The 288,358-nt window shown below is 40.2% G+C and overlaps 7 protein-coding genes and 1 long non-coding RNA gene across 18 annotated transcripts; 4 read left to right on the top strand and 4 right to left on the bottom strand.

Moving 5' to 3' along the window:
• Positions 1 to 621: 621 nt before the first annotated feature.
• On the bottom strand, positions 622 to 46,062 carry ACYP2 (acylphosphatase 2). 4 transcript variants are annotated; one of them, XM_064446906.1, is made up of 5 exons: positions 45,928 to 46,060; positions 45,298 to 45,314; positions 42,997 to 43,106; positions 34,118 to 34,168; positions 622 to 1,585 (listed from the first exon to the last, which is right to left on the bottom strand). In XM_064446906.1, exons 1-5 carry the CDS (start codon positions 45,995 to 45,997, stop codon positions 1,471 to 1,473), a joined length of 363 nt encoding a protein of 120 aa, XP_064302976.1. In that variant the 5' UTR covers positions 45,998 to 46,060; the 3' UTR covers positions 622 to 1,470. The 4 variants fall into 4 exon arrangements, with proteins under 4 accessions (XP_064302976.1, XP_064302977.1, XP_064302979.1 ...); XM_064446907.1 differs by lacking the exon at positions 34,118 to 34,168; XM_064446908.1 differs by lacking the exons at positions 622 to 1,585; positions 34,118 to 34,168 and adding an exon at positions 24,682 to 25,655.
• A 63-nt stretch (positions 46,063 to 46,125) lies between these two features.
• Positions 46,126 to 57,479, top strand: LOC135312552 (uncharacterized). Its single transcript, XR_010372136.1, has 4 exons — positions 46,126 to 46,342; positions 47,598 to 47,691; positions 55,693 to 55,819; positions 56,265 to 57,479. It is a non-coding gene; the product is annotated as an uncharacterized LOC135312552 (long non-coding RNA).
• A 5,923-nt stretch (positions 57,480 to 63,402) lies between these two features.
• Positions 63,403 to 130,668, top strand: PSME4 (proteasome activator subunit 4). Its single transcript, XM_064446905.1, has 47 exons — positions 63,403 to 63,575; positions 69,209 to 69,349; positions 69,900 to 70,016; positions 75,050 to 75,094; positions 76,494 to 76,643; positions 77,807 to 77,870; positions 81,045 to 81,119; positions 81,615 to 81,737; positions 82,220 to 82,312; positions 82,866 to 83,131; positions 84,716 to 84,902; positions 85,637 to 85,726; positions 87,434 to 87,498; positions 87,595 to 87,745; positions 89,327 to 89,425; positions 89,817 to 89,886; positions 90,339 to 90,406; positions 90,973 to 91,188; positions 93,197 to 93,354; positions 95,472 to 95,567; positions 104,702 to 104,757; positions 105,840 to 105,896; positions 106,084 to 106,139; positions 106,222 to 106,320; positions 106,827 to 106,889; positions 107,048 to 107,143; positions 107,809 to 107,940; positions 109,419 to 109,628; positions 110,342 to 110,478; positions 110,801 to 110,854; positions 111,674 to 111,803; positions 112,478 to 112,559; positions 113,093 to 113,246; positions 113,780 to 113,849; positions 114,584 to 114,709; positions 115,067 to 115,219; positions 115,992 to 116,096; positions 116,951 to 117,042; positions 117,436 to 117,567; positions 118,258 to 118,466; positions 118,773 to 118,858; positions 119,855 to 119,983; positions 121,057 to 121,212; positions 125,700 to 125,862; positions 127,177 to 127,310; positions 128,277 to 128,411; positions 129,076 to 130,668. Exons 1-46 carry the CDS (start codon positions 63,403 to 63,405, stop codon positions 128,409 to 128,411), a joined length of 5,463 nt encoding a protein of 1,820 aa, XP_064302975.1. The 3' UTR covers positions 129,076 to 130,668.
• Positions 130,669 to 137,126: 6,458 nt separating this feature from the next.
• Positions 137,127 to 140,535, top strand: GPR75 (G protein-coupled receptor 75). The gene has a single exon (XM_009507641.2). It carries the CDS (start codon positions 137,236 to 137,238, stop codon positions 138,871 to 138,873), a length of 1,638 nt encoding a protein of 545 aa, XP_009505936.2. The 5' UTR covers positions 137,127 to 137,235; the 3' UTR covers positions 138,874 to 140,535.
• Positions 140,536 to 143,172: 2,637 nt separating this feature from the next.
• Positions 143,173 to 147,340, bottom strand: LOC104039581 (toll-like receptor 2). Its single transcript, XM_064446910.1, has 2 exons — positions 147,069 to 147,340; positions 143,173 to 145,863 (listed from the first exon to the last, which is right to left on the bottom strand). The coding sequence occupies exons 1-2, from the start codon at positions 147,203 to 147,205 to the stop codon at positions 143,238 to 143,240; spliced, it is 2,763 nt and encodes a 920-aa protein (XP_064302980.1). The 5' UTR covers positions 147,206 to 147,340; the 3' UTR covers positions 143,173 to 143,237.
• Positions 147,341 to 152,099: 4,759 nt separating this feature from the next.
• On the bottom strand, positions 152,100 to 166,330 carry ERLEC1 (endoplasmic reticulum lectin 1). Its single transcript, XM_064446920.1, has 14 exons — positions 166,011 to 166,330; positions 165,179 to 165,283; positions 163,863 to 163,943; positions 162,901 to 162,978; positions 162,692 to 162,755; positions 160,699 to 160,739; positions 158,116 to 158,339; positions 155,522 to 155,651; positions 154,926 to 155,087; positions 154,217 to 154,276; positions 153,615 to 153,739; positions 153,144 to 153,221; positions 152,866 to 152,941; positions 152,100 to 152,400 (listed from the first exon to the last, which is right to left on the bottom strand). Exons 1-14 carry the CDS (start codon positions 166,305 to 166,307, stop codon positions 152,329 to 152,331), a joined length of 1,593 nt encoding a protein of 530 aa, XP_064302990.1. The 5' UTR covers positions 166,308 to 166,330; the 3' UTR covers positions 152,100 to 152,328.
• ASB3 (ankyrin repeat and SOCS box containing 3) lies at positions 166,281 to 197,427 on the top strand. 8 transcript variants are annotated; one of them, XM_064446912.1, is made up of 11 exons: positions 166,281 to 166,364; positions 183,962 to 184,176; positions 184,552 to 184,710; positions 186,190 to 186,302; positions 186,846 to 186,981; positions 187,752 to 187,929; positions 189,144 to 189,341; positions 192,432 to 192,683; positions 194,890 to 195,023; positions 196,755 to 196,835; positions 196,907 to 197,427. In XM_064446912.1, the coding sequence occupies exons 2-11, from the start codon at positions 183,981 to 183,983 to the stop codon at positions 197,188 to 197,190; spliced, it is 1,731 nt and encodes a 576-aa protein (XP_064302982.1). In that variant the 5' UTR covers positions 166,281 to 166,364; positions 183,962 to 183,980; the 3' UTR covers positions 197,191 to 197,427. The 8 variants fall into 8 exon arrangements, with proteins under 8 accessions (XP_064302982.1, XP_064302987.1, XP_064302986.1 ...); XM_064446915.1 differs by having other exon boundaries at positions 166,319 to 166,355; XM_064446914.1 differs by lacking the exon at positions 166,281 to 166,364 and adding an exon at positions 174,113 to 174,189.
• CHAC2 (ChaC glutathione specific gamma-glutamylcyclotransferase 2) lies at positions 170,263 to 183,731 on the bottom strand. The gene is made up of 3 exons (XM_064446921.1): positions 183,292 to 183,731; positions 176,643 to 176,678; positions 170,263 to 173,267 (listed from the first exon to the last, which is right to left on the bottom strand). Exons 1-3 carry the CDS (start codon positions 183,424 to 183,426, stop codon positions 172,884 to 172,886), a joined length of 555 nt encoding a protein of 184 aa, XP_064302991.1. The 5' UTR covers positions 183,427 to 183,731; the 3' UTR covers positions 170,263 to 172,883.
• Positions 197,428 to 288,358: the final 90,931 nt, after the last annotated feature.

The raw sequence follows: 288,358 nt of genomic DNA on the forward strand, positions 1-288,358 counted from the left end.
GCTTGTGTATAATCACAGAAGTCAAGTCTGCTTGTAACTATAACAATTTATAAATAACTTCTGCAAATTCTAGAAGATTTTACTTCTTAATACAATACAATAAAGGCCCAGTGAAAATCAATTTAGTAGTCAGTAGAAATACCTTTCTATGCACAGAATAGAGTGTGCAATGCTTAAGTTATGAAATGTCCTTTCCAGCAATTAAAAAAACCCCAGACCACAAATTTGAGGATGTTGCCTAAATTGACACTATCTACCCTTTGATGAGGTACAGAGCAGCCAGTGGAAGTAGCAGGGCTCTGCCTGTACTCAGTGCCAACCCAAGGCCACATGACCACGTCGCTGCAGCGTTATTGCACTTTATGTACTGTACACTTCTCACAGGGACTTACAGCTCAAGCCTCCATCACGGCATGATTGCACCCACCCTGATTAGCCTAGCATACTGCCAGATCATGCAGGTGCCTGCTTGGATATATCAGAGATCTAACCAAAGTCTTCCACAATGCACTAGTCCTGACACAGAAGTACTGAGAAGCGAGGATATAGGTCTGTTCCATCCCTGACAGGCTCATTGGTACCTCCGAAAAGAGCACTATATATGAGAATTAGATACAATGCTGCGAAGGCTTAACCAATATTTATTGCAAGCACATAACTCAGGTTTCTAAGGGCCTTGCATGTACTTGGTATGATCTATATGGCTGCATGAAGTTCAATCAGGTTCCAACATACATTCTTAACTAAGGAGCATATGCACATCAGTAAGGAAAACAACTGAAATCTTCAGTTAGTAAGAATATCAAAAAAGCAAAAAGAGCAAAACTTCCTTTACAGTCAGTACAGATGTAAGCTGTGGGTAGACAAGGGAAAACAGGTGAGAGGCCAAGCATTTCATCGTCTTGTTCCAAGGCTTATCTGCATTGTTATACAGAATTTTAAACCAGAGCTGGTTAGATAATCTTAGGTTGAGGTAACATATGTTTATTTTAAATTACACTCTCACTTAATCAATTATCACAAATAACATGATCTATAATACAGAGCTGTTAGAAGAGATCTCTCAGTGTTCCAGTTCTGTAGGTAAGTGTTTTTGGTGTGATTACAAACAGTAGAACATCAGTTTATTGTTTTGTATCTAAAATACGAATCACAGCATAAAGATTAGATTCTATATGGTTACATATAACAAATCTCATTGTGCACAAATAATCACTGACGCTTGCAACCATTTATCTGGCTTTCAAGATGCAACAAATTATATATTGGCATTTTAGATATTAGATATTGACATTCATGGTATAAAATGTCTAATACAGCAAGTAAGAATTCCTACTTCGTGTGAACAGGGACCATTTATATTCATCTCTAGGACAGAAAGCATCCAAATGCTCTTATGACGTTTTATGGAGGCATGGAAAATATCATGCAGCAGATACGTCGTTTTGTGCTTAGCAATGTTTTCTTCTATTAGTATCTAGTGCTAAATCCTGAGAAGTCAAGCTTGGAAATCTCCTTTTCATTGGAAAAACTTGTTCGATCTATGCGAGAACTTGGGCTTCCAACTTTACTCAGCCACGATTTCCTGCAAGAAAAATGAGAGGGTTAGCATATAAAGAACTGCATGTGTGGGGTTTATCCTCCTGTCATGCCTTCCCCTTTTAAAAGGCATAAGTAGCAGTCTTTCAATGGGGAAACAATGCCAAATGTGTTTAGTTCTTTTCTGTTTTCCCTGCTCCTCTCCTTTAAAAGGAAAACAAACCGTTCAAAAGGTATCAGTATTTCAAAAAGTATTACTCAATATTACATAAAAATACATCTGACAAAAGGCTAAAGCAGATTTACTGTAACTATCCCTTTTAAGGGCATTAAAATAGGTATATATTACTTCTGCAGATTCAATACTATACTTTTAGCAAATACCTAAAAACCATTCATAATTGAAAAATATTGTGAAAAAAAGAACTGTAACTCCCAGTTTACCCATTTTTGGCAACTAAAAGAAACAGAAATTGAAATGAAAATTATTAAGTTGAAAACCAGCAAAAAGACATAAAGCAAACAGGAGTTAAAGTGATGTCACAAAGCAATACTAAATTATAATAGTAAATACTGAATTTTATACATTCTTCATCCATGAGTGGCAATTTTGCAGGTATTTGCATTATGATCCAACCTCTAGTTCTGCTGGTGTTGGCTGCCTCCCAGAGCACACTAGAAAACAGTATTGGACACAAACCACCATAAGGTAATCAAGGCTGGGAGCTGACGGTGCGGTGGCTGCTCCCACACACCCTCCCCCCCCCCACTATATTCCTTATCCCGCAGTAACTTGCTAATTCACAGTAGTGAAACTATCATGCACTAAAAGGAGGTGCACAAACACTTGAAGTGTGACAGATGACTCTATTTACAGAGAAGTGTATTTACAAGAAATACTTTCTCAGTATTTTCTGTTGCACTAAAGTCTCAGAAATACGAAAGAGAAAGTATTTTAGTGTAGCCTATTTAAGGAGAAATATTTCCACACAATTACTTTTTATAACTTTATTGATGCATAAACTGGTATAGACACAGAACTGCAATTAGTATTAAAAAAATCGTTATTCATTTAAATTCCAATTTGAAGACCATAGAAGTTATGTCTTAACAGTTATGTTAATTAATCCATTTTAAAAAACCACACTGAGCATTATAAAATGCAACGTTCTTGCAGTGAGACCTAATTTTGATGTCTTTGTAATAAAAACTGTGCAGAGAGATTGCTTATCTTCAGCCAGTAAACAAAACACACCTGAGGTACAGAAATGTATCCTGTTAAGAGTCCTTATGTGACAAGAAGGGTTTCATTTTTTAGACGATTTCTGACACAACACCACCACAAAACATCTCAAACGCCTTAGCTGGTTATCAGAGATATTGTTTTCTCCAAACTGCATTAGTCCTTCAAAAGATCGGTCTCATCACTAGCACGGACAGTTCCAAACACATGTCTGGGACCTATGCAACTAACCTCATTTTGAAACTCTGCACAGCCTCTTGGTTATGAAAAGACAGACATTCTTAACACTTTATTAAGAAAGCAGGTATGTCCTCCTACTCATGTATTTTGAAATATGACCCTAGGAGTATGCTGGGTGGATTACAGACCTGCCATGCCAAAGAGCTCCATGAGCTCTTTCCTATTTGACTGCCCCAACAGAGGCTCTATATGGAAAAGCTTCCTAGAAAACACAAACCAGACAGAGATATCTCATGTTCAAAGTGTGACAAGCCTTAATTTAGCATAAAGCGATTAAAATTAATACTTCCGTTAGATGTTAAACATCTTCACACCTCTTGCTTTTTGCTTCATGTTGTGAACAACCTCCCTTCTTGTCCATTTTAGATGACGAAGTCTTTCCAGTAAGGAGTATAACACAGAAATAGGAGTATATGGGTGAAACAGGAGAATCCACCCTACACTGAAGCCCTAAAGACAGATCAGATATTTCAACAGAAGGAAATAAGCCTACTAATAGACGAGTCAATTTTGTGCCATATTATGAAAAACTTGAAAAAGCCCCTTGTTTATTTAACAGAAGTGTCCAATATTGTTGGATGTCCTTAAGTAAAAAAGAACATGTATTGGCAATACTAAATTACTTAGAGTTCTGTACTATTTTAGAAGACTACTGTGGTATCTGCGAGTGAAAAGACTTTTTTTCCTTTTTTTCTTCTCATTTTAAATGTGAGCTTGCCCTAAACAAAACCAAAAAGAAATATATTCCATGCCCAGCCTTCAACAACCGTACATAAGACTGAAATTCACCCATGGCTGCTTCCAATTCCGAAGTTCCACTGAATGAAGAAAGTAACTCTGCAAACTTTATTCATTGCCAGCTCCACATACTCTCACATGAATAAGGATAAAGTACAAATTATGAAAATCCAATTAAAACAATCCAACTCCATGGAAATTCTTTATAGGATGCATGTATTTAAATCCATATTTAATGCAGGAGTTCGGAAAGGAAGTGTTACAGAATTGCTCCCTACCTGGGATTTGCATGACTATAGGGGCTCAGTCCTGCATCGAGATGCTAATACTTTGCAAAAGGACTTTCTTCATTGATCTTCCCTCTCGACAGACCATTCACTCAACACTATGTAGCAGCACATTTTTTACAAGCTAAGAAAGCAGAAAATTAGTATTTGCTGAAACTAGTACAGTTACAATTGTTTCCTCATTTATCCACAGAGCAGAAAATGTCATCTCCAATATCTCTGGTAAGGATAGTATTTTTTAAATGGTTTTAACTTTCATTACTGTCCAGATCAATAGACCTGAGTTAATAAAAGGTTCGCTTCCTTCACTCAGCCGTCTTAATTTTCTTTCCATGTGCCATGAATTTCACATCACCCAACACATGCAAGAGATTAGCTACAGTTACTAGCATTTGGAGTTTTAGCTCACCATTTATAGCATCCACTTCAAAAATTCACTGCTGCTACCCACTTCTCAGGAGTGAGAAAGACAGCCTTCACCTCGCTTGTCAGATGGGGTAGGTCTGCATCAAATAAGGACATTCCTGTAAACTAGTCTGTGACAGGACAGTAGGTAGATTACTCTTTAATTTTAAAGGATATATTTCTAAAGCTACGTTGCTTCAGTGATTCTGGAAGAAGAGCTAAACTCTAAGTAGCCATTTCCTACCATGTTTTATTTCTCAAGTACTGCACATCCATGCAACTGCCCTTGGCCATGCTCCAATCTCACCATTCAAAACCAAGCCGTCAGTCTGAGGGCTAGATCAGCCCAGATACACTTTAATCATAGTTTTACGAGTTATACAACCTCCCTGGCCCAGGGGAAAAGCCAGACAGGCCAGCACCCCAGGGGTCTCCCCTCAGGGTGCACAGTGCTCCTGCACCCCTCTCCCGCCACCCACAATGGGACCAAGAGCACCCAGCTGATCGGTTCATTGGGATGGGTGGCACCCGATGATGGGCTGTTGCCAGCATGGGCCATCTGCCTCTTCTGGAAGCTTCTCAGCAGCCTGACAGCCACTAACCACCCCTCACACCAATGTCCCCTGCACCACATCTGGGCAGGGCTGCTCACAGAAACACCTCAAATCAAACCTGAGCAGCATTCCTGAGCACAGCTTGCACCCTAGGTGTTGTTGCTGAAGCCACTCGGAGCACACTGATTTTCCCATCCTTCTGGATTTTACTTCCTCAGCCCAGTCAGGACAGCTTGCCTGAAACAGCTTCCCAGACAAACTTAAACACGCACTTTCTCTATCCCCGTATCCCTGGTGGCTTGCTCCTGGGATCCGTCATCCTTTTCCTTTTATCATTTCATCAACTAAAACCTTGCTAAGTGACTCTGGCTTGTTACCTAGGCAACTGGGCTCTTTCCATTCAATATATTACTGGAAAATGATGTCTAAAGAGCTGGGTTTGCACCGTCCTGGTTTAGGTTTTTGCAGAACCAGCCTGGCTGTGTACAGTGTTCCAAGCAGGCATCTTTCTTGCAAGCAGAGGCACAAGGGCCAACCTGTTAACTCATCAGAACAAAGCCTGGCCAGGTCAAATCTGGAGAATTCTCTGGAAGTGTTACTTAAGGAGCCTTGCTGCTGAACTACAAGATAATACTAGCACAGCCCTAAAAATCACCACACTTTGAATACTACAGGCAGTAGAATAACTTCATCATTTCCCTGAATAATGATTTTTTTAAAATTGAAATCCACGCTATAAAAAAGATTTCTCTAAGATAAATGGCCTCGTTTGCCCTATTCTCTGACCAAAGTAATTTCCTACTTTGATAGGGGAAAAGTAACTCTGATGCAGGAAGAAACAGGCCCTCCTGCACCTTTACGCAGCAGGCACGCCAAACAAGGCTGTAAATGAAAGATGCCTTTTTCCTGTGCTAGGCTCTGTGACAAGCCATCAATACACATAGGATGCTTCTGCAGTAGTTTGTTTATTGTATGCAAAAAGCCAAACTATTGTATCCTGAGATTGGAGCAATTTACATGCTATAGTGTTGTAAATGGACTGAAAATGACCTACGGCATTAATACTTGGTGAGCTAGGCCAAGTTTAGGAATATGCTTGTTTCTCTTCACCTTAACCACACTATCACTTTCAGTGGGACAAGAGAAATGTGTGCTTTTATGTAGAGGGAGAAAAAAAAATAAAGCCACTGTGCTTGTTTACATTTTATTTCCCTTTGTTTGGGATAAAATATTGGCAAGAATGTTGCCTTTTGAAGATTGTATTTACATCTGTGACAGTGCATGGTCTAGGATTGCAAATATTTATAAAATACCTTCAAAATATTGTTGTACTCTGAAACAGTACTGTCAAGCTTTCATAAATCCTGATATTTAAATGTTTGCAGAAGAAATGTGGAATTCTTCCTCATTGCTGTCTGGCTTATGAGCTTTTGGGAAGAAATTCAGCTGTGGTTTTCAACCACTCTACAGTCATAAGGGCTAGGAACATTCTACTTAAAATCTCTGTTTTTATAAACCTGAAATTCACATCTAGGTAAAGCCTCTAGTGGCCTGTATAGTAAAGACATCTCACAGTCTAATCTAGAGCCATTCCTCTGTCCTTACACCTCTGCTCCTGCCGCAGGAGCCTAATAGTGAAATAGGAATCTGGAACTAAGATTTATAGAGTTCAGTGCTGCTGTGAAAAAAACAGGCAGGAAGGATAAAAACCCTGGCAACAAAAGCATTTGAAAATAGTTTTGTTTGACATTATTTGAATCATAGTGTGGCCTGAAAAAAACCAACACATTTAACATTTTAACTTTAGCAAAAATAATCAACGCCTTAGTAAGGTGGAGAAAACAGGTCCCGAGGGAAATACATGAGGGATCCTGGGGAGAATCCTGGGAAGAATTACTAATATTTTGTTGCAGGATAAGGTCAAGAGTACTCAAGAAATATGTACAGCCAAATTTCTCCCACTAACCTTTATCCTCTGCTCTTAGTAGGTTTTTCAGTTCTCAAAACCAGGGTCTAGCTTGGGGTAAAAACCTGAAGCCACCTAACCCAAAAGGCAGCTGCCTCTAGAGCTCTGCGCAAGGGGCCTCTGCACGCCACAGAAACTGCTGCACCTTGTATGTGCATCACACTGTGGATGTTTTATTGGCAAGAATTTAATGCAAATATGATCATGACTAGCTTGCATTAGCACAGATTTTACTCCATGTACCTCAAATTTACTTTGTTGTTCATATCTGATTTATGTTAAAATGCCTTCATCTCATATTGAAGAGGAGCAATTATCGCACAATGAATGAAACCAAGTCTAAAGGTGTTTTTTCTTGTCTGCAATGCAAAGATTTGTTGTGGATTTTCCTGTTAATAATTTTGGTAAACTTCAAGTAGAATTTAATGATTCAACTTAAACATGCAATCAGACAAAGTATATTTTTATTTAAAGAGTTACCAGAATACCTCTTTAACCCATGTTAGGCAAGACACATTTGGCTTCTTTCATAGCTCTTATCAGAAAAAGCTAAGCAATGTTGTTGAAATTTGTTCCAACAGAGAGGAATAAAGACATAAATGAAAAGACAAACCAAAATTCAGCCATTTCAGTAACTCAAACCATCTTTTATGCCCACAGTGACCTACAGAGAGTACAAGACAAAAGAGAGTTTCCTCTTAAGCTCATGTCTTATCTTCCCAAAGCAGCGAACGTTCCAGAGAGCCAGAAGCAGCAAAAAGGCCTATTGTGTTTTCCCCTTGTAACATGTCTGCCTCTGCAGGGTACAATTTGGCTCGCAAGGCAGATCAGGAATTTTGGCCAACCCCACTCCCACTGCACAGGATGGAATTGCAAGTTATTTCTCATTCCAAATCTATGAAATCAAAGGCCTCAGGAAGCTTAAAAGGAGGAGGAACTGTTGCTGTTAGTGTACCAGTTCCAGCTCCTGCAAAAGAAAAATTAGTTCTAGTAGTTAGAAACTGATTAGCACCCATCACCCACATAAACTGTACTTTAAATAAACAGCTGTATAACAGAGGATAAAGTACTATTGCCTGTGACCACCAATTTTACACCTGTGTTATTTAAACCCTTACCTTGGCCATTCCAAAGCAACCCTATTGCAAGTCCAGAATGAATCATCACACTGACCAATTCTGGTTTCCTTAAACTCCAGTTCATTATACAGCCCAGTAAAAACAAAGACAGCCACTATAGTCAAGTGAGCCTGGTTACAGCCATTCAATTGGATAATTCGTATCAGACCAACATGCATCCACAACCCAGGAAAGCATTCAAATAAGACAGAAAAACTGCAGTTGACAAATACAATCAAGAATTTGAAAGACTACACTTCTCCAGTAATGAGGTTCAGCAAAGGATGCAGACATAAAAGCAGTATGAGGACCAACCCCACATTACCATGCTCACTGTATCCTCTGTAATTCTCAGAAGACAGATTTGTAAAAAAAAAATACAAATTAATTTATTATGCAGGAACTAAAACTAATGCCAGACCAAAACACAGTGAATTCCTTCAAGCACCATGGGGATTCTTGCTATTTTCCTCAAAAGTCTCCCTTACTTTACAAGTACTTCAGATAGCTAAGACCGAAATCCAAAAAGACTCACTGAGAAGCTGCGAACTGGCCCCTTCCAAATTAAAAAAAAATTGAGATCTTTGAAGGGAAGCATCACAATTTTTAAAGCATTATGTTATAAAGCACTGAGCAAGCCTGAGTGAGAATATTTAATGTTTCTGGTGTTGCAGTGACTGCACACAAGTTCACCTTTCCCTAGAATACCTGTGTTTGAATACTTCAGGAGCTAACAGATTTGCTCACTTCAGAACATGCAAGACCAACCATTTCTACCAAAGTACCTTAAATAAGCACCCACACATGGGCACAGACTAGGCAGTTGGTGGTCCAGCTGTTCCTCATGATGAGGCACATATACCATTGCTTTCGTATGTACAAAATGTTTGCCAGCCCATTTTTACAGTAAACTCAGAACCCACCCCTCAGATTGTCACAAAAATATCAGCCAAAACAATTTCCAGCTGAAATACTTATTTTGAATATTTTGATATTTCACATATATTTTCTTCTATTAAGCCAACTGACTAATGTATGTTGGGACCTACAAGTTACCTTTAAAGAAAAGATAACTGCAACACATAGGGTGCCTAGCCCCTATAGAAGTGGATGTTTTAACAGAAAAATGTGTAACTACTGAGAATTTTACTTCTCTATTTATCTACAGTTTGCAAAAGTGTTTTGAAATGTTCTTATTAAGCAGTCACAGCTAGCTCACCTCCATTTTTTCCACCGACTTTACACTACATGAGCTAATTTGGTAATTTCATTTGCACACTGTCAAAGGAAGCAGTTACACCTGCCTTTTTAGCCTGCGATCTCAAGGAGCTTTTTAAAAAAGTAATATAAAATAGTAGACATTTTAGTCTATTAATTAAAACAGGAAAAATGTTTCAATAATGTTACATTAGAGAACACAGCTGTTCAGAAAAACACCAAGGAGATTATACTAGTTAATAGCCTGCTTAAATTTTACACGCTGAGAACATTTGGGCTTTGTCAACACTTACTTCTGTAATGCTCTTTTTTTGTTTTTTGCATCACAAATATAGCTACAATAAGGAGGAAGCAAAAGATTAACGTAAGGATATGTTACAGTTATTATGTTCTTTATTCAACAAGAGTTATTTGTTGTTTCCAGAACATGCTCTTGAGGTGAACCCAGCACGGTACATTTACAAGGAAGGTACCATTGTACACAAGAGGTGTACATAATATTCCCTGGAAATAAAAACCCATTTGTGATTGATTAGATTTGGTACCAAGAATAGGATTTGTTGATATGTATTTTCCTGCTTCCAGAAATAACAGAAATAAATCTTTTATTTAAAAACAGCCATATACTTCCCAAAGACTAGCCCGTCTCCTCTGCGTTGAGGTAGATCTCCAGACAAACAGTCTAAGGCTGCAGAGGAGACAACAAGGAGATGTGCCAAGCCTCTGGCATGCATTTCCTTATGGCAGGACAGACAGACTTTATGGAAGTGACTACACCTTTCCACATCGTCACATCCCAAAGAACTGTATTTAATTTACAGTAATAAGATTGTTTTCATTCTTTAACATATTATTCTTTATGATGTTTTTCTTATTACTTCACATACATCAAAACACATTCTTGAAAGACTGTTTCTCTCTACTGGCTTTTAAAGTTCCATAAATTTATCATTTTACTTGTGGGCACTTTGGGTTTAAGTCTGTAAGATGACAGACTATCTTCACAGGTAGGTATGAAATACATAACCTAAAGAAGCTTTTCGAGTCACAGTCCCAAACTACTCCAATAGGAGGCAACTTGGATATACCAGCTGAGATCTCGAGTAAGAGATAACAGAAGTCAGTCTCAGCTGTAAGCTACCTGATTTCCTACATATATCTACATTATTCAAATCTGCTTTGTAACATCTCTAACTGTTAGGCTTTACAATTTCTATTAACACCATGAGACAGTCAATAGAAGAAAAAAAAAAAAGACCTGTTCATGTGGGCAGCAACAGCGCTGTTAGCACACCTATGGCAAAGCCCATTCCTGTGGTCTATAAACTGTCATTATGAATATACTCACTTAGCAGAAATAAACACACTTAAAGCTCCCAGCTATTTAAGGAAGCTATCAAAGCATGAACACGTTTTGGTTCAATGGTTCCCCCTGTAAAAACAAAATTATTTGAAACACAGCTTTTAATATTTATTGAAATAAGATCTGATACATATTCTTTGCTATTCATGCAGTCCCTGTGCTGTACTACATATTTTTATTATACCTGGTTTTTTAAGACTTTTTCTCTAAAAAATATTTTCCTGTTTATTTGCTACAGTGATAAAATGAATAGAGAGATTTCTTTTCTAAAAAAATTTCTTGTTTCTGACAAAAATAAACCCAGACTGGAACCCTAAACTATCACCTTCTCAAGGCAGCTATCCTACATGCTACTTCAGTTACCAATTACAGAAAGCAAACCAGCAGATTTAATGATTTTTTAAATATTATTATTATGAGGATAACGAGCTTCATCTTTCCTCCTAAACGTTCCATTAGTTTTGGACATCTTCCTGCTGACTCATTAGAATCTGCCCTTTAGCAGCACTTTTTTGGTGTTGAGAGCTTCAGACTTCAAGAACTAGAATAAAAGCAGAACTCTGAAAACAGCATCTTATTTATACTAAAGTCAACAGTAACACTTCTAATGAGGACAGTGAGATAGACTTGACCTCTGATTTTACAAAATTTAAACAAATATCTATGACTACTTACAAGATATATACATCTAAAAAAGCGCAAACCAAGGAAACCATCTTTGGAAGACAATTGCTCCATACTATTGTCAAGTATTCTCAAATAGATATTGTTAATTCCTATTAGTCCCTTATGCTTCATGTGATATAAGCTGCCAGAGCAGAAACATGCACCAGGAGGCAAGCTGGAAAAAAAAAGATGTTTAAGTTAACATGCTAACATACCCAGGAAATGCTTCTCCAACTCATGAGGAGTGCAGTGAGCTGGGAAATGTTCACTGCAAAGAACTTCCATTTCAGAAAGCACACTGATCCTTTTTTAGAATAACTGCATATTCCTTCAACATGGGTATCAAGTAGCTAAATCTGAGTTTCTCTAATATTTTCTAGTCCAAATAACTTGTTTGGCTTCCCTTCAACTGTTTAAAGACACATTTTCAGAAGAACTATGGGCAATGAACTAAGAATGCATGCTTTAATAATAAAACACTAAGACTTTTTTTTTAAAGAAGCAGTGTTAGGTACAAATCAGCTCTCTGCTTTTTATGTATATAATTAAGCATATCAAGTATTAGTTTTTCAAGAGCATTGCCCAAGCAATTCACCTTGCCACCTAACAACTGTCTCTCACAAAGGTAGTTTATAACAGCAGAGTAAGAGTAATATGTTGTAATTTCTTAATACACAACAGGTTTTGATATTTTGTAAAATGCTTGGTAAGAAGAGGATTACTGGCAAAGTACAGATATGTTCTTGAACTCGTAAATCTTCCCATTTTTTTCCTCTTTCCCTCAAGCTTCAGGGGCTGTCAAAAACTATTAAACATCTCATTTGTTTTCTGTAATTTATGCCATTCTCTTTCTCTCCCTTCCCCCTTTTTTGAAATTTCCTTCTGCCCAGACAGTTAAAGCAGGCAGATCTGTTTCTGATCACTTTCACACTATAGACTGCTGCAGGGGCTCAGAGGTGAATTGAGAACTAAAAAAAAAATAAATCCTAGAAAGCCAGTAATTTCAGCAGCAGCTAATTTTACTGACATTTATTATGTACAACTACCTCATTAATATTATGCTTGACAAAACCTAGGTTTTGTGGCTAATTGCCAGTGCCTCATTAACACACAGAAGGATGAGCAGTGAATGCTAGCAGGCTAGTCATGACTCACCATTTTGAAACCAGTTTTGTTTTCCATTGCAAAGCTTACATGCACCCAGCAGAAAGGGCTTTCCAACAGAATCCACAGAACTGGGATAATTCACCGGTATAGTCACAGATGCTCAGCTGCATTATTCCTTTCCTGACTCAGGATGTTTCCTGTGATGGTGATCACCTGTGTGCAGGTTTTGGCCCTTTCCTTGTTAACTAAAACATTCCTGACTTTCAGCAGTGCTTACATGCACACTAAGAAAGGATTCAGGATCTCAGTCTGAAGTTACTACTTTCTTAACAAGGTGACAAAAACAACTTAAGTATTTAAAATAGCTCATTTCAAGTAACTCATTTCAAAATAAACTTTGAGTTACTTGGTGCTTCCAGTGACAAAGATTTTTCAAAGGCAGAGAGTTGAAATGCTGGCACTAAAGATTGGCAGGTTTCCTAGAATAAAACCTCTCAAAAGGTGCCACTCACACTCTTTCAACTTGCTCACGAAGGCCTGTTTGGCCATTTATAGGTGCATAGAGAATAACAGATTAAAAGATGCTTTCCTTTTTAGCAACACCAAGACCTTAGAAGCAAAACAACAAAACTAATAATTTAGGAGGAAGAGTCAGACAAGCTTACAAATATTAGCAGTATGGGGGGGGGGGGGACACCTGTTCTAAAAAAATAATTTTGCAGAATTCATGTCAGAACAGTTCACATCATCATGCACTTCGGAAAAACAAGAGTATGTTCCAGCATCCTTGCTGTCCAGAAAAAATAGTCCAAACACTTTATATAAATCGTATCAGTTAAATGCAAGCTTTACATTGCAACAGCTGCAATGAAATTCAGGATATAGTGTACATCAGATGGAAAGGGTGTTAGACCACAGATTTGGCTTCAGGTAAAGACACTAAAAGTCTTCAGGAAATAGAATGCCTATTCTGAGATAAGCGAGGCCTGATTTTTAAAAATACTTATGATTAGATGACAAATTTCACCTAACAGATGTAACTGAGATGAAGGAGGAGGTCAGTGCACATCCCTTCTGCAAGTCACATTCCAAAGTCTCAGATGGGGTACCAGTAAAAGGAGAAAGACAGATCACATATGCAAAGACTAGTCTAAATTACTTGACTGGCACCATGGTGGAAATCTACAGCAAAAGTAGAGAAATCCCCACTTTTCAGAGCAGGGTTCAATGGTCCTAGCTGATCACCTTCTTTTCTACATGTCTTATTAACTGTTATGACTGCTAAAAGCAGAAGGTATGACCGGAAGCTACAAATCCTTTTACTGTACAAAACCTGCTATCTCCTCTGAAAAACAAGCTTTCCCTGGAAACTGAAAAATACAGTGGTTCTGTAAAAAAATGTGATTTGTAATGGTGTAACTGTCCCTGGCTGGACAGGCACAATTCAGTAGAATGAACTGCAGTTGAGTAAGTCTTAGATAAACAGTTAATTCTACCATTTCTCCCAACCCTACAGGCTGCATCCCCACCGTGCCAATACCCACCCCGCCTTCCCTCAGCACATAACTTGGGAATAACTTCACCTCTGTGAAAGTCCTCTGCTACTCCACCTATACTAGATAAGATAATGCACTCTTATTTGTCTTCTTATTACTTGCCACTCCTTTCAGGAGCAATGCTGCTTTCAGTGAAGACAGCTGTGCCAGAGCACTCTCTGTAGGAAGAGCCCAATTGTGTGAAATTCTCACCCTGCAGAAATCAGTGGAAGTCTTTCCAATGGCACAGAATCAGGATTTCATCCTTTATAGCCCCAACAAGCAGAAGTGACTGGCATTTCATCCAACATATCATAGCAATACAAGAAGTGCAAAATAATAGTTTCATTTCTGACATCATACTCATTATCCTGTATTCAGAGGAATCAGTAGCTTAGTATTCCCTGAAAATTTAAGAGAACACACACATGCAAAGGTGTCTGAAGAAACACAACTGATAGCATTGGGTCAACAGATGGAAAGATACATCCTGCATGGGACAACACCTGCATTATACATAGTGTAGACAAGAATATATAAAGAGCTAGATCCTTACTGTGACACTTCCAGGTAGAACATATTCTCAAATATATCTAGGTTTCCAGTTCAGAAGACCTGCATTTTTAAAGATCAGGGTCAGACAAAACATACCTTGAACTCTTGAATACCAATGCTATCTTTATCACCAGAGCACATTTCCTGTCGGGAACACATACCAAACCACATGCTAAGTTATCTAGGAACACCACACTCCTCCACGAGACTGGAAACCCTGGTACTCGGAAGTCAATAGATGTCAAAAACCAGTCACCAAGGACTTCTGCTAGCAATTCATTAGACAGTGAATACTTGTAATGCTGATGCTAAGAATTAAATACCTCTAGTGCCATTAAAAATCCAGTACACAGTTGTTGAATCAGTTTTCATTGCAATGCAGGGAATTTAGCCCCAGACTTTGATTAAAACTAAAGTGAAACATATGTTGAACTCTCCTGCAGGTCTATGAAATTCTCCATGTATGTTGTGTAGCATCAATAAAGCAACAATACTGTATTGCAAGCTAAAAGTTCCCACATTTAACTTGGTTCTCCTTTTCCTTCATTACATGACAAAAACACAGCATTTCAAGTGTAAGAACTGTAAGAGTTATTATGAAGGTGCCTGCAAGTAAAAAATGTATCTCAACTTTAATAAGAGAAAAACCTTTTCCTCTTATAATAAAGCAGCAAAAGGATTTTTATGTAATTAAAGCAGTACATACATTTTGGCTTTAAACTTAATACAGGATGTTACAGTCTTGCCTGCTTTTTTTTTGTTGTTGTTTAAACAATGGAAACAAGATTTCATAACTCAAGTATTGACAGATCTTTGACTACTGTGGTAACAAAGCGTTGTGTTCTTTCATTCCCCTTTGCTTTAGTGATACAAACAACCTTTAGTCCTTGTCATGGCTTAACCCCAGCTGGCAACCAAGCCCCACAGAGTCACTCGCTCACTCCCCCAGGTGGGATGGGGGAGGCAGTTGGAAGGGTAAAAGAGAAACAACCTATGGGTTTGAGATAAAGACAGTTTAATAGGCAAAGCACAAGCAAAGCAAAACCAGGAATTCCTTCACTCCTTCCCATGGGCAGGCAGGTGTGCAGCCATCCCCAGGAAAGCCAGGGCTCTGTCACACCTAACAGTGACTTGGGAAGACAAATGCCATCACTCTGAACATATCCCCTTCCTGCTTCTTCCCCCAGCTCTAGCTGCTGAGCATGACGCCATGTGGTGTGGGACATCCCTGGGGTCAGTTGGGGTCAGCTGTCCCAGCCGTCTCCCCTCCCAGTTCCTTGTGCCCCCCAGCCCCTCTCTGGTGGGCTGGGGTGAGGAGCAGAAAGGGCCTTGACTCTGGGTAAACATGGCTCAGCAGGAATGAAAACGTCCCTGGGTTAATCAACACTGTTTCCAGCACAAATCCAAACTGCAGCCCCATACTAGCTACTGTGAAGAAAATTACCTCTACCCCAGCCCAAACCAGCACATTCCTTTATGCAATTTTGCTTATTTATCCATATATTCTGATACAGTATGTAGAAAAACATTACCACCTTTTCTTAACTTTTTATCCCCAAAACCCTGCATTTCAGCTTTAAAATAATTACTTCCACCCCATTTTTGTTTTATTTGCTGGACATTTTTCATGACTTAACCTTCTAAGTTGGGAAGACAAAGCCCCAAAATTCATAAACAGCAAAGGGTCCATTTCTTATTTCAGCTGTAACAGTGCTTCATCCTCCAGGTATGTTAAGAATCAGTTCAGTGAAGGCCTATGAGAGCTAACCACCCACTTAAATAGTTTCCTAATCAGGATATTAATCTATAAAAACTTTTAACCCAAGAGCCTGATCAAATATACCCAAATATACCCATACAACTGGTCAGCATATCAGTGTAACTCACTCAAGGATTAAGTATATCATTTTATGAAACCTGGATTTAGCTTCTTTGACAAAGAAATCCAGTATGAACTTGAAGAGGCAACACCCTTTATAATTCAGACAAAAAGCAGTGTGATTACAGTTGAGATTCAGAATATTTAATTAAATATTAATATCTACTGCTTTGACTTGCTTTTACAGCAGCGGTAAAACAATAAAAAAAACAACAAAGCCAAAACCCTTGCCCAACTAATCACGTTGTAATTGATGGTTGAGAAAAAACCTTCAGAGTCCGCTCCACACATTCAGGGTTGAGTGACAGTGCTGGGCCTACCTACTTCTCCTTCACTGTGTCCAGAGACAGAGAATGATCACTCCAAAGTGCTAGAGCAGATTCTCTCCAAAAACCACAGCACTCATGGATCCAAAAGGTCAGATGGCATCCCAGAATTGCATAAAAGGGATGAGAGTTTCTTACCTTTCACAAAATGCAGAACATATTTTTCCTAATAAAATCAGAGTCATACATTTTTCCCAAATATACAGTTGATACCCCACTGATATGACCAGCAAATACCAACTAGGAAACCGACAAACCCCTGAAGCAACAGGGCACTTGGAAGATAATAAAAATTTCTTTATACCTAAACATGTACATAACCTCTACTTAGAAGATGCAGAAAAGATGCAATGAAAAAAAATCTAACAGGGAGAACCCTAAGAAGAACAAGTTACCGGAACAGAAAACTATGCATAAACAGATCAGGCCTGGATCTCTACATATAGTTTTAATACAATTTACTGTGAGCACATGGGATGAAAATGGTTAAATGGCCACAGTTTTAACATAAACCAGCCACACAATTCTCATAGAAACCTGGCTAGACACCAGACCCAAACACAGACACAGATGCTAAGGGGCATGCAAAAAGCACTTAATTCAGAATAACGGGTAGCTTTCCAATTCATCTATATGTAGAAAAATCTTCTTGTCCCTCCAGTTTTACCTCCATCTCTGTTACTGTTACTCCCACAAATCAAGGCTACCTTGCCACATACACGCTCTATTGCACAATTTGGGCACTGTGAACACAGGTCAAATTTACATTGCTTGCTATTAGCAAGCTCTGACAGTCAAAAATCACAGGTCCTGGCTAGTGCATCAAGGATGCAGCTGGCACAATGCTTCTTCCTTAAGAACTATTAGTACTTAAGACAAAAGAGAACTACTCATCAGCAAAAAGGACAGAGGGAAAACAAGAAGTTGTTTCAAGCAGAGTTAAATGCGGTAAAGATAGAGCAAGAAGCAAGTATGAACAGTAATAGTGTGCCTAAATACGCACAGTTAAAGACAGAACAACTTACTACAGCAGCACTCTGCCACACGTCAGCATTCACATCCTCTGGTTTTCACCATTATGCTCAAAACCACCACAGTCTGCATGAACATTGGCAGAAAAGTCTGTGGTTAAGGAAGACACTACCTTAAACCTCCCGATGAGGTTACTTTGTTGCTGGGTAGCTTGTAGATGGCAGGAATAAAACATGCACAGTGAAGTCTCACACCAAGGGTAAAACCAAAGACAGAACAGCTCTGTTGTATGATGGAAGATCAAGTGACAGGTGAAGATGAGCAAGCCTTCATTTTGATCCATACACTTAAATGTGGAAGCAAGAGAAACAAAGAACTATGTACGCTTTCAAATGAGGATGTACAGGAAAAGAATCACTCATGTGCATCTACAGAAATCACTTTGTAGGTTACTACAGAGTAAAATGCTCTTAAACTGGGGATTTTTGTATCACACCTGATAAGGCACACCTAAATCTCTATGATGTTACTATGTAACATTCAAATTGCACCCTTTCCTGACACGTTTTTAAAATAAATTCAGTTTTAAAGAAAAGTCCAAGTCCCAAGCAATTACTTATTATTTACTGTTCTTCAGGGCACCTCAGTGAATTCTGGAAGAAACTATGTTTGCTAAGGAATGCAAAACACTTCCTTTATGGCAAAATTCTTTCAGATAATGAAACTGCATGATGGACGCTGGCTGGAAGATACAAATCATTCCAGCTGATCAAAAGAATTTTTTTTAAAGCAAATAATTTTTCATTAATTATTACTTTATGTACATTCACCACTTAATAGGTATTTGAGACAAATTTACATTAAAATAATACACATTCAATAGCTATTTTTAACACCAGTATCCAAAGCATATGGCCCGAGTGACTCTACACTCACCCCATGGGTTAGAAAGAGCTCTCAGCACAGCAGCAGTTAGCAAAGTTTAATGGGGTTCATATCAGTCGGCAACAAAGTATGGCCCTATTCAGTTAATTCCCCTGGGAATGGCAACTCAGTGTGTAAAATTCTCTTTTCAACTGATATTAAGCCCTATGAAATAACACACACACACAAAAATGAAATACAACTACAAAGCCACATTCTACTATACACCTTCCAGGAATCTCTAAACAATACATCAGGTCTCCAAATTACTAGCAATGCTGGCCAGCCCTGGTTCTTCAGTGATGTGTGGAATTTTTAACCTCTTCAATTTTTAAAGACGTATAAAAATCCTGAAAAATAATTATATTAATGATAAAGTACCGATATTTACTCCAAAAAATATTTAAAAATCATAGGGTATTTCATTTTGCCCCAAGCAAAGCACTGTAAGCTTTGAAGAATTCGGTAGTTAATGCAATTGCTTAGGATGAAGTTATAAAGCATATTACATTTACAAGTATGTGAAGTTCCATTCATTTATTCAGACATAGAAAAATAATAACTCTGATCCAAACAAGTAGGGACATGCAAAAAACAATGTAATGCTTCTTGAAGAAGAATTTTACCTACATTGGTATACCCCACTACTAGTACATCCAAATTATAAGAAGACTCCTGCATGATATTAAGGGCAGAACTACTGTTGTTCGAATGCTTTAATCTGACAGCATTAGAGTATAACCCAAGACATCTCCAAGTTGGAAGTAATTTCTTTGAATATTTCTAACTATGGCCAAGTTCATCTTACACAGACACTAATTAAAATGTGTTTAAACCAGTGCTTGACTGAGGGGGGGGGGGAGCTTTCTAAGTCTGGGGTTCAAGCTGGGACATGCTGCAATCTGTCAGGCAGTTCAGGTGGAGGGCGGCAGTATTCAGTACCTCGGAGATGCCACACAGTGCTCCAACCCACCAGACAGGCCCTCTGGCCCAGGGAAAACCTCCACAGCCATTTACACGAGGCAACTCTAGTTTTGGAAACCAGCCAGGATCAGGATGGTGGAGATGACAAAGCATATTAGCAACAGTATTATACTGAACCACATTTACCTTTGTCAAAAAAATTACGCAAGTTGTTAGACCAATTAGCTATTTTAGTGGTATCTAAAAATGGACCAGGCTATTTTCAGAAGAGGCAGAGAAGGCCTGCTACAAAACTGGAGCTGTAAGACAATGAAAGACGTTAACAATTTAACTCCCTTCCTCATTATGTTACAACTACTATTACTTGCCCTGCAACTAGAAACTTCAGCATAACTCACTGAATTCTGCCAGTAGCCTTCATAGCAGCAGTTAGTTCCATTCACTTCTAACAGTTACTCAGAGTAAGATACTACTTAAGGTACGGAGAAAAAACAGTGGGAGTCAGAGGCTTCTACCTGTGCTGCTGCCAGCCTCAAACATTTCCCAGTCCTCTTAATGTCTCTGCAATGTCAAGATGGGAAATGCTTTTGTAAATGGTATTCGGTACTAAAACAAACAGGCTAACTAGAAACAGTGTGGTTACATCTACATTAGCCAGGAGCACAGACCAGAAACAGCAGATTTGCAGAGTACAATGGTTGGTGCTGACGCCCTGACTTCCACACTGTATTAAATACTTCAGACAGCTTCTTGCCTGCCCCCTCCGCCCCACCCCCTGCAAGATTTCTTGAATTAGAACAGGAAAAAAGAGGAGATATAGGTTTTGAAGATATAGAGATATAGATTTTTGAAGGGTTTCTGTTCTTCCTAATCCTCCTACCTCTTCAGAAATAGTACTTAATCACTGAAAAAATTCAGGATTCCTGTGGAATTAAGTACCTCCATCAGCCACAGACACCTCCAGAACATTCACCCTTAACTAAGTGCAGATGTGAGCTAAGACTCGCATCTCTCGACTTGTAGGTGAATACTATGTTAAAATGGACTTCAGATGCCTCTTGTCATGTCTGCTACAAAAAGCCTAAAATTGTATTGTGTTTTGCAAGCACACCACAATATATCACACTGTTCCACCTTAATTCAAAGATCTCATTTTAATAAGACCTTGCAAGAACAGTTTTTGAAAACAGGGAAAAGGATTAAGAAATAAGGACTGAAACAAGTTTCTCCACATTTTTATGAATTATACTTTTTTTTTCTATACAAGACAGTAGACAAAATTGTATGTATGTTTATAATCAATGTTTTCAGACTTCCAAATGTTTCACACTCAAGTTTCCCTCTCATACTCGGTGTTATGATGGCAGTGTTCCTACTAAGTTTAAATTGGCTCATCTTATATCCCTCACACTGCCTGCTACAGGAATAGAATAAGCAGAGCAGAGGTGGGTGACATAAGCACCCACCTATAATTCCCTCTAGCTTAGCATTCATATTTCTGCAGCCTCTGTCTTCTGGGAACTTAAAACTTCTGTTTGCAAGAAGAAATTCTACATGGCTAACGAGAGACTAGTCATACAAATATTCAGCATTTTACTAAACTCAGTACCGCAAATGTTCACATAGCAAGGAACAGACATTAGCAACAAATATTAATAGGTATATTAAAGTGCTGTTCAGCAACTGGAAAAATATTTCTACCTAAGTCTTTCCAACTTCTGCTTCCATGTTGTTGAAGTTTCATTTTCAATTAAAGCTGTCAACCAGTTTTATTGAAATCAAAGATTTTAATTATACTTGGCAATTCCCAAACTGCTCTTTTACTTGGAAAAAGTGTTTTTCAATACTAACCACCAGAAGAAAATTGATATTTAAATTCACCCCTTCTCACGCTATTGATTTCCCTGCAAAGTAGGTGGAAAACAGGATTCTACTAGCGCAGTTGATGGAAGAAGTATCTAGAAGGCAAAAACAGACAGCAACTTCTACATACGCAAGTAGATTGACACCTAGTGTGAAAACACTGAACTACAAAGCCTATACTCATATCAATGAATATTAATTTAAAATAAGTTAAAAATACATATATTTAAGTAAGAGAAGCAAGTCCTCCAAATGCAGGCACCTTTAAATCTTCTTTTTTTAAATAGCTACACAAAGACTTGTACTAGTTAGTGACCGAGGAAGTGTAACTTCTAAAAGAGAAAAAACGATATGTTAGTAGTGAATCTTGAAAGCGAGTGATAGGATTGAGAAAGAAACTCAGGCAGGAAGGCTCAGAAGGAGAGCAGCACAGGCTAGCTGCTCAAGCAAAAGTTCTTTTTCTAGCCTTCGATAAGGTGAAGTAGAAAAGTTAGAGACAAAGGCAGAATGATTGCATGAGTTGTTTTAGAATTTGAAAGAGATCTTTAATACCTTCATTTCTGTGATTCAGGCCCAAAGAACGATGAGGAGTGGTCTAAGTAGTCTCTAGACAGCTCTGTTCTTTAGCACAATGCACATAGCCATGAAAGACAAAGTGTATGTTTTGTAGAACAGATAGATAAAAAGCCTTTCATAGTCATCCTGCTAACGATTAAACCCTAGTTTAGTATCAACATCATTATCCTAAAATTTAGCTTATTAAATATCTTTCGTCAAAGATGCTTTCATTCCTGCAATCTCAATGTTTGTCACTTTTATTCTCACCAGTATCACATCTAAGTTCATGGTAGCGTTGGCAGAGATTTTCGACCTAAACACATTTTCCTGGCAGTTTCAGTCATTTCAGGCCTATTTGCACCTTCTTGTCTGTAGTAATTCTGTAAAAGCAGTACCCAAAAACCAGTATCTTAAAAAGTCAACGGAAGTGCATTTGCACTACAACTCCCAACCCACTTATGATTCATTTATTATAACAATATTAGAATAGCTCTTCTGGTCCCTGCCAAAATCTCCTCAAGCCTATTCGTTTAATACCCCTATGTTTAGACATCAGATGCTTTCCAGAAACTAATAGTATCAACCTATTGCTAATATTTGTGTGATGGCCCTTGTCTGTGCAGTCCCCCCTTTAGCGTCAGTGTTAGAAACAGCTTTTAAACAGAAGACACTTTCAGTCAAAAACAGTTTACAAGCCTCCTACTAAATAAGAGTGGAATTACACAGCAGCAGCTGGAGCCGTTTGAGATGTCATCCACATCTATGTTCTCACTCCAGGTATTTAGAGGCAACACTCACAGCCTGTCCACCCCCATCCTTATGCTCAGTGTATGAATACACTAGATGGATCACAAATGTTGCTATCTCATTTCCCCCTCACTCACAGAATTCTGGAACTGAAAAGCCTTTGAAGAGGCCTTGAAGGAGAAGGGCAGGAACATGGAAATTATGCACAGGGACAATGCAACCTAAACATATTGATAAGAAATTTCATTTTACATATTTGAGTAACTGTCCACATCTACACAATGAAGTCTTCAGGCCACACACAATATTGTCTATTTGCATTTAGCATCACCTAATATTACCAAACCGATATGAAGGAGCAGTCAACAGCAGAGATGTGGTACATACAGGCACCTAAAAATAAAAGTTCTATTAGTTTCTGTATTTCCCACTATTGCCCCTCAACTCTCAAATCGCTTCTATTGATTGTCTCAAATCCAAAAGCACTGATGCTATGTTGTGTTCTGATAACCTACTGCCCTGAGTCACAGTTAATTGCCAAAATTAATCCTTTTTTATGAATAAATTATTCCTTAGCTTGACATTGACTCAATACGTTAATCATTAAACAACTGACAGTTTCTAATGTTGTAGATGTAACCAAAGGCCTGATTTTACTCAGGAAAACTTAGGACTCAAGGGAACCTCTGCGCGATGAGTCACAAATGAGTGGTAGACTTCAGGATAAGCTCTGGAAATGCTAAATGCATCTGGAAAACAAATAGCTGCTGCTCACTGTGCCATTTTTTGCAAGGGCACAGAGCAGAAAACTGTAAGCCTACAGACTGAAGTAAAACTTTCCTGACAGTAACTATACTGTACACATCAAGTCAACCAGAAAATAGTTTCTTGGCACCGTTTAAGCCCTACAGAGTTCTAAAGAGAAAGCTAAAAAGATTTTGCTCAATACCAAAGACCTTGCCCATCTGGAATATATCCAGTTTTGCTCCCCAAGCTTAGGATTTTCAGAAACTGCAAACAAGCAGACCCTGCAGAAAAAAAAAAAAATCCATACCTTGTCAATTTTTGTTTTGCACTAGCAACCCAACAATACAAAACTAACTGGAGAGATGCCCAATAAAGATCCATGCCTGCACCCAAGACAACTACTCTGGAAACATACTGAACAAAAAGAAAATTACAAATTTTTGGAACAAACATGTTAAGTTTTATTTTCCTTGAGTATCTGACAGAACTAAGGAGTACATTTCTTTATATTTACTTGACTCCATTCACCATATCTCACACATCAGACATGTAATTTATAGTTCATCATGTTACTTCTAAAGCTGATTCCTACCAAAAGCAGCGTGTGTCATCTCCTCCTCACACACCAACTCTGACACTCAAAGCAGCCCTACTCTGTACACATGTATTTTGTCACTGGACACAGGCAGTTTAAAGACCACCATAATTCAAATGTGATATATATGAGATATTTTGTTGGCAATACAGGAAGAGAAACACAACACAAACCAATCACAACTTAACTATACCTCCCTACATCCTAAGGTACAAAGACTCCACAGTTCAAAGAGACTGCAGGAGATGAAGAAAGGAATACTAAATGGGTGAAGGAAGCAAACCCATCCAGAAGCAACGCATGAGATTCTCACTGTGGAGAATCTCTAATTATTAAGCAGCTGATATTTCATACCATACTTTATTGGTTCATGAGATACACATGCCACACTATATTTTAACTTTGTTGTAAGGCTGAGAAATTTACGGCCCCTCCCTAGATTCAGATATAGCTCTGGCTGAACATCTCCCAGAAAAACAATTCAGAACTCCATTGAACCAACTATCAAACAGGTACTCAGGATCTGCTTTTTCTTACTTGTCATTACTGTTACACTGGGTCTGACTAAAAAAAAAAAAAAGAGACTTAAACATATCTTGGCATTTCTTGAACATAATGATTTTATTTTTGCCATCCTTTTTTCTTTATTAGGAGAACTAGACATCAGAACAACAAGATGTGTAATGAACCGGAGCAGATACAGCACAGAACAAGAAATACTTGGAAACTATTCGTAATACTCTTAGTATTCCTTTTCACTGAAGATTATTACTAATCCCACACATTCAGATGTGCTAATCAAGTGCCAGAAAACCATGTGACCAGCTGAAAGCTTAGATCTTTAAAATACATTTCAGGGGTTTTACTTGCCTTTGGGTTTTAGCTGTATCTTAATAGTGCCAACTTTTTCTTTGTAATACACAAGGCCAGAAATCTTTCTTTAAAGTGTAACTTCAATTCCTACAGAACAGGTTTGCACCAAGCACTAGAACTTTTAAAACACTAAGTATTGTCACAAAAATCTTTAGTTACCAATGCAGTCAATCAAGATGAGATCACTGAGTCATTAGTGAATTAAATATTATCAGTGTGCCTGAAGACAGGCTTCACAAAACAGGCTGTTGCTGTTCTGTAGCGTTAATTAACTAAAAACTAACCTCCCTTTCTAGTAATTTTATTTTATTCACCAACTAAAATACACCAGAAGTTATCTGCTAGAGCAATAGCCCTCTTTGCATAATTTCTTAAGTTACAGCCCTTTCTCCCAAAGGATTTTAGTTTTTCACCTTTCTTGAAAATAAATTCTTTCCATCAAGATCCATAGGCTTTGAAAAAACCCTTTATGAGGGTGGCTTGCTTTATTTTTAATATATCAGTAGATTGCTTAAATTTCATCAAGGCAGAGTTTCTTTGCATCCAGTCACTTTGTCCCACTATAGTGGTGTTAAAGTAGCCAGAACTCCCACTTAAATTATCACAAGGGGAACTTGTTTGCTGTCAAGCTGTAGTAGAGCCAGAACAACAGGGAGGGCAGAAGTGTGCATGGATTTTGATGTCCGCTGGCCTTGAGACAGCTGCTCTTCTTTCTATTAGAGAGGGACAGAATTAAGGACAAAAAAAAAAAAAAATCCTTCAGAAGTACTTGATTCCCCTGCCCATCTTACTCTTTCCTCTTTGAGCTGGTTACAGCACGAGAACTAACATTTTCTTTTATGTCAGCATTTAGAGTACTTCATCTTATGCCTTCCTGTTAAGTGAACTCCATCTCATTGCCCCCGCCAACTCCAAAGCTAAGACAAAGGTCTTTTTGCTTACTGTATCAGCAATCCCGTACCCTTAGCACGGGGTGGGCTCACAAGGTCTCACTTGAAATACTGTCCACAATGGTAATAATGCACAATGTAAATGTGGCAAATACATAACAACTCTTAAAATGCTACAGTCACTGCAGACCAAGGTAACTGGATAGTAACAATACACAGTACATATTATGCTTGCCTACAGCAGGCTGGGGGAAAACATGTAGCCCATTTTGTACTCCTGTATTTAATGTGACCTCGAGTCTAATTCCAAAAGCCACTGGCATGTTACACTGATCCACTTTAAGAGCAGGGAGGCTATCTGAGAGAAGAGGGTTACCAACCACAATGCTCTAAACAAGAAGCATCAAGATTAACTCAACCCGGACTGTGCGTTCCACCCTCAGCAAGCCTGTGTCACCTCTCTTCATGTTCATTTCACTACTGCTAACTTTCACTTGCAGATTTGCCTCATCTTGTGACCAGCTGAACATGACAGTTCTGGATTGCATTTTAGGAGGTGTGGATCAGAGAACTTATTTCTACCTAAAGACAGCTGTTTAAAATTAACACTTGCTACATACCAGATATACTTTGACATCAACGCATTATTGAAGCTACTATAAATTCTCTGTCCTTTCCCACTTCGTCCTTTGAGTTTTTTCTAACAGCAACAATAAGCTACTGCCTAGCAAGGAAACCACCACTGCAAACAAACACTTTGCTATCCTGGAACACTGACTCACATTAACCAAAAGGACTACGTATTTACTGCTTTTGGTGCTCTGGCATTTCTGTTCCTTTCATCATTAAAAATATTGGGTTAGACAGCACATATCACCTGGCAAAGAATAAGGAAATATGCTATTTCTGTGAATTCCCCCATATCTCAAAGCACATGCTGTGATTTCGAGCAGGCAATGAAGCAAAGTAAGGCAAATGTTTCCCAGAACAAGTGCCATGATGCAGTTGGGGAGGTATGCACAGACAGACCTTTGTACCAATGAGTCCCACTGAAGACACCTGGGTTCCATATTCATACAGAAGCTACCAATTTCAAGATGAGTTTCATAACTTTTGATAGCCACATTAGCTGGAAAAAACATTTGGAGCACTTTAATAAGTTCTACTTTCAAACCACGTGGTAACATAGACCTCATTCATGCCTTTCTACAGGGAGTCACATTCCCAGTGACACGATCCCCTTGGGAGAAGACAAATTTCCATGCAAGACTCCAACTAAAGCCATTAACTTCATTTTTTAACCTCCATTTGGGAGGACAGTTAAAGCACAGGCAGGAAGAGGAGAGCCAATAGCACAGCACAGCTTCCTTAAGGGAGCTGTTGTCAGGGTAAAGGCATCAGGCAGGTCCCTAGTGGGGAGGATTCTTCAGTCATCCCTGCACAGGTCACAGCGTTGTCCCACAAGCTCCAGCACCCCCTCCCACATTAATCCCACACAGCAACATGGCATTTAACTCACAGGGCCAGGCAAACACTGGCACCTATCCCACCAACACGCTGCTTCAGGCCCACGTCCCATACATGCTCCATACCTTGCCATTTGTCTCCAGCAGGCATACATGCCTGACAACTAGAAAACTTTAGATGATTTTAGGTTTGTTAGATAACTCCCAACACAATGAAGCAAAATATTTAGCATTTCTCACAATGTGTGGGGCTCAGTATTTAGTTATCAGCCTTTTACATGCTTCTGGTTAAAACAACAGGAACATCTCTTAATATTAGCTAAAACAGTAAACCAGACACTAGGTTGAATAGATTTTCGTTTGCCTAAATTCACTGAATACTTGTGAATAAACTCAGGCAAAAGAACAGCTTTCAGAAGATGAGAATAACATACAGTTTTAATAAAAGACTACAGGTCTGGATTTTTTTAAATGCTTATCTATGGTCTGCAAGTCCCGAGAAATCTGCTGGATGTACTCAAACAGCATGGCAGAGAAATCCTGCCTGCTGTCCTGGTCCTACACCAAAACCCTTTAAAAGGATAATGAAGACAGCATCACATTTCATAAGAGATTTCCTCAATGCCTGCTGAGCTGAGCTTGTTTACAAGCACTCACTGAAACGATTAATTGCTCATACGTTCCACTCCACACTGCTATGGCTCAGAATTTTCTGCCTATACTATCCATGTGGATGTGAGCCAGAAAGAAAATTTCTATGTAATTATCCAATTAATTCTTATTAATGCTAGCATTTAACAAAAAAATGCCAGCTGGCATACATAACAATCACTTCACTTCTATTGTGGAAGAACTACAAAAGGCATTTGTTTTCTTATTAATAGCTATAAAAAGAGACAAAGTTGAACAGTTTGCTTTGCTTTAAGCTACAGAAGATCAGAAGGGCAAAGAGAATAGAGGGGTGAAGGACTGGACCAGGAGTCAGGAAACAACTTGAATTCAGAGTCTGCAACACAATTCCTGTGCGATTGGGCCAATCAGTCCATCTCTGTGCTACAGGATTCCATTTGTAAATTAATGCTTTCTCATTCTTTGGCTTTGTTGCTTAATTTTACTATCTGTTCTTTGGTAGTAGGAATCTCTTATAACACATTAATAAGCAGAATGGGGTCCTTGTTGACTAAAGCCTGTATTTTTTTTCTTTGCATTGTTTAACATCAGGGGAATTTTGAGTTAGAAAGATGATTTCTTCTGAACCTTGCAGAAACCAGCTGCTCCAGCTGGCCCAGAGAAATCAACTGATGCAATAAGCCAAACAACATAGTTTGAAACAGTCCCAGTGCAGTTACTGGAAACTAGATAAAGGCATGTTATACCCTGAAATTTAGAGCAAGGTGTTATTCTTCAGCACTTAATTGATGTTAGGTAACCAATGCACAGAACCCCAACAACTTAAAGGAAGAAACTTCATTGCAATGATTAGCACAGGACTGGAAATCAACAGTCCCACACCTCCCTCTCAACTCCACCACAGACTTGCTGTACGAGACTCTACTGATGCTGCTCTGTGCCCCACTTCCTGTGTAAAGCATGGGAATAATCCACATGTAGCTGCTCAGCAGAACTATTTCAAATTAATCTACCTTTGTGCTGTGACACAGACAAGCGTTCACCAACATTTGCCTCAGCACTCATTCCAATTACACAGTACCTACACAACTATCAATTTCAGCACCATTACAATAGTATAAATATAAACTCTGTCTTTCTTTGAAGTCACTATAGTGCTACTGAAGTATTTATGATGTAATTAGCCAGAGTAATAGCATCAAACAGTCCCTAGGCTGGGTAACAGAAGGTCCTGACAGCTGAACTTCACACAAAACCATTGATGTGTTGTGTGACCTGGACAATAGAGATCCATTAGACCTTGATCTGCAGGGGATCCCAATACATATCCTGACACCCTGGCCCACTTAGCATACTTCCATCTCCAAACCAAGTTGAGACTGTACCTCATTTTACTCATGCTAATATTCAGCACTTTTCCCCTAATTGAGAGGGTGTAGCAGCTAGAGGAAAGCTGAAAACACATAAAACTGCATTAGCAGGGTTCATCACTAGGACAGCCAGCATTCAATCAGCTTTGCTCTCCCTAGCAGGTCTCACACAACACACTGTGGGGATTACTGCCGAGTGTTCGTGAGGGCAGCAGGATAATATAATATAGCAATTCATGCTCTAACAAAAAGATCTGGAAAAGCAGCCAAATGGACAGCAGTCATTTTGCAAGGCATCACGGGAGCCCTGTTTGCCTCAACTGTTGTAAAGCTGACCACATCCTAGCTTTTTTCAAAACATAAGTAGACATCACGAGTGATGTTTGTGATGAACAGCAGGGAACAGCAAATGTGTTTTCCTGTTGCTGAAGCTGAGTAATACTGCTCAAGCACGGTTTCCCAGCCAAGTAGGGCACAGCACATGCAACAGTAAATTGCAACAGCACAAATAATGCTGTGTATATACACCCAACCACAGATAGGTTACAGGTGTGATTCACTAGAAAACAGGCAGCTGACCTAAGAGTTTGCACAGATTCATTTCCAAAAGGAACTGAATTTGCACTCCAAAAAAGTTTTCTTCATGAGAGTATGCTGCCAGTTTGTCTATGAGGAGCCCGAGTTTCAAAGGTCACAGCCCCAAGGCAGTTGCGCTACGCAGACTTGCTCAAGACCCATCTTTCCAACACTGCTGGCTCAGCAACAGCCTCTGCAGAGCTCCCTTAGGGCCAGAGTCCTTACAGCCCCCTGACTGACAAGGAACATCTCAGTTTCCAGGCTCCAGCTCCTGGATGCACAGTCTGCAAAAGCAGGTCAGGTCAGGGAGATCTCAGACTGGCAGCAGCCAGCTGCTCTTCTCCACCCCTCCTAGAATACAGAGCCAAACCACATATTTTCCTAAACTCTTAAAAATCTCCTCTGCGAAACACTGAGCCATCTAAATTTAAAGAACATTTTAAATCTACGCAGACTGACAGTGGGGTATAGCTGTGCTGTCTGAAAAACTTCTAGTATTCACCTTGAAATCTCATTTCAGGGAATGGCTTATATTATACAATGAATAAGGCCAGAGGCTCAGGATTAACATTTGTACAGCATAACAGGATTTCAGGTGAGTTCCTATATGGTAGATCAAACCTGCTTAGATCCAAACATATGACTGAAATCTCGTTAAATGATTGCTAGGAGATGTGTGAGCTGGAAAGACTGGGTTTGTTCCTCCAGATGGTTTCTTTTCTAGTATATATTAAAATTCTATGGCTTAGAGAGTCAAAACAGGGAAAGAAAACTATTTGTCCAGGACCCTCTCCCATAAGAATGGTCACTGGGAGTTCAAGGAATCTTTTTTCCAATCATAGCATCAGCTGCCCATTTTAAAACCTGCTTTTCTTTCACCAAGTTTTGAATACTTTCCAGACTTTTTCCAGACTGATTTTCTTTGTTCCTTTAGCAGCAGGGAAACAAGCAGGAAGAGCCCACAGCATCACAACTCAGAGCACAAGTCTGAACACCAGTGGAAAGTACTTAAGGTACACAAGCAGAGTATTCACTATAGATTAAAACAGCCAGCTGTTTTACCCCAGCTTCAAAAAAATGAAGGAATCCCAGCTTTGAAAAGAAAGCTTCTAACCCAGTAACAGAGAATACAGTAAATCAACCAAAGCAAACCCAGTGTCTTCTCCAAGTTTATATAAATGATTCCCTGCAAAGAGACTTTAGTATCCCCTTCAGAGGGGCCACATAAAACAGGCAAAGATTTAAAAAGTAATGTTAACTCTGCAGGTCAGCTGATAACATCCAGCAGAGTTCAAGGGAAAAATCTCAGGGCGCCACATTAAGCTAATTAACACAGTATTTCCCTGGAGTATAAGCCAAGGGAGTGGAGGGAAGAGTTGGAAAAAAAAGAATAAGGTAAAATTGAGTTATATAATTGAGTTAGCCAGCAATACATTTTCTAGTGCTGCAGTGCACTAGCAGTGGCAGAGAAAAGAGCAGCATCAGAAGCTACTTTGATTTTTTCCCCCCTTTTGGCAAAGGGCGTACCTTAAAAACATGAGTGTGAAACATACTCATCTTCTATAAAAATATGGTAAATAAACTGAGCACAGCTTGCTCATGAATCAAATCAGTACTACAGTGATTTGTGGAATAAAACAAACAGGTATCTCAGCAACATAAAAAAAAGCTTCAGAATTCTCGCCCCACAAAACAAGCTCCAACTAGCTTCCTCTTCCTTTCTGGCTATCTGCACAGCATGGCATAAGTAATAAAGATTTTACTTGAAGTCCTAGATTCACCTAGCTAATTAAGTGCTTAAATCCTAGAGAGATGATGCTTTTCCAGGACAGCATTTTTACTACCAGAACGTTGGTAAGATCAGTAGTAGCAAGATTGGTAGGATATGTGCATAATTACACTAGTAAATTCGGAACTAAATCAAACCCACCCACTCAACACAGGATTCATGGTTAACTACCTGCCCCCTCCTTTGCATGCTGTCAGTTTGGACTACAAAATCTTTGCGCTCCCGTGGGAGAGCTCTTGCGTCTGGTACTATACACGTGATGTAATGCATCTGAAAAAAATACATCCTCCCAACTTCTCACCAGAAGCAAGGGCTCCTACTAGCTTGATCCTGAAGCTATTTGCCTAGTTCATAACCCTTGTTTTGGGGACAGCAGCAGCATCCCTGTGAAGGTCTTTTCATCTTATATTATGCAACCTTAATATTAGTTTAATGTTGCTTTCTCCTGTGGATGATAAACACAAATCTCTAGACCCAGAATAGTACCCTTCATCCCTCTTAAGATAGAGAAGTGGTCATAACAGGCTTGTTCCCTACTTACTGGACTAAATCTTCAAATATAATCAGTACACACAAAAGGAAAACAAACCCCTTCAGCCATCAAGTGGGAAGATCACAGAACAAAACAAACAGTGCACTGTAGTACAACTCATTTCTAGTCTAGCCTGACTTTTGAATGCTTGGCTTTACAAATTCAGCAATAATCTTTTAACATTGCTCTGCACATTTAATCTCCATTTTTAGACCAGTTAGCTGAATTCTTTGCCTTCTCAGCAACCTTCTGTATATTAGAACATCAAGTGGACACCCTTATCACATTGTAAGTTTGTATAAACAGTGTTAGTTACTCTTTCAGCATACAGAATATTTGTTAATTATTATGCCTTGGCACTTTGCAGAAGGCAAAGATCCACTATGATATCCAGCTGCAGTGTAGGTATCCCTGGCCACTTCTTGGTTCATGCTGTCAATTAGTATCTACGTACGGAGAAACATCAGAATTCACATGGAACCAAAACAGATTTTTGTATTAGAATTTATATCGTGATTTTGGTGTGTCTTTCTGGACAACATTGAAAGAAGTCAAACCCATACTACCCAATCTTTGTGCCTGATCTGCCAAAATATATTAGCCTTAAGTAATGCAGTTTAAAAAACATTTTTAAATGCCCCAATTTATTTCAGAAGAAAAAACACTTCAAATTTAAGGTTGAATAAAATATGTTTGAATAAAAAAGTGGCAAAACAAAAAATTACATTTCTGAAGTTGGTCTTTAAGAACCACATCAGTTGGTTTTGATTTTCAGAACTCATTTGAAACATCACATGCAAGCTGTGGCCAAGATGCTTTTATACAAACTCACTGGAGTTTATATAAAATTGCATGTGCATAATCCATGCACGTGAACAGATTCAGCCTCACCAGCTTCTGAGTCTTTTTCACATAGGAAGTGAACAAGTTTCTCAATTTCCTTCCCACTACATTTATGCAATTTGATATGGGCAAACATGAGCATGCTCCACCACCTGCTAAGATGACTGGAAGCTACAGAGTATCACTGGTGAAGTACTACCCTCAAACTAGAAAGCCCTGCTGAGAAGCCATTAGGGCAGCTTAGGTTCGCTGCCCTGAGGAGAGAGTCCTGCAGCTCTTGGCTGTTTCAACGGGGGCAAAAGCAGGCTGCACCTCAATGCAACACAGAGGTCGTCTCAGCAATCTTGACAGAGTAAGCCATATCTGATAGGACAAACATTTAGAACCTTACATCACTCAAGCACTTGTTTTGTTTCATACTGCAAAAATGCAGATAGCTTTGTCAAATACAGCATCTATAATAGCTTTCAAATAAGCCTACACTTTCCAAGTACATGCTTTTACTGATAATAACCATTTTGTTGCCAAAGATCTATTTTTAACTCTGTGTACACAGTTATTCCCCTTGATAAGCTGAAGTACAAAAACCTCTCACAAATACTACTTTAAACTGGGCTTTTAGTCATTAGTGTTTCTGTAAATCTTGAGTTGGAGTACTACAGACATCTGGAACACTTCAGCACAAAAAGCCAGAAAAATGGTATTGAACTGTTCTACATCCTACTGTATCAGTGATGAGAGAATATTTTCACTTTGAAACTATCAAAGCATTACACATGGTCCCAGTAATATCAACTATAAAGAATGCATAAATGCTTAAAATGCTCAAATAAATAAAGCTTCCCATAGAAATCACACATCTTACTGGCATTTGTATTTTGAAAACAGTCTCCTAGAAAGCTCAACCAATACTGCACAGAGGTGCTCTAGAACAGTGACTGTGGTTTAATTAAGATTAATTTAGAGTAAAAATAAATTTCTATTTTTTTTTCCAGTGTGATTGTAAGAAAGGCATATCACTCTTCTTAAATATGCAAGAAAATCCCCAAATTGAGTGCTGAGACAGCAGTTCCACTTGCCCGTGTTTATAGTTCAATCCAGTGCAACCTTGCAATCCTTCTTGCTTCCAACTGCAACAGAGATTTGAGAATTGAATGTTATCACAGGTAGACATCAGCTAAGCAAACGAAAGTCTGGAATTCTGTAGCAAATTAGGACTTCATGTATTAGCACTGCTAAAGGACTTTGAAGCATTAATGCAACATGCCTATGGAACCATCATTTCGAAAGAGACAAGCTACCAGAGATATACAGTTAAAAAGAAGTTGAGCACCTTGTCCAGGATCACAAACTGAGTTTTCCAAGAAACCGTACAGACTAATGCTTCTTATTCCAAAGGCACAATTCGAGAACATTTGGTCCTGTTTAAATGCAGGAATCACATCTGGTAGGTACTCTATAAACATAAAAGGAAAGCAGCTTTGCATCTTCCCTGTATCTAACATTTAAACAAATATTAATATGCTCACTAGTAATAAGAACAGGAGACCAGCTACACATGAGAGGCCTGCAGCAATTTTTTTTCCATACAGAGACCTACAAACATGCAAAGTGTGGAACACCTTGAAATTTTAACGGACAAAAAGAGTCACATGGCTCCTAAAACAAATGGACATTCCTGGCAGCTTCAGAGGGAGCTGGAAGAGAGAAACATTCTTCACTGAATCAATTCAAGCATCAAATACCATAAGCTGTTGAGAGGTGGCTCCCTCCCCCCAGTAAATGAAAATACCTCAGTAGACTTGTGTCAGTGGTATGAACTTAAACTATAGCATATATGTTAGAATAATAGCTGTAAGAATTAAGCACTGCCCTAACTTAGTAACCTTAAGTGTCAATGAGAACATGTGATCTTCAACAGGAACTTTTGTTTTATTCTAAAAAGCAACTAAACCGCTAAATTGTACTCCTCAAAAAATCTGATACTCAAAAGATGAAGAAAACATGAGAATTAACTTCTACTAAGACAGTATTCAGTAAATCCTACTTAACTATTTGTACTATAAGCCTAGATTTAGCGCAATTCATTAAACTACATTTTTATCAAAATTAATTACTATGAACACCTCAGTGATCAGAAATGGAAGCAGACACTTTATAAAGAATGCCAGTTCCACTGAGCTACTGCAAATTCACAGCAACTGTAAAAATGAATAGATTAAGAAAAATCTACAAGGTTATACCATACAGCTACCTTTATACCCCAGCCCAAGAAATGGGTGGGTGGAAAACATTCTTCCACTACTCCATATCCAGAAAGACATAACCGCTGTTAAAAGCTTTAGCGGTTTATGGCATTTCAAAGAACAGTGACAATCCAGCACAGTCCAAAGGACAGGACCTGTGCCAGGAGTCCACTTCTATTTCTGGCTCTATCACTGGTGGGCTGTGTGACCTTCAGCGGGGAGCTACATCTCCCTTCCTTCAACTACTCCTACCCACAGGGAGAGAATTGCCTGTTGCTATGCCCCTAAGTGACTAACAAAAGGGGACTTCACTGCAGGGCAGTCGGCACTACTGTAAAATACAAAATGGCAAGGGCAGAACAAGGGTGAGCCATTAGACCTCCAGTTTTGAGTTGCAAGCATGCAGCTCTCTCCTTCAGCTAAGTAACATTAATATCTTATTGGTTTCACTCTCAGAAACCAGTAGCAAAGAACTACCATCTTCGACTTACCTGACACACTCCTTGTCTTTGCAAGCAGAATACAGCTGTTACGATAAACTCTAATTAGTTCTTCGTTTATCTGGTTTGAACTGCTAAAACCCTAAAGAACAAGGTTTAATTTCATTCTTCCCCAGGTCATCAGCAACATTTAGCAAATTTAATTTACAGGACCAAGCTCTGAGCCTGCATAACTTAAATAGTTCACAATTTAGCCTGTCAATTTTAAGCAATAAACAAATCATCATAGATAAGAAATTAATACCTCAAACATTCAGTATGAAGAGAGCTGATCACATTTATCATTATACTAGCCACCAAGATTACAGTTTAACACAACTTATTTTTCCAGTATAGGCTAATTTTCACCTTTAAATAAATAAAAGCAAAACTAAATGAAAAAAACTGAGCTTGTTATACTTGGACCCATACTGAACTATAAAATCCCCACCATATTTCTTGTCTTCTGACTGCTATTGAGACACCAAAATACTGTAAATCACTCTCAGTGATTAATATAAAAACTCTTTCATTCCAACCATAAATGAGAACACATCCTAACCCCTTTTCCCTATTTCATATTTTAGCAAAGTAAAACCAGAAAGCTTAAAGAATGCACTTCTAACTTCCCTCTCTCTTTTCCTTCAAATTATATCACTGTCAGCTTCCCAAGAACAGCACATCCAGGAAATATTCCATCCATACTATCACAGCACATCACTGCCTCATTGACAAGACACAAGGTAAACATTAAGTGCTCTGCATCAGAGCAGATGTATTCTTCTAGAAAATAAGCATGGCAAAAAGCCCTCACAATTTTGTAAATGCTTTCTGTAACACTGAACCGTATGACGACCAGTGTGCTTTGCACGACCAACCTCAAATCTAGCAGCTGCAATTTTGTGTGTATATGCTTTTCTAGACCTGTGGGATGCTGATGTTCACCTTGGCCTACACATTCCTTGATCAGATGAAAGATATAACGGAATTTCAACCAATGTGCTCATTAAACACAGCTAATAATTAAATCATTCCAGTAATAAATTTTTACAACCTTTTAATAAACACAACCCTCAAAATGTATACCTACGAATTTGGAGCCTATTTTGACAACCACATTCATCTTGGACTAATGGTAAGAGTTTCCCATAGCCTACTTAATTTGATTTAGAAGTACTTGTAATAAGATGGTCTAATGACCTCTTTCTTGCTAAATCCTCTCTACCACATTTGACCATAAACTTGGCTTCAACCCCACCTTGGTATTTCACCTCCACCCCCATTAGCTCATCTCTCTGACATTCTCCTCTCCCACACTACCAGATTTCAGAGTTTTCCTTCTATCTCTAGGACCAATCTCCACAAATATTTTTTTTTCTATTACAGCACACCTTGGTTAATGTATCACGCTGCCTCTCTGCCCCCTAGACACAGAAGTACCTTTGGAAGTTTTGTACCTTTTCTGCTAGTCTGATGTTATTCACCACTTCTTGAATCTACCAATTCCCAGTCCACAATCACATTATTTTACAGATCAGCAGTTGCCAAACCGAAATTTACTTCCATATTCTCTCCCTAATCCATCAGTATTTCCAAACTCTCTGAACTTTTCATTCAACTGCCTTCATCTTCTTTTCAACAGCAGGCTTCTGGGTATATCACAGATGTCTCAAATGTATCTAAAACCCTAAACCACTTCCTTGTCCGCACAAGTGTCCCCTGCAGATTCGTTTCTACCACTATGCCCAGATTCACGCACAAAGAAGTGTTACAGTTTCTTCTCCTTAATATTTAGATTGAGCTGAAAGTTTTAAAAAATATCCTTTTAAAATGGAGAAAAATCTCAAAATACAGACTAAAATCTGTTCTTTTATATCTCAACATAAATTGGGTATTAAGATCTAGAATTTTGCTCAAGAAACCCAACCATGGTCTAAATATGGAGGGGTTTTTTTTACTAACATTTAGTTCCATTTCATGCCATCTGGGCTATTCTCTGCACACAATTAAAAAATTATATTGAGGAAAAAAGTCTTTATTCAATTGCAGTTGGTACAGAGAGGACTCTTGGATACACCTGACTAATGAAACAGAGAAAGGAGGACAGTTGCAATATTAACTAATACAGAGTTCACTTGTCCACTTTCACATGGTAAAAATCTAGATTTTTCTATGCAGATACACACTGAAGACATTTTCAAGTCTTGTGCCACATATTTAATATTAATTCTTCTTAACTGACACTGATATTAAAAATCAAAGCATTCAAATTAAATCAGCATTATTTTACTAATTAAAAAACATTTCCAAGACAATCAATACATATTTAATATTAGGCCTTTCTACAAAGACAGGAAGAACACTTACTATGCTGTTACATATTACTTGTGTCTAAAAATCGTCCTAAGATGTTACATTTTGAAGCGTCAGCCTGATTTGAAATCCTTGATTTTTGGAATAAATTTTTAACTGGAAATAAGAGCCTTACCTTCCTTTTTTAATGGGTAACTAAGTAATATGTCATCATTCAAAGTTAAAAAAATTCTCATAGGAAAGTGATTTCTAGCCTGCCAATGCAAGTTGCTATGGCAACAACTGCAATGCCTACAAAGGCTCTACCCTTATTCAATGAATAAAACGGAAAAAATATCACAAGATACTATAATGAAAAATCCTGTTCTGTAAGTCCTCCTGAAAAAAAGGACACCAAAGGACTACCTTCTCTACCCCATTTAACAATATCTGGGCTGGCAAAAAAGATTGCAGTTTACCGTAAAACCTTATGTCATGTTTTATAAATGCTGCAACTCTGCTTTTCTTGTGAATTTAGTATTCTTTGGCTCACAGGCAGGTAAAAGACTGAAAACAAGCTTTTAGTATCTAAGGATAATGAGTGTTATCTACATGAAGCAGTAGCAGCAGGCAGAACAAGAATATAAAATACAGCAGGGAAAAAGGTAGTGAAGAAAAAAGATGGATTCTACCATAACAGTCTAAAAATAGATTCACTTCAGATGAAGCACGTAGAGTTGAAAGTATCTACAGAACAAACAGCTCCATCTAGAGGTTAAAAAGCGAGGGTTATTACAGGAAACTTACAGGTGAAAGGTTCTCAAGACTTCTTAAAAATACCCTCTAAAATGGTCTGCAAGATCTCCCATTTAAAATAAAAAATTGGCTTCAAAATACATTATGTAAAAGCCACCTGATCTTTGAGAATCTGTAAGTTTTTAAATTAAAAGCTGAAGACAAATCTTGAAATGAAAATATCTAAAAATCAAAAACTGTCCATTCATACCTCAAGCTTCTTGTATTCAGTGCAACTCACACTGAAATCCTGGCCACTGGGAAGTCAGCAAATTTTGCCAGTTTTCAGTGTGATCAAGATTTCACCACTACAGAATATAAATCAAAGAAGTTGGCCTCCCAGAACCACTTCAACAAAAATTTATACTCACGTTCAACACCAAGTGAATGGTCCAATAAGGAATACAACTTCCTGCATGTGCAACACTTCTCAGGCCCCAACCCTTCATACTTACATTTTCCACTTATTTCTGCAAGAGTCAGAATGCCCCTGCTAAATTGTTACATGCTCCAGGAGCAAGCTCTATTTTGCACGTCATCTTTCAAAGTAATTCATCATAATCGTATTTTGTGTCTGCAGGGAAACAATTACTTCCACGTTTTAGAACAAAATCCAGGCCCCAGCAGGCAGCTTAAGAAACTACACCAGGCTCAGGCAAATGAGGCCAGTTCTTTTCCCTGGCAGGATGGGAATGAACCAACCCGCAGTCCACTGCCTGGATTAGCAGACACTCATCTGTGCTGCATCTGCAGCAGCAGATACGTAGCCTCTGGCTGCCTTCCTGCACCTAATCCCTCGGTTCTAACACAGTAAAGTTGTATTTGACTACCCATGACTCTCCAAAGATCATCGGTTACCTGGCCAACTGAATTTCAAAATATACCTCCTCTAACATGCTCTCACTTCACTGGAGAGCTTTAAGTATGGGTGGATACTCATACCTCCAACTCTCCTGCTTTAAATCTTAGTTTCTCTACTTTATACTGCTTCTGGTAAGCAGTAAAGTAACTTTATACTTAGTTCTCCATCTAAACTCCATGCATGCATTACAATAATGCTTAAAATATATCACCAGGACCATCCCCAGAATTCCTCACAGATTATATTTTACCTTGCAGCCTGCATTAAAAAAAGTCTTAAGAGGCATTGTTTCTTGAGCCTGTACTGGATGCTTCCTAGCTGTGCCTCACAATACAAGTAGTGATACAAAATAGAACAAAAAAGGGTCAGGAAATCAGGAGCAAAGGATGGCTACTGGAAAACCGTTGGGTTAGAAGTCTGCCGCATTACTGCTCCGGAACAAAGGCATGCTTTGTTATTCACTCCATGCTTCTGGTAACATTGAATTGCCTCATGGTGTTTTTTCCACATATTTTATACTTTCCCTGTCTTTATCCTCCTCTCAAACCCTTAGCCCTCTTTTTCTCCCTCCCATACTGCTTATTCTACTTACCTGTTCTAGAACTGTTCTTTCTACTCTCTTTTTAGTCTACATTCTTGATTCTATTTAGCACCATGAGAAGATAAACGTTGTTTATTATAGACCAAAATACCTCTTCCACCTCCCCCTAAAAAATACTAACATTAACAAGCCAGAACCAGTAAAACAACTGAAAAATCATTTTAATACCATTAATACCTAATTTGTAGAAGTCCAAGTGCTGCACCTCTGAAAAATCAGGCTATTTTGTGCCGACAGTTTAATTTGGTAACTTATGCAAGTGTAAAGATACCTGTCCAAAAGACACTGCGCAAACTACTCTTGAAATATTTCTATAAGACATTGTTCCAGATTTTGAAACAGCACTCACCAGGAACCTTTCTCAAAATATCCTACCATACTGATTAATGTACTGTATTTCTCTGATAAGCATTTAATTTCTTTGAACAAACAAGATCTCAGAATTTTTAAGACACGTCATACCCATACAATCTCTTCTAAAGTTCTGGATATCTAACAAATAGAAACCAGAGCTTGCATAGGAAGTTGATGCCAGAATTTCCTCCAGATTATTTATCACAGTTTGAATACAAATGTATGTTTATGATTACTGGTTTTATATTCATTTGTCATAGTAGAAGCAAGCCTCATTTTGTTATTTAATATAGCATTTTTAATAACCCTTGAATCTAGAACACAGTATTATGACTTCCTAGGAGCCATGACGGAGGATTAAAAAAAAAATGCTGTAAGCTCTGGAAAAGACTTCAGAAACTCAAACCTATTTTGATCTTCTATTAACATGTACTAGCAGAGAGAAATAAGGGTCTTTCAAAAGTAGCTGTTCATATACAATAGCTCCTTTTTCATGTGCAAGTTCACCAATTTAATGCCAAAAATAAATTCACTACCTTTCCAGTATATCAGAGTGCACACAGGGAGCAAGAAAGAGTGATCTGTTTCTCCCTCAGCATTCTACTCTACGATCTCCAATTTAAAAATCTGTATCTCAATGCATAGTTCAAAATGGTGCTTCAGCACTGCAACACAATTCCCACATCAGAGGAAAACACTGATTTCCAGCATGAAATGAAGTGACAACTCATAACAATTTTTTATTTGTTCTGAATAGCAAACACAATATACATCAAAAGCTTTACCCTTTTTTTTTTTGGTCACAATCCAGCTTACTGACCCTACTTAAAAACGTATAACAATGAAAAATAAAACGTTTCATTTCCTTTTGGAATAGTCTGTATGCTGAGACATCTTTGAGAACAAGCCTCATGTTGTTAGTCTAATTTTGCGGCTCTACTGCGAGATCCCCTACTACACACACACTTTCTGGTGTTGGGGTAAGCAGAGTTTCCTTTAAATCCCATCAACACAGATAACAGGAAATGGAAGAGGATGGACGAAAACCCTACATTCTGCAGCAATCCTAGTTCATGCAAATACAAGAAATATCAGGAGCTAAGATGTGCTTTCACTTACACCTGCTTAATGAGAATAAATCAACCAACTAGAAAATTTTAAATTAAAACTTATTCCAAAAAATAGAAATCATATCCTGGTTCCTTACATGTTAATTTCCAGTGTTCTAAATTAACTAGAGAGGGCACCAAAACACTAAACATACAAAATATTTATATCAGGCGATTAACAAAGGTCTTCCAGAAAGTAGGTATAAACTTGACCTAGGAAACAAACAACTGCCATTTCTCTGGCTTTGTAAGTGTTTTGCAGCCCAAGATAAGCAACCTAATGTTAAGCCTAAAAACAAAGAAAATTACTACAAATACTTCTGTCACATTAGATAATCACATATAAATCTCCTTACAAGAAAGTATTATACTATTTTCTCTGCCAAAAGCCAACTTCACTTCATCTTAAGATCAGTTTTTAAGCAAATCCTGTATTGCAAAATGCTGGCAGGATCTGCATTAATAATTGTCCATCCACAATAAAGCTTACAAAGGAAAGTTTTACCATCACTCATTCTTTGTTGGGAGAACAAACCACCAAAGGATTTTTTAAAACTCCCAACAATCTCCCTATATACATCTGCAAAAAATGATAGTTGGAAGCAACTGAATCAGGCTTTGTGTTTTTCCAGGCATCATTTCCTCAGAGTGATAGCTGTAAGCATTTGGAAATTGGCAATTTAATAATCATACCCATTCTTTTAAATACACCAAAATATTTCAAAATTTGTTTCCAGATGGTAGACTACAGGCTTTTGCTGAAATATGTAGTAATGTATTACGTTTTTTTAAATCAGGAAAAAAAATAATCATACTTAAACCCAGTTTCCTTTGAATTGATTTAAGCACAGCCTGAGCAAGCATTTCAAGAAGTTCTTCAGTCTGTTTCCTTAGAGAGATGTTCTGAAGAATTAAAAACCAGATCTGTGCTCACATGTATGAATAAAGGCTTTTTCTTTATTTCACAATAAAAATATATTTTTGGGAAATACACTGACAAACTGTGCAATGTTAGAAATAAGACTAGCTGATACCACACACTATTTTTAAAGCTTGAAGACTTTTCTACAGCTTAAAATAATATACCTCCTCAACACCAAAACTGATTATTGAAAGTACTGTTACATTACTGACATATGAATCTACTTGTCACTTTGGATTAAAAATGTTTCTGTAAATGACTTTAGTAAGACTGAAAAAAACACACCAAAAATACTTACATTGCATTTACTTTATCTTCTGGGCCCTGGACTTGGCCCGTTACAGTTCCTTGACTGGTATTTTTAACCCAGCCAACCACTCCCAATTTCCTAGCTTCCTCTTCTGTGTACTGGTTTGAAAAATAATGAAAGAGAAGAATCAGTATCAGCACAGACCCCACATGTATACCACTTAAAATCCCACTTTCATTTTCATAGCTTTAAGACCTACACTTAAGAAATAAAATGTGTAGATGATGCTTGTACTCAGACACTAAGATATTCCTGTCAGCTCTGAAGCAGCCAACTTTTGAATGAGATTTTACATTATGCATAATAAATGCATGAGTTAATTCCCACTTCGATTTTCACAGCTTTTAATACTTTTCTTCAATAATACCTACACATATGATGGCTCCCACCAAGACATTACACTGCTCCTAATAAAAGTCATCTTTACTTTATCATATGTACATGCATAGAAAACTTCTGAAGGCGTGAAGTTTTTTTTCATTCACAGGGAAGCCAAAGACTTGCTCCCCTTATTTCAGGAACTTTTAACACTATTTTGACCACAAAGGACTCTACTAATACTACACCACTCCCTTGTGCCTACTCTATTCTTTTCTATAGCTATCACTGCTCATTTGCCTCTTCAACAGTCTCTAAACTCATTAAATTTCTTCACATACAAACTTCATAGTTCCTGTTCTCCAGTTTCATTTTAAATCCTTTCCACCTGACTTTCACCCCCTAAATTCTAACCCCAGCTGCTGCATTACTGTGAACAAATAGCAGCAAAGGTCATAAGCTAATTATGCTTTTTAAAATATTTTTGCAATACCACAACAATTTATGGTTCCCCAGCTAACTATTTCTTGTGATGAAATGAGGAACTTCCTACTACCCTGGTATTTGAGGGTGGGGTTTTTTTTTAAAACTTTCTCATTTTCTTTCACGTACCTATGAGATATATGCATGGTTTTAATAATTTGTCTCTGAACACTGAAAAGGTATGGAACATGAAGCCTGTTTTGCAGAAATCCATTAAATTTTTTGTCCATGTAGGACAATAAAACCACTGTTAGTCAATACACAGTACTTCATTTAATTAGTAGCAAATTTATTCATATTAAAGGTACCTCCTCTGCTTTGCTTCTTGCATGTTTATTAAAGAGGTATAAGACTCCATATCCCATGTTTTTATCTTGTATTACAGAAGATAAACAGACTGATGGCTCTAACAATAAGATCTGACTGTTTTTAATACATTTTGATGAGAAACAGCCACCGAACATTTCAGAGTATGTGCAATACACAGATACTACAGGTGCATGCTGTACTACCAGCCCCTTTAGACACTTACTCTAATGCCAACAGCCAAACTTCAGGTCAATATGACTACATTCCGAAAGACAAAACATATTTTGAGGTAAACTAGGCAATGAAAAGGTGTTGCTAACTATGAAGAATATTTTTCAAGTTGATTATGAGCAGCTTCTCCATGCAGACGTGTCCAAAACCACGGGAGTGCAGCTGACAACCTGTTTCTCAATACTGTTTATTAGCTCAGGACTGGCACTGCGCTGTATGTTCACATGGCTCCAGGTCAGCTCAAAACAAGGCAGCACCTGCCCATCATATACTGTGTGGACATACACTTTCCACTTCATAAGATAAATACTTTATTGTAATCCTCTAAGCATTTCAATTTTGCTTTATTTCACAATACATATAAATTATGTATAAAAACTTTTAAGTCTAACATTTTCAGACAAAAAACTTATTTGAAAAGTGTCTCATTTCTTGGGTTTCTGTGAAATGCAAAACCTCCTGCTGCATGTTCAGAGCTGGCGGAGACATTTGGCTGGGATATGAGCCATAGGCCGCATGTTTTGTAGCACATTGTTACAAGGAAACACAATAAGCTTCTTTAAATACTGCTACTATAATTGCATTTAAAAAATGAAACTGGAACACATTGTTTCAGAAGCTAATATCAAGATCTTCAGATTTAACCTTTCTAAAGGTTAAGGGGTTATAACGCTCTTGTGGCTGTTTCACCACGAGTAATCCAAACACAATCTTTAGTTACTATACAAACAAGCAACACATTAGTAAGCTTTTAAAAATCAATTTTAATGTAACAGTAATATAAAACAAGGGGTTTTTTTCCTTTTAAATCCTCTTGCAATACTTAACTGTCTAACCTAGAACTCTAAACAGCAGTCGGATATGTTTACACTATACAGACCTGCCATATTTTTAGCACTGGAAATACTATACTGTAAAATAGAACTGGTAAATCAGACACTGCCTTACCATCCTGAAACAAACACCTAGAAAAGAAAGAAAAAGACGTGAAAATAAGTTGAAAGAATACCACTGTTAGGAATTTCACTTATAGTAAACTACGTACAAATCATCTGTGGTCTTTTCTTACAGAAGTCTGAGAGAGCAGTTATGAAATTTTTAACACTGGGCAAACTCTACAAAATTTGCAAACAAGCTGGCCTTGAACCTTCCCTTTGCCAAACGATTATTTTCATTAACGCACAGTTTTCTCTAATGAAGATGTTGCAGTAGGGGAATTGCCTTTCACGTAATTTTCACTTTGAAGTTTTGCTGCCAGCCCGGGGGGATGGGGGGGGGAATTCCCACATAACCGCCCCGACACAAGACGCGAGCATAATCACGGATAACGGAAGGTCTTGCTGACAGAACAGCCCGTGCTCCCCAGTGAGCCCGGCCACCGTGACAGTGCGGGCTTATCTACAGCCTTTTTTCCCTCCCACCCTTTCCCGTTAGAGGGGGAGAGGTGGTCGGCCATACCCGCCCCACCGCTTCAGCCCCTTCCCGCCTCACTTGCCCCGCGCGCATGCGCGGCCCGCCACAACCCCGCGCCCTTGGCGCCGCCATCGCTCTCCCCCTCACTGCGGAGGGTCTCTTTACCTTGCACTCGCCCGAACACTTCATAATCCACCGACTTGAGAGCGCCGGAGGCTTTCGCCAGGGCGGACATGGCGACCGCGTCGGTGAAAGGAGAACGGCTGTAGCGTCGTGCGCTGCTGAGGGCCGCGGCGAGCGGGGCCGCCGCCGCCTTCTCCCCCGGCGAGCGGCGCCCGAACGGCAGCGCGCGAGGCTCAAGCTTACCGCGTAAGCGGCCGCCTCACGGAAAGGCGCTCCGTGGAAGGGTGGGGGGGACACGACACCCCAAACCGAGCCCTGACGGGAGGACGGGAGGGCGGGAGGAAGGCCCACTCGGGGAACACCTCTCCGTCCGTCAGGGACGCGGCTCCTCAGCTCTGAGGGCCGCCTCGGGAATACCGGCGCTCCGCGGCAGCTGCAGCCAACGGCGTGTCGTGAGGTACTTACTGAGCCTTCGTGAAGGCGTTATTCCCTTTTTTAATTTGAGGATAGTAATACATTGAGAGAACAAAGGCCTGAAGGAGACTCCTGTTTACGAGTTGGTGCAGTGAGTGGGTGTATATGCCCAACTGGGATTCCCACCTCGAGCATCCCATGACAGGCAACTAGCTTTAGCCTTTTTCAGGGATTTACAAGAATTACTGAAACAAAAAGAAGTAGTTGTCATACATGGCTGAACTGAGGTAACCGGGGTTAGGTGGAAAATTAAGTAGTTGAGAGCTAAAACATACCCCCAAAAAACCCCCAAGTTTATCTTGGGCATCCATTTGTGGTGAGGCTGTATGATTGACTTCTCACATCTCCACATTACTTCAGCTTTCACCCAAAGTTTTAAAAGCTCATTTCTCTGTTCAACCACTGTGCCAAGACAAATTAAGCCAGGAAGGGGCTGGGCTCCTCAGCAGCAGGCTTTGGAGTTAGAAAACTCACATCGTACAAACGATTCACTAAACCTTCAGTGGTATTGATTAGTGCTCACGTTCCCCTTAGCAAACCTTTCCAGAAGTGTTTGCATGTAATTTCTTTTATGTAGATGCTACATATGCAAAAACAAGCCAAAAACCACTTGCTTAATAGGCTGAGTCTCCAACCAAACACCAAAGATTTTTCTCTGGAGTGTTCTGAGTCTGCTCACAGTTTTAACTCCACCCCTACCCCACCCCCACCCCCCAAATTTGCTTTTCCTAAAAAAATCTACTTGTCTTCAGGCCGAATTCTACATAGAAACAACATTTAACCAACCTCAGAAGATGATCACAGCTTTCTTTTATTCACCAAGAGGTAAAGGCAGGTTAACTGTGACTTTTCCATTTACAAAAAAAAAAAAAAATTTGCTTTCTCCATTAGGCAGTTCCCTCCCACGAAGCACTTCATGTCCTAGCAGTAATGCAACATAACCCGAGTTGTTCACATGTTTGGATCTCAAGACTAGAGGGAAGTTAAAAATAATACCTAGAAAAAAAAAATTGCTTTTCAGAGATGTAACAAGTAACTAGAGAAACAACCGTTCAACTCAGCACAGAACAAAAATATTCACATTGATTCAGAAAACTTCCAGTATAGCAGGGAGTAGGAACACAATGGACAAAGTTTTATCATTTGCTTCAGCTATATAGCACGTTAAATCAAACCCTTGCCTTTCATAGGGGTCATGCATTTTGCTAATGTGGAATCAGCACCATTTTGTTTTTCAGAAAGGAACTTTGTTCCAGAAAGGAACAGAATGCAATATAGACTGAACATCTTTTGTCACTTGCTGCCATCTATCAGCAGTGAAGAGCAAGACAGGTAAAAAATAATTTTACAATATCAGCCTATTTACAGTACAAAGCACGGTAATACAAGCCTTGAAACTAGAGCTTATTCTGGTACTGATTACACTTAACTATCTGCACATTTCAGTGCTGGTAATGGCAGCCTTTGTTTTGTCAAGAGGATCTTTGACTTTTCAACTGATTTTTCTTGATGTCACTCAGGTCTCCTGTCTGCACTGGCTCGTTCTTAGGACGGGAATCCAGTCCTTTCACTGTCCTTGAGAGCTTCCTAGCTCAGAGATTCTGTCATCCTACAGCTATTGTCCCTTCTCAGAAAAGTCATTTTAAGTTTTTTTTTTTTATTTGTTGTGAGAACATCCTGCCACTCTTCCCCTAGGCAAGCCTGAGTTTCTCATTATTTCATGAGAAGTAGCAGAGATACCATGCAGAGCCTGAAGAACTCCAGAAGATCATACCACAAAACACCTAATTCTTTACAGTCCAAATAATCAATGTCAGTAAACAAACATTATTTAAATAATTAGCAAGAGAGCTTTAGCTTACATTATCAAGAAATCTAGACAGTCTGTAGGAAGTCAATGAAGTCCTGAATTTCCCCCCACACTTTCAGCTGTTTACTTTAGGGGGGTGATGAATCAGCTAAGAAGAATCTAAGCTAAGAACCTAAGAAGACTCAGCTGGTTGCACTTCTTAAAGCTACAGCCAATTGAAAAAAGTGCTCCACACCTACATCAATTAATGCATAAGATATATTCTTGGATTATACTGCAGAGGAATGCAAATGCTTATGAACATTTCCTGCAATAAACATTGTTGCACCTTTAGGATGAACAGAAAAATGCAACACCGTAACATCTGGAGATAAAATGCAGTGTCTTTTGTGCTGCTGCCTGCTTAGCTGTTACCACATGTTGGATTCTGTTTGCTACTCAGTAAATAAGGGTGACGCTTTTTATTGCTAAAGCAAAGCAGCAACAGTTACTGAGTGAGAAATTCCAGACTGCAGTGAATTCCAGTGATGACCATTTTGGTGCCAGTTTACCCAGGCCTTTGCTATGCTCCTAGCAGTTGCTTTAAGTTTCATCTCCTATTTCACCATATAAATTTCACTTTTCTGATTACTACATATCTTTGTTAATTCAAGTATGTGCTAACCATCTTTTATTCCTCTTTCAGAGGACATTGGTTTATGTTCTCACTTTTGATACACAGATTAACTTTCACACCCAGCACTGTATCATCTAGGAACAACTATTACTACAACTTAAGCTTGTATAGAAGGGCTTCTTTTTTCTGAAAGGTGCTTTACACAGCAAGCTTTTTGTAATTGGTGAAAAGTCTGTAGGTCTAGTTTTGCCACTAGGTCATCTGCCCCTACTCTGAGCATTAAGCTTTTAAAAATTCCTCCTAGTATGCACTTTAAATGCAGTAGAATTTTCCTACTATCCTGTTTTTAATCATAGTATAAAGAAAGGATATGTTAAATAATATCATTGTTGGAAAACACCAAATACTTGCAGCAGCACCATTACAGCCACACATCAGAGAATAGCACAAACCTGGTTATGCCAGTAGCTGAGGGTGACCCTAGCACTTATGCAGTGCAGTCCCCACTACCAAAGCAGGGTTGCTAGAGCCAAGGAGGTGGTAGCAAGGCTTGTCTAGGAGCAGTAGAAGACTAGAAACACAACTACAATGCAGAGGCAAGGTACAGCCAAGACACAAGACTGAAAACTAGTCTGCCTGTGACTTATGGGAAATAGATAGGCTCAGCCCTGAGCTTAAATGTAGCTCCTGGGCCAAGGAGCAGAGGGGTATGTTTGGGTCCCAGGTGTGGCTGGTCAGGACAATTAGACCTTTTGGTGCCCTTGACACTGACTGCTACCAATAAAAAGTTTTTGATAGAAGAATCTCTTATTTATTAAGCTTTTATTTTGGTTGTTAAAGTGATTCTGAAAGTTGTAACTTCGTTATTTATGCTGTTTGTTCATCTCTAGCACAGAATAGTTGGAAAACCATTAAACCCTTTTTTTCTTTCAATATCCACTACTCCTGCTTTCTCTCTACATGGCTGTCATCTCACACGACCATATCTAATTGATGTTTCCACTCCTAAAATGACTATATTTGGCATTCACACAGATGTCCCATTAGGCACATAACCTCCTGCCTTGCTGTTGTAATTCGTCCTTCACCTTGTAACTATGCTGCTATTTTTCTGCACTATTTTAATTTAACACGGCTCCTCCTCAGACCTGCCCATGATTGCATTTCTGCTCTCCTCCTACCTTTTTGTAGAGTTGCTTGCACAGTCTACAAACAACTAACATTCCTGACTTTTCTTTAGAGTTCACCCCTCTGAGCTATCGGTTTGCTAGCTGATATCTTTAGCTATGCATTTTCTTTCGAATTTTTAATATTTGTGCAACTCTGTTTCATCATTCTCTTTATCTAAACCAACCTCTAAACCTGACTTACTTGCAAATGGTCCCCAGCTGATTTTGATGAGTGGTTTCCCAAAGGATACCAAATCCTCTAGATAAAAGAAGTTACTGTTCTTGTTACCTAGTTATTGCTGTTCCTGAGGGAGCACTGAATACCCAGCAAGAAGATTAGATGCTATTTAAGTTTAATTTGTTCTATTTAGTATCTTTTTTTAATTTTTTTGTCAATTACAATATATATCAGTCTCTCTTTAATCTTTAAAATAATGCTCTGCTTTTCCTTTGTGTTTATTTTTTCAAGTAAAATGATAAACTTCCTCCCTTATTTAGGGGCCTTCCTCTTTTCCACATTTGTTTATCCCATTTTCTTCTCTTAAATTGCATTTGTTTTTGCCACTTCATTTCTAAATAAAAATGAATAGTGTTTTCAGCTTTACAGACTTTACTTCAAAGTTGTACAAGCTTTTTCAGGGTATTTATTTTGCAGTTCTTATTTACATTGTATCTAAATATACCAAAAACTATTTGAAGGCTTAATCTTGACCAACCATGAAATAAGAGATGGCCTCATTTCCTCCCATTTTTCCCTCTTTCTCCAGATCACTGGCTATCAGTATCAGTCGTCTTCTCTTAAGCACTAAAGGTTAGATTAGGAAGCCAGAAAGACAAGGCAGGCACACAGGGGATTCTTCAAGAGCCTTAGTCTGCTTTCTTCTGTAGAAGATATAAAACAATGGCTTGTTGCAGAACTACTCAACAGAAATGTTGCAATTTTGCAGAAAAAAAAAAACCACAAACCAACTTTTATTCAATAAGCTTTAGGACAAGACAATTAAGTGTTCCTAACTTGGACAGGTTTTGCTAATACCGTACCAATAGCCATGAGTCAGCTTATTTAGAGATAACTGAAAATCAAGTGGAATGGATATTAAAGTGTCAACTGAAGAAAGGATTTAGGCTTCATATACCTTTCATGTGGTATACTCCTATATCAGAGAGAGTCTAAGCACTTTGTAGAGAAGTGTAGTAAAAGGATCTGTTCAGAGGATCTGGATATAAACTAACAAGCCAAAGAACAGAGTAGTGTTTGGCAAAAACGAAGTCTCATATTGCAATAGAACAATGTAGGAGGGGACTGTTTTCTTCAGCTGCCTCATAAAACAAAAAATTACTTTGTACTGTAAAACTGCAAAACTTGAAATTCAAGAAAATAAATGTCATAAAACCTCTGAGGGTGATCTACCTGAATACTTCATTGCAATTATTACTGCGTAACCTAGAGAAAAACTTTAACAGAATAGTTGAAGGAAGTACTGCGTTCAGTTTTGAAAAAGGATTTGATCACCCTTCTGGAAAAATAAAAATGCAAGATTGTTGAGGTAATAATGTATGGACAAAGATAATAATTGCTAAAATATTTGCTTGGTGGTTGACGGATTAAATATGCTGTAGACTCATCTACAGTATACCCACAGCACAGGCAGGTGACCTGGTTACAACATTTGTCTCCTGATCCATTTATAATGCAAGATCCAAATCCAGCAATCTGATCTGTGTGGGAGGACCCACACACCTGTGCAGAGGCCCACTCAGGGTTATACCTACACAGATCAGATTACAGGACTGCAGCCAAACTTTGTGTGGATGGGACCTAAATTTGGCCCTCTCATGCTCTAAAATCATGGACTGCTTACATAAAGTAGCACAGGTTATATGGTGACAGATAATTGTGAACCCATTATTCTACTGTGGCTAGACTATATTGTGGAGATTTTGTGTTACTTTGTGCGTTTACAGTTGTTTGAGAGACTACATGTAGAACAACCGTGTTCTTGTACAGCAAATTGCATGGAAGACTTCTTTGTTTTATTAAAGCCCTAATTCTCTACATCCTGATTCTGTCTGGGGCATGAAGACCTATCAACTGTATTTTTGTCTGAAATGAGTTTTTATTTTTTAAGTTAAAGCAGTACTCCCCAAAGTTCTTTTGCTGGTGATCCCATTCACAGCTTGATAATTTTGTTTCACATCATGTATAGATATGAATATTTAATGAAATTAAACTTCTGTCCACTCTTCAACATTTTTTATCATTACCATGTTGAAGTCCTTAGTTTGCTTAACACTCCTTCGCACAAAGATCTAAGACAATAAACCACTAAACCTCCACTAAGAAAAGCACGTGAAAATAAAGTTCAGATTTTTTTCTGTCTCAATTAATCTTTTAAAAGTATTTTCACTGATATATAAAAAGAATCAATGTTCAGGTAAATCAGATCTGGTTAGTAGTGGTAAAAACATTAATATAAAAGCATAATAAGGAACTAAGCCTCTAAAAATAAATGCTTAATATGAGGAAATCAGCTCTGAAGGCTTACATAATAATTCCAAAGTTCTCTTAAATCATGAAGTGTTGGTAAATAAAACATGAGAACATGAACTGATGTATCTTGTAGCAAAAAAAAAAAATCACCTCAGACAAAAATGTTTACTGATAAGAGTTATACTACTGAGTTCTAAAGCATAAGAATCAGAGGGTGCAACCTGGAGTTAAATCTGTCAGTCCTATGCTGGCATGAAGGATCGGGTAAGTCTTGGCTTGATGATTAAATCTAAACACAAACCCACCTACTATAATGACTGCAAGGATTTAAATTCACTGGGTATAATTTCATTACGGAAGATGAGTATAGCTTTGACTTTAAGCCGTTTATGAAAAAAGGAACAATTTAACCATAATAATAATTTTGTGAATTCAGGACCGAGGAGCTTTATGCAAATTAGATTAGTTCCTAAACTAACAATCTTGTAAAGGCAAAGTTAATTCAGGAAAAAATTTATTCTGCATGCAAAGATATAGTTAAAATTCTTCAACTTAGCAAGCTGCTCTTTTGGCCTTGTTTTTGTGATCTCTGTTTTACCTGGATTATTTAATGAAGTGTTGTGCTTCCTGAGGTTTTACTGGAGGCATCAGTGAGCTCCAAAGGGAAAGAGAAAAAGTGAAAAAGGGTTCAGGCTTGGTGAAGAAGGGGAGCCCAGGCCATCCTCTTATGTTTAGAGGGAGCACATTAGAAGTCTTAGTCACGTGGTTTGGTATGAAAGCAGAAAGAGTTATAGCTGATGTTTGCTTTGTGAAATATCCATTCACAGGAAACACATTACAATTTGGGGAAAACATTGACTTATCTTTTCTCTTCTTACGCAACATGAGGAGGAGGTTGAGGAGATGTGGTCGTTTAAGGCAGTTAATTCTTTATCCCCATTGAAATGTGGGAAATTTAAGCATCACCCTTCCCACAGCCACTAGAACAATGATGTCAGATTTTGTGGAGGATTTAGGGCTCTATAATAAAGATCTAAGGAAGCACAAAAGAGTGTGGGTTGCTAAAGGAATGGTTTATAATGGAGGTGGGTTGACAGCTATTACATTTTGCAATTCTTTGGAACTATTTGATTCATTCTCATTAAGTGCATTAGCCCACTATTCTTAAAAGTAACAAAGAGAAACCCTAATTAGTGTTTCGGAATCTTGAAATGTGTTAGTGCAGCCTGTGTCATCAGGTATTTCAGTCAAGTCTCGCTGAATCGATTACCACTTCAATTCTTGGAACTGGAGAACTTCAGAAGCTTAAGTTACTATTTGTGTTGAAATAGATAAAATGAGCTCTCTGCTGTTGTTACAGGGGTATTTGAGAACCCCTGATGGCCAAGCAACTGGTATTGCTGGAGTGGGGGGTTGGTCGGAATAGCTTCTTAGATTTAGCAATAAATATTGTCATATTGTCATTTTAATTCAGATATTCTCTGGGAAAGTGAATAGTCTGTTCCAAATATTTACAATATTGCCTCCTTAAATTGGTACATTGTGTTATTATTTCTGCTAGAATAATAGGTGGTAAATTAGTAATAACAAAAACATGTGTTGATATGCTCATCTTGCTAAGATAAAAAGAAAGCATGCAAGGCAGTAAGTCCATAGAAACTGTCTACATTGTAACAGATGAAAACTCTCAAATGGTCCTTCTATTCATAGCTCCATGATAGAGGACCTTGTACTGGTAAGAAGCAGCTGATAAGAATAACAATTCTTGCCTGAATAAGTGATATTTATGCACTCATTGTGTCCATCTGCCTGTCAACCTCCCGTATCTTTCTCCAAGTTCGAATCGCTGGCCAGCTCCAGTCAAATGAGGGGAGTATGTTTCAAAGACACTAACTTGTGATAAATTTGGTGAAAATCAGCATTGGGATGAAGGAAGAGGCTCTTTTGCCTCTCAAAGATGGGATGAAGCTCTAGAAACACGTATCATGTTATCTTGATGCAGCAGGCAATACCTAGTGCCTGCCAAAGGTGATGAAACAGACCTCGACATCAGGGCCTTGTGTGCTCTTTCTTTTGTCCTGACTGGAGAGTGTTTATGCACAGATAAAAAGGTTGCTGCTGTTGGACCCAAACTTCCATCTGTTCTTGTACTACCTTGATGCCATCTTCCCCATCCAACCTAGTAAAAACATTAGTAGCTCTGATAAAATGGGAGGAATCGGCATAATTTTTGTAGCAAGAATTCATGTGTTGAATTGACTTGAATATTTTTGAGAAATTGGTGATTACATGGAAAAGGCTGATCTGGTTGGTAGAGTATTTCTAGATTTTTACAAAGCTTTTGACAAAGCCCTATATTTAGATTACTCTGAGCAATAAAAGCAAGCGCCGCTGCAAAGAACTACAGAAGTATCTCATGACATTAAATGGCTGGGCATTGAAAAGTCAGACTAAATTCACTGTTGTTAAACACTATGCACAGAGCAGAAGCACACCAAACTAAGCAAATGCAGCAGTGGTTTCTGAACGAGCCATTTATCACCTGAGAGAGATTCTGGAGTTCCTGTGAACAGTTTTAGGAGCAGGTCTGTTTAGTGCTCAGTGGCTGTCAAGAAAAGCCCTCAGGGAAAGAATATTAACTGAGGGCAAAACAGAAAATAACCTGAGGTCATTGTGCAAACCCTGGCTTTACCAAATACCCTGTTCTAGCCGTTCCTTGCCTCAAAAACAAGAGAAAAGGCAACAGACAAGATGGATAAGGATGATCTGAAGCCTGGAACAGCTTCCTATAAAGAAAGACTAAAAAGACTAATAGTCTCCTGTGTCTTCTTGAGACAGAAGAGTATTAGTCTGTCCAGGGGGATACCACATTGGTCTGTGTAATCATAAATGGTGAATAGGCCTCATTATTATGAGATCTCTTGGGCATCAAACAAAATTACTGGGTAGTGAATTTATGACAAACAAAAGGGAACAACTTTTCACACTGCATGAATCAGAAATTGCATCTGCAGAACATTGATGCCAAAACAGTGAGCTTAACAAGCAGATGAATGAGGGGATGGAAAAAACAATTTAGCACTATTAAACACAATGAAATAACCTGTGACTCAGGATGTATGCCTGTGAACTGAAGAAAAAGGAGAGTATACAGAGGGGAAGTAAAATTGTATGCACACCCAGTTCTTGGTCTTTCGTTCTTAGTTTTAGCCTGGTCACAGGAAATTGTTCTTGCATGTTTCCGCAGCAAAGACTGACTGAGCAAAGACTGAGGTCAGCCTTAAAGAAACTGAAAGCATTCCTGAAAAAAATAAATGTTTGTGTGGGCTGGGGAGAGAAAAAGGCACAGAGCCCTGGAATCCAATGAGAAAAAGGTGAGTATCTGAGTTTAAAAAAATCAAAATGAGGGAACCAGGAGACACTGAACAAAGCAAAGCAACCCTGATGGAACCAACTGCTGCCTGAAAAGCCCTGTGAGAGCTGAGGGATGCTATCTGTGGTTTTGAGCAGAGGTATGATAGCATTAGGCACACAGGCTGATGGTCTTGGCTGGTGCGGCCATTCTCGTAGCCTACGGTGTAAGCATTGCAGCTGGTGTGACGCAGAGGTGGCATTCTTGGCAGCTAAATCACATCAAGCCATTGTATGCTCTTTTGGGATCTGAAAGCAATCCCTACTTGGTAACACCTCTGGTAGCCCTGACACCACCGCAAATTTGCTTTCCTCCCAACTTCCCATTGCAAAACACTCTGTTTTTCAGAGGTGCTTGTTTGCTGGGGATAACCAGAGTGACTCTGACCCAGTTTCTTCTCATTTCAGAGCCTGCCAGGCCTCCTGCTCATACCATTCCAGATGCTGATGGCCCATCTTTCCCAGCCACAGAGGACCGGAATCTCCACGGACAACCATTTTTTCAAACCATGTCTCATCAGACAGATTAATTCATAGTGTGGCTATAGGATTTGAGCATGCTTTTGGCAAAGCCAAGAAATCGTGAATAAGAATCTGTATTCGTACATTGCAATGTTACTGAGAAAGAAAACACACGGGGGTTGTAGGTAGTGGTATCACTATCTGTCTGAGGAAGTAACAGTTAACGCCTACTGTATTGTCCTGCAGAGCTCTCTTTTGAAATTACAAGCTATCTTTTCTGCTCTTTTTGTTCAAGACAGAGTCTCTTTCTCACTAGAGGGTTTAAGCTTCCTTAGTTCTTTCACCCAACTCTTGATACTTTGCCCAGCAGAAGGGCAGCTTCTGGGTTTATGCTAAATATGCCTCAGTTTTCCACTGGGCTTAGCCTTTAAGTTACAATACACAAATATGGCAAAAGCAACTTTTCCCTCTCCCTGGGGTTTCTCTGAATTTACAGCCCTATTGTGTTCCTTAATTAGAACATTCCTTCTATCCTAAATGGCCTTTTTGACAGTTACATTTCCAAGGTTGTTATGAAGTGTTAATTTACAGTCATTGTTTCACCTTGAACTCTTCTTAACCAGACAGCCCAGGCAATAATAAACCCCACCAATTCCTTGAATCCCAGTTTTAGTCAGTGGGACCTGCATTGCCGTAATTGTGCCCCTGACACAATTATTATCCTCATGTTACTAGGACATAAGCATAAACAACTTGCCACGTTAGACCAAATGAATGCTAGACAGCTCTGAGCTTGTTTCACATGATCCTCTCACAGGTTTGTTAATCTACTGGATGTCTCCATAATACCCTGTGAGAGAAGCTGCTGCTTTAGAAATGTGCCAAAAAGTCTACCATGCAGATTCAGTACATAAAACCACACAGCCAGAAGCAAAGTATATATCATTCTTCAGCAGGAGAGAAAGGATTGGTTGCTTAAGGGCATATTTAAGTGAGTTTGCCTCTCTTCCAGAATTCATAAATATTTAAATATTTCTGATCCACGCGTCGGAACAGCAAACATACAATCCACCCAAAGAGTTAAAGCTTGAGCTGTGGCTGTGATAAACACAATAATTTCTGTTGAATGCTGCTTGAAACAAGATTAAACCTGGACAAAGATTTTTGGCTGTTATTTGATTTATCTTGGTTTGGGAAAACAGACCTTATACTTTTTTCCAGATAGACGTTGCCAGTTTCTTCTCCTAACTGGAACAGCATGGAAGACCTTACATTTTCAGCTAATGCTTAACTCAAAAGTAGAGACACTGCAGGTATTTTAGGATGAAGAGTGCCTGTTCACAGGTTCCATCCATCAGTGATAACCAAATGGACTTTGAATGCTTTTCTAAAAGAAAATATTTATAATCTTGTAATGGGAAGAAGTATACTGCTGTGTGTGATACCCCACTAAGGTCAATGGGACTATTTGTGAAGTAGGATACTATCAAACAAGTTGGTATTTCACAATTTGTTCTTCTTTCGAAAGATAAATCCAGCCCAGAGAAGTTATATATAGTTGCTATTTTGCTAACCTAAAAATTGGAAGGAGTCTGGAACAAGAGAAGTGAGTAGACAAGCCAGGGAACTGAGACCTGCAGAGGAAGATGCAACAGATGCATTTACCACTGAGAAAAAAATACCATCAGCTACTCAAGCACTTGCAGCAAAGGTCTGCCACAATTCAGCTTTGGCAAATGCAGAGCAGCTGTATGAAACGGCAAAGTCTGTAATGAGCAGTTTCTATGCAAGTGACTGCCGGCTGCCAAGGGACTGTGTTTCCTTGATTTCCTAGAACAGCAGAATCCCTAGAACTGACCTTTGCGTGTTCACTGTCATCACATGCTCCTCTGCAGCTGGTTTCTGTTTGGAAGACAGTGAGACAGAAGAATCCATTCCAGTGCCTCAAGAGGGAAATGAACAAAAAATATAATGTCTCTTTCACCAATGGTGGCTGCATGTATTTCATACACAAGGAATTATTTATTTCAAATAGCTACAAGTGATTTGGAAAGAAATCCGCACTAAGCTCCTATAGTGAGGCTCAAGTCCATTACTTTTTCTCCCTGCAGGCACAATAGTTTCCAGGGATATCTTCAGGAGTTTCAGGTACTTAGAGGAAATGGACTCTCAAGGCCAGATTCTCTTCTGTGGATTTGAGGCAATTTTGCTTTCCAAATCTTAGGCAATAAGAGACTGAAAGACAAGAAATCCAGGGAGTGGAGAGGAAAAACCAATTTTGCTATAAATTAATTTATTTCACCAGGGAAGATTTTGTATAAAAAGCGACTGTCCATCCTTGTGAGAACAGTAACCTGCTAACTTTAGCTGGGAAAGAGGAGGCCAAATAGTATCTTGGGAATTGATATGGTTGAGGATGGACTTAACTGCCTGAACTCTCAGAAGCAGAACCACAAGGAACATAAAGTGAAGGATAGCAATGTTGCACGTATTCGGTCAGCCTTGTCTATGTAGTAAAGTTTTACAAATTATACAGGTGCCCACATTAACAATTCAACCCCTTCACAAGTGCCTTTTGTTTCTGTTCCTTTCCCAAACAATACAGGCTAAACTGAGAAAAGTTCCACTTATATTAGAACATGTGTATCAAAAGAGACTTACAGAAACCAACTGGTATCAGTGTTCAGTGTATGTGCTTTACTTGATGCTGAACCTGCCTCCCCATCCAAGCTGAAACACAGAATAGAGTATTTAGACAGCCTCACTTTAGGGACCTAAAATTAGTTACTCTGAATCACGCTTTTGAAGAACCTATTTTTGTCCCATACTATACAGGAAGCTTAAGTTCCCCGGCACCTCATTCAGAGGCTGCAGTCACTCGTGCCCCCATTCTCCAAACAAAATTCTCTGTAAAACAGAAGTTGATGCAATAGGTGTGTTTCTAAGCTGTAGTCTTCTGGCTCATGAAACTTCTATCTATATATAGGTAGAACAGTGTCTCTCATTTTTTTTTTAAATGAGGCAAAGGAGGTCATGTGTCTCCATGTGAGATTTTCTAGCTACAAACTAGCATAGATTTTGTTTTTAACATCACTGTTTCTGTTGCTGTGACTTAAACCTAGTGATTTAAATCTCATTCACATGATTCAGAAAATTGGTTAGGCTGACTAATCCTACTGCCATCTTGCTCATTGTTTCTCAGGAAAGTAATAACGGCATTTGAGTTCCTAGGGGCAGGAGCAGAAAGGAGCACCTGTAATTACTGCTCTTCAGAGTTTATACCAGGCAAGGAACTACTACTACCCAAAATCTTTAGAGCAACTCAGTTTCCTAGGGGCAGGGGAGTAAACACTTTCACAGCAGGCTGTAATTACAGGCTCTTCCTCATGTCCCCATCCCTAAGGGACGAAGCAGCTCCTTGCAGTGAAAATGCCCTTGTTAGTCTAACGACTTACAGCCACTAATCCCAGGTACTTCTTGGAGAAAGTAAGTTACCACCATCTTGTCTGGAAGCTGGTGAGTGGGATGGCAGTAGCTTTGTGAGTCTCTTGGGCATTTTTCAGTGCCTGCTTCGGATGACTGACCAGTTTAGAAACACAGGGATGAGAGAAAGTCTGAGGATCCTCATCACTGTCAACATCAAAAAGCAAGCTATCTTTGAGATATGGGGGTCACAAACCAGGACAGGTATGGTACAGGCAATGTGAAGCTCCTGTTGGATTGAGTGTTCTTTTCCAAACTGTAAAATATGTAGAAGTCTGTCACTCAAAAAATTATTCAGCTTTTAATTTAGGTTGGAAAGGACAGATGGGTCACTAAGCTAAACATCTATATAGGAAAAGTAGTTGCTTGAGAGCTGAGATAGTAGGAACCATGGTTAAGGTTGAGAGACAAGTTTCCTAAATGCCAGTGACAGTGACAGTGGTAGTGTTGGCAAGCCGTCCAGCAAGGGAATACGTGAACACCGCACAACTTGACTTAAGCCGCTGTTAACAGTCAAAATTTATCATGAATGGAAACACTGTATTTTTTTTTCACGACTACAACACTTGGATTCATCAATTCTCAAGACATAATGCCAAAAACAACAGGTGGCAACCATATTTGGGTTGCTCTCAATTCATATTCCTCCTACTTAATAAGAGAGGAAAAAGCTGTTGATGCAAGTAGCACAGACTGGTTCCTTGTTATGAAAGCTAGTCCTTCATCATATGACTTGGGAACCAAATGTGCTTCTACACACTGCTGCAGCCAAAACATATTGCAAACTTGAAGAACAAATTTATTTTTGACTCACTTGGCAAAATGTATCAATTTTTTTCCCTTTTGAATAGCAGAATGCCAGCATACTGGCGGGGGGGCGGGGGGGGGAAGGAAAGGATTAGTTTTTAAATAATTAGTAAATGAAATTAGTAAGTTAATCAATGTGCAGAAAATACTTTGAAAATGCAAGTGCTATATATATATGCTTGCTCTTGTAATTGTGAATGGACTCTGAATGTCCTTTTTCCTCCTTTCAGAGTCTGAAAACCGGAATCGTGTTTCTGAGAACGAGGACATGCTGATGGCATACTTTGCACGGTTTTCTCTGACAGGTAGGTGTTTAATTCTGGTGGCAGGCACTTGTGCGTCTGAGGCACAAGGGTCACAGAGGAGGAGGCTTGCTGGTCCAGATAAAACAGGCTCCCTGAGGTCAGGCACGCTTATTCGCATTGCAAAATACTTAGAAATGTGTGAAAAATGAAGCTTCAGTTTTAACTCGTGTTAGAAAGGAGAGAAACTGCAGGAGTATTTTTTCATGATAACGTAGCCACGAAGCAACAGAATGCAGCTTTGAAGTTCCTTATGTATCTGCCAACTTAGGTTTCAGAAAGTTGGACTATAATTTAGATTTATTTTTTCTTCAAGTCCAAAGAAACTCTGCGTGCTTCAAATTTAATAAACACTTCCGCACATTGGAAATGGCTGTTTGGACAAACCACTGTTGCAATTAAGTAGAAGAATTGCCTGTAAAAGACAGAAAATCAGTAATTTTAGACTTTTCAGTTTCAAGGCACACATATTTTCACTAATCCTTAAACACAGATCTTGGTTTTTTTATTACAGCTTCTGGGCCAGTTATCCAATGTATTCTTGTCTGATTTAATGATAAAAATATTCATTTCATAGTGTTTAGCCACACCTTTTGCATATCCCTGTTTTCACTAAAACAAGATGTAGTTTATCCCCACAGAAATTTGACCATAATTGAGTTTCATTTTTAATTCAGGCCAGAAAGGAAATAAAATAAGGTATAAATTGTTTTGCAGAATGTAGATATGAGGCAATAGAATATAATGGCAAAGCCACTGTGAAAGATGTCACCAAATACCCCCCAAATCACAATAAGAATTATAGCGAAGTCCAACTATATACAGAATCTACAACACCACGTGATACAAAATCTTCTATGAATGGAAAGGTATTTCAGAAGTATTGAACGCTAAACAAAATGGTTGGACTTCCTTTATTAAGCATGCATGTCTAGGAAGGTGAGAAAAGGCAGAACTAACTTTGGTTCTTGGATACCTGCTTGAAGAGGCTTGGCCCTTGTAGCACTTCAGTAAAGGGAAATGAGCAAAGTATTTTATCCTCCCTTCATCCCATAACTCAGAGTAATTACTTTCCCTGAAGCTTTGGGAAGAGGAGTTATTTGGTACGCTTAAAGTGATTATAGACTTTTGCTTTCCCAAGTTGTTAGAAGAAAATACTTGTTGGGAGAGCAATGAAGTAGCATCGAGCCTCCTTTGGGCACCTGGGAGATCCTCATTTATGTAACGCTGGTTTGTGAGTACTCTTTGTCAGAAGAAACCTACAGCACTGGCAGGGATTACTGTTTTGGTGACTGTAAAATCAGGCAGGTGTATGTGAATATAACGCGCAGGATCGTTTCCTGTTGAGCCTGACTGGAGATAAAAATAACAGCTGATAACAAGATGGTATAAAGGCACTCTTCAGGATAATGCCATACAACATCTGAGCATTATGGCCTCTGCTTATCACGCTTAGATATTCTGTGGCAATTCTCCTCTTCGTAATGTGTTTCAGCATTTAGTTAGCCATCTTTTTTTTTTTTTTTTTTTAAATTTTTAAGCAGAGCTAGTTTGAGCATAAAGATCAGAAAACAGGATTTGCCCTCGTTGGTAGCTTTAAATCTGATCAGTTTGCAGCTGTTGTATGGTCACAATGTAATTCTCGAGGTGAAATTCAATTAAAAATTATATTTAGGAGAGCAGCTGGAGGTAACTGCTCGTGGTACCATTAGCGCTATAGTTCTGACATACCCATCGCATGCTTTCTCCTGCACCCCCGGGCCAGCAGCAGAACCAGGCAGCACCGAGCTCCACTTTACTGACTAGCGTTATTATTGCGAATAAGCCTCTTAGCCAGCCACGCAACCTGCCGCCAAACTCTGTGGCTAATTCTCTCCATCACAAATTCCCTCCATGCTTCACGGCGAAATTTTTGGCGAAGACCAACTTTCAACTCTCCTCCAAAGTTCCGCTCTTGCAAACAGCTGGAAGGTGAATGTTTTTATTCTGAATTACGTGTTCGGATGGTGGACGCTTTATGAAAAAGGTTGGGGTTTTTTTTGTTTTTTAATAAACCACAAAGCCAACGCTCAGCTCGAGCAGAAGTTACGGCCTTTCCGCCACACCGCTCCCCTCACCTCGGTGCCCCAAGGGGCAGCCCCGGGGCTCCCCGAGCCCGCCCATCCCCACAACTCGCGGGCCGAGGGAGCCAGCCCCCCACTCGGTTCCTCCTCGGGAGAACCCCGGACTGAGGGAGCTCCCCCGTGAGGGACGGGGTGGGGGTGGGGGTACCCGGTACCCCGGGCCACGGCGGAGCGGGAGCTGCCGCCGCCGCGCCCTGCCCTTAGCCCCCGCCTTCCGCCGCGCCGGAAGTGAGGGAAGCGGGGCGGGCGTTTGCTCAGCGGCCGTTCCCCGGTGTGTCGTCACGGGGCGCCGTCACGGGGCGCCGCCGGGGGCCGGGCGCGGAGCGGGGCTGGGGCGGCGGTGGGGCGCGGAGCAGCGCAGCGCCGGTCATGGCGCCGCCGGCGCAGAAGGAGATTGTCTACAACAAGCTGCTGCCCTACGGGGAGCGCCTGGAGGCCGAGGCCGCCCGCTTTCTCACGCAGATCAAAGACAATCTGGCCCGGGCCGTGCAGTTGCAGGAGCTCTGGCCCGGCGGGCTCTTCTGGACCAGGAAGCTCTCAACGTGAGTGCCCGGAACAGGCCTTCCCCCTTCCGCGGGGCTGCCGAGGATCCGACCCCGCCGGGCCGGGGCGGCGGTGTCGCGCCCGGGGCTTCAGGCGCCTCGGAGCGGGGCCTGCGGGCTCGGAGGGTGGGAAGCCGGGGCGCCGGGCTCAGCCCTCTCCCGTGGGGCCGGCGGAGAGCGCGGCGGAAGGCAGGCTCCTTCCCGGCGGCTTCTTACCGCGCCGCTTACAGCCGAGCGGGTACCGGCCGCCCCCGGTTCGGCGGGGAGCGGGGGCCGAGCCCCAGGGCTCCCGGGTAGCCAGGCGTCACCCCCGTCTTGCACAAGGCCCGCCAGTACTTCCACATAGGAAACGGGGACAAAGGTGCCTTCGTTTCCAAGAGCTCGCCTGTCCTCTCTGAAACTCCGAATCTTACCAACCAACCTCTATTTCACTTCTTTTTTTTAAAAAAAATACATTAGCCACCTGTTTCACCTCCTCCCTTTTTAAGCAAGTTGTGTGAGGTACCATCTCCATGTAACTTCTGCTGTAGCAACATGAAGGCTTTCTCAAGGCAGGCTGTTTGTTTGTTCGGTGCTAGCGGGATTAAATTCTGGATTAATGCTGTGTAAATGCCGTCAGTGCCCTTGATATCTCGCCTGTGCTAGGGGCATGGTGGAGTTCATGCTGATGTTGGTTCACGTGTGTTCTGGCAAGGTGTTTTTAATGCAGACAAAACTCCATTTGTTTCGTAGGTAGCGCTGGCTAGAACGTAGGTTTCTCTTAGGAGCTTTTACAAAGCACACTTAACCCTTTGTTTCTTAATAGCCGATGTTTTGGATGCTGGCATTTCCTGAAAGTGGCATCATACGACAATGACTCCTGTAGCTTCAATCAGTAAACCGTATTTCTGTGGATGCTTATATTTTTTTCTTGAATGCTCTGTGGGCCTTTATAAATGGTATTTCCTACGTGCTAGAAGTGATGAAATATGTGCGGTTTGTACAACTTTGAGATCCTCACTTACAATTTTCCTCCTTTCATAAGTAATTTTTTAATATTAATTGTGAATTTAATATTAACATCGGTTTGGCAATCAACTCTGTCTGATAATGTATTTATGTATTTATTGTATTTATTGAAATGCAAGTGTCTTTATATTTGCCAAGAGGCATTCTTAGATAGAATTACATTGATGGTTGCGAAATGACTCACATGTTTGTGTTATGTGACAGTTTGAACCTGCTTGGAACCAGTTCAATACTGTTTCCCTTCCCCATCCCAGCCATCTGCTAGCTCATGCTGGTTTCAGTGATACCTGTTGCCTTTGTACCTCTGGTAGAACTTCATATACTAATCAAGTTGAAATAAACTGTAGCAGTTTTTAATCATGGGAAAGATCGGCATTAGTTAAATAGGCTAAATGTGGCACAAATGTCCTTTGAAAATGTGCAGGGTTGTATTAGAATCACGCTATTACTCACTCTGTAAATTGCAGTTACCAGTTTAGGCTTCAGGGCAGTGATTTTAGCCTATTGTGAACTGCTGCTGTGCAACTTGATGAATCACAGAAAGGTCAGGAGGCTCTAATTTGTGGTTTTCCACCTGCTCTTTGAAGTTTGAATTTACTGTGTGTGTTTGCAACTTGTCTGATGCTTGTTATCCCCAAGATTTCTTTGTGACATGTTATACGCAATAAGACTCTGAGCGTGTTTGGATGTAGGCAGGGAAGGAAACAGTGGGCTTGGTTTAAAAATAAGCTGGTGTCCTTAACATGAGAGGTGTTTTGCTTCTTAGTTTAACTTGACAAAGTACTTCTACAGGATGAAATAAGTTAATAAAAGTTTAGGCATAGATGAAACCCAGCCATGTGCTGTTCCGATGTCATACCTAAGTCAAATCATGGGATAGTGACAATAAAATCCAAGGTTTGCTGTCTGTTGATAGTTGATGATTCATCTCCAAATCAACAGTAAGTTGATTGAACGGTAAGAAAAAGGTAGTAAACCTTTTTCCCTGATGGCCTGCTACAATAAATAGCACGTTAGTTTGAGTGAAAAAAAAAAAAATAATCCCAGAATCTTTATAATGGTATGATCCCTGCCTAGCTTTGTTGCAAAGGTCTGAATTAAAAAAGCCAGTATTGTCACAGTATTCTGTGAAATAATTTGTAATTCAAAACTGTGGCTGACATTTATTGCTTGTACAGATACAAATGTTAATACAAATGTTCTCATATTTACATACATGTAAGTGAGTAAAGGGAAAAAATTGCATGCAGATTTTATACTTGTGTAGTTATACCTCCTCAGGTACTCGCAACTTTATACAACCTGTATACAACCTGCTTTACTTCCAAAATTATTTTTTTTCCCCAGTAACCCCATTTGTAATTTCTTTTTTTATCCTGAAGAACCACCATTTATATGGCGAACATGCATCTGTGTGATTAGCCCCTGGGTACCCTTCAGGGTTCATGAAGTTCTGCCTATATTCTTCTATTTAGTAATGGCGATATTTCATCCGTTGTGAGAGGATATTTTGAAAATGTTGCAGTTCCCTTCTGTTACATTTTGCTCATTTTATCTTGAGGAAAAAGCAATTAGCCCCTTTCTAGAAGTAAATATTTTCTGTCATTGTCTTAATGCACAGCTGGATTAAGACAAATAACTGACGGTTTTAGAATCTGCCCCCCCCCCCCCCCCCCCCCCAGTAAAGAAGCTGTAAATATGGCAGCAATTTGGTGTCTAGTTCTGCTTCTTGGGCATAGTGACACTTTTGATTCAGTATGTTTCTGTGTACTTTACTCCTCCTTTTTCTTAATTAAGTAGTGTTTTGTATAATAGAACTGCTGTTAGCAAATGTCAAGGAAGGTAACCAGCCAAATGTTTTATTTTTTGTTATATATAGCAAGGCTGACAGATTAATTGGATTTCTTATGTAGTGTTCCTTTGTAGTTAAAACTTATTTCTCAGGCTTCTGCAGTTTCGCTTTTTTTAATAAGACATGAAGAAATGAAACCAGAATTCTTTGTTACTTCATGCCAAGTATTAGGAGAGTGGAGATGTTGATGCAAGTGCATATGGCTGAAGGATAATGAATTGGAAGTTACTAAAGGTTATGCTTTATTTCAGAACCCTCTGTCCCACAGTGAAATGAGCCTTTGGTGTTGCTGCTTTCCTTTCCAGATGTGCACTGTCATGAAAAGTACAAACACTCTTGTAGGCAAACTCCTGTGAAGTTTGGTCATTGCATCAAACACTGTCTTACCCTTCTATTAAACAGTAGGTGAAGACTATGGGAAATGAGTAAGTGGGAGTGATAGGACTGTGTGGCTGCTCATCTCGTGGTCATACAAAATGCTTCAGTTTGCCTGTTAAGTCCAGCAGACTGTTCTCAAGGCATGTGCTTTTTTCCTTCGAGAGTCTGGGAATGGCTCATATGTCTGCTTAAAAAATTCATGTTGTCCCGATTATTATTCCATTTACCTTGAAAAAGCTCCCAGACTTCCATGTTGGGTTCTTCCCATACAGCGTATGAGCAATGTATGCTTTTAGAAGGTAAAATATTGCAATTAAATTAAGTACGATTAGGTTCTATACTTCTGTTAGCCCTCACAAAATCAAGAGTCAGCCACTTTTTTTCCTGAGGATTCTTTTTGTGTGTCCATTTTATGCATATGAAAAAAGTGGGTGTTCAGCTGTTGATGGTGTAATTCTATAGGTAGTGTTTCTGGCCAATCCAGATAATTTAGGTTCTTGTGGTCGAAGAGTGGATTATCCCATATTTTGTTTGTTTCCTTCTGTATTTCAAAAAGTAAAACACACTGAAATGACCACTAGTGAACATACTGCCTGCCAAATGTAAAAATCCCCCCTTGAAATCAGTGGGAAAATGGAAGTGGAAAGAAGTGGCCCAGAGTTGTTGGTGGGATTTTTTTGTTTTGTTCTGTTTTTTTTTTTTTTTTTTTTTTTTTTTCCCAAAAACTGTTGATTATGTGTTTGCCAGAGCCCTGTAGCCGTTCTGTGTCTTAAAGGGAAACGGAAAAAACGAACCCTGAAACTTGAAAAAAAAATCATGCGAGGAAAGAGCAAGGGTACTTGGTATATGTATCTTTCAGGAAACTTAACTCTTTTTGGTAGCTGTGGGTGATCCTGAAAGTTCAGAGATAATTTTGCTTTAAGTTGAGGAACGGGGGTATGGAGAAGTAGAAAAAAAGTTGCTGATCAGTTGAGTCCAAATCACGTGTGCTCTTCTGTCACTGTGTGAAGTGCGCTTCGTGTAAGTGCATTTTATTAGGGGATCTGAATTTTGGTTCTCAAGTGGTCAGTTCTTCAACTGGCAATTCTGTGGGGAATAGAAGTTTATGGAGGAGCACGAAGCATTTGAAACTAAACCAGATACAATATTAAACTTAATGTCACAGGAGTCAATTTCAGAAACCAAGGTCAGGGATCAAAACTGTTTGTTTTTGTTGTTATGTCAGTAACTGCTAAGGTTTGCCCCTTTAAAATTGCTTAGCCTCTCTTACTTTCAAGTAAGAGTCCTTCAGAGATGTTTCCTTCCTAATCTTTTCACGTGGTGGTTCCAGTATAGGATTCCGCAATGTGCGCTGCCCTGCCTACCAAATAAGCAGTGTGAGATCTGGCATTCTTCACATTACCAGAACAAGCCTTGATGCTCCGCTGGTGTATATTTAGTAACAAATCAATCCAACCTCTACTAGATCTTAAAGAACAACAGTGAACAGGCTTCTCAAAAAATTGTTTTATAGGGGTTTGTATCTTGTATGCTTTGTCTAAACTGCTACTTGGAACATAGCGTATTAGTAAGGTTTCTTATGAATCTTTAAGAATAGTTGGAGCAGTAATAAAAAGGAAAGTGGGCTTCCCAGGTGGGCAGTAACTTAAAGTTGTGTGACAACTAAGATGCTGCACTAGAAGCTTGTGTAGGTTTTGCTGGTGCAGTGTCTTTCAAGACCATAAATGTATTTTTTTCAGTCTCCACTCGAAAACAGCAAGCACTTCTTCCAGAGTTAGACCTAATGAATCTACACTTTCTTAAGAGAGTAAATGTAATGGATAGCAGTGGAACACACTACTAGCAGCATGCAGTGTCTAAATCAATTGTTCCGCCTTGCTAGAAGCTATCAGATTCAGACTTTACTTGATACTTACTTTTTAATTATCTTCTGGACTGTGGCTTGTCTCTTTCTTAAGGTGCCCCAGCTAAGAAGGGTAGAGTATAAGGCAGCTGCTTGTGAGAGCAGTTGTGTGTTTTATTGTGGTTTGGGTTTTTTTGAGAGAGATAAATACATGGGGATATGGAAATACTAATTTTAACGGCTAGTGCATTTTGAGCTGAGGTGAAAGAACATAATCCTTGGTCTTGTGGTATCTGGTGTGAGCGTGAAGTTGCAGTATTTGTAGACTCTTAGACAATTGTAAACTTCATTTGGTCATTCTTTTTCTTTCTGTAGTTAGTTTCAGTTGTCAGTCTTCCTTTGCTATATATCTTCAGGTTCTTATTTCTTGGACTTGTGAACCAGGTTTTAGTTTTGTTCCATTAGACAGCAAGTTAGATTGTTTGGCTCAGGTCTTCAATAAAATGGAAATGTTTAAAAATGTTGTTGACTTGTCTTGTGCTTTGTTTGTAGATACATCCGATTATATGGGAGAAAATTCAGCAGAGAAGATCATGTGCTTTTTATCAAATTGTTGTATGAGTTGGTAACAATTCCAAAACTGGAGATCAGCATGATGCAAGGATTTGCACGCCTGTTGATAAACCTGTTAAAGTAAGTATAGATTTCTGCTGACTACTGAAACTTTTGTCTCTTAGGTAGCTTAATGTTGTTGTATACTTCAGTGTAATAGTATGTTCTGTTCCAGGTTATTTCACTTTATCTCCCCTGCACAGATGATGTTGGTTAAAAAGTGTACTCGTGTGAACACCTTGCCCCTTTCAAAGCTTTAAGAGTGGTATTGAAAGTGAAAGAATGTCAGGGTTTTTTTCCCCCATTAGGAAAAGAAAGCATCTCAGAGAGCCAAGTATTAAGGTTGAATCTCAAATGGGAGAGGATGAAGACTGTCTCACAACTTGTTAGTGTTTATTTCACTGAGTCAGATGACTTCTGAAGATCTTGACAGCTTCCGTTTGTGCAGAAATGCTGCAAGTGGCCAGCGCGTTTTCTTGCCTGACCTTCCTGCAGTTTGTGCCAAATGCTGAGGATAAGCATAAGCAGAGCAGTGATCTGGGGTATTCTGGCGAGCAGTGTGTCAATGTAAATGTTTAATCCTAAAATGCTCATTGGTTTGGTTTTTATTCCCTGCCCCCCCATCCCTTAGGAAAAAAGAACTGCTTTCCAGGGATGACTTAGAGTTGCCATGGAGACCACTTTATGAAATGTTGGAACGGATATTATACTCCAAAACAGAACATCTTGGATTAAATTGGTTTCCCAAGTAAGTTTGCATTTTAAAACATTTGATAGGCTGTAAGTACCTGTAATGCTTGAAAGTACATTGGCATTTGCCTTTAATATCTTGAATTTGCTGCTGAGTAAATATTTTGCTTGGATTTTAATGACTTACATTTCAGTAATTGCATGGAAGACTCTACTAAATCATATATATCCTCTGTCAATGACTTGTTTGTTACGATGTTCCTCTCTTTATGAATGTGATTGAATTAATTTCTAAATATGCTGGAACAGGGGTCTTTGTCAACTTATTTTAGGATGATAACCCAGGGTTTAACAGATTTAATGTTAAATTTTAAATGATATTCAGGTTTAATGTCTGCTGTTCAGTTGTGTGACGCGATAAGGGTTTGGGAAAATAAAAATGGTACTGTTCTTAAATATATGTACTGTAAGCATTCCCAGTGCCTGTAATGTAGGTGTAGATCAGTATGCAAACAAAGAAAAGTGATGTACCTTCTATAGGAAATACATATATGTGTGTATGTATTTTCAAAGTGATCATATGATATGGACAAATCAATCTTTTTCCCTGTTATGAATTTTAGAGATGTTCTACTGATTTTAAAAATGAAAACTTGTTTTTTTGCTTCCTTCATGCTGCCAATCTCTGTCAAATTTCCAAAATTACAGTTTTTGTAATAATTCCAACTAGAGAAGGTCCTGCTCTGTAAGTTACAGATCACAAATTACATTACATAGGCAACTCATTATGATTTTTTGAATTGAAACTTCATGTAAAGAAGTGCAGGTGAAAAAACTTAATCAGCTAAAAAAAAAAAAAGGTTTCTCTATAGAGATACTGATGTACTACCACTGCTTCCTTCTCCTGAGTGGAAGATCCTGTTGCTGCTAAGTGACATGAACAGAAAATATATGTAGTCTTGAAACTCGTTATGGAGCATTTCACGCTGAATTTCTTACGTGGCTGTGGACCTGGGAAAACAATTTTGTGAATTGTGCTGTTGTACCAAAATAATGCAATTTAGCAATTGTAGATATTACGTGGCATGTGAAAATCCAAAAGAGCAGAGCCTTTTTTAGTTGTTTTATTGATATGCTAGCACCTATTGAAACTGCGTACTTTGCTTTGTGTGGATGTTGACTAGTCACGTTTCATTTACTATGTCAGAAAAGAGCATAGGGGGAGGAGACTTTTCCAAGAGTGAAAAGAAGGTTAGGCTGGGAGGAGGATATCTGTTGTGATGGTCTGTCTGAAACTTTTAGATTTTTAAAACTGTATTAGGTATCAGACACTCCCTCTTAATATGCAGTGCGATTTGTTCTCATACGGTGTGTTTTCTTTTTTTAACATCAATTTTGAGGGGTATCTTTTTGGTGGAAGTCAAAATATTTTTAAAAGCTGAGTTGATTTGATTTATAGATGTTAATTTAACTACTGTTTTAATATTATTTTTTTTTTTATATTCAGTTCATATCGACCAGGCTTGTCTTCACCTAAAACATTTGTGCTTAATGTATTACATAGGTGGTAAGAATGACTTTTTGTTTTGTTCAGCTCTGGCCGATGTGTAATCTTCTGCATGTCCTGTTAGATTGTAACACTTGTCACACAGGTGTAATTTTCTGCGTAAATAATTGTATTGAAAAACCAATGTTAACATTACACCACTGTTTATGAGAATGTCGCACTGTATGTAAACCTTTCTAATTGGGGAACAAGATAGCGTGTGTGAAGTGGCTGATAAAGTGGCTATATGCTAACTAATTTAACCAACATTTGTATTTCAAGGGTCAAATGAAAGATAAATTTTACATTGGAATAATTATTCTGTCTGAATATGGACAAAATCAGTATTGGTGTAGGAGTGCATGTCACCGAGTAAGTGTACCTTACTATTAAAAACGATGAAATCATGGAAAGTGCTTTAGCAGTGAGGTAATAGGTTCTGGAAAATAAACCCAGCAACAACCTTGTAGCTGTGAAGTGTGAAGCAAAGTTTCTGTATCAGGAGAGTTTACTGTGAATTTTTGCAGTGAAAACCATATCAGGCGTTTTAGTGTATATATAAATTCAGAAAACTGGTATCAGTACTAGTGGAATTGCAGTGGGCTTTGATTTGTTTGGGGTTTTCTAGGGAGAAATCTTTAGTTGTACTAATCCAATGAGAGACCGATGTTTGGCTCACTGTAGTTAGAAATTCACTGAAATAATCAGTGAAACTGTAGCTGGTTGCTCTTTTCATGGTTGTAATTTAAGCTTTTGGAGTGTCCAGTGCAGGGCTAGAATTTAATTTAAGGCCTGAATCTGTCCTGAAAAACTGAATATTTTGCTTTTACTGCTTTTTGATAATGTAAGAGTCAACAGTGTCAGTTTGTATGTTAATGGTTTTAACTGAAACATGTTTCCCTTTGAAAATGCAGGGGTGAAAACCCCCAGATTTAAAAATTAATGTGGTCATGTCCTTTCCAAAATAAGAAAATCACACAGAATCACAGAATGGGAGGGGTTGGAAGGGACCTCTGGAGATCATCTGGTCCAACCCCCCTGCTTGAGCAGGGACACCTACCGCAGGGGGCACAGGACCACGTCCAGGCGAGTTTTGGATGTCTCCAGTGAAGGAGACTCACACCCTCCCTGGGCAGCCTGTGCCACTGCTCTGGCACCCTCACAGGAAAGAAGTTTCTTCTCATGTTTAGCTGGAACTTCCTGTGTTCCAACTCGTGCCCATTGCCCCTTGTCCTGCCATTGGGCACTACTGAAGAGAGTTTAGTCCCAGAATAATCATGTATTGCCAAAATGATGACCAGTGATAGGGATTAATAGTATTGTAGGGTATTTTTTAATATATCCATGTGGCAAGGTGTAATAATAGTAATAATAAGCTAATAATACTTCCAGTAATAAGGAGGAACTAAAAGCAAAGAAAACTGAATGGGATGAGAAATTTTCCTTTATCTCACTAAATACACTGCTGTTTCAGTAGCTAATAGGAGATACCTTCCAGTGTAAGTGGCTTCATTATCCCTTGAATCAAAGGTTTTAATAGCTACCCAAATGGTCAGCATTAAATACCCCAGCAAGGACAAGAGTGCTAACTACCATAGGCTGATCCAATCCAGTGTGGTTTATCTATGTAGCTGTTTGCTGTTGTTCTCTATTAATCCATGGCTAGTTTTAGTGGTAGAGTAGTATACAAAAATCTGGGACTGCAGTAACTGCATATATTTTTTTAGCAATTCTGCAGTAATGGGTATGCAGAAAGTCTAACCAAAAGTGGAACAAACAGAAACCACTGCTAAAAAGCTTGAGAGAGTTTGTTCAAAGTGATAATGAAAACAGTAACCAGCAGTCTGTTGTTCTCCCCAGCTATATTGTCCTGTCTTTTTCTAACTAGCAGTCATCAAGCGCAAATGTTGCAAGATGTCTTCTGTAGTTTAACTGTGTCGTAGCTGGAAGTTTCCTTATGTACAAAATTGTCTGCTGCTGGTTCTCTCTAGCTTCCATTCTAAATTTGTAATCAGAAGGCCAGAGGGACATCCCTTCCAATCTTTCTCCTTTGTTCTCTTCCACTAACAAATGCTGAGATCTGACTGAAGACTTGTGAATTTGAAAGACTTGTTGGTCTCTGGCATCAGTGTCTTAAAATTCCTCTGCCCTTCAGGTTCTTCTTAGTAATAGTTTACTTCAGTGCAGTGTGATACTATGGGGTAGCTTTTTTGTTTGTTTTGTCACAAAATATTTTTCAGTTAATGTTTATGTAATACTCTTAAGGAATGTTGCTGGTTCATGCTTTATTTATCTACTCTTGGAACAACTATTACCTATTTCCTAGCTCTATCAAGAACAGTATTCACTTCAACCCAGAATCTTTATGAGCTTCTCACAGAGTTTGACCTTATTTTTGCTTAATGAATGGTTGGCCATTCCTCTTCACACTTTAGAAGCTGTCAGTCAACTCAAAATTTTCATTCTGGGAGAGGTCATGGATTTACTTTGTCACTGTTGCATAAAATGTACAGAATTCTGCATCTTCTAGAGCGCTGCTTGAACTGAAGTAGTGTTATGAGGGCTGGGTGGGCTTTTGCTGGCTTGCAGTGAATGTTGAGGTGTTTGAAGGGAAATAGTGGTTTAGCTGTTTTATGTTTCTCCTGGCTTGTATGGGATCAGTTTAGTTTGTGTAGGACTAGAGAGTGAATATGTGCATGCTCAGTAGTTGTGTGTCTCAAAATTAATTGACCTAAACTGATCTTTGGTAAAACTCTAAAGATGATACATTTGCATCATCTTTTTCTGATCAAAACAGAATTTCTGTATGTTAGTTCTTGATGAGCTAAAGCACGCCATTTTTCTATTAAGAGTATACAGAAAGCACATCTAAAAAATGTAGGAAGCTCTTCTGCCAGATTTTTTTTTCATACAGGGAATGTTTTTTTGATAAAAGTGCAATTTAGTCTTGAGCTTGTCTTGTAATAAACAGAAGATTTGAAGAACATGACCATTTACTACCTTTATGGTTCCATTGATAGATTGATGTCTCTCTTCCCCCTCCCTTGATTCTTTGAGTTTATTCTGAGGTTTAGTCCTTTTAAGTGGTTTGATGGCACCCTGTGACAATTCATGTTAAAATGATTTCTCAAATAGGTTTTCTTGCTATGGATGGAAACACTTTTAAAAGCAGCTGTTAATTATAAGGGAAGCTAATGAAATAACCATTCATTTGCAGAGAGTTCACTTCTCTTTCTTAGAACCACTGGACAAAACCAGATTGAAAAGGGCAGATGTGGTATTTGGAGTCTAATAATAACAACTTTCTGAAGACTGTTGCCTTTATTTATCTTACAAATGAAAAGTAGAACCAGTAGTTTAGCTGAGCAATTTCAGCCATTACGATTAGGTCTGTGTAGAAGGCAATTAGCTGCTGCATGTTCACATCTAATTGCATCAACATTATCTTAAGCTCTTCCGAGAAAAATCAGCAAATGGTTGTTTATTTTATGCTGTCATTGAAATCTCGTAAAACACTATCTGTGATGTTCCCTTTCTTCTTTCAGTTCAGTAGAAAGTGTGCTGAAAACACTTGTGAAGAGCTGCAGGCCGTAAGTAGTTTTTTTTGTTCAGTTTTTTTGTTTGTTTGTTCATTTTTTTAAAAGCCTGTATCTTTAGTATTACTTTAAGAGGAGGAAGAAAAGTGTTTAAAAACAACAACAACAACAACAACAACAACAAAAAAACCAAAAACACCCCAACCCCTGCCCTACTAGTCATTCCTTGGCTGATGTTGTCCGGACTCATCTAAGAAGGTTGGGGTGGAGGGTAGAGACTTTGCTGTCTTACTGCATTATAAATGGTCAATACCTCAGGCTCATAGGTTGTTTAAAATGAAAACAAGAAGCAGCATGTTCCCTGTTATAGTATTTAAACAAAGTGTGAAGTTGTTTTGGGTTTTTTCTTTTTAACAGCCTCCTTTGAAAATGTGTTAATAATTAGTTAAGCTAGATACCGCTAGTGGAAGGCCACCATTGCTTTTGATCTTTTGAGCTCTTTTAGGTTCACTGGGAATTTGTGTGCCTGAATCAGTCTTGCTTGCTGCACTGATTGACTTTGCAGCTTAAGATACTGCAAGAATGCAGAGGAGAGACTTGTTCTCTTTAGTTAGCATTCATGTGGCCATTTGTACTTATTGTCTGCTTTCATGGGAGCAGTTGTTTTACATAGTGCTGTTACTCCATTGAGTGTTCCTTTAGGAGATGTTGTTCTATACACATGATGTTATTTTTGAGGAACACCAGGATAAGGCAACCTTACACTTTTCCCAAATATATATGGTTTTGTAGCTAAATAAAATCTCTTAGTTTTCAGTCTTGATTTTTCTGGTATCCATTATGAATACAAAAGTCACTGAAGCAGAGTGCTTTAAAAATGAAAATGTGATATTTGTCTCTTGAAAACTCTGACTTAAGGTTGGGATGCTGATAACGTTACTTCCAGTTGGCCCCATATCAACTGCAATAATTGTGTTGTATAAACCGTTGTATGTGGTATGCATTTTAAATACTGCGTTGCATGAATATCTAGTTTCTTTTAAAAGAAACTAAATAACCACTTAAGGATTCTTGTTGTGTTCAGATAGACGTTCCTTGTGCCTTAAGTCAGCTTGTATTGTATTGCATCAAATGTGAATAGTAGCTGTTTGGTTTTGACCAGCCTTCACACTGAAATGGTTTTGCATTGTACAGATTCTTTTCTGGTTCAGCAAGACAAGAGTCTTACATTTGTGGTCTTGAAATGATACACCATGATGTCCTTGATCTTAACTTTGTGTTTTGCGAAGGTTAGATGGAGTTGAGGACTGCCTATCTGTTGTCCCTGGGTACATGATCTTGCTGTAAAACTAAGATTTTATGACAAATGAATGGATAGTTTTAAATATGTTTAAAAGAAGACCCAAACTTCAAAGATAAGCCTGTATATGTCCAATGGTTTCCGTGTTTTCAGATATTTTCCAGAAGATGCCACTGCAGAGATGCTAGATGAATGGAGGCCTTTAATGTGTCCATTTGATGTTACCATGCAAAAGGCTATTACCTACTTTGAACTATTTCTACCTACTACCCTTCCTCCTGAACTTCACCAGAAAGGTTTCAAGTAAGTAATGTCTATTGGTACAGTCTTGTGTTGCAAATGCAAGCAGTTATCTTTTACAGGATGACTTGAAGTCAAGCAGCAAAATGAGTGGTGGCTTTTAACAGCATTTTTGGAAGGAGTCCAAGACAAATTCTGTCAGCATTCTTCTTTTCTGCCAGGTTACTTTTATAATCTTAGTACCTGTTCTCTAGTGAGTTCTTCCTTCTCTGGAGTAGAGCACACAGTACACAACAAAGCAAACTAAATGGAATTGAACACACTCTAATTCTGAAGGAATTGAGTCACAGGTTAAAGTCATGAACTGTAGCACCGCTCTAAGTCTTACCTGCTATTTAGTTTGGGGTAGCTTCTGGTGACTACTTTGTGTAGGTTAAAGTACAGCTGTTACTACAAATTTGGGATGGTGAGGTAGAGGAATTCCATTCACTGTGAAGATGTAAAAATGTGGGATGGTTGGAAGACTGCTGTAGGAAATGAGGTTGAGAATTAAAGGAGAAAATTTGTAGGATGGGACAGTATCTGGGTCACCTTTAAGGTAGAACTATTGAACTTTGAAACATAAGCCAGTGGTGTTTGGTGCATGTAGAGATTACTTAGGCTGGTTAGCTTAAAAGTGTATTTGTGATACAAGGTTAGTGAAAACTTCAAGGAAGGAAGTGAATATAGTTTATAAAGGTGAATTTAAGTAAGGGACTGGTATGGAAGGTTTGCATCTTTGGCTTCAGATGAATTCAGATTAGAAGTTAATGCCCCTTGTAGCCATTGGTCAATAGGGACAAATTTTAGATTTTTAAGGTAGAGGGAAATGAACTGTGATTCTGTGATTCGTTTTACCTGTGTTGGGATGGCAATATGTAATGAAATGGTGAAGCTGAAGTAGGTAAGGAAGCTCGTGGTGAAACGCTTGTGTGAAAAGAGGGGATCAGAAAAGAGTAAGAGGAGGAGAGGTAAAAGAAGCAAGGACTGAAACCCAGGATCAGTTTGGGGGTAGGGAAGATGCTGTGGGAGACTGATGCAAGCATGTCAATGTTGATCCCTGTTCTTGTTGAATGAGCTGAGGGGCAGGTGAGTTCCTGTGACCACCTGGCAACGTGCGGGATAAATATCCAGTGAGGGAGCTGCTTTCACAACATTAAAATAATTTTGAATCTGTTCTCTTGCAGGCTTTGGTTTGATGAATTTATAGGCCTTTGGGTGTCAGTTCAAAATCTTCCCCAATGGGAAGGGGTAAGTACTTTTTTACCTATGCTAGAAGAAATCCATTTAAATATTCCTACAATGTGCCAGCAAGGCATTGAAGTCAAACAGTGATATAATGGATTTCCTTTTCCTTCTGCTGTAACTAGTACAAGAAAGCAGAGAGAATTATTTTATGACTGTTAGCAAGCAATTACTGGCTGAATAGATGAGACTGTACTTGTGCTTGGTGAACATTTTTTAATGGCTACATCAGGCAGCTTTTCCTTCCAGCCCTGGGAATGCTGGCATGCTCCAGACTGCCTGCTAATGCTTACACTGCTAATGCACAGTGCTATTGTGATTCCTATAAATTATAAATCTGTCAAGTCCCATCTTTTATAACTTGACACATGATCCCTAATTTTCAGTATTAATACTTTGCCTTGACTGTAATGAGTTGTTGTTGTCTTTATTTTAGGTACAGTAAAGAACCTGTACTCTCCTTGGCCAAAAATACCTTTAGGCTATATCTTTCAAGGAAAACAGTCTACCATGTACCTGTCTGCCTTTTCTGTGTGCATCTCATATGACCGGATACAAACCTGGGAAATAAAGTACAATCTCCTTCTTGAGACTACGCCACCAGCAGCTTAGCTGCTATTGTTGTTAGCTGACCTGTGCCTTGGCTTTACTGCAGTGAAACTTGGCATATTACCAGATTTTTCCGTATTCAGTATGAGCATAAGCTCATTGACCATCTGGCTCCTTTTAATAATCTCCTGCATATAGACACAAGGAGGACTTCTTTGTCTTTGGAGAAAGCTGCTTTCCAAAACACTGTTGAATGCTACCTTTGTAGCACATTCCGTTTCTTTGTGAAAAGACTTGCGTGTAGGTCTTTCTGTTTTGAGTTAATGTTTCATCACAAATAAAAGACGACAGTCTTGATTTGTCCAGATTTGAACGGGGTGATTGCCAAGGTTTTGTTTGAGATTGTCGGTAGACAATCTTTCTGATGGCTGTCCAAAAAATCACAGTTCTTTCTACTCTTTCTGATGGAAAGATGATGGCCTGCACTTTTAATATCATGATTTGTTTCTGTCAAGCGGTCTAACAAATAATCGTACACACTTTCATAAATTATCTCTGATATTTTTTCCCTCTCCCACTGTATTCTGACAATTTGCTTGGAAGGCCCAAACAGTTTTATTTTTCCTCAGAACATTCATTTCTTGTTTCCTTTGCTGTCTTGTCCACTTCTTAAGGGCAGGCTTGTTCATTTCATCAAGCTTGGATACAGATAATTAGGTACATGGGTTCTGACTATGCAATCCAGTTTAAGCCTCTGTATGCTGCAAGTTTTTTTTCAGCTTGCTTTGGCAGGAATTAGGCTTGCTTTTTGAAGGGGAGCTATAGAATCAGTTGCCTTTGTGCATGGTAAGGGTGCTTTTCAATGGGTATTTCCTAGTATTGAACAAAAAAGTAGATCCCTTAAGAAAATATTACACTTGTCTTTGAGCTGTGTCAGATGTAACGGCTCTGAATTGAATTCATGGGTTTTCCAAAGCTATCACGTCCTTCAGACTGAGAGGTGAACCATTCTTCTGTGAATATCTGTCTCTGAATTAGGCAGGATTATTTAAGGCCCTTCCTTTTGGCTTTGCTGTTAGAAGCATCAAGGCTCTTGGAGATTTGACAGGTATTTCGCTGTTTGGACAAGCTCCTGAAAGGAGTGTTGGTGGATTATGTGCTTTCTCATGATCAGGATATGGGAGTGAGACTGCATCTCCTTTTTCTGTTTAGTCCTGATAACTCTCTTTCCTGAGGACATCTTTCAGTTCCCTTTTGGACTCAGGAGACTATCTTTTGGTGGTGGAGTATCTAATTCTTTGGAGGTGGTCACATACTGCCATCCCATCTGACAGCTAATGCCTGTGACCTTTATGAGCCACAGATGTGTAGAAACCAAAGCTTACAAATGTGACAGCCATCAGCACAAGCAAGTGCGCTTTAAGTAGGATGGATCCTGCAGAAGCTGAAGAGTCTTTCAGGATGTGTTGGTTGAATTTTCCTCAGTGTTTGTATATAGATGTGTGTGGCGTGTCACTTTCAGATCAGAGTTATCAAGAATCATAGGGATGATGCATTGGCACCCAAGTGGATAGCACAGGGCCCTTTTCCTTCCTAGAAAGTGGTTTGTCTCTGGATACTTGTTTATTATCTTCACAAAACCTCCTGTCTTCTAAAGACCCCCTCTCTCATTCTTGCATATAAGAGGATTTTGTAATGTTTGTCAGTAGGGTCGCATTCTTCAGAATGTTCCTTAGGACATTTTTCCAGTAACCAATCCAAATAATCCTCTGTGCAAAGGCTAAGGAAGTAGGTAGCGGGTTTCTATTAGAGAAGTTGATGAAATTGCTGAATTAGAGCCTGTTCTGTTACTAGATTTTTGTTTTGCTTAAGCTGTGTTGTGGGTTTGCTGGGAAATCTGTCTTCTAACTGCCACCTGGAGTTTCTTCCAAACCTTTGCTGCAGAGACAACTAGCCTGCTAAGCCCAGCTGATAAAATGGTGGTAGCGTTTGAAGGACTCTGAAGCTTAGTACAGGTGTCTGTCTTCAAGCTACTACCAGGAGTCTTCTGCTTTGTGGAAGCTATTCAAAAAGGGGAAAAAGCTCAAAGCTGCTCAAAAGGAGAAAAGATATTTCTTAGCAAAAGCTAAAGTCTTTGACATCATACAGCTCAAATACCAGTTTGTCTGTTGTTCATCTACTGCTCTTCAGAGTTGTTCTAACAATAAATGGTTGAGAATTAAAATGGTAGTGAATGCGTTCTGCTTTTCCTGTTAATGCATAGAGCATGGGGGAAGGGAGAGTGTGCATATACCTTCTAAAAGTACTATTAGTACGTCTTTATGTTTTAAAAAACATTAGAAGACATAGGGGTGTGTAATGGGGCAGGATGCCTCTCCCAGAACTGAGAATACAATTACATTCTTTGTAAGTGTTCAGATGAGTAATGAGTTGAACTCCTGAAGGTAGGAATTCAGATGCATTATGAATATGGTATTGGTTGCTTCTGATAGAGTGAAATCTCCCTTTACAAGGCTTTAGTGCCATGGGTAGCTTTTATCTTGCATCTGTGAAGTAGATTGATGGGCTTGTGCACCTTTTATCATAAATATGTTCTAATGAATACTTCCTTCCTTTTATGGTTGTTTTCAGCATCTAGTAAATCTTTTTGCTCGCTTGGCCACTGACAACATTGGGTACATAGACTGGGATCCGTATGTACCAAAGGTAATATTTCTCATTTGTTTGCTTTGAGATAAGTCTTTAGTGTTACTATGCTAAGAATAATTCCTATTCTCTGTATGGGTCTAACACTGCACTGGCCCGGTTTTCCAAATGAGATGCATCCATCTGAAGACCTAAGTTTAACATTAAAAATTTGAGCCATCCTTTTGTAACAGACAGCATGGGAAGTTGTCACTGTTACCACCTAACTCAAAACCAAACCAAAGCAACAGTGTGCCTTTCTATACAAGTACCATCTGATTGTATAACTAATCCTGTGTTCTTGTGGAAATGGCCCTTAACGATATTCTTTTGATAAATAGTATGTGTGACCTTTGACTCCTTCAGCTTGTGGATTTTTTAAAGATGTTCATAGCAGTTATATGGTTTAAAAAAACTGAAACGATCAAACACCTTTTGATTAGAAAATTAATTTGTGTGAGTTTTAAGGCATAAAATAAAATTTAATTTATGCTACTGTTTTTTAATTTTTTTCAGATTTTTACCAGAATTTTGAGAAGTTTAAATCTTCCGGTGGGAAGTAATCAAGTTGTTGTTCCAAGATTCTTAACAAATGCTTATGATGTAGGACATGCAGTGATGTGGATCACAGCCATGATGGTTAGTAACTTTTTCACTGAGTGAAACAAAAGCTAATGCAAAGCTTTAAGCAAGTATGTATTTGCAATTAATGTTCTGTTTAGCTCACTGCTAGTTTTTAGGCTATCTTTTGCCCAAGGTTTGTTTTAAAGTACGTTGCTTCACTGTCAGTTTGGAATGTGGGTGGCAAGGTTTATTTCACAGCTGCTGTCTGTGGCATTCTGGAAACGAACAGCCAGCTACAAGTGCCACTGTGGATACACACTTGGGACCTGCTGAACGGTTGAGTGGCTCTCCTAGGGTTAACCTCTTCAGATCAGATGGAGAGAACTTGCTACTTAGTGCTGAGCTGAGGGTGGGGAAGGGAACGAGTCTGCAGATGTGATTTGATGGTCGGGGGTATTGCTGTGGTGAGAGTGCCCGCCTGTACCTTGTACTGCTGTGTTACTTGTTCATTTTAACTTATTCTGTGTAGTAAAATTCTTTTGATTTATTTCTTACAGGGTGGACCAAGTAAACTAGTACAGAAGCACTTGTCTGGATTGTTCAATAGCATTGCCTCTTTTTACCATCCCTCAAATAATGGGCGCTGGCTGGTGAGTTTTTTACATGCCAAGACAATAACTTTGGCTGTAATTTCAATAGCCAAACCTGTCAGATCAAACATGTTGGTAGATGCACTATGTGCTCCAACAGCCAGGTTGTCTGTTGGTTTTGTAATATTTTGAGGCTTTAATTTTCAAGATAAGAGGTTGTACAGTCATTCAAATCATACTTTTATTCTGATGTCAGGACCACAGCTAATGGGAGTATTCTTCAAACATCTAACTGAAGTGCAGTTTAGAAGTCCAAAACTAGACTTCTGATTTATGTACAGCTAGGAAAAAGAAGTCAGCAGTTTAAAGGAGGGTGTTATACAGCATCAGTATTACTTGTGTGACATAGCTTTCATATTACTGACCTACTGTCTCCAAGGTAGAAATATCTGATGATAAATTGTGACATAGTATTTTAGAGCACTCTTGAGTTTTCTTTTATTGTAATTGTGTAATTTCAGGCTATTAGCTTTTTAATTGTCTGTTTTACATTTAGCAGCTCAGAATCTGCTACTGCCAAGTAACTGAATAGCATTTCTTGTATATTCAACAGAACAAACTGATGAAACTACTTCAGAGGTTACCCAGTGGTGTTGTCAGAAGGCTGCATCGTGAGCGCTACAAGAAAGTGACTTGGTTGACTCCTGTGCCTGATAGTCATAAACTTACTGATCAGGATGTTACAGACTTTGTAGAATGCATTATTCAACCTGTTCTTCTGGCTATGTTTAGTAAAACTGGAAGCCTGGAGGCTGCCCAAGCCCTGCAGAACCTTGCACTGATGCGCCCTGAATTAGTAATTCCACCTGTACTTGAGAAGTAAGTTCTACAGAAACATTACAACTTCCCTGTTCCCTTCCCAGAAAATAAATATGTAAAGCAGTCATATTAAATGATAAGCAGCTTCCTTGCTGCAAATGAATGCTTGTGGTGAGAGGAGCTGCTCATACACATCCCAAGCAGTCACTGGAGTCAGGATAGGGATTGAGGGAGGACTTTGTTTTCTATTTTATTTGCTTTAGTTTTTTTAAACACCTGGCAAATGGAATAGTTCCGGTAGCTGTTCATATGTTGTGCAATATAGGGTAGTCCTCAAGTGCTTTCCATTTCTGTTGGCATTTTGTATTAGATAGTGGGTGGATCAGTTGAAAAAGCAACTTCATACCCTTTTTTTCATGGTCCACCTTGTACTTTCTCACTAGCTTTCAGCTGGGACAAATATGAATGATGGCATTTTGTGTGTGTGTAGTAATGAGCACAGTTCATATTTCTGTTTTGTGTCAGAGTGTGTTACGGTTACAGATCGTTTAAAATTACTTCTGACTTCATAAGCACATCACTAAAGTATGCGCCTATGTAAAATACATAGTTTGTACTATTACTAGTGCCCTCGTTCCTGAAATTCTAGAGGAAAAAAAGATGTAACTCCTTCCTGCCCCAGTGAAAAGCTTTCTTCCTAGTCCCTATTCATGTGCCCCCTTCTGTGCAGTCTTTTGTACTTTAACAACTCTTATTGTAAAAACAGTGGAGAAATGAGTTTGTCTCCAAGAGCCCATCTGAGTTCCATACCTTCCTGACTCAACTGTTTGTAAAAACTTGATAAATCTGCTCTTATATGACAGCATTTCAAGCCTAACAGTTCTAAGGACAGCAATAGATGCCTGTGTTGGGTATGCCTACTTTTTCTGTTTTGAGAGCAGACTGAATGTCTGCTCAGTAGTTCAAACTATCACTGGTATGTTTGCCTTGGCTGCAGTTCCAAATTCATTTGGTTGAGTAGATGTTAGGTTCTTTGTGCTTTGAATGACGTAGGGCAATGGTAGCACTATGACTCTTGTTTGAACTCTAGGTTGTTGATAACAGTAGGAAGTGTTATGCAGTTTGCTTAAAAATTGCTTAGTGTAAAAAAAGGGTTTAAAAATCACAGTAACTTAACAGGTTTTTATAAAAAAGAGATGGACTTTAATGTAGCATTAAGTAATATATCCTTTTATCTATTTAGAGGCAATCGAGGCAAGTTTTCCTGCTTGCCACAAGAACCTTACACTTTTAAGTGCACAGCTTGCATTAGCTTGAAGTTCAAACACGAAAATCATCATAGCCTTTAATCTAGAAGCCCTCACAGTTCTAAATTCCTGTGCTGCAACTGCTAACAAATTATTGAATCCTGAATTTGTTGTGAATAGGACTGATCAAATGAAAGGAACGTTTTCTAATGGAGCAATGTGAAGTCCATTGGAAAAAGATTATAAAAAAATTTTGGAACCATTAATCAGCTTGCATTTTTCTTGCAGAAGTTTTTTACAATTTCTGTAGGAAACAACATGTGCAATCTGTTTTTATTTTCTTTGAAGACTTCAGAAACGTTATTGTTCCTAATACGACTGCTCTTAAACTTTATAGAACGTATCCTGCACTTGAGACATTGACAGAACCTCATCAGCTCACAGCTACTTTAAGCTGTGTAATTGGAGTAGCTCGTAGTCTGGTGTCTGGGGGGAAGTGGTTTCCTGAAGGTCCAACACACATGCTACCTCTACTGATGAGAGCGTTGCCTGGGGTGGATCCAAATGACTTCAGCAAATGTATGGTGAGTGTATAGATCCTACCTGTTCTTAGAAGATAATTAGCCAGCTAGTTCAGTCTCAAAGCGTTTTGTTTTGTTTTGTTTTTTTAATATTTGTATGAAAGTAAGTAACTCATGTTTCCAGAAGTTCTTACCCTGACTTTGTTCCTGCACAATTCTATTAGTAAAAAATTAATATTACAAGCTTCTAACTTAAATAATGCTTTTGGCTGTTGGACAATGCCAAGTAAATCTTTAACACCAGACTGTGATAAGCATTGTACTGACTTTTTCTGGGCAGCAATAAAAAAACAAGTTAAAATATATGTTCCAAAGCTCCTAGCAAGTGTTCCTAGTCTTTTAAGATCAATAGGAAGAACTTTTTCTTTTGAGAAGAATGGTTCTTCCTAAAGAAAAGCTTTCATTAAATGAGGTCCTAAAAGCCCACATCATCAAGAATTCATATTAATTGACTGTTCAAACAATGTAAATATTATAAGGGTTTTTTAACTTTAAAGTTCAGCACTAAATAAGTGTTACTTTACTCAAAAAATTGAGGGGATTTTGCACAGTGCTGACTAGTAAGTTTTATGTATGAAATCAGAAATAACCATTGAAGTTTTGGGGTGGAAGAATTAGACTCTGGAATTTCTTGTAACATGATGATTTGCTTTAGCTCCCACATCTAAACTGCAAAAGGTTTGAAATGTGTAGAACACAGTAACACTTACTAAAGAGCTCTTTGCAACTCTCAACAGATTACATTCCAGTTCATTGCAACATTTTCTACTTTGGTGCCTTTAGTAGATTGTTCATCTGTATTGCAAGAAAGAGATGATCTTTCCGAGGTAAGAGTGCTGTGCAGTTCTAAAAACAGAACTATAACCTAGTTTTCAATTTAGTTTCTAGCAACGTAATAATCTCTGCAGAACTGTAACAGGTTTGCTACTCTCTTTTTGTATACATAAAACTACGTTAAACAAAAATGCAACAAAAAAGGAAGATGTGGGTCACGTTTGCTTCTGATCAGTGTGGTGAGCTGACATCAGCATGCAAATTGGCCATGTGCTCTTAGCATTGCTTCTTAGTGACAGGTTGTTGTAGAGATAATGTTAAATTCAGAGAGTTTAATACTTTTATGCCAAAACTTAGCTGTACAAGGCCCTGTGAGGTGTAATTTGACTCTGAGCTTGCACTGCTTTGAGTAGGAAGTTGGATTACATGATCTCCAGAGGTCTCCTGCTGTCTAAATTTTTCTGAGCTTAATAAAATAGCAGCTTTGTTACTGTTAAACTTTTGAAACTTCTGGTCACTGTAAAACATTAAGGTAACAATAAAGAAAACCAGAAAACCCAGATGACTACAGTGTTGCTGTAAGATGCATTTATGTGATTTCTAGTTCAAAACTAGTCTAGCTTGGAACGAGGTAAAAGGTAACTAATTGATTGTCTGGGAGACTCTGGAAGGAATTTGGTCTCCTGTTGTTGAAAACTTTGTGTTAAACAAAAAAACCCCACTGTTTGTGTGTATTTTTCAAAAAACCAGTGCTCTCTTTAACTTTTCGGGGCTCTCTTCCTCCTACGGGAAATTATTTCAAAACATACACACATCTTTAAAATGTTCCTGCAGTCATGCTTCTCTTTTCTGACTAAGATTCTATTGCTTTCTCTTCAGATGCTTGTTAATCTCTCCCAATCAAGAGATAGTAACATCATTAGACAGTGAGACTGATCTCCCTCTTCTGTGCATTATCCTGTGCTGCCCCTTTGTTATTAGATGTGGTCCCCACCTGTTTTCTGCCTTGGAGTGCTGTTTGTATTCATCTCTAGTTTTAGAGCTCCTTGCACTCCATTTCTCCAGCATTGTTCTAATTCTGTGTCCTTTTCTTTTCCACATAGCAAAAAAAACCAGGAGAGAATGGGAAATAGTTTTTCTGCTTATTGCTAGGCTGTTGATTCAGCTTTTCATACAGCAGTTCAAGGACAGGTAGTGAAGTTGTAACTGGCATGTTACAAATGAGGCAGCAGCAGTAGTGTGTGCTATGGTAGTTGCAACTGCCATGTAAAACGTCTCATCCACTGCTAGGAGACTCTTGTAGCTCTTGAGAAGAGCTAGTAGCTACAGATTGCCCAGATTCTGAGTGCTCAGCTACTGGAAGATGGTTAATTTCATTGCCCCAGAGCTGCAGTGCTCAAAAATTGAGGAGTTTGTATGGTGACTGCCACAGCTGGCACTCGCTGACCTCCTGCTGGAAAGGAGGATCAGTAGTAAGGCCGAAGGTTGTGTCCATGGAGGCAGGCCCAGTTTCACCCTGAGAGATTATTTGGCTAGGCATCAAGGCCAGGAAATTTGATAGGGCAGCGTAAAGAAAATGTAGTAATTGTTTCATGTAGTGTACTCGAGAGCGTTCAAACTTTGAGGAGAAATGCACTGTAGTCTGTATAATTGAAAAATTGGAAGTGTTCTGAAGTAGTTAATACAGGAAATAAACTTTATATTATGTTTCCTTAAGAAAAGCCAACCTTTTGTTCTTCTTTTGTTTCGGAAAACTGTAGGTGGAAAGAGAATTGTGCTCTGCGACTGCTGAATTTGAGGATTTTGTACTACAGTTTATGGATAGGTAAGTAAGCAAAGGATAGGTGAAAGCTTGGCATGAAGAACTTAATAAAACTTTCAAGTTCCACTTACTAAAATTATATTTCTTGTATTTGAGTAGATGTTTTGGACTTATAGAGAGCAGCACACTAGAACAAACCAGAGAGGAGACTGAAACTGAGAAAATGACTCATCTAGAGAGTCTAGTGGAATTAGGTCTCTCTTCTACTTTCAGTACAATCCTTACTCAGTGTTCAAAGGATATCTTTAAGGTATGTGGAATATGGGTTTTCTGTCTAATTGTAAGAGGCTTAATTTTGTGTTGTGAATGACTGGTGCATTCAGATTCTTCCTTCCCTCATTGTCCTGTTGTGAACTTTCACATTTAACCAAGGAAAGGGCTGTGGGAGGGGAAGTTTAGCACTTTGTGTCAATTTGCTGAATGATTTTTATGTACATCAATACAGAGCTTTCAGGGTCTTGATGCTGTCCTAGGAGAAATCATTCTAACAGCTTATTTTACACTTTATCATTTTAGGCTGTGATTTCTCATGTCTTTTGATGGTAATGCTAACCTACCCAATCCCCTGCTTTCCTTTTCTCTCCCTCTGCCTACCACTTATTCAGCTGGGCAAAAGAAGCTGTTCAGGAGCCATGTGGCTAATGGGATCAGAAAAATTATCTGGATTAAAATAATTCTGAGGGAGGGGGCTAGAGAATCCATGTTGTTACACAGACAGATTCTTTCCTTGCAGGTTGGGTTAAAACATTTTAATCTGTTTGTTACATTATATTTATATTTGGAGATGCTAGTTTTTGTACATTTTGAACCATTGCACTTGACACTTTGGTATAATTTTGTCTGGAATCTTTGGGTTAATGTAAGCCCTAAGTTAATTCTACATTGTCATTAAGTATTTAATTTGTATTTTCCCAATTGTTCGTTGCTAAAGTAATCGCATGCAATCTACACTGTATATAGTTCAGCTTGTCTTGCAAGGTATTGGATGGTAATAAGCTGCTTTAAAATATGCTGGCCACTTAAAAATTGATAGTTAATTCCCTATATATTTGTTAACTAAGGGATGTTCTGGCTTTACGTCAATTTCACATATTGAGGGAAAACTGTTTTTCTGTGTAGTGTCTCAAAGCACTCGCAAGCTTACATTCATCAACAAGATTTATCTGACCTCCTTTCTTCCCCAAGTGAATATTTCAGAAGTGTCCCCAGTCTCCAGCTGAAGGCAGTGTCCTATTATGGCAAGAGTTAAAGCACTCAGTGTGTTTTGGTTTTAAACTCTTGGGGGTGGGGGTATATAGACCTGCCCATAACTGAATTATTTTAATTATGGTGGGTGCACTCATGTATTTTCTGGTTAGTGTGTTACTATAACTCAGTGTTGCAATAAATAAGAAGGAAAAAAAAGTCAAAATCTGCAAACTGAAACTTTTGACAAACCTTTTGTCATTGCTACCTCTGTAGCAGCTTTTATTCTTCAGCTCAAGGCAGTAGTTGTACAGTTAGACATAGGTGTTACATAGCGTGCAAGTCATATACTGGGAACGCTTAGGATTTTTTTTCTAAGCAGTTACTCTTCACCTAAATTTTTAATCTTCTATGATATTGTCAACTTTATGGGAGTGGTTACATTTTGCTCAGCTTTAGGCATTCTGCAGAACTGCTTTCTCTATTCTGATTTTTTTTAATGTGAATCATGTTTCCAGTCTTCTGTTTTAAAAGAATACAGTATTATGTACAGATGCTGCCTTCTGTGTAACATCCAATATTTGATGCTACCTAATTTAAACAAACAAACAAAATGTAATCTCCATCTTCTTGTACTCATTTTTAGGTTGCCTTGGAGAAGGTCTTTAACTTTGCTGTTTCAAATATATTTGAGACGAGAGTTGCTGGTCGAATGGTTGCTGATATGTGCCGAGCTGCAGTAAAAGTGAGAGAAAACGCTCTGATTTCAATTGATCTTTAGTTTTAAAAAACCCAAAGCCAATACTACCAGTTTTTCTTAAGCAAGACCTTTCATTTTTCTTGTAAATGTGGGTGGTTCCAATATAGTATCTTTTAGAAAACTGGATGGTTGCGTATAGCAATATTTCAAGAGGTTAATTCACCAATATTTTTCCTGCATTCATCTTAAATTTAGTATAGATTTTATTGAATGTGTAAAAATCGTGGTGTCAGGCTAACTCTAGATTGAATTGGAGTTGAGATAGGGTCTATTCTTCTTTTTCAAAATGTTGTTAGAAGTTGTTTTTTATCTATGTCTGTGCCAAGTTCCATAAGGCATCTTTTTTAAAATGGGCTGTTTATGATGCTGTTTCTAGTGCCGCCCTGAGGAATCCTTGAAGCTGTTCGTACCACATTGCTGCAATGTTATAACTCACCTCACAGTCAGTAAGTTTATAAGATTTCTAATGTTACTTACTTCAGTTTGGGTTGACTTTTCTTAAGCATAATAATATTTAAAACTTCTGTGTGTTTTTCCCAACTTTATTTCAATGATGGAAAACTAATTCTGTCCATTATTTCGTCTAAAAAAACCAAACCAACACCTATTTATGTGTAATTTCAAGACAGAACTCTGTCAAGCTACAAGAGCATGCTCTTTTAAAAATGTAGCAGTTTGATGAATATCTGGAGATGTTGTAATTCCTCAAAAAGCATTCAAGATGTTAAATTAGCTAAAGTAGCTTCCAGTTGGGTGTGGGTGCAACACAAATTGGAAGGTTGCAATAGAAGGGTTGGGAGTAAACTTTTGGGATGCAAGCACCTGGTTTATGATTTAGCTTGTTGGGAAGACTTGACTGCAGCATAGTTACAGCAGTGCTTATCACTTGTTCCTCTAGATGATGACGTATTACATGATGAAGAACTAGATAAGGAGCTACTTTGGAATCTTCAGCTTTTGTCAGAGGTATCGCAAAGAATGTTCCCCCGTGCATGTATGTCATTGAATCCAGTTTAATACCCCTGACAGATGAAAATATTAAAACTTCTGCTGCTAAAACAAATGTTGTATGAATGACACTGCGTAACTTCTTTTTCTTATCTAATTTTAAATGGGACATAAGTGACTGCTGTTTGAAGAAAATAAGCATATGGTGTATATGGAAAACAAACCATTCAAATCAAATGATTGTTGAGGGGTAGAGGAAGAAGAGGGATACATGCAGGGAAAAACATAAGATGCTTTTGGTAAAGATAGATCTTTTAAAATGTATCTAAAAACGTATACGAGTATTTCTAGAAAATTTTGAACGGCATCGAGAAGCCATGTGTATCCCAGTTCTCATGTGTTACTTAAACCTTTCCAACAGCAGAAGGGGTAGTTCATGTGCAAGTTCAGTCTTTAATTTGAAAATCAGTGTGACGTACAGACCGAAACCTGGGACAGGATCAGTGAGCAGTGTAATCCTCTCTTTAGTCCTCTAGAACAAAATCAGTTGTGTTTACCTTTGAAATGTTTGTCCTTCCTATTAGATCACTCGAGTGGATGGAAAGAAGTTGCTACCGTACAGGGAGCAGCTTGGGAAGATACTCCAGCGAACCCTACATTTAACCTGTAAGCAGGGTTACATTCTGTCTTGTAACCTACTGCACCATCTTCTTCGTTCTGCTACACTTATCTACCCCACAGAGTACTGCAGTGTGCCAGGTGGCTTTGACAAGCCTCTTTCTGAATACTTTCCTATCAAGGCAAGGATTTTCATTTATTTAGGATTAGAGGATTTGACTTTCTTTTTTTAAAAAACAATCATACACTATATTATTTGCTTTTATTTGGAGATTCTGAACATAGGTAGCAGCAATGGAAAGTGTAATTGAAAGATGATTTGGGCTTTGAAACATAGCAAATTACGAGTTACTTAAAATGATAGCAAAAAATGAATACTGACTGCTGCGTTGAATAGTTTTATAGCATGACATATTAGTGTGTTATGATGTATGTTTTACAATGACTGCATGACTACAGTAAGATAATACAAAGCTAGAGTGCCTGCTCATGTTTCTTAATTGCGTTTAATTGAGACCCAGATATCATGAAGTACAGCGGTATAAACAGTTAAGCTTGAGGAGGAGAATTTTGCTGTTCACTTTAACTTAAGTATCCAGTCATAGGGACCATTGCTGCACTGCACTGGGACAAAATTAGTCTTTCATCTGCCTTTGTGGATGAGAGCTGCAACCTGTCCTTGTTCCTCATCATGTAAATGTGGTTATCAGATATGACAAGTAATGGTGAGTGTGTGGAAAAATGAGTACGTTGGTGCCAAACAATTGCAAGAAAGGAGATATGGTGTTCTACAGATAGGCAGAATAACAAATGAACAAGGGTTCTACACTGAGCTCGAGATAGAATGAAAGTAGAACTAGCAATATTGAAAATTATTGAAACTGTCAAAAGTGATATGCTAGTCTGCTGTTAAGACTTTGAGGTAAATTTATCAGCATTACAGATGAACAGTGCAGCAGTTTTCAGCTGGCCTATTTGAACACAAAACTGCATTTTGCGGAAAAGTGTCCTTATATGTAATTTTACGACTGCAGATAATCTGATGTTTGTTATTGAAAGTACAGTTTTATAAACTGATGGGAACATCCAGTTGGGCCAGCTACTCATTTAAAAACAAACTAAACCAAACTTAATAAATGCCTCAACACAAAAATATCGTGGTTTTCTTTTAAATTCCTCCTCTGAAATTGAAAAAAGTCACAATTACTTTGCTGTTCCATACATCAGTGGCTACTTCAGAAAGTGTGAATTACATCAGCTCTTAATTGCCATTAACAGCTTGAGGTTGTCACTTACACGTGTCCTACCCTGCTCCTGCAGTATAAAACTGCAGTTCCGTCACTTTCTCAAATAATATTCATGGAGGACTAGCCTGCTCTTCCAAGGAAGAGAGGTAGTAGCAGGCTACATTGAGTAAGTGTAATACTGTGGTTCTTTGTACTCTTTGTCTGGTTGGATCAGTCAGGCATTTTAAGAACAGAGGATGAAGTTTTGAAATATTAAATGACCATGTAAAATTGGACAGAGACAGGCAATGGTAAGTGAAGCTGCAAAGGCCTATCAATTAATATAGTCCTAAGCACAGACTTCATGTTTGAATATGAACTAGGAATAAATATCGACTTGGTACTCAAGTGGTGTTAATTCTATAGCAAGCCTGAGCTCTTTGTAAGCCGCAATATAAAAAGTTGTCTTTGTTATGGGGTGACCTAGAATTGTATGGAAAGTCCAGCTTAAAATTCAGCTCTCTTTAAAAATTATTTTTAAAATGAAAGTACTAAATTTTCTGATTGTGGTTCAAAGCTGTAAAGGAGGATTATTAAATGGGCTAACTTCTTTATGTTCTCTATAGGCGGGTCAAAACTGAGTCGTACTTTCTGAATTTGTATCCAGCCAAAGGAATAACAAAGTTATATTTGAATTAGACCAATACAGTCCTTTGCCTTATAGTCCTTTCAGGTGTGTGTTATTTTCCAGGTAGACGGAGATTTTACAGTAGCTTTGGGATTTCAGTTTGGTTTCATTGTGCTCTTGGTTTTTTTCCCCTGGAATTGTCAGGATAACTGATTTACAGCAGTAGCTAGTTGATGTGTTTGGCTTTTTTTTTTTAAGTAACATTAAATGCTATTTTTTTAAAAAAAGGAAATTTGCTTCAGTTTAATTAATATGGAATGTCTTTATTTACTGTAGGACTGGGGTAAACCAGGTGACCTGTGGAACTTGGACATCCAGTGGCATGTTCCTTCATCTGAGGAAATAGACTTCGCTTTTTATTTGCTGGATACTTTTCTTCAGCCTGAACTCACCAGGCTAGAGCACTATGCAATTGGGAAGCTAGAGATGTCCAGGTTAGTGGTGATATGTAATATGGAGAAGGTGCATTTATCCACTCATGTCTGTTTTAAGTAGTTATTGCCAATCACAATGGTGCTGTGAAAATTAAGGAGTAAAATACTATAATGTTACACCATCTTGGATGTTATTCCAAATATCTTTCCAAGATTTTTAACAATTAGAAGTATGTGTAGCTTGGAAGTGCATTTCATAAAATGGATAACACATCATTTTGAACAAAATTGCTCTTCAAAAAAAAATCTTTATGTTGATATAAAGACTTTTCTGTTCTGGGTTTTTTTTCTAATACATACCACAGATTATGTTTCCATTTAACCGTAGTCAGCAATAAAAAAAGAGCTCTTCCTCTAGACTCTTACCCTGCTACTTTGGCACAACCATTTGTGTTCCTAAACTCTGAACTGGAATGCATAACTGATCTGGCTTGGAAATCTGCCTCTCTCCACTTCCTCCCTACGAGTAAAAGGTACATAGCGTGTCCCTGCAAAAAGTGCAGTGCTGAAACTGAGGAGGTCGTGCAGAGTGAGTGGTGTAAAAAGTGGGAAAGGAGGCAGGAATACCGCTGTCCAATCTTGTTAAACTCTGTTAGTGTGAAACCGTGGCTTCATAAGGCTAGTTTCCAAAGCACGAGGTAAACATGAGTTTAGTATGTGTTAGCAGTTACAAGTGTCAAATAGCTGAAGCTGTTTACAAGCATTAAATCTTGAACATTCTGTATTTCGCACATTAAACCTTCACGTCCTTGAAGCTATATATACTCAATTGATGTTCGTAGCATGGGATGTTATACCTTGTGCTCTGAAGTGCAGCCCTACCAGGGCATGGTGTATTGGACTCCTAAATATTCTTCTGTCTGACCAGGCTTTTTAATCTGGAAAAAGGCAATATCCACTTGACAAATCAATGCCACCAAACTGCAATCAGGAAGTATATTTAGACTAAAAGTCGAAGGGTTATGCTTCCTATTTAAGGTTTTGGTTTATTTGTATGTTTTTCTCTTTGACACCTTGTATGTAAAGCTGTTGACTTATAAAAGAATTGGACTTTGATTTGGTCAAGGTTTCACAGCGCTGCCTAATAGAATTAAGTGATGGTGATTTGGGAGAATATAGCCAAGTGCATGAATAGCAAATTAAATTGGAAGACAGGATAGCAAAGCTGCAAGAGTAGACAATGCTGTTAGTTGCTGAGGGAGTAACAGTTGTGAATAAATGGGATACTAGGTGAGCCTGCTATTGCTTTGAATTGCAGTATTTCTGGAGCTTGAATTCTTGTCAAAAAAATTTCTTTTTTTTCTTGCATTCCACAAAGTAATAATTGGAAATCAAACATTTTTTTTATGTATTCAGGAGCTTCAGAGTAAGGTTTTTCTATTACAAAAGATAAAATGAAGAATTCTAACAGGCTTTGTTGAACACATATTTAGAGAGTTCATAAGTAATGTGTGAGTACTAAGAGCCCTTCAGTTAGGGAACCTCTATAGACAGCTGAAAGGAGTTATTTTACAAATCAGAGCTGCTTACCACAAAGATGAGGACAAAGCACAAAATTTGTAACTGTATACTACTTTAAAAGACAGCTTTAAAAATAATTCCTGAATTCTCTAAAATAACACAGAAAAAAGTCATTCCCATTGTTGCATTATAATTTCTCTTCAGGCTGTAAAATATTCACTAATAAAGTATTTCCTCATCTTACTCATGGTGGGAAGGACTTTTCTTGGCCTTGGGGTGGAGAGTTATTTCATGGGTTTTATCTGAAATTTGGATTAAATTCTTCAAAAGAATTTTTTGGGGTAAAGCTGTCTGCATTGAGATTAGTTTATCTCATTATACTGATGTTTCATTCAATGTTTCAGAATGTAAAATCTCAAAAAAACTCCAACACAAGTTTTTTGGAAAACCAAGTTGAATGTTGGAGTTCTGTCATAGAATTAAATTGGATCAAATTGGATTGGATTAAAGTGGATTTCTGTAGTGCTCCCTCTTCTGTTTGGAAGTGATATAGCTAAAGGAAAGGGCTGTTATAAGTTCACAAAAAATATGGTTTATTATTTGTATATTTTCAAGCATTTGACAGATAAGTAATTGGTTTTTCTTCTGTGTTTAAGAGATGATGTGCAGCAGTGCCTTGCTATAGTGCATAACTGCTTGATTGGTTCTGGGAACATTCTGCCTCCTCTGAAAGGAGAAAGGGTGGCTCATCTGTAAGTAAAATTTATTTTTGTATCACAGACATTCTTAGCGATTGTATTCATACTGGTTTTTAGTGCTTATTGCTTTTATCATACAACTGCTTCTAGTGGCTATTTTTAAGGAGCTCTCATACTACTGTAAAGATACAGAAATTTGAAACAGTGACTTAGTAAAATGCTTGAGCACTTAAAATGAGGAAGAATATTAAGTGCTGTTTTCAGTGCAAGACTCGGAAAATGTTTAAAAAAGGTAGGTGACACCACTGCATTGCTGATGCTACTTTCTGTAAAGGAAATGGAAGCTAGGCATGTGCTTCCCTTTTTCTAAAAGAAGTCTTCAAACAACAGTGCACTGCCATCTTACTAATGTTCCTGTCACCCTGCACGAGTAAAGTCATAAACACTCTGAACTTAACTTCTTGCGGCTGTCTTCTCTTATTAAAATAGGAAACAAGTCCTGTTTGAATGTTCCAGCTCCTGTGAATAATGTCACAGCAGAACCTGGCTGCCGGTGCCAGCATACAGTAGAACTAGAGCAAAAATGCTTGAGTAAACTTTCGTTTTAGAAGTAACAGGAGCTTTCTGTTGCATTACAGTAGTTTAGGCTTTAAAACAGACTGCTTTTTTAATAGACAGGATTGCTGCTTTAGCTTTGACTTCTTTGAGAATGTACACTGAAATATTAGTGTTGGAGGCAGTTATGAGTTTGATCTCAGTATTTCTGTTGTTATATATCATGTTTAAAATATGGAGGGTTTCGGTTCAGCTTATTGCCATAGTCTGTATTTGGTGACTATAAAGTTGTTGCTGAGATTCCCCCCCGCCCCCAAGTGCCAGCTACTAAAAGTGCCAAGAAGCGTGGAGAGAGTGTCAAATGCATTACTTCAGGTGCCTAGCTCCTGTGAGCTTGTACAGTGGGAGAGGCTTCTCTTGAGTGTATGTTAGAACGTGTGTCAAGCTGGAAAGCTTTGTAGAGGCCATCTTTTACCATTGACTATGTAGGAAATTCAGGGAAGTCATCTTTTAGTTAGAGGCAGAGCAGAACGTTCAGGCTGATTATGACTGTCTTCTAAAATAAGGACCCTGGCACCTTTCAGGAGGCATTGACTGTTCCTGTACCAGTAATGTGCTGCTGGTCCATACTGGGAATATGTGTGAGCATGTTAGCATCGCTTCTTGATTCAGTCCAAATCCTGCCCTGGCATCTGTTAGGCAGCAAGCACTAGATGCTTGCAGTTCATATGGCTCACGGGTTCAAGGACAGTTTCTGGTGTTGGTCCTTCAAAGGAGAAGGATTTTTTGTTCTTGGGTGCCTTGAACTTCAAAATACAAGGCTATCTTGGCCCCAAAAGTCTTTAACACCACCCAAAAAAAAAAAAAAAAGACAAAAAAAGCTGTTGTAGCTATAGTAATACGTTAATCAAGGAAGAAACTTCTGTGTAAGAGTAGGCAGTTTTGTACCCTTGTCTAGGCTATCTGATTGTCAGTAATGGAAGCTTCATTTGGTAGAAGGAGTTGCAGCTGTTGTTAGAATGTGTTCATGTAGGCAGTCTCTGGTATTGTTTTGGTGTGGGGTGTTTAGAGCCATCTTTTTATCTTGTTGGGCAAGGTCTGTAAATTCTTAATGTACAGATTAGGACATTAGCCTGTTAATCAACTCCTAAATTACTTGTATACTTACAGAAGATTTGCGCACAGTTATCTGTGCTGCCATATTAAATTGGTACAATTTACATGAGAACGTGCTGAAATCAGTTTGGTACTGAAGAAATTGGAATCAGACTTTTCTCACATAATCTGAATTTTGGAACTCAATAGTTAATTCTGCTAGATGCCTGCAGAGATTGAGTCCACCATTATCTGGTTTTAGACTGACTTTATGCATGTTGATGAAATATTTCACACCCACTGTGAGCAGGTCTTACATCCAAACTTTTTATGTTTACATTAAGGCTTTTTAAAAACAGAGTTAAGGCAATTTATCTTTTCAGTAACTTTACACAGGACTCAAATTTGCCTCTGAAGGTGAATGAATTTTAAGTAAGCTTTAGCTCTCATTCTTTGCATGATTTGAATTATCACCAGCAGAACGTGGATTTTTAATGAAGGAGACCATCTGAGGGCAGTAGAGTTCGTGGGCGGTGGGTTGTACTTTGGCCTGGTGAGGTGGAATAAATACTTCAGGATTTGCTGTTGTGCTTCATATAAATTAAATGTTAGATCCCTGTCAGTTTATTCAACTTGCTTAGCAAGCACAGCTACAAAGGCCAATAACAATTTAACATCTTCAGAGATGAGAGTTCATCCATCCAGGACAGATGGTGTTCATTCTAGTGATGTTTCTTACGACACATGTATTCTGTTTTAATGGGTTACTGTATGTAAGCAAGGATCACAGAAGGGAATTGTACCAGGAAGGAAGATGTCCTCTCTACTGCCTTATTCCCTCCTTTTCCTTCCCCAAGAAATAACTGGAATATTTGTAATGAGAGAGATGTCTTTTGACTTGCAATATTAAACAACTTCCTGTGAATCCGGTTTTCTATCCCATATGTCCATAAAATTATATCCAGTTTGAATGTTAGAGGTATCTTTGATTAACTTGCTATTAAAACAGAAAAAACCCCTTGATTTTAATTGTTGGTGTGTCATGTATGTTCCTGGGATTTTCTTGTAAGATACCAGTTGACATTCCCAAGCCTGTTCCCATTATATCTAGTGGGAATGCACATGAAGCACTTGGATTTGAAACTGACCAAGCTAGTTACCCAGAACGCCCTTATTTTAAGTACTGTGTACTCACAGTTAGCACTTACCACTAGTGGTGATGACATTCACTATCCAAACATGACAGTGTAGGAGTATTTTTGGATGCATGTATTGGTAAATGGTTTGATACGTTTAAGATAAACAAACAACATTCTACATGTGTACTTCTAAAACAAACTGGCACAGGAGATTTCTTATCAGATACCTCCTACGCCACTTAACTGCAATGAACCATAGCTGATCACGCACCGTGTAGTACAGCATTGCTTTTTGTGCTGGCTGTAAAGCAGAGCCAAGTAGGTGTAACTGCTAGATTTTCCTTTATCTCATTGGTTGAGGATAGCTGAAGATTCTTGCCAAGACAGGCAGATGACGAGTATTTGTTCCTCAGTAATCCTCTAGCCTGCTCACTGGATGAAAGGAAAGTCTTGTAGATGGGGGAGAGCTTGGAGCCATGTAATCTGAACCTCAGCAAAAGAAATATGTGGGCAGACTGAACTTTAAAACTTTGCGTGTAGTGGGATGATGAACTAGATATGATGGTTCGGTTAGTACTGTGAATTCTATCTGCCTGCAGGCTGCTCCTTCCACCAAGATGCTTTTCTCCTGAATGTACAGGATTTCTTTTTCTGTCTGACAACTGAAATCTACCCAAATATTTGCAGACCGTGTTTTTGGGGTCTGTTTGCAATCTGGCTTGCATGACAGGCAGGGGAAGGCAGTGGCAGGAATAAGGGCGAAAGGCTGCTTTCTGTGTCAGGAGCAGGCTGTAACAGTGTGAGACCACTGTACCTGATTTGATCATTAAGTGGCTTGGTCATAACAGTGACTAGTAAAAGCAAAATGACTTGACTGAGTGAGGAAGTAGGGTTTTTTTTGCTTAAGCAATAAGGAAAACCAATTGTGAAAATTATATATTGACTGTATGTCACAGATGTCACAAGCTGGCCAAATGCTTATTTCATTATTGGTTGTCATAATTGACCTGTGTTGTTGCATAGAATTCCCATGCATTAGATGTGAGGTTTGAGGGGTTTTTTTATGGATTAATTTTAAATCACAGTATTACATAAATGTGGTGGCCTTCTAGAGGGATGAGAATATAACAAATTATGAGCACTGTTTTGGGAGAAGAAAATGAGTTAGTCTGGATTCAGGTTCTAAAACTTTCTGTTTTAAAATAAGTTGCAGAGATGAATGCATGAGGCTGCTTTCTGCTAACATGGTAACTATTTGCTACTGGTGTGTTGTTGCTATAATTCTTTTCAAGTGACTTCTACAGTAGGAAAATAGGGCTGTTGCAAATACAAGGCCTGTCCGCCAGCGTGGAGACTACTACATTTACTGTAGTAGCACTGTTGACCCAGGATTCCATTTCATTTGATTATAGATGGTGTATTTCAATTCATCAACATCGTTTTATAGAAATCACTTACAGAAACTTTTAATCTTAAAGTTTAGTGGGAAGTTGCTTGGTCCATTTCAGTGGACTTTGACAGGTTTTTCTTTTGTTCCTCAGCGTCAAATACGTGAGAGTACCCAATAATTTCAAAATGCCTTTCTTCATTTTTCTTAAGAGTAGGCTGTTTTGTGTCTCAGTGGTTTGAGTTTATTCAGTGTATTAGCTGTTGAAAACAATTTTGCTTCTTGAATAGTTTATATACAAAGTTTTTCTACTGGTTTCTTCTTTCTTTTATTTATTTTTTTCATAAAGCTGAAACTGGATGGAATTTCCCAACATTGGTCTGGTACATTCTCTTTGTTAGACAGGTGCCCTTACTTTCATGGCTTAATAAATACTGGTTGGAGTAAAGGTTTCAAAACTTCCATTTATCTACAAGTGTGTATATTGGCATGAGCCTTCTTGAATCTCCTGTCAATCTAGGTTAATATTTGCATGTTGATTCATGAGTTTCTCTTATTACTTTTTGTATCTTTTGATGACTGGTAGTCTCCAAACTGAAAGGTGATATATTTAGTGTGGAAAACACATTATTAAAGTGGCCAACACTTGACTTGGGTATGCTCAGTATACCCAGAAGTATACACTCTATGTGTGCGTGTGTGTACATATGCACGCTCGGTATACACATCAACATCTCTTGTGCTTGAAGAGTGATTTCCTTGTTTAGCAAACTTGAGCACCAAAGGTTTAGGTTTCATAATGCTCCAACTTTTTCTGAGACAAAGCAGTTCTTGTATAGTTTGTGATTGGTTTTTTTTTTTTCTCTTCTGCTTCCTAATTTTGGGAGCAAAATTCCTATATGTTTTACGTGAATTATGTAAATAATTTATATCTTTCTGAAATATTATCGTGGCTTAATTATAAAATAGCTCATGCTATTTTAAATGTGTAGTGTTACTGTGACTGTTTCATGCATGAGCAGGTGTTTAGGGAGACAATAGGCAATTCAGTGGAAAATAATTTTGTGCACAATCCATGCACAAATAAACTACAAATTGAGACTTGTCAGAATTGAAAAGAATAGCTAAATGTGAGGAAGAAGTAGAACTCATGCCCTAGTGTTGATTTTATATTTTATCCTGTAAGTAGCAAGGAATTTCAAAATCATCTTTTTTGGAAGATGAATGAATTCTCTTCTAAAGTGCCATGCATAAAAAAATTAATAGACAACTATTTCATGACTTAGTAGTGTGTATTTATATTATTATTCCATGTAGTGTTTGTCATTGTTAGTAGAGATGCCATTGATTCTAGGTGTGTGTTGTAAATTCCATTTTTAATGCCAAAGGAATAGTTAAAAGGAGAAGGGAAAAAAGGAGTTGAGGAGGCTGCCTGAGGTTGTGAGGAGCAATCCTGTATGACAGCAGGAGTTTTTTGCAGCTGAATTAAGGTGTTCAAAGCCAGAGAGTCAGAGCTGTGGTGAATTATCCTGACATAGTTGCGGGAAAAAACTGTATTCATTTTTCGTGCCTACAGAAACACACCGTAATGATTGCTCTGCCACACAAGATGTGTGCAGGTATAGATAATGCTTACACGCACACAGTGTACCCTTTTTCTTAAGGGACCACTGTAATTGTAAGTAATATCAATCTCCTCTCGTTATAATGACTCTAATGGTGTGCAAATGAAGATTATTTCAAATGCAGACAGTATAAAGCTCTCTAAGGCTGAGAAATCTTTCACTGATGTTCGTTTGAGTTCCCCTTCCATTCCCTTCCCTTCCTTGCGGCCTACTTACTAAGGAGATGACACTAAGCAGCTCATTTAGGGAACCAGAACAGGGTTACTTGGATAACATCCACTTCTTTTGTCTCCCTCTTAAATACAGCTTGTTTCGTTAGGATGCGGTATTGCTCTACTCTTGTTACAGACATTGGTAGGAGCTTCCTTAATGTCCTTTCACTGAAGGTGTTCAGGCTACAGGTCAAGAATAAGACCACTTCTTGTAAATGTGTAAGGATGTGAAATCGTGTGCTGAGGGGCAGGGCTAGCTAACCTCTCGGCATCTCCAGGAAAATTCCCAGCTCTGCTGGGGGAGCTGCACACAGAAAAGGAAACAGTTACTCCTCCATGGTGAGTAACCCTGTTCTCTCCTTGTTTGCCTTCTGACCGACCGTTGTCTCTTAATCTTGTGCGTCAAATTTGGTTGATGCAGCCCTTGGTCTAGTCCTTAACATGGTGTGGGGTTTTTTTTGTAATTAGGAAAATTTCCTTTGCAGTTGGTTCAGCGGACTGATGCTTCAAGTTACTTGTTTCTGAAAAGCTGTATCTGATCACTGGACTGTACTTACACTGAGCAATATATACGCAGAGACTTGAATTAATTGTGGTGTAAAATGTCTGGAAGTTGAAAAACATAGTGCATCAATTTTTCTCCAGTAAAGACGCTTTAGTTATTGTACTGTGGCAAATAAGGAAATGAATTCTTCAAAGTTCTGTTCAATTGGGAGTTCTGTTCCAGCTAAAATTTTGGATACTCTTTGTTCATAAGTTTTCTTGACCATTTGTGTTGAAAACTGTTGCTACAGAGCGAAGTACAGTATTATGTACATTGCATGAAGCATTCTTGTGAGAGTCTTGCTATCGGTATTGACTCAAGTTAAAAAAACATTCCATGCCTCTTCCTTTTGTTTGTCTGAAGTAAAACACTTATAGTTCTCTCTGGCTCAGTGGCTGACACTTAGAATGCTGAATAGTGCTAGCATGGATCTTAGTTGGTGGGCCAGTTTTATAACTTCTTTGCATTTTGAAGATAATATTTCATCCTAATAATAGCCATGTTGAAATAAATGGTTCTGCCTGTGGAGTAATGTCATGGTGAGTGTAAGGACTATACTAGGCTAATTCTTGATTACTCGATGCTCTGTATTGAGCTGTTATTCCTGGTTTGCTCAGGAACCTGAAGTGTGGAGAGAGCTCAGAGTGTTGTTTTCCCGTTGTTTTAAATATTAGCGATTTGGTTTGGACCTTGGCTAGCTGGCAAAGAACAGTCAAGTGAATCTTGCTGGAAGTGGGAAAGAAGCGCAAAGATTTGTCATCTCTCTGTAGACTGCCTGAGGGAAAACTGGGAAATTGCACTTCAATTTTCCTCGCCTTATTGCCTTATGTGAACTTAATTTGTGTATTTATATCAGGGAAAACTGTTCAAGGGTAAAAATACATGCAAATATTGTAGAAAACATTACTGCTATGAGCTTATTTATCTATTAACATAGCCAGCATACTATTAAAAAAAAGTAATTGCTTAATGTTTAGTCGCCTGAGATTGCTGGATTTGTGTTACCTTCTTTTTTTAAGTAGTATTTGAGGTGGGAAGGTTCACACTTTTTTTCCAGATGTTAATTGCAGAAATATCCCTTCTCTGTATCTTCCCAGCTGGAAAGATATGATCTTGGAGAAATACGTAACAAACACTTTCAAAGTCAATCATGTAGATGATTCTCAAAGAGCAAATGTGTGAGACCATAAAAACTGAATTTATTTTTTCAGGACCAAAGTACTGGATTGACATTGGATACTTTGGTGGAAACACTATTACTGGCCAAGTTGTACCTTAAGCACCTATGCCAGTGCAGAGGTTTGGGGGAGGGGAGAAGTGGGAATTCTGCAATTACTTATTTTCAAGTTAACCTAAAGCTACCAGAAATACAATGAGGAAAATTAAATTAAGACTTCACTTCTTGATGTCTAAGTCAATTAAGAAAAAGTCATTTCAGTTTTATTTTTGTTGGTGCAGATGTGACTGTTAAAAGGGTTGTGAAGTCAGTTTACCTAATTTTTGGTGGCAAGTTTTTTCCTTCATCTAATCAGCGCAATAATTGTAGTACTCGTGTTTTAATGTGCTCACATTTACAGGAGAAACAGGGCCCTTATTCCTGGTTTGACAGATAGAAGTTTGTCATTGCCAGAAATCTGAAAGTTTATCTTAGTATCTTGTAGCACATGCTCACATATAGAATCTATAGTGTTTTCTGATGTGTTACTTAGCATTTGTAATAGTAGGAGATTCACATAGCTTCACTTAGCTTTGTGTTGATTGTATTGTCAATGCGATTCTCTGTGAAGATTATTTTTATGGGGATTGCTTGCTGATACTGTTTGTTTAATGTAATACACGGGTCTATTTTGTCCTTGAAAGCTTGAATTTGTCTACCTTAATGTTTTAGGGGGTAAGATATGTTTTAAAAAAAAACAACCCAGACACACACAACCAAAACAAAACAAAAAAAAACCACAAAACCCCCAATTTATGTCTTTTAAATTCGTTGGCATATGATATCTGAGCCCATATTTTTTTGCATGGTTACATGAAAGCAAATCCACAAAGACTAAGAATTCACTTTTTAAATATTTTTGATAGGTAAGTTTGACCCAAATCCTGGAAGAAACATGGCTTTATTTTTTGGTAGGGTTATTTAATAGTGAACTCCATATAGCAATAAGTAGGACTTCTCTAGATTAGGGGTACGTTACTTTAAAAGAAAGGACCAAACTTAGAAAAGCTTTATCAGCTTAACTTGTCAGGAAAGGATTCTGCCTCAGCAGTCAAATTCACCTGTCCTTCCTAGACTAAGACGACTAGGAGCCATGCTTGCCATGATGATTGTGGTCAAAGATTTGACAACGAGACCAAATCTCTGACTGTTTAACAGAACCTCATTGGTTCTGTTAAGTTTAACTGATGAGACTCTGTTAAATGAGAAATCAAGATTCTAGGTTCAAGGTGGTGCCCTTATGGTGTACTTGTCTCTGACAAACAGTCTGACCCATAGGTATGGTTGGTTTAAAAATACATATTTGGTGCTACTGGCATGAAATTTGACTTGTTAAAATGAATTAAATGTCGATGAAACTTACCTAGCCGATGGTTTCTGTAATGTGTGGTAATACTTGGTTTGTTTTCATGCAGGGTCCCAAGTCTGGTGTCTTTGGAAGAGACAAAACTGTACACTGGTGTTGAATATGGTACGTAGATCCTAGTTGTGTTCTTTTCTTTTTTCTTTTTTCTGCTGTAAAAAATAGGTTCTCTTTTGAGACCATAATTTTGATTCTTCTCTTTATATTAAATGAGCTTTTTTGGCCAATGCAGAAGTTCTTGATACACACTGTTTCATCTTCAGCAATGGTATACAAGATACAAATCTGCTGCTGTAATATGGCCAGGAGTGGGAGCTCAGGTCCAACCCCCAGGTCAGAATGGTTGGACCCATGTACATCCACACAGATGAGAGGTGCAGGAAGCAACACCCATCACCTAAGGACTGCACTTCAGAGACAGAAGGAATCAAGGCATAACCTGCTAAAGGTTGTGACACCTCTGTTAGAAGAAAACTGCCTTTTTCAGGCCTCGTGTGTATTCACCATCTTCCAAGTGAAGATGGGCCATTTAAATAAGGAACTGAAGCACATGGTAACTGATCGGACTATTAAGTGGGTGTAGATGCTTTAATACTACTTCTAAAACCTGGTCCATTAGCTTGCAAGCAGTGAGTTTGTAGCTATATAACATGTAATAGAGAATGGGCATTTATTTAGCAGTCTTTTGCAGTAATAAAGATTTTTTTCTGGTTGAAAACTTTTCAAGGAGACTGCTTGTATCATTGATTCTTCTTTCTTCTGTGTTTCATGTTGTTTAGTTTGGGAATGTCTGTTCCCCTCCATGTATTGAAGGGGAATAAGTCCCCAGTCTTTTATTGGCTTAATCACCTGATACATAAAATCTGTATTCTTTTTTAACCTGCTTAATGTGTTACTCAGTTTTCATATGCTAAATAACCTGCTTCGGTCTGTGGTTAGAAATGAAGCTAACTGTCAAGGTAGTTAAAGAACGTTATGTACCTATAAAGAAACCAACACACTGTTGACTTGATAAACAAAAGAAGGCCCTGTGAGAGTGGTGTCTGTAGATATAACAAGATAGTTAATTTTATTACAGTCCATAGTGCCATTTCTGAGTAGTCTGCTCTGGCTTTCCACTGGTTTCCTTATCTACAAAGTGTTTTTTATGCTATTGTATAATAAGGAGAAAATGTTTCAATTTTTTGTAGATTTATCGAGAGAGAATTATCGGGAAACAATTGCAAGGGTTACAAGGAAATTGCTGCGTAAGTTTAACCACTTCTATCTAAAAAGTACTGTGTTTGTGCTTCTAAGTATAGTTTTATAGATGAGAAACTTGTTTCATTTACTTTGGCTATAATTCTTAAATTTAAGCATTGTAAAATAAAATTATTGTTGATTTTGAAAGCTCTTTTCCTGTCTGGTAATAAATAATTTTTCTTCTAATTGCAGGCTATATACTTGATAATTCAGAAGATGATACCAAGTCTTTATTTCTAATAATAAAGGTATGCTTATAATTTTAATACTTATGACAAAATTATTTGTTATGCAAAATAATTACTCTTTGTCATCTTCTTCTTTCTACAGATTATTAGTGATGTTTTACAGTTCCAAGGGTCTCACAAGCATGAGTTCGATTCACGATGGAAAAGCTTTAATCTAGTGAAAAAATCAATGGAGAACAGGGTCAGTGATTTTTCTTTGTAAAGCTTAGGTGAGGGGTGGAAATAGTTCCTAATGTCCAGGACAACTTTTTTGTCATATTTTCGTTACTGTCCTAATCAGTTTTCATAATTTTGAAATCTAATTCTGTGGTAAGCATGCTGTTTTGCAGTGCTTTTGTACTTTAATTGGGAAATCTTATGAGTAAATAGCATTTCCAAATTGTAGTAACCCTTAATTTGTATGTGAGCTTGGACCAAAGTCTGAGATTTGGTATGATGCTCCATTCTGGTCCTTGTTAACTGAGAAATTTAACTGAGTGACCAGAGCTTCCTTTTGCTTACAGAGTGATAGGCAAATAAAAAACTTTCCTGGGGTAAAAAAATCAAGGTAGGTTGCCAAAAAGAATTTCTACATGAAACTTCCCTGTTTCTAGAAGCAAAAGAGTACGCAGGGAATTCAGTCAATGCAAATTACTAATACGAGTACTGAAATCTAAACCCAATTTTTTATTTGTTATTTGTTTACAGCTTCAGGGAAAGAAACAGCATATCAGAGCTCTGCTGATAGACAGAGTTATGTTGCAGCATGAGGTAATACTTTCACTTAAATCTGCACCAACTACCTTACTTGAAAAGTTGATTTGTTATGCTGTCATTGAGCAAAAGATGCCATAACCCTGCACTAGTGTTTCTCTTGCATGTGTGAAATGTAAAAACAATCTGTCCTTTGTTTTTTCCATGCAATTTAGCTGAGAACACTAACGATGGAAGGCTGTGAATATAAAACTTCCCACCAGGAGATGATCAGAGATCTTTTGTGTTTGTCCACAAGTTCGTATGGTCAGGTAAGGAACAATGCTTTTTACACTGAAATATATGGAGTTTTTTGTTGATCTATTCAAGTTGTTTTCAGCATCTTTGCTTTTCAGTTTATTTCCATGGCAACATGAAGTATTTACTTACTTTCATTTGCATGCGTTGCTGGTTTTGGCATAGTTTTTGCTTTAAGCCCCTTCTTTATTAAATAAGTCTACTTTTAGGAAGTAGCTATGATGGCGTCCTAGTTCTTAAAAATACCCAAAACAAGTGTGATGATCATTGGATTCTGAACTCTTTGCCCCATGGGAGCTCTGTGTGTGTATACAAATTCAGATCATCCACAGTGTCTACAGGCTCTTCAGAATTCTGCTAACTGCATCGGTTATTCCAGCTGTTTGCTTTTCAAATGATCTTAAAAACACAGTGACTGGTTTTGGCAACATAAAGAATTCGCTTTAACTTTGTAGCTGTTCTCACGTAAAGGATAGAAACCAGAAGTGGGTTTTTGTAAACAACTGTGAGCAAGGGTGAGGGGAAGCATGCTATTTACATCCTTCTACAAATTTTGTTTCTGTGCACAAATACATCATGCAAATTCTGCGCATAAGTAACTGAAATGGATAAGGATGTTATTTCTGTATAGTATATTTTTGCTTCAGAAGACTTTCTAGTGATGTCTTTCTTCCCACAGGTCAGAAGTAAAGCTCAGCAAGCATTCTTCACAGCTCTGGGAACATACAATTTTTGCTGCAGAGATATAATTCCCTTGGTTTTGGAGTTTTTGCGTCCAGACCGGCAAGATGTCACCCAAAAGCAATTTAAAGTACTGTCTCATTAACTTTGTTTAGTGCCTGTCTTTTGAAAGTGTTTTTATAGGAGAATTTTTAATGGTGAAGTGTGATTTGCTTGCTTATTAGTGTGGCTGATATTTTTATGGCATATAGCTTATGTATGACTAGTGTAAGGAATTACTTGGATGAGATCAGTTGTCGAGAAGTTTTGGGATTATGTATGTTCCTCATTTCATTGTGCGTTCAGGTATTACAAAAATTTATGTTAACACTTATTTTTAAATTATGAAACGGAATTTGAGAAGCCATAGTCCAAGGTGGTAAAACTCATTAAGCAGTTCTGTCAGCTGTAGCAGTATAAGAAGAGAGCATGAACTGGACAAAAAGTTGATCACCCAAAAATGTTATACGAAATCAGGTGGGTTTTGTTATGAAGTGGTGGGTAATTGCTGATGCTGTCAGGCCTGGAAATGGTGCTGGCACAGTGATGCCAGGATACAATTTATCTGTCCAGGTATTCAAAAGCATCATGCTCCCCTCCTTCCTCCGCAGCCCCCTTAACCCTCCTGGCCACAGAGGCAAGTTGGACTCTTGTTGTACAGTCAGAATAACAGCTGTGGCTTATTGCCTTCCTCCAGCTGCCTGATGATACTTACCAGAAAGCATGTGATTCATCTGCCTATTTTACACCTTTTCTTGTTTCTTCATTTGTTTTTTTTCCCTGCCATCCTTGTATCTCCCTGACTCCACCCAGATAAACAACCCCCCCCGCCCCAGCTACGTACTTTTTCCTGATGGGTCCCAGTTTTGCTACACTTACAGCATTTGCTACCATACCTGAATTTGGTATTCCTGATACTGCTGCCAGGCAGTCGTAGCCTATATGATATTACTGATGTGGTTACCTAGGCACTCTTGTTCTTCCAAGACTCAGCTCTCCAAAAGGTCCCCCAGACTTCCTTCAAATTGCCTGTGAAATTTGGCCATTTCTCACACAACTCCCACTTAAAGTGTGACTGGATTTCACAGGTGGTTGTTTCACTGCATGTAACTCTTGTCAGCTTCTCACACTATCACCTGCAGTGTTCATCAGTTTGTTGTGTCCCGTCCAGTAGTTACGCACATCCTCTTCAGTCGGCATCATTTCAGGTGTCTAGTTAACATCATTATGATTTGCCTGCAGCCCAAACATGAATGAGTTCACAGAAAGGCCAGGTGTGGTACTTGATAATTAAATAATCTCCTTTATAGTGTAATTCAGAAATCAGTCGGCCATTCTGTGGATAAATTAATTAGCAGGGCATCCAGTCTCATTAAAACGGTTCTTTAGCATGAAGACAATTCTGTGAAAAATCTTCAGTATTTTGACAGAGAGGCTGTGTAGCTGAATGTTTATAGTACATTTTAATGATTTGGTAATGTGAAGATTAACTTTTATTCTGTGTGGGTGCATGCTTGTGTAGATAGATGTGAATTACATCTTTTTTAAATTACATCTTTCATTTTGCAGGGTGCCTTATATTGTCTTCTTGGGAATCACAGCGGAGTGTGTTTGGCAAATCTTCATGACTGGGATTGTATTGCACAGACGTGGCCGGCGATCGTTTCTTCTGGGCTTAGCAAAGCTATGTCCCTAGAAAAACCATCCATAGTTAGACTTTTTGATGACCTAGCAGAAAAAATCCATAGGCAGTATGAAACAATTGGATTGGATTTTGCAGTAAGTGACAGATTGATTGGTGTTAATGTCTTGGATTATGAGAGCATTTGTTTACAGAAATACTTGAGACTCCTGTATTATTTGAGGTAGTGTTTTGATGTTGATCACGTTCTGATTTCTGTTACAAAGAAATGTAGGCGTGCATTTCTGAGACTGAAGTAATAGAGCTTCCTGTAATACTGTTGGGATTTGTAACTTTTAGTTAACCTCTAAGGAAGGCTGTTACAGAGAGGAAGTTTAAGTTGCCTTTCAGTGTTAATTAGGATGGGTTACGCTGGCAAGGTGTGAAGATGCGTGCTGGTAGGACAGTGCCATCAAATGAACATTGTCAGTATTTGTAGTGTTGCACACACTGTGCTAACACACAGCACTCATTACACAACTGCCTAATCAGCGGGGTAAATGGCATGCTACTTATTTAAAAGAATGAATGCCAGTTAATAAAAATATTTTATAGACAACTTTTACACTTTACTGAGTGCTAAAGTTTGTACTTTGATCTTAAAATAGAATAAAACATTTACTTGGAGAAATAATTCTACTGTGTGAACACAAAAGCTGTCTTCCCTACTTCTTCAGGGACTCATCTATGGGGACAGGAAATGCTGCACTCTTCATATGATTCTAAACTCTCCTTTAAAAACAGAAACTAACAAACTCAAAAACCTGTAAGTTGCTGCTAAGTCCTAAATTTTTGCATTCTCTGTCAATAGGTTCCAGAGAAATGTGTTCAGATAGCTGTTATGTTGCAAAAATCAGAACATCCAAGTTCAAACTTCACAGGTCTTTGCTCAGAAGAAATTCAGTTAGGAATTCAGCGACAGAAAGAAAAGAATGCAGAGGCTCTGCGGTAAGTTACTCTTCCCTTAACACCAGTAAATGTACATATTTACTGTACATTAAATATAATTATCTGAAATTGCCGAACTAAATCTTAAGCTTGGCAAGTTCAGGATGTCCAAGGGTGGTCGTGATGTGTCTTCTCTCCTGACTTGGCAGCCTCCTTCCTCTGCACTCATGTTTCCTTCCTTCCTCCTCCTCTTCTCTGTCCCCCCAGTTTGTGCTCTGTTTATTGCATTGCCTTCATCCACCTTTCATTGAGGGACTTTTATTCTGGTTTCAAATGGTTCTTAGTAACATCTGGTTGATGATTCCATCTTTTTCCCCCTCAGAAACTATGAAAATTTGGTCAACATGCTGCTGGACTGTGTGGAACAAAGAAATCTGTAAGTCTCCCATTCTGTGCATGAGAATTTTTTTGGGGTGGATTGGAGGTGGCTACATGAATAAATATCCGTTGCATCAAGCAGCGCAGTTAGCATGACCAGAATTTAGTACTTTTTTCACCTGTGAGTTAGTTGTTCAAAAGCAGTTTGTCAGTAGCAGCCTTGCATACAGTGGATTGCAGCTAGCTGCTTGGGAGTTTTTGCAAAGGTATCTGCAAGAATACAATTTGTGGAGATCTCGTGCATTTGCATGTGGTTTCTGCTTGCCCAAACAGGAAGACAAAGGCCAGTATAGGGGAATCTTGCATTACTGTCTTGTAGGCAAAGACATGAATGATGCTTGAATTTATTTTCTTTGGGAGTTTAATTTGTTAATATAAGGTATCATCATATCTTGGAGTTTAGCTTTGTCATTAATTAGTTTTCCCTGTTATTTTTTTAATATTTGTTTGTTGTGGGGAAAAAAGCTCTGGTTCTGTCTGCATAATACTGACATCCAAACAGATTTTAATTGTTAGCATAATACTTATGTTCAAAAACTTTAAAAGAATACCCCTGTAGGTCTGTCTTTTGCACTGAAATGCCAAGATCAAAAAGACACCATTAACTGGATACGTTTGATTGCACTTGCATGTTCCCAGAACATTGGTTTCCCTAAATGACAGTTAAGCTCATTGACTGTAGCAGTGGTATAGAACATTACTTAAGTTAGTCCAAACATATTTCCGTAATCTTAATCTGCATAATAACTTCTGTGCAAAAGCAGTACGTGCAACTCTGCTACTTACTGTCTCTTCTGAATATTTTTTTTTTCTTTAGTCCCTGGAAGTTCGAGCACATAAGTATTGGTTTTCTGTCTCTGCTCCTGAGGGATGATAGGATACTGCCTGTCCGTGCCATAAAATTTTTTGTGCAGTGTCTCAACCATGATGCAATTGTAGTTCGTAAGGTAAAAACATTATTATATCTTTTTGGTTTGCAAGTCCTTAGAACTTTAGATCAGATGTTTGTGGCTGTTGTGCTGTGATAAAGCACAAAAATTGGGGTGTGTCCCCCTCCTCGCTCTTCCAGCCATGCATGTGTACAAAAGTTCCTAATCTAAGATGATGATGGTCTTGGCAGTGCTGTAGCTGTGACATATGATGTAAAGTCTGCGAACTGTGAAAATGTGGAATGTGCCTATTCATTCTTATTTACTTCAGACTTTTGCAGAGTTTCTTTTGCAGACGTCTGTTTTTGACATCTGCAGCTTGTTACTTGGAGGGAGCCATCTACGTGTAATGTTCGTACCTTTCCTTCTGCGCTTCGCCTCAGTGAGGCTTGAAACCAATGGCTGCCTCCTTCCCCCCCCCCCCGGAAAAGGATTAGTGTGGAGGTTTTTGTGGGCTATAAAGGTCACACTTAAGCTGTGTCCTGTATCCCCTGAAATGAGTGAGATTTACTTATTTATGGGAAGTATCAGCTACTGGGGAGACAAAGTTCACTGTAATTTGCAGCAGCTTTTTAGGCCGCTGAGTAGCTAGCTTAGAATGTGTCTATAACGAGATGATTAGAACCACCTTTCTGGAGGTGAGTGTATGGAACGGATACATTAATGCATTAATGTTCATTTATTTCTTTTAGGTGGCCATCTCGGCTGTGGCTGGTATTCTTAAGCAGCTTAAGAGAACACATAAGAAAGTGCCCATCTGCCCTTACGAAATAAGTAGGTTTTATTTAATGTAAGAAATGTCTTACTTGTATCCTAAAATTTTTAAAAAGCATATTTTTCTGGCTAAACTTAACATAGAATCACAAGCTCTTCATTTCCCTCTGGTTGTTAATCTCCTAAACAAACAAAATAGATAATATAATCAGTCATTTTTCAGTTTTGGGTTGGTTTTTTTTTAACAGTCTTATACTTGCAAGCGTGTATTAAGCTATTCACTTAGTGAGTTAAAATTTCAGAGATATGGTCCTTCTTTCTGAAAGCCTTGTAGTTTGTGGGAATAATTTGTATGTCTCCCTTTTTTTTTTTATATAATTTCAAATGCACATTTATATAAATTAATAAATTTCTAAAGGAATATCTTCTCCTGTTAGTGTTACTTTTAATCTCCTAGGGCGGGTCTCTACAGATTTGAATTAGGGGAGGGAGACACAAAAGCTCTTTAGAATCTTTTATTAAAAGTAAGTAGTAAAATTTATTGGGACTGTTAATGAACAGATTTGATACAGTATGAATTCCTGTTCAACCAGGTGGAAACCCTAAGCCTTCCAGTATTCAGGCTGGTGACAGACCAGATAACCAGTGGCTGCACTATGACAGTCAGAGCTTACCAAAGACTAAGGAAGCTTGGGAGTCGTGTTGTTTTGTGGAGAAAACACACTGGGGATATTACACTTGGCCTCAGTGAGTATCGTTAAGCATTAACATAGAATTGTGAGAGTCAGCAGAAAAAACCCTGTGGGAAATTAAATAATGTTTGTTAGGTTTAATTTTTTTAATTGAAACAAAAAAACCCCCAATTTATTTCATCCTTTGTGTTCCTCACTTGTCTTACCACTTCCGGGTGGGTTGTGGGGGGTTTTATGTGTGTGTGGATGTTATTTAGTTATTTTCTACCTGCTTCTCTCTTGGTTTTGTGGATATTAGAGGCATATATTTCATATGGCTATTTAGCTGCTGTTTTTAAAACAAAGTATGCATGTTTGAAAATTACATAGTTGCAAAATATGCAGAGTATTCTGTCACTAATAGTTCTGGATTACTTCCTGTATGAAAACCTTTATAATACCAGACTTAAATGAACATTTACAACAAAAAAAAGTTTTGCTGTTATGGAGTTGATGATAAATCCTGTTTAATATACAGAATATAGCAAATTATCAAAAGCTTTATTTTACTTTGAAATGTGTTAACTGCATTTTTTAAAAAATATTCAGAACTATGACCGTTTATGCTCCAGCTGAGCATCAGCCAAAGCTTGGACGAAGGAGGGAGGAGCTGACAGAGGTAAGGGTTTTGGCATGTTTCAGTTTTGTGGGGTTTTTTAATACTACTTCCCCTTTCTCTTTTAATATTGTCCACAGGTTACTGTGGAGACAATGTGGAGGTCAAATTCCCTTCTCTCTTTTAACCCAAGTATTGCTTGGCATTTAGAGAGTGGTTTCACAAAATGTGTGGGAACAGATTTGTTTTGCTTGATTGCAAACCAAGGTGGAAGTTGAACTCAGCTATGGAGTTTCATGGCTGTGTGGATATAATCATGTTTTTAACAAGCAATAAGTAATAACTGTTCTGAAACCTAGATCCCCACAAGAGATTTTGAATCATATTTTTCTACTTCATTTTCATACTTTGTTAGCATACAAGAAAAATTTTATTGTTTTAATGTATTGCAGCTTCTGCCAGCTTTCATGGAATAATTGTATTCATAAGCACTTTCTTGTTCCCTTTCCAATCTTTATCAGAGTTTAGAACAATTGATGACAGTGGGAATGACTACTTTGTAGGGGTTGTGCTAGCGAAAGGAAAAACAATCCAAAATCATTAATGACAACAAAAATCAGGAGTCTTGCAAAACATTACCCAACATTCCCTATAGAATGAGGGTTGAAATGGGTAATGGAGGCATGATTTTAGCCAAAAATAGAATTAAAATGAAAAATGGGACTTGGAAAGATCAGGATATCACTGCGACTGCCAAGCACCTTACAGCTAATCCTTGTTGTTTTTTTTTGTTACAGGCTGAACAAATTATATATGATCACTTTTCTGATCCCAAATTTGTTGAGCAGTTAATAAAATTTTTGTCTTTAGAAGACAGGAAAGGAAAAGACAAATTTAATCCTCGCAGATTTTGCCTCTTCAAGGTAACTGGAGTTCAATAACTAAATTGCTTCCATTTTGTAGATAATTATCAAAGTGTGGAAAAGCCACCCACTACTTGGCTTGTATCTCAGTGTTGCAAAATGTTGACTTTTTTTTTGAAAGGTATGCTGCTATGATTAATCCTATTACTCCTCTCTTCTGATTAACTACTTGGGGAATCTTATTTACAGTAATATAAAAGTGCGTAGGACACTTGTATATTATTCTGTTACAAAAGCAAAGCAATGTCACTTTCTGCATATTCAAATCTCAAGTGCTTCATGATCTTATGCTCTTCTTATAAAGACAATGGTTTAGACGGGTAATTACTGAAGACACTTTCACATCTTGTTTTACAGGGCCTTTTCAGAAACTTTGATGATGCCTTCTTGCCAGTTCTTCAGCCCCATTTAGAACAACTTGTGGCAGACTCCCATGAAAGCACCCAGAGATGTGTGGCTGAAATTATAGCTGGCTTAATAAGAGGTTCTAAACACTGGACATTTGAGAAGGTGCTGAAGTAGTATTTTTGAGTGATTCATGGAAGTTAAGGAATAAGCTTGAATTATTAAACAAATTAAATGGAGGAAGTTGAGGGCTTTTAACGTGTCGCCTATGTCCGAGAAAGGACTGGAAAGTGTTGCAAGACTTAGTGCTTCATCGCCAAACCTTGAGCACAATTTATAGCTTGGTTTGGGGCCTATATAATACTAGGTGTTACTAAAATGCTTCGAGATTAAAACTAAGAACAGTTTGCTGGTAGGGAGATAGCAAAGCTGATGTGGTTTGTTATATCCAATTGGAATAAGTGCTTATGTCCACCTTGGACTATTATGTCTTTATTTAGTCTAGACCTAGCTGTCTAGATTATCTTTAAATTAATTTCTATGCTCAAAAATAATTCTGGGAGAATCAGTTCCTTAATTAAAAAAAAAAAAATTAAAAGCTGGGGGGGGAAGCCCTTGGGGTGTACAAGACTGCTGTCCTACCAAAAGCAAAGCGTATGCAGTCTCTGATACAATTGTACTTAAATCACCATGAAAATGGTGCATACGTAGTCCACAGTATTTCTAAAGACCTTGTAAACAAAATTGAAATGAGTCCTAAAATTGTTCCTCTGATTGTATTTATTTCCTTATGTAAATATTGTACTATAGCTGCTTCCAGATTCATTATTGTTTTTTCCATTATGTGAAAAGATGGAAGGATTTGGGCTTACAGAGGTTAGACAATTGTTTTGTCCTTAAATAGACAAATCTTGTCTTTTGCCTTTTTGCGGAGCAGGTGGAAAAACTCTGGAAACTTCTCTGTCCGTTGCTTCGAACAGCTTTATCCAACATTACAGTGGAAACGTATAATGATTGGGGCACGTGCATAGCAACCTCCTGTGTAAGTATCCCCTTCTTAGTCTTGTAAAGCTATATCTAGATGGTCATGTTTTACCAATAATATATGAATAAGAGAATAATAAACACGGGTATTTGGGCATATTTTATCAGCTAAAACTGGGAACTGTTAATACAGTATAAAAGTAACATCCATTTAAAATCTCAGAGTTTTTTGGAGATTTTGTTCTCTTCTGCCCTTTGCAGAGAAATATAACATAAAAAGGAAATAAAGCCTTATTTTTCTTGAAGTATTTTAGTAGAGCTGTATAAGGTTAATGGGTGATGTTAATGTGTATGCTTGCTATGCATGCAATTTTTGTGGGTGTTTTTGAACTCAAATTACACATTTATTCTTGCTTTAAAAGTGTGCAGTTTAGCATTATACTGTGAAAACTGAGTCTCAAGTTATCTTCTAACATACAGTAAGATTTCTCTATGCTGTGGTGGACTGGGAGTTGTGGTGCCTGAGGAGCAGGGTAAATGACAGGCCACAAATATCTTGGATCAGTAATTCTTTTAAATCACTCAGCAAAACTCAGTATAGTTAATTGCCAGGGTTCTGGCTGACAAATTAGCAAAATTCAGACATGATTATTCATCTATGTCAAAAATGAAGCTAAAAATCCTTCTATTCTTACCATTGTATTTACCAAATAATGAAAACTGGGTGTAGTTTCATTGGGTTTTCCTCCTATTGAGATTCATTGTGAAAAGATATTTAACTTTGCGCTTGCTTAATAGAATAAACCCAAGGGATGCAAAGAAAATCTCTGTCAAAACTTTCCTTGTTTATACATTATTTACTTTTTCAAAATCCCCAGTTTGTTTATATCTCTGATACCCGTTTATTTTCAGGAGAGCAGAGACCCTAGGAAACTGCACTGGTTATTTGAATTGCTTTTGGAATCTCCACTGAGTGGTGAAGGAGGATCATTTGTAGATGCATGGTAAAATTAATTTTAACTGTTTTATTGTGGCTGAATAAAGAAGGAAATAAAGCATGGATAAAATGTATTGAGAGCATATTGTGCCAGCTGGCTTGCAGAAGCAGGGAACAAAAGCACTCCTTTCCAATTAGCTTTCCTCACACAATGGCAGTTTCTTCACTGTTATTTTTTTAATGTAATTAAATCTAGTTAACAGAATGTGAAGGTTTGGAACTGGTGTAGCAGCAGTACTGTTGTTTCATTCTGTAACTTTTACCCATCTTTGCATGAAATTCACACAAAGATACTTTTATGCATTGACACACACAAAACGTTCCAAAACATGGCTTGGAGGGGACTGGGGAAGGGAGGAACAATTTCGTCTGGCTGAAGATAAGCTGTTCTCATTCCTAGCCGACTTTATGTACTGCAAGGTGGCCTTGCACAGCAAGAATGGAGAGTACCGGAGCTGTTGCATAGACTGCTGAAGTACTTGGAACCTAAACTCACGCAGGTTTACAAAAATGTTCGAGAGAGGATAGGAAGGTCAGTGTTCTCTTCTGCAATTCTTGGGGTTTTTTTCTCTTTGTATTATTTGGATAATTGATATATCTAAATATATCTAAATAATTACACTGAAGTGGTGACTGCTTACCTCTCTGCGTTAATACTGGTAATGGAAATTACATAAATTATTGTCAACAGACTTGCTTCAGAAACTTCAGATGACTTCTCTGTTTTTGTCTTTTATTGTATATGGCCTGTTTATGTATGATATCTCTAAAGCTCTTAAAAAAACGCAACAAACATCCCCACCCCCCAAAAAAAACCCAACCGAAAAACAAAAAAACCACCCAAAACCAAACGCACACACCCCCCTACAAACCACAACACCACAAACCAACTTTATTGCGTCTAAGTCCTAACAGCCCATAAATATCCAGGGGATCCTTTGGAGAGCTTTTTAGTGACTTAAGATTACTTGCATATCTGTTTGGAGGAGAGGAGGTTGTAGCTTAGTGATTGTCTAACCCTGCTTGATTCAAATATCTACAAAACAGGTATTTGAAGAATATTTGTTTTTAAAAAATTTTGAAGTGAATATAAGAGGCAATATAAGAGGTAAATATCAAACACCAAAGTTCAACAAATTGATCTTGGATCACTTTTAGCTATGTTCTCTAGACAGTAGTTGTGTTAATTTTATGTTCTTCCTTTCTTTGTTTGCTTTTTTAGTGTTTTGACCTACATATTCATGATAGATGTTTCCTTGCCAAATACTGCTGCAACTAAATCTCCTCGTGTCCATGAATTTACTACCCGGATACTTGAAAATCTTAAACCCCTTATGGAAGCAGATGAAGAAATTCAGAATCATGTTATGGAAGAGAATGGAGTTGGCGAACAAGATGAGCGTACTCAGGGCATTAAACTCTTGAAAACTAGTGAGTTATATTTAGTGAGGTTAAGAAATGGGGGTATTTTAGGACATGATGATTGAGGTCTGCAAATCATATGGTTGCAGTACACAATTTACCTTGTTACAGCACAGATCTGAGGTTATCTGTTGTTTTAGAGTTGAGGTTTATAAAGTCACTTTTACAGGGCCAAACTACCAACATGGGTCCACTCTGTTGTGTGAAATTCTCCCAGGCGAATCTTGCAATAATAAATTTGATGTATAATTATTTTGGGGATTATTACTAATTTTTATCTTCTTAATCAGTGACTGTTTCTCTTTATATAAACAGTTCTGAAGTGGTTGATGGCAAGCGCAGGACGGTCCTTCTCTACAGCTGTCACAGAGCAACTCCAGCTCCTACCCTTATTTTTCAAGGTATGTGCTTTAATTGTTGCTTTATTAGTTATGTTTTATTAAAAAGGGCTTCTATATATAAAGCAAAGTTATAAGGGACTTTTTACATAAAAAGAAAACCAATAATGGTAATAAAAACCATGCGTACTGAGGAGGCCCAAAAGGGGTGTTTTTATGCTTATGTATGTTTACAGCTGGTAATCTAGCCTGTTAAATGGTCTCCTGACAATAATGACTTGTAGGTGAATGCCCTGTACATGTGTAATTTGGGAGTAAAAAGTGTTAAATTCATCAATGTGTGTATGTTGTTTCTGTTCTGATACTTATCTTTAGTTGTTTTCTTTTGTTCCATGATTAAACAATTCTTTCTCAATGGTTGTACTTCTCTTGTTTTTCCTGGCCCCTCTAATCCTTGTATTCTTTTATGAAGCTGGGTCATTCAGTGCTACATATCTGAAATAATACATATTTGCATGCTCCAAAGCATGTCTGTCTTTTTATACAAACATCAGTCAATGATCTAACACTAATGTATGTGACCACAAAATAAAGGTTTACTTCTATGAAGGTGAACGTGAAATACTGATAAAGCTTTCTCTCAGTTTTGGGCCTACATCTAAAATATTAAATTAATTGGATTTGATACCAAAAGAATTGTACTGGGGAACCAAAGTCTTGATGGCACCCATTTAATCCACCTTAGGAGCTTCAGACTAGCCATACTGTGTAGATAATGTTTAGATAACATAGCCATGATGTTTAGATAATATATAGTGCAAGGAACAAAAATCTCATGATTCATTCCAATTTTTTCCACAGCTTATTGCTGAGAATATTTTAACATTATATTACTTGCTTTTCCTAGTTAACTTAATCTTTCAGCATTATATTGATTGTCTTTTTCCTAGATAACTTTCCTTTCATGAGATGAAACTGGAAAGTTTCAGGATTTTGCTGTTAGCAATGTTTATTTACTAACATTAGCCATCCCCCCCCCCCCCCGATCTTGTTCTACAGATTGCACCGGTAGAAAATGACAATAGCTATGATGAGCTCAAAAGAGATGCTAAGATGTGTCTGTCGTTAATGTCTCAGGGTTTGCTGTATCCTCAGCAAGTGCCTTTGGTACTTCAGGTGCTAAAACAAGTGAGTAAGGTCTAAATAGCTTAAAGCTTCTTGTTACCTGATGCACTCTGGGGGTTTTTTATTTTACTTTATGCAATAATTGTGATTTAAACAGAATCAAATGCTGATTTTCTTAGAGGTGAAAGGAAAGAGTTTATTAGAAGTGTTTTAAAACATTCTTAGAGTAAGGGTATTTTGTTTTGTTTCCTACTTTGAAACATTTAAGCAACTTGTATCTTGGTAAGAAATTGAATAGTATTTCAATAACCTAAAATTTAGTTCAGTGTATCAGTTTAAGCCAAACATCTCCTCATGATCTTAATAATTCAAAACACAGTTTCAAAGTGAGTTGTTGTATAAAGAACTGCCCTTGAATCTCTGCTTTTTTGTAGTTTTACAGCATATTTGTCAATGGCTGCAGCTTTCTGGAAAAAAAAAAACAAACCAGAAATGCACTCTTGAATTGAATGGTTCATTCTATATACAGTTTATCATGCAAGAAATACTTTTTTTTTTTTCCCTCTAGTCATTCAAGACTGATCTGCAGTAGTAAAATTGCCTGTTGCAGAATATTGGTGTAAGCTGTATACATGGCCAAAATAGCAACTGCAGTGTTGCAAGCCAGGCTTCACCCATGCCTGATGCTGTCAATAATTTGGACTTCCATAACCACGTGGAGATGAACGTGGAGGACCTTGAAAAAACTTAGTTTTCCAAATCCACTGTATAAAACACATATATTCTCAAGCAGAACAAAATTTCTGTTCATTTAGATCTGTTTTACAACTGATGTTGGAAATAAAAGGGAGAAACTTGCCTACTTTGTCTTTTACGTAATTATTTAACAAATACCTACTACTGTCTCTGTTAAATAACAGTATTCTTTGGAAGTAAAGCCTGTAATAAATAATTATTTAAATAATAAGTGTGTGCTTTGGAGGTTGAAGAGTATATGAAACAAAATATATGAATAAGGGAAGTTGTTTGCAACTGTCCCCAAAAGCTTTTTCTTAAATGTTGTTAGCTTTACTTCTGGTAGCTGCTTTCCTTCCTATTCTTCCTTTCTCATCCTGATTATTTATTTTCCCTTGCAGACAGCAACAAGCAATTCTTGGCATGCTAGGTATACCATATTAACCTACCTCCAGACCATGGTGTTCTACAATCTCTTTATCTTTCTCAACAATGAAGAAGCGGTCAATGACATTAGATGGCTGGTTATAAAACTCCTGGAAGATGAGCAGCTTGAGGCAAGTAATACCTTTTCTGAATGCTTTGTTTCACATGACTAGTTTCTTGCCTTTGTCAAGTTTTATGAAAAAGCTTTATGAAAAAGTATTTCTAGCTTAGCATTCTTCTTATTTTGAAAATATAACTAGCTTTATAGGATTTATTTCCTTCATATTCCATTTTTTTCTTTTAATATTCTGTTCCAGGAAAACAGCTATTCAGCAAATACTTCACTAGTGATTTTTTTTTTAAGTTCCATTGTTCCTACTTTTTCAACAGAATGGAACATTGCTTTGTTTCATTCTTGGTTTAAATACAGCTGAAATATGGGATATTATAATTTTACTAAAAACATGAGCATGGATGTTGGTAGAAAATTCAACTTCCAATAAGGTGAAATGCCTTCTTATGTGAAAACTGTATAAAACCACTATTAAAGAATCCGTAGATCTGTTTCCCATTTAATCATATCAGCTTTTATTAATGACAACTAATTTTTTATACATCACTAAGGAAGTATTTCTTTAGTTATAAGTAAATTTTCCTTAGTTTTGTGAAAGATGCATGCATAATAGGACAGAATTTGTCTAGCAGATGTGGTGTTACATGATTCAAAAGGTAAGTTTACATGTCTGACAAGTTTTTGTACATCTCTTGAGCTCATGATACTTCAGTATATACAAATGGAAGGAGATAAAATCCAAAATCTTGGCTGTGGTACATGTGTACAGTTGAAGATGTAGGTGTGAATGCACAGTATGGTCTTCGAAGCGACATCAGGATCATAAGCTTGCTCGCAGGAACAAAAGAAAAACCAGCCACACAAAAGGGGTGCCTGGTGTGCATCATCAAGTCTTGTCTGACAGGCTTCCAAAAGCTGGGGGAAAATTACTACGTATTTTATTCTGTATCACTCATTTACAGAACTGAAGGCTTGTATTAAATGATATGAGTTTAAGTATGTTTGATCACGTTCAAGCACAGTGAAGGATCTTTAGTGTTAACCTCCAGTCTGTTCCATTTACCCTGCGCCATCATTTTCACTGTTTTGGGTGCTGTCGGCAAATACCAAAGAAATCCTTCTTTTAGTGCTTGGGTGGGTTTTTTTGCTCTAGAAGAAAGAGAAGATTCTGAAGTGTGATACCCTTCTGCCAAGAAAACAAACATCCTGGCTTAGGTCTTCCTTAAGCTACATTTAAACCAGTAGTTATACCTGAGATGTGAAGCTTGCTTTTGTGAACAGTGAATTGGAAATAATTTGAATATGCAAGTTAAAATTTCTGGCTTAAAAGGTTTGACATTACTATCTTTACAAGCCTGTGTAATACTTAAGGAACAGCACTTAAACTACTTGCCCAACCGTGCCAATTTCAGTCTTCAGATGAGGGCTCTCCTTTTTCACGTCAATATTTGCTATAGCAAGCTAGAAAGCAAAAGCTGGCAATCCACGAAGGGTTGTTAACCACACCAGTCAGAACACCTACGTGATGATCTCATGGCACTTTGAATTCACCCTCATACAATTTATCTGGCTGTATAAAAGATACAAAAATTATTCTTCTGCACTGCAGAGATGCAACTCCAGGAAAAACTTACCTGTGTTCATAACCACTTACAATCGTGTTAACGTGGACACTTTTGCTTTGAAAAGTGATCTTGTCCTCTCTTGATAATAATTGGCAAGATGCAGTATCTTGCAGTGTAGTTCTTATGTATTTTTTTAATGCTGGATTTTTAAGATGAGTCTGCTCTCAGTAGAATGCCTAGCTTTAACTAGTATTTGGTGTCTTTACCATGTGGAACTGACATTTTGGATCTTGGATTTAGAAGATACATTTCATTAAATTTTTTTTTCTTATTTTGATACAAAGGTGCCAGACCAAATGATACTGCTCCTATTCTTTAATATTCAGTTTACACTTCTAATATTGCTAGAATTCTCAAACGTCCTGATGATTTCATAAAGTCATTGCAACAAACTTTGGCAAGTGACCATGTCAGATGACCATGCTGAATGTCGGATAGCAATGCAACTGCAATACAAAGTGAACGTGGGTCACAGGACAGTCTGTCTTCTATCGAACACAAACTTCATGTATCCAGCTTTAAGCATAGGTCTCTACAACTGAAGAATGCTCTCTCTACTTAAATGGTATTATGGGAAATTCTCCTTCTGAAAGTCAGAGGAGTCATGGCGCTGATGGTGTCCTATGAACGTAAGAGCTGGTGTGGCCCTGCAGCAGTATAACCACCATTGAATATTGCGTCTAGTTTTCGTGTCATATAGGCAGTTGGAGAGAGCTGCAGGAATGATTTGAGTCCGGGAAAGCAAGTTTTGAGCTAAATAATTCTATTTACTCAGTCAAAAATAGAGGAAAAGTGAAAATGACTGTATTCAGCTTGGAATTATGGTTAAAGTGACAGCCTAGCTAATCTGTAAAGCATCTTTCTTACAGTTTTCTCAGCCATATTTTGATCTAGGAAGCTATCTGGGTAGGTGCTTCATATGTTTATGTTTTCATAAATCAGAGTACTGAATACATAGTATTCATGTCTTGATAAACATTTTTCATATTACACTGCATTATTACAGTAATGGGAATATTTTCTCTTTGTGTGAGTAGCCCCTTGCATTGCATTTAGGTTTTATTGTGCTTTTGAGTGGGTTTGTTCTGATATTGTTAGAGTTTTGTAGACCTTGGTCAGTCAATTATGATTAAAAAAAAAACAAAACCAAACCCAAACCACACTTGATTGGAAGAGTATTCCTCTGCTACTCCTCTGCAGTTTTTATATTCCAGAGTTCGCGTGAGTACGATGATCTGTAAATTATGTAGTGTCAGATGTTGTGATGAACAATTAGCTTGTTAATGTATGGTTTTAAAGGCTTTGCTCCTTGCAGCAAAGTGTTCCTTTTAGTTAGATTATTAATTTAGAAATGAAAGTGGATTTAATACAGGGAATAGTGATGTAAATGAGTACAGTTCACTTGGGAGCTTGCTCACTTTACAGCCAAGCGTTTTTCTATTCTGGGCCTTGCATTAGCACATCAAGTTTCATTTAATAGCTTAGTTCTTAAGAGACTCACAAATTGCTGATAAACAATACTGGCAGACTTTCACATTGTACTTTATGCTGTTAAAGTAGATCACGTTTGAATAATAAGTTGGAGAAATTTAAATGGAATGAAGCGAAGTCTCAAGAGCCTATTGTTAACTTACTGTGTTGAATTACTGCAGCACTTGCAGCTATACTTATTGTTTTGTGGAGGTTCAGAACATTATGTTCAAGGATGTAATTTATTATAATCCATTGCATTGGATTCAGAGCGTTGGTGGGTGTTTGTACTCCAGACAGACAAACATTCTGTTTACAGTTACGTGTAACAGTATGTACTTACCAAAAAATCCGGTGAGTGCCGTCAGCACTGCAACAGGTTGATTTGGATTTTCAAGTTTGTAAGTGTTGGGAGGTTTTTGTCAGCCTGCAGTTATTGAAGGTGGAAGTGAGTTTCAGAGGGGCTCCAATTTAAATGTCATCTTACAGTCCTATAACTTCATGGTTTGGGAAGATTGGTAAAACTGATTGGTTATACTTGCTTTTAAGTGATTGAGTTGTCTCTACTTGTAACCCACTAACGATGTGTTGTGGCTCTTTTAAAAAGGACTGGGAAAGGAGATCTGTATTTTGAATTGTTTGGCAATTAGATTAAAATTTAGTTTTATTCTTTTGGGTTTCTGTGTTACCGAAGAGAGTATTTTTCCACCCTGGAATTCTGTTTTTTATTTATGTAGTGAAAAGAACTGGTACTTGGGATAAAAAAGTAAATAATGCTGGAGCATTACAGAACTGAATTGTTGATCAGAAACCACTGAAGTTAGTTGTCATGGCTTATTAATCCAGTGTCTGTTGTACCTCTCATTCTTGTGTTCGGGTAGAACAGAATCAGCTTTGTCTCATGAACAAACCTTCTACCTTCTCTTGGAAAGGCTTTTCTGCCCTTGTCAATTCTGTCTCCGTGTACATTTGAGGGAGAAAACTAAATGCTTTTGAATCAAGTATACTCTTTTTATGCTTGGTAAAACTAATGTTAAGAGAGGAACTATTCCAAATTTTGTAAAGCAGGTTGATTGTTTGGGGTGGAGCACCTTGTTCTTATTCAAAGTCTGTTTTGAAACTTTCTAAAGCTAATCCAGTCTATAATATATGTCTTGGCAATGGAGTTTAATTATATTATTTGCTCAAGTCACTGTGACAAATTGTGACATAAATTCATAGTTCTGTTCTATATTACAATAGAACTATGTTGATTAATTTGTCAAAAGCCATACAGTGAACTAGTAGTAGTTTATGATCTATGGGATGACATCTTAAATACTTTTCGTGGGCAGAGTTTGGTAACTTGGCCTCGCTGGATGTGTGTAAAAGGATAGTAACGGCATCAATACCTGCTTCTTCCTGTACTTGTGCACTCAGTAAATGTGGTATGTACTATCTCTCCTCATAGGTGAGAGAAATGGCTGCTACTACCCTAAGTGGTCTGCTACAGTGCAATTTTCTCACTATGGATGGTCCCATGCAGACCCATTTTGAGCTGCTGTGCAAGATGAGGTTACCGAAAAAACGAAAGCGAGACCTGGGTTCAGTGGTGGATACAATTCCTTCCGGTGGTAAGAAAATTGCTTCAGATACTAAAACCATGCGTGTCGACAGCAGGTTAGGAAGAAATAAATATTTTGTGCTGCAGTTCAAAGTTCTCAGACACTCCAGATGGAATAGGATTTGTCCTGTGGTTAAGCAGTATTTAGAAAATTATTGTATACCGAGAGAAATATAAGGCCTGGTGCCCATGCAAATGTTTTTCCTTGCTAAGTATTCATAAACCAAAACAGCAAATCACTTGTCCTTATGTACCTTATTGTCTGTTTCTGTGTACATAGTGCAGATCCTAATCCTTGTTAAGTGTTTCCAGAATTTGATTTGCAGCATAATGAATAAAAACACACTACCACTAAAAAAAGCACACAATCTTTTTTATGATGTATTCTTACATTAAACTAATTCATTACTTTACCAGAATTAACACTAAAGAGATTTCTCCATTCCCCATGTGCTCAGTTCACATAGGTAAGAACACAGATGATGAAAGATAGCTATTTCCTCACTAAATAAACTTCCTTACCTGCCACAACATAATTTCCCTCCTTACTCACCTTCACAGTTTTATTCTTAAAAAAAAAAACAACAAACAAAACCCCACACATAAAAAAAACCCACACCAAAACCAACCCAACCCCCCAAAAAACCCACCCAGAATAAAAAATAAAACAACCCTTAGTTAGGGGCTTTGTCTTCTGACCAAACATCTGGTGCATCTGAGACACATTCATGTGACCCGGAAGGGCTGGGTTTCCATATTGTCACATAGTTCTGGTATTTGAGAAAACACTCTGAACACAGAAATAGGGAACAGTGGAGATGCAGTTCATGAGCTGTTTACTGAGTAGAGAGAAAGATCCTTTGAGAGAAGGAAGCTCTTTTGAAACGTTTGTAAAGTATACAGCAGTTGCAGAATTTTTTTACACATTCTTCCATTAGAAATGAAAGGTAGAATCATAGAATGAATCTATGATTCTAAGAAAGCAGAAGCAAGCTGGAGTTCCATAGACTTGTGTGAATTTATTTGACTATATGGTCTGTAGAACTATCTGGTGTTCTGTGGAAGCTAGAGATCTCTCTACTGTGGCAGGGTTGGTTGGGGTTTTTTAATTCAGGGTCAAAACTCACTCAATATTAGTCTCAGTATGTTACTCTAATTGGATCACCTCTATTTAATATATAGGCTCTCTTCAGTCATTCCCATCAGTTAAAAATAGCCTTATTCTCACTGATAACCTGTTTGAAGTTTGGCCGTGTCATTGAGGAGTATCTTTGACAAGATGGTTGCACCTTGCCAAATGTCAATTAATATCCTGCCATTGCAGACTTGGTTAAACGCCATGCTGGTGTACTAGGACTTAGCGCGTGTATTTTGTCAAGTCCGTACGATGTACCCACCTGGATGCCGCAGCTCTTGATGGATCTCAGTGCCCATCTTAATGATCCTCAGCCAATTGAGGTAAAAATACATCATTTTTCTATTCAATATAGCACATCTAAAATACGCTTGACTCATTCTTAGTCCCCCTTTCCAACAAAAAAATAAGAACCTATTGAGACATTTAGTTTCTGCTGCTTTTTATTAAATGGTTCTAAATATATTTTAACTCATGGACTGCATTTGAAGTAGTTTTTTTGTGGTAGTTCTGTTCTTGCTTTCAAATTTAAAGCATAAACTGAAAGCTGCAAGAACTATATAATGAGGAAATAGTCTTTTTCTTAATTAAAAATGTCACTTTTGTGCATGCCATTCTAGGAAATATCGACCTGAACAAAAAAAATCACTCTGAAATGTTTAAAACAAGGTTTTATAAGCAGCCCTAGAAACAAGTTTTTAATTCAATAGTTACCTTTAACTCTATTCTTTTGCCCTGTCTGTTCGGTTTTGTTGACTTTCGCTGTTTTAACCAGAGTAGCAAGCTTAGCAAGCATCCTTAGATTTCACAAGTTTTGCTATGGTGTACTTTCCTGAGTCAAGAAACTGAACTGATTGGACTTTATTATTAAATTAACAAATCTTTATTTAATAACAAGAGTTTTGCTCTGATTTGTTTCTTCTGCACGCCTTATGTGATTCATCAACTCTTTTTCATGTTTTGAGACCCAAACCATTCATTTGAAATACCAGAGGAAAAAGAGGAGGAGAAAAGCATTTGACTGATACTTTATAAGAGTCTATTATTTTTTTCCAAACTCAAAATTAGATGTCAAAGAATCCTTTTCATAAGGATGTTGGAGTCATGACACTGATCAGAATTAAAATACTGGGGAACTGGGCTGAATTCCCCAGAGCCCTTCTAACCTTTGTAACTGCTCAAACACGTTGCTCTACTCAGCAGTTATTTTTCTTGTAGTCAACGTTTGTTTTGTCGTGGAGCTTAAATCCATAACTGATACAGATCAATACTGATTGTCTGCTACGCAGATGACTGTGAAAAAAACGCTGTCAAATTTCCGGAGGACCCATCATGACAACTGGCAGGAGCATAAACAGCAGTTCACGGATGACCAGCTACTAGTGCTTACTGACCTCTTGGTTTCGCCATGCTATTATGCATAGGTGGGTAAGATTATTTGTTTTGATAGAAATTGACAGAAGTATCAATCTTACAAAATCTACTCTAGCTCTCCAGTCTAGCACGGGGTAGGGAGGAATCCCTAAAACACAGGGAGAATTAAGACCCTTGTACCTCCAGTGGCCTGGTCAGGATCTGATTTATTTTGGTCATTAATTGTCCATCTTTTTGTGTGTCCCCGTATTGTGCTAGTGTTTTGCCAAGAGACTCGTGCTTGTTTTCTTGAATATTGACGTTCCTTTTCTCCATTTTCTGCCAGTTGGCTGCCTTTTAAATGCCTGGTAGTTTCACTGAAGGCAAGGTGCTTGCTGCTTTGTACTTCTGATGCCTCTGAGGACTTTAGCCTACCACCCAGTCCAGTATATCGTCTACACCTCACCATGGGGAATAACTGCCACAAAACTGTTTCCTCTTCTACATTGTGGCTTTGCTACCGGCTCTCTTCACACATCCCCAAAGAGTGAATCCATTCCTGCAGTTTCTCTTTGTTATGCTACAGGATTCTGATCTTTAAGATATTGTGACGTTTTGTGACTGTATTCTAAGAGAAGTGTTAGTTTATAATTTCATTTTGTTCTGTGGTAATAGCATAAGGCAGTAATCTTGGTTTGAATTCTTGGTTTTAATTCATTCTTTCTGTCTTTTCAGGTTTCTCCTGGAAAAATGAGGATGTAGGAACCTTTCTGCGAAATAAAGGAAACTCAAAAGAAATTTATTATCTAGAAAACTTTGGAAATCCTGATGCCTAATCAAAGCCACTTTTAAATAGAAACATAAAGACCTGGTTCTATTCAAAAAGAATTTCACCTCCCCAGGGAGCAGCTGTGGGAGCCCCACAGCCTCCTAACTGTGCTTGCAGGGCCTGGTCATAAGTTTATTGCAAGACCCTTGTCATTGGCCTGCATTACACATCAGTCTTGTTTCTGCTTTCTTGCACACAGTGACTTACACTGCACATTTCTTATCCTCATTTTCTGACCCTTCTTCCCAGCTGTTTCTGATGTCAAAGATGTGCAGAACCAGAGTGCTGCAGACCAGAATATTGTTGGTGAAACTCTCCAATTCTGTTGATGCAACTTCTTACCTAGTCAACGTACGATACCAGGAGCCTATCTTTCTCAGAGTTTATTTTTCGCTACTTGGATTTGAGCACCCGTCAGGTGACGGGCTCTGTATCATTCAGTCCACCTCAGGGCAGGATTGCCTTTTTGTATCTTCCTTGTCAAAATGTAAATAGCTGATCTTCTCTGTGCAGTATAGATGGTGGCAGGACAAAACGTGGGGAGTGAAAGCTCTTACTGCCTGGCCAGGTCTTCATAGATAGCTTGACCATGTGTGGAATAAAAATCTATGATTATCTGCATCTTTTTAAGGGTGAAAGACTATGGGTGTTTCCACATAATTAGAGCCCATAGATATGAAATTATGGACTATCAAGTGATGGTTGAATTCACAGAATGAAATGTGTGCACAGTGTGAAAAGGCTGACTGTTTTTAACAGCATATTCTCATAAAGATTGTCACTGTCTGAGCAAGCATGTCTTGTTCGAAGATTGTGGAAGCTCTGTATTTTTTTGCCTGTAGCTTTGTTCAGAGACTGGTATCTATTGGGTATTTAACAACATGTTTAATATGTGTTACATAGTTGTAAAAGACTGTATAAATTGTAGAGGCACTGCATTGACAAAACATTGTACAGTTTGCAACCTTTTACATAACACCATTGTGAGATTAATTTGTAAAGATTCATACTTAGATGTTAATACGGTAGTTGTTCTGGCTTTTGTATCAAATCAAATGCCATTATTAGTTTTTTAAATTATTTTCTTTAACAGAATATCTCTTCACGTCTGAAAGGCAGAGGTTTTGTTTGGTTTTCTTGTATCTCATTATTACTGTGTCTCACTCAGATTTTAATGCAACACTTGTGGCCATCTCTAAATGCTGACATCACATACTCTAGTGTGAGAAGTTCATAGAATGTGAGGTACATTGAAATAACTCATAAACTGGTGTGTGTTTCAACTTTCATGCAACCCTACGGGAGCACTGATACATTTCGAGTGATCTACCTGCTGAGTGTGTGACTCATTCCAAACTTCAAAGCACAGCAGTGTTCCTGGTGCAGTATTTAATGAGTGTCAGCACACAGATGTAACCACTGTATAGCGTAGTGCCAAAATTATTATTTCAATTGTGTACGTAGTTTAAGACCCAATAAATGGACTGTTTGTAACATCAGCATTTTTTTGTATTTCTAAAGTGGAAATTTCTTACTTTGAGACTCTAACTTAAGGTTGCTAACTGTGCTTTTGAGCTTTTTGTACGAGACATGTTTCTTGAGGGATTTGGCAGTGAGTTAAGGCAACATTAGGATTATTTCAAGATCTAGTTCTAACGTTTGGGAAACTAGCTTTTATATTTACATAAAAATATCTTGCACCTGGTGAGGCTTGCCAAAAAACATACTAACTTCTGAGAAGTACCCTTGAAATTGGAGAAATTAGGTTGAAGTGGGGGGGTTTTCCTGACTAGAATTTTAAAAAGCTTTAAAAGTAATGGTGTAAAGTATATGCTGCAGAGGTTCATTTTTAAAGTATACGTTGGCTGATTAACTGATGGAGCAGGTACAATATGTGCTGTTTTGCCTACACCAAGGGCAGCTGACTGTAGGATCCAGCTCCGCTGCTTTTTACTGTATTTGGGAGTTTCTTTTCTTACACGCTTATAGTCAAAGTGTAGCTGGAATTGGTTGCAGTGCTGAGGATCCAGTGCTCTGTAGATAATCATTCTGCAGTCAGAGCAATGATGACAAATAAGTAGGTGGTATTAATTCACAGTATCTGTTTATAAATCGGCAATAAATTACTTGATCCAAGCAGATCGCCCAGAAAATAGAGTATCTATTCAAAGTGCAGTTCTATAGGATAAAATGTACCTATGGTAGTGTGAACAAACCTGTACTGACTGACTTCCTGTGGGTGAAAGATTGTTAGTCTCGTGTTCTGAGAATGTAGGAACAATTCTGAGTTCTTCATCAAATACCGCAACTCCACTGCTACTTTTGTTCCCTAACTCCCCCCAAGTAATATGCACGTACCAAATTCTGAGCTTTCCATCACTTTGATGTCTTACGCTGTCTCTTCCCTAAAGCCTTAGAGATGAAACAACTGCAGTACCTCTGTCTGGAGAGAGACGTCTCTAGCGTGAAAAGAGAGATTTTTTTTCCCCTTGAGCAGTAAGGGAGATGGAAGAATATCCTGGAGATGGTCTGGTAGCCTTGATAGCCTTAGCGACCATGTGTCAATCCGCACAAATAATTGAGTGACCACCGCTGTTTGAAGCACCAAAGAATGGGAATGATGTAAGGCAGAATTCATTTGTTGGGTTGGTTTGGGTTTTTTTTCTCGAGTTGCAGAGACTTACTGTTCAGTGACGATCTCTCTTGCTATAATATTAGGTGGGGTGATCTCCCATATCTCCATAACCATTTATGGAAATGGTATAAGTATTTTATATATCTATATATAAATATTTACAGGTATATTTGTGCATGTGAGAAGCTCTTGAAATCACAGCAGAGACATGGTGCTTATTTTGATGAAATTGTAGAAGAAAATTATCAAGGAGGCAAATAAGACTTAAACATGTGCTTTAGGGTAGCACCACAGACTCGATGTTGGTGGATTGCATTAATAGCAATTTGAGCTAATCTGCGTATGGATTTTTCAAAAAATTAAAGAGGAGAAGGGATGAAGGTCATTATTTCTGACACAGTATATTATGACTGTATTCATTCTGTGTCCCCAGGTATCTGCCCTCTCATCCTTTTTACTTTTTTACCAGGCTGCTGGGAGGCCAGTGCTTGGTACAGATGAATGATGTCTGCTGTCAGTTTTTCACAGTTAGGCATCCCCAGCATCCCACACTCTGTTCAGTCTCTCACTTTCTTCCACAGCTTCAGACCTCCTGGAATCCTGCAGCAGAGACTCCAGCTTCCTTTTCCCCTGCGCTGTGGAAAACACAATCATCTGGTAAGGTGTAAAAGGGAAAAAAAAAAAACCAACTTACCAGTAGGAAGTTTTGCTGGCTGTTGTCATTGCAAGATTTTAACGTAAACCCTGCTGTGAATTACCAGCTAATTTGTTTTATGCTCTCACTGGCATTGTGCAGTAACTGGAAGGCAACTTCTGTGAATTTCTGCATCACAAAATGCTCACTGTATATAGTCACGTTGCTGCACAGGCTCTGGAGAGTGGGTTTTCCAATAGAAAGGCCAGGAATTTCACCTGAACCTGATCTAGACTTGCAGGTTGTCTGCAGGCTAGAGGCAACCGTGCTGCAGGGAGGGGGCTTCGTGGTGGTTAAGCCAGCGAGGTACCTGGGCACTAGGGCAGCGGTAATTTCACAGTCTACTGCAAGGAACTGGAGGTTTGATTACAGAAGAAAATTAAACGGTGTGAAAGATGAAGAATATTGCAAAGCTGTTGAAGGCAATGCACACAAATTACAAGCAAATTGTAACTGGTTTGTGCTGAGGGTTTTTTTTCTCAGTCAACAGCTGCTTCTCAGAGCTATTAAGAGATATTTAGAAGGAAAGTCCATGAGGTGAGAGGAAAAAAAGGTTAGTATTCTCTCCCTGGGAAGGAGAGGGACTCTTAGTAAAGCAGTCTTGAATCAAGGGTTCTCTCAGCACAGATGAAAGTTTAGACTGTTGCCTACAAAGATTATTGGCAAAACTACCTTTGATTTCTAGTGGATTAGAGCGCAGTGCTTAGAGGAATTAGCTGCATCCTAACAAGGCAGACTTTTTCAAAGGGCGAAAAGGAGAGGGGGCCTTGCTGGCCACAATCCTTTTCTAATTCTAGATTAAATGACCTTTTTCCACAACAGGCTTGTGGAAGTTCAGCCTGTTTTTCCTGCTTGGGCTCTTAGCGCCCTCAGTGCTGCAGGTGTTTTGTAGAAATTACCTGAGCAGATTTTGCTGCTACAGACAGAGCTGGATACCCACTTCCCTTGGGGTACTGGGAAATATGAGGTGCAATCATTTCTGATTGGCATACTTCAGAAAAACAGCAGTAAACCCAATAAATCTGTTTTAGCAATAAGTTGAGTCAGATTAGCAATAAGTCTAGGTAGAAACCTAGGTGAGTTTACCCAGGAAGGGTTCTGTAAAGAGTATCAGTTAAAAGCTGGTTTTTTATTCCCTCCTGGCTTTTATTTCAATTTTTTGCTGCATTAAATTTCCCCTTTTATTATTCCAGCTTCTTTCCCCTACAACTCTTTTGTTAAAATCTTAGGGTACTGTTCCTAGGCTGAGATGGGGGCAGGTCTCCACAATTAAAAGTAATTTCCAGATTCTTGTAAATACCTGCAAAACTTGACAGTGCTGTAAAAAATGTCATGGGAACATAATTTCTCCTTATGCAGTACGAACTCCAAGGCTGAAAAATATTTGAGAAGCTTGATGGTACTAGAGAGCGCTGGGGTTTTTTTTACTAATTAGTTTAAGGCAAGGCTTAAGAGCACTGTAAAGAAAGAGTTAAGATCCGAGTACCTTGTGCAAGGTGCTGTGGAAGTTGTTGCTCTTGTGATTCCTGCCTTGTAAAACTGAGCGTGATTTCTTTCGCTGCTCTTCTCTCCTGCCCCAAACTTTGGCAGTTCTTTTAAAAAGGGGCAGGCCCGTGAGATGCCTGGTTGTGCCAAAGGACTGGGCAGTGTTTTGTGTTCCCATGGGAGATCCTTTTGGCCTCAGCTCAGCCCCTCACTCTCTGAGTACAAGCCCTGGGTTCCAATGTCCTCTTGCACTCGCCACATCCTGCAACATTCACGGGCTCTCTGCCCAATGCCCGCAGCCATCCGCAGTGTTTTTCTACGTGCACCACCAAAACGCTGTCCATCTTGCGCTTCCCTGGTGAAATGTGTGGGGCTCACAGGCTATAAGGAGAAACACTTTTTCCTTCTTTTCAAGCTACAGTTCATGACTGTAGAGCAGTAAAGCATCTTAAAACAAAAAAAAACCACCCTTGCTTTTCATAGGCTTGCTAAACTGAATTCAGGAAGTGACAATCTAAACCTATTACTATTAGAAAATGTAGTTTTCTTTTGTTGTTTTGCACATAATTAATTCTAAAAAATTTAACTCTCTGTAAGGCCCAAGTCCTACAGTTCTGACTCCTAAATCCATTTCTCAGCCTCTCAGGTAGGGGTTTCAAAAGCACGTAAGATCAGAGTCTTGGTCCTACTAACTACCTTAAACCCCACAGGCTTACTAAAACCAGTCCCATTAGGCACGTGCAGCCTTGTTTCTGTATGTGTGCTTCCACCTGCTCATCTAGTAACTACAGGAGATTAAGAATTCTTAACTGTGGTCATCCAGGGCTGAGCAACACCTGGAATTACGTAGACCTCCCCAACTTTTTACAGGACTCCTGTTTTGCAAAATGTGTTAACTACTCCTGTGCTTTTGGTAAGGGACGCCACAGAAATTTTCATAGCCTAATGTGGACTCAGGAATCGACACAGTGTGAAACTAAGGTCAGTTTTTACACAGTGTTTTGATTGCAACTGGGTGCGTTGCCTGCTCTGAAGGGACCTGGATATTGTGTGCACATTAGTTTCACATGAAGAGAACACTCATCACTGTACCCTCAGCATTAATCACTTTGAAGTAATTGACTCCTGCATTAGGCTGATATTTTGTCAGTCTTGTTTAATCACACAGTTGAGTGTGCTCCGATGTTGATAAATAAGAAAAGTCAAGGAGGGAGATCCCAGCTTGTCAATGAAAGAACAACTCCTACTCAGTAGGGCCAGGACGCACCCACAGAACTCCAATTAACCATGCCTTGGAGAACAAAAATACAAGCAAGAGTGGAAATAAAAGTGGTAGCCAAGCAGAGAGAGAACATAGTGGAGCCACAGGAAATGATGGGCATCATGTTTTGGTTTTTGGACCTTCTCCCTCCTCTATGCAACTAGTTTAAGACCAAAAACAAGGACAAAGGCACCCGATTAGGTGCTGAGGTTGCAAGGCACTGTTGCAGCCTGCTCTGATGGCTGTTGGCATTTCCCTGCTACCGACCCCAACAAATCTGGTCTGATTCCCAGCTGGAAGTGCGTTTAGCATGCAAGGCTCATAGGCCAGGCTGCTCTTGTGAGTCATAGGTTTACTTAAAAAAAATAAAAAAAAATTGCTCTCAGTTTCAGAAAAAAATGTGCTGAAAAATAAATGAGCAAGTAGCACTGACAAGCTTTCACATGTCAACCTAGCACTCTTGTCACTGTCTTGATGCTTCTACACAGCACTGCTATGCTTCCATGTGATTGCTGGGGCTGGGGTAGATTATCAAGATGCTATACAGATCGTGTGTATGTATATAACAAGCATATGTAGACATGCACAGTGTAAGACAAGTGCCCATGTGTAAGTCAGAAGAACTGGGTCTGCTGTATTTTCATAGCGCTTTTCTGCCTTGCTTGGCTGGACTTTGATCTCTTCCAACTGCATTTCCAATGCTTGGCATTGAGGTCCCTCGGTTGTGTCTGCCCATGACAGCCCGTGCTGGCTCAGAGAACGTGTGCCAAGCATTTCCTGATCGTCAAGCCCATGTATTTCAAAGTGATGCCTTTATGAGCTCAGACATCGAACACACTCCATCACTTTAAATGACAACTACTGTATTTGTGATAGTAGTAGCTGGCAGTAAAGAGATAGAAATAACACTGATTTCCCCCCTGCCCCTGCCCCCCCCAGGAGTACAGTACATCCTGAACATCCTTTGCCTTAGGTCCTGTGCTTCTGGGTGCAGAGAAGCAAACAAAACGAGCTTCCCTACCTTGCTGAGTTTGCACGGGAGAGCAATGCAAAATGCCTTAAATGTTGATGATCATCAGGTTTTGTTTTGGGGCAGGTGTTTTGTTGGTATTAAATCAACACAGAGGGACCTCAAAGCCTTGAGTGCCTTGTAAGGGCATGGTTGTGACATGACTTGTAGCAAAACCTCCAGCTGCCTTATCTTACCTGACTTCTCTGCTTTATGAAAGCTCCAGGGCTCAGGCTCTGCTCTGGCCCTGGCCCTGCAGCCAGCTCTGCCCTGCCTGTCCCTCGGTTGGTGCTGTGGGTGCCCCGTGGTGGAGGAAGGGCTCCTGGTGCTGCTTCTGAATGAGGCTGGACAGGGCCTGGGACACTTTGTCAGCTGATAGAATTTAATGGGGAGAGACTTGGTGGGATCCTCGGGAAGGAACAGGTCACAGCCACAGTCTACCTTGGTACAGCACCTCGCATCAAAGCAGCCGCTTGCAGGGACAGTGCAAGTGCGTGCAAGTCTGTGCAACTGGCAGTCAGGGTTTCTGCCGCTGCTGGAAAGGCAAGGGCAGCCCCGAGGCGATTTAGGAAGGCCGGGGGGGGTGCGTGCACCCTGTGAGCACCCCCTCGCCGCCCCAGCCTGCGCCCTAGCAAGCGCCTCCTGCCTGGCGGCTGCAGCACCGCTGCCCCCGAGGCGGGGCGGGGCGGGCCGTGCGGGGGGCCCCCCGCGGGTCTGGCCCCGCAGCCACACCTCGGCCGTGACTTCAGCCGCCAGCGCCGCGGCGGAGGTTGCGGGGCTGGAGGCGGGAAAGGGGCCGGGCGCTGCGGCGGGCGGGCGGGCGCCATGGCGGGGCGGGCGGCGCCATGTCGGGGGCAGCCCTGAGGGAGCGGCGGCGGCGGCGGCGGGGCCGTGTGCGTGGCGGAGGGCGGGAAGGGGGTGCGGGAGGGAGCGCGGCCGCCCCCGCCGCGGGGCCGCAGCCGCCGTGAGGCGGCGGGCGGAGATGAACGCCTCGGGGCGGCTGCCGGCGGGGGGCGAGGAGGAGCCCCCCGGCACCGCGCTGCTGCCGCTGGGCGGGAACGGCAGCGCGGGCGGCGGCCCCGGGGAGCTGAGGGAGGCGGGCACCCACCCCGCCACCCTGGCGGCCTGCGCCTCCCTCCTGGCCCTTGTCTTCTGCCTGGGCTCCTACGGCAACCTCATCGTCCTCCTCTCCTTCTTCGACCCTGCTCTCAGGAAATTCAGGACCAACTTCGACTTCATGATCCTCAACCTCTCCTTCTGTGACCTCTTCATCTGTGGGGTGGCCGCCCCCATGTTTGCCTTCGTCCTCTTCTTTGACTCGTCTCGAGGCGTCCCGGGCGCCTTCTGCTTCACCTTCCACCTCACTAGCTCCGGCTTCATCATCATGTCGCTCAAGACGGTGGCGGTCATTGCCCTGCACCGGCTGCGCATGGTGCTGGGGAAGCAGCCGCACCGCATGGCCTCCTTCCCCTGCACCCTTCTCCTCACCCTGCTGCTGTGGGCCACCAGCTTCACCCTGGCCACCCTGGCCACCCTGAAAACCCGCGGCTCCCGCCTCTGCCTGCCCATGTCCAGCTTTGCCAGTGGCGAGGGGAAGATCATCCTCTATCTCTACGTCACCGACTTCATCTGCTGCGTGGCCGTGGTGTCCGTCTCCTACGTCATGATCGCCCAGGCCCTGCGGAGGAACGCCCAGGCAAGGAAATGCCCACCCGTGGTGGCCGTGGACACCTCCAGACCGCAGCCCTTTGTGGGGCCTCCGGCCGCCGGGGCCGGGGAGGGCATGCAGAGCGCCATGCCCGCCTTGTACAGGAACCAGAGCTACAGCAAACCGCAGCACATCCAGACGCACGGCTATGCCAAGCACCTTGGCCAGCTGCCGGCCACTGCTGCCGGCCGGCTCCAACTGGTGTCGGCGGTCAACCTGTCCACAGCCAAAGACTCCAGGGCAGTAGTGACATGCGTCATCATTGTGCTCTCCGTCTTGGTTTGCTGCCTGCCCCTGGGTATCTCTTTGGTGCAGGACATACTGTCCAGCAGTGGTGGCTTTGTTCTCTACCAGTTTGAGCTGTGTGGATTTACTCTCATTTTTTTCAAATCTGGATTAAATCCTTTTATATATTCCCGTAACAGTGCCGGACTTCGGAGACGAGTCCTCTGGTGCCTGCAGTACATTGCCCTTGTCTTTTTCTGTTGCAAGCAGAAGACAAGGCTTCGGGCCATGGGCAAAGGCAGCCTGGAAGTCAACAGGAACAAGTCATCCCACCACGAGACCAATTCAGCATACATGTTGTCTCCAAAACCCCAGAAAAAGTTTGTGGACCAAGCCTGTGGTCCTAGTCACTCCAAGGAAAGCGTGCTGAGTCCCAAGGCTTCTGTCGGGCCTCAGCACTATGCACAGAGCAGCTCAACCCCCATGAACACCCGAATTGAGCCCTATTACAGTATCTATAACAGCAGCCCTTCCCCGGAAGTGAGCACCCCAAACAGCTTACAGCCAGTGAACTCGACTTTCGGGTTCACCAAATCCTACATTGCCATGCATTATCACACCACCAATGACTTGGTGCGAGACTATGACAGTGCTTCGACTAAGCAGATACCGGTGCCCTCGGTGTGACCCTAGGAAGGAGTTCTGATCTAGCTGATTCAGTGGGTCCCCTCATTTGCTTTTGCTAACGGTTAGTCTGAAATCTGTGATGCAGTGCTGCTGCCAATTAAGAAGAATGCCACTGATGTTAATACTCAGCTATTTGCATTTGAGGTGAATACTGGGATATTACTTCCATGACGCTTTCCTGAATTTCTGTGGCAAGTCAAAAATGGCAGTATTCTAGATTTGTATTTGGGATTGTTAAGTGGGGGTGGTTTTGTTACTAATTTTTACTGCTGGACAAGTAAAAAAAAAAGTAACCACCGTAACTATGTCATTTACTATGTTGCGAGGCAGAATATGTCAGAGAACAGTCTGAGGCTGTGCCAGAAGCATTGCCTGTTAAACTGCATGCTTGCTGTATTTTCAAGAAGGAAGAATTGGGAGGATGCTTGGTATTACAATACTTAAGTTTAAACTCTTCCCATCACAGCAGGTTGAAAGAATTGGTGGTATTTTTGTGGTAGCGTCAGTAATAACAAAAGTCCTTCCTATTCGCAGGTTGAAATCCTGGTTTTGTTGAGATAAATGGCAAAATTTCCACGAACTTCAGCTGAAGTTTAGGATTTCAGCCTTAGCTTCCTAAAGCAGGACAATGCATTTTACAAACAGTGTTATGTTGCTGCTGGTGAAGGACTTCTGAGAAGTGTTGTGGCTCTGTAATAAACCTCTGAAGTATATGCATATATTAATTTCCACCATATGTTTATTTTAAGGATGGGTGGTGTTATGTATCCCAAAATAATGTATTTGGAGAAGTATTTTACGTCTGATAGAAATAACTGCAATACCTAGTTATAGGTTTTACTGGAGGATGAAGGTGACTATTGTAATATTACAGTAGGGATACACTATTAGTAACGCGGTCACCTCTGGAATTTTCTAATTGGTAAGCTGTTACTCAAAGGCTGCTTGCTTTTGTCTATGGCTTTGTATAAAAGCGGGGATTGGGGGCATTCGGTGTGATATCCCTGACAGGTAGAACTGACAGCTATTAACATTTTTAAAAATAGAATGACCATGTAACAAGATGACTACATTTTTTGAGGTTTTCGTAAGAAGTCTAACATCAGCTTGATGTAAAGATTAATAACCTGTCTACTTGTAAACTTCATCTGTTGGTCTACACAGTGAGCAAATAAGTTAAATTTTTTTTTTTATAAATCCGACCATTTGTGTTGTGTCACGTGTTGTGGGAATTCCTTATGAAACGAGATGATTCGGAGGCGTTTAAATTCCTGACAATTATCACTGTAAGTAGCCAGATCTTTTCAAAACAAGCAATCACCTTTCAACTTCTATGGACTTGAGCAGAGCCTTAGGATCTCCGAAATAATCGTGCCACAGACTCTTGGTGCCTCATTATAGGAAAATACCGCATCTTTAGCAAAATTACAGTGATGGAAAGGTGGTTTGTTATTTTAGAAACAAAAAAGCATTTACATCATTGTTGTGCGTGAGTTGTTGGTTTAGGCTATTTGTTAACTAAACTATTTTCAAGATTTTCCTGGAAGACTATTACATTATGAACACTCTCCTCTGTTTAACGCTCTGAATTTTAATTAATTTTGAATAATTCGAGACAGCTTTCTTGCAATAAAATGGATGTGAACAACTTTCTAATACAAATGTGAAATTGAAATTATTTCCATAAGTCTTTTCTCTCTGCCCAGATATTTTTCTCTGTAAACAAATAAGGCAGTTCTTTCTAAAACAATTATAAAAGATAAGTAAAAGATCTGTCTTGTTTGGTTTTTTCTGTCTTTGCATTTCTCTTTAGTACAAAGCATACCTATCTGGAGGGATTAAAAAAAAGCAGGATCTTGTCATTTTGTTTCAAACTATGCGTTCTTGGCAGCGATTACAGTTTCAGATCATAAGGAGTATAGGGCAGGACCCCAAACATGATTGCAAGATGGGGTCCTGTGTGTCCTTTAGAGGAGCTGAAGATATGCATTAAGACTGGTTTTAACACTAAGCAGTTCTGGGTTTGCCACGCGTAAGTGCGACTCCTGCTGTGCTTTTGGTTTGGATCACACGAACATCATGAGGTGACAGAAGATTAAATCCCTCATGCCTTATTCATAAGAGTAATTTGCATTGAGTATTCGTGTGGGAGTAAAGCAAGGGGGGTACAGCTTTAGGATAGAAGGAGGTTTTATTGTCTTTACGTGATGTATTATTAAGACAAAAGAACCAAAGTCCCTTCAACTCACTTTATAATATTGCTCTTCCGTTAACTCCTGGTGCCAGTTGTATTCTTAATACAACCAATGTGTTTATAGTGTCAGATAGGAAAGTGCAACGCCTTTTAATCTGCAGCAGGAGCAAAATCTGACTTAAGTTGTCAGTTGTACTAAATGGCTGTTTGCGGGAGGGTTTATGGATGTAGTAAATGGAGATTGGGTTTTGAAAATGCGGAGGTACAGTTTCTTTGAAGTGAGTCATAAACTGAAGTAATCAATTATCGTATGATAAAATAATTGTTTTAGGCTTTTCTGGAGTGTACCGTTTCTTTTTTCCTTTAGCCCCGTTGTTGCACGAGAACCCTTTTCGGCTGAGCACAGAACCAGTAAAGTGACTGCAAGGTTACAGAAGCAGCAGTCTAATTGAGCGGGGAAGCAACAGAGTGCTGGACCAAGGAGGTGGAAAATGTATGTGAAGAGAGGAGACGGGTAAGAGGGTAAGCGAGAAAAGTCTGTGAATACCGAATGGTTTGGAAAAAGGTCTGTAGCTGGTGCAGTCCATAACACAACAACAAGAGCGCGTCCCATGAATAGGAGAGGTGGCGAATTCAAGACTCAAAGCGCTGTACTTTCCTTCCTGTACGTATGCTGGCGACCTCATCGCTGCAGAACAGTTTAGAAAAAACTAGGAAGATTTAACAGATGCTTCACGTGGGTAATACGAACATCAGGAGCCTGACAATTAATGCCAACGGGTTTTGGAATATATGTAAAATTTTATACTGCAGGTATTAAAGCAATCTTTGATTCCTGGGGGCAGGATGAACCCGTCGTGGTGGAACATGTTATCCAGTGTGTCTGTTCAGCATGCTTTTCAGCTTTTGAAGTTGCTGGTGTTGGCCGCTGTCACGATATTTGGCCTGAGGACAGTTGATGCTTTATTATGGAAGATCTGCATTTGCGGCGTTAGGTGTACCACTAACAGTTTGACCAGGGTGTCTCCTGAAATAAGGAGCAGCCTCAAAGAAAGCATAAAGAAGCTTATTAGAAGAACAGCTGATGAATTACTTGGGGCTGATCTCGCTAACAGGTGACTTCTGGTTGCTTACATGAACAAAAATATTTGAAAGATTTATAATTCACAGTCGTCTTAAGTCGTAGACCTTCCTTTATGGTGGTAAGAGTTGACTTTTTCAGCTGGTGGCCTGTGGTATCATATTTTTTACCCTTTGTATATAAAACCTAAAAGCAGCTAGTGCCAAATAATTTTAAACAATATCTCCTAAACCTCAGAAAGTTGCTAAGGAACGTTCAACAGTTGGGCACCACCTCAGAACTAGCAGTAGGTGATGACAAGGGCTATGCAGAGGGAGCACTGAATTAATTTGAAATGGGTCAGACTGATTGTGTCAAGTGAAGCTTTCCTGGGTCTAAATAATGTTATACAGAACTTTCTTGCTTATTCTTCAGAGGTTTGTGATAAGAGCTTATGCCAATTATTTAACAGTTGAGCCTGGCACGCTCAGCTGGCTCTTTTTTGGCTGTCTGGTGGTATATGTTAATCTGTAATTATAAAAGAATTGAAGGTCTGATCTCTTCCACCAGTTACTTAAAGCATGGATTTGCAATTGCATCTAGTTGGCCTTTTGTCTTCTCTCCCTAAACCACAGAAGGAAAGTGATACTTCTGTAGTGTCATGGTTTGTGTTTGTCTTACATGTACACGCTCTCTGTTCCCATCTGGAACCGAGAATCTGAACTAGAGCTTTACCTTTGAATGACACTGCTTTTCATTATTTCTACAATAATCGCAAAAAGATGGCTAGGGCATGCAGCATGACTTGAGCTGTTCTTCGTTTCAGGTGATATCCACAGCATTTTAAGGGATGCTGGACATAGCTGAAGAAAACCAAGCACCCAGGAAGAAAAGGCTGTTTATCAGTGCTCAGGTCTCAGCCCTTTGGATAAGGAGTTCTTTTATCAGACAGACTAATGCACACGCTAGAAACCCCCACTAGTAACCTCTCCTGGGACTGATCCGAGACAAACCCCCGTTGCAACACAGCAGCCTTCACAGGAGGTAAACACAGAAACGCTTTATTTGACCGCAGACTTCCCAGGCACAACCTTTACACATTCCTGGATCTCATCCCATCTCATACGTCTCCTGAGCAGATCCGTTTTCTGCTCTCACAAGTGGTTCGTTGGCCGTTTTTAAGACAGCTGCAAGCTGACGCCAGAACAGCGTCTGTTTGTGTGCCTCAGGGCTCCACTTTAAGTAGGTTTTTCTTTTCAGCAGTTTCCTGAGTTTGCTGAACTTCTGCGGCACACTGTTGGGCGGGAGGTCTTCCAGCACAATCATGATGAGGGAATCATGATTTTCATTCAGGACCCGATGTTCAGCAAAATACAGTTCATACTGACACCAGCAGCTGTTTACAAAACTGGGAGAGAGAACAAAGAGGACTTTATGGCTGTTCTCTATGCAGTAAAAAATGTTACCAAGTACAGGATGCCCCGGTTTGAAATCCCTCTCGTGGTAACATATCTTGAATCCGTCTGTTTCCAGTTTATTCAGCAGATTCTCTTTCGTCCAGTTTGCATCTTGTTCACTGTATGAAACGAAGGCGTCGAAGGGCTTGTTTTCTGGCCTTTTCTCATACTGCTTCCTCTTCGCCATGCACCAGTACCAACCCATTTGCACGTACCACAGCCCGTCGAACCGCCAGCATAAGCCTGTTAATGCCAAAACGACCAGGATGGCAACGCAAGCTGTGATAGCCATCTGGACTCCCAGGGAGCAGCGCAGGAGCGTGAGGTTACTGCTCTCCACCAGCGAGCCCCTTCTGTCCGGTGGGAAGCTGCACCTGAGATTTCCTTTGCCATTTATCTGCAGGTGTAGGTTGTGGATATACACGTTCACAAACCAGTACAAGTCACAGTTACAAAAAAAATGTTTACCTTGAACGGTCAAAACACTCAGACTCGTTAACTGGCCAAAAGTGTCCTCCACTATGGTAGTAATGGCATTGTCACTGATGTCCAACTCAGTCAGAGAAGCTGGGAGAGCGCCACGCTGTAGAAAGGAGATCTTATTCCCTGATAAATTGAAATATTTCAGCATTGGAAGAGATTCCCCGAAGTGATCAGGGAGTTCTGAAATCAGGTTGTGACTACTGTCCAGATTAGCAAGCGCAGAAAGGTGGCTGGCGGGTTCCAGTCTGGTGATTAAGTTTCCAGAAACATTAAGATACTCGAGTTTCTCCAGGGCATCAGTTAATGGCAACACGTTCAACTTATTTTTACTAATATCACATTTTGTTAAAGTCAATGGGAAATACTCAGGATGCATATCCGTAATTTTATTATTTTGAATATTCAGTGTCGTTAAGTTGGAGACAGATTTAAAACTAGGGGATATTATTTTAATATCACTGTTGCTTATGTCAAGGTGCTGCAGGGAGGTAGGTAAGTTAGGAAGTACAGAAATCCGGTTGCTGCTGAGATCCAAAAATAATAATTCTTCCATTGTGCTGGCAAACCACTCTGGGAGTTCTACAATAGAGCAGTTGGACATCCTCAGGTGTCTCACTTTCTTTGGCAGGCTTTCGATGGGTGTACCAGCCTGGTTCCTGACAAATGAAATGGCGTTAATACGTACAGTTCCAGGGGGAGGTTTTGGAACTGGACTGGTGATTTCTGGACGTACAGTATATATGAAGTGGTTTCCTTGAACATACATGGTTTCTAAGTTAAGCATTTTTGTAGCAAAATTTTGGGGTATTTGACTTACATTTGTGAAAGACAAATCAATTATCTTGATGGTTGAAGGGAGGCACAGCATATCCAAGCTGTTTATGGGATTGTTGCTAATATTTAAGAACACAAGCTTGCTGAATGGGAAGTTACAGATTGCCTCAACGTCTAGGATGTTAATTGTTAATTTGTTGTAACTGGCGTCAATGGAATGCACATTTTTCATTGGGAAAACCAGAGTGAACAGCATTAGAAGATCCATTTCCAGCTCATTGTGACTAATGTCGAGCTCCAAAATACTGTCCAGCTCAGCTTGGCAGATATCCGCATCCAGTTTTAACATCAGCTCTTCCTCGGAGAGTTTGCTGTTTGACAGATCGAGTATCCCATTTATTGGGGCTCCGCAGAAATTAGGCTTTAATGTGGCTGTTGGAGAGACCGTTACGTTTTTCTCTGCTCTTCGGAGAAGATTCTCTGTACTTCGTCTGAGCCTCGGATGAACGTTTTGCAGGACAGACAGACCTCCTGAACGTGGCGGCTCCTTGGCGGATGCAGAAGGCTCCAGAGCAGCCTCTGGTGATTTGTCAAAATACTTATAAAGCTGCAAAAACCCTGAGGCTTCGCTAGCAGGTAAGAGCTTCAGGTGGGGCGGAAGATCCAATAGAAGTAGTTTCTTATCATTAAACGACAAATTCACAGAAACAAGGCTGAGCAGCCTCTCAAACACCCCAGGTTCAATGTCCTTAATCTGATTGTAGGAAAGGTCTAACACTTCCAGCACGTCAAAACCTTCCAAGTCTCTCTTGGTTATTTTTTCAATTACGTTATGTGAGAAATTGAGAGCTCTTGCTGTTTTTGGAGCTTGTGCTTCTGATACAGAAGAGAGGTTTAGATAGGAGTAGTTATAAGATGGGAAAGCGTAGGCTGTAGGTGTTCTTGGAGTTAGGAATCCGTTTGCTCTACTGACTAAGAAAGAAATGAAGTGGAAATGAAGGCTTCCAATAAGGATCCTCATCCTGGAGAAAGAAATGTAAAATTATGTAAAAATTATGTAAAAAATGTAAAATTGAGCATTATAATATGCTCAGTGTTAACCAATGCCCTTAAAAAAAAACCAAACCCAAGCAAACAACCCTAGTTTATTTGCAACTACAGAAATTGTTTCATTAGTTATATTTATCAATCCCTTTTTATCTACGTAAAAAAATACATCTGGCTTCATTATTATTTTCAAGAGGTGTTGGAGAACAATTTGAGCACTGTTCATTTCAGATCATTGTAGATAAAGTCTGAATTATTCTTAAAATTTTTTCCAATCCCCCCCTCCCACCCCAGGCAGGTAGCGAGCAGCCTTTGCGACAGCATCTTCCCCTTGCATTATCTGAAGTGCACTTTAACCGCTGCGTGCAACTCGGGTTCTACGTCTCTTGCACAACAAGCCGGTAAGTCTGACCTGTCCAAAACCTGTTCAGCTGCTTAAAGAAACGTATTCAAGAGCAAGAGGTGGCAGGGAGCCGTGTGGAAATGCGTGATCACCGATCTTCTTGTGATCCCATCCCCTCGGGGGTTTGCTCTCTGCCAAGAATTTACCAGTGACCATTTATTTAGCCTTACCTGTTGGATTAAGGAAAAGAGTAAATTTGCTTTCAAGTACAATTTCAGAGGCTTGTATGAGGCAGCCTGCACCAGGGCGGGTCACTGCCCGTGCATCTCCGGACACTTCCCACTGCCTGCCGGCGTCACTGCCAGCTCCTCTCCTGCCCCGGCTCTGCCCGGCACTAGTTCCCTGACACCGACAGACTCCGTGTCTTGTATTTACTACATGAAAACTCAGGTGCAGACCTTCAGGTGAGCAACCTGGTGATACCACCGTCCCCTTTGCCACCCACCAGACTGGGACCATCAAGTTTAACTGAGGAGAAGGGATGCCGACGACTTCCCAGCTCTGTCCCCTGGACCCTCCGCTGCCGGCAGGACCCCACCGGACCACCCCGCATCCCCAGCTCACGCCTTGTGCCGAGCAGGAATAACCTGCAGCCGGGGGAACTGCTCCACCACAGGGGTAAGCAAGCCCTCGGGGCGTTAAAAGCATTGCAGATTTAAGGCTGGAAGACAGCTAACAGCTCCCTCGTTCTTCCAGCGACCCTCCCCGTCCCCCGTCCCCCGTCCCCCGTCCCCCGTCCCCCGTCCCCCGTCCCCCGTCCCCCGTCCCCTTTGTTACCCGCTCTCAGTGCTGCTCCTCCGCCAATGCCGCCTGCTGCTGCTGCCGCTGCCACCGCCTTTTGTAGCGCGGGGGGCGCGGCGGGGCGGGCTGGGACGCCCCCGGGAGCCGCCCGGTCCTGCCGGGACCAGCGGCATCCGCAGCCCCGCGCCCCTTCGGGAGGCTGGTGGAGGGGACTTGCGCCAGCGATGCTTCTCTCCAGTGAAATCTGTACGTTTTCCCCGTGGTGCCGGTACCAGCAGCTGCTCAGCCCAAGGCTGAGGGGAGAATCAGAAGTGGAAGTTGCTCTTTTTAGCGCTTAGGCGCTGTGAGCGGTGGTGTCCCAAGGTATCTGCTGGCTTTGCTCCTACCTGAGCATCGCAGGGACGGTCTGGAAGCATAAAGTGTGACCCGGGGTTATAAAACTGATTTACTCCCAGAATGTGATTTATTGTGGGGTGTGTTTCCTAAGATGGTGAGGTTTTCGTATTGGGCTCTCTTGTCTGTGAGTATGAGGTCTCGCGCGCCAGAAGCACTCCTGCAAAGCAAGCAGTCTTACCTTTTGTGCACTTTAACTAGAGGGGGGAAAAATAGTGGGAGGTTTTCTCAGTGTTTGTAGTGCTGCCTTGAAAGATGCACTCTTTGTTTGCAGCTGGTTCGATTCAGGATGCCCACAGAAGGGGAGACAACAGATTGCACAAGGTGTAGAGCTCTGTCATCTGCTCTGTTTTTTCCACTATTGGGTTTGGGTTTTTAACTTTTCCACTCTTTCATAACTGCCAGTGACTGGAAACTCTTGTGATAGCCCAGAGGCTCACCTGTCCAGTCCTGGGGGGCTGGAAAGCCCCAAGGTTGTTTGTGCTCCCTTTCTAGCCTGACTGGGCACTTTCCTGCCCTGGCAGGTTCTGGGAATTGCCCTGAAGTCATCCATTTTTCAGACAGATCCTAACTTGCTTTAGTAGAAGAGCTAAGAAATTAAGGGCCTTTTGGACATGTCAGGAAAGATTCCTGCTCCTGATTTCAACTTGGGGTAACTCCCTGTAGACAGACATTTCTCCCCGACGAGTCTGTCTTCCTTCATCTAAATACAGCTGTGCTGCTCTTGAAACTGTAGTTCCCTCTTTGGGAAGATGGGGCAGCTATATTCTGTCCTAGCACAGGGCCCATCAAACTGCATCTCTTCGGCTGGCTGTGAGAGTAAATCACAGTTGGAAGGGGCAAAGTGAAAAAGAACGTTTTTCGGTACAGGAGTGGTTATTCTACCGACATGCCATGTTGGCATTATTCTAATATTTGTTTCATCCAGCACATCTTCTGTGTATTCTTTTTTTTTTTTTTTTTTTTGAAGGCAACCTCTTATTTTGGGGATTGTGGAGGAAGAGCAGCACATGAGAAAGGTCTGTGGGAGCAAGTGGGGAAAGGACACACAGCACGACTGAGAGCAGAACCAAGGCAGGTCATGGTTCCCCACAAGGACTCAATAAAGAGATTTCATTCCTGAAACAGGTTGTCTCCCAATTTGTTCATTGTCTCTCTGCAGGGCATATTTTTTAATGCTGTCATTTAAGGGAGGAGAGCTGAACCTGTGCAAGACCTGCTTAAATCCAGAGAGGATGAGCACCAGCCTTCAGGAGACCAGACCTCGAAGGAGCTTCTTATTAAGGTGGGCTTCGATCTGGGTGCTGGGTGAAAACTGTAAGTCATATCTGCACAGCTATACACATAAGATATTTATGACCAGGAGATGCACTTGTCTGCCTCCATGCAGGGAGAGGGAATAATACCCCGCGTTTCTTTACCCCTTGAGAAAAATCTTCCTGAGGTGGATTATCTTATTTCACCCCTTCAGCTATGTGAAACTTCCCAGGGACTGCCTCACCTCACACACTGAGCTGCTGACTCCTCTCAGCTGTGTAGATGTCTTACATCAATATTCTCTCTGCTTTTTGATCTGGTCTTGCAGCTAGTGAATAATTTGTGAGTTTAAATGACAATTAAAAATTAGCTCTATAATGAATCCCTATTGTCTGAAGTGTAACGGCTGCTGTATTTGAGCAGTGTCTCTGAGTGGAAAAGCAAATAAAGACATAGTAATTGTGACATGACTCTCATCTTCTGTAGGAAACACTGATTTTGTTTTCTGATACTCAGTCAGCAGGTCTTGGCACGGAGCGAGCGCTGCCCTTCTTATGCTGGTTTGGGTGGTGTAGGAGGAGCCCACAAGTGAGTTTTCAGCATTCCTGTGCAGGTAAGCGGAGGGGGTTGATAAGTGCTTGTTACTGACATTTGTTCTTTCTGTGTGGACAAATCCTGTTTTGGGACCTAAACCAGCTCATTCTTTGAACTCTTCTCATAGAAGTAAATATCTTGGATAAGTGGCATGTTTCACTTTCCCACACCTACTTTCCTTTGATGGAATTCCCTGTGGCTAATTGCAGGTGGTACCAGCGCCATTGCTGCAAACTCGCTGTCGGCCGTTCACGTTATTTTCCACGTTGCCAATTCTTAAATGAGCATGGAAACAACTCTACCTCTCAGGCTGAGAAGCAAACCTGCATCATCCCTCGGGCATAAATCTCAGCAGACCAGCACAGAAACCTTCGGCCCTCCAGTTCTACTTTGTGCTTTCTGCATACTAGGCAAGTCTTGTTTTTAACTCTTATTTTGGTAGAGAGGTTCCTGCACCCCAGCACTTGTCTGGGAGAGGGTTGAAGCAGCAAATTACTTCTCTCCTCTATGGGGAAGTGGAATTCTTTACATTCTGGAAAATAACTATTCTTATCTTTTCCACTGATCTAATTACCACAACTGCGGGGCGTGCAGGAAGGTTTAGCATGGCGTGGTTTCTCTTCCCTTTAATACAACCTATCCTGCCGGATGCTGAGGAAGCATGATGCTGTCCCAAGCCACGCCGTGGGTCTGCATTCTGCAGCGGGGCACCGCGGCACCTCTGTCTGCATCAAACCTGGGGCTTGAGAGCTTGGCCCAGCACTAAGACTGTGTGCTGCCTTTCCGAAGAGCAGCCAAGTAGACATGGGGCAGCCTCGATTCAAGACAAAACTATCACATGAGATTGCACAAATCTAATACTTCCACTTACTGCCAGAGCCTTAATGAGAGGGTTCAGCCAGCCCATTGCAGAGACAGATTAGTTCAGGTAAGGCTAAACATGTTTTTATTTTTTCTTACTGTACATTGACTTGGGATGCACCTTTGCTGCTGCAGCCCTAAGCAAGTGACACCTCTGGCAGTCCAGGCCTGGGATTAAGACAGCTGAGGGCTAACAGGGCAGCTGGAGGAGCTCATCCAAAGCTGGGTATATGTTGAGGCAGGGAGACCTTCCTGAAGCGGTGCAGGTTGTGTGACAAGTTGCTCGCGCGTGGCCAAAGCCAACCCTTGGCCAATACGGGGCCCAGGCTCATGCCAGACCCTTAATGAGAACATTGGTCCAGCTGGTTCTTCAGGCAAGCAGAAGAATTTTAGGGAAACTAAGATCTAAAGTCAAGAGAATGCTGCTTTTAGTGTCTTTTCTAAAAGATTTAGCCAGAAACCTGGCTAAATAAAGGATTAAAACATGAAATTAAAGTTTTTGCTTATTTATCTAATGCTTCACAAAGACTGGGGGGAGGGGAAATCTGGGTAGAAGACTCTCTTTCCGCTTTTTCAGTTTCCTCTGTCATACTGCTAAGCATGAGAAATAACAGTATGACCAGGGAAAAATAACTTTGAATTTAAATGCTTTATCATCCTGCTGCTGGTGGTTTGGTTTTCTTCTACTACATGAGACAACAGAATGGGTTCTTACATTGCAACAGTCTGACAGCCTAGGCTGGTATTTTGGGTAGTCTGGAACTAGTCATACACCAAATGGTTGGTGGGTTTCCGTCTGATGTCAGTTATGAAATTCCTATACCTTGCACAATAGCTTTAGAAAAGAGGAAACATAGTGGGCTCAAGCTGTGATCAACATGTTAGACATACACCGTTGCTACAGCCTGACCTGCTGCCTGGCTCCGGCCCCTTCCAGACCTTACACAGCACTCTTGGGCTCGCTGCGGTGGAACTTGGTGAAGAGAGAGCATTCAGTAAGCTTCCTCAGCTGTGAACTTGCTCTTTCTGGTCTTCTTCCACTGCACAGAACAAGCGACCAAGTCACATCTGGTAAAAGCAGGGAGCTGACTTTCTGCCAGCCCTGCGCTCTTCCCCTGAGGGGAGGAAGCCCTTGAGGGGGGGCGGTGGGTATTGGCTATCAACCAGTCATTTGTAACCTTGCCTCCTTATCTATTTAAAAACTACTATTTCACAAGTATAATGGAAATCTGCCTGAGATGCTGCTGTTAAGTAATATTTCAGTTATCTTCTAGGAAGGTATATTGCGAGCAGAGTAAAACTTCACGTACCTGCACCAAAAAATCTTCTTTGCAAGGTGGGCGTGCTCCCTGAGAGCAGACCTCCAGCTGGGAACCATCCCGGGAGACACAGGGGGTGTGTGAATCTCTGTCACTGGAAAGGAAGCCCCTCAGGCACACATACAACGCACGAGAGGGAGTCTAGTGGTCTAGATAATATTGACAACTCTGACCCAAAAAATGCTGACTGGAGGTCACCAGTACCATCCTTGAGTATCCTTAGAAGGAAAACTGATGTGAGAATGTTCAGCAAAATAAATATATTAAGATGAACCCTACAGTATTAATATTAAAAAAAAAAAAAGTCCTGGCAACATCCCAGGCTGGGAGAAGAAATAGCAGTTGAAGCGAGGTGAGGTAAGGGAACAGGAGGAAGGTCTGTGATATTAAGGCAACTCCAAGCAATCACACAGAGGTAACGTTTGTGTTTGGCCAAAGTAAGTTGGGGCAGTTGAATGATCCAGTGTTGTAGCAGCTGCTGGAGGCTCCTGGGCAAGAAGTGCTGGTTTCGCTTTTTCATTCTGTTGGCAGCTGAACTCCTCACTTGAAGCTGGGCCTTGTTTCTTTTGCCTTTCTAAAGTGGATAATTTATACCACGATGATGATGGTTGTAGAATGTGTCATACACGAGCCAAACAGGAAGTGCAAGACAAGATTTTAATCATTAAAAGTTTATCAATAACCTCTTATATACACATAGTTATACACAAAGTGGTTCACAAGTCCCTCATCGTAGAGAACTCTGCTGGTGAGGTTGGTTGGCTGAAAGCTGCTCTCTGCAGTTGTCGTCTCACAGGCGGGATCTGGAAAACGTGGAAAACGCCAGCAGGGTCGGTGACAGATATGGCTCGCTTCGCGGGCTTTTCTAGACTTCAGCTGGGCACTGAAAGGAGCCCGTGTTCATCTGCTGTATCCAGAATTTTACAGATGACTGGAGACTCCACCTTGAACACAAGAGATCAAAAAGACTCTCAAGTCACTGATAAACTCTTACAAGAGATTGCAGCAGAGAGCAGGAGCTAATGACAACAGCTCGCAGGAGGCACAGTAGTCGAGCATTGCTCTGTGGAGTTTCGAAGTGCTTTTTATTTGTGGGTATGACCCCTGTGGCTTGGCAACACTGTAACTACTGTAATTGATAATGACCCTGCTTCCTCTGAGCCAGCACAGCTGAACAAAAAGCAGTACTTGCTTAGCAGCTACCTCTTTGGGCTAGCGCACGCGACAGGAATCGCTCACCAAGAGTCACTGGAAGGAAGGAGCTTCCTTCATATATCAAATATTCACATTCCTATGAATATGAGTTTTGATGTTCACATATCAAATTCATATTTCAAACATACACCTGGAGCCGTCCTCTCCCAGGTGGCACACCTGATCTTGGGGAATTCAGGTACGCGTTTACATACCCCGAGGATGTATTGGCAAGAATGAGGCTCTAACATGTATATGGTCACAGCATGAGGGGAATCAGATTCTTTACATCTGAAAAGAGAAGAGAAATTTTGTAGTGGTTAGCATGTAATAAGCACAAAACTAAAAGGTGTATTTCCCTAGTAGCAATAGCATTTTTTCCTAAGCCGACAGAATCATTGCTTTCTGAGCATTAGCAGGACAACAGAGGGTTTTCCCTCTGACATAGGAAAGAGGGACATAAAACATCGCTTTACTAAAAAAGTTAACTTACTTCAACTTCACCGTCACCTGCCTTGGCTTGTCTGTCAAGTCACAAACATCTCCATTTCCATAGAAATGAGACACCATCCTGCCGCAAAAGATTGGAATGAAAAAGTTTGGAAATATTAAACGCCATTCTTAAGCATGCAGCAGCTTGTGTGACACGGTATCTCCTCATTCTTCAAATAGACAAAACGAAGAAGTAACACACTGCATTTCAGTTACTGCAGAAGCAAAGAAGTGTTTGCTATTGGAAGACACTTCTCTGCATCATATCCAAAGTGTTAAATTACCTCTTCTGATGTTGCATGTTGATTGTGGGGGGTGGGGTGAAATACTCACTGCTCCTGACAGTTTTGTGTATCCATTCATAAATGGATACTCAGGCGCTGCAGAAGTGGGCCCTGGCATTTACTCTTCTCTATTGGAAGTATGAGACCAATTCACGAAGAGCTAGTACTTGTGGTGACTGTAAGCGTACCTAACTGTCTGCGTGCCGTCTTCTCTGAGATAGTAGGTTCTGGCAGCGTTCTTCCTGGACCACTCAATGTGTTCCTCCCTGCTCCAGGTACCCACAACCACGGAAGTCCTGCCACTTTCCTTATCCTAAAAAAGGGAGAAGCTGACAATTACACCTTGTGTTAACATGATAGGCAGCAAGGATATTTTAGTGACGCATAGGAATGTCATTTCTAGAGCGAGGCCACTGCTGGAAACATAACGTGTTCTTGCATTTGGGACAAACTATGACTGATCCTACATTAGGGTCACGAGCCAAGTCAATGGTCTCTTCAGAACAGCCTGAGTGAGCTGATAAAAGCGTTTCAATGACCAGATAATTCCCACAAAAAAGCCCATGTTTTTTCAGCTGAGGTTACCACTGTGCTCTACCTGATGTGGTACCTCCATCCCCCTCCATAAGCAAGACACGGAGGGTTTCTCTTCTGAAATCCAACTTCTTAAACCCAACGTGTTGCTCTGCCAAGAAAAGGATGCTGCTTTTTCCAAATTGGAGACTGATTCTCCAACGCTTTCCACCCCCACAGCCAGCTAGTGGCAGAACATCAAAGTATTTAAACATACCTCATGATACTGATGAACATATTTGCCGTAGCAGAATTCATACTTCCACCAACCAACGCCCTAGGGAGAAGTATAATCTCTGCGTTACACCAAAACAAAATCCCCAAACCAAACAAAATGCCCCAAAACAACCCCATCCATTTCCCTCCAGGGTGTTAACCACTGCCTATTTCACCTTTAAAACTCTGTACCTATTGATTAGATGTCGATTCAAGGTTTGCACTGACAGAGAGAATCCCATCTTAGACTAACTGGCATAGGTAAGAGATGGAATAAATAAGTTTAAGCAAAGACTCTTTGAAGAGCCACAGAGGACTAAACTCCTTAAACTATTTGTATACGCCCTATTCACCTTTTAAAGAAATACTTTCTTCTGTCAAAGACAGGGCAAACTTCAGATGCCTTTCCTCTGCTGCCTATTCTCTCAGTAAGCTTTATCAGATTGGGCTTTTTCTTCTCATTTACAAAATTAGTACTGAACAATTCTCATGGTCTGCTCAAATAAATTGAATTTCAATAGAAAAGTTAAAGAAACCTTTCTGGCACAGACTTTGGTATATAAGCCTTCCCTCTACCAATGCAGGGAAAGGCAATTTTTATGTGTATAAGAACGCAGCTATCAGAGTTCACGGAAAAACTGAACAAATACATAAACCAGCATGTGCAATTATGGAATAACTATTTTATGATGCAAAGCCTCATTTCTCACCCCATGGAAGCAGTAGGAACCACTAAGAAACTCCTTTATGAGCTGGTCATCGGTCAGTTTGGAAATGTGGGTTGTTCCCACAGTTAATAGTTGATGGCTTCCAACAGCAACGGGCTTATGAATGGAAGAAAATTTCTCTTCTTTCGTTGAATGCATTTCTTCCTGAAATTATACGCAAATACACCCATTTAGATTTTGTGTGTCCCTTGCAAAGTTTTATAGGCTTTATGAAGCTACTTAATACTAAGTGAAGTAGGCCATGGGGAAAAGTATGAAAGCATTCTGTCATGGTTTTTACTGTCTTCAGCATAGCTGAAAAAAACCCCAAAGATTGAAAGTCAAAAACTTATCACGTTTGTACACTGTTGGCTACAAAGGCTACAAACGTTTTAAATTAGTAGCCCAAACTTACTTGCCTTTTCCTTCCAAATACAGTAAGTTACAGGTGATTTCAATAAGCTTAAAGACCTTTTGAAAGACTGACATGGTCTTACAAAGTTGGGTAAGAGACCTTATTGCATGGAACTGAAAGCTGTACATGTTACAAAATGGAAAATAAGTATTTTTTTTTCTATTTAAAATTAAAGAAATCCTACCTCCTTAACCCTTCGAAAAGGAATCTTCATCAATTCTTGCTGTTTCTCCAGCTGTTCCAGATTATGGGGTTTAAGTGGGGATCCTGGCAGAGACTGGCAAAAGATGTCATTCACAGGGGAAGCCCTGAACCTGTCCAAACAAGTTAGCAATACATCTTAGTTATTTTGCCTTAAAGACATTTAATTTATTATTACATTTTAAATTTTTAATTATCTAATAAGTTTAAACTTTTTTATTGCTGTAAGGTTCCGACTGAGCTGGGCTGAGGCGGGTATATTTTTTTTCTTGTACTTGCACCATCTCAGCCAAAGCGACCCTGTTCTTATGACTAATGTAAATATGCTTTTTGCCCAGCGTCATCTCACTCCCGATGCTGCCGGACAGCTGGCGGGGCAATCTAACCCCTCTTCCTCAAAAGCAGAAAGCTGCATATTAAAAGGCAAACTGCAGCGTATGTGTACCATGAACATAGTGTCAAGTCTCAGAAGCCAGGAAATGGCACAGGTTAAATGTGATAGATGTAGTTCCTCTACAATTAAAATAATACATTCTTCTATTATCTGACACGCGTGGCCTTTCATACAGCACGTACACCCATTACTCCTTTATCACTCATGAGCGATGTCTGCAAAAAGCAGCTTATTTCAGGCACAAAAAAGCAAAAAGATGAAGCAGTTAACCCAGCCTTCTCTTTAGTTTACACAAATGAAGGTCTCATCAAAACACCAAATGAGCCTTAACAGAAAACACTAAAAGCAAGGGCACATCAAAATGACAACCATACTGACAAATGAAGCATTTGTTCAGTTTTCATTGCTTGTCTCATAGAGAAGGTCCTCTACAGAGAAAGCCCATTTACAAAACAAGTACGTGGGCCCTGCTTCAGAGGCAAGGGGGCTTTTTGTGATGCCCGAGGAGGAGGAGCTTGTGATACACAGCAGCACTTGTATGATCACCATGACTGCACTTAGAGTCTGAAAATGTTTCCTAAACAGTAACTGCACTGTGAATTAAATAAGCCCTGTGCCAAAAAAGCCTAGTTTTATCTGAATTTTATTTAAATGACATTAAGATAATGGTTACAGTAGACAAATAGTACTTTTCACTGCCTTCCTCCCCGCCCCCACATTCCCACCAATTAAAAAAAAAAAAGTAAAATTGTACCCAAATAAGAACGACTTGGAGAACTAATGGATACACTTTTGCTAAGTTAATGCAAGTGCATTGTTGGATAAGAAAATGGGCGTAGAGGAAAAGCGCTGCCAGCTGAAGTAGTGCTCAGTGCCACTTCGGGAACACATGACAAGAAAAGCACACTTAACTTAAAATGAGGTTGGGTTGCTGTTACCTCTGCTGACAGCAAGCGGCGTTACCAGCCTGCTATCCCCGCCTCTATTTATTTACTAAGATGACATAAGTAGGAAGATGAAGATCTTGTATGTTTATTTTAAGTATTTCCTGCTAGTGGCCAGGAAGCCCTCTGTGCCTTCCCTTTGGGAGGAGGTAGCAGCTCAAGATTTAATTCTTATCAAACAATAGAACAATTTGCCTGGACGATTCCTACTTCTCTACTGATACAGAGGCTTAAGTGACTCATAAAGTAAACAGATAATAGTGCAACAGATAACGCAGTATTATCAAACCCATCTACATGAGAGAATTTGTAATTGATACTAAATATTTAACAGCATGACATATTCACTCCAACTGCCACGTGCTTATAAAATGCACGATTGAGGATTTTGTCCTTTAGACTTTGTTGTCTATTTCAGAACAGCGATTAAATATTCACTTGTTCTGACACCTGCGTACATGGGAAATTCGGATCTCCTGTCCGTTAGTTCCCCCTTCATTTGCATGTCATTCACTTTGCAATTCTGTTTACAGCCCTTGAAAGGTCAAAAATCTGTATGACTGAGACTGAGGGTATCCCTTAGATGCAAGGTACCATTCAGGGAGGGGGTTGGAAAAACCCACTAAACTTGATTTTTGGAAAATAACACTGAAATTGTGAATTCTTTCTATGGAAATGACTTATACAGCTGAAGGTAAGGCAGTAAAGCAGGACAGAGACAGACAGGATCTCCTTAAGCTGGGAGCACTGCTAAAATAAGCATTAAGGTTATGGCTGAAGACCGTACTTTTGTTTTCTGAAATTAGAGAAGCTGAAGTCTACACACACATATAACGCACACATGCAATCTGCAGTCTTTGAATACCATGAAGATGATCCCCCAAGACCTTGAAATCATAAACTAAGAGAGGAGACATGGTGTTCTTAATCTGCCTGCAGCCTCAATGCCCTCTGTGTTCCTCCAGAATGACAGGGCCAGAAACTTACCTGTCAAAACCAAAGTTAAACTTCCCATCTGCTTCTCATAGGGGATCAATCACTAGAGACTTACAAGATGCAAATATTGCACAACTTGACATGAAAACTTAAGACTTGGCAAAACTGTGCTTGCCAAATTACACAGAAGCATCACAGCTCTGTACCAGTAACCACGGCTGGATACATGACCGATATAAACACACACGTGAAAACGGATGAAAATTTGAAGCGACAGTATTAGCCAAAATGTGACTACCGCACCTGTATTTAGGATGGTTGCATAACAAAGGTGTCAGTATAACCACTTCATATTCACAGGTTGTAACTTCTGCTACTGAAAGAATCTCATGTTTAGCTTCTGGATGACAGATGTACATCACTGTACTTGATCTGGGTAGGTTTTGTCTCAAGCTACAAGGTGTGCCGTTTCCCATTTCTACAGGATAGTATGGGGTCATCTGCCCTTCTATATTTTTTGTAGGTATCTAGGTGAAAGAAAGTAAAAGTTAAGAATCACATTAAAGCTCCTTCGACTCTTCTGAAATGAAAAATATTATTACACTGCACAGAGCCAGCATTACTGGATTGAAACCAGCCTGTGTTGTTACTTGGTGTGTCTGCACCATCCAAACACATTCTGGTTTATTACCTCCAGCACAGCACTGCACAAACGCCCTGAGCCACACGAGCTCTGGCTGCAAAAGCAGCTGCTTTCTCTGCACAGGCTGCCTGACATTTCAGTTCTAAGAAAGCTGGCCAGCTGGGTGCAATGGCCTGGAAGAGCACCAAGCCAGCTGGGTTCACCCTGTTGTCTAGGAGACAGGGAGATGTAAGCAGCTCTGCCAGGCTCAGCTCAGGTCTGACCAGGCACATTACCTTCACCTCAGTGCCAGGCCATGAGGAATCTAAAAAACACCCCTGCCAAGTCACCCTGATACCTGCGCTACTCCTCTCGGCACACCCAGCCTGGGTTGTTCCTTATCCAGAGTATCCCGTGCCAGCTGTTATCGTGGCTAACAGGAAGTTAACGATATAAACAAGGTAAAACCCACTTCTGTACACACTTTAGGTAAGCTCTCTTCACACTTTTTCCTTCATGTGTTTCATCCAGCTTCCACTTTAAGAAATTAATTCCTCAAACTGGTACAAGTCCATCTCCCAGCTCCTATCTTGGAAGCGGCTAAAGTTCCTGGGTATCAAAAGTTCTGTGTGTGCAAAAGCCATGCTGGAACCTGCAAACTACACTTTTTTCCACCTGCCTTGCTTGAGCTAGTAAAAGTTTTCGGTGCACCATCAGGCTCTGTGCTAAAAGGCAGTGGAGCCTTCTGTGGTCAGGATGCTAACCTGGGGACCTGGGACCCTTCTATATCTTACCTACTTCAGTTTTCAAACCACGTTACCCTGTCACAGGCCACTGACTCTCTCCTGAAAACCATTCCATCTTGAGTGAAGTGACGGGACCTACACAAGGTTAAAGAATGAACGTGCCAGCAGCTTAATTGTTCGGGCACTCCTTGGTTTCCAGTCACTTACCTTTTCTATATATTTCTATATATTCTATATATTTAAAGGTGGGAAATGAAGATATATTCTGGTTGTCTACAAAAGCGCTGACAAAAGGGGTACCTCTGCCTTCCCTTTCTATCTTTCTGGTTGAAACAATTCAATTTTTAAGGGAAAAAAATCAGAAGTTATGCCCATGCATTTCATTGAAGGTAACTATTCGAGAGATCTAAATGGAGATAGCGGCTGTTTGCACACAACTGAGAGGCACCCCCGTAGAACTTCAGATAAATCTCTAGTCACAGCAGGTTTTGGTTACTTTAAGCACCACCCAGCCATGTTATGTATTGCTTCCCTTTTACAGCTAGAGATTCCAGGCAAATTGCAAGTCTAAATTCTTTCTGGACTGAAACCAAGACACTGTATGTACATCATAAATACTGTCAAAAAAAAGCAGTAAGAGACTTCACTTCCTCTGAAATAAAAAAAAAAGTTACACCACAAAGAACCTAATTTTCTTTAGTTTCAAAGAGGCATAACTGCCACTGCCATTAGAACGGGCCACATTCTGACTTGGGTCTGCTCCCCTGCCTCCCTCCAAAATGCTTATCAGGCTCATCTATTTTCTGAGATCCACTGCAGAACCACCGCTCCGTGCTACGGAAATTGGCATTACAAAGAACATGTAAACACAAATTTCATTTCAGAATTGAAACGAGGGACAACTGGAAATAAGGTAGGCACGTGCCTGTCCACAGGTCAAGTCTGCTGCTGCTAATCCCAAACTCCAATGTGCTTCAGGTACTTCCATCGTTTTGCTATAAAGTTGGTAACTCAGCATTGAGTTTTGGTGCCTAAACAAATGGAAAAGTTCTCTAATGGAAAAGGGAAGCACAGAGTTTTATGGGACAGGACATCACGTCTGTTAAGAAATCTTTTAGGGATTTTGTGCTGTAGGATTTCGTTAAGCATTTCTCCCCACCCAAAATGCATTAAAGTGTCATTAAGGGAACTGGGGTCTCTCATGTAGCTGGAAAAATAACTGCCGCTAGACCGTAACATGACTTTGTGGTTACGTGTATCGTCTTCACAGAAGAAGAGTATAAAATTTAAGATTAGCACAACTTTAATGTAAATAAGTAGAAGGGCAAGAAATTCTACTAGCTAGGCTAAACAAGCACTCTGAGCTGGGACTAATAATCAGAACTATGAAGAGTGCAGCTCAGGAACAGTTTCATTTTTTGATACTCATTTTGGTAGGGAACTAATTACATAATCTCATCATACATAAATTGCCTCCACTACTGACAGCAAAAGTTAAAATAGATGTTTTTCACTTGCCTCTTTTGCACTCTCTTTTGGATTTTCCTTCTCTTCTTGATCTACGGAATAATTAAGAATGAGGTAAGCATAAAGTCTGTGAACTTGAAATAAAATGAAATGATACACAGAGAACTTTGCACGTTTTGTGTATTTGCTAGGACTTTGTGCATACACTGCCAAGAGTCAATTCCATGAACTTGCAAAAGAGGAAAGAAAGGAAATAAACAGTGGTCTGGGGTCCAGAGCAAACACGCCAAAAGATGAGTTAGCATCAACCTGAAACAATTTTGAGTTTTTAGGACAGGCCAAATCCAGCCCTAGCATCACAGGAAGGTCAGTCAGGGCAGGAGAATGTGTCACTATTGCTATTCTGTGAGGGGTAGTTGACCACTCTTCTCAAAGCAAGCGAATCAGGCTGGCACAGTAAACAGGCAAGTACTTCAGCCCACCCCCCGCTAGCCAGTCTCAGAGGGTACACCCGTAGTTGGAAGAGGTGAGGCCAGACTGCATGCCACACTAATGGTCACGAGAATAAACCTCGATACGGGTCAGGGGTTGCAAGTTGTCACAGGTGGGAGCTACCCTTAGCCTTCGGAACTGCTTCAGGAGATAGTCTGGACTCCATTCAGAATTACGGGAGCAAAAGGCCACTCTATTTTGCTGTCACTCACTCAGCTGTTCCAAGCTGACTGTATCACACTTGTGGATTCAGCTCACAACAGTTTGAGAAACCAATTATGTTATTTTTTTAAAGAGAAGTAGTGTGAATCGCTGTATAGGAAGCATAGGAAGAATACAATCTGCCACCTAAGCAGAGGACCAAGGGTCAACATCCTAAGAGACTCAGATATGATGCCTTGAAATTTCATCACACATAACTTCAGCATCTCGCCCCACAAAAGAACTGGTAACTCACACAAAACATTTTGTTTTCTGTACAGCAGCATGTAGGGAGAATTAGGCATCTCTGCACAGGATTAATGACAGCATGAACAAGCACTGTAACGCACTAATAAAGAAATGCCAAACAATGCCGTTTCTGAAGCCGTGTCTTTTCAGGACTAAGATACCTGACTGAAGGCTGCAGGTAGAAATTCAAAGGAACGGGATTAATAGCACTAAATCCCCTCTGAGACCGAGGTGTTCAGTTAATCACTTTTAGAAAAACGGTGGTGCCCACCTTTTACATACTAGCCCAGAATTAAAAAACACAAAACCAACCCCAAAACCCTAGATTAAGTTTTCTCTATTGTTTCTATCAATGAATGCTTAGTCTGTGGATTTTTATAGTTCTTTGGACTAATATACTGTCAAAGTGCTCACACAGGAAAGCAGATATTGGCAGGTACGACCACGAGAACTTACAGCATCTACAAGAGTTTATGGGCAAAAAAATGCGAATGCTCAGAAAATCAGTTATTCTAAACCACAGTTTGAGTCTGGGGCTCGGCCACCTCATTTTCACCAAAGTCCTGCTTTAGGCACTTCAGTATTTCTGGAAGTCTGTGCCAGAATCCCTAGAGAAGACTCAAACACTTCCAAAGGACCAAGTCTAGCCTGCAAATACAAACACAGCCCTTGCAGGTATGTTTTATTACGGAATAGCAGAGCCCAAGACGTGCTACACACTCTGCCCTCTGCTCAGTTTGATAGATGCTTCTCCCCACGCAAAAAAAAAAGGTGGCATCAGGCTACATTATCAAAGTCTGGTCTGTCACATCTTGGTTCCATTTCTTATATTATGTATTTTCTTTCCCTGACTCTAATTATTGCAGATTAGTTAACCTAATTAATTAGACATCATGGCAAAGCTGACAGGATGTATGCAATGTAAGGTGCTGAAGAAGAATTGAAAACAATATATTTTGGTTTTTTTTAAAAAAAGAGTAATCTACAAACTTCTATTCTATGGCACTGAGAATCAGTTTTCTACAGCATATTTCTCAGACAGCAATAATTAAAAACCAAACAAGTAATTAGCATCAGCAAAATAAAATAATCTAAGACAAACCTGGTTCTGCTAATGGGTTCTTTAGCATCATATTCCCCAGATAGTATTCTTGGATGTTTATTTTCTACAATCAAAGAAGTTAAAACAAATTTCAGTTACCTTTTTCCATACTTTTTCAAGTGTACAGGAATTCAAGTCTTCTAGAGGATTTATGCGTGAACATGCCAGTGGAAAAGGGGCTTGAGACTACTGGACTTTAAGAAGCTTACCTGTCCAGTTTCCTTCTCCTCGTGGTATTGACGGATGTGTTTTCCGTGGCAGACCTCGTACGTCCAGTAAGATTCAATCTTAAAAAATAAATTAAATAAATAAAATTTAAATTCTGTTTAGATACATTACCGTCATCCTCCTAAAAAAATTTCCCCCAAAATTTTGGCTTTTGCAGCAATGAAATGCAGCCCAAGCACATGAGCTTGGGCACCCTCAGAAACAACAGCACAGTGAATGGTCTCAGTGTTCCCTGAGCATTTTGATGATGTTCCAAATAAACACAACAGGCAAAGTATCCTTAAATTTCACACAGATAAAGCAAAGGAAAAAACCAAAAACTAAGATGTAAAGACTAAATTTGTCCCAAAATCACTAGGGCTCAGCACGACTGATTTTGGCAACTGCCATAGACATGGGCTGTTTACCAATTGCGCTCAACCCACCCCTCCTTCCTCAAGGACTTGTGCGAGATGTTGTGGAGGTATAATATCCAGCCACTTTTGTTCTCTCTGTTTCTCAGTACCAGCTTGTCTGGTATTAGGCTTGTTCTTGTAAGGCATGAGTCTTTAAACTGGGACGACACGTGATGAAGAACTGGAAAACTTTCAGAATATCTAGAAGCACGTTTGGTTTGGTTTTCTAACACTTTCAGATAAATGCTTTTTCATCAGACTGTCACATATTATGGCTTGAATCCTTGAATTAAGTGCTTTAAATCTACATCTTTAAATTGCTACTATAGCAACCCTATTTATTTGCATCCTGACATCTTCAGTTACACAGAATTTTATCGGCAATATCAAGCCACAGTCATAACATTGCAGAGACCTTCTTTTGGATTAAAATAGTACCTGGAGTCTGAAACATATTTATCCAAACAGCTTATTACGCTAAACCTTGAAACTGACTGGATTGTAAACTTCTGATTGGCATTTAAATTATCAACACAGAAGTAACCTACTCTGTATGAACAGCTACTTTGCTTAAAAAGAGGTTCCAGCAATTCTCCTGGAGTAGGACCTTTATAGTCCTTTTCTTCTTCCTAGAATAGAAGAATATTTCATTACATTAAAATTAATGGTAGTTTGGTAGTTAATATGCATTTGCAATAGTAAAAAAAAATTGTGTTGCAAAATTAAAGGTACAAAACCTCATTAATTCCTGCCCTGAAGGAGCTGTGTGGTGATTAGGAACAAAAAAAGAAAAAAAAGAAAATTTAGTTTAGTAAGAGAGACAAATGAAAGTCACAAGTAAAGTAGTCGAAACAGAAAAGTTTTGTGGTTTAAAAAAATACACACGTGGCAAAAGAGTAGGAGCTCTCAACTTGCTCACGCCCAGAGTGGCAGCTTGGTGCATGAATAGGAAAACAGCATCACTAATCTTTTCATTTGCTAGTCAATGCTGATGCCATTCTGATGCAGTATAATTGGAACTTCAAGCAGCTTTTATATAATTAAAAAAAAAAATCCTCAAAAAAGCATAGTAATACTGTGGAAGTTTGATCCTGCGCAATTTTTGCTCTACAGACATGCATCCTGCTGAAGAGATTTCCACGCCAAGTTCTTCAGCACTTAAGATTTCTTACCTACACTGTAGCACTCTACTTGTCAGTCACTTAAAGGATGAGGACTGAGTCAAAATGGAGGTCTCTAGCAAAGGAGTACAGCCTGTCTGTGCTCTGTCACGGTGTGAAAAAAATGAACCGCTGGAGGAATAAATAACCAGTGAGAAACCTCACCAAAGGCTGCCTCAATCTACCTTCTCTTGAACACACAAATGTATTTATACTTTTCTTTTTTAGCTAAACTCCACATTGCACATTCAGATTTCCAATTAAGGAACAGATGACAGAGAACAAAGCTCATATTACTGGTGGTAGAAGCACTACTGGGATAGTATTTTCAGATACAGTGGTTATGATAGCAGCATTAACAGCCTTTACAGTTGTGTACTGGTCTAGAATTTGACAACAGTAATTAAAATACAAGATCTTTCCAATCAGTGATAAACCTAGCAATACACAGAACATTACAGTGATCATTTGTTGCCAAATAGGGACTTCAAGATCGTTCGGACTGGCCCCACTTAGTAGAGAGCTAGTATGGAATATAAAGTGAGGCATCTACTATAAACTGTGAAACTGTGAAGCATTCTACAGATTATTTTCCTTCTGCAGGGGGAAAAAAGTCTTCCTTCTGAAACAAAAAAGTAACTGAAAAGTCAACATAAAGACTTGTCTACAGCTTACAATTACAAAAAAGACTCGATTGAACTTACCTCATTGCCACTTGCTATCAGCGGAAGTATACATTTATATTTTTCTTTGTCCACAGTGGTCATTATAATGTAGTTATCCTCTTTGTACAGGACACCAGTTGTAGGCTAAAAAAACCAACCAACCTATTGATTAATCAGGTGCTTTTTTTTTTAAATGCTACTTCTTGAGATATTCCTGAATTCAGTACAGGTAGAGTTAATTCATAGGGCAGGTGGTCCAGAATATGTCTAGATCTTAACTTTATCACAAAACTTAGCATTTAAGCTTGAAGCAGCCTGCTAGTATTTGCTCGCCATCTCCTTTGCTTCCATCCTTCTACCTCCAGCTGCATTGCTGCTCTCCTCCATGCTCGCCTTGCTGCTGCTCACATATTTCCCGTTCTTATGAAAGACCTTTATTAAAGAAACATTCTCCCCCCGCCCCCTTCCCCCCCATTTTGCAAACAGCCATTCCCACCTTGACTTCCAGGAGGGATTTCCCTCGGATTTGTCCAGCTGCCAGACTCAGGCCACGGCTTAACACCCCTCCCCGGCCCCCTGTGCCTGTATGCACTCCCTGCTTGTCACCACGACTCAAAACACAGGGCGGTGGTTAAGGAACCCCAACAACACCCCAGACTGAAATACCCCTTTTTTTTTTTTGTGGCATGGGGGCTTCAAAAACAACGGCCAAGCGTGAGAGGGCTGCGGCCATTGGAGCACGCTGCTGCCGCCTGGGCTACCCTTGAGGGGCTATAACGGCCCAGTTCCCCCGGTGAGGGGGCTCTAGAGGGGCGAGGAGAGACCCCTCGCACACCCGCAGACGCACACAACCAGACACCTCGGTACCGACCAGGCTGAACTCGGTGCCGGGCCAGTTCACCCTGAAGGGGATGTCGTCGCTGAGCTGAGGGAGAGCGCGGCCGCCCGCCGCCGCCGCTGCCGCTACCGCTGCCAGGAGGGCGCAGAGCAGCGCCCGCGGGGCGGCGGGGATGGGCTCCGGCTGCCAGCACCCGCTCATGCCGGCCGGCGGCCCCAGGGACAGGAGGGAGAGAGGGACAGGACGGAGAGACGGACACCGAGCTGCCAGCGGCGGGCAGCGCCGCCGCCACGTCTGCTTCCGCCGGGGCGGGGCGGGGCGCATCAACATCCGGGTCAGCCGCCGCGCGCCGCCCGGGCCGTTGGCGGGTGGCGGTTGGTGAGTGAGGTGAGGGACGGGACGGGACGGGACAGGACGTGGCGTGGCGTGGCATGGCATGGTGTAGTGGGGGGGATGCTATGAGGGAAGGGACGTGGCGGGGACTATGGGGAGCTGCGGTTTCTGTGTGGAAGCCCCGGCCCTGCCCCGCCCCGTTAACGGCTGTGGGGGAGTGTTTGGCGACCCCACCCCGCGGGTGTTGCGCGCTCGCAGACGGCTGGCTGAGGAGAAGGCTCTCTAAGGGGAGCGGCTGAAGTCGCGATCGTTCTGCCACCCATTTGAAAAAGCTATAATGTAAACTTTTTTAGAAAGCTAAGAACCTCGCCCATTTTAGTCCGTGTTTTCTGAATATCGCCTGTCAGGTGCTAAGGGCGACGAGCCCCTGGGCGGTTTGCGCTTCTGTCGCAGTTCCTCTGGACCTAAGCTGGTGGAAGTCATCCCAAAAAAGAGGCCGTGCCCTGATGCGTTGTTGCAGAGCATGCAGCTGGAGAGCTGGTGTACTTCTGTGGCTAGGCTGTGTGGCGTTTTCCTCCTTTTTAAGTCTGTATTGATAAAGTAGTGCCAGCAAATTTATATGGGTATAGAGTAAGTCTGGAAGACATAAAAAAGCAAGGAATGCCGTTTAAGATTACAGTAAATATAACGAAGCACTTTTTATATCCAATGAAGACTGAACTTAATTTAAGATAGCTGGAATGGAGACTCTGAAGGAAGTGGGGTAATTTACTGTCTGCTTTGCAAGTTGATGATGGGGTGACACGTGGGGATAATGGTCATGTTTTGGCGGCATAGAGCAATCCTCAGTAACCCCTAATAAGCAGAGTAGGCACTGAAATGTTTAGTGAGAGAAGTATATGAAGGCAAAGGAGGCAGATGATACCAGGAAAAATCCCCATGGTGGTGGAAAAAGAGATCTCTCAATGATGAGTTGTGAATTCAGGTGGTTTGGTTTAAAATGTTTTGTTTCAGGCTGTTCTTCATTGCTCTTTTGCCAGTAGAGTTGTGCATGTGCATGCTTTCACATTTACATTGGGCAAAACTGGCTGAGTCTGAACTGTTTAAGTAAATGGTTTGTAATCCCTTGGCTGACTTTTGCCCTGATCAGAAGAACAATTTCCAGATGGGAATAATACAGGGTAAGATAGCTTAAAACTTTAGTAAATGGCTGCTTCGGGTCAGATCAATACTTTCGAGCTTTTCTGCTGTAATTTTCTTGTTTAGGGGTGTAATTTTCTTTTTTCCTCTTAAACTGGTGCCAAAGTAGATATAGCTGAACTGGGAGAATCTTCTTCCCAGTTCAAGCACATGCACAAGGAGAGGAAAGTGCCAGAATACCTGGAGAGAAGAGACCTAAGTTGCCAAAGGCCAGAAAGATGCAGGCAAGACATTTGTTTGAGGCAAAGGAGGGCAACAATTAAAGGGAAGCCAGAGGAGCAAGGAAATTACTTCAATGTAATAATACAAAGGGAATGCGAAGCTGGAATAACCAGGGCTGTACTGCAGCTGGTAATCAAAGTGAGCGTATAGTCAATGCCCAGCTTTTGCAGAAGACTGTTAGAGAAGCCTAATTACTTGAAAAACAGTCTCTTTCTAATCTTGTGACGGTTCTGTACTTGCACAGTAGGAAGTCATGATACAGGGCCCTGCTGGGAGGCTTGCTATCCTGATCTCCGGTTGCATCCCCACTGCCAGTCAGTAGCTTGGCAGAAAAGAGTGGAAAATCACCTCGTAAGAACTTTTTTTGTTATGCAGAACAGACATACAGAAATAGATCGGGTGGGGGAGCTGTAGTATTCAGGTTTTTTCAACATCCTCAAATCTTAGTTTGAGTAATGCCTGTGTCCACATGCATATCAGAAAGAAGGGGTGGAAGGGATATAAATTAGAGTTAAACATGCTGAACTTCAGGAAATAATGTTATAAAATAGTGATATAATGCTGATGGGGATGCTGCAATCTATTTTGTAACTGTGTTCCTTTAGCTTTTAAGGGTAAGTTCAAAATGTCGGGTTTTTTTCTGCTTGTAAGGGGTAAGTTATCAATGATATTTTGAGCAAACAAGTAGATTTTTTTTCCTTATGCTTCTCAGCAAAATTGCATGAAATGTTAAGACTTGCAGAGCTTCTGTTAAGACTGTATGTTTTCCTTTTTTTGCCAGTTGTTAAAGAACTGCAGTATGACACGATGTTATTTTTGCATTTGTGGTGAAAATTGTTTTTTTTACCGAATGTGTTAGTGATTTTTAAGAATTACCAAATATTGCATTCTTCTGCATGACAAAACTGCACTTCAGTTATCTTTGTGAAGGATTTTCATCAAATATTAGTTTCTGGAAAGCAGCCTAGTCTAGAAGGAGTCTTGTCTTTATGTGCCCTTGTGAAAAAAATTTTGAGAGCGTGACAGTGGGAATAAAGATGTAGTGACACAAAAGTAAGGAAATCATTAACAATTCTTTTTGTGTAGTGAGGGCATGACAGCTTTATTTTGTTTTGAAAAGGTGTGTGACCCTCTAGAGTTCGGTAACTAGTTTATGTGCAAAGCTGTTAAACATAACCAATGGATAAAAGCAAATCGAGGTTTATGTATAGAAAAAAAGAACTATAAGGGTTCTCACTCTGTGTGTGTGTGTCTCTCTCTCTCGATATATACACATATACCTGAGTGGTCCAGCAGTTTCCAAACTAAAACAGGTTAGGCCAGTCCCATCTGATCTGTGTTGTTTGCTCATCTATGGCAAATAGGGAGCAGCTAAATGGTTGCAGAAAGCAAGACAGAAGTCATTATTGGGGCTGCTACAAAGAATCTGGTAATTACACAACATTTTTATTTCCCTTGTCCATGAGTTTTCTTGCATTAAGAAATGCAAATCTGCTTACAGAGGTTTTATGATTAAGTCAGATGACACGTTAATTTTGTCAGTGGCACTCAAAATGGGTATGAAGCGTGCTTATTCTCAAAAGCTAGACAAAATTAACTAAAATGTTACAGATTTAGGTTATAATTCATCTATTCACAGAAGATGATTGCATATTTGATGACTCTTGCTATCAAATGGTTAATTGACCATGCTAAGGAATATCAGATATTACATAAGCTACTTTTTAGTGTCTGCTTTTTTATTTTAATTCACATTATAGCACAATCAAATCAAACTGTCTTACTGCAGCCTTCGTACAAACCTTACATTTTTTCCTGTAACTTAATATAGGACTTTTATTTGGGAGACTGCAAAATAATTTACAGATCTATCTGCTTTATGTACTGCTCAGTGGTAATCCCTTTCAGCATCATAGGGAGGGTGTGTCTTGACCAACTGCTGGGCAAGTTTGTTTTCCTACAAATGGCCTGTGAAATGTGTGCAGTCACACCAGGGAAGAGTATCGCTGCACACTACTACTACACACTGCTTCCTTTGTGCATGGAAGGACAGAGGTCTGCACTGACTGCTCGGTGGTTTGAGTCTGTGGATCCCACGGAGTAAAATCTGAAAACATGGATTTGACTATTGTTTCCTCAAGAGCTGTTAAGAGGTAGCTTCGTGTGTGTGGTTGTGTAATGAAACTGTATCTAAAATCTCTATCATTTGCCACAAACTTAGATTTAGTTCTAACCAGTAAAAAAAAAATAATTAAGCACATATGGCATATAAAAAGAGTATGTTAGTTTTTTTGTGGTGAGTAACAGATCTGAGAGCATACGGGGCTTTTGTTGGTGATTGAAGCTGTAGGAAGAGTCATGCCTCAAATCCCGTACAGCAAGAACAAATGTACATTTCCTGTGCTTTAATTAATTCCTAATTTCGACACAGTTTAAGACTGCATAATAGTAGCTAGCTCTTATATATTGTTTTTCATCATTAGATCTAAAAGTGTTTTATAACAAGATGCAATTAAGACACACACAGATGTCCATCCTAATATTTATACACTTTAAATAAACATAACATTTCTGGAAATTTTGTTCTCCAACACCGTTAGTAAATGTGATGCATTTTTATTGTACTGAAGTTGTATGCACAAACTGGAATGTATCGTTACAGATATTATTGCAAGTTTTACGAATCTGGAAAGTAAATGAACCGACAATGTCCTGAATATAATTAAAGATACAAAATGTAGAGCCATACATAATCACAGTGCTCCAACACGGCGCTTAAATGATTATAGAGTTTGAAGGAGGGAATCATCACTGATGTTTTTTCAATCATTAGTGGGCGTAAGCATCCCCTGCCCTGGTTTAAGGAATACAAAGATAAGTCTTTGAGGAAAGACTTTTAAAAAATGCATAGAGTGGACATGCCATTGTACATGTTTTAACTTAACTACAGCTTGCTTAAATCTGAAGTAAGCACAAGAAAGGAGGTGCTGTTGCTGGTTGGGGTTTTTTGAGGGTACTGTTCTTTTCAACACTTAAATATTCTGGAAATAAATCATACCTAACACTTTAGTAAATGTTAACACTTCAGAGTTACTCATTAAGTCAAGGTGATTAAATGCATGCGCAACGGAGCATGTTCATTAATGTTGATTTGGGTGATGGTTATCACTGTCCATCTTTGGTGAGTGGTGTGTGAAGTCATTCGGCTCTGGCTTTGGACTGTCATTATGTCCAGACACCTGGAAGTTCTGGTCATACTCCTCTTCTGCTGTACAACTGAATTAGTTGGGGTTGCTTTTCTGCTCAGTTATGTCAATCTTAAACCAGCACAGTGCAGTGGAGAATCAAGACCTCTGAAGGATAGTCCATCAGTTTGCAAGTAACTTGTGTGCACTAATGTAAGAATTGGGCCTCAATACATACGATTATTTTGCTAATACGATCAGAGGATTTGCTTCTGCAGTTTAGAGTAGTCCATCAAGTGATACCCCATTGTGTACTCTTAAAATAGTGGCATTCAACTATTAATAGTAAACAGTAGCTTCCAAAAAACTAATACACTTTCCCCCCTTCCAATGAATTAATGCTTGAGAGATGCCAGAGGCATGCTAAAATTATAATCTGGTATGTAAAAAAAGTACAGCTTTCTTGGTTAAATATTTTAAGTGGTCTAGTTATCTCGAGTTTAGGTTCGAATATCCTATTTTCTACTCATTTAGCTGCCTTTCTCAAATGTTTCTTATTAACATTCATTTATGGTCTTGTTGGCTTTTGCAAGTGGCCAAGTGAAACCATAGCAGCTTGTTATTTTGAAAACCCTGATATTTTCAAGCAATTACAAATATAACACAGGAAAATCTAAAGAAGAGAAAGGGACAACCTGTATAGTAGGAACGTACGGGTTTTGCAATTAGCGACGCAAAATATGGGCTTCCAAGCTACTACGAAACACTTATACATTCTCTGTATGAGAAAATGTGACGTTACATGGTGCTTAAAATAGGACCTTTCCTATATGAACATACAAAAATATACTTTGTTAAAAGTTAACAAAAATAACTTAAATGTTTGAGAAGCAAGAAAAGTCCTTGTTGGGACGGAAACTCCATTTGCATCTTTATGTTTTGCATAAAGTAGCCTACGAGCCTAAACTGGTGGCTTTCCAACCCTCTTTGTTTGGATGTCCGTACAACACTGAAAAGAGGGTTCCTTTTGTCTGTGAATCCCTGAAACAGTGGTTGAAAATTACTGGCTTAAAGTCTATCCTCAGAGATTGGTGAATTTTTTAAGAGACGGGGTTACAACAGCATCTAAAGGCAAATAACAAAGATGAGAGTTTCTGAACATTCTTGCTGCATTGTGACTTCAAGTCATAGTCTTGGCTAATTTTAACATTTTGGCCTTATTCTTTATATTAATCCTAAAAAATGAAATGAGGCACTGATACGTTATGGCTTGTTTGTGTCAAAGTACCCTGTGCTTTGGTTTTCAGGGGCTTGACATAATGAGCCAAGGGAAAGAATTATTTCCTTGACAACGAAATGGTTTAGCCTCTGCGTTTAAGGACAAACTCATATGTAAAGGGTAAGATGACTAATTCAGTCTAACAACTTCATTTCGGTGAAGTTGAACACTGATGATATAAATGTTCTACTATGCATTTACTATGCAATTTACAACAACTACTTAACATTTATCTCTTTAGCTGCACTGAGCTCCACGCCTGTGGTCTTGAATCCAAAAGAGCTATCGCTTAAATCAGTGGGAGTTGTCTCTGAATGCAGATTTGGATCTTAAAAATATTCTAAAGAATTATTTTAAACCTGAAATAATAATAATATTTAAAATCTTCAAACTAAGAGAAGCTTGAGTGGTTCTCTTGAGATTTTTCATAAAGATGTAGTCTTTGGCTAAAAACCCAATATACCAAATTCAAACCTAAAACACTTCCCCTGCTCCCCCTTCTATAGATTCCTGAAAGAATGAGTTTTGTAACAGTATGTTTTAATGGCCAACTACTATTTTGAATGCAATATTAAAATAAATAAGATAGCATGGTGCACAGAAGTGTGCCTCCAAGTGATATACCCGTTGTGCAACGAAACCGTTCCTCTGAAGATGAAGCAAGATCATTAACAGTAAGAAGTTATTTTACAGACAATTTAGGTTTTGATGCTTTTCCAAGAGTTCCTTTACTAGTTTCTCTAAGGAGAAAAGATGCTCATCTACATCTTCTGGTACGAGATTTCTGATAGAATTAGCAAGTTCAAACAGGTATTCTGTGTTTCTTCCACTAGGACCAACCGCATTAAAAATCTGTTCAGCAATTTCTTCCAGAGGTGCTGGACCGAGGTAGTTAGGGTTGTCACAGGTTCCAATGTATAACAATACATCAAACGGTTTTACTGATGAGTCTTTGGGATAGAAAATGACAGTTGTAGTCCTGTAGCCTCCTTTCTCTCTGAAGTCCAGGTATGCCTTCACTTCACATTCTTGTCCAGCTGGCAATCTGTAAGCAACACCCCATACACACCCCTGTTGAAGGACATAAGAAAAGAAAATCCAAGCAGTGTTCATAAAGACACTCACAAATTAATGTATTTCTATTGTATTTAGGCAAAACTCTTAAAAAAAAATTTCTTCCATTTTCAGTCTTTTTATCGCTATTTATCATACTGTTTGTAGGAGTCCCAAATTAAAAGAGTGTTTTCTTTAGGAAATCTTCAGTCAAAATGGTAATCATGCAGACTGATCATCCATTTCCTTGCTAATACTGAGGCCTTTCTTATAAACAATTTCTTGTTGCAATTAAGTTTGAAGTAGTAAATAGCCTTGGCAGGGGCAGCTAAGGAGCTGGCAGAAAGGATACAAAATATCTTCCTGACCTCAGAAAATTTGTAACTGAAAATTAAAATTTTAAATGGTGCCAAATTCAAAGTAATTTTGATCAGATCCTTTCTCTGTTTAGCTGCGGTTTCATTTCTAAGGACCTGGGTGTCACATCTGTTACATGTACTTGGAGAGATGAGTGTAGTAATGTTACTGCACCAAAACTGGACCAGAGAAGAAAAAGATGAGAGATTAAACTTCATTTTGCGCAAATAAACGTGGCATATCCAGCACCTCAGCAAACATGGTTAGGATAAATCTCATTACCATCTTTGAGAACCTGAATATTTCTTCATCCTCGTCACAGATAAAATCTCTGAAAAGGTATTTAACTGTGGTGTGAATTAGTGATACTCCCTTACCAAGTGTTATATAAGCAAATCAGCGAGATCTGTGTAGGGATTGATTTGCATGGGGCTTTGTTTTGAAGTAGCACAGAAAATGATGATGGTCTGCTACCCACTAAGGGCTACATACTGTCTCTTACAGGTGCTGTTTAAAAATAAACGGTCGTCTGTTTTGTCTGCCGGCAACATCAAAGGTCGATTCTTCCTGCAGCTAAGTAGATGTATGTATCAGTGCTACAGTAATGATGACAAAGCAATTAACATTTTAGGTTTTCCCCCCTAAAAGTGGATCTTAGTATTTAGTCATGATATCAGATGATGCTGGGGTGGCGGTGTTGATTGACGAGTGTTGAATTTTGCAGTCAGGCTATATGCTGGTCAAAGGCTTTTTATTAAAAAAAAATTAATTGGGAGTGATTTTCTATTGCAGCCTTTGTAGATGGTTACAGTGTTTGATGTGCTGTGGCCAGGAACAGCACTAACAAGTACAGGAAGTGGTTCCTTGCCTTCCCTCAGCCATCTGGAATGCGGGTCCCCTCCAGCTGTCTGTAGGAAACATGTTAGTTTTAAAAACAGCTGCCTCTGTGCGTGGTACTCTCTCGAGTAAAATCTGCCATTCAGGCCTGCTTTGGTGTTGATAGGAAAATATATATGGGTGTGGCGGAGATGAGGATGTAAAGCAGACATGTTAAGTGTTACTGCTACTTAGTTCAGTTTTCAGTATAGAGGATTCCTATTTCAGATGATGGAAAATCATAATCCAGAAATCTGACAAGGAGTGTGATACTCTTTTTCTGTGTGGTCTCAACTGGCACAAGTTAAAATAACACTCTAAACTAGATGTTTCCACGCTGCACTGTATGCATCTCTAGTGAAAAAGGACCACAGGCTCGCACAGACCTGGGGGCTGGTGCTGCCAGTAAAAGGAGCACTGCTGTTGTCACCACAGTACTTGGTATCTGCGTGCAGGGGAATAATTGCTAGTCTGCTAAAATACCTTCAAAATAAGGTTACCTTTTTAAACTGCAGAATGAGAAACTGAAATTAAAGCAAATGACTTGTCATATCATTTGATGTTTATGTGTAAAGTGTGATTATTTGGCCACACCAGATTCTGGAGAAGAGGGAAAAAACCCCAACCAAGCAAAACCGGTTTGCTAAGGGGGGGAAAAGTTTCTATGGTAACAAATAAGTTTGCTTAACAATACAAACTGAGTGACAACAAACATAAGCATTCTTTGTCTATATAGGCGTCTGTGTAACATAATGGTACCCAGCAGTACAGTGATGCAGGGAAAAAAACCTTACTAGAAAGGTACAGAAAATCACAATGAGAGAGAGTGCATTGCATTTTGCTGGTTTTGCTAACTGCAAAAAACAGTTGAAGTTTTCGATTACTGCTAAACTTACCTCTCTGTGGCTGCTATTTCAGGAAAATAGATCAGTAAGACAGCAGTATCATAACAGTATAGGTAAAGGACCGTAAATAAAAACTAACTACTACCAAAATACCCATCCTCTTGTGTCTTACGACCTTGTGTCTTGTGGCCTTGCTCTCCCTCTGCTTCCATGCCATCCTTTCTTCCCTCCAGACTCTCTGGAGGCACTAATGCGTGCAGGGGTTCCCTCTCCTGGATGGACGCAACCAGACCATCGCAGCTGTCCCCAGCAAGGTGCCAGAATAGAGCGTGCTGCTGGATGTGGGGGGCCCAGAGGATCAACAGGGAGTGGGACAGCAATTGCATCCAAGGTGTATCCTGCAATAGCTGCCCCTGGGCTTGCCCAGCCTAGCTCAAGGCTTTTGTCCTAGCTGGTGAGCAGCCCAACCGAGAACTCTCTAGCGGGTAAGATCCCTGAAAAAAATTGCAGGCAGCTGCAAGATAGCTTCTTTACTATCAAACAGAAATGGAAATGGCAAAACTGTAAGTCTAAGTACTTTTATAAGCAGAAAAGCCTTGATTTTCCTAAAGCTAACATGACTGTACGCCTAGACCTTGTTTCATCTCCCCTCTGTCCCCACCTGGGCTCTCCCCTGGCAAACACTTCCACTGCACTGTTTAAGCGAGGCATAGGGAAAAGGTCGAAAGATAAGCAAGAATGGTAGATTTGGGCCAATGACCCAAGCTAGCTCTAAACAGGAGCTGATTTCAAAATATTACGTAGAAACCAAAAGCACCGTTGTGGCACTTAATTCCTTAAGCGTTTTATCTGTGTAGGAAAAAAATAAAGCAAAAGTATCTCCTTTTTTATCACTGCAATGTAATCTTGATTTGTTTCAGATTTTACTTTGTGAGGGCAAGATTGTAGTTGTGACACAGCATCTGAAGTCAACTCTTGGCATATCGTCAGCACTATACATATGCTGGAAGTAAAATTCTGCACCTTGTAACTGGATAGCTGACGTGACTATTCCAGAAAATTTTTTAAAATACATCTTTGGTAATAACAGACCCAAACTACTTCCAGTTTCTTAGTTGAGATTGATCAATTTACTTGAAAGAGTCAAGGGTCATTGGTGTAACTCCAAGAAATTTTGAGAGAACTTTTCATTGCACTAAATATAATTCAAATTATTTGCTTGTAGAAAAGCAAAAATTAATAGAGACTTACTACACAGGCTGGGAATGCAACAGGACATTCTGTACATGACAGAGACAGAACAGGAGTACTATACCTCAGGATCTTCAACCAGAGTCACAACTCTTCCAGGCTAAAATTAAAAAAAAAAAAATCATAGCTCAGTTAGAGGCTTTTACCCTAAATCATGAGCAAAACCAAAACAAAACAGGAAAAAAACCAAATGAAAAGTAATGAAGGGGTCAGAGAACAAATCCAGGACAATCTTAATAAGGTCTGTTTCTTTGAGATCCAGCATAAATATTTTCTGATAATAACTTTTGATAAACAGTGATAAACAAAATGTTAAATTCTGAGCAGAAAGTGTCTACATCAAAGTTAATTTAAGGGCAGTCATAAACAAGGAGGTTTTGAATGTCCTTGCTCTGTGTGTGCTGTCCAGACTCAGTTCTAATCCTGTTTAAAATGGTGACAATAATTCCTTAATGTTAAAACCATCCTCCAGGAGTGCACCTTCCTCAGTTGTGTTGCTTCTCCGAAGTGCTATGCGTTTGGTTTTTTTTAATCTCTGAAGTGACAATGAGGTGAACCTTCTCATTTGTATTCAAAAAGTTTACGCCCAGGCATGGAAAATTACGCAACGTAGAAATCTAGCTTGTGTAGAACTAAGCGAGGTATTGCCACTTCTGGCTTGGTTTGCGCTAACGGGATTTTAGAAAATGTTAATTACATGCTATGTCACATGGCAACTCCTAGGTTTATAAGCTCCTAGCTAACTAGATGTTTTTGAAAACAGATACCAAAGAAATCTGCTAGTCATTTTTAGTAAGCACTGTGTTAGCACCATGTTATTCAAGGTTGAAAAAAGTTTATTGTGCAAAGGACTATTTACCCCCTTCTTTTCCCTCTAATAGCTCATTCTTGCTTACTGGGCAGATGGAGAATACCTCGGCAAGGGCTTATTTTACCAATTAGTTACTTCTTGCAGGAAAAGTAAGAATCCAGTTTGTAAACACTGAAAAGAAAATTGTAGAAATTTGTTGTATAACCTGGACAATAAAATTTTAAAACATAAAACCCTATGGAGAACTACATCTGTAGTTTAAAATTGCTAATTTTCAGATCAAATTAGTGTACAAGTGTCTTTGATTAGAGCTAAGGGAAAGCAGAGGTACTAGCATTCGTTCAGTTTTAGCGTAGGATAGAAATCCATTCTAGCAGGAGTTAGATAGTCTGCAGTTGTAGTACTTGGATGTGTGCCTTTCACATAGTCTTTGCTAACTTTGAGTCTTGGGCTACTACATTTCAGTCTTGTTATGACTCATCACTAATAGTTTCATTGACGTGTCGATGCTTTTCTGTTTGATAAGCCTGTACTTGGGTTTGTCCTCCGGACAGTAACAGCGCAGGGTTTTCTCCTGCAGAGAGTCACTGGCAAGCCACGCGTTCTTTTGGTAACAAGCCAAATATGAAACCTAGTTTTTGCAGAGCACTTTATAGATACCATCAACTGTAGATATTACTGATTCACTGTCAGATCTTTTATAATCTTAAAGGCTGTTTATTTATAAGCTCTGAGGCGCTGTGGTTTTTTTATTTTTATGCCAGTTGTCTCCCAGCATCAGCCATTTATTCCTGATCTGACTGATAAAATAAGGCAACAAACCTAAATAAATCCTAAATGATGACTATTTACGTACTTAAACAAGTCTATTGCCATGATAACTTAGGTGTTCCTTTTGGGAAGTTTCTTCTGTAGCTGTTAATAGTTCCCTGACTTGTGTACTCAATACTGATTGCTAAGATGTTGTAAATTACAAATTAAAGAGACGTTCTGTGGTGGGAAACAACTTTCTCTCTATTACCAGGAATGCCTGTAACTGAAGCTTACATATTAAATCAAACTGTAGTACTGAAGAGTACTAATCTTCAGATTGGTTGTGCGATGAAAGATCGATCTGTTTGTCTAGGGAAGGACAGGATATTTATCATGTTGGTTTGCAGAGTCCTTGTCTTGCATGGAACTACCTAAAAGAAACACCATTAAGAAACCGTGGGTATTACCTCTGCTAGATAAGTAAAGAAAATAACACATCTGTAAAGGACCAGCTGTGTAGTATAAACCAAAACCACTTTTGTCATGCCCGAGTACTGGCAAGGGCAAATGTGAATGATCCCCTAAATCAGGTGTCTTCAAGGGATTTGTGTCAGTTCTGTGCCGCCTACTGCCAGGAGGGCTGACAAAGGCAGCCTTCTGTTGGGTCGCACTGGAGCAGCAGCGTGGTCTGCAGCCGTGTGGGAATCTTCTACAGCATATGTAGTGCTAAGGGCCATTGCCCCTCTGAATCACAAGGGAAGCTGTTGCAGAAAATTAAATTCAGCTCTTAGTGTTGTGTTTCACTTCAAGCACTCAGGCGTACTCTTGTCTTAGAGTGCACGTGAGGGAGGTTCTTCTAGGTTTCACTATCATGGGCTCAGTAAAAAGAGGAAAATAGCATTAGCATGGCACAGAGTCTGCGCTAAAGTCTGCGACGCTCTCCTGGCATGGGGGCTTTGTCTGAGTGGAGATAAAGCTCCTCAGGCTAGTCCTGGGGTCTAGCTGATGTGTGCTATGAAATAGCGGGGTAAACTGAAATAAGATCTTCCACTGTTAAGATTGTTTTCGTTGGTACCATAAACTGCTCAGTTACTAAAATTACTAAATGTAATTACTAATAGAGGAATCAGTCTTTGCATCTGGATATGAAATAAGATGGAATAAAAGGGCATATGACCTTAGGAATAATTTTAGCGTGATTACCTCTGAAATTTTTTCAGAAAGGGAGGTGTAAGTTTGCTACTAGTAAGTAGGAATGTAATAAGCATAGTCATTTCTACTTCCTTTTCCGGTGGCCCATGATGGTGTAACAGGAGCCTGTCTATCTGTCCTCTCTGCTAGAGCCCCCTCCCTGGCAGCCGTTCAGCAGGAAGAAACCACCAGGGTAAATCAGGGCATCTTGGATGTGGGAAGGCACCTCTGGAGATCCTCTGGTCCAACCTCCTTTTTATTTCATTTCACCTTTAATAGACTAAAAGCCCTTCATTATCTTAAAATGACTTAACCTTAAGCTGACCCAGTAATTCTATGCATCCAGAAACTCAGAGAGTTTTCTGTTTGGACACTGGACAGTGGCAGCAGACAGCTGGAGTTAGGCTAAGCATGTCACCAAGCTTCCCCGGGTTTTTGTCTAAGCACAGTGGAGGGCCAGGACCAAAGCCAGTCTTTGGCAGAGCCAGAACTGAGATTCCCCAAACGTCAGACCTGTCAGTGTGCCGTGCAGTCAAGTGAGGACCTGCGCTGGATCAAGGAGAGCGGCTGAAGCAAGCGGTCCAAAGCGGGAAGGAGGAGGACTGTAAGGGAGAGGCCACCAAACTTCACTGTTTTGGCAGCAGCAAGCTATTAGTTTGGTTCAAACCATATTGTGGGGATAATGGCTTCAACCCTTGAACGCACTTACATTTCCATGCTGTTCTGTGCAAAACCGAAGCCCCAGACTTTAACGTTTATGTGAATCATGCGGGTTTGCATTTCTGATGCCATTTTTTTCTGAAGCTTGCACTAAGGAATTTGAATTCACCATTTATGAGAACTTTTTTATGACTTATTTATATCTTCTAAGCCAGCAGCATTTTCTTCAGGGAACACTCTTATTGCCTGGTAAAACTGAAGCTGCTTTAATGTACAATTTGGAATAATCCTCTTTTTAAATAATCTTCTTTTTAAATACAGCTATGTGTAAGTTGCTGTATATTTTTCAAGAAATGGTTATTCCTTTTTTTGCATTCTCAATCTGGTCTAACAAAATTTTTTTTCCACTTTAACATCCCATAAACTGTAAAATATGGCCCCATGATTAAACAGCCATTTATAACTAGTTAACCCTCTTATTACAGTATGAGTTGAGCAGTTCAAAGTACGAGTACAAGGTCAACTGAGTTTTGTGCTAAAAGCTTGCAGCTGTTGTAGGTAAAAGTGCTCTGTATGTTTTTGTTGCGCTGACCATGGAATGTTGGAGCAACCAGTGTTTTCAGGAGAGGGTTTTTTAACTTGTTGGCTACTGGTTTATTGCTGTTCTTTAAAATGTGCTAGTAGTGAAGGACCACTTTTGCTTGTAGATGTCATTCATCTCTGATGTCAAGGACTGTAAAGGTTTTACAGCAGAGTGTTGGGCCTGGTGAAAGGGGAGGTCCCAGCTGTGTGTTTTCTCAGTGTGCGCCGAGGGAGCCTTTTTGCCTTGCAAGCAGGAGTAACAACTCACAGACTGCAGGAATGCAAAAAGGCATTAACTGGTTGATGCTGAGAAAAAGTAGATTTTGTTAATGCTAAGTGGTTTATATAAAATATGAAATAAAATGCATTAGCCAGTTTACATAAATAATGACCTGTGCCCTCAGTCTGTCCAAACAAGCATCTAAATAGAAACAGAACAAAGCGTGGGCTTGTATGTGGGGTTTTTGTTGTTGTTGTTTTAAGGCTGTGCATGCCTGCAGGTTATAGTTCTGGGTATGATCTTGACTAGGGCAGAAACACAGAAGTCTAAGCTCCTTGGAACCAAATATATGCCAGTGGGTAGTAACCTGGCACAGCCATTTTGCAAGGTTTCCAAGATCTGCACCAAGAGAGTCACCCAGAATATTCCCGATTTTCAGCTAGCCCGGCCGAAGGTCACCAAGGATACTTGCAATGAGGTCACCACAGATACTTGCAAAAAGGAAGTAAAACTGGCTGGTGTGGGTTTTATTTCTTTCTGAAGCCCCAAGAGTAAGACTTCATCTGTTAAGCGATTTAGGTTTTTTAAATGATTCTTTTTTTTAAAGCCCAGCTTCCTAAGAAGGGGAGGCTGATGGGATCACACTCTCTTTATGCCCCACCCTAACAACTCTTCCATGTGCTTTTCAATTCATCCCAATTCAAGAGAAGAATAGAAATGTGCCAATGCTCATACAAACAAAATCTTTGAAAAGGGATGACTGGTAGATGAGAAATTAGCGTTTCCACTGAGAAAGCGACCGATAGCTGTCCAGTCAGCAGACCTAACCGAACCAGCCGCAGGGCACGCTGCATCTCTCCAGCCAGGTGAGGTGGCGGCTGAGAGCAGGGCAGGTTTGGAGACAGGAATTGTGCATGTGACAGCACGTAAGCCGGGTGACAAAGCCAGGCTTTACACCTGATCTTAAAAACAACGTGGCAAAGCGTTCTGGGGCTCGAGTTCAGAACCGGGACAGCTGCATTTGCACTGTGCTGCTCCAACCTGAAAAACATGCCTGCCGAGTCTGCTCGCACGTGATTTGTTTCTTTGCAGTGAATTTTTTTAATTTTTAAATACTAGATGCCCTGCTCGTGCTAGTACCTGAAGTGTGGCGATTTGCCTTGTGGAAAAGTAAATGCAAGGTGGTGGAGGGGTTGTATTATCTTTAAGTACTGTGCAAGTTATTTTCTGGTGTTTCAGGTTCTAACTTGTGCTGTTTAGAGCTAGGTGAAAATGTCTTCCTTGCTACGTGTTTTATTTTTAAAAAGAATCCTCACACCTTTTCTGGAGGAGCTCTTTTAAAGCCGTACTCCAGTTTTAGAGTGGAGTTACCAGGGTGCAGGTTAGATGACTGCTGTAGGGAGCATCAGGAAAAGGTACTTTCATGATACAAAACCAGCAAAGTAGATAAAACTTTGGAGAGCTGTAGGCAAGTATCAATTTCTATACATTTATGATCGGTTTGCATTTCTGATGGCCAAAGCGTGAGCAGCATCTGCAGCCGTAAATAACAGTCCTGCCACATCAAAGTCATTCATCTAACTCGCTGGGTGCTTCTGGGACCTATTGTTTCTTTAACGTTTGTTGAGCTATTTAGAATTATATAAGGGTGATAGCCCTTCTATGGGGAGGGTGGTACAGGCTTTCAAAGCAGAGTAAGACTCTTGTTATTCTCACTCCTGTGGCTTAAAATTACATATGTTCGCATGACCTTGGGAATGCTGGCTTCTGGAATTTTAGTTTCTTTTTCTTGGTGGCTTTTTTAAAATACCCTCTCTTCTGTGAACAGTAAATATTTCCTCCTCTATGAGTTTTCATTTGAAAGTTAAAAAAAAAAAAAAGCTGAAAAACAGTGAGGTGGTTACTCAGATCAACGCTTCTGGTTTTTACTTATTAACCAGCCTTTCTCGTCCAAGCCTGACACCCACGCTGAGGTGTTTCCCCGTAGTTATTTAGTTGCTGTCTGTAATAGCTGGGTTCTTTCTGAGCTATTAAGGTGGACTGATGGTTATTTTTGTTGCTGCTGTTCTCCTCTTTGAAGTTACGTTGTTTGTTCGGGTGGTTGGTTTGGTTTTTTTTTAATTGATAGTACGGAAGAAAACGAATTCCTGAGCTTGAGGAAATACTTCTCGCCACGCCGAAATAAATGAGAAGTCAAAGTGGAAGCGCTTAACATCGTTGCTGTGCAGGAGGAGAGCGGCGTGCGGGGCGCCAGCAAGCATCGGCTTGCCGTTACGATGCCCTTTAAGGGAGAAGCAGGGGTGGCGGGGTCCCCGGCAGTCGGGGGGAGGCCCGGGAGGGAGGGAAGGCCGCCGGGGATGGCGGTCCCCCCCCCCCGGCGGGAGGCCGAGGCCCGCCCGCCCGCCCCGCCGCCGCGGTGAGGGGCCGCGCTGCCGGGCCCGCCCGCCCGCCTCCCCCGCCAGGCCCGCCGCCGCCGCCCGGGGAGCGCCGCCTCACCTTGCCTGGTACGCCGCGGTGGTCGGTGCTGCCCTGCCAGAAGCGGCGGCTGTAACCCAGGATGCGTCCCACCATCTTCTCCTCGTAGGGGAAATCCACCTTCCAGATGAGGGAGCCGTAGCCGAAGACCCACATGGCTGACCGACTGCCGGGCGGCCCGGCGCGGCCCGGCCGCCGCGGGCCTGCGCACTGCCGGCGGGGCGGCCCCGCCGCCGGCGGCGGCCAGCGGGCTGCCCTCTGCCCGGCTGCCGCGGGGGGCGGCGGGGCCTGTCCCCGAGGGGCTGTCGGGGCCTGCCCCCGGAGGGCCGCCGGCCACGGGGCTTCGGCACAGCCCCGGGGCGGCCCCGGTCCCGCGGGGTGCCCGTGCGAGCCCCTCCGGGGTTCGCCTTTACGGCTGCGTCGGGCGGCCCAGCAAAAAGAGATCTCCTCCCCTCGCTAGCCGTGCCTCCCAGGGGGCTGCTGCGGGGGAGCAATCAGCCCCCCAAAACCCCTTAAACAAATGCCTTCCCCCAAAAAAACACAACCCAAACAAAAGCACCTGAAAAAAAAAAAAGCCCAACCCAAACCACCCGTAGACATATTTCACACTAACAGACGTGTCTTTTTTTTTTTTTTTTTTTTACTTTTCCCCTCTACCCTTCCCTTTTCCCCCCTCCACTTCCTCCCGCAGACTGTGCTTGTACACAAGGATGGATTTCACGGAGGCCTATTCCGATCGATGCTCTGCTGTGGGGCTTGCAGCCAGAGAAGGAAATGTTAAAATGCTGAGGAAACTAATTAAGCAGGGATACAGCATTGATGTGCCAGATAATAGGGGGTGGGTGCCAATCCATGAAGCAGCAGCTCACAATTCAGGTGAATGTCTGAGACTGCTAATTCGTGCAGGTAAGGAAAATCTGATGTGAAATAATGCCATTTTTAAACTCCCCTGCAATATAAAACATAAATAGGTTTCTCTTTTCATATTCTTACTTGTTTTGTAAATCTCTGTGTAGTTTCATAGACACTGACTAGCTATGGTAAAGGGAAATCGGCATGTTGTAGTCTGTGAATGACATTTGATTTTACTTTGTCTTCTCTGTCCAAGGCAGGTGTCTGTGTAGGGCTAGCAATAACTGACACTGCTGTTTGAAAGAGCTGATAACAGCACGTTCATAGATATGCTGTAGGCCACACACTTCACATAACTCTGTTATTTTAAGAAAGTAACTGAGTTTTGTAATTTACTGCCAAGTATGCCCTTGTTATTCTCATTTGTAGCTCCATCTGATGACTACAGAAATTCAAAGACGTTTGAAGGGACATCCGCGCTGCACCTTTCAGCACGCCACGGGTCTTTGGAAAGCATTCGTGTCCTTCTGGAAGCTGGGGCTGACCCCAATGAAGTTACCACTGAAGCGACCACCCCACTGTTCCTAGGTGACTCAAGCTTTCTTGAAATTTCAGAGCAGCTGACGAGCGGGGAATAGCTTATTCACTGAGTTTGAACTCACCCAAGTCCATTCACTGCCTGTCGTGTTTCATGTTTTTCTAGCCTAGAAGCTAGGCTTTAGGCTCAGAGATGGAGTGGGAGATTACTTTTTATTTATGGGTAAACCTGCTTCAGACTGTGTTTTAAAACAAAAAAAATTGGTTTTTTGCATCACCTTTTGTTTCTTTCTAGCACAGAAAAGGTCTAGGAGGAGTTATAGGATTCCATCTGTATGAGGGTGTTTCAAGTCTCTTTTTTAATTCCTCCCTACTTCTAATGTGAAAAGGCCTCTTATTTTTGCAATTCCTAGTGTAGCAATTAAGGTCCATTATTTTAGTATTTTTTCTATGATTTATATTTGACATAATAAAATGCTTAAAACTTCTGCTCTGGTGAATCCTTAGAGTCTAAATCACTTGATTACATATGCTTACTGTTTTACTCGCCTCCGTACCCAGGCAAACATCATAGCTGCCGCATTATCTTTGTTTACAAGTCTGTCTACATTTTATTTTTAAGCAACTAAATAGCTTATTTGCTTAGAACAATTGCTAACAGGTAGCACTTGTAGGGGAATCCATTACTAAAAGCACACTGGATAATGATAATAAACACTGTATAAGTGCTTACATAGATTAGACAGGACCAAGGAACAGTCCTGGGACTGGGTATCTGAAAGATTTTTAAAAGAAAAAGTTTGTGGTCAGGTTAGTCCAGAGTGTATAATGGGGTTATGGCACAGCTCGGTGTTGGGCATTGAGTACTACAAGCCAGAGGCACTCCTTTGGCGAGCCCCTGCGCTGATACTCTAAAAATTATTCCATCAGTAGCAACTATTTGCAGGCCGTTTATCACCTTATCAAGCTTTTGTGGTCACACAGAAAATGCACCTTGGTAGAATTGCTGTTGGCGAAAACTTGAGGGTCAGTCAGGATGATAAAGAAAGCTTTGTCAATGAATGCATCAGCACAGATTAACTGTATATATTATAGAGCAATTTTATATGTAGGTGTTTAGAACAGTTTTAAACTTGGGGGAAATCTGTTGTAAGATAGCCACTGGGCTTCACAAGTTTGTGAGGCTGTTGCAGCCGTCATGCCGTTAAATGCCAGCTGCAGAATTGTCTCTGTGCTCTGTGGGAAAGAGGGAGGAGAGAAACTTGCTTTTGTTATCTGTGTTAGTGCAGCGTAGATGGAATTTTAACAAGTCTAACTAAATTTTTTCTGGATAGATTTCCCTTCCCTGACTCTGTTTTGGGGGTGTAAATGTAAAAGGCAAGTAAGCATATATAAGGCAAGTTTAAAATACTTATGATTATTGTGTCAGGAACTTAGCGGTGAGACCATTTGAATTTTTTGATGACTTCTTTAAATCCAGTTAATAGGAATTTATTTTCTTCTTCTTCTTTTTTACTGTTTTATTTGAAGCTGTTGAAAATGGACATGCAGATGTCGTAAAGTTTCTGCTCCAACACGGAGCAAATGTTAAAGGACCTCATTCTTGGTCTGGATGGAATTCTTTGCACCAAGCTTCTTTCCAGGTAACTTGTGTATCATGTAATTTCCATGTAACTGGTGCATCCTGAGTGATAATTTACCTGTTTCTTTGCCTTTTTTATCAGGTAATTTTTCCTAACCTACCCTTGCAGGCTGTCTAATTGCTGAAGGGCTTGCAGTGCACAGAAGAGTGTATCTGAAACTGCATGAGATGTTGATGCTGGGAAGCAATAATTATTGTGCACACATTATATTTGGGAAGTGAATCTCTTAAAAGATTTTTTTGAGAGAGTTCTGTCTAGTGTCTCATCATCAGTGAGATGATGGCCTGTTTCCGGAATAGGTCATGCTAGCTTAATGGTTCTAATAAACTAATTTAATTTCCATTTGTACGTATCCTGTAAATGAGCAAATGTGAAAAATTAAAATAAACTTGTCTCATTTTTTCTGCGATTAATTTTTCAGTACATCTTTAGAATATTGAATATATTGCTGTTTTTCTTATTTCTGTTTGGAATGTGTGGGAAAAGTAGATTATGACAATTCCCCACTTTTTTGTTGGTTAAGAATAAAAATATTTATTTCAGGGATGCACTGAGATAATGGAAATACTCCTGGAGGAAGGGGCAAGCAAGGAATGTAAGGACGACTTCGGAATTACACCTTTGTTTGTTGCTGCTCAGTATGGAAAGCTGGAGAGTTTAAGACTGCTTGTATCCCATGGTAATAGCGATCATTCATTTAGCTTCATTGTTCTTAAACTTGCATCGGCCTGTCAGTAGATATAATTTTAGTTCTACATTTGCACTTCAAATTTTGGTGGTTTTAATGTAATTTTTATTTGCAGATGGGTATGCAAAACCATCTTAATTGCTTAAATCTTGTTTCAGTAATTTAATATCATTTTCAGCAGGGGATGGTAGGAAATAAATCAAAATGCTGAAGAGATTATGGTTCATCAGGGCCTTCAAGAAGCCCTCAGTAACACAGCATTAGTGGTCTGATTTTTATGATATTGCTCTCGTAACAGGATATTGTTCAGGCTAAGTGAAGATGTCTCGCTGAGGTCATAAAGTGACAGCAACGGTTTCATTCACATAATGATCAAGTTGTGTATGTCTAAGGGCAGGTGACCTTACAACCGAAACTAATTGCCATAGTTATGAAGCCTGAGGGTGCCATGACCCGAGGAGAGAAATCACACTAACTGACCTACCAATACGTGGGAAGAGTCTCAAAAAAATAATTGTGCTCAAAAGATGGCCTAGCCCACTGCTTTTCCTCCAGCATGTTTATCTCATGTTGGGCTGATCTTTGACAGAGTTCATGTTCAGCACTGTTTAAAAAGTTAGCAACGAGCTAGTAATTGTTTCTTTATTGCTGTGGAAAACGTGTTGTGTTGTGAAGTCCCTCTGTGGAAACCAATTACTGATTAATTTGTGTTTATTTTGTGTGGTGTAGTGGTGATTAAAGTATTGGCATTTTTTTGTCAGGGGCAGACGTGAACTCTCAAGCCAAGGACAGAGCCACTCCCCTTCTGATTGCTGCACAGGAGGGCCACACAGAATGTGTGGAACTGCTGCTGTCAGAAGGGGCAAATCCAAATCTCTACTGCAACGAGGATAACTGGCAGTTACCTATTCACGCAGCGGCTGAAATGGGCCATAAAAAGTAGGTGCATTACAAAGATGTTTAGGCAGAAGCTTCTGGTGATAAACACCTAATCGACAAAGAGGATATTCAGCTCTAAAGGAAAGAAAAATGAGTTCTCGAGCTGAGTTTTAGTTTAGAATTTCTAATTGTTTTCCTATTTTAAATGTCTGTTAGTAGTTCCAGTAACGTGAACAACTGTTTTGAATTCGGCATCTAAGCTGTGTCTGATTGACATCCTAATGGGTTTAGAGAGGTTTCTGCAGTGCTGAATCAGATGCCAATTCACTCAATAGTCATATTACTTTTACATTTGAAAACATAAATAACAATAGCATATGCTTCATACATTCATTGAAATAATTGGAATTATAATCCTGACCATTATGTAGCAGAAGTAATCATATGCAAATAATGAATTAGCTGAACCAGCCAGAAAATCAAAGCCACAAAACAGTTCCTTAATCCTTCCGGAAACACATTTCTAGCTTTGCCCGATCCTAGTGATATAAGTTGCATTCGCAGCAGAAAACCCAGAGAGGAAGGAGGTTCCCAGGGTAGCAGGCCATCACAGAGAAGTATCTCTCAGGAACCCCATGGCTCACACGTGTGTAACAGCATTTAAAATCAGATATGTTAATGGTAATACTAATTGCAAAATTATTAGCAGAAGCTTGATCTTAACCCCTATGCTGCCTTCATAGCTTTTGCAACAGTATGTAACTGGCGATGTCTGAGCAGCATCAGTAAGTCTCAGTAGCAAAGGAATCTGTCTTTGTCACTGATCCTTGTTAGCAGGAAAGGATGTAGACTGGAGGTGTGAGCTATGAAACAATGATTTTTCTGTTTCAGCATCTCAGTGAGTGGTGTTGAACAGAACTTAAATATTCATTTTTATTTGCAACTCAGATTTTCAGTTTGCTTCCAGAATTCTATGAAGTCTGGATTTAATGTGCAGAGGTATTCTATTGCTGTAAAAAGGATTGTGGGATAATAGGAACTATCTGTCTCTGATTCAGATTAAAATATTTATTGCCAGCCTAAATTCATGCCAAAGCACAATATTTGTTATGGGTCTATGTACAAAATTATAAAGGTGGTTCTTATATGCAAACTCAGTAGTGAAAAAACAGGTAGGATTTTCTTCTTAAGTTGTAAAGACTGTATGAAAAGTGACCATACATTTAATTATTGTCTAAGATCACAAAATAAATAGTGTTTTTAAATATTTGCAGGATATTAGAGTTACTAATACCAGTTACTGATCGGATTTGTGACAAAAGCAAAGACAAAGTGAGTCCTGTGTATTCAGCAGTATATGGTGGTAATAAAGAATGCTTGGAAATATTACTTGAAGAAGGCTACAGCCCAGATGCTCAAGAGTGTCTTAACTTCGACTGCAGATCACCCATGTGTATGGTCTTCCAAAAAGAGTAAGTATACTTCTTATATTTTGAAACTGTTCATAATTATGTTGGCCTTTGTTTAACTTCATTTAAATGTGCAGTTTTCCCACCCTCCTTCCTCAATTCTTGAGCTGCTGGAGTTAAACCGTAAGTATTGAATGGTGCATGGGGTTTGGATTGTGTGCATGAGCTGAAGAACCTTGTTGAAATCTCCGAGGTGAAGCTCGGCTCTTTAAAGAAGAGTCTTGTAGGACATAAGTGCAGTTTTCATGCTTTCAGAAGGCCTTATCAACATGTCTCTGTCTGCTGGGAATGTGGCTTGATGCTGTAATTGGATCAAAAGGACTCTTAAGTAGCCAGATCCTTTTCAGTAAGGATGAGTTATTGGAGAATAGTGTTTAACTTTTCTTTAGGGGAGTCTCGTGCATAAGACAAGCAGAATTAATCAGCTGAACACGATAGCTGTAAGGGACTGGGAAACTGAATGATATATTCTTTTAGATCACGACCAATTTCTTTGTATGCCTGGTGAGTGATGTGCACCTCTGCTATTCAACAGGAAATAAAACAGCGCTTACTTCGTAATGCAAAGGTTATAATTTTGAAGGAAAAATAATAAGGTATAAAAGCCTTGCTCCTAAGTGTACATATATGGTAAGTAAGGGAGGTGCATTTCATGTCCTTATTGTTGATTTTGTTTTGTTTTGTTTTCCCTTTACTACAGAAGTTCATTCTTCCTTTTTCTGTGGTAAGTTAATTTGGGGAGGAGTGGGCTATTACTGTAAAAGACCTAGATGTCGCTGTCCCCAAGCTCACCTTGTGCTCCTCCCAAACTAATTCAGTATATAAAATAACATTCAAAGGATTGAATACTGGCACAGCTCAAATCAAGATAGAGCATCAAATCTTGGTCACCTCTTGGCAGTTATGAGCTTTGTATAGAGCAGGAACGTCATTGTATTTTACATTGTAATGGAGGCTTGAGAGCAGTTACCTGATACTCCTTCTTTATGCTTGAGAACAACAGAGCAATTTCATATGGTAGAGAATTAATTTGAAAACTTTCTTTTTTTCCTTCAGCTGATGGCTATCATTTAATATTTTGCCAGAATTCTAGTTAGGTCACACTTTGTAGACATTCTTCCTTGGGAATATTAGTGTGAAGTAATGTTATATAGCTAGTGTGCTGCATTACAGAAAATATCTTCAGTAAAGGCTTTTGAATTTTCATAAAACTCAAATTCTAACGGCATATTTCACGAACATGGATGAAAACTTATTGCTTATGTGGTGCCATTTAAATTAATGAGGTTTTGGTAGTAGTGAATTTACTTCGCCCCCATTAGACAGTGGTTTATCCAGCAGATGCAAAAACAGAGCTTTTGGAGCTGGCTTGCATTTGAGAGTCATGATTTCAGTTTCTCATTCTTGCCTCTTGTCTTCCACACGGGACCTGCTCACCTGCTCTGATTTCTTTTATTTAAGGAAGAAAAATGAAAACATGCAGCATTTCAACAGTTCTTAGATTCCAGAAGTTTGTCACCTACAAATATTTTTAGCCAAAATACAAACATTAGAGGATGTGCCTTGGTGCTTTCAATCCTATAAACAGTGGAAGCTTGTACACAGATGCGTAGAGGCTATTTGAGAAACTATTTTTTAGGAGAAAACTTATTATAATTAAAAATGTTGGCCTTGAGGTCACATACATTATTTTTTTTTGTATTCTCCCTGGATAAAGCTGTTGAAAGGATTAACTTTGCTGGGATATTATTTGAATACATTTGAATATATGTGTTTGTTCTGTGTGTACTAGTTATGTGCTATTAATTAATAGGATCGCACATTCTTACAGTTGGCTTAGGAAAATTTTTAAGAACTTTATGGAATATGTGTCAGCAATTTACAGTGCCATAAAGGTACTAAGTAACTTGCCAGCCATTCATAATGTTCCTGAAGTGAAAATGTCACGGTAATATTCTGGTTGAGTTTATCCTACTTGAACTAAAAGGGCTGGTTTCAAGGAGGGAAATCAAGGACAGAATTATTATTTTTAATAGCGAAAGCAGATACCAGTGGCTGTGCCTGTTACTGCCTCTTGGGACTCTGGGCAGGCTGCAGGTGATTTTGAATGGCTTGAGGCGGGAACTCATCCAGAATGGAAAACTCATCCAGATCCAAAACAGCGCATGGGCAATCATGCAGCAGGGTACGAGCCAGAATGTGCTTTTCCATATGTCTATAAATGACACATAAGGTGGGCAGTGAGGCAGTGCCTAGGGTTTGTTCTTACTAATTTTCATTGCACAACCCTAGGAAGTTGTCTTTAAAAATCCTTGGACATCATCTTCTCCATTTTGCCCTAGTCTGAGTATATAATAAATAATTTAGGAAGGGATGCAGACCAGGTAGCTACTAAAACATGTCATAAACGTGGCAGGTAACGTGTATCACCACTTCAAAACCGCTTCTATGAAGTAATGTGCAATCTAATTACCAACTAAAAAGTAACACCTTTTTTATCAGTCACAATCTCATTCACTATTAATTGCCATATTATAAGTGATAATGATAGAATACAGCTGGGTGTAACTTAAACTATTAACAATTTGACAATTAGACTGTTCCCTGAGTTCTGGAGTTCAATCGTTTGATATTTTTGCATACTTTGTCCATCTATTGCATGTGGCATATTTTTTAAGGTGAAACTAATCAAGTGGGCACTGTGCTTTCTGCTTATAGCAAGCACATGGTGGATCAGCAGTGTGCTGATACGTCTGGGTTACGGATACCAGTAACTGATAACTGGGCAGTTTCTATTTGTGATCAAAAGGCTTGGTTTGAAGGGCTGGAAGCTGGTTGGAACCATAGGTTTTTCAGGACAAAAAGAGCAAATGAGTTAAATATAGGGACTGGGGTCTCCTGAACTAGTTCTACATTCTAAAGTGATGCCTTCCAGAAAGAACTGCAGTCAGAATGGCATGCTGGGTTTTTTTTGTTGGTTTGGGTGGATTTTTGGTGGAAGAAAGTTGCTTTCTCAGAGGTAAGAAGTGGAATGGTAGATGCTTCCTGGGGAAAAACTAACAGGATGTCCTGTTCCTTGTGTGCTGTTCATAGGTTTTTTAATTTCATTGATATTTTCCTGAAATACGGGATCACCTTACTTGGGATTAATTTGGGATATTGCCTGTTCCATGAAAAGTTTACTTTGTTTCAACGCTTCTTGAAGCTGGGCTGTTCACTGCCTTCTGGGGACGAGTTATCGGAGTTCATAAGTTACTCAATTAAAGCTCATGAGGAGTACAAGGAATGGCTGCCTTATCTGCTCTTGGCTGGTTTTAATCCAGTGAATTTAATGTGCAGATTCTGGTAAGCAGATAATGTTATCTTATTTACTTAAATATTGTATGCTAATCTGCAAAGCTGGTGCCAATGTTATTTAACACGTGCTTTCAGAGGATAGTACTTGATAATCAGTTGCCATGATCAGGAGTGGTGAAGGTTAGGGAAAGTCTGAAACAAAACATTGATGGGTGACGGCTGGATTCAGTAAAACAAATTTCTTAGACAGAATGGAGATTGCCCTGCAGAAAGGCATCATTTTGCAATTTTTATAGCAAACATCTGTTAGCCCCCAAATTTAGTTGCAGATTGTGTGTGTGTATAATACTGTAATGGTAAGAAGAATTACAAATACTGAGAAAGATGTCAGCAGGAATGGGAAACAAATGCAAGGCGAAGCTGGGCCAAGGCGAGGAGGAGACGAAACGGATGCCATTAGAGATTATGTTAAACAAGATAATGTGGCAAAAATTGCAGTCTGAGTTTGGTTGGTTGGGTTGGGTTTTTTAATTATTTCACGTGCAAATAACTGCTTGGTGATGTTTTGTATTATATTAGGCATCCAGGGTTAAACTTACTTAAAATTGCAAAGTATTTGTATTTTCTTTGTTTTTTGATTTATTTTTTTTTCTTATCCATGAAGATGACACTTAAACTTTACTACCATATTTCTCAGCTGTTAGCAACATAGTGTGAGATGTATAAACTCATTACATACGTAACTATATGAAAGGGGTGGGATTTTAAAGTTTATGTAAATATTGATTTATATTTCATATTCTGTTACAGTATCATGGTTAAGATATAATTGCTACTTCTAAACGCATTCATATATGATCTAGCGAGATTCTGTTAATCATTAGCTTTCTGAACATGATCCATGGCTTTCTGAACAGTAATTAGAGGAGCATATATAAAGCATGGTATATCTGTGCTTCTGTAGATTGTATTTATTAATGGAAGACTAAGTGATCACAAAAGTAAACACCCTACAAGACTGCAATTCCATTAGTGGACAAATCTCACTGTCCATGTATATCTCGTACAATGTTTTCTGATACTTCATTACATAATCCACAAATACTTTTATACCAATTACTTCCTTTGTTTAAATACCCACTTTTAAAAATAACACTTAATGTTTGTGTAAGTTTAACTTCAATATTGAACTATTCTGTCCTGGAAGATACCAGGAGGATAGTACACAGCAAATGGCACTTATGCACATGGTTCATTAATGGCCTTTAGCTCCTTGTGCAAAACTACTCCGTAATCAGTCATAAACTGGTCAGTCCAGAGCACTGATAATTTTAATTACCGGGGGAAAAGTAAAAGCAGCATTCTCTTAAAGAAAGCTAGGCAATCAGTGGTTTTCGGTGAATGTACAAATGTTCAGTCAAATATGAAAAATGAAGTAGTAAAAACTAGAAAGGACATAAACTAATTTTGACATGAATCTCGTAAAAAGCAAGTGTTTTAAAAAGTTTTAGTCTGGTATTTTTGTGGGTTTAAGGCATTTAGATTTCCATTCAGCTGAAAATTCAGGATTGTACACATCTAGCCAAGAAGCTGGTCTGTGAAATTGCATGGTTCTTCATCATGTGTAATACTAAAACAGTTGGTTTACCTGCTGTTACTTAACTGTGCTTATATACTTTATTCAATTAAGCTATTGTTAAAAGTTCTTCACATTTGCTAAAGATTTGAAATGTAAATTATACTGATTTCTGAATGCATATAAATGCAATCTCTGGTAGGAGGAGAGTTTGAAACACTTGCAAACTTTGTGGGTTGTTTTTTTGTTTGTTTTTTCTTTGTTTTGTTTCAATAAATAAGTAGCTGAATATATATGCATTTTTCCCCAAAAAGTGATGGTAATGCTTATAATGCTCTGGTGTCTTGACCCCTTATTAAATTTAAGTGGAAATGGAACAAGAAGTTAGTGCAGAGGCGAATGCTGCCTGTTACTGAGGCATTTAAACTTCAGAGCAGATATTTTTCTCTTACAGTCTAACATATTTAAAAGAAATTGAGGAAGATAAAATTATATTAGTGAAAGCTTGGGCTGTCAAAATTACTTTGGATTTCTCTATCTGTATTTCTGTATCTGGGCTTAGGATGTAGGTGGTTAAGGATTTTTTAGAAAGTAGTAGAGCTGCCTATGCGTTGATTCCGTTATTGTATGTATGCTATTGTGTAAAATTGATATTTTATGGGAGTTTTTGTTACTCAGGATTTTCTCTGTGAGCAACAATGCCCTTAATTTCATCCTGGAGTTCACAAACTGGAAGAGACTTCCTCCAGCTGTAGAGCAAGACCTTTCAGACTACAAAGAGAAGTTCACCTGGACTCCCAAGAGCTATTTTGGTAAGCAGGAAAAAAAAGTCTCTGTGTGTGTCAGCTTCCAGGCTGTAAGTGGGAAGCAGTTCTGTGTGCTAATGCACGATGGAGGAGGTTCAAGAGTCGACAGACACTGCTTGACAGAAACTGGGGAGCAGAAATAGCAGTTACCCTAAACAAGCAAAACATATTTGAATGAATTTTACTCATTACATAGTTCAGTTCATGGTTAGCCTGAACTGAGAATGCCTACTTGAAACATGCTATCTTGTCTGCTTCAAATTAATGCATGTGCTATAAAAGATGAGTAGTTGCTGGAAATTAGTATTGCACCTTCCTGAAATGAGTTGTTCAGCCTCTTGGAAGGTTTAAGGGGAGATGACCAACATTACTTGGTTATGTTTTCTAGACAATATCCCCCTGCTTTTATATTTTTTAATTCAATTTCTATTTCCAATGAAGCATCTATTCTGTTCCGTAAGCATTTGACAGTAATTAAAATACAAACCATATAAATAATCATTATTAAATACCTACAAGTCTAGTTGTTCGTTGTCACTCCTGTAATTAAAATGTGGTCAGCCAAAAAGATTCAATAATTGGTTGTCCAGGACAACACGAGTGCTCACTGCATTCACCCTTCAGAAAAGCAGCTTTGATGTACAGGTCATGCACTGTGACCTATGCGTTATGTTACTGAAAAATTGCACTTGGATGTCTGTCTTAGTGACTTATTTCAAAGATAATTCTACTGTAAAAGGGTCTGTAATAATTTTTAAAATGTTTAAGTGATATTGTTTTTACTTCCTTTTTTACTTCCTTTGGAATATTTGAAGCTAATGAGGATCTCTTCTTAGAGTTTAAAAAAAGTTTTATTTGGGGAATTTTAGATTAAGTTCTTTCTTTGTTTCCTTAATAAATATATTTCTGTTGTAATAGCATCCCGTAACTAAAGCTGAAGAGAGAAAGCAGAGAGGAAAAAGTGGGGGGGGGGGGAAGTTTTCAGTTTTTAATTCTTTCAGCCTAGAGCAGTCAGGGCTAGCAGGCCAGCTGCTGTGCTGACAGGCTGGCTCCCCCGCTTGAGAAATACCAACCACTCGAACTGAGATAAGATGGTCATGTGAGTGAGCATAGGAAATTAAAAATGAAGGGTTTGTGCGGAAAAGTTCAAGAAGTGGTGTTCCCCCCGCCAGCTGAAGACTTGCAAAATGTATTGTCCCGTGGAGTTACACACCTGGGGTACTTACCCTTCTATACTGAAATACAGACATGATTGCAGATAATATTACGGATTCCTTGTGAATAAAATAAATGGAGAAGCCTCTCTAGGAGAGCTTGGAGGCACTAGAGTTCTATATCAGGATAAATTGATCTATAATGTGAAAGTTTGTGTTTGAGCAATGCACATTTACTGACATGTTTGCATATCTTTTGGCACAGTGGTTGTCCTAAGTCAAGTTATTTAGCAACATGTTGGAACATTTGGCATCATATGCCAGCTGAGTCATGCTATCATTTAATACTTATCCTAATAGTGTTCTCCACTGTTATTTTGTTGCTGGATTTACTTCTAGACTTAATTTTTCATTTCTTGTAAGTTGGCATAAGCCTTTCTCCCCAAGCAGGTGGCTGTCCTGGTCTGGTTAGATGAAATTGTCTGATTAAGGATAAAATGATTCTTTGACACTTTGTTTCTAGAAGTTTAAGGTAACATTTCTAGCTTCTATAGGGAAATTCTGAAAATGCTGATTCTGGCAGGAAACAGTCCTTCACTATTGAGAACTATGCCTCATTATCTACCAGAGACTGGGGGCTTCAGATGGGATCCAGCTAAACCAGGTAACCGTAGGCAAGTGATGTAATCCCATGGTGTCCTGCTTGGTGTTTTGACATGCTTCTTAATTTTTCAGCCTTCATTCCTTCCCTGTCTCATCTTTGTCGTCTTGAGATACGGTCCATTTTAAGGAGTGAACGCCTGCGATCGGACCGGTTTATCCGGGAGTTGCCATTGCCAGCTTGTCTCCAGGACTACCTTCTCTACTTAGATGTACTGCGAGTCAATGCTATGCCAGAAGTGGAGGATTATCTGGGGCAGAGAGAGGAGGGAGCTCCCTCTAACACTCCAGTGCTGAAGATGCTGAGAGGAGGGACACCTGTAACACCGGTGTTAGGTGATGGTGCTGCCAGTGACTGAACTCTGTGGCTGCAGTTTTTGTAATGGCAGTTAGTGGACACCGGGGAACTACTGTAAATAACCATAGTAATAAGTCTTTTTGTGCTGTAGTTTTATACTATCTCTAGAAGTTTGTTAGAAGTTCTATGGTTTACTTGTTTAAAAAGTCTCTTTTAGCTTTCTAAGTCTGTGAACGTTTTCTGGTTTTTGAAAGGAAATTTTTAACTCTTATGGAGTAAAATTAGTTTGTTCAATGAACACAGCTTACATAGTGGTCAAAATCTATTTGGTCAGTGTTACTAGATGCTTTATTCCAAATACTGCATATACCAAATGAAATTATCTGAAAGTCAAGGAACACAATAGTGTATTATTGTTATGAATTTATATGTTGGCAAGTGATCTAGCTGAAACAGAAACAGGAAAATAATATAAGAAAGGAAACTTTTTGCTGAAGGAACAGTGATTTTTTGGGTGTGGTTTTTTGTTGTTTTTTTTTTTTTTGCCTTTTTTTTCCCCCCTTTCCTTGGTCCATCTATATTTGGCAGAACATTGTAGTGGGAAGCTGGCTCAGAGCCTGCACCCAGTCCCTCCCCTGGCGTAGCCCATGGGCAAGGCACAAAATATCCCCTCAAGCACACTGATACAACACCACCATACAAAAATCCCTCCTTCAATGAAGTGAAAAAGCAACTGCAGTTCCCACATGGTGGATGACAGGGCTGGGGCAGGGACATCTTAGTGGAAGACAGCGGCATGGCTCACGCTGGGAAAGTGCATCTTGCAGAGGCAAAGCAGGCGCTGCCAGGCTCACTTGTAGTAGATGCTGAAGGCGTGGAGGATGTACAGGAAGGTCGTGATGAAGGCAAAGAACTGCACAAGAGGAAGAAAAGCAAAAGCTGGGGTCAGCTGGAGAGTCTAACCCCATCTCAGCGCTGAAGCTCTGACCAGTGTGGCACCGCTGGGCTTGGAATGGCTCTGCCATGGCTTTAATATTTGCTCTTGCATCTCCCCAAGAGGACTGTGAGTGCTCTGGCCTGCCTAGGGTTTTCTGGACTGGCTCACCGATGCAGCGCTGTTGAGCTGGTAATAAGACGGCAAGCTGCATTCAAACTCAGACCTCATGGTTGCATTGGCTTGTACAATTCTGTACAATTTATGTACAGAATGGCCGTGGTGCTGTGGTATGAATTGTCCTGCAAAACAAGGGAGTGGTGAGGATCAAACCTGCCTGGGAATCTCCTTCTCTGATTCACCCTGAGGATGAGGTCCATCCTCTGCATGTGTGAGTGCTTGAATGGGACACACACGCCCAGACAGAGGCTGGAACCAAACCTTCCCCTATGCCCATGCAGCACCCACAGCATAACACAGCTTCCCTCGGCATTTCCAAAATGAGCAAAAGGAGGAAAAAGGGCTGATTGTTTGCAGAAGGGCTGGCAGCTGGCCAGCTAACCCATCGCTAGTCACGGAGCCACGGTGGTCTTGCACCCATGCTGCAGCTGCCAACATCTGCCAGTGTCCCAGCCTCTCCTTGCCAGTGCTTTCCAGTTCTCGCTGTTTTTATGAAAGCCAAAGAGGTAGCTTAAGAGGAGCAGCAGGGAGATGAGGCAGGAGCTGATGGACACATACATCACCCATCCCTGCAGCAGTGGGAAGGAGACAGAGGTAGCAGCAATGAGGATCCATACCCAGGCCCCACACAACTGCTGGGGACAAACACAAGAGCCTTCGATGAGCGTGGGCTGTAGAAAGCCCCTTCTTCTCCCTGAGTCCCTCCTCACCTCCCTCCCAAGCTGGCCCCAGCAGTGGGAAGCCCTGCATCTTCAGGCAGTGCGGACCAGCCTCCTAGAGCATCCCAGCACAATGGCAGCACTGCAAGCTGGCATGAATTTCTCTGAATGCTATTGGGAAATAATTCATAAAGATTCTTGCAAAAGGGAAGGGTTTGCTGCCTTGTTCAACATAAGGAGACAGCACCCTGAGGGCTTTGGCAGAGAAGCCAGAAAACGTGCTTTTATCTGGGAAAGGTGAATGGCTGCATCAACCCAGCCCTGCCTGCTTGTTAATCTCCTGGGCTTGAAATCACAGCATGAGGAAGTCTCCTCCTGACTCCAGGCACCAGCCCATGCTCACTCTGGATCCACCTAAAATATTTACTGTGCACAAATAGCACGTGGAGTTATCTGGATAAGGTCATGCCACCCTGTGCCGCTCTAGCTCCAGTGGAGAAAACTCCCCCAGATTTACACTGGGGAGCTGAGCCCATTGGCACAGGTGGCTCACGGCAAAGCCCAGCCACAGCGATTGCACCCATGGAGTGTGGGTGGTGTGCGTCGCTAGCACTGTGTCATGTCAAAGTACACCGGTTATCTTGGCAGGTCCCACAAGATGTCCTCTGGACCCAGAGGCAATTGAAAGATTAATGGAATGTCACACATTACAAGACACCGACTGCCTTCAAGCCCTTGGAAAGACGTAATACAGACGATGAAATTCCCTTGATTTTCAAGCAACTTCTGTACAATAACTGGAGCTGCTTCTGCCCCGGAGGCACCTGCATCTCTTCAGCCTCTCCCAGCCCCACAGCAGCCAGCAATCTCACATGGGCTCTGGGATGGAGCTGGAGCATATCTTGTCCTCAAGCTGTTCCAAAAAAACCAAACCCCACATCACAAAGACCACCTTTGTGCTTTCAGTATAAGCTAAAAGAAAAGATGTTATTTCCCATTAATGCTGTCTTCAGGATCATTTTTGGGAGCTAGTCCCTGATTTTTTAGATTCTCTAGAATCATTGGTGGGGTGCTGTAACGCAGTTAAAGCTTGGCATACTCACGATCTCTGGTAGGATGAATACATAGGGGAAGGTTTTGAAGACAGCAGGTCCGGAGGGCAAGGCGGGCTATGTGGAAGCTGCAGGGGGACATGCCAAGGCCATCTCTTCTCAGCTGACACCACAACCGCTCCAGCTCAGCTCCGTTCACATTTGCCCACACCGCACCACTCCTGTGCAGGGTTTTCACTGACATGCCTGCAGGGATGTGATCACAGAAACCAGCCCAGGCTGGCACCACACTGCTTCCTCCAACTGAAGGAGCCCTCAGCCAGGCCTCCGGTTATTGCAGCTGGCTTCACACACCCTGCCACCAACACTGGGATGGGAAAGCAATGGGACCCTGGCCCTGCCACCAGCACACAATCAATTTGAGGTCTTCAACAAAGGGGAAAGAAGAACTCCTACACCACATTGGGGCAGAAACTTTTTCTGTAATGAGTCCTTGGCACACTCTCAAGCCTGAAATACTTTTGCTTCCACTGTTGTTACAGCCTCTTCCCCTTTTTGTTCAGGTTTCTGCTCCGTGTCCACATCAGACTCCCCCACACCCACTGGGCATGTCCAGCCTTCAAAAACTTGCAGCCAAACATTTTTTTTTTACAGACAACTCAACACACTGGTAAAAGATGGGAGGGTCCACCCACATGCTCCTGAGTGCCCAGAAAGGTCAGATGGACAGCACCAGGGACAGCTTTGATTTCTACCTCCTGGAAATCTGTGCTTTGGATTCAACAAGCACATGCTGTTTTTTTTCCAGAGGATTCCACCTCGTGCCATAGCTTACCAATAAGCGGTGGGATGAATGGCTGGAGGTGGCACCTCTGCCTCATGGCCTCATTCTGTCCCCTCTAACTCAAACAATACTCTACAGCAGGAGGAGGATGATGTCTTGGTAAGATATCTCTCTGTTAGGAGGGCCAAGTGATGCCCTAGGAATCTGGCTTCTATGCCAAGCTCTTGCACAATACATAGCAAAGATCAAATCTAGATGCTTCTTATTGCCAGAGCCCCTCCTAGGCCTGGGGGGAGTGCTTTGTGGCATTTCTGGAGGCTCCAGTTTACGAATGCAGTCAGTGGGAGCTGGCTTCGGGCAGTGTGCTGTGGTCTTTGAAAGATCTTCTTTTAAAACATTTCACACCAGACAAAACTGGTGTCTGGCTCAGACTTAAATCCGCGTGTGACTCAGTGCCTGCCTGCCTCATCGGACATGCTGTAACATACCTATCAGCGCACAGAAACCATCCAGAGACTCCAGGACAAAAGGGAAATTGGATTAATAACTTACCACTGGGAGCAGGCAGCACATACAGCCTGCGGTTATAAATTGCTCAGGGAAAAGAAGCCTTTAACATCCTGGTCCACCTGAGGAATACCCTGCTGCTCATTAGCCTGCCCTAGAAAGTCGGCACAGAGGGAGCTACCGTATGGCATGGCCATGCACAGGGGAAAGACAACGTGTCCTGAATTCTCACCAGCTTTTATTTGTGTTAGGTGGGTCAAGCACATTCCTATGTATAACCCAACCTTTTCCTGAGTGGGAAAGAAAAACAGTAAAACAGTCTAAATACAGAGAAACCTGCTGTCAACTGATTAGATAAGAGATGATTTTTTTTTACTAACATGGCTGATCTCACTCAGCAGCATTCTAAAAGATCACTGCTATTTTCCTTGCCTGTTACCAGTCAACTGGGGTACCATGACAGAGTCTTTTGTTGATCCTGATTAAAACAAAACTGGAAATTAATTGGAAACTGTGTGAGAAGAGAAAAGCACTGCCTCACCATTTGCTCCGCTTAGGCAAAACATGGCACTCGAGGTGGCAACAACAGGTACACATAGCAACAGGCAACCACAGCCTTGTCTAACATTGCAAAGTCAAAAACTTAAAATATAATTTCCATTAGTTAAACTGATAAAGGAATTTTAGTTGCTTTCAAAATGGTAGTGGTAAACATGTGAAAATCACAGAATGGTAGGGTTTGGAAGTGACCTCTGGGGATCACCTTGTCCAACCCCCCTGCTTGAGCAGGGACACCTACAGCAGGGGGCACAGGAACGCATCCAGGTGGGTTTTGAATGTCTCCAGGGAAGGAGACTCCACAGACTCCCTGGGCAGCCTGTGCCACTGCTCTGGCACCCTCACAGGAAAGAAGCTTCTTCTCATGTTTAGCTGGAACTTCCTGTGTTTCAGTTTATGCCCACTGCCCCTGGTCCTGTCACTGGGCACTATTGATAAGAGCCTAGTCCCATTGTCCTGACACCCACCCTTTAGATATTTATAAGCATTGATGAAATCCCCCCTCAGTCTTCTCCAGGCTGAACAAACCAAGGTCTCTCAGCCTTTCTTCGTAAGGGAGATGCTCCAGTCCCCTGATCATCTTGGTAGCTCTCTGCTGGACTTGCTTAAGCAGTTCCCTGTCCTTCTTAAACTGGGGGGCCCTAAACTGGACACAGTACTCCAAATGTGGTCTCACTAGGGCAGAGTAGAGGGGGAGGATAACCTCTCTCATCTGGCTGGCCACACTCCTTTTAATGCAGCCCAGGATACTGTTGGCCTTCTTGGCCACAAGGGCACATTGTTGCCTCATGGTCAACTTGTTCACCAGCACTCCCAGGTCCTTCTCAACAGAGCCACTTTCCAGTAGTTCAGCCCCCAACCTGTACTGGTGCATGGGGTTGTTCCTCCCCAGGTGCAGGACCTTGCACTTGCTTTTGTTTGACTTCATCAGGTTTGGCCCAGCTCTCCAGCCTGTCCAGGACTTGTTGGATGGCAGCACAGCCTTCTGGTGTATCAGCCACTCCTCCAAGCTTGGTATCATCAGTGAACTTGCTGAGGTTACACTCTATCCCCTCATCCAGGTCACTGATGAATATATTAAACAGGACTGGACCCAGCACAGACTCCTGGGGAACACCACTAGTTACAGGCCTCCATCCAGACTCTGCCCTGCTGATCACGACCCTCTGAGGTCAGTTGTTGAGCCAGTTCTCTGTCCACCTCACTGTCCACTCATCCAACCCACACTTCCTTAGCTTGCCTGTTGAGGATATTATGGGAGACAGTGTTGAATGCCTTACTGAAGTCAAGATAGACAACATCCACTGCTCTCCCTTTGTCGACCCAGCCAGTCATGCCATCATAGAAGGCTGTCAGGTTGGTCAAGCATGATCTTCCCTTGGTGAATCCATGTCGACTGTTTCTGATAACCTTCTTGCCCTCTACATGCCTGGAGATGACCTCCAGGATGAACTGCTCCATCACCTTTCCAGGGATGGAGGTGAGGCTGACTGGCCTATAGTTTCCCAGGTCCTCCTTCTTGCCCTTTTTGAAGACTGGAGTGACATTTGCTTTCCTCCAGTCCTCGGGCACCTCTCCTGTCCTCCACAACCTTTCAAAGATGATGGAGAGTGGCTCAGCAAGAACATCCACCAGCTCCCTCAGCACTCGTGGGTGCATCCCATCAGGGCCCATGGATTTGCAAGGATCCAGTTTGCACAGGTGATCTCTGACCCAACCCTTCTCAACCGATGGTAAGTCCTCCTTTCTCCAGGTTTTTTCCTCTCTCTCCTGGGGGCTGAGATGCCTGATGGTGAGCCTTAGCAGTAAAGACCGAGGCAAAGAAGGCATCCAGTAACTCCGCCTTGTCTGCATCCTGCGCCACCAGGGCCCCTTCCTTGTTCAGCAGTGGGCCCACTGTGTCCCCAGTCCTCCTTTTACTGCTGATGTATTTAAAGAAGCTCTTCTTGTTATCTTTGACAGGCCTTGCCAGATTTAATTCCAAGTGGGCCTTGGCCTTCCTCGTTGCATCTCTGCATACCCTGACAACATTCCTATATTCCTCCCAAGTGGCCAGTCCCTTTTTCCACGTACTGTGAACCTTCCTCTTCCATTAGAGTTTCTCTAGAAGCTCTTTGCTCATCCATGTGGGTCTCCTGGCTCCTCTGCCTGACTTCTTCCTCTTGGGGATGCGCTGGTCTTGAGCTTGGAGGAAGTGGTCCTTGAATACTGTCTAGCTCTCTTGGACCCCCCTGCCCTTCAGAGCCCTAGCCCATGGGATTCCTCCCAGCAGGTATTTGAAGAGGCCAAAGTTGGCCCTCTTCAAGTCCAACGTTGTAACCCGACTCATTGCCCTGCTTCTACCTCGCAGTATCCTAGACTCGACTATCTCATGGTGACTGCAGCCAAGGCTACCCCCAGCTCTCACATCCTCAACCAGCCCTTCCTTGTTTGTTAGGGTAAGTTCAAGAAGCACATCTCGCCTTGTTGGCTCCTCCACCACCTGCATCAGAAAGTTGTCCTTGATGCTCTGCAGGAACCTTCTGGATCATGCATGGCTCGCTGTGTTGCTTTTCCAACAAATATCAGGGTGGTTGAAGTCCCCCGTGAGGACTGGGGCCTGCGATTGTGAGGCTACTTCCAGCTATCTGTAGAAGGCTTCATCAACTTCCTCTTCTTGATCAGGTGGCCTGTAGCAAACACCCACAACAGTGTCACCCATATATGGCTGTCCCTTAAGTTTTACCCACAGGCTCTCAACTTGTTCTCCTTCCACTCCAAGGCTGAGCTCAATGCATTCCAGTTGCTCCCTCACATAAAGAGCGACTCCCCCACCTCGCCTTGCTGGTCTGTCTTTCCTGAAAAGCCTGTAGCCATCCATGACCACATTCCAGTCATGTGAGCTATCCCTCCGTGTCTCTGTGATTGCAATCAGAACATGGCCCTGTGACTGCACACGGACCTCTAGTTCCTCCTGTTTATTCCCCATGCTGCGTGCGTTGGTGTACAGGCATTTCAGAGAGGTACTTGAGCACACAGGTTTCCCCGGAGGGGTGTACGAGGACCCACTATAGCCATGCAAACCGTTGAGGTGGTTGGTCTCCTGGTTGCCATCTCATGAGGCTGCTATGGCACCTTTATCACTGCTCAGGTTGTCCTGTCTTATTCCCCCATTGTATGTGATGGCATTAGCATTGCCAGTTTGTCCCCCTCCCCCGAGTTCCTCGGTTTAAAGCCCTCCTCACCAAGTTTGCCAGCCTGCTGCCAAAGGTTCCCACTTCAGCACTGTTAGTCCGCGAGGGATTCACTAACAGGACAATCACTACTAGTCTAGTTGTGCCCAATAACTCTTCACAGCCAGATTCACTAATAGTGAAATACAGGTTCCTGTTAGTCCGCGAGGGATGCACTAACAGTACGATCACTATTAGTCTAGTCATGCCCAATAACTCTTCATGGCCAGATCCACTAATAGTGGGGTTTATTGAAGCAACAGAAATACAGACTCTTATCAGAATGCCGGTGCAAGCATACAGTGCTAAAAGACAAAATAACAAGCTTGTTCTCTAAATTTCCCAGGGAATCACTTGGTATAACCAAGTGTTCAAGTCTTACCCAGTAGGCGTCCCTATGGGGGAGAAGAGCGGTTCAGCCCACCGACTGATCCCAGTTGTCTGTGATGGTGTCTTCCCTAACGTCCCTCTCTCTTGGGGTAATTTTTATACTATTTTATGTTTAGGTGGTGCTTGAGTGACTCTAGTCATACATACTTCCATTATTGATTGGTGTAGAAATTTCTCACTTTGATTTAAAGGTATAGACTAAGAGAAATTCAGAGTGCACACTCAGTGAGGGGTCGTCGTACCTTGGAGGCAGGTAACTTTGGGATGGAGGTGTGTGTTTTAGTATTGTAATGAGGTTGTAATGAGCAAAGTTCACCCACAGGGCACGATGTTACTGCGCTGGTCTGAGCATGGTTCAATGGTTCCATCCAGCCCCTATGTCTGCAGTGATTTATGGATGAGTTTGGCCATGGAGCCTTCACTTCACTACCTCCTCCAGTTACCTCCCTTAGATTAGGACACCAAGCTCCCTCAGTGTTCCTAACATCTAAGAGTGCAGGTGGTGTTGCTTAGGGGACAGTCACCGAGCCAATTTCCAGTATGCCGACAGCATTCCACTCTGGAAGTTAACTTTTATGAAATGTGGATATAACTTTAGCCTTAATAACTTCAACCTCAATAATCTCACCCCCAGAAATCATTCCACACTTTGGCCAGCTGCTGCTCAGGTTCATCTGGTGTCCTGTGCATAAGACCTTGAAATTTTCTTGTAAGTGGCCTTAAAAGTAATTTATGATAATAAATTCTGTTATTCTTGCAGAACAACTATGTTTGTTTTCTAGTAGAAGTAAGCTTTTATCGATCAATACTCATACAGCAACTTCAGCAGGCTTTTGCTTTTCATGCCTTGCTTCACAAATTGTTTTGAATTTTTTTTAAGAAATACAAAAGCAAGCTAGTTCTTGAAGCAGGATGTGGAAATCGTAATTTATAAGGGGATATCAAGCATAAGCCAAATATAAAATTCTACTGTAGGCTTGATTTTATTTACAGTCAAGAAAAACAGATCAATATTGGAACAAATGTATTAATCTATACTTGTACCAGAGCTTTTCAAACTCTATGGATAGCAAGATAGCAAATGGACGGTAAAGGAAAACCCAGGAAATCAGTAAGTCAGAACATCAGTTTATTTTACGAGGTGGGATTTATTCTGTTATACTCTCTTTCTCACAATAATTATTGTTAGCAACGAAACAGCACTATAATTTACTATTGCTATAATTTAACACTCATCTGAATCAAAATGGCAGTGAGCTGGTGCACACCTGACTGACACCCCCACAGGCCAGATTTGAAACTACATGGGTGCCTGCACTCTGTGTTTCTCCCCCTACAAATGCTCTGTGCCCTTGCTCAGGGGGAGGATGTGCAGCAAGTGGGACCACGAGAGGTCAAGAGCTGCTGACACAGCAGGGAAGCAATTGCCCCAACCTTCCCAAGAAGCTTTTTGTTCCTGGAAAATTCCAGCCCAGAAAATACCCTCAGCACTAACACCAGTACTTCCCTTTCCCTCTGGAGCCTAGGAGTAGGTAGCAATCATCAAGGTGGCCCTTGCTACACTAATGAAGAGCTATAAACTAGAGGAGGAAGCTTCCCTGGCGGTGATGTTTTCTGTAGTTTATGTTGTTTCTGTGCATGGAGGCACTGCTCTGTGGTAGTAACATTGTCCATATAGCGGATATTGAAGCGCCCCATCAGCATGGGCTCCTGGTGCTGCTGCACCTTGGCCTGTGAATGTGAGAAAATGGCATTGAGCAGCCCCACTTCTGCATTGCTTCTCAAGTGGGGGAAGAAGGGTGCCTAGGGTTGGGAAGGTATGTGTTACTAGCCTGGCTTATTCATCCTGACAAAGCGGTTACTGGTGTGGACAGCATATCCCTTGTGTGAGCAGGCTTGCTGCTTCTATCTGGGTTATCCTGCTGTTGTCCTGTAAGGAGGGAGGCTGGCTGTGTGGCATGACTGTGGGAAGCACTTGCTTGACCTATAATGTCTATAATGTCTGTTTTAGAAAGGGCTGCTATATTGTCGCTCGTGTCTCTCTTTGCTAGTTTGGTCCCTTGTGCAATGTGGTTCTAGATTGCCCATCAAATGGCTTTTTTTCATTCCTTTTTTGTTTTTCCCAAAAGAAATATGGAATGTGAGTTATGTGGGGGTGGTACACAGCTGTGCTATGTAGTCTGGCTTCCTGGTCACTCTCGCAGTGTGTCAGAATTGTAGGTCTGGTCTATGGCTTTCTGTCCCCCGCTCTTCCCCCTGCTCTCAGCTTTGCTAATAGCAACTGTAGTGATGAGGGGGAATTCTCCCTAGAATTGCACAGTTGATAAATACAGGCTGGGCTGCAATCTAAAAGGCATTCAATCATCAACCATAATATATTTCTCTTCTTGAGCTCAGATGTTCAAGGCTGTTATACCTCAGTTGTTTCATATACTTGTCTGTAAAAATAAGCAGCTACTGTGGTATTCATTTGAAAAAAGTAATGAAAATGCAGCATATGACACATTTGAAAAACAAACCACAAAAACTGTTACTTATGTATTTAAAATTCAAAACACTGAAGAAATTAACTAAAAAAAAAAAGCTATTCTTAGTAGGGATCTTTTTTTTTTTCTTTTCCCCAGTTTGAGATATGTAACACCTGCAATGTTTGGTAACTATCACTTTCTCGTCTTCAAGCTAAGGTCACTTTTACAAAGAAAAAAATTGCTAACTGGATGAAATAGAAGGAATCATACTGCATATTCATTTTGGGGTCAGAAATCCTTGAAATACTTGATTTCCTATTTATTTTGTGTGTATGCTTTCTGAAGTCTTTATTGATTCCAATGTAAAGTGTTCTGTTTGGGAGGTAATAATTCCCTTTGAAACTAAGGACACTTGATGTTGCAAATCCTCTGTAATAATGGAGGATTGGTGTTGTTTACTTTGAATGGACTATAGATTAAATCCCTCAAAGAGGAATTTGTGAAGATGAAGTATGTCACTATGACTTCAGTCAGTGCTGCATTTGCTCCTGTTCTGAGTGGGTGAGATCATGATTTACTGAGTGAAAATCAACCAGCATGCACAAGCCTCCAAAGTAAATTGCGAATGAAACCCTCTGACATACTGGTCCTTCCCTTTGCTCAAGGGAGAAGCTTTCTCAACTCTGCCAAAGCCAGAAGGACTCTGCATGAATCTTTTGAATGGGTGTGTTTTGCTGCTCCAATGTTCCTGTAAATATCACTGCAGTTGCTGAAAAGCTTATGTGTCTGGCAAAGGTTGGAGGAGTTTCTTTTGTCTGAGTAGACATACTGAAAGGAAAGTGGGCAGTCAGTGAATATAACATGCCCTATTTACATGTCATTTAGAAAGTCCCTTTTCTTGACACTTTCCTAATTTACCTAATGGTGATTGAAAAATGGATCTTCTTTTAGGTACTATAATCTGCAGTTATTATTCTATCTTGACGTGTTTAAGTAGAGTGCATCTTTAGCAGAATCTCAGTGAAAGTGTACCCAAAAGTTAACTGGTACCCTTGTCCTTAGTCACCTAAAATGTCTGTCTCAGTTATTGGGTAGATTACTGTGTGGATTTCTATGTCCCAGTGTGTAATTTTCTGCAACATTAATGTTACCCTTGTTGATTTATGTTTGAGAAGTATTGCTTGCTGTCTCCTGATATGTCCCTATATACGTCTAGGCAATCTCACCTTCTCTGCTATCACAATGTTTCCTAGGCTACTTAATCAATTTTCTTTCTGTAATAATAAGTTTTTCAGTTGTCAGTTGGATTCATTTTGAATTTTGGAAATTTATATGAAAAATTTAGTCACCAGAATAATGTTGTTCTTTATCTGAAATATCTTCACTATGTAACTAGGTTGAAGAAAAGCATCTTGATTTGCTTGTACTTCTAAATACAGCTACTGACAGAAACAGTGACCTGTGACCTCCTTGGGCTCAACTCCCTCTTTGTATGCTGGAGTAGGACAGATACTCTTACCCTGTTTCAGTGCAGCCACATCCATGCTGGTGAGATGCAGACTTGTTGCCTTATCTTGTTGGTGTTTCTGCCCATAATTGATCTCCACTTCCTTTCTGAATGGTCTGATTGAGGTAGTAAAGCTGTCCCTGCTCCTTTCACTAAGGAAGAGTTTAAGCAGTTGGCGGGGGTAGCTTGCAGCACCATGTCTCTCCCATGTGCCCCATGGGCCTTGCTATGTGCCCCACTGCTATGGCATTGAGGGGACATGCCCGAGACTTCCATTGGTTCTTGGGGAGGGAAGGAGGGTGTTTTGAGGTGGAGGTGTCTCTGGATGCAGTAAGCATGGAAGGCAGAGTAAGTGAAGGGAGCCCCTGGTTGAAACATTCTCACCACCACCACCTGAATTGCTCTGTTGCTTCCAAATCAGTCTTCCTGACCCCAAATTGAGGGTAATGTAACTGTCCTTCTGCCTTCCCATCACCTCATCTTGGCTGCAGCAAACATTTAAGCTGTGCCGCAGCTGCAGAGAAGCCTTGATCCAGCCTGACTTGAGCTGTTGTGTTCAGCTCTCCTATCTCTGATGGAAGTGGCTGCATGCAGCAAGAAAACAGAAGCCCCTTTGCTCAGCCAGGGTGTCACTGCTGCATAGGTAACTGGGAAGAGACAGGAGTGTGTCCTTGGTGTTTCTGTCCTAATGCACTGAACTGCTCCTTGAAGAGTTATGCAATGTATTTTGTGGAAAACATAGTCTCTTTTGTGCTTGAGAAGAAGACGAGAAGAAGACACGAAGAAGTCACAAAATTTACTGTAGCCTTGTGCATCAGGAAAGCTTTCACTACAGCTAATTTTATTGAACCTGTTTAACTGGTGTTTTTTAGTGTAATGGGGAATATCCCAGAAGCTTGCACAGGGGATTGCTGTGTAAGAGATTACTTGACTGAATGCTTCTGAAAGTCAGCATCTTTGCCATAAAAGTCCCTTAATTTCTTATTAGGAGCATGAGGTAGCAGATAAGACTGTCCTGTGTTTGGCAGCTTGGCTCGACAAGTGGTTAATGTCTCGTGTGGCAAGGAGACTAACAAGCTTTGGATGTTGAGCAAACTGGCAGCAAATCAACTCAGCCTTTCTAGTTGTGCAGGCCCACTAGTGCAAGCATGATGCAGTTATCGAGATTGCTTATGGAGAAACCAGTCACCACTTTGTTTAGTGTAGGTAGCGCTCAAGTAGCATCTACAGCTGAGACAGGCCTTGGCTGATGCCACATGATGCCACTTGATGCTGTTTTTGGTCTTCTCCACTGGATCACGAGCCAAAAGGTTCACAGACTATGAGGCCAGGCCCAACATCGTACCTCAACTAAACCAATGGCATGGTGCAGGAAGACAGTGGGGCTCCTGCTGTGCTAGCCAGTTAGCCTTACTGGGGACATCTGCTAAGCTATGTCTGTGCTGAAGGAGGTTGGTCTACTCCATATATCTGACCTAGCTTTTCTGTTTTTCCAAGGTAATTCTTCCAACAGTTAATCAGTTATTGATACTACTGAATTGTTAATACAGGATGTGTCAAGTACCTGCAGCCTAAATGTAAATAATTACCAAGAATTACTGTGAAAAGTATTCCTTTTTCTACAGCTGCTAGCAGCCTTCATCCCCGTTCTGCAGGGGCACCAGATTGGTCAGTGATACCAGTTTGTTGCTCCCTGTAAACTGAAGGAGCCTGATTACCATTGTTGCTGTCTAAACATTGATTTTATTACTCAGTCTAGACCTTATCATTAAATACAGGCGGGGAAGCCAGAGCATTGCAAAGGTTAACAATTAAGCTGACTTTTTCTCTGGCACTGAGCACTTCATATTTCGGGAGACACAGCAGCCATGATTTTAATTTGAAAATGTGAAGCTATGAGCTTTGCAGGGGACAGATGCATGCTACTTTGGTACTGAATGCCTTATTTTATCTGGCACCATTTCCTTTTGTGTTTCTTGGGGATGGCCAAGCATATACTTCACAACTAAATAGTAAATTGTTTTAGCAGCACTAGGGACACCTGTAATGTTGGAGTAAGTGGGATTTCCCCTGTGCCTCGCACACTTAGCTATGTGTAGGTAGCATTTTCTGCTTTGCTCCATGTTCTGCACAAGTGATGAATATCCAAGTGCTGAACTTGATGTAGTTAATGCTGAGGTGCTGAACAAAGACAGTTTCTGCTGACGAAGTATAGTCATCTTGTTTTGGTAATGAGCTTAAAGCATTTCAACATCTGCTCCTAGGGAGGAAAAAAGTAGGGTGGGGGATTTTGTTTGCTTGCTTTCAGTCAGGAAGAGTAGCTTTTGATTACTTTGGTATAAAACCAAAAAAACATAGGCAACTGAGACTTCCTTCCATCAAAGAGTGATGCATGCTTCTGCATAGTTTAAAACCTGCCCTACTTTTACTAGTTTACTTCTAGCGTTTGACACTTATCCATCCACTACAGATTTCATCCATCTAATACAAGCTTGATCGCACAGATTATAGGGTATTAGTCGTGGACAGCATGTCTCTTCCATACCTGGGATGGTGTAGTGACATACTGAGGCTAATATGAGACTATGGTCTTGCTTTCTACTTCCCTGCTAGAAGAGTGCATTTAATTGTAAACTAGAGAGGCTGTGATGGATCTACATGTGATAGATAATGGGCTGTGTGAATCTAACATGATCACTGGGATGTGCTCAGAGATCTCTGCTGTTGAGATTCTGCTTGTGTGTGGCCTTACATGCATTTCCCTCTGCCACTGCACAGATAGCAGTGTTGCATTCATCACATGGGGTGACCAATACTTTAGCAGAAGGGTCTCCATCGGCAGGTCTTCTATGTTGTTTTCCTCCAGTTTATGCCAATAATTTACTGTCAACAGATGTATTTTTGAAGTGTTCTTTAAGTGTGCCTTAGTCTTCCTGTGTTCCTCCCAAATTTGTGCCTCTTTGGAGAGGACAATAGGTGTATGTATTCCATAGATACAAATAGTCTACAGAATAAGGAAGCTAAACATTGGCTACTTTTTTTGAAATCTGCGTATTGCTGCCGCACATAGTTCTTTCTGCTCCAAGAGGTCCATTCTTTTTGGCTCCAGTATGTAGCAGGCATCACTGGAAAGGACCAAAGAAACTCTTTTCTCATGCCTGAGGAGAGACTGAAGTAAGCTGCAGGAAATGTTGCTAGTGCTCTGCTCCTATTTTGTTCTTGTCTCTTAGGGAACCTTTGGGGAAACTTCAGCACGCATTTCACTGTGCAATCTGATTGCTTTGGAGAATACAGGATGATCAGTGGTTGGGCATCTTGTAGCTGATTTTTCAAGGCTTTCTGGGAGCCCTTTGGCAGCCAAAAATGGCATCAGACAGGTGATGCACTCAAATGGCTGAATGTTTCCTAGTTTCCTGAAAGGGATGGGAGTATTACTTCTTTGCCCCTAGCAATTTTTTTTTCCTCCTTCTACAATGTTGTTGACACTGCAGAGACCTGACCTGTTCTCAGTGCTGGCACCTGGGGTAATCCATCCTTTAAGAAAATGTTGCCTATAGCTGTTGTGTGCCTGGAAGATACTGAATGTGAAGTTTAAGTTTTGCTGGCATGGTGCTGTAGCTGAACAGAGGGTAAGTCTCAGCCTTGACCCAAAAAGCTACATGCAGGAAAGGAGGCTTCACTTGAAATTAAAAATTGAATTTTAAATTCTAATCGAAACATAGGAAGAAGAAAAAAATAGGTAGGCAGATGATGCTGGTGTGGCAGTGTGGCCAGCCTAAGAACAGGTGATGTTTACACTATGGCAAGCAGGAAGAGGCATTTAAATGCAGAGGGGCACCTTGGGAATGCCCTTGAATGAGAAAGTATTTTTTGCTGGCTTCTATGTCAGTAGTATATGTTTTGGCCATGTTCTAGGTGCAGATAGCCTGGCAGAAAAGGTTATCTAGCTCAAGCTGTGGGTGAAGAGTTTGTGTGTGCAGATGAATGCATGAGTTTTGGCACGAGGTGATTACGTTAAACCTAACACTGGAGTCATGAACCTAGAAATGTGTTGAGCTACTGACAGAAAATAGTATTTCTCTTCACCCCTTCCCTTCCACAAAGCAGTGGAGGTTTAAGTTATTAAAGTATCTTAATACGAATCATAGGCAATGCTCTTAAGAAATTTCCTTCTGCACTTAGTATCTCCTGCCAGTGTAGGAGTTACCATAACACAGCAGAATATTGATGTGTCTAATCCCCCACTCTGCATCGGGCAGCAGCTCTCAGATAGTACTCAGGAGGCAGGTAAAAATAGATTAAAAATCACCATGTAAGTACTCCAGTGCTTTGTTACACAGGAGATATGAATGCTTTTATACTCTTGAAGCAAGCTGAGCTAATCTTCTTGCAATTCCTGGCCTAGTTAGCATATCTGCAAATATTACTTTTGCTAAACTGAATGTGGTTAAATCTACTCAGGGGAAAAAAAAAAATAATCCATAACTACTTCTTGTTCTGACCAGATTTCTTGTGTGTCCTCAGACCAATTGCTTTGAACTTCCGTTGCTCCCTTGTGTGTTTTCTACCTCTCTGTTCCACATATGCCATCCCTCCTTTCTCCTACTTCTTTACCCCACTCCTAATGTGGTATTTTTGGAAGTGGTCTATTCCCAATTTTGTGATGTTCAGTCCCTTTTCTGACCCAATGTCTTTAAGTGGATAATAGGGGGATTTGGAGAGGGAAGCATGGATTTTTCTGCTGCTCTAATTGTACAAAAGAGTGTCAGTCCTGGTCGCCCATTAGATGTTACTGTAATGGAAAGAACTGATCTCTTTGTAGTAGCAATTATTTGTAGCACTACATGATTAATCTTTTGTTTCAAATTCTTAATTACATCAAATATGCCCACTTCTAATATGGGAGAACTTAGTTTGCTGAATACTTAGGAATATGAAGCTTGTGGACATCTAAAGATACTTTTCCTCAGAAATGAAGATTCTAGCAGAATACTTAAATCATTAAGAAGAAAATCTGTATCCTTATTAGTGAAGGAGACCCTATTCTTGTAAAATCTCTAGTCAAGAACAATTCCAGAGTTCAGTGGGATTACTCTGAGTAAATGCAACAAAATAAAGGGAAAAAAATACTGAAAACCACATTATTTGCATTTATTTTTAGCTGAGGTTGAAAAATCCTGCTTTTCTTCAGGTAGGGATAAGGGATGGAGTATGAAATGCATGCTTTGGTTAGGCCAATAAACTTGAACACTTGATTTGCGTCCAATTCATATCTTGGTGCTGAAAGAGTGCAGTGAGTCTTCTGCAGGATACATGCATTATGCTTATAACAAAATTATATACCCTAAAGCAATAACAAGGTGTCCTCACTTTGTTTTCTCTTATGCATGTTTAGACTGACCAAACAGATCTGGAAACATACTGGGTTTTTTCGATATCTGTTTGGTAATAGATTAATACGTAAGGAAGCATGTAACTGCATGTCTCAATTAAGTGAAGTTCTTGGAAAAGGTGTAAGAACATCAGATATGCATGCACATGTATTTAACTTGACTGTGGATGCAATGATCCTGAATGTGTTACCTTGATTTTGCTCCCTTAGGATTAGCCGAGAATGTCCCATTTCCCCAGTTCCCTGCTGTTACAGACGCTTCGCTATTGCTCTCAGCCTGTGGCATCCAAGCTCTGTGTTCTGAAAGCTCAAATGCAATCCTGTAAATCTGAGCTAAACAGGTTTTAAAAACCAAGATCATATCTTATACAATCTTCATATATCTTCTCTGGGAACATGTCTTTTTGAAGGTATCGGGGTTTTGTAAAGCATGTGTGGTTTGTGCTCTGAATTTGTTGCACTTGATTTTGGCTCTGGCCTCACAGCTGTAGGCGCTACAAGGCTGTTTGGGAGAGCCTGTATGCCAAGTTAAAGGTAGTAGGTATGTCTGCCTCTGCCATGTGTTGCTGGGGGAGAAGCAGGGGCAGAACACATACGCTGGCGAGTACGTAGCAGCCAAATACTGCAGCTTCTGATTTCAGGTACATGTCTGTTATGTGATTGACATCACTCCCACTACATTTTGTGAGCAGTGATTAAAGCCAGTAATCTAGCTATTTAATTGCTCAATCTGTAAAGCAGATGAAGCTGCATAATTGGTGTTTCAAGTTGTTAGTTCAGTGTTGGCACAGATATCAAGAAAAGTGTTCATATTCTACCACAGAAGTAAAAGACTGAGTTCTTGCATCAGTATCTGAATGTACGGCTTTATTTTTGGCTCTGAGCTCTGATTTTAATTTTTTTTTCTTCCTCTTTTTATTATGGTCAGTGAATTTGACACTCTCCTAACCCTGCTGGGCATTTAGGTTTACAAGGCAGCTTCTTCATGTTACATAGAGTTGGAGGGAGCTGAGATGGGACCAGAGGAAGAACACTGCTTTGAATGTTCCTTGGTAGACTGGCAGAAGAGGGTTCTTTTTGTTCACTAAAACTTGCTATGCATTTGTACAGCACTGCTGCTGTGGAAATAAACTGTGGCTTTGAGCATGGAACAGAAGGAACAGGCACTTTGCACATTGTCTATTTGTTCTGAAATGGCTCTTTGAAGAGCAGTGACTTACTTAGCAGCAATGCCTTTCAGAACATGGTAATAAAGTTGCCTGAGCAAGGTAACATGCATGTTTTAACCTCAGTTTGAGGAGAATACAAATCAACACCTGCATAAATCATGGTCTCTGCAGCTGGGTATCCAGTGGATGTGCCTTGCACATAGTGGGGTTGTAAGAGGCTGTGAGAGCTGAAGGAGGAGGAAATGGCATCTGAATAGATAGGCTTTATGACAGGCTTCATTGTGAAGAAGTAACAAAATAATGAAGCATGTGATAAGATAACTGGTTTTAAGATTGGGATAATATGGGGCTTGGTAAACTTCAGGTCTCCTGTTATTCGCGCCCTATCAATATGCCAATGTTTTGAATTGGGGGAGAGACTCGCCAGTTCAATTTTACTTCCTCCCCTTCCCCGGGGGTCGCACCGGGGTCTCTCGGGGCACTGCGGGGCGGGGCTCAGCCCCCCTTCTCTGCCGGGGCCGGTGCGGGAGAGGCGCCCCCGGGGGGCCGGGCCCGGTGCAGAGGGGTGGGGTGCGGGGCGGGGGTGCGGTGCCGCCGCCGTTGCCATAGCAGCGCCCGCCGCCGCATCCTCGGCATCAACTTTCGCCCCTCGCTTAAAAGCGAGCCGTGGGGGCCGGGCCGGCGGGTCGCGGGTGCGGGGCGGCCGGCGGCGCCTTGCCCTGCCTCCGCGCCCACCGAGCGGCCGCGCCGCGCCGCGCCCGGCCCGCGGGCTCCCCCGGGGCGCGCCGGGCGGCCGCGGAGCCATATTGCCGAGCGGGCGGAGGGTCCCGGGCCGCGCTCCGCGGACTGACGCCTTTCCCCTCCTCTCCCGCTTTCCTTCTGCTTGATCCCGGCTCTGGCAAGCGTCGCCCAGCATGCCGATCGCCCACTTGCTGGAGCTATGGAAAGGGATAGAGGTGAAGCCCATGGAGACGGAGGTGAGCGGCGGCGACGCGGGATGGGGGCGGCCGCAGCGGTGCTGCCAGACCTCCCTTCCCGCGGGGGAACCACCTCGGGGCTGCCCCGGACCTCGCGAAACGCCTCGGAGTGTGATGAGGATCCCTCTTTCCCCTCTCCGCTCGGAGCAGGGGGAGCGGCGAGCCTCGGAAACCTGTTGCCACGCACCCGGGGCGGTCGGAGCGGGGATGGCGGGTGCGGGCTGCCCTCCTGCCCGCAGCCCCGCCGAGCCGGGTCTGAACCCTGCTCCGGGGGTTTGGGGCGGCTGTAGGGGAGGGAGCGTGTAAAACGGGTGGAAGCCTGCAAAACAGGCTGAGTAGGACTTAGGGTCATCTTTAAACGTGAAATATGTGATCTCTAATTCGAGGCTAGGGTAGGTCCGGGGTTCTCGCCTCTGTCCATGGTTTCTGAGCTTCCTTGCGTTCGTTTCAGCATCAGCACAAAATTAAAGTCAGACCCTTGTCCATTACCTCTAAGCGCAAGACTCTCCTTTCAGGATCGTACTGGAAACACAGTGCTGGGATAACTAGCTGGCTGTTGTGTTATGTATGCTCACAATTTGTCTTGTAGAGTTTTCATTACCTGCAATTTAAGATTGTCTTGTGTCAAGAAAGGTATCATCTTTTTGTACAGTAACGAGCAGAGTGGATTGCTGGGTATTTCTGGGGCTCGAGTAGTGCAATAAAAGCAGTGTTTCTGATCAACTGTTTCCAGCACAGGATACTGATCTGTAACAGATGATAGAAATAGATGTGTGAAACCTGTGAGGTGTGGGGTTTTTGCGTTTATTTTGTGATGCCTCTCTCCTCTCCTGGCTTTTTGATCTGAGTACTGTAACAGGGTTTTAGGGAGCGGGATGGAGGCAAATGTAACTTGCCCAGCCAGGTCACAGGGAATGCAAACCACTTGTCTCAAAAGAGGAGTTGCTGAACTGTGGAAAAGGTTTCATACAGTGTTAGTTTATATGTTTAAACAATACAGCAGAAGCAATCCTATAATGTATTATACCAGCATAGCTCATTCTGGAGTCCCTAGGTTAAGAATGATTAGGGGGGGCTTGCAGAGGTTTATATGGTGTAATTAACTTTGAGTGCTGCCAGTTGCTCCACTTTGTGTGATGGAAGGAATCTGAGTGCTAGCAAACAGGTTATATCTGGGAAATGGCATACTTTTTTTTTCTGGTTTTGTTTAAGTATTCAGCTGATGTTAAGTCACTTTCCCAATGAGAAGAGTTGTATAACTACACTTATGGTGAACAGTTTTCTGCTCAACAGCATAGAAATGATGCTTTTCTCCTCCACCCCAAGCCTGCCTTTCCATTAACCACAGTATTCAAAGTGCATGTACACACTTGCTTTCTTCCTTCCTCCTTCCCTTCCTCTTAAAATCAGGGGTTTTTTTTGTCTCCAGTATTTTTTTTCTGCCCCACATGGAAAGTTAGAGGCATAAACTTCTACAGTTTAGATGAGAAGAACAGATAGAGCACCGTTTATTGTGTTATTGCTCCCTTTAAGCAAGTTAAAGGTATGTTATAGCTTGTAACCCTCTTTACATCATGCTGTAGATAAAATTCCTAAATTACCATTTACTCAAATCTAGTTAAGGTACATAGAAATTAATTTTCTCTCTTGTGGGCTATTGTCTATAAAGAGCAGTCATCTTTTCAAACAGTGATGACATTTGGTCTTTAATGAGCTGAACGCAGCTTAAATACTAGTGATTGGACTGCTTTGAGGGAGCTGTCACAGGCTCTGAATCTGTGTGGGATGAAATGTTTTCATGATTGTCTGCAAGTTGTTCTTTTTCACGGAAGCTTTTCACAGTTAGTAGACAAGAAGGGAGACAGTTTCATTCTTTTATACATATGGACCTCTTTCTCCTCCCCTTCTTTAATGCCAAAAACCCTTTTAAAATAGAGGCATTTATGAGTGCCTGTGCATGACTCAGGTGAATGACTTGCAGATATTAAAGACAGCATTTATAGTAAATCAATTGCTTGATAAGGAAGAGTGCATTGAGGGCATGTTCTGTATTATGTCTGTATAAAGGAAGATTAGAGCAAAATCCTGCTTCTTTTACCTGTTGACTCAGGAGGTCTTTAATTGTGTCTGACAAATAAGCAAGAAAATTGGGATATTTGCTGGGTCTAGGACTTCTTTGTGTGTAGGCAAAGTAACTGATCCCTGTCAAGCTAGAAGGATGGGGTAGTGAATTACAACCTTGGGAATATTTTCCTGAGGAAGGGCTGTGTGATCAAGCTTTAAATAATCCTCCTGTTTTCCAAAGAGTTTATCACTTAATAGATTTCAGTCGAGCCGCCTTTACATGACAATATTTAAATGGAAGTTGAGCATTTAGAAAATTTGGTCCTATGTATACCTATATTCTCTCAGCAAGAAATACCATTCCCGTTTGCTAGTTTAGTTTATTTAGCTTGTTCATTCTTGTGCAATGTCTGTGACAAACCTGGTTTTGACCATTCGTCAGCAATTTTAATAGACACAGTGTGTTCTTGCTTTCTCCTGTATCTCTTAGCATTTTATATATCTTGGAGAAAACAGGTCCTCATGGATTCAAAGGTTAATTTACTTGTGCTAAGTGTGAATGATTGAATATTCCTGCTACAGTAGTATAAATTTGGAGTGGCTGAGCTGACCAAAAGTAAACTGTGTTTTGTGCTAGAACTTGGCTTAGAATTGTCTTTTGCAGTAGCAGTAAACAACACTTTTTCTCTTCTCCTTTCTGTCCACTAGCCTGTGGTGGAAGATGCAGCCCTGGATGAAGAGCCTGTAAAAGAGGTAAATCTATTTATTCATGGATCACACAAACGTTAGGGAATTATTTTAATATCACCTTCTGCCTTCATGGAAACAATGTCTCTGGTACTTCTTTTCCACACACTTCTAGCCCTGAAGATGCAAAACCAAGACTTTGGTCTCTCATTACAAGGTCAAGTGAAAAAAGACTTGCTCAACTAGAGATTAGGAAACCTTATTTTACAGATATTATCCTTGTGCTGTTTTTTCAAGGAAGAGCACTTCTTAAGGGATATGGATTTTCTGCAGACATCATTTTGTAATGACCTCAAAAAGAGTAGCTCTCATAACAATGCTTGTGTGTTATGAATTGGGACTGATTAATTAACCCCAAATACTATTAAACTGAATTAATTCCTCTTTGTCAGCTAGGCTGGCTCTTCCTCTAAAGCAAGACTGAACTAACTCTTTGCTTCAAGTTAATCTGTTATTTGTAATATTGTAGCATTGTATTGTTGTGCTAACTTTAAAAAAAACAACCTACAGATAAACACAAGTCTTGCCTCAAAACACTTAAATGCCAAATAGAAGAGACAGAAGGTGATTATGAAGACAAAGCAGGTAAGAACAAGTCAACATTCACTATGATGAGCTGAGGGCAAAACTTGACTGCAAAACTGGCTGCAGCTGGTCCCAGGTGTCAGTACAAGATGCTGCTGTTTTGTGTAGAGTAAACCAAGGTGTGCTTGAAAGATCTTTAGGCATCTCCTGATCTCAAAAAGTGACTGAGACTAAATCCTTTCAGGATTGAAGGGAGCCTGCAAAGACACTTGTCTACATAGCCACCTTTGAACACACTAAGCTTCCCAGTATCTCTTAGTCCTTGGCATATCAAACTTACCTTTGATGTTTGGTTTTCAGTGCAAGGGTAAGGTTTTGTTTCTGCTATTTATTGAACATATATAAATATATACATATTCCTTTTCTGGGTTAAGTATAGGTGGTTCAGCCACCTTGGTAAAGACTGGTGATAATTGTCTTTGGCAGGAATGGTGACATATCATGATACTGAGCCCCAATTCATCCCTACATACTATTGCCCTCCTTATCTAAGCTTTTGTTGCTCTCAGCTTTTTCCAGGGGGGTCTGACTCCCACCTTGAATAGAAAGGAAAGGTCAGTTTATTTACAAATCATTTAGATCTTACAATTATTCTTTCTTGGATAACAAACATAAAGCCTGAATTGATAAACGGCGAGCTATATTTTCCTGATGGGAACTGAAGAGTCTGAATTCTTTCGTTCAATCTGTCCCGACAACTTTCCCATCCAGTCCTGCGGCAAGGACATGGTGGATTCTTACCTGGAACCCTCAGCACTGGTGTGCCCTTGGCTGTAAGGTAATAGTTTTGTCTCCCCTAATGATAGAAAGGAGGAAGAAGTCTTATTTTTGAGCTCTGTGAAATGGATGCAACTTCCAAATGTAATTTTTTCCTTCCTTTTCCATTTCTTAAAGTTAGCACAAAAATTCTCTTTAAAAAGCTTGGTGCTGAAATTAAGTGCAGGTAACTGGGCTCATGACGTTGTCTTTGAGGATATTGCTGAATATTAAATTTCTGGTTTGTGGTTTGGACTTTAGTAGGACTTTTTTTTGTGAAGATAGCCTTCATTTCCTAAATGAATTTAAACCTAGTTAGTTTTCATTAGAAATACATCTTAGAATTCTCAAGTTTTAAATTTGGCAGAAAAAAAATTGCATGTAACGACTCTTTATGTAGAAAGCTCAGTCCTGTGTGATCTCACTTTCTGACGTGTTTACTACTGTAAGTATTAGAACTTGTAATTTTGTATCTGTAATTGCATTTAGCTTTCTGTATGTCTACTCCTGCCTCAGCAAGGCAATTGCAGTGTCTGTATGCCAAGTGGGAGGATGTACTTATGTCTGATTGAAAAACCTGCTGCACTTGAGCATTATAAAGCATGTACACAGTGATGACTAACAGACCATTAACAGTGAAATCTCACTGTCCAATGCAGAAGTACCCTCACTTAACTTACCTTCATGTGCCTTCATTACATAGTACAAAGAAAAATACAGTAAGAAAAACTGGTTTTTACCCTTACTCTGGTGCTATCATGCTATTTCAGCCCTTTACTGGCTTAGTATGTAAGATTGTTCTATGAAGCTTGCATCTTCTTGTAGTGGTATTGTAGGAAAGAATGGTCTACTGTTCTGGTGGCTTTCTTACTGATAGCTGTGCTGTCCCCAAGCCCAAAGCCCTTTTTTTCTTTTTTAAAAGCATGACTGAAGGGGTGAATTTAAATCATGTAATGCAACAGATCACATTTGCTTGAAGGATGTTGTTGTAAATAACCTGCTTTAGGCTATGTTGGCCTCCTGATGTTTCTTCTATCCTGCATATAGTATGGGCAAATGAGATTGTGTCAAAATACATTATAAAAACTGCATTTCTTGTTTTTGAGGTCTGATCTTGCTGTTGATGTACAAGTTCTTTAAATGTCTTGGGAGGGCATGAATTAGTGGACTTGTTAGATACAGTAAGTGTTTCTGAGGGACATCTCAGTCCTAGAGCAGTGTGTGTCACCTCTGCTCTAAAATTGTTGCCTAGATTACTCAGGGTTGCTATCATGAGGGTGTTCCCCTAGGAGGCCCTCCTGAAGCCATGGACCCTGTTTGTCCTGCCGCAAAGGCAAAGAGGTTAGCTGATGGGAATTTCCTTAAGAGAACTTTAAACTCCTGCAGCAGCCCTTGCTTAGAATTATGGGATGCAATTTTTCCATAAATGGATATTTTTGGCAAACTGGCTGTTTTTGATAGGGAATGATAAGTTTGACCATGTGATCGTTAGAGGTCCAAATGCACTTAAACAAGGGTGATGTGCCTTGTGGTATGGTCCGGTCTAGGTCCAAGTTAAGCAATGAAATTCTAGCTAAATCCTTCTTGAAGGTGTAGTTGGTAGCAGAATTCTTTGTGTTATCTTTCTAAAATAGTGACCATATGTGCAATACAGCTCATAGCACTTTGAAATTACAGAATTCAGAAGCTAGATGGTAACATTGCTTTGAGCTGTTTTACCCTTTCAAGGGAATTTGTATGCTCTAATTGAAAGCTTGCATGGGTCTCTCAGAAAAGTAGAGGAGAGATGCGGTGGAAGTGCTGATATCCAACTGGAAGCAGAACTGGGTAAATCCTCTTAAGTTTTGCTCTATCAAAATTCCATGGCAAAATTGAAAATGGCAGGACCTGGGCTTACTGTTAACTCCTGTTCAAAGTTTCCAAAGACATGTTTAACCTCTGTTGATACTGTGCGAGTATGAATAATGAAACTGGAGTAAAGGTGCTTGATCTGTGTGTAGTCTCATGACAAGCATGCATTGCAGGCTCTACCACTGTAGAGGATAATCCTGTCAGCCAACTTCTCCAGCTAGTAAAGGTCCTTATGGACAGCTGCACAACTGTCTGGTGTATCAGCTACTCCTCCCTGTTTTGTAACATCTAAAACTCAGAGTGCATACTCTGTCCAATCATCCAAGTAATTAATGAAGTTGTTAAACACTACTGGATCCAGTACTGACCCTTGGGGTATGTATGCCACTAATGACTGGTCTCCAGCTGGACTTTGATCACAACCCTTTGAGTACAGCAGTTCAGCTTTTTATCCACCTCACTGTCCACTTATCTAGTCAATACTTCATCAATTTGTCTGAGATAATGATATGGGAGACAATGTCAAAAGCCTTGCTTAATCAAGATAAAAACCACTCACTGCTCTGCCCTAATCCACCAAAACAGTCACCTCTTAATAGAAAGCTGCCAGCTTGTGTAAGCACAATTTTCCTCTTCACAAGTCTTTGCTGACTACTCCAAATCATCTCCTCCTCATTCATATGTTTTGGAACTCTTTCCAAAAGTATTTGCTTCATCACCTTTCTAGAGATCAAGGTGAGGCTGACTGGCTTGCAAATCCTTGGATCATCCTTCTTGAAGGCCGGAGTTACATTTTGCTTTCTTCCAGCTCTAAAGAAGCTCTCCTAATTGCCATGAGTCTTCAGAGTATTGAGAGTGGCCTCACAATGACATCAGCTAGCTCCCTCAGTACTCATGGATATATCTCATCAGCTCCCATAGATTTATTTTTTTTTATGTTCAGTTTATTTAAATGTTCCCTAACCTGACCCTCCTCCACCAAGGACAAGTCTTTATTTCCTGCCTGTCTCAAGGGCTTGGGATTACCAAAGACCTGGTATTACCAGTAAAGACCAAGGCAAAGAAGGCACTGGATACCTTGGCTGCCTTGCATCCTTTGTCACCATCTCCCTTTCCCCACTCAGCAGCAGGACCAAAAGTATTTGTTTTGCTGCTGTAGCATCCCTTCTTGCTGCCTTCCATGTCCCTCACCAGATCTAACTGTAGATGGGCTTTGGGTTTCCTGACACCATCACTACAGGCTTGTATAGTATCCATATTCTTCCTGGTCACCTCTCTGTGGTTCTTTCTCTCATACTTCCATGTCTGAGGTTTGTCAGAGGCTCCTTGTTCATCTGTGTAGGCCTCCTGCTGCCTTTGCATGATCTTCTGTTTGTCCAGGTGGCCGAAGCTTGAGCTTGGAGGAGAGGTGATCCTTAAAAATTAACCAGCTGTCCTGGAGTCTTCCTCCCAGGGTCATCTTCTATGGTATTCATCCAAGCAGGTGCCTGAAGAGGATGGAGTCTGCACTACTGAAGTCCAGGGTTGTGATCTTGCTCTTTGCTTTTTTTCTTTTGTCTCAGTATCTTGAGCTCCTCCTTCTCTTGGTAACTGCAATTAAGACGTCCTTGAACTTCAAATTCCTGACCAGTAGTTCCTTGTTTGTAAGGATCAGGTCCAGCAGAACAATTTTCCTTATCAGCTCATTGATCACCTGTGTCAGGAGGTAGATTTAGCAATGCAGAAGTCTCTTGCATTGCTTGTGTGCTTTCAGAAGATACCAGGGTGGATGAAGCGGATCCTTTGAACATTAGGGCCTTCACACTTAAGGCTTCTTTCAGTTATCTGAAGGCCTCTACTTTTTCCTGTTCAGGATGTCTGTAGTTGGTACCTACCATAGCATTGAGGCACATCTGTGCTAGTGCAATGCTGAACTGCTAGTAAAAGTCTTTCAAAGGTGCTAGAGTAGTAGTCAACTCCAGAGACATCAGAGAATGTTTCCAGGCTGTTTGTTGTGATCATCACTAGGATTATCTCAAAACAGCTTAACCAGTGTACACAAGTAGTAAATTGCTGGTATATCACTTCATTTTTTCTGACCAAAAAAAAAAGCAGCTAACTTAAGGCAGGTCAGAACATTTGTTTGCCATTCAGAAAGTTGCTTATGTTGCAAAATTGGAGAGGTGGTTGGATTTTTGTGTGTGTGTTGTTTTTTTTTTTTCCCCCTAGTAGTATCTGGTGAACTTTCCTTTGTGTCTCCCACTTCAACTGATCAAAGGTATCAATCCACCTAGTATGGACTGTTCAATCATTATGAAAAATAAATATATGTTGTGGATGATCTTTAATAGTGATCATAAAGGCTGCTTATCAAAGCAAAAAAACCCCATGTCTCTGAGTGGTTAAGCTTGCAAGTCACAGGTTAATATGTGTACTGAGGATCCACAAAACAGAATAACTGTAAATTTCTCTGCTGCTTCATGGTTTGTGTTTTTTGATTGTTGGGAATGATCACAGAACACAAGCTTGTCCTGGGGCAGGAGGTTAAAGAGAGAAACTGAAACTTCTTGGTTATTTTTATTGGTGTATATGTTTTTATATATATACACATGCCAAAATGTCTGTACCTTGTTTAAAAAACCCTGAATGATAGGATCAGACTGTTCTTTCTGGGAAAAATGGGTAGGTGGCTGATCGTCAAATGAGTGGTATGTCATAGAGTGTAAAGAAATAATTATATAATGTGATGTAAAAACTCTTGAGGAGGGAAACCTACTTAGTTGCCTGATGATGTCAACACTGTAGTTATTTAACATGCTGCTGCTTTTTTTTTTCCTCCATTAAAAAAAATCCCACACCCTCAGAATTAAGGAACCATGTCTAACAAAGTTCAGAGAAATGAAAAATTGTTTTCTTACCAAGCAATGAATTACCACAGTAAATAAGTAACTGCGAGTCCAGATATTATGCTGCACGTCTCTAAAACAGAGACGCATACAAATTTCTCTGGGATGACTTGTTTCTTTCTATGAAAGTAGATACTGAGTGAGCTCAAATGCAGACCTTTATCTGATTACTGAAAAATGATGCCCTTGCATAGATCCTTACAAAATTATACTGGTGATGTATTTAAGAAACAAATCGTAGGTGTGTTCTCCTTTCCACAGTCCTTTGATAATGTTATGTAGGTAGGGTAAGCTGCTTTATCTTAAGTAAATTCTTAATTAAAAAAAGAATCTCAAGTACTTGGTATTTGTGAAGGATTTGATAGGTAATAACTTCATAAATTGATTTTATAAATTGATTTTTTTGAACACATTGGGGAGTTCATCCACAGTGCTTAACTTTTAACACTCTCTTCTTTTTTTTTTTGAAAGTAGACTGCAACTTGTTTTGGAATGAAATTGATCAAGTAACCAACAGAATATTGGTTTATGTTTAACTTTGTGCAAAATAGAGTATTTAAAAGTGTGTCCTTGATGGAGGTGAAGCGTTATTCCACTATTGACTTTGAGTGGATAAAATGTGAGAGCGACAGCTGGGGTGATGAAATGAATGCAGTGTCTCCTCCTCCTGTTGCATCCCAGAGCCTGTGTTCAGAATCCCAGCACTGGAGGGAAAGCTGACAGGACAACAGCCATGTTGCCCTCTTTGAAAGAGAATTTTACTACTTCTGATTCTTTATAAATTGACTTCTTGTTATCACTGTCTCAAACTGAATCAGGACAGACGTAGGGGAGATATCAGTATAAAAAGAAGAAAACTTGACTTTTTTTTGCTTTTCTTTTTCCTTCTCCTCCCCCTCCTACAATTTATACAGTAAATAGACATAGAAAACTTCAAACGTTTTGGGCAAAGTAAAGTATAGAAAAAGTTGTCACAATTCTTCCAGTTTGTGTAATATTTGAAAGGGAGATCATAAACTTAAAATGTTTAAGTTAAGTAGAAACCAAGGTTTAATATTTTTATTGCACTGTTTCTGCTACTTTTTTGAATTACTGCTTTCAGACAGTGTGGTGTTATGGCTCAGATGCATCAGAGACAGGATAATAGCATTTAAAAAAACAACTTCTTAAAAATGTCAGTGAACCTTCCTCAATCCCCCTGGCTTTCTGCAGCCATTGCTAAGATGCTGATGATCTATGGTGAGTGGCAACCTGCATTGCAACTATCCTCTCCATGGCTGAAGGGTGACAGATCCTGTTTCTTGGAAACCTTGGTCTTTAAGAACCAAAAATGAACTCAGGGCTCAATATTTATTGAGACACTAGATGGTGAGGTGATGGTTTTTTAGCTGGTAGAGGAAGTAGCTGATGATAATTGGTGGCAGAGCTTTCCTTACCTGAGATAACAGCTGATGCTTGCTCCTGCTCAAGTGTGATGTGTTGTCTGATCTTCTTGAGCCTTTATTGAATCAGGGCTTTGCTGTGGCAGTGATCTTGCCTCTGTTCCTGATGGTCTAAGAAATGCCGATGCAGTAGGATGGTGAAACCTGCACGGTTCAGGAACAATGCATGAGGGGTGTGCATATGTGCGTGTTTTGGTGTGTTTTTTGGTTGAGTGTGTTGGATTTTAAGTTTGTAGTGTTTAGCTATTGAACAAACAGCTAACCAACCAAATTCTTTGAGTGGACACTAAAACATCCAACTCCAATTTACTCAATCAGGCAGGCACTCAGATGCATAACAATATCTGTGTTCAGAAGCTTTCAGAATAAACTTTGCAGACTGTTCTCTAGCAGTCACTACTGAGCAAATGTCATGCTTGAATGGGGAAAAGAAGTTCTGATAAAACATATGCAAGATGTAAAACAAACACTTCACAGAATTAGGCCCCTTGAGCTTTGAACAAGGGTTATTACTTAGACAAATGAAACTTTATCTGTAGAAAACTGTTTCTTCATGAAAATGAGCTTGTTCAATAATGGCAGTTGGTGCCCAAGAGAGTGTACTAGCTGTGAGCTAACTGTGTCATCAGGAGAGATGAGTCACTTGGCAGACCCTAGAGTTAAGGATAAACTGTTTGTGATGACTATTTTGCCTCCTAGAGAGCTGGGTTTTTTTTATAAAAAAGAAAGCTGAAACAAACTAAAGCTTACCTATAGATGGTTAGCTCTAGGGTGAGGAAATCCATTTTTTCTTTCATTAGAATGAGCTGAAAGCCAATTGTTTTCCCCTTTATTTCCTAGCTTACTCTAGTTTTCTTGCTTACTCTATGGTTTGTTCTCTCCTAAGAACAGAGTGTTTTGTGTTGAAATAAGAATTCTTTGAATTCTCTTCTCTCCTTTCCTGCTACTTCCAAGTCTATAAATAACTGTCCCCAAAGAAACAGTGATGTGACAAAGAAGCAAAATGAGCACTGCTGCTGTTCTGGAAGAAAAAGCCTTCCTCTAACTGTTTTCTTCCAAAGATTTGATGGGAAAAATCAGAAGGTAGGTCTACCATCTGTGACAAAAATAAAATATATTCTCAAATAGCCATGGTTAGACACAGAAGAATTAACATGTCATTGTAGGTGTCAAAAATTAAGCTTTCTGTTTCTAAGCAGTTATGCGCTTCAGGGTGCAATTTATTTTATCCAGGACCTGAGCAGCTTTCCCTGTTGACTAAAAAGGCAGCTTTGGGTAATAAATTAGTCTGACTGCATTTGAACAAATGAGTCAAATCTAGAACTTCTGCAAGTTTATGGGATGTCTGATCAGTATGTGTACCTGTTCATTAAACTTGGGATTTAACAAAAATTATGTTGAAATTTAAAACATTATATGAAATGTGTGGTGTAGATTTTTTGTTGCTGCTGTGAATATGTTCAGGAAGTTAAGGAGGAAGGCCAATTGCTCTGTCTTAAGTACCTGGATGCTTTAAAACTAGCATTTGGCCACTTACTTCTGACAGGAGGCCAGGAGATTCATGTTGTATAAACACCTCTGTGGAAGACAGAGGGTTGCATCAACACCAGAAAGTGTGGGGCTGAATATAAAGATCTGACGTCTAGGGTTGCAGGTGGCTATTTTTATGATATTGCCTATGTGAAGCTAACAGCAAGTTCACAGCTGTTCAAAACTTTCATCCAGCATCTATATAGACTTTCTTGCACATCTAAGTTGCTTGAACTGTAGGTATCATGATCAGATAACCTCTTTGTGTAATTAGCGTTAAAACCTTAAGTCTTCTAAGTATTTTCATTCTGGATGTAAGTGAGGAGCTTAGTAAATGACAAAACCTGACCCTGTGTAGACCTGTCTCATCCAAAATGGGCTTAGATTTTCTAATTACTGTTTTTGTATTTATTTTGTAGCTGTTTTCTCTCCTTTAACTGCTGTTGCTATGTTTATGTGAAGTTAGTAATTAGTGTGATTACTAGGTTCTTTTAGTTTGGTCTGGGATTCTTCTTTCTGTTACCAAAACTCAAAAAGAAAAAGGGAGGGAAAGCATAGTGTGTGCTAATTGGTGATCATGTGTATGACGGATGATTGAAGTATAGTCTATCCCTTTCATTGATGTCTTGTGTTATTTGTGGTGGCCTGAGTTGTAAGTGTGGTGTTTAAGCATATTTGGTCATATTTAGGTACTTGAATAGCCCAATCCTTTTGTACACTGTAGGAACCACAGTTCTCACTCCCAGTAGTTAGGAACTGGGAGTTTCTCAACATTTACTAATCTAAAACTTTTTTACCTTTTTAGTAAAATTCTCAATTTTCAACTGTGGTTAGAAGGTAACCCTAATATATTTAGTAATGCCTCTTATGGAAGAAAATATTCCTAATGGAATGAGCAATTCAGTACTGTTTAAAAAGCTGATACATTCTTGTGCATGAGACTCTTATTTGAGTAGATTGCTTCCTGGTATGTGCTAATAACTATGCATGTTTAATGTACATAATCTCCTGCACTTTCCTGTAAAAAGTCTTGTATTATGATAAACAGTCTTGAGAGAGGCTTCTTGTACAGTATATATTAAGTAGCTTTTAACACCAACTGCTTTATTAATCTATTTTTTTTTATGGAGACTTAAGGTTGTGAATCACCCCTCTATAAATGGAGGTGATACAAAGGTATTAAACTGCAAAAATAGTGTCTTGGTTATGTCAGCGAGCCTCTCCTGAGTGCCTGTCGTCTGAAAACTGTTTCTGACTTATACAGGAGGAGTGTACCTGCAAAGTTCCACATCCCATAGTGTGCCTGAAGCCTGTGTTACAGGCTATAGCACTGGTAGCTAAAGGTGCAAAGCAGCCTGCTTGAAATGCTAGCAGCTGTAGTCTTGAAAGCTACTCTTCTCAGCTGAATAGGGAAGGAATGGTAAGGGTATGTATTTATATATATATTTTTTTTTTTATGCTTTTAGTTAAAGTTGTCTTTTGAAAGGCTTGGTCTCTTCATCCCCTTTCCTGTCATTTTGGCCCCTTAGAAGCGGGGGAGAGTAACAGGAGAAAGAGGGATTTGATTTTAGGAACAGAATTTAGCCTAGAGCAAGGTGATGCTTCGCACTCCCCAGCCTCCTATTTGCAGTATTCCTAACTGCACCTGACACAGGGGGTCTCTGAGGTGAGGTCTGTCTAAAGCCTGTCCTGCAGCACTGTAGAGGTAGAATCTATCCAGAGGAAAGCTTTCCCAGAGCAGCCTCCTTTGGTCTGTCCTGCTTGTCAGCATGCAGTGTGATCCAGAAGTAGCCTTAGTTCCTTGATGCTGTTGGGTGCCAAGCAAGGTCTGACCTCCATCCTGGCAGGTCAGGGTGCTAGGTAGTTTGATTCACACAATGTTGTGCTTAGGGTTCCTTCTCAAACCACCACAGATACCTAAATGATAGCTTGCACTATTAGCAACCAAATACTTGGAGAAGATATTATCAAAGCTGAAAACCTAGGCTGATATGTATAATGATGTTAAGTTTAGGGGAAAACTGAAGGAGTAGCCATTTCCTTTAAATTTAGTAGGGTTGCTGTAGACTTGTGCTAGGTGCACAGGGCACATCTGACCCAGAGAATGGAGTCAGAAGATCTGTTGGGGCAGAAAAGCATGGTGTGTGTCTGGGTTTACTTCTATATTTAATTATTTTATTTTCTTGAATATCCTGGTGTCCATTTTCCTTGGCTGTCATATGGTTTTGTCACACTGGGGGAGTGGGGAAGGTGACCCTGAAACTCTGCAGCATACCTCTAGTTTCACAGGGAAAGACGACTTCTGGAAATGGTGTATGAGAAGCAGTCTTGTTGCAGGTATTGACAGCAGATCGAGAAAGGTTATCCTCCCCCTCTACTCTGCCCTACTGAGACCACATTTAGAGTACTATGTCCATTTTTGGGCCTCCCAGTTTAAGAAGGACAGGGAACTGCTTGAGCAAGTCCAGTGGAGAGCTACTAAGATGGTCAGGGGGCTGGAGTATCTCCCTTACGAAGAAAGGCTGAGAGACCTTGGTTTGTTCAGCCTGAAGAAGAGAAGGCTGAGGGGGGATTTCATCAATACCTATAAATATCTAAAGGGTGGGTGTCAGGACAATGGGACTAGGCTCTTATCAATAGTGCCCAATGACAGGACAAGGGGCAATGGGCACGAGCTGAAACACAGGAAGTTCCAGCTAAACATGAGAAGAAATTTCTTTCCTGTGAGGGTGCCAGAGCAGTGGCACAGGCTGCCCAGGGAGGGTGTGGAGTCTCCTTCCCTGGAGACATTCAAAACCCACCTGGATGCGTTCCTGTGCCCCTGCTGTAGGTGTCCCTGCTCAAGCAGGGGGGTTGGGCAAGGTGATCCCCAGACATCCCTTCCAACCCCTACGACTCTGTGATTCTGTGACACATTTCTGTGGGTGACAGTCTTGTTGAGTGAACAGGAGGTTAACACAGATTAGAGATCCGAATGGTGTTTGTCAGTTTGCAGTGTGTAGTTAGCTGTTTACAGAAGCAAACTAAGATAAGTGATCAAATCCTTTAAACATCTGAATCCAATAGCCAACAAATACTTAAGCAGTAAAGCACAATGCTAAATAAATATGACTTGATATCCAGGCTGGATGCATATCTCGTGCAAGATCTTATCGTGGATGTAAAGATGAATGCAAAAGTGTGACAAGGAGGCAGTCTCTCTTATTTACTGATTTGAATCAGGATTGTTTTAAGGTTGCTTTCTGATGGCTCAGTGCCTATACCTGTACTGGAGTTTGGCATTGTTCAGATTTGTAGCGTGGGAGTGGCTGAAGGACTAACTTTTTCTTCTACAATGCAGGTGTGGGGGCCTGAAGCTTGAAGGGCATTACTGAGACAGTTCTTGAAATTCAGTGTAGACTCTGCTACAAGTTTGTCTCTTCTGAGCCACATACTTAATGCTAGTGCTCTTTGACTAGAGGAAGACAGTAACTGCATCTGCCAGGATGCTTCATAACGGCTTCAGGTTGACAAAGTAAGCAACTCCAAGCATGCCATGAAAGGCCTAATCCAGTGGTGTAGGGTAGACCTATCATCTTCTCTTGTCTTTGTTCTATGGGACGTATGCCCTCAGTTGTACGACTTTTGCACTGATTGAAATGACAACAGTGATAGATTCTGACTCTGAAGGTCGTGCTTGTGGTGTGTGTTTTGAGAGAGAAACACAGCCTTTGCTCTGGAGATTGTCATCCAGTAGCTAAAAAAAATTGCTTGTCTCTGGAGTAAACAAAGCTGTTGTCTGTGCTGTGGAGACAGGGGAAGAAGGTTATAATTCCATCTTCAGGACAGCTGTGTGAAATGGAGCTGCAGTCCCCATTGACTGGTGGAAATGGACACAGTGAGAAGATGCTGGAGCTGTGATTGGATCCCATGTAAACAACGTAGAGGCTGGTGTTGTCAGTGGCAGGACTTGAGCACACTGAGTTTGAGCTGATGTTGTCCAAGATCCTGAAAGAAGATAACAGCCTCTTAAAAAAAAGTGACTATTCAGCGCTAGTGACAATGCACTCAATCATTCCCTGGTCTTAGTAAGAGACTTTGACAATATTTGTTCATGTGCAGCAATATGTAAGGTTTGCTGGCTAAGGGCAAAGTATGTAGAGCTACTTGCCTCTTTCCCAACCACCATTTTGTTGTTGTATTGGGAAGAAGGATGCAGTGCTGTGTTGTAGCCTTCCTTGTCACTTCCATCACTGTATTGATCCTTTCTTTGTGATAACAATCTTACCAGCAGTGCAATGGGAAAGAAATAGGAATAATGTGAGGAATGTTAGTGGTGTGCACTAAAAACAGGCGTGAACATTGCCTTTACTGTGCCAGCCTTGTAACTTGAGTATGGGTGCAAGTAGCAAGTGGAGGTATTTCAGTTTACACCTTTTGATGTTTGATAGAGGCCCTGAACTCAGGGTCCCCTTGTCAACATGGAAAGCTAGTCATCCTGCAGACCAGCACAATGATAAAGGATACACAAATAACATGGCAAACACGGGGAAACTTACTGTTCTGTTGCAAACTACTTCAGACATTTAAAACCATGAGACAGTAAGGGACAATAACCGTACTTCTCTTTTCTTGCAGCAAACTAGTGGTGGATAATGTGTTTTAACTTGCTATTGCTCTCAAATTTTTCTAGGGTGTGGTGGGAAGTGTTTTATAGCTCAGCATGTTATAGATGTTCTGTGTATCCTTCTAAACTAAACACCTGCTGCACGTTTTTCTGTGGTCTTGTGGGACCTCAGATGTTAGTCTCTTAACTGTATTCTTGTTAGCTGATTGTGGCCAGCAGTGGGAATGGGCAACCTGTGAACAACAGGATGATTATTTGCATAATTTTTTTTTTTATTTTAGCACCAGGACTATGTTGTGGAAGTTTGATCTTTTACTAGTAGTTTAGCTCAGTTGCATCTTAAGATATGTCCTTGTTAAGTAAGGAAGTTCAGGATACTGCAGTGTTTTGTTGTTACTTGTGGTGCCCTTAAACACCATAAGTTTGGAAACCACTGAGTCAGTGCAGTGATGGTCATAATGACACAAAGCTTCATGCTAATGACATTACCACAACTTCTTCCTGGTAGTCTTTTGTCCTTCTTGTGCCATCCTTTCATGGAGATAGCTCTGGAGAAGACACTGAAGGGAGAGTAGTAGGCAAGTGTTAGTGTCAGCTGATAACATCCTGAGGATTAGAAGAGGGTTTGATGGCAATGTCTCTGGTAGTACTGGTTGGTATAGGATCTGTGCTTCAAGTTATGGTAGTTGTTTTTTCTTTTCTTTTTTTTTTTTTTTTCTTGCTTCCTATCCACAGTATACTTGCCTATGAGGCAGGATACTTCCTCCTGCTGTAGTAACTGTTCAGCTCCAGGAGTAAGCAGTTAAGTGTTTGAGTTGCTTTGAGTTTGCTTCTGTGATCTAGTTTCCATGATTCATACTCTTGCTTACCAGCTGGAGTTAGTGTAAGGCTTAATTAAATGTGTAAAACATTTTGAACTTACTGAGTCATTTTCCTGAAATATGGTTTGTCATGCTGCGTGTAGTTGGCAGACTTGCACACCTTTTTGGCTCTCAGAGCCGGCTTTGACTAAAGAATTGGCTTTGGGCAGGGGGTGGGTGGGATGTTTGGTGTACATACTGTCAGCCTCAAAGTAATTGTGTAAAAAGAATATTTAATTAATGTTTTTAAAATGCCCAAGACTAATACTTATATATTTAGCGTGCAAATGATAAACGTGGTCTTCTGTTTGCTTCATGCTCATCACAGGTTTGTAAAACCCTGGAGGCTTTGATGCCTAGGTGAAGCTTATACAATCCTACTAATGAAAAAACTAGGCAGAATCCATCTCCTGTCCCTGGAACCATGCAAATTCCCTGGATTTGAAACAGGAATTTGAAAACTGGTCTTCCTTTCAGATAGGCAAGCAGGACTTCTCAAGCATGTCGGGGGATCAGCCAGTAGTCCATGTAATGTTGTGAATCCCAGATCCTGAGTTTGACTTCTCTAACTCTTTAGTTCTGCAATAAACTCTTTGGAAATGTAGATTTAAGAACCTGAGAATTTTAAGCTCTAACTGTGGCAAAGAATAGGAAACTAGCTACAATGTCTGAATTGGGAGAAAAGACATTAAGTTCAGATTCTGCATAGAATAACTATTTATCTCTTAAGTTATGATTCACTGTTGCAACTTATTAGATCAGTAGGAAATTTTTCTTCTTTATTTTACAGATTTTACCAGGTTCTGCTAGTCTTTCTTCTAACAGTTCTCTTAAAGCAGTTTGACTTGCCCCATCACCTTTGGGAGAAATATGCATTTAGTTCAAAATCTTGTAGGCTGGCAACATACTGTAGGGACTTGAGTTTTTAATCTCTACCTTTCCTAGTAGCATAGATGCTAACTAAGTAACCGTACACTAGGCTCTGATTACAGGTACAGAGTGGGTTGACATGGCAACCCATTGCTTCTCTTGCCTGTGAAATGTTTTTCGTTTGCACCAGGGTTCACTTTCAGGAATATCTAGAGCTATGGAAAGTGCTTGCTGCATGTTTGAAATGGTGGCTTCATCAGTTTGCCAGGTTTGGTGCTGGGACTGTGGTGGTTCTTGCAAGGTGGTGCAAGGGGAATAGGCATAGGATGTTTTCTTGAAAACTGTTTGATGCTTAACTCTCACCTGGTGTGGCTGGAGCTGAAGATCTCCTGGCTATTGCAGAATGAGTTGAAGTAGGATTAAAAACTAGAAATGCCTTCCATATTTCTCCTAAGCTTTTTTTTTGTGGTGGCCTATATGGTGCCTGTTGCCTAAATATTCCTACATAACTGTCTTTGTGTTGCTGTCAAACTTTACAACTACTTAATTGTATTTACATTGGTATGTTGGTGGCCTTTAAAAGTATGTTGCAAGCATACTTATGGACAACAAGTAGACAAAATGGGTGTTACTGTCTGGAGACTGAACTGTATCAGCAAACATTTGTGAGCTGTCTTTCCAACTGTCTTTGTTTAGACTGAGTTATGAGTGTGAGGTAAAGGTGCTTCTGGATTAGCCAAGTTAAGTTTCTTCATTGCTGTATATATTAAGGGAGAGAGCTTGTTGCCCTATGTTGATCTACACAGTCTTCTCTTAAAAGTGATAATTTATTCCTGGCATAGTAATCCTTGGCCTTCCTGAAGGTCTTAGCCTTCAGCTTTATTAATAGAAAGCCAGCTATAAACTTATGTCAGACTGTCCAGCAAGAAATGTAGGTATGCAGACCAAATGTTTCCAGTGTGCTTATGTAGGCTAATTTGAGCAGGGCTTCTGATCCTTCTCATTGAGCAGCTGGGACAAGATCAGTCCCAGGCCCTGGGAAAGAAATGGACCATTAAAATACTGCTTTGTCTGGGTTGCTCTTTCTGCCTCTTTTTCATTCTTTAACTAATATAGATGCACCCTAACTTGGATTATGGTGTTCATTTCATAGTAATGAAAGACCTTCTGGAGAATGGGGATCACCTACAAATCCCGTTCACTGGGCTGAAGCAGAGAACACAGGTGCTAGATGCCCCCTCTGTGGCAGCTGCAGGGTGATAATACCTGAATTTCTGCCTGCATCTGACATAGGGAACTTGAGCTGTGTCTGTCTTTGACACAGTAGACAGAGAAACCCTCTGAAATCTTGTGCTACCATTGATTTGCTGCCAGATCATCTGGAGATGTCATGGAAAAGGTGGGGTAGCTCTTCCTGCACTGTTTCTCTTAGCTCTGTTTTTTCTTCTGCAGTTATACTTGGGCAACGTGCAATGTCTAAACATACTGCTCTTGTCACTTGATTTTAGGGTCACTAACTTGCATTGTTAAAATTGTCTTTCATATCTCTGTAAAAGTAAAGGAAAAATAAGATCATGTAATGGGATACTGATTTTTTTGTTTATTTGGGCTTTTCTTAGCCCAAAAAGTTAAATGATTTCAGAAAGCATAATGGAAACTGGAGTTTCACATGATCACATGACTCCAGAGCTTTAAAAAACATATGAAACAGTGGATGACTTGCCTGCGGGGACTGGGAGTGTTTAGCTGTTTGTACAGAAGAGGTCTCCTTGCATATGGTCTCATCAACAGCAAAACGCTTTAGCCTTTCAGTACCTGGCCTAGGGACTGTTTCTGGGCCTGAATAGCTGATCTTCTGATGAAGCTCATGGCTGAAAACTCTGAGCTGCAGCTTAGTGGGGGAAGAGATTGCTGTTCTCTATGAAGAAGAGGCCTGCCTCAGGGCCCAAGGCTTTACATGTAGATTTGAAGATCAATAAGTTTTTTTATCTGGTGAGAAAAGTGTTGTTCTTATGAGGGTAGAAAAAGTCAAGAGTGTGGTATGCTGTATATACAGAATCAGCTAACTACTGATCTGGGCACTTGAAGCTATCTGCATATTGCATACGGCAAGTTATTTAAACAAACAGGATAGCTTCAAGAGTTAAATGAATAACTTCATTGTTTTGCCTTGTTTTTGAAACGTTTTGACTTCATACATGGCAACATAAGAAGTGGACTAAATCTGTTAAAGTAGAAGTAAAATAGCTTCCTGTGTGACTTCTCCAGTTCTCACAAGAAAGTGGATATGGGAGACCAGGATCAGCTTGCTTTGCTGCTTGAAGACATGGAATGGGCATAACTCTCTCCCCAGGTGAGTGTTTTGCAGGGCGTTTGAGTGCTCTTGGAATGCGGTTTAGTCTGTGTGAATTAACAGAAATATTCAGTGACTGGCAGCAGCAGTATGTAAAGGTGTTTTGATGCATCTGCTTGTGGGTGTCGTCCCCGTCCCCCCATTCTCTGGTCTTCTGACTAATTTGAAGAATAAGGCTGAGGCAGCTTAAACATAAAAGTAGCCTAAACCTCAGAGGTTTGGGTGCTCATGGGGGAAATTGGATTAAAATCATATTCATCATGTGTTGTTGTGGCACAACATGGAATTTCACAGGGCTGTCAGACTTAGTGTTGTGATGGGTAGGTGTGACTTTTTTTTAAGCAAAGTAGAGGTTTAATTTAGGTTTTTAAATATTAGCCTGATGAGATGGTTTCAGACGTGTTCTGAAACCCAGGCCTATGAGCATTTTAGTATAACATGATACATGGAAACACCCACAGGCAAAAGGGCCAACTGAAGCAAAAAGCCTGTTGGATACATCCATCTGTGCTATGAGAAGTGTTTCTTCTCCTGTCCTGTGTCTATGTTAGTCACAAACATAAGTGACTCTTTTTTGGGGGGTGGGGATGGAGGAGTGGGCAGGAGAGACACACAATGTACACCTTGTGTCTTTTAAAGTTATTTGAAGACATTGCACTTTTGTAAAATGCATATTGAAATAATGTCAGATAATATGACGTACATTTCTTACCAGATGCTGCTCTGTAGCTGGTTGTGGTCTTGCTGCAGCTGTGGGACCACAAGTAGCTAAGGAATGGCAGCATAGGCTTTGGCTAATGAGAGTGTACTCAAGTGTCTGAAAACCCTAACCCATACTATTTTGGATGTGTTGTTATATTTTCTTGAACTAGCTAGACCAAAGCTAGCAAGTAAACTGCAGGCACATCTTCTAACTGCAGTGTGGACATAACAACAGTCTGTTGCCATGGGGACAAAGATAAGTCTCTTCTTTTAAAGAATCGAACTGAAAACTCCCGTACTCTGAGACTGCATGACCTGTAAGCAAGCAATTATGCAGCAGTCTGAAGGATGCCAAGGCTGATAGACTTGATTAGATCTTTAGCCTGTTCTTAGGGAAGCAGTACTTACTCTTACAGTTGCACTGATAGTACCTCCCCAACTTTGAATACTATGGCTAGCTTCAGTCAGACTTGAAAGGGGGGTAGGCACTTAGACCTCTGTTCTCAAAGTCTTTGTCAAAATTGAGAGATGAACAGAGCTTAGAGACTCAAAGCAGTGCCCTACCAAGGGAAGGAAGAGCAGAATTGTTCTTGACCAGAAGTCAGTATATACTAATCAATGAGATACAGCATACAGGTTTCCTAGCCTGCTTGCTCCCTGTCCAAAAGAAAGGCAAGAGGAAGAAAGGAGTCCAAGGGATGATAGCCGTAAATTTGTTGCAAAACAGGCTGTGTTAGTTCTGCTTCTTGCAGAACAACTTTGACTTACCTTTCTTTCTGGGAAAATTGTGTGTTCCCAAAAATAAGTACAGAAGTCTGCCAGCTTCTTTGTTTCCCTGCAGAAACCAGACTGCATTTATTGCAGCTACGTGTTGACATGGTTTTTAACCTTTCTTTGATCTAGTTACAAGACTAGCTCAGCTTTGATAGAGAATACATTTTAGAGACAAAACATGTCATTTCCTAATGTTTGAGAACAAAAAGCAATTTTAATTCTTGTTATTTGAATGCTATGCAAGCGTGAACCTTATTTGTCTAGGAAGAAAGCACAGCACAGCGCTTCAGAAATACGTGTTCTCAGTATGTGCCTGGGCTAGTCGAGCCCTGCTGTACTGTGGGGAGTGCTGACATCTAGTGCAGGTTCAGTAAAACTAAGCAGTCTGCTTTTGAAGCTCCTGCGAAGTTCAGTAAAACTTAGGATGCCACAAAGCTTTTGACATTTAACAAGTTATCAGTTCAGACATCGGCTAGCTCACTTGTATGCCTTGCTCATCTTTCTAGTAGCTAGCAGAACTGTTGCTGTAGTAAGCAGTGCAACCTTGGGAAACTGATATTTTGGAAATTGTGGTCCCTTGTTACCTGGGATGACTTCCTTCCCCAGCTGGCTGAGTTCAGGCCTCCAGACATCTTTCTGCTTTATATGAGGCAGATTTTCACCCTATTTCTATAGATGGAATGGCCTCAGTTGTGTTACTGACACACTTAGGGTATTGATAATGATGCTTGTACTACTGAGACTGATGCAATACTGTGCCTTTTAATTAGTGGTAACTGAGTGTCTCTTCTTGGAGGGAAGAGAGCAAGTCTTGGAGAGTTGAAACAAACCCAAAAAGCAGTATGAAATTTAACCATGGCAACTAAGTATTTTTAGTCTTGAAGTTAAGATATTGCAGAGCTTCCAAATAAATTTTGTACATCTGTGTTTTAAACTACTTTATGATGTGTCTGGTATCCTTCTACTCTAATAAACTGGATGTGGGGTAAGTCTGTTGCAGATGATAACACTGAGGTGCATCTTAGAGAATAAGTATCATAGCTATAATTTACTTTATTGCAGCAAGACTTTATCTTAATTTTCTGCACAGCTATACCCCAGACAAGTATTAAAAGAAGCAGCTCCCCCTCACTCCAAATCCTGCCCCCAAAACAAACCACCCCCCTTCATTATCCCATTTCTGCCACAGAGTCTGAGCCCAGTCTAACTTCTCCTTTGAGCACGAGGTTGGTCTAGGTGACCTCTAGAGGTTGCTTCCAGCCTAAATGATTGTAAGAATCAGCATTTTAGCCTCGTTTCTTCCTGTTCTGAAGAGTGAAGGTTTCATTCTGTGTTTCTTAAATCATAGTCTGCCCTTTGAATGTAATGTGTAAGGGAAGGGTGAGTTGTTTCTTAACTGAATAAATAACTATATTGTCAACTCTTGCATGGTGTTGGGTACATGGTCACAGAGATATATAGCAGTGTCGAAAACAGTAACTGTGGTGCAGCATAGGGATATGAAAAGGAGGCTGGCATGATGTAACCTGGGTACAGTTGTCAGTTTAACTTTGCCAGGGTTGGAATGCTATTTGGGACACTGTACCTGACTGGGTGACACGTATTAGTCCCACTGTCAATCTAAAGCAGAGCTGCAATGGGGCATTTTGATGTTTGTGGCATATGCGTTCATCTTGTTCTCTTCAAATATCTTAGTTTCAGCTATTCCATCTTTTAAGCCTGTTGCTTAGATCTGCATCACCTTATTTAAGCAGCAACAGCAGTGCCCCAAAGGATAGCTCATCGTGAGGTTCTGAGCATGTTTGTTTCCATCAGATGACCCCTTAGGAAGAAATGCATTAGCGGGGAGGGACTTGCCATACACAAGGAGGTGAAGTGACCACCTCTGCCAACAAGCCACTTCAGAGGTATCATGCCACTACACTGCAACAAGAGACTTGAGTTGCAGTGCATAGCTATGACCTGTAACCAGAGCAATGGAATTATTCTGGGGTAATGAGTAAGCTTGTTAAGCTTGCAGTAACTTTGTCCAGCAGCAGGGGTCTGTCTTGTTTGGAAAAAGGATTTTTCTCAGTTAAGAGCGAATCACTAAGGGAGAACTTAGGTAACTTTTCAGTCATTTTGGGGTGGGGTTTTCTTTTTGTTTCTTTGAATACCAATCTAAACTTTTTAAATAAGAGCTGATCTGAAAGGGCTGCAGGTGATATAGGTCACATTTGCTAGTAGTTGGGAAATGCTGCCAGTCATAGAGCTGGTGTCAGAAGCCATAACTGAAAGCTTAGGTGTGTACCTCCCTCCCTAGCCCCAGTAGTTGAGAACAAAGCTAGAAACATACTGCCTGATTTTTAGAAGTGTGGATGGCTAATCACTGGGACAAACCCCAACTGGGAAGTGAGCTTGTCCTTCTCTTGAAGCTTTCAAGTCAGAACTGAATTCCTTTCCAGAAAACAGGCTTTAGCCAAACCCCAGTTATTTGGCTTCAGGTAGGCACAGGTGAATGAAAGTTCATGGCAGGAATAGACAGGTATTGTTACAGTAGATGAGAAGAAGCAAGTGTAATCATGTTAACTCAAAGTTACAAAGCTTCTGCCAGAATTTTTGTCTTTCAACACAAATCAGCTCTAAGTATTCTCTGTACCTAACTACCTGTTAGGTCCATGAATGGAGGAACTCTGCATGGTTTAGAAATTGTTTCACAAGCCCCTGAAAAACACAGGTGTCCAGCGTGGGTTTTCTGTGTTACTTAAGACTCAAATCTCCTCTAGTTCTGGCATCTTTATCTAGTAAAGTAAGTGATCTTTCCTTCTTTCACTCCTTGGCTGTACTGTCCTGGTATGATACTGCTCTTTAAGGTGTGATGCTCTGTTGTATTGAGCTACTGGAAGCTTATTTTTGTTTTTGTTGAAGTGGAGCGACCTCAGTCTGAACACAGATTCTGCCATTTAAGAGTCAAAACTATGATAGTTCCTGCTAATCATCTTGCAAGTAAAGCATCCTACAACTTGGCTAACAACACAGTGTAGAGATGGTTCTCTTGTTCCCTGCATCCAAACTTAAGGCATGTTTGCTATTAATATTGATTTCAAAATCCTGTTTTCAAATTGCTTCTTAATTTTGCAGATAGGTATTTGCAAGAGGCAAAATTTCTTCTGTAATGTGTCATGGCCATAGGTGAACTGGTCTCTCACATAAAGACTTGGCAAATTTGCTCTGTAATGGTAGTTTTTCAGGTACTTGTCCGTCTGGGAATTTTGAAAGGTAAATAGTGCAAAATTCTGTATAAATTAAATGGTTATCTGAAAATATAACAAACTTAACTGAAGGTTACTGGTGTTTTTGCTGTAGAGTGTGAATATACTCCTGCGTTAGCTAATCGTTAACCAAACAGATCTTGCAGTTTCCTAAATCAAACTGCAGTTAAACCAAAATCTTGCTGATCTTGGTTTAACTGTGTGTTGTAAATATAACTTCAGAATCATCCAGTATCAATGGTGTTTCTGCTGCCTCGTTGCTTTTAAAATTTTGGATCCCTTGCTACCCTGAAAGATGAAACTACTAGGAGAAGCTGTGAATTTTCCAAGCATTAATCCCATTGTGCATTGTTTTCAGACTACTTTGGCAGGGTTTGTTTTACTGGCAAAAATTACTGGAACTATAAGAGTATAATTGCACTACCTTACATGAGATAATGAGATGATAACAAAGGTGCTGGGAAGGTTTTTTTATCTATGAGCGAAGAACTTGTATGTTGTAATTGTGAACTGCATTCACAATTTTTGTGTATCCGCATAATGTCACATTAGAAGAATGGCATCTTTAATCAGAGGTGAAAGAGCACTGAAGGTGAATAGAAAAAGAATTTAACAAAATCAGTAGTGTAGCTATTTCTAGAAATCTCTTTCAAAATGCTTAACAGTATGCAGGTACAGCCTTGTTGTGCCAACTATTGTGCCACTGTGTGACCCTGTGGGAGGTGCAGAATACAGGCTTTGGAGCATCAACCCTCTTTCGCTTGTGAAGCAAATAGGTTGTAACAGCAGAGCTGTGCCACTGTGCTGATCTTTCTCATTTTGGAATGCTGTGTTCCATTCTAGTTATTTAATCTTTGAAACAGAACAGTGAAACATGGTTATTGAGATCGAATGGTTGGTGGAAAATTATTAGAGAAATGGAGAGAAATTGATATGAGGAGGTAGCAAGAATATTAAACCCCTTTAGTTAAAGGTTAAACAAATGATGACTTATTCTGGTTTGTGCGTGGTTTTGTGTAGAGAAGTAAAGATCAATCAGTTTGAGAGGCAATTTTGAACTTTTTTCTTTCCCATATGTATATCTAAAATGTGCATGGATCACACAAAATTTTAAAGCAGGTAGATTCAAATGAATGCTAATAAATGAAGAGAATAGAACTATGTATTTAACCTAAAGGAAAGATGTGACATATTTCCAGTTGAGGGTGCTCTGGTTTTGTCTGAAGTCTCTGGCTGAAGCTATGTATGACTTCTGTTTCTCTATCTTGTATAGCTATGAGTAAGGCAAAGGGTCATGGATATAATAAATTGTTTTTGTAGCTCTGAGAATGTATGCTTTTAGATCATCTGTAATCTTAGAATAATTAAACTGTAAAAAAAAAATATTTGCCCAAGAGACACACTTGTTAGAGCACTCTAAATGTATGCTGAGATATAAGTCTGAATCTGAGGCATTCACTTTGGGCAATAGGCTTTCCTATTCACTGTGCTAAGGAATTACCCACAATGTGAGTTCATTTTACAGTGATTATTGTAATAAGAACAGTATATAGTATAAAAGCTTATCCGTTCTCATACCAACGTAACCACCTGGATTATTCACTTGGATTTACTCTGCCTGTTGTAAAGGTCAGGAGAAGTTAAGAATCTGTGTTCAAAATCTGACCTTCCACAGCTGTTGGAAGTGTTAGTTTGTAGGCCAATAATAATTTACTGACATGGCATATTTCCAGTATATCTCCAAGTTACATACCTACCATAAAAACATGAAGAAACAGCCCAAATCATAGAAACTCTATGCAGTTCCAGGTAGCAGCCAGAGCTGAATGATCAGTTACTTCTCCTGCAGCAGTTTTGTGCTTTTTTTTTCCTCAGTGACTCTGTGTTCAGGGAGACACTGAACTGCTTGAGCAAGTCCAGCGGAGAGCTACTAAGATGGTCAGGGGGCTGGAGCATCTCCTTTATGAAGAAAGGCTGAAAGACTTGTTTTTTTCAGCCTGGAGAAGAGAAGACCAAGGGGGGATTTCATCAATGCTTATAAATATCTAAAGGGTGGGTGTCAGGACAATGGGACTAGGCTCTTATCAATAGTGCCCAATGACAGGACCAGGGGCAGTGGGCATAAACTGAAACACAGGAAGTTCCAGCTAAACATGAGAAGAAATTTCTTTCCTGTGAGGGTGCCAGAGCAGTGGCACAGGCTGCCCAGGGAGGGTGTGGAGTTTCCTTCCCTGGAGACATCCAAAACCCGCCTGGACGTGCCCCTGTGCCCCTGCTGTAGGTGTCCCTGCTCAAGCAGGGGGGTTGGGCAAGGTGATCTCCAGAGGTCCCTTCCAACCCCTCCCATTCTATGAATGTGTCCCTTTATTTCCCACCTTTCTGTTCCCATCCCCTCAGGACACTATAAAATTTATGCCTGAAATTTGAATCTGAAGGCAGAAGCATTTATGTCAAGCACTGTCTCCTTAGAGCCCTGTACTCACTGGATGCCTGTACATGCATCTGCATCTATGAGGTCAGAACCAGTATACTGGTGGGAAGGTGGTGATTTGACCTTGTACTTCTGAGAAGATTTTTATCCAGGTGCTTCTAACACAGCTTTCACTTTGGGTTTTGGAATTACTCTTTTTTTTTTTTTATTAAAAATAAGCGAAAAAAAGAGCTGAATCCTACCCTTAAGTGAAAGAAAAGGAAATGTCAACCTCAGCATATCTTACAAATTAGGTTCTCGTTTTCCAGGCAGTCTTAGCAGTCAGCTGCAATAGCAATGAAAACAATAGCTCATAAGAAAAGTACATGGTGCTTAAAACTCAAGTCCAAAAAAATCAATTTGCTTAAGTAGTCCTTGTTCACAAGAGTTGTTACAGAAAGTTTTCTCTGATCACAACTTGAATGTACAACATTGTCTCTTTTGACGTATTACCTGTTGGCATATTTTCTTGTCCATCTTAATGATAGTGGTTCTTGTCTGTCTTGTAAAAATGCTGGGTTTAACCTTATTTTTATTGCTAAAAAATTAGGTCTGTCTGTAAGATTACAATGGAAATGAACTATTGGGGTTCCCCAAGTTGTAACATAACTATATTTGTGGATAAAAATAAATGCTTGAAAAAAAACTGTTGAAGCTGCTGAATTGCAACTTTTATTGTCTTTCAAGAAATCTTTATCTAGAGAGGTTATATCATACTGAGTATGATCTTGAAGTTTTTTTTAAAAAAAGGGGGGGGGAACTCAAAACACCTCCCCACCCCCCCAAAAAAGACCCCAAACAACCCTGCTTGTCAAGGAACTACTATGTCCTTTGCATTTTCCCAATACAAAGAGTTAGCCTGCTAACTAGGGTCTGATACTTACCTACTAGACATGGTGCATCATGATCTTGATAAGACAGTACTTGCAGAACCATGCTGTTGCATGGCACAGCAGAGCTGGGTCATCAGGAGAGCAGAGCCCATCGGGGCAGATCTGAGCTTCAGATCCCACAGCTTCCCTCAGGGTACTGCTGGCTGGATTCTTCAGAGCTGAGCAGTCTGCATGCAGCCTGGTCTGGAAAGTACAGCTGTTTATTTTGGTGTCTGTGTGGTAGCTGGACCTTTATTACAGTTTCCTCATTGAAAGGAGTGAAACTCCATTAAAATGTTGGCTACTTCCATGATGCTTTTCCCATATGTGGAAAGATTCAGCATCTTTGGTCTCATTTCTGTTTAAAGGTAGTTCTTTAAGTGTCAGGGTCCTAGGTGCAAGTATTTGCAAGGTATGTATTTTTCCAAAATTAAATTTCTTTGAAAGTCTTAAGCATGTGATCCCCTGTCTGAGTGACTTCCCTGAGGGTCCTTGGCTAGAGGATTGTCCCATGACTTCCACTGGACCTTCACAAAGAAGCCCTGATTTCAGTTTCAGGGTTGAAAAGTCAGGGTGCAGTCAAGACTGAGCTGTCACAGTATGGCTGGCAGTGTCCGGCTGCCTAAATGACACCAGAGCTTCATGAGCTGTGGTATGATTATACTTTTTGATAGAACTTCTTTGCTTTCAAATATGCTAAAACCATAGAGCTTCATTTGGAGGAACAAATCTCTGACGCTCTGGCTATTCTACAAGAGAGCTTTTTAATGAGGAGAACACTTATTTGAGGCTTCCAATTAGGTTTCCAAATGTAAGTCACTACTTTTCTGTACAGTGTTACAGACCTTACCTAATCAGCAGTGGTATTTGATTGCTACAGAACACACAGTGGCATTTGTGAAATGAGAGCCAATTACACGTTTCAAATTCTGGCAGTACTCTCAGTATATTCTAATTACCTTATTTTCACCAATGAATGCAGTAGAAAGCACAGAGTAAAATGTGACTGGGGATCATCTTGTGGTCATCTTGAAGCGTGTGCGTGTGTCTCTTGGTAATCAGATAAGCTATGCATGTATGCAGAGAAGTATGGTGTTAAGCATATATTTATAACCTGCAGCCTTTTGTTACCCTGTTGCTCTGTTCATAACTTCCATTCCCTTCTGCTGCAAGGGGTGTTTCTAGTAGCACATATGTGAAGCTGTAAGGAGGCTGAAGAATGGCTACAGGGCTGTATGCGACAGGACAGGGATAACTTTTGAACATGGGTATTATTCCCCCCTGTACTCCTTAACCCTGTCACCTACATTGGCACATACACAGAGGTGTCCCTTTTTGTCATCTTCCAAACTTAAATATAGGCCTTGACTATATTAGAAATAAGGTAGGGTCATCTCATTTTTAACGAATGTGAATTTTGCAACTAGTATGCAGTGTAAAGTCCTAAATAACTCAAACTTAGTTAAAAGCAGGACAACATTTCAGCAGGGCCATGAATCATAATGCACCTCTTCAGGATAACCTGATTTTTGTATTCTGAAGGAAGAAAAGTGAGTATGAATTGGTATGAGTTTGTGTGAAGTCTCCTGAAAAATCTCTTGGCTGTTAGAAAGATATGCAAATGGCTAAACTAAGCATATTCTTTCAATAGCTGCTGTGTACTCATGTTGCTTAAAAAGGCTTTGTAAAGAGAAATCAACTTAAAAGTGGCTTGTATTCATAATACAGATTTTAAATAAACTACATGGGCATGTTTTACCCTCACAAAACTCTGTAAGAAAGAGGGGAAGGAGAAGTCTGTGTCAAACTTTGATCACAACATCCAAATTCACAGCAGAATGGAGAATGAATCCCTTAAAACCTTGGCTATAAAAGTCCTTAAGCTTTGGGGTATAACAATTTTCAGGAAACAAAATATGCTTCTTGTGTCAAGAAAAGTTGTTTTAGATGTAGAAATACTGTAAAGTGAAATGAGAAGTTTTTCAACTGTGATGTAGCCATGCTTCTCTTTTTCTTTTTAATTGCATATGTAATTTTTGTCGTTCTGGTATAAAGGTGATGCAGTTATTTCTTGATTGAGAGAGCCTCAAAGGGTAATTCAGGGGTCCTTAGGGCAGCAGGGAGATAAAGCAGGTTCTGTGGAGAAGCTTATTTCCTTGCTTTTATTGTAGTAGGCCTTGGTATCAGTCCCCCAGGAAACTGCCTTTGTGTTGGGTGTTTGGGAAGGTTGGGGGTGTGTGTGTGGTGTTACATGAGTTGTTTTAAGAGCGTGAGCAGGGTCTGCCAGGTAGTGATTATTGCTAATTAGAACAGATGGGAAGAAATCACACATAAAGGCTGCTGCCTGTAGTGGGCAATTCCAAGCCCAAACTGGTGTAGATTTTGGCATTGGTTATATTGGAAGGGGAAGGGAGTTTAGTTTTCCAAGGTCAATGCTTTTGATTTGCTGCCACATAATTAGTACTATCCAGAACACAAGTGGTATCCTCGGCATTTTGCTTCCTTGTTTCTCCCTCAAGGTGGCTCTTGAGGAACTGGAATTGATTTATCAGGACAGAAGAGGAACAGAAAACAATGTCTCATACCTGTAGCCTTTTTGAGGACTGGAAGGGGGGGAGAGAAGCTTTTCTGCAATCCAGATTTCCTGATCAAATATCTCAGTTTGCATGTCTTTTTTAAGTACCTGTTCCAAAAAGTAGCCTGAAAACAGAAAGTTACACCATAATCTTTCTTGACCTAAATTATTAATCTAAGTAAGAGTATTAATCTAAGTAAGATTAAGTAAGTAATAAGAGTATTAATCTAAGTAAGAGAGTAATATCAGTTCCTTTATTACGTAGCCTGCATCATCTTGAATAGATTTTTACTAGCCAGTTGTCTGGAGTGTAAGGAGTCTTTTTTGCAATTCACTTGTTTGTGTATTGACCTCAAATAATTGAGGGGAAAACTTGACTAAAACTTATTTTTTGGGTTTTTTTGAGTATGCAGATCAATAGCAACAAAAGACCTTTGGACCCCAATGGCGCTGTGTTTGTCAGTAGCTGCCATGCTGCCTTTGCTATAGGTTTGCTGGTAGGGCTGTAAGAAATGGAACTTGAGTCCTAAAGCAGTCATTTTTGTTGCTGCTGTTATAGCTCAGTCCAGTGGCCAGACATCAGGGAAAATTCCTCTACTTGCTCATAAGGACCTTGTGTCAGGAACTGGGCTTCTGTGTGTTGGATAGGAAGCTTGTGACTGACAGTGGAGCTGGTGGACCTCCCCTTCAAGAATCAGGGCCTAAGCAGATGTTCCCAATGTAGATATGCAGCGTTGGGGTTATCAGGAGTTAGAAGCTGCTGCTCTTAAAGGTAATACTTATTGTTTAGTGTGTTCAACTTGAGAAACTATTTCAGAGTCCCATTTCTAAGCACAAACCAATACTGTATTTGATCCAATATTTACTAATTTGACTAATTTTTTGCAAGGGGTCAGCTAACCAGGGAAGAAACTGGTTTGTATTAAGCAATTCTCCTGGCATTTTTGTAAGCTTGTGAATTTGTAAATCAAAATAGGAAATAAAATGGAGAACTGTCAGCTACAGGGACTGATGGTTAGAATTACTGATAAAATAGTTCAACATAATTTTTTTTAAAATTGTGCTTCCTCTTACACTTCCTTTTTACCTGTGTGAGTTAAAGCAGGAAGGTGTTTTATCTTTTCAGACTTCAAGGAAAGTAGAAAGGTCATTTAAACAGGCATAGAGAAGGATATCTGTAATACTCCCTGCTGTTGCATGGAACTCTTTAATATTGGTTCTAGTGAAGTATTAACACTGTACTGAGAAAAGTCTGAGCTATATTTGTCTTTAATGTTAAATACTCTAATAGATGCTATATATGCAAAACTAAATACAACCATAGAATACTTTATTCCTTCTTCAGTCATGCAAACTTTGCTTAATGCTAGCTAGCTTCTCTTGGGATGCTAATGCCATCTTTCCCATGGCATTAGATGGGAGGTGGCCTGCTACGAACTGTGTAGTTCATAATAAAAAATAAAAAATACTTAATTTAAAAAATGTGGTGTTTCTTCTGTTGGTTAGGTCAGAAAGATGAGGTAAGCATTCATCAACAAATGAAGCATCTTTCACTTAAATTGCCCAAACAAAGTCTGTATAGCATAAAACAGCACACATACTCAAAAAGGGTGAGTAGCAGTGCCCAGATATAAAGACGTTATGCACCTGGAGTTTGGAGGACTTGTCTGTTGTTTATTAAATGTTGCATTTAGCTGAAAGGACTGTGAATAAGCAGACACTGTATGTGTTAGGTCTGACTGTAACATTTAACAAAAACCCATTATCTACCATAGTAACCATGACAGAATTCAGAATGTATTCAGACATACACAAATACTTAAAAATAATGCTAAGGTATGTCTTCAATCCTCAAGGTTTTCCTTGATTTAAAAAACAAAACAAAAACAAACACAACAAAACCCCCCAGAAATTCACAATTATAGCTGAAAGTCTACTTTTACCTTTTCTGTAATGCAGCTATTTTCCAAAAAACCGGTTATGTATTAGAAGGCATAAAAGAATGCTTTTATGGTACTTCCAGCTTAAATCTCATTTTTTAGCTTGAGCTACACTTCAAAGAACTAGGTGAATCTAGAGGCTGGGATGATGACATGTTACCTCAAAGGAAGGAAGTCTTTTGAAATTAAGTCTTTTGAAAGTATTTTAATTTGAGTATATTGAGGAAAAAATTTGCTTCCTTCATGGGTGTGAATGTAGAAATAAAAATGCAGTCAAACAATTATGGTATGAAGAACTGAAATTCTAAGTCAATGGTGTTGGTAATGTCCTAGGTGAAAGTTGAGACAATAAGAAATAATGCAAATCCTAGTGAACTGGAATAAAAATTTTGAGTTAAGGTAAAAGTAATATGCTTTTTGGTAATGCATACTCCAAAACTGCAGGTTTTTTCAACTGTATAACTTGAAGGGCTCGAAGTTTAAAAACCAAACCTGCTCTTTTATAGCTAAAACTATTGAGAAAGATACTAGGGTTGGATATTATTTTCTTGCTGTATGTGTGCAGGTGGTTTTTATGGTGTTTTCACCATCATGTTTTTACATGTATCTTGGGTTCTTCTCCATCTCACACAGTGAGACTTTTCTAAGAAATGTTCTTTTTTCTTTCATCCAAATTGCGCCCAAAGGCTTCAAGCATATCACACACAAATAGTCCCAGTCTCACCACTTGAATCCCAGTTGCCAGTTTTGGAACCAGTTCTTGAAATGGGACTTGGAATCATCATCTTGGTGTTCTCTTGATAGTTATCCCCCTGGTGCAGGATGCTTTTCAGAAAACTTGTCTGTAATTCTCTACCATCAGGTGGAACACCTGATGGCCAGAATACCTTCTAAATGCTTTCACCAGGTCTACTGCTTACCTTCAGCTGTTGTTTTATGTCAGTGGATGTCCTGGGTCTGTATTTTTCTCATGATCAATACTTTGACAGAGCTTGCACTTCCATTCTGTGGCATTGTCATGACTTTTTGGTAGAACTTGGACTTTCATTAGTTCGTAGTGGCATCGGTTCTCAGAGTTTGGTTCTGTGTCTTGCTGCAGCTGTGATTTACCTGTCATATTTGGTCCTCCCTTAAATACAAACCTCTGTGGCTGAGTGTGTGCCAAACTTCAAACCTCCAGTTTCCTTGGCTTGTCCTAGACCTTGCTACTTACTGGTCATTAAGTACGTGTGCCTCTGTAGGGGTGGAACTTCACAGTGACATTTGAGATGGTTTGTGGTACTTAAGCTCCTGAAGAACAGGACAGCAAGAAGGCAGAGGAACTAACGTAGCTCTCGTGGTAAGGGTATGATGCAAATGGAAGAAACATGATACAGGTAGAGATTGGACTATTACAGATTTGAGTTTATTTTCAGCAGTAGCTTGTATGAAATAATATTTATAGTATAAAAACAAGAGATGGGGATTTAAGTGTTTTGAAGAAATTGTGCTCATGATGTTTTTGTGTATCCTCATACACACTGACTCTCCAAGCACTACAGTACTGGTCAGGGAGGTAGCTTGATTATGCAGTGATTTTTAAACTGATTCAGATAGATGCTTCAGTGTGTGCTCCATTCTTAAATACAGGCCTTATCCCATTGGCATAATTGGAAGTGCGCACTGTGTTTCAGATCAGTTTGTCCTACAGCACGTCGTTGCTTTAAGACACCAGTGGCACAGGACATGCAGCATCGCTGCTGTGCTGCTGAGCTCTGTCCTTCTGAATCTGGAGCTGAGCTTTGCTTGCAGATTCCCAAAGGAAAGGCAGCAATGCCCATGATCTCTGGTTCCTATGGCACTGAATCAAACTCAGCATTGGTACACTTTATAAATACCTCCATGTGTATCTGTAGATAACATCCTTGTGTGTAATCTCTATCTTGACAGAGCTTTTTCTAAAAACTATTTGAAGGAAATAAGTCTCCAAGTGATTTAAAGAAAACATAAATGACAGGCTGTTTCCTGTGCTTGGTTGAGTCATGTACAATGTGCACAATTAACAGGTGCACGGTGGCAAACTGCACTCAGCAGGCAATGCTGGCTAGCTTTGAGTCCTGAATGCTGAATGTGTTTCTTCTGTAGCATGGGTTTTGAAAGGATCAGCAAGATACTGAGCATCTCTGTACCTCTTTCATTCTCCTATAAATTCTTGCCTCTGGATAAGCACCTTTTTTAAACTTAGCAGGTTTTCTAGGGAGACATGCAGACCTCATACCTGTTCTCTTCCTCCTTGAGCTGACAGCACAGCTATAGGCTTCAGTTGGAGCTGGAGTGCCTGTATATAGCTTCCTTGTTTGAGTCAAAGATGAGATCCAGCCTAGCTCTTGCCTTTTAATCTGTTGCTGGGCTGGGCTGGCATCTGGTGACGCGTTGAGCTAAGCTGGCTGCAGCGAGTTAATAGAGAAGATGAAAGGTGTCAAAGCCCTGCAGAATGGCTCAAGTACTTACAGCGTCTGACCCATATCCTGAATGCTGAAAAAAGATGATAAAGCTGCCTCACAAGAAATTGCAGAAATTTTTCTTTAAAAAGGTAAAATGTTTTGGTTTTTTGCTTGCTGCTTTGCTTGCTTTAATTAGGTTGACGACAAAGTTTGATTGTCATTGTTTTGTGCAGTCAGATTTGTGATTTCCTCGCGCTGAGATACCTCAGACTGTTCTGTTGATGTAATGTTATTCTTGGCTTGTGGTGGGGACACAATGAAAATCATCAAAACTGTACTTGGGCAGCATGCTACATGGGCTAGTTTGATTAGACAGCCGCAATTTACAGGTTCTGTCACCCTGTTGTGTCATGCTGCCTTTTAACTTTGTTCCTCGACTCGGTGGCACTGTGTGTTCTGAACTGTCAAGCAATTGCAGTGCTCTCTAAGTTTTTTTGCAGTATAAGAGAGAATGCTGCTCGTTGACTGGTGCTCATTTAAAAAGTTGATATTAAAAGATGATGTACGTATATTTTACATGTAGGCTGTATATTTGTACTCCTATTTTCAAATATATCTATCTAATTCAATAGAGATATGGAGACATCTAATAGAAAACATTCTACTTTAAAGTAGAACTCTGTTCAAAACTACCTGGGTTTTAATTTAAAACTACCCCTAGATCATATTTTTCTATTAAGCACTATACCTAGCTAGGTATTGAGTGCTGTGGTAATTAGCTATCTGAAATAGCATTCTTTAAAGTCTGCCTTAACCTTGGATCCTATTTTGACAACATATAAACATTTATCCTGTAGGTTATGAAAACACATATCTGCTGGCTTTTTTTTCCCTCCCCCTCCTTCTCATCTTGGCTACACATACACACAATTTATTAGTGGTTGATCAGAAGCACAGCCTGTTTATTCAGTAGAGCATCTCAGTTTTAGTGCAGGGTGCTCTCAGTTTTAGCCAATTGGAGCTTTGCATTTTCAGCAAGCAGTATAACTTCACATATGTGGGACTTCATACTGATATCTGTAATATGCTGCTTCAAAAATAAAATATTCAACTTGGTTATTCTAACTAAAACAATTTTAAAGTTGGGTTTCAGTGCAAGTTAGAATCTGGCTCACAGTTCACTGATTTTTGGCACCTTCACAGATACAGGTGGTTGGTTATACCTCTTACTCTGGAGTAAATTTCCAGCATTTAAATATTGACATCACAGTTATGCTGTTGAACTCTCCTTTTGAGACTTATGTTGACTGAAAAGCACTTTCCCTTTTGCTAGAGTATGTACTCCTTACTGCTGGCAGTATCTGATCAAATGGTCATAAAATCCAGTTGTTATATCCCAATGGAATTCTGTTATACTCTTGCATATAGGACTGAAATTGATTGATGTGGGTTAAAGTGCAAGAAACAGATGAATTATGCTAGATTTGATTTTAATGTAGCTGCTGAAAACTTATCTAGTTGAGCTACTGGTTTGAAGTGATAAAGTGAAGGTGGGTGCAACCGAGAAGGTGATGAGCATAACTTAATGTGCAAATAGCAGTAGGTCATTGATAGTCTTGGGAGTCCCACAGCAACTTGCTCTTTCATGGAAGATGTGTCTATGTGGTGCGGCACAAGAGATACTGAATAGGATTAATGTACTTGCCTGTGTTGACGGTTCATGTTATTTCTCTGGAGGTAGGTGGAGTATTTTCAACAAACTACACTTTTATTTATGGTAATGTGTGAAACAAAATTGGTGAAAACATCTGCAATCCTTCTAAGAGTTATATGCTGATTCAGTTTGTATAGGCCTTTTTCTAAATGCTAGGAAAGGGAGGCACCACAAAATAGGTGGTTAGATGCTTCCCTCTGCTACGCATGCATACACTGGGCTCGAGTGAGTGCATGAACATATTGGGGCAGAAACTTGGCTTGGACAGGTTTTGTGCTTTGATTTAAGTCACAGGAATCAATAGCTGATGTGATCCCAGACTACCTGATTATACTGTAGCTAGTTAGTGTTGAGAATTGTTTCCCTTCCTTCTTAATGACTGTTGCAAGCAAGTAGGCAGTGTTGTGGCTAAAAAAAAAGTAATCTCCAATAACTGGAAGATTATTTAGGTGAACTAAGTCTTTGAGTGGTGGCTGGGAAGAATTTATGGATATTTTCTGGCTTTTTTGCTGTCATACTCAGATACGGAGTTCAGCTAATTATTTCTTATGTGGCTACTGTCACGGCACTATATTATTGAAGCAAGTTCTGAAATGGACCTATAGCTTTTTTCCTACTTTTGTGAATATAACTTTACAACAGCCTACCTGATGGCTAGCCTGACTATTCAGATGTTGCTGCAATTAAGTAGCTAAAAGAATATGCTTGTAATTTTGCATACAAAATAATGCCCCAAATGAACAAATTAATTTCACTAGATCAGGTTCTCTATTTTCCAGGGAAAAGCCTTGGCTGAAGAATGACACCGAATTTGACTGTTGTAGTGAACATCTCTTTCAGAGTGTGCTCTTCAATATTATGTACTGAAGCATCAGTTGAACATCTGATTAGACTCAGCTTGCTATTTGTGTGCGCACCAGCAGCTCTTAGACAAGTAAATGATTCCTTTCATGTACATGAGGGGTGGTTTCAGAATTAAGCCTTTAATGGCTGTGTTGAAAACATAACTTTGGTCTGGATGGTGACTGAAAACTGGCATGTTGTGTTTCAAGCTCACCGTATTACTCAGTGGTTCCTAAAAGAACTCTCTTTGGGACCAGTAAAAATTAGTTGGTAACATTAAACAACCTTGTTGCCTACTGAACTTTGAAAGAACAGTTTTTTCTGAAGAAAGAACAGCTGCTTAACATGTACAAGTGCCCTTCCATGTAAACTTACCTGTGCAACTCAGTTTCTTCTGAAAGCTTTGTCTGAAACAATCATGCAAAGGCAGAGAGAGATGTTCTCCTAAAATGTAATAACGTTGAATTAGGATACTTTATGAAATTGGTATGCGTAGAAAATTTAACATTCCATAAGCTGTTTGATTTAAGGAATGGATATGAAAATCATTGCTTGCACTAAACTAGAATTCAGTAATTGAGTGAGCAAGAAAATAAAAAGCTCATAAAAAACCATTTTGATCTGAATGGCATTCTGGCAGAGAAAAACAGGTTTTATTAAAAATGGGTAATTTAGAGTTTCACTGTTTAAGAGCAAGATGTAATCTCTGCTAATAGGAGAAAAGTACTTAAGCAAAACAAATTAATACTTCAGCTGATGCATTCTTTTATAGGGATCCAGTGCTGTAAATGCTGATCGTATGATTTATGGAAACGTGCATGTTCTTTGTAGCATCAAAAGGGAGGATCTTTAATTTTTTTCAGTGTTGTGAAAAACAATTTGGTAGTAATTGCAGTATTGGAAGAATATTGCTCTGTTTATGGCTTGTGATAAATGTCTCTGCCTTTCCCTATCAGCTCCAGTATGACATCTCTGTCCTTGGGGAACATATGCCTGAGTCACTGATACAAAGGAGAGCAGATACATTGCACCAAAGGAATCTGACAGTGCAGACCTCTTAAATGTCTTTCTGTACATTTGCACATCTGAGTCATACATATGGGCAAGGTATTCTGTGATCTTTATGATGTTTCTGGTGTTTTCATAGTTTGTATTAAGCAATATATTTCAAACACATCTGAGATTAGCTTTCTTTGTCATATGCATGCTTATTGTCTGTTGTGTTCTGAGGTACCTAGACAGCTTGTTGGGTTGAGGGACTGCTATATCTTGGTGATGCTGCTTGTCTAGTTTGGGTGGGGGGCTGGAACCCTTCAGAATGGAAGGGGTGTTTTGAGTCATCTTCCCCTCATGCTCACACACCTTTTGTAATATTCAGTGTCATGGTTCCTGTCCTCAGTGATGATATTGGTCAGTACAGGGTCTGCCGTCAGGAGTGTGGGGTATTTCAGTGGTGCTTAATTGATTTGTATGACTGCTGCAGGGCCTGTGTGTTATGGTATTGAAATGTGCCTGATCTGGCAAATGGTCTGCTTCTGTCATGACTGGGATGTTAGAGAAAGATGAGAATAGTCCTCTCCAAATATGTTAGAGTGTGGAAGGCATGAGAATTCATTTGTGGACCTGTTCTGAATGAGAATGTGGGGTTTCTCTTGTGTGTTGTTTCCTAAATAACCCACTCATGGCAGGGGTGTGTGTGTGTATATATATGGCAGGTTTTTCCTATATCTGGCCCAGAGAATGTATAGGTTGGCACAGTTGTCAGCTGGAGCCAGCCTCCTTTGCTCAGACTGCAAAGACCTAGGTGTTTGGTATGTGAGGGCTCTGAGTTTGTGTACAATGTTGGCCCATCATGACCACTGTTGATAGTGCTTTTTCTTGTAAGTAAATGCTAATGAATCTTCATTTTATTATTCTGAAGACTAAGATGGAAAAGCAAATTTACTTCAGCTTGGCAGTTGTAAGGATGCTGTTGAAGCCAATTAAGGGAAAGGAGTCTTTCCATTATTCTCAGCCTACGCTACCTCAGACTGTTAAGCTGCCTAGAGCTGTTGTGGTCTGGAGCCAGCAAAGCTGCTGACCAGGTATGAGGATGACAGGTGACTCTAAGTACGAAGACCTGGGGCTAGTCAAGCCAAGCATCTTCCCCATGTGGCAAGGGGAGGAGATTAGGGAGGAGCTGGGACACCAGGTAAGGGGCAGAGCTCTGTAAATCCAGCCTTGTGTTACTGCTGCGGCTGCTGGGGGACTTGAGGGACGAGACAGGCTGGAGAGTGCTCTGTTTTCACTTCTGTATATGTGGAGCCAGCTGCTGCCCTCTGATCCCTACCCTGTATTTTGCAGCAACATCCACCTGCCTTTTTCTGGGGCTGTGGTATAGGCAAGGTTGGGCAGGGGTAAGACTGTTTTGCCACATACATCGGACTGTTTCTCTAGGTGACCACCTGCTTTGCTTATACCTAGAGTTGACCCCAATGCTGTAATGTCTTCCAGCTGTAAATTGGTGTTAAAGAATAACTGTAATCTTTGGAACATGCAGTACTAGCTGAAAATCCATAGATATCTTGACAAGGAACCTTGCTTAAAATTGTACTCTAGAAAGTATGTAATTATTTATAATAATCTAGATCCCCCTTTAAGCAAGTAACTGCATACAGAGAAACCACTGTCAAATTAACTCTCGAAGCAGCAGTTTTCTAGGGAGAGGAAAGCAAGAACAACTGGACTTTATTTCTGGCTGGGCTTAAAAGAAAAGGGTGCAAGCAGGAGTAGTCTAGGCCTCTCACTCTTGGTCATTCCTGGTCATTTAAAAAGACTTACCTACTCTAGTTTCAGAAGGTAAGTCTTGGACCTGCCTGCATGACCCTGGCAGGAATTAGGGCTCTTTGAGCTTTTGGCTCCCATATTGTTACTGAGCTGAGTGGCAGAGGATGCAACTGTGTCTTTTGTTGGTAGTCTATTTTGCAAGATTGTAAGCGAAGCTTTCTAAAGCGTCCGGGTCTCCTAACTTCACAAGATATTAACAAGGCAAGTATTCTTTTGTATGTGTGTTTCCTGTAGCTTAAGTACTGTGTTCAGTTCTTGGCAAGTGTCAACATGGAATGAAGTAGATGGCTCACAAAAAGAGAGGGAACCTTCCTTTTAAAAACCTTTGGCTAGACCTGAAGGACAACAGTAAAATTCTGAGTTTAGCCATGGTTATAGTTGTGTATTTTGATACATATAATATACATGTATATACAACTAATATAAAGACAAATAGACATATGTATGTATATTAATACTGGCCTTCAATCATGTATAAAATGCTACACAATACTTTTGCATGTGACAACTGAAATGTTGTAACCCCATATAAAAGGAGTATTAAGGTTGAATATAAAGCACTCGAACTTAAATTGCTTGATGATCACTTACAAAGTTACACTGGGAGCTAATCTTTATGCTTAAAGGATTATATTCTGTTCTGTCCCTATGCAACAAGACATGTACATATTTCTGTCCTTCGTATTGGTGTCAGGGTTGCAAAAGTTTTTTATTTGGGAAGTGGGGAAGGGTTTGTTTTTGAGCTAAGCAACACGTGTTTTTCTTCTCGCCTTACTGTCAGAAATATCTGAACCAGTCAAGCTTGAAAGTTTGCAAAAGAATTGAGCCCGAGGCAGTCTTCTGGCATGAAGAACTTCAGTCTAAACAGACTTGATTTGGCAGAAATAGGAGCAACTGATGGGGATGTGTCAGCAAATTTAACAGGAGGTGGTGCAGCAGCTACAATACTGAAGGAGAAGGTAATTCAGCTGTCAAGGGACTGTCTTCATGACCCCCCCCAAATTGAGTGTCTTGACCAATTCTGTGAGCGCAAGTTGAATATTTACTTACACGTGTTTTGTGTCAGTGGGATGACTACTGCTATCCATGGGTTGTGTAACTGCATTGCAGGTGTGAGGCCAATGAAGATTAAGCCCCATCTGAGACCTTGTTGTGTGTGGTGAGTATGTGTCAGTGCAGCCGGGTGGAGTTGTGCTGGTGTGTCATTCACTACATGGGATATGGCAGTCAGTTCAAGGTCTAGAAATAATAGGGATGTGTGTGGACAAAACCTTTTTATTTCTATACTTGAAGTGGAGGAAAAATGGTTTGCTTTTAAACTGTCATGGTGCCCCTAATGAGAGGTTTGATTGGAATAGCAGTAGTTATGTGCAACTGGTATATATGTAATGTGAAAACTCCCTGATTTTCTGATATGCAGCTGTGTTTTCTTGAGCCCAAGTGGTGGATGGGGCTGATTCATGGCTCTTTAATGGCAGTTTACTGGCAGACTTTCTTCTTACCCGTTTAAAACAAACAAAAAAACCCCCTACAGCTGCCCAAAAACCCACTACCCAAACAAACAAACAAAAATTACCCAAAATAGACAGATGCAGGAGGACCTGTGGAAGTGACAGCAAATTCCCACCTCCTAGATGTACCTGTTGATCTCATATAAAATTACTTATGTGGAGCCTAATACTGTTTTACTGGTTTAATAAGCTGTTGATCAAGTGTGAGACACAATTTTTCTCAAAGTGCTACCAAGGTCTATTGTTTTGGCAAAGAAAACACCCTGGGGACTGTAACTACCACCAGGAGATACCTGCTTTCAGCCTGCTGCACCCACTCTGTGCTCCTTGCTGGCAGAAGGGCTGGGGCTGTGCTGCCAGCCCATTGCCTGTCTTGCCTTGCTCCACAAGGGATCTCTCCGGGCCATGACCCACCACTGCCTTCCTGCGAGTGCTGGGGGAGATGCTGGGGAGAGTGGGACCTTGCTGTGCAGGGATGTGGACGTGCTCTCAGTGGACAGTGCTTTTGCCTCCCTGACTGAGGACGATGGACTGCTTTATCTGTCTCCTGAAGCTTATGTGACTGCAGTGTTTCACCAACAGGATCTCATTTCGATAGGACCGGGAGGGCAATGGAATAGGGTCTGAATGTGAGGAATCTGCCTGGGGCTCCAAGACGGGAAGAAGCACTGACAGGGGCTGCAGAAGGGAATGGGGATACACTAACCTTTGTAGATTTGATGTGAATTTCCTTGCTATTGCTAGCCTAGTATGTCTAAGTATTGTAACTTATTATCTTGTTTAAGGAGTTGGTAGGTAAAGACTACTTGAAACACTATTGTAAGATTAAACAAAAGAAAATCAACAGAAACCAATTGTGTGTGGTGTCACACACTTATATACACTAACCTTTTTTTTTTATGTAGATGTGTGTTAGAATGATGTCAATGTTCTCCCCAAATCCTTCTTGCACAGGGGTGACATATCCCCTGGAGTGCAGGACAGTAATAAGATCTTTGAAGGCTAGTTGCTATAACAACTACTGCCTGAGGGCCTGGTGCTGAGTGTGCGGAAAATGCTAGGCTTCACTTTTACATTAGGCTTTCTACTATTGTGCAGATCTTTGTACAAAAATTTCTTGAAATGTGTAGCCAAACAAATTAAAATTCAGGGGGAGGTATGGTGTATTACAGCTTTTCCTCCCCTTTTTCTAATACATTTCTCTCCTTTATTAACACATTATTTGACATTGCAGTGTCTCTTAAAGAGATTGTATGACTAATCCACGGTTAGTTCATGAAAGTCCTCACCTGAAATATCTTTTTCTTTTGGCTGTGGGCAGGTGCTGGTGCTTTGTTCTCCAGGATCTTGTCACTGGCTTCTGGAAAATATCTCTAGGCTTCAAATATGTCCCCTGTACTCTGTGTGTTGGGGCAAATGCTAGAGTGTTGTAAACACTTGAAATAACTGATTTCTTCCGAGTGTTGGAAAGGAGCTGCCTGAGGAGCTGACTTCTGGCCATACTCTGCTGCATGCCCCTGAGGGCACAGACTAGTTAACTTTTACTAGGCAGAGGTGCAGGAAGGTGGATGTGTATTTCCTTTTTAATGCAAAATTGATGCTGTTTGATGCTTGCTGCTATGAATATGCTTTGAATCTCGAATAAGAGAAACATGTAAGAGCTGAGGAATTAGCAGTCTGAAAAGGGCTAATGTGCTCTGTCTGTTCAGCTGCACAATTGGAGGAAATTATCCCTGAACCTGTGGTGGGCAAGTAATTGTCTTCTGAAAGGATCTTCCAAATACCTGTGTGTGATATCAGATGGGAGTACAGGGCTTCCGGAAACTATTGCATAAGAACTGTTATTCTCCCCAGTTTACTCAGTTTTGTTATGTTAGAACAATGGGAAAATGTGATTTCTTAGTGCCTGTGGCACAGGGGACTTGTCAAGTGTATCTATACTGTACTTGCTGGATATCTCTGGAAAACAGCTAACACTGCTTTCATATCAAGTCTACTTTCTCCTTACCTTTCTATAGTTGTTGGGTTTTTTTCTTGTGAGATGATAAGTGGCTTTCTGTAAAAAGCTTTTTTTTTTGTTTTGTTTCTGTTAGTGACTTTTAATTGTGGTGATCTTCAGGTCAAGTTACTGCAGCTTTTGCATCACACTCTAGCTGATGCGGTATATAATGTTGGAGACCTGACCTCTTGCAGAACATGCTGCACAGAATTCAGCATTGCTGACACCTTTTGCCTGCAGTGCATTGGACCTAATTCTGCACCTGTCACAGCACTTTTAGAATAGCCCTATGGCAAAAAGGGCTAACCTTCTGTGTAGCTCCCATGGATACAAAGGCACTAGTGGGGACTCATGAGGAGGAGGCAATTGAACAGACCATGGTGAAGGAGCAGAACTTTGCATCAGGAAATGCTCAGGCTTAGTATTTAGGAAACTGAGTCAAACTGGAGTCATCCCCATATTCTGTGGGGCTTCTCTGCTTGCTGGGGAAACGTGACACATGGGAGTGGAGTTTTTTTGCAGTTAGTAGCTCAGCAGCCTTTGTGGTGACAAAGCCAGTGTGAAATAATTGATGTACATTCTTCCTACTTATCCCGCACTTAATTTTTTTTTTACATAGCCTGTTATCTGTATGTACACTTTATCACTTCTCAAAAAAGCAAAATGTATTACAGCTTGGAAACTCTTAGTAGAAACGCCATCTTCAAATGATTGTGGAACCTGCAGCCCTGGCAGAGGAATCTGATCGAGAAAGTGGTGATTATGTGAAAGATGCTTGAAATACATGATCGCCTCTTTAAAGCTGTAACTTCTAAGGAAATATAGGGTTGGTTTTTTTTTATTCAGAGATTATTGGTTTTTGTAGGGTTTCTAGCTTTCTCATCCATTGAGTGATTTTTCTTGAGACAGGGTTTTTTGCCTAGCTGTGCTTATGCCTTCAAGGGAGTACATATTTCTTCATGAGTTCTGGCAGCACTCTGTGTTCATAGTGTTGGCTTCAGTCAATTCTTATTTTCTGCGCAGGTGGTATGCTAGACCCTTTGTTTTAACAAGACCTTGTGATGATAAATATCAGTTTCTTGTTCTGAAAATCAGCTTGCTCCCAAATGGCTTGATGCTTGGTGGTTCCAAACAGGTACTTTTCCCTGCATGGACATCTCTGTTCAGGGAATGTACATGTAAGCGCTTCATGTGGTGCTATTACTCAGATTAATTACCCTTTATGAGCTGCAAAGCTCATGATGTATTTTAGAGGGGAGAATGAGTTATCAGCTTCGGAAAAAATTTGAGTATCTTGTGTGAGCAAGTTGATTTCCTTCCAGTACCGCCATTTCATAGAATCACAGAATGGTAGGGGTTGGAAGGGACCTCTGGAGATCACCTTGTCAAACCCCGCTGCTTGAGCAGGGACACCTACAGCAGGGGGCACAGGAACGCATCCAGGCGGGTTTTGAATATCTCCAGGGAAGGAGACTCCACAGCCTCCCTGGGCAGCCTGTGCCACTGCTCTGGCACCCTCACAGGAAAGAAGCTTCTTCTCATGTTTAGCTGGAACTTCCTGTGTTTCAGCTCGTGCCCATTGCCCCTTGTCCTGTCATTGGGCACTATTGATAAGAGCCTGGTCCCATCCTCCTGACACCCACCCTTTAGATATTTATAGGTATTGATGAAATCCCCCCTCAGTCTTCTCTTCTCCAGGCTGAACCAACCCAGGTCTCTCAGCCTTTCTTCGTAAGGGAGATGCTCCAGTCCCCTGATCATCTTGGTAGCTCTCTGCTGGACTTGCTTAAGCAGTTCCCTGTCCTTCTTAAACTGGGGGCCCAAAACTGGACACAGTTATTGCAGGTATCTTGCATAGCAGTTAGTAATGTATGGTTTTGTTTTTTTCTTTAATTTATTTCTGCTTTGTTTCCTGGCTGGCTTTCTGACATATTTCTTTCAAAACTTTAGTCTGTAATACTCAATCTCTTTCTTTATCTTGATCTTCTTTAGCAAATAATCTTCAGTTTTAGAAAGCAATAAACTGCTAATACCATAGTTCATTGAATTATGAATTCACATGAAAATAGACTTCTAGATTTATTAATGCCAGGACAGTATAAATGCTCTCTGTTGGCTTTAAGCCCTTTTACTTGTGCTGCCTCCTCTGCTAGTTTTCTTTTTTTTAACTTTAGGATTACTGGCTCTATTCTAATTCAATGGTGGTTGTGTATGATGAGTTTCATGACATAAAAGAATCAGAGCTGCAATACCTGACTTGTCACTGGCTATGAGTTAACAGCCCAAATTCTTTCCTGGTCCTTCTACTGGGATGCCAGGAAATCCTTCGTGAATTTGATGGTACTTGATACAATGTATGTGAGCATTTCAATACTTCAGCCTCCTAACGTTGCAGAGTAGACTGTAAAAGCCACAGAACTATTCTTACAGAGACTTCAACTTTTCTTTCTATTCTTAACATTCATGTATTTCTTTAGCTATCTATTTGGTTATAGCTAGCTCTATACATGCAACAGAAATGGACCTAAACTTGTACCATAATCTATACTGATATTCACAGGGCTTGGATAAACTGGGCCAGACTGGAGAGGGAAGAAGAGAAGGAACTTTAACTACTGCAAGGTATTTAAACATGGTCATCTTGCACATCTGTGCTTAAAATTTAAGTATACATCTTATTAGATGTAAGCTAAATAAAGTTTACAGGAGAAGAATGTGAACATACAGAAATTAAAAAATAAACTATGCAGGTTTATATCTATAATGTGCAATATCATTTGAGTACTGTCTGTAATTGTGGTGCAGCAGGATGGCTATGTCTACCAAATTCTAAGTCTAGTGTAACTACTGTTGAAATGTTTAGTATTAGCTATGTCTACTCAGAGTAGTTGGCAACATGCCTGAAGGCTCAGCCTTAAATACCATTGACACCTTTTGTGCTTATCCAGAAATTTTGAAATTAGTTAAGTTCACCTATTTCTTTTGTAAGGCTTGTGGAAACCCGGATGAGAGGCAAGGATTAGGATAGTGAGTTGCAAGTGAGTATATTTGGATGCTGTTGCTAGCTGTGTTCTGTTGTTTTGGCTGAATGTTTCTGTATCCTGGGCCACAACCTCTCTAACTCAACTTGTGGTGGTTGCACTTGTCTGAAGTGAGACTTAGGGGCAAAACTGTGAAAGAACAGTTCTTGTTTTAAAGTTTTCCCCTTCTCAGCTCCATTTTTACTATTTCATGTCTCTTCCCTAGGTGAAATTTGGGAACACAGTGTAAGCAGCATCCTCCAAAATGTGTTCAAAGTCAGGTCCTCTGAATGTTGTAAGGTTCAGTCCTGCTATGTGGTGGTGTTGCTGAATAGTTACTCTTTTGGTGTGTAGTAAACACAGATGATGTTGGATTCCTGCTTTGGCAAAAATGTTTCTGTCAAAGCCCAAACAAATTTCTCTTGCTCTCATTCAGTACTAAATCCTTTCTACAAAGACAGGTGAAATTTGACTCCTTAACTACCTTTTTGCTTATCTTAAGATGTAGATTATTTTAGAAAAATTGTTTCACTGGGCTTTGCTTTAAGGAGAAACTTCACTCCCCTGCTGAATCTAAGCCATCTTAAACTACCATTTTTTTCATGTGTTTCGCTTTAAGGAAAAGATAGTGGCTGAGCATGGAGATTTTTGTCAAGTGAATTGCACCTTCTCTTTGCATTGTATCCAAAGGATGCAGTTTTGAAAAATGGAACTGCTTTTTCTTCACCTAAATGACTTTAACCTCTTTCTTTGCTAAATACTCAAGATGCCTCCTGTCCTCTGGCGCTATTCCTGAGTTCTTTACCCTGTTTTCAAGTGATTTCCCATTTGTTTTGTCTGTATCTGAGATTCAGCACTGTAGCTAACAGCAAAGCACACATGCTGTGCACCTTCTGCCGCAGGCACAAATCATCCTTCCTGTTAGTAGCTGCTTGAGTATACTGAATGTCATTCAGGCCAAGCTTATTTTTCTTCCTCTCTTGCCACTGTGATCAGTCTTTCCTTTTTCACTTTAACTCATGTCATCTTCTCTTTCTTTAATTGCATCCCCTTGCATATGGGTATCAAGTGTCTGTGTAGCAGGTACATCCCATATATATTTCTGCACACGCAGCTGTATTTTTTTGCTTGCCATACTGAGTCCAGTAGGTATTAGCAGTGACACATTCCATCTTTTTCTTAGTTTTCCAGCGTGATGCAGCATCTTCTTCCAGAAGTCACTGCTGACCCTCAGAATTTTTTTTTTAAGGAAGAAACATGCAAGTATTCTGTTTTCAAACTCTAAGGAAGTAAAAAAACTGCAAGCTTGACACAAATCTTTTCTCAATGACTTCTTGTGCTACTATACAAAGGGAGGCATGAGTCATGCAAGGAAGGTACCTTCCTGTACATTTCCAGATATCATGCAGGCATCACTCTCTTTTCCTTTGATTGGGGGTTTTTCTCACCTGTTTTAAGCTTGATGCAGGCTACCAAACTGGGTGAATCTTGGAGGAAATATAAACATATACACTTTTTTTGAGAGTAATTAATCCACACTCTAGTTGTGAAGGTGTAGAGATAACTTACCTATTTCTTACGAGCAGCTGTACCAGCTCAGCACTACCTAATTTAACCTGAAAAAGTACATCTGAGATATATCTTTGTTTTCAGCTCCCCAGTGGGCATGTCTGTATTTCATCTTTAACTGGTTTTCTGTACCAAGCAGAGTAATATTCCATCAAAAACACTAGGAATTGTTACTGACAGTGCATTTGTGACCTAGCATGTAAACGAGGATCTAGTACTTCCTAAGCACTGTGTATTGTATTTCTAAGGTTGGACTACTTTCTAAAAAATACCCTCAGAGGTGAGGAATGATGTGGCTGTGAGGTCCGCATTAGATCTCAAGTGATGCTCTGTATGGAAGTCATGGGATCACTCTTTAGCCCAAGTGCAAACAGTAAGTTCCTTAGGAAGACCTCTGTCAGACAAACAGTCCCCAAAGGGCAGGACTGAGGTGGAGAGTGTAAAAGAAGTATAAGACTGTTGTTTTGTGAGCTCTAATCCAGGATGCACCTTTCTCATCTGAATTCCTGGTCATTGTTAAATGAGATTTGCAGCACAGATGATATATTTTGTTTAATCTGATTTCCCCCATTAATAAATTTTGGTTTTAATCACATTGTTTCAGCTTTTGACTAGAATGAAGTCAGCCCACCATGACATACCCTTACAAAAACCCCCGTTTTCTGGCCAGTTGGAAACTGAATTATTTTCCACAGGAAATTATTTCCCTTCAGCTCCACTCACAGGTTGGTGAGACTGGTACCGTTCCTAGAGCAAACAGTGAAGCCTCTTTCACGTTGGTATCAGGTCACGTGCAACAAGATCTCCAAAAAGTCCGTGGGCTGGGGTGCACATTAGGATTGGGGGACAGGAAGTTAAGTGTGTCTCTTATTTTTCATTTTTGTATTGAAATCGGGGGGTGTTCATGCAATCCTTAAAATAAAAGGGAAGTAGGCAGCGTTGAGGGAAAAGGCCAATCTTCATGTGTCATTAATGGTCATCTCACAAGGAAGTGAGCCTTAAAATGGATTGCCAGTGCTCTTCTACATCACAATACTAGAATTCAATAGACATGTGGAAATGTTACCAAAAGAAATACAGTACAGCTTGAAATGTGGTTAGTTTTCTCTTTTACCATAAAATTTTGTATTGAAGTTTCTTGCTTTGCTCACATCACTCAAGGTTCAGGCATTCCTCAGCTCTGCTTTCAGACAAGTGAACTGCACCAGGAGCCATAAAATTGTATGTTATGATTTTTTCCTCCCCACTTTTCTGACTGTTGTAGTTAAATAACAAAGGAACAATGAATGGACTTTTATTGTGGCTCCTTACTTACCTCTTTCTTTGGAATTTGAAATTGCTTTTGTGTTTGGTGTGTGTTTTTTTCCTGTGCTGGGTTATTTATTCCCCCCTCTCCATTAGGCTGCACTACACTTCTCAATTCTGCAAAATTGTCATGCTAAAAACCTCAGACATCTTAAAATATATATCTTTTCTAAGTGATCATTTTTCTACCCTTAATCCATGGTTTGATGCTGTTTGAAATGAGCCTCCACAAGACAAGTGATAGACATAAAAAGTGTCTTTTGTATGAAAGTTATTCTCATCCCAAACTGGTTTAAAATTGTTGGATGTTTTCTGCATTATAACTATATAAATATATTGAGTCATTCAAGCCACAGAAATGTGAAGTGAATGTAGATTATCAACATAAAGCTTGAGCTTACTCATTTGGTCTAGCTCTTAGACATTAGCTGCAAGGTGTTGGTATGGTATTTTTGTGGAGGGTTGATGCAGCAAGCAAATGATTCTTTATCACAGTGTGTTCATAGCATCTCATTCCCTTTTATTCTCCCCTTCCTACCCTGCTGCCTTGATATTCATACTGTCTTCCTTCTCCCTCAAGGATAAAATAAAGCCCTGTTTAAAAAAAAAAAGCTCTCTCAGCTGCTTGCTCAACTATAAGCAACCTGCAAGTCTCAAAAATAAAGGTGCATTTACATAGACTGAAATGGCCAACACAACTGCTACAGACACTTTGGCTTTTTTTTTTTAAGGTTTTCAATAAAAAGGAAAATTAATGCTTACTTGAAATTTCATCTCAAGGATATTATCTCTGGAGGCTTTAACAGAATGTGTTCAGCTCTGAAAGTCAAGGAGATCTTGCAGCCGTGGGAGCCCTTTTTGTTTTGTTGCCTCCTCCCCAGAGAACATCTAGTTAACATGGGAAGGCATCCACTGAGTCTCACTTGTGAGTCTGGTGGAAGACAGTAATCCTAGCACAAGACTAACAACTGTTGTAATTAGAGGGAAAACTGACTAGAAATGTCTAATTTTTGACACACAAAAACCCCCCTGCTATTCAGGGAATAGCGTTTGTTTTTGTTTAACAGAAGACAATAGAAGATGCTTGGTTGTGCAGGGAAAAATGAGCTATTCATGAAAGCATTAAAGAGCATATCAATTTGAAGAGCTGTGGATTGCCATGGCCTTGTGTACCTATGCATGTACGCATACAAAACAGTATTGTGAGTAGGTAGAATTGTACACTGAGAATTGAACCTCTAATATTGATTTGTCTGAACTGCCTTACTGGATGGAAATGCAAATACCCTCATTTGGTAGAGAATTAACAACTCAAATGCACCTGGGGGACAACACCTTGTTACGAAAACAACCTTCCCTCCATAGATGAAGAAAACATGTAGCAGCAGTAACAGCGGAGGGGAAAAAAAAAACCCAGAAAATCAACCAAAAAAAACCCCAACAGAAAACCCAACAAACCTTAGAAGTTCCTTTATTTTCCCTGATAGTTCAAAAAAATTTTTAGCATCCCAGGTTTTGACAAAAGCTGTCACTTCAATATTTTAGCTTTTGGGGTAATAATAGGCTGTGTTAATCATTGACTGACACAAAATATCTCTACGATAGCTGAAGATGCCAGTAAGAGACCCATTGATTAAAAAGTATTTGCAGAAGAAACGGTGATAAACCTAAGGAAGTGTCCTTTGTTTTGGTCTTTTGCCTTCCTGTCTGATGTTGGAATAGAGTGCAGGTTGAACTCTTTTTACCTTGAATGGGCCCTCTGATTTATCATATTTAATTTTACATCAAAAGAGCATTTTAATGTAACCATGGCCTATTAAAGGTTGCAGCTAAACTCTCCAACTTGGTATCTGACTGGGGTGAAAAAGACAAATTCAAGTGCAGAAAGCAACCTGCTGGATTCAAAGAGAAGCCCATTCTACAGATGGTTATACAGCTGTGCTTGCCCACTTAAGTAAATCCAGGCTAACAAACCCCATGATTTTGCCTAGCTGCTAAACAGAATATTTGCTGCCGGTGCCCTCCTATTACTGAAAACTTTTGAGGGGGAAATAACTTCACTGTTGCAGATGATAAAGTTGGTTGCTTAGGATGGATGTGTGTCTCAATCCTCATGCTTAAGTGTTCCACTAAAAATTTGGTGACAATAATTGTTTGCTAATGGCTTTTCTTCAGCTGCACCTGTTGTGCACTAGTGTTTGTCAAGTGTCTGTTTGAAAAGCTTAGAATTTAATTTTTAGCAAGTTGCAGTGGAATAGGTGACAATATAGGATGGAGAGATTAAGGAAAGGGGAACAAACCTATGTTATTAAGGTTACGTAGTTACTTAATTTAAAAGAAAGTAGAGAAAGAGGGTAAGACTATTCTAGGACTTCCCCCATGCAACCCCTGTCCTTTAAACGATTTTGGGGAAGAACTTGCCTGGGGAGCTGGTTCTTGAACTGAGTAACACCAGTCTATTTATTGGTCGACCTTGAACAAAAGCCACTTAAATTAGTAAGCATTTCCAGATTGTCCTCAGTCCAATATGTACACAGCTTTGTTAGGAAGAAATGGAAAATGAAATCTTTCCAATATTTCATGCTCGGCACTCAAAGCTTTTACTCATTAATCAATCAACTTTGCATGGTCATGAAATGTAAGACGATTCAATCAGATACTAGGGAAATGAAGTGAGAAAAGATATCAAAGTTGTTGAATGTTAGTATTTTCAGAAAATTACTGTAAACATTCAATTTTTACACTGCCAACATCTTTTTGGCAGGAAAACATAGATTCAGTATGGTAATAAAATCTCAATTTAGAACTACCATGGAGAAAACAAAAAAGCAAATTTATAGTCATAATCCCTGATGGAAACTTTACACAAGCTCATGTAACTCAACAGCAACCTGTCCTGAGCGTTTTACCAGCTGTCCCATTAGACTATAGCATGCTGGTTTCTGTTTCTGATCAGGGTAGATGCAGTTCTTGCATCTGAAGCAGCATGCTGTTTCTGGTATGCTGCGGGTAAAAAAGTACTCTCTTGTTTATCTGTTAACATCTGATCCAACTGCTTATTCAGTATTAGCAGTAATGAATAGTAGTTACTCAGTGTGCTGTGTGCCCGCTCATGTATGCGAAGGTGAAAGCTGCCTTGCAGTTTGTTGCCTGTCTTTAGCAGAGAGAGGTTGAAAGAGCATAACAGATGTTCCCCTCAGCTCTGAAGCTAGCAAGGTTGCATTAGCAACCAGCCTCATGGACAGAAAAGGTGCAAAATGCAAACAGCCTGCTGAATAAGATACACCTGAGTCCTGGTTTTGGCCATTGTTTCCATGGCAGCATAGGGCACTGTGGCCTGATGCAGCTGAGCACACTGGCCTTCTCAAACCTAGTTAATGACTTTCTTGCGTGCTTTCCAACGGAGTGAGAGGGAGAAGCCTCCCCACCCAGGCTCGCTGGGCAGCAGTGCCTCTCACAGAAAGAGCTAGAGTTTATAGAAATTAATGTAAAGGTTGTCAGAGTGGAGAAATGATGACAGTGATAAGGCAGAAGCGCCATCAGAAACACAGGTGACCGACGCTAAGACCCTGTTCAAAAAGATATGGGAGTGGGAGGAAGAGGTGGAGACGTTGCAGCAACAGTCTTCAGAGCATTGAGCTGGAAAAAGAAAGCAGGGTGACTTGAGAGGGGGTGGATGCCTATGTTGGGGAAAGTAAGAAGGAAGGTAGGAGGGAGCATTTGTAAGCTGTTGCAAGGTGGTGGCCATTCATGTAGCCTTCTGACTGTGAGCTCCTTTCTCAGGCGCAGACGCCCAGGCAGGATGCAAATGGAGAAGGGAAGGTAATGCTTTTGCTTGCTACTGCTTTACAAGCCCTCTCAGCCTGCGTCACTCCTGAAGGATCTATATATGTATATTTTTAATTAAGAAGTTTAGTCTGGAATCCTACAAGCGGATTTGAGAACCAGTATTTACAGATGAGTGACTTTTTAATTTTCCTCTTAAGTTCTGTGTGAAGGGCTTGTGAAAGGAGGGGAAAAAAATGCTCTTTCTTGTAATTCAAGATTGATGTTATACAGGTGGGAAAACTGCTTGTGATGAAGTTTATAGTCTTCAAGGTGCTGTTAAATTGAGACTAGTGTAATTTGAAATACCACATAATTTTGGCATGAAGTTTATTTTGTGTAAACTGTATTATAGTAATTTTATGTATGATAAGATAACTGAGTCTGTGTGTTTGAGAAGACTCTCTAAATGAAGCAGGTTTGGACCTCTCGTTACTAGTAAAAAACACCTAAAGTTTATACACCTTTGCAAATAACTAAAATGTAAACTGAAAGTGACCCATAGCTGTAGACAGTTAGTTGGAGGTCAGCAATGGGATAATGTTTCATATTAACTGAATTGAATGAAGGATGAGTACAAAAACATATAAAATCCGTTAATTCCTTTTAAGCCCCCACTAATCTATGTGATTGTGGATAATCCTTTGGGATGGCACCAAAATCAGTATGTGGAGCGTAGTCATAAGCATGATGTTCAGCCTTGCAGCATTGCTTGTAGCCCACTGCTGACTTTTAGAAACTGCATTGCACATAATTTTCTTCTCTTTGACCAAAATATGAGTGTCTTCAAATTTAGAAATCCCCCATCATCCTTTTCCTTATCATCCTCTGCCTTAAGTTTCCTCAAGAAACTTACATTGGATGGTGCAAAGAATACAACCATGTTTTTCCAAATGATCTAAAGACATGGGTTTATTTAGTTTATGTTTAGTCAACAATGGAGACACTGAAAATGGGAAAGCTCCTGACTTACTGGGAAAAAGCAAATTAACACCTGCAAGCTTATCTCTCTTTACAAGACACATGCTGGGGCTGTTTACTTCAGGCTTAATGCTCTTTATCAAAACTACCAAAGGCTAATAATGCTCTGTCTACTCAAAGGACCATTTGACCTGTCATGGTTTATTCTCATTTCTTTCCTTTTCTACCCTTGCCACTTAGAAGTATTTTTCAAGACACACAAGCTGAAAAATCAAAACCCTCAGCTTAGAGCAAGGAGTTAAGAGGTGTCTCAATTACGCCTAGACAAGTTGATCTTTCTTGTTACATGCACGTCATTCTTCCTTCACTGATCTCCAGGTTTCATAGTGAGTTTTGTTTTCAAAAGATGGAGACGTACTTTAAAGCAGTCTTGAATCTGTGACACTAGGAAATGAAGAAGGAGCGTAGATATGGGGAAAGTGTACTTACAGTTGAAATAGCACATGCTTCATTAGGAATACAATTTAATTGAAAATCAGCTTTGTTTACAGTTTAGCTTCATAAGCTTTTATTTACTCTTTGCAGCCCTGATTTCTATGTAAATAGCTCCTTCCAAGCTTTGCAGCATTACCACCACAACTTGTTCAGACAGACAGATGGTGTGCTATTAAATCCACCTGACTGCCTCATCAACAGTGAGAGTAGGCATGAATAGTTTAGCTGGTTTTAGGCAGGGGGGAAAAATCCCCCAGCATTAATACTAGGACAAGTTGATGCAGCATTGTGCACGACAGCCCTGACAAGTGGTAATGGGAACTCCTGAAAGACTTGCCTAGATTTTTAATTAGATTGTTCTTTCACTTCAATGTTCTTCTCTTGGTCTCATTCTGGAATTTTGATTGTTTGAACCTTAATGTATTACATAAGATGAAAATTAAACCTTGTACTTAAAGGCTTTTATTCAATTGGAAGGAATTGCTATCTAAATATGATATCAATTATAATAAGATGTTACTGAGAAAGTTAAGAGCAATTAAAAAAAAAAGCTTTAATCTTGTATGTATGAATAATTTGCAATGGCTCATGCAGGTTGCCAAATCACCTGACTGAAGGGCTTTGCTTCTAATAACTAATCTCTCAGAAAAGGCCATGGCTATTAATCACTGCCCTTTCTAGACTTGTCAAGAAAGCTTAAATATACAAACGAAGAAGGAAAAAATCAAAACCCAAAGTATTAGTCTATTTAGTGTGATCAAAAGTGTAAAATTAACTTGGTGAGTCTTGCTTAGTTCATTATTTTCCCCTTCTGTATGTGGTGGTTGATATTTACCTGGTAAGCAACTAGCCCTGCTACAAGTTCTGAAAGCAGCAGTGAGATGTTTTTGTTTTGGTTCCTTTATTGTGTTGTACTGGAGTTTCAGTAGTGTGGAGAGAAATGATTGCACAGTATACTCTTCTGACAGTCTGAGAGTTCACTTGTTTTTTTCATGTGGAACTAGTGATTTAGGATCCTCTTTCTGTTAACTGACCACTGTTGCCTTCTACAGCATGTGGAAGTACATAAAGCAGTTTCAGTCCAAGCTAAACTCAAGACACCAAGTTGTACAGACTTACAGGATTTAATATAAAATGCAGAGGAGCTTTTAAGACTGTATTGTTTCATTCTTTCAAAAACTAAAAATGAATGTGCTTCTTGCATCTACATGTGTATCAGTTACTTCTGTCAGCTCTCAAAACTGCTTTTTCTTATATTTATAATGGACGTGATCCATATGTTTTCTTATTTGCAAAAGACTCAAGTTTCATGATTCATTTTGAACTACACCGTTTTTGGGGGCTTATTGATGTATGGCAATGTGTGAAAAGAAAGTAAAGATCGAAAGCAAGTGGCATGATAGGGGAGAAAAAGGCAGTAGAAAGTGCTTAGCTTTTCTTAATTTGTTTTGTTAGATGAATAAACTTCACACTTCTCATGGAAAAAAAAATCCTACCATTTTCCCATGATCACTTAATGCCTTAAATGGGGAGGCAGGGTGTACGACTGTAAAAACTGGATCAAATACAGTGCTGTATGAATAATACAGGAGGGCCTATAGAGATAGTATTACAAGATATGAGCCCCAGAAGCAGAAAAATTATGACCAGCTATTCTTATAAATTTAGAATTTCATGTTCTAAGTAATAGCTGCTGGTAAAGTAAGAGGATCAGTATATGTCTCCAAACATATGACTGCAGCCTTTTCCATCTATTCCAAAGATTACTTTTTCTACCCACTTCCCCACACCTTTAACTCACCTGTTTGGTTTTGTTATTGAGGTTCACATACATAAAATGTTTGTTATAGATCTTAGCAATGATAGTTCTGGTACATTTAAATAGCTCTGTGACTCTCCCATAGTCTGCTTCACCCTTAATTTCATGTATTAGAACACTAGCGCCCTCCATCACTACACTCTTATTCTCTCTCAATTGCATGGTTGAGAATGCCGATAATACATGTTATTAACTCCCTGACCCTGAGCTCGTAATGTATACAGAAGTTATTACGGGTTTGAGGTATGAACAATCAGAGCTGGTAGCAAGCTTCCCAAGCATGTTGCTGACCTGATGTAGTACAAGGTTAATGTAACTGTTTGATCTACGTGATGACCGATAACATTAAATATTTGCTGAGTAAACTTCCAAGAATCTAATCGGCTATTACAGATAAAATGAATGCAAGGAGGCCTAATTCATATTGGTTTAAGATGATGGCCATGAAAAATGGTCTTGTAAATCTTGGCACTGTGTAACAGCTCGTAGTTTTGGGCTTTATGGCAGACACTATTGTAAAAGACTCTGTCCTATTACCTGATCGATATTTCTAGGCACTTTCTCAGATAGTGTTAATAATAGATTATTACAGCTAAGTCTTTGAAAGAAACTGTATTCAAAGTTCTGTAGTGGTGGCTTTTTTGGCTTTATATCCCTCTTTATGCAGTTAAAGACAAGCATCAAAGGAAATCAGTAGTTTCAGTGTGGTCCAAAGGACTAGACACTTGTTCAAATGCCTATGTTCCTATTTGGGATTGAAACATGTTTTGTGCATGGCTGGAGAAGAGATTATGGTTTCGTTTTCTCTGAAGGAATATGGTATACGTGCACCAAAACTGCTAGGTGATCCAAACCAACAAGAATTAGTGTAGGTGATGGGAGGTTTTGCTTCGCAATTCCATTACTTAGATAAAAAGTACTGCAGGCATAGCAATGGGAGCAGATGAATCGGTGTTTTCTAATCTCAGGGAACAAAATTATGTTTTAATTAGTGCACACCTACCTTTCTTACCAAAAAGGTAGTTTGCTTTCCACAGAATAACCTGGGCAGAACTGTCACCTTATAACTTGTATACTGTGGTCTCCTTTTCTTAGCAGCTGATTTCTGTTGTGCAAAATGAAGCATGTGGATTGAAGTCTAGATTGTTCATGCACATAATGATGTGGATTGACTTGTTTATTCCTTGAATTTTCTTTATGGACTCATTTTAATACAACATTTTTTCAGTTACTGATCTGAGTAGTTCAAGAGATGGCTGAACGCTCTACAATTTTATACGTTAGAAATGGCAGTGCAGCAGCTGGAGTGAAAGTGTTCACACACATACAATCTTCAGTTTGCATGAATCAAAAGGATGACACTGATGCATTGCAGCTGGGGATCTAGGCCATCAGATATAATGTACAATGAATAAAATTTGAGTTGTGTGATTAGATTAATTTGTGTAAAATGTTTTTTATGGGAAAGAAATACATAATACTGAACTAAGCAGAGCTGGAAGTATTGCTTAGGTAGACACTTTACTAAACAGAGTTAGTAGCCAGCCAATGGAAAGTGTAAATTGTGGGGTTTTTGCTTTTCACATAGATGAAAATGTTCTTTCATGAGACGCTTTCTTTCTGTTGTTGAATTTTGTGGGGTTACATAAGCTGCTTGATTCTACTTCTAAGCTTCATGGACTTGATCTCACTTCCTGAAGCAAAGCCAAGCCCTGCAAGGTGATGAGACAAGTCCTAGCAGAACTGTTTCCTTTGCCAGTTTTATATGAGTAAGTACTAGCTGAGAGCTTTGCCCCATGTTCCTCTTTTGTCCTAGTTGTCTTCATTAGCAGAGCAAACTCTTGTTTCTGGAATTACTATACTTTTCCATTGCAAGGAACAAGTGCTTTGGAGCCTGGTGCATTGGTGTTGGGAATGACAGCCTCCATGTCTGACTTTCATATATGCCTTCCATGCTGTTCTTCCAAGAGTTCATTAATTTGTCAGCAGAGTACATGGTGTGACTTTCACTTTTATGTCCCTGCTTACTTAGGGTGCACCTAGAATAAAGCAGTGGTGCTTTTGGTTTTTATTTTGAAAAACGCTTTCTCAGGGAACAAGCTTCTTAAAGTTTTATGCTAGCAGAGTGCTGAGTAAACACTAAGGAATACGATATTTGGCCAACAAGTATCTCAGCTGAGAAGACAAAAAGTGGATTTGAAGTGCCAACAGTGGAGAGATTCTAGGAAAAAGGTAAATATTTCTTGTTTTTCAGATTTGTCCTACTAGAATAAACATGTATGATAATAAACATCCATAGATTTGTTTTAAACAAACCAAATACCTAAATGAAGACACTTTTTCTGCTATGATTTCCTCTTCTAGCTTGTACATTTCAGCCTAATGCTCTGTGCTAACTAAACTTTTCAAATATGTATGAGGAGACAAAATATAAATGATGAAATTCTCTTCTGCCTCATTCTTTTAAAATGTCCTGCATCAGTTCACTTAACCGTTCAGCTGCCAGGAGAAACAGTCTTTCCCTGCTGACTGTAAAAAAGTTCTTTACTGAAAAGTGCAGAGATGTTGATTCCTTTATGGATGGATTGGTTGATTAGAACTAAATTTCCTTTATTACCATAGATACTCAGAATGCAGTAGACTTATTAACCACCACCACCCTTTTCAGAACAAATCTTCCACACTTTTAATAATTTAAAATAGCAAATAAGAATTGCAATTCTGTTGTCCTAGAATCATTTTTTGTGATACAGCTTCTAAAACAGGGACTGCATAATGTCACAGAACTATGTTATATTTTTAATTCATTAACAAGCAAAAGGTGATGGGGGACAACACAAAAATTGCAGTCAGGTTGCGTTTATTTACCCTTTCCTTGGATCTTTGCCTCAGTTTGAAAGTTGCAGTTACTTTGTAAGAGCATCTCTTTTGACAATGTTCTTAAACACCATTGTGAACTGTAAGAATAATGTGCTTTTTTGATATTTCCTTGAATCAGTGTAATATTTGTTTAGAGGTGTCTTTTAAGCTTGCATCACAACGTACCGACATTTTTGAGGTACCAACAGGATATCTAACACAATTAACAAGTTCTTTGGACCTCAGCATTTCATTTTTAGTTTTGTCATTGCTCTCGTTCAGTTATACTATATCCCTTTTATTACTGCTTCATAAATAAACCAGGACTTCTCTCTCTGTTTAAACATATAACCATTCTGAGGAATTTAATTTTGATTACAGATTTTCTTAATCACAAACCTTCATTTAATCCTTATTTTCTGTAAGAAATATTTTTTTCATACAAGTTGCCCATATTATATGCTTTATAATTAACATATATCTATTGAACAAACCAGCAAATTTAAGAGGGGAACTCGATAGGAGTATGGAATATTGTAATGTTAACCTGCTAAATGACTTGTGTGGCAATGCTTTTTTTGAATTATTTCATGGAACACTTTAATTATTCAGGTACTTCAAAACTGAGTAAAACATTGAACAAAGCTAATGTCTTATTTTTACAAGGCTGTTTGAGCATTGCTATTTGAATTTACGCAGCAAGCTATTAAAAATGTTTCTTTTATGTGCTTCAACTATTGAAGTAGCTGACTTTCATAGCCTTATTCTAATGTCTTTTTGTCAGAAGGAAGGTGAGTAAAGAGTACAATAATTTGTATATTGTTAGAGGATTTTCATTCAGTATTATCCATGCTCACGAGAATATTCTGGGTAGCCTAGAGAGGACCTATGGGTGTCAGAGGGTATGATCAGATAAAAATTCTTGTCAGCTCCGTGGTGCTGTAGAGAGTTTGAATGTATACTGTGCATAGCAACCTGCGTTCATGCATCTGCTTTCATCCAGAGGACAAGATAATTCTTCAAATACAGGAAGCAACGAAGATTACAGGCCAGGTTCTGCTCTGTCTTGTATCTCTTGCAGCTGACAATCTCAGTGCAGGTCAGTATTTTCTGACTGAGCTGCAGTTTGAGCCCATTTGGCCAGGGTAAGAGGCTCCACAGGCAAGACCAAAGGGTATGTCCCTGGTTCTCTTGTGTAGATCATATCACATGGGATGATCAGACACTCATCTGATAGCCTCAGTCAGGATTGGGATCTTGCTTTACCAAATACTATAGGCATTCAAGAAAGAAGACTGTCCTCTCACCAAGCTTGATTACCTGAAACAAAAAAAAACCCCAAACAACTAACCAAACACCCACCCCCCCCAAACCACATAGCTTTTTTTCACCATCCGCCTCCCTTACTTGCCAGGTCAGAGGAGCCACCCAATAAATGGAGTATATTAAAACTTTCCAACCTGCTTGCAACTAAATGATTCTTAGCTGCTGCTTCTCCTGCAGGTGTGGGATGTAATAATCTTAGACAATATCAATTTTTTTCTATGGCCCAAATAAGACTTTGAGTAGAACTTGTAAAAATAAAAAGACTGAGGAATTAGAATGGCATTGACGGGGAAGCCTGGTGCCAGGGTGGGGTGGGGGTGCAGATTGTCTCCTGCAGAACTGAATGCTGGGGTACTGCTGCAGTATATGGTATATATATGGTGTATATATATATATATGGTATATGCAGTATATGGTGTAGCTTCACTTACTGTTATATTGTTTTGGCATGAAAGTCCTGAACACTTTATTTCTTAGCAGGAAAGCAGCACTTCCTGGTGTTTTTGATAAACTTTTTTATTTCTTGTTTCCTTGTCATTTATAGTGGTTATGCCAAGAATCAGTGTTTTTATACTAAGAATCAGGGATGGTTTTCTCTTGGTAATATTTTGCTTCATACTCTCAATATGTTGGTATGCTCTGCTACTCAACACTATGTGCTTTCACTAAGAGTGGGGCTGCCTTATCCAGAAATGCTTTGTACAATCCAGAAGAGTTACAGCTGAAATAGTTAAAAACAAATGGAAATTAAAACAAACAAACAAACAAAACCCCGACAAATCAACAACCAAATCTCTCACACAAGAAAAAAAAAAAAAAACAAACCACAAAAAAACCACCCCACCAACAAAACCCCAAAAACCCCATGAAGTGTGGGGGGGTGGGGAGTGAAAGGGTTTGCCCTTCCCTCCTGTATTATGTAGAAAGCTTAAATGTATCTTGTAAATTAATTTTTAAAATTATTTCCTTTCACTGTATTTGAACACTACATGAAAAAGGGTCTTGGCCTCAGTGGGAACTTAAGTCTTTGTTTTGGATGTCACTATCTAGCTTTCAGAGAGAGCTGACATAACTACCAAACAAAATGTCAGTGATCATTTCTTTTCATGTCATCTTACAAGTACAGAGAAGTTAGGAGATTATCCTGCTGATAGTACTGTGGAAAAACAAATAGAGGAGTGGAACAGAATAAAATGCTATTAATAAAAAAAAATTTCCCTGTTTGGCAGATAACCTTTAGTTATTTGTTTTTCCAAGTTAAATTTCCTGTTTAAAACCCAGTTTAGCTCAATATTTTCCTAGTGAGTTTTCCACAGACTTTTCAAATCATAACTGAGTCATAACTATCAAAGTTATGACAAATACCAACTACAATAATTTTGTATTAGCTGAGGTACCTGACAAGCTAAAGAGTGTCTATGGTAACTGTTCAGGATGAGGCATCTCTTCTTTTGCTCTTTAAAAGCTTTGGTATGGTGGTTTATTTTGGTGTAATGTATTTCTTACTTGCTAGCAGTCTTGCCAGAAATTTATGAAATGCAAATCTAATAGTGTTGAACTTTTAGATCCACTTTCACACTGGTGGTGACACATGCTTTTAAACTATGAGTGGCAGTACCGATACACACCTATGATGACAAATGGTCTTTTTATGAATGTGAGGTACTGAAGTTCACGATATGGTTGACAGCTCTCAAACACTGTATCTAGTCTCATTAGTGCTTTTAACAGCCTTCTGTTTCACAGGCCTCTTACTCTTGACATCAGCACACATACCCGGTGTTGAAAGGTTCCAGGTTTCACTAGCTTCTCCACCAGGAGAGCTGTGTATACATTTTGTGACGTGGGATGTTCTGAAAGGCCCTGAAATGAATGTACCAAAGTACATCTACAAGAACACTTAGTACCCTCAGTGAATTAGTGTATGCCAAAGCTGCTGGTGTTTGGGCAGTTAACTGCCTGTTATTAGCAGCTGGGAAGTTCTGCAGAGGGTGGGGGGAGAAAGGCAGAAAGAGAAATCTTTGCATACTTGTTCTGCTTGTGCTGCTTCCCCAGTCACATTGTCCTAGCAATTCTGAAGCAGATGCTGACTGAGATGGTCTAACACAGGATGTCCTCTTGCTCCTGTGCCTCCATATATGATAATCACATGAGACTCTCCTGACTCACTGGGATAGTTTTTAATACAGGCCTGAGGGAGACATAACTAATGTAGTCTTTTCGAATAGCTTTTCATTAAGGTCACTGCTGGTGCAATTTAAGTTTATTGCTGTGAGGCACAGCTTCTGTTCAATATGTACTGTAGTGATCTCTTGTTTCTGCCCTTCAGGTAGACTAATCCCTGAAAAGTTCTTCCTCCCCCGCCCCAGTTTTTCCTCAGCTTGATGTGGCTTTGTTCTGATTCAAAATGGCATGAGACTTCTGCTTCTGTGGCAGAAATGTACCCACACAAGAGGTCTGCATCCCCTATCCTCAAAAGTAACTGTTATGCAGGCTTTTTTACATTAATATCTTTGTTGTAACAGCTGCCTTTGAAGCCACAGCTATCTGTATCCTCCAGTCCTCAAGGAGGAGGATCCTTTATAATCGATATGATTTTGCAACTAATAGAATAATTTTGGTTTAGTATTATCCATTATAAGATAACTAGAAATTAATCCCTTCTACTACTGTAATCCTTCCATTTGCTCTATAAGAGCTGCCTTTCAGACTAGTATTGATCCACATATTAGATTGGCAGCATTTGCAAGTTTGAATCAGAAGTAATTGACATTTATGCCATATGTTGTTTGATATTTTATTTCAGGCAAGCTATTTTAAAAAGCGTTTCTGCCTGAGGATGCTATAGAAAGAAGGAGAAAGGTCCTCTTTCATCACCTGTTCTCCTTGCCCATTTTGAATCTATGGTGTGTGTCAACAGGCTATTGTGTACCAGAAGTTTTTCAAATATTGTGTATTGTTATCTGAGTTGTTTAGGCAAAGTTAAGCAATCTGTCATCACGTGCCAGGGGTTTCCTTTGGAAAACGCAAGAGAAATTTTTCTGTCCTATTACTGCTGCAATTATCATAAACATTTGGCATTAGAAGTCACACTCCTATTTCACTGTTTTGACTTAAAATGTGAGTTCAAGTTCCATGTTCAGCAGCAGGAAGTTTTTGCTCTGAGGTGCCTCTTGGCTGTGTTCTCGCTGCACCCACCAAAGTATTTATGGGACCACTGGCACGTTGTCCCAGAACATCACCTGCAAGTCCATCACCTGTGCAGGCAGCATGCCCTTGACCCATGCTGAGAACACCTGTACATCCACCTGTCCTGGTGGCAGTGCCTTGGTCCTCCTGGGAAGCCTCCTACCAGTGGTCTGTGTCTCTAGGGTGCTGGATGCCTGAGTGCTGTGGTCGTCCCTCTTCAGAGTGGTCTGTAGGGAGATGGGGCTGCTGCTGGGTCTGCATGCACTAATGTTTTCCCTGATGAATACCCCATCCAGCTGTGAGGAAGGCAGGAGTGATACACATGGGGATATTGCTAGAGGCTTGCAGGCACTGTAATTTAATGTAGCTTTAATATCTGTATGTTTAGGACCTGGGTCAAAGGGACTCTTTTTTTTTTTTTTTTTTTTTTTACTTTTGGAAGCAGTCTGTCTTGTATAAGCCTACCTTGCAGGTTCCCAAGAACTGGTTATTCTGGATGAAGGTCTTGTGAGGAGTGGGGTGAGGTGGCCTTAAATTCACATCAGCTGTTTATATGATAGGCATCCAAGCTTCTAACCTGTATGCTGAACTGTAGCTGGTGAATGAGCTATTCAGTCTGTAGTTGTGAAAAAAACTGGTCTGTTTCTTTTAAACAGCTTAACCTTTCTCCAGCCTGTTGGTATGAGGGGCAGTGTGGCAGCCTCACAGAGCGCCTTCGGCCAGACGAAGGAAAATGGATAACAACAAAGCTCCATCACTATTTCCTTCTATACTGTATTCGCCTGTCTCATTCTTCTGTCAATCATTAAATCTCTGTAGTGAAGCATGTCAGTAATTGCCTGATCTGTTTGGGTCCCTGGGAAATCAAAAACGTGAACTGATATTTCCAGACTTCTGCAGGATGACACACTGCTGACTTGCATTGCAATTCATGTATTGCTGACTGTGGTGCTCTGCAGTAGGAGCAGGATCTCCACAGTGTGAGCGGTGACAGTGTGAGGGGTAGGAAGGGATGGGAAGTTCATAATACATGTGTCCAAACAGGCAGCTAAGCATCTGGTGTTTATTAAGCATCTCTTAAGTAAACACCTGCCAATGCTGACTGTTTGTGAAATGAGAAGAGGTGCAATTTAAAAAATTCAATAGAGATTTGAAGGGTGATCAGACAAGAATTTACCATAAAAAAATAACCCCTGAAACCAATAGTACTATATTTAAATATACTGATTGCAATCTCAGATGCTAATTCTACACTCAAAGCAATTGAAATCAACAGAGGCTAATGTTTCACAAGTTTTAGGAACAAATGGAAATTAGTGCCTGTCTGCATACCTAAGGCTATAGAGCTTATCTGAGCAATTCTACACAAGGACCAAAACATTTTGATTGAACCAGAGCACATTTCTTTAGGAAGAAGGCTTATTCCAGCTTGCTGGCTTTAAAGATAGAAAATGTGCATGTGCAAGAATATGGAAGCTTTGGCTTATATTCAGCTTCATTTTCCAGCTACTATGCACATCCAGTTTGATGTATCATTTCTCACCTTTTAATCTTTCTTCAGCTTTCTTAGGCTCTTTCTGTAGTTCAAGAGACACAGACTTCTTCAAATGTTACCTTTTAATTCACAAACCCAATGTTCTGTGCCATCAGATCTGTTGCTATCATGTTCAAGCCTTGTTTCTGGTACAACTTGGTGTGGTGGGTGACCTTGGCTGGATGCCAGGTGCCCACCAAAGCTGCTCTATCGCTCCCTCTCCTCAGCTGGACAGGGGAGAGAAAATGTAATGAAAAGGTGGTGGGTTGAGATAAGGACAGGGAGAGACCATTCACAGACTACCATCACTGGCAAAGCAGACTCAGCTTGGGGATTTTGGCTTAATTTATTACCAATCAAGTCAGAGGAGGGTAATGAGAAATAAAACCAAACCTTAAAAAAACCTTCCCCCCACCCCTCCCTTCTTCCCAGGCTTAACTTAACTCATGATTTCTCTACCTCCTCCCCTCCAGCAGCACAGGGGGAAGGGGAATGGGGGTTGTGGTCAGTTCATATGTTGTTTCTGCCGCTTCTTCCTTCTCAGAGTGAGGACTCCTCACATTCTTCCCCTGCTCCAGCATGGGGTCCCTCCCACAGGAGACAGTCCTCCATGAACTTCTCCAATGTGGGTCCTTCCCTTGGGCTGCAGTTCTTAACAAACTGTTCCAGTGTGGGTCCCCCACAGGGTCACGAGTCCTGCCAGCAAATCTGCTCCAGTGCGTACTCTTCTCTCCACGGGTTCATAGGTCCTGCCAGGAGCCTGCTCCAGCCTGGGCTTCCCATGGGGTCACAGCCTCCTTTAGGCATCCACCTGCTCTGGCGTGGGGTCCTCCACAGGCTGCAGGTGGATGGATATCTGCTTCACTGTTAACCCCCACGGGCTGCAGGGGCACAGCCTGCCTCACCAGGGTCTTCACCACAGGCTGCAGGGCAATCTCTGCTCTGGTGCCTGGAGCACCTTCTCCCCCTCCTTCTTCACTGACTCTGGTGTCTGCAGAGTTGTTCCTCTCACATTCACTCCTCTCATAGGTGGTGGTTTTTTTTGTTGTTGGGGTTTTTTTGTGTTGTGTGTTTTTTTTTTAATGTTCCCTCTTAAATATGTTATCCCAGAGGTGCTACCGTCATCCCTGATGGGCTCAGCCTTGGCCAGCAGTGGGTCCATCTTAGAGCCAGCTGGCACTGGCTCTGTCAGATATAGGTGAAGCTTCTGGCAGCTTCTCACAGAAGCCACTCATGTAGTCCCCCTGCTACCAAAACCTTGCCACTGAAACCCAATACACTTGGCACTTACTTAAATCTATACAGTTCCTTGGCATGCCTCCAGAGCAGGCTACTTAGATCCTTGTGACTTGGCCCCACTGGCAGCTTAATGGTTTTATTTCAGAGTACATTTTCCACTTCTAATAAGTGGTTATGCTTACCAGTGACAAACATGACCCTTCTGCAAAATCGACGTGCTTATCTGGCACCTACCCATGGAGCGCTTTGTGCCTTTAAATACTGATTAGAACACTATTATTATGACTTTTTATTTTCTCCACTATTTTTTCAGTGAAGAAGAAGAAAGCAAATAAAGTTGGTTTAAAATTTTAAATATAGGGAAATAAGTCCTGTTTCTCACCTACTTTCCAACTTTTCCTGTACATTAAATCATGTTTCTGCCTGATCACACAGCAATGGTGAGAAGAAGAGGAAGACATGCACAGCTGGAGAGAAGTTTCAATTCCTAGCAGGAGCTTGGTTTTGGCCCATTGCTTAAAGGGCTTGAGAGATGTAGAGAGCATTTCAGGATTGGTCTAATATCTTCCTTGAGTTCTTTGGAGCTACAGTGTCATTTGAATGTCAGGCTTTCTTAGGAAGGAAACTGAGGACTTTTTCCCCCTCCCCCATAGTCAGTCTGGTGGGTGGCTGCTAGAGAGATGGAGGTTGCCTCTGTCCTCACTGCCCTGCCAGGGTGCTCCCATAATCTCTTTAGTTTTAGTATTCTACAAGTTTTGGTACTTACCAGCCCTATGTGTGGGCCAATGCAGGATGCTAAACCCAAAAAAGCTCTACAGAAGTAAAATCAACAGCTTTTTTCTAGTTTATCTCCCTGAAATGATTGTGTGATGCTAGAGCCTGCACATACACAAAAGCTGTCTGTATTGACTGCTGTATATGCATACAGGCAAGTGTAGCATATGATTTGCCAGTGTTTATTTTGTATTAACAAACAATTGAAACCCATCTGTTCTTTCTCAGTTTACATAGCTTAGCTGCAGAATTAGATCTCTCCAAGGTACAATTCTCAGGAGTATTGGTTCTTGGACCATTTGCCTGGTCATCAGTGCTCTCATGGGTTTGTTCTTTGCAGTTGCCAACACTTTGTCTAATGTATTCACTGAAGCCAGTATGATTCTTGGTAGGTGTATCTGGGTTTCTGAAATCTCAACAATTTAAAACAAAACCAAGCCACCTTGTGCCTGTTATCTGACATGTCAATTGGTGTATTTTCTCCCCACATTCTTTCTTTCTCTCTAGCCTTTTGTGTCTTTCATATTACAAGCTGTCTAGGGAATGAGTTATTTTTATTTTATTAAAGTGGTATTCCTGTCAGATAAGTGTTTAACAGTAATCATGTTAATAACAGAGTAATTTTAAATGGCGTGATGTTTGCTTATTAGCGCTAGGAACCGTTGTTCTGAATCTCACCTTACCCAGGTTTGTGAGGCAGATTTTCAGAGCTCACAAACTCGCTTGTACCATTCAGCTTCCAGAGATGGTTGAGGAAAAAGATTTACAGTTTTGAATCAGAAACTGTGGAATTTAACTCTCTTCCTCAGTTTTTATTGCTCATTGTCATGTTTTCTAGCATTATCTTTAAAACCTCAGCTGCTAAATTTGTGCTAAGCCATTAGAAATGTGGCTTTAATTTATCTTCTGGAAACAAAACGTCTACTTGCCCTCCTAGAAGAAGCCTTGATAGTGTGAATCAGGTGTGGTGTAGTATGAAAAGCTGGAAGGCAAATAAAAAGAGCTTGATATTAATTGATTTCAGAAGACCGTGTTGGTTTTGAGTGAGCCCTGCAATTTCTGGAAGCTAAGCCTCCCCTTCTTGAACTTTTGTATTGAGCAGCTGAGCAGGCTGAAGGCACAGCGGGCAGTGGGGGGGAGCTGGATGGGGCTTTCCCATGCCCTTGCGAGGTTCAGGGGCTGTTGCAAGCCATGGGTCAATCACCCCCTGCCCTCCAGTGCTGCAGCAGCAGCCTGGCATCCTCCCCCCTGGACCCTCTGCAGGAGCCTGGGAAGCTGCACCTGAGCCTCTGCTGCTCAGCCCCTGCAAGCGGTGGAGCGTGAGGAAGGAGGTCTGGTGAAATTCAAAACAGAATGATCGATCAATCCCCCCACCCCAGTTTTAAAAGAAATTTATTGAAAATATGAATCAGAATACAGACAATGAATAAGGTAACACTGTATGAATATTGCTTTCAAGACATCTGTAAGCCGCACTGCTTTACAAACTCAATAGGACCTTAATACTAAAATTCTTACAAGCTGTTGAGAAATCCTAAAAGGTGGCCACCTTGTTATGGATGAGTCTGCCCTAAGCCCCTGGTGTTACGTTGCCAGTGAGAATTTTTGTACATGTACAAGCTGAATGATAGCAAGAGGTATTTTCATGAGACCTCTCTTTCTCTGACTGATTTGGTAATATGAAGTGGCGTTATTGCAGATAGGGTAGCTGTCATAATCAAAAACTTTTGGCACAACAGAACCAGTTGCTGGTCCAGGACTGGGGTTTCCAGGTACTGCTGGCAGCCTGTGCTGTTCCAAAGCTATTGATAACAAATTTTTATTTTGCAACAGGTGAACAAATGTGTTTCTTTACTTGTGGGAGAGATGTTGTTTGCTCTTCTCAAATATTTTTTTGCTAACTTCATTGTATTGCTAAATAAAATCTCATGTTAGAAAATGGAAACAGAATGTTTTGAGTCCTTTGTGTTTACACTTCATAGCTTTCTCCTATGCTGAGAGGTATCTGATACTGTTACTTTCTTTTCTTTTTTCTTTTCTTTTTTTTTAAATATTGAGTTGCAGTATATTGTTTGACCACTGAATGTCTCTGACAACCATATAAAGTTGTAGGAGCAGCAAGTACATCACCAATAAATAGTAGAGAAAACAAAGAACTGTATTGAATTCCCTGCTTGTCACTGGTGACGGTCACCCAGCAAATTATCCCAAATAACGTGTCCTGTGATTTAGCATGTTCTGAGAACTGGCCCTTTTCTCTAGGTTGTTCTGCTTTTTCCTACTTTACATATTCACAGAGCATAACCCTAGAATGAACTCTTGCACTGTGTATCGTGCTGGCTGTCTTCTTAGTCCTCAGTCGTCTTGCACAGAGCCTGCAATTTGTACTTGCAAGAGACAAGCTTCACTGAAAGACTTCAGGGGACAGATACATTCCTCGCATCTCTCTCCAGTTTGTTCCCCTGTCTAGTAACTCTTGTTCAAAAATGTTTTTGCCTTACTGCAAATATGCACGTGGTGGGTCTTTGGCTTCTGCTGTTCTTCCTTGATATATCCTTCTCAACTCAGGTAAAAGGGTACTGGAGGATTTAGTGTCTTATAGTCATGATACCTTCCTGAAGAGCTCATTCTATTGAGTTTATCAAAAGGGAAAGAATATGTCTGTTAGGATGCTCTCTAGCTGTTATTATGTACTTCCTGGGACTTCTCTGACCATACTACATTCTTCTAAAGATGTGGGCACCAGATGTGTCACTGCAGAGCGGTGTCAGGAGCAAGAATGTGGGTTTCCAAATTTCCCATCTAAATCTTCTGAGTCACACTGTTTCTCTATAGAGTGGTGATTATTCTTCATGTAATCTCTTCTCCACAGTACCTTTTATCCACTTGATTTTTGTACTACCTGTTCTCTAAATTTCCTCCTAAACTTTTCCGCAGGAGATCCAGAGCTGCCTCTTTACTGCCTGAGGTGTATTTATAGTAACTTGAGACTATTTTTTTTCCTAGCAATTACCGTTTTGTATCAGAACCACTGTGGCCAGCAGGACTAGGGAAGTGATTGTCCCCCTGTACTCTGGTACAGCACTGGTGAGATCACACCTCAAATACGGTGTTCA

The sequence above is a fragment of the Phalacrocorax carbo genome, chromosome 3 (assembly GCF_963921805.1).
Source record: "Phalacrocorax carbo chromosome 3, bPhaCar2.1, whole genome shotgun sequence".
Classification (NCBI taxonomy): Eukaryota; Metazoa; Chordata; class Aves; order Suliformes; family Phalacrocoracidae; genus Phalacrocorax; species Phalacrocorax carbo.

Excerpts from the sequence above, each read along its gene's own strand:
- ACYP2 (XM_064446906.1), bottom strand. The coding sequence starts at position 45,997 with ATGTCCGCCCTGGCGAAAGCCTCCGGCGCTCTCAAGTCGGTGGATTAT. Across the intron at positions 34,169-42,996 it reads GAAGATAAAGTAAATGCAAT|TTGGAAGCAAGAAGGATTGC; the intron begins GTAAGTATTTTT and ends TCTCTGTTGCAG. Across the intron at positions 1,586-34,117 it reads GGATTGAACTATAAACACGG|GAAATCGTGGCTGAGTAAAG; the intron begins GCAAGTGGAACT and ends TTTTTCTTGCAG.
- PSME4 (XM_064446905.1), top strand. The coding sequence starts at position 63,403 with ATGGCGCCGCCGGCGCAGAAGGAGATTGTCTACAACAAGCTGCTGCCC. Across the intron at positions 81,738-82,219 it reads TGTGGATCACAGCCATGATG|GGTGGACCAAGTAAACTAGT; the intron begins GTTAGTAACTTT and ends TATTTCTTACAG. Across the intron at positions 106,321-106,826 it reads AAAAATCAATGGAGAACAGG|CTTCAGGGAAAGAAACAGCA; the intron begins GTCAGTGATTTT and ends ATTTGTTTACAG.
- GPR75 (XM_009507641.2), top strand. The coding sequence starts at position 137,236 with ATGAACGCCTCGGGGCGGCTGCCGGCGGGGGGCGAGGAGGAGCCCCCC.
- LOC104039581 (XM_064446910.1), bottom strand. The coding sequence starts at position 147,205 with ATGCCGCTGGTCCCGGCAGGACCGGGCGGCTCCCGGGGGCGTCCCAGC. Across the intron at positions 145,864-147,068 it reads AGGAGCAGCACTGAGAGCGG|GATGAGGATCCTTATTGGAA; the intron begins GTAACAAAGGGG and ends TTCTTTCTCCAG.
- ERLEC1 (XM_064446920.1), bottom strand. The coding sequence starts at position 166,307 with ATGTTGATGCGCCCCGCCCCGCCCCGGCGGAAGCAGACGTGGCGGCGG. Across the intron at positions 162,756-162,900 it reads AGGAGAAGGAAACTGGACAG|AAAATAAACATCCAAGAATA; the intron begins GTAAGCTTCTTA and ends CTTTGATTGTAG. Across the intron at positions 155,652-158,115 it reads TGCAACCATCCTAAATACAG|GTTCAGGGCTTCCCCTGTGA; the intron begins GTGCGGTAGTCA and ends TTGTTTGGACAG.
- CHAC2 (XM_064446921.1), bottom strand. The coding sequence starts at position 183,426 with ATGTGGGTCTTCGGCTACGGCTCCCTCATCTGGAAGGTGGATTTCCCC. Across the intron at positions 176,679-183,291 it reads ACCGCGGCGTACCAGGCAAG|CCTGGAAGAGTTGTGACTCT; the intron begins GTGAGGCGGCGC and ends TTTTAATTTTAG. Across the intron at positions 173,268-176,642 it reads CTCTGGTTGAAGATCCTGAG|GGGTGTGTATGGGGTGTTGC; the intron begins GTATAGTACTCC and ends GTCCTTCAACAG.
- ASB3 (XM_064446912.1), top strand. The coding sequence starts at position 183,981 with ATGGATTTCACGGAGGCCTATTCCGATCGATGCTCTGCTGTGGGGCTT. Across the intron at positions 184,177-184,551 it reads GAGACTGCTAATTCGTGCAG|CTCCATCTGATGACTACAGA; the intron begins GTAAGGAAAATC and ends TCTCATTTGTAG. Across the intron at positions 186,982-187,751 it reads AAGACTGCTTGTATCCCATG|GGGCAGACGTGAACTCTCAA; the intron begins GTAATAGCGATC and ends TTTTTTTGTCAG.